Source organism: Dermacentor albipictus, chromosome 8 (genome assembly GCF_038994185.2).
Source record: "Dermacentor albipictus isolate Rhodes 1998 colony chromosome 8, USDA_Dalb.pri_finalv2, whole genome shotgun sequence".
NCBI lineage: Eukaryota > Metazoa > Arthropoda > Arachnida > Ixodida > Ixodidae > Dermacentor > Dermacentor albipictus.
Window position 1 is genome coordinate 28,427,125 of NC_091828.1, and position 253,093 is coordinate 28,680,217.

The 253,093-nt window shown below is 46.7% G+C and overlaps 4 protein-coding genes and 1 long non-coding RNA gene across 6 annotated transcripts; 2 read left to right on the plus strand and 3 right to left on the minus strand.

Annotated features, from left to right (window-relative positions):
* Positions 1-21,255: 21,255 nt before the first annotated feature.
* LOC135905265 (uncharacterized) lies at positions 21,256-53,556 on the minus strand. Its single transcript, XM_065436284.1, has 5 exons — positions 53,433-53,556; positions 50,620-50,681; positions 49,035-49,130; positions 41,325-41,354; positions 21,256-21,528 (listed from the first exon to the last, which is right to left on the minus strand). Exons 1-5 carry the CDS (start codon positions 53,509-53,511, stop codon positions 21,472-21,474), a joined length of 324 nt encoding a protein of 107 aa, XP_065292356.1. The 5' UTR covers positions 53,512-53,556; the 3' UTR covers positions 21,256-21,471.
* A 4,791-nt stretch (positions 53,557-58,347) lies between these two features.
* On the minus strand, positions 58,348-59,952 carry LOC139048400 (uncharacterized). Its single transcript, XR_011507663.1, has 3 exons — positions 59,782-59,952; positions 59,624-59,704; positions 58,348-58,686 (listed from the first exon to the last, which is right to left on the minus strand). It is a non-coding gene; the product is annotated as an uncharacterized lncRNA (long non-coding RNA).
* Positions 59,953-67,045: 7,093 nt separating this feature from the next.
* LOC135905235 (uncharacterized) lies at positions 67,046-106,137 on the minus strand. Its single transcript, XM_065436243.1, has 5 exons — positions 105,852-106,137; positions 83,790-83,851; positions 80,750-80,845; positions 68,613-68,642; positions 67,046-67,170 (listed from the first exon to the last, which is right to left on the minus strand). The coding sequence occupies exons 1-5, from the start codon at positions 106,135-106,137 to the stop codon at positions 67,114-67,116; spliced, it is 531 nt and encodes a 176-aa protein (XP_065292315.1). The 3' UTR covers positions 67,046-67,113.
* Positions 106,138-121,533: 15,396 nt separating this feature from the next.
* LOC135905251 (uncharacterized) lies at positions 121,534-236,862 on the plus strand. Of its 2 annotated transcripts, none has more exons than XM_065436261.1 (8): positions 121,534-121,769; positions 196,327-196,379; positions 207,629-207,863; positions 210,848-211,044; positions 213,773-213,981; positions 216,073-216,364; positions 225,483-225,778; positions 233,102-236,862. In XM_065436261.1, exons 1-8 carry the CDS (start codon positions 121,739-121,741, stop codon positions 235,767-235,769), a joined length of 3,981 nt encoding a protein of 1,326 aa, XP_065292333.1. In that variant the 5' UTR covers positions 121,534-121,738; the 3' UTR covers positions 235,770-236,862. The 2 variants fall into 2 exon arrangements, with proteins under 2 accessions (XP_065292333.1, XP_065292334.1); XM_065436262.1 differs by having other exon boundaries at positions 216,076-216,364.
* On the plus strand, positions 142,691-146,916 carry LOC135905249 (uncharacterized). The gene is made up of 2 exons (XM_065436260.2): positions 142,691-144,235; positions 145,335-146,916. The coding sequence occupies exons 1-2, from the start codon at positions 142,712-142,714 to the stop codon at positions 145,377-145,379; spliced, it is 1,569 nt and encodes a 522-aa protein (XP_065292332.2). The 5' UTR covers positions 142,691-142,711; the 3' UTR covers positions 145,380-146,916.
* Positions 236,863-253,093: the final 16,231 nt, after the last annotated feature.

A 253,093-nucleotide genomic window follows, 5' to 3' on the forward strand; every position in this document is an offset into this window, starting at 1 on the left:
AGAGGCTTGGTCCGCGATCACAATGTAATGTTTTAGGGGCAACAGTTACGTCTGACTATACAACTCAAATTTTAGGCGCATTTTGGATGAGAACTAACCTTCATTCGGCACTTGAAGTATCTCAAGCAGGAATGCCTAAAAATAATCAACCTTCTCAAACTTTTATCACACACAACATGAGGCAGTAGAAGGAAATGGCCGATGACCTTGTACAGGACCCTCGTATGCACACGTCTGGAATCTGGTGCTAGACTGAATTAGTTTGCTACACCAAGTGTACTAACGATGCTTGATCCTGTTCACAAATTTGGTCTCCGGCTAGCAACACGTGCTTTTAGAAGTTCAATAGCAAGGCTCTACGCCGAGTCGAATGAGTGGTCTCTGCATCTACAGAGATCCTATTCCAGTTTTACATACTTCCTGAAAGTAAAGTCAAATTGTTGACATCCTTTATATTCTATCATAAACGATAGCTCACGTGCCATACTCTTAGAAAACCGACCTTCAGTACGTGAACCCTTCTGTGTGTGGGGAAACTCGGTGTAGAAATGGGTTTTCCACTGCACCACCGCGGCAATGGCAGATCGTGGGATGTGACATGTCCTTTGTTGAACTCAGTAAGCACGCTCCTTAGATGTACTTTCAAGTTTCAAGTTTTCAAGTTTTATTGCTTCATTCATTAGTGGTACATATATGCAGTAGAAGTTATACAGAAAGAGGTCCCACAGTTATAAACTGCAGCGGGACCTCTTGTTCTTAGTTACATAATAATATATAAATAAAAAGGCGTCAGTTGCGTTTATAAACGAAGAATGAATTACACAATTTCTACAGTGTTAAAGTAATATAACCTATGGCAACACATCACAACATAAAATAAATTACATCAATAAGCAACATAAACATGCTTCAAAGAATAGATACAGTTTACAGGGTATTAATATAAGCTCTGAGTGAACGTTGGTATGATGATAATGTAGGTGAGGATTTCACGTGAGTAGGTAAATTATTCCACATTTTGACACTAGCAAAACCAACAGTTAGTTTGCCATAGTTGCTGCGCGATTTTGGAAGTAAGAGGTTATTTTGTAAAGAGAACCTGGTAGTGTTAGGATTAGCAAGACTATTCCTGCCAATGACATAATGTAATTGTGGGTTATGAAGAAGGCGGTAAATAACGATGCTGTGGTTGTACCAGGTAATTTTATTTATTGTCAGGATACGTAACTCAGTGAAGATGGGGGTAACGTGAGCGTTATAAGGAGCTGAAGCGATGATACGGACAGCGTCATTTTGGATGTGCTGCAAGGGAGCTATATGACAGCGATATGTAAGACCTCAAGAACTGATGCAGTAATTTAAATGGCTATAAATGAAGGCATAATACAATGTCAGGAGAGTGTGCTTTCGAAAGTACTGTCTGGCCTTTAAAAGCACCCTGATTCCATAGGTAGCTTTCTTTTTTATGAAGTTGACATGCAAATTAAATTTTAGAAAGGAGTCTAATTGAACACCTAAAAATGAGCACTCATTAGATGGAAATATTGGGTGAGAAGCTATGTACAGTGGTAGAAGGTTATGTCGAGGTTTACTGTGGGAACTAAAAGCCACAAACTTTGTTTTCCGAGGGTTAATTAGCAATTTCTTTTTTTACACCAACTACTGACATTATTTAGTTCATCATTTAAAAGCTCAGTTAGCGTAAAGATGTCGTTATGTGAGGCGTAAATAGTGGTGTCGTCCGCGTACAAAAGACATTCTGTAGAAGTTAGCCAGTTTGGGAAATCATTAATGAAGATTAGAAATAAGAGGGGACCGAGTATGGACCCCTGTGGAACGCCAGTGTTAATTATTTTTGTGTCAGACAGCACTCCTGAAATGCAAACCTGTTGCTGTCTGTCGTATAAATAGCTGCGCAGTAGTTCCAAAGATGGACCTGTTATGCCATATGCGCCGAGTTTAGTAAAGAGAATGTTGTGATTAATGGAATCGAATGCTTTCGAGTAGTCGATAAATACAGATCCTATGAATCTGCCCCCATCAATTTCCGCTTTGATCTTGTCAGTGAGGGTGATTAAAGCTAGGTTAGTAGAATATCCAGCACGAAAACCAAACTGTCTTGGTGTTAATAATTGGAACTTATCCAAGTAATTAGATAGGCGCTGTACTAATAGTTTTTCTATTACTTTACTGAAGCACGGCAAGATGGATATGGGCCTGTAGTTTGCTGGTAAGGTGACGTCTCCTTTTTTGTGCACAGGAATTATTTTTGACTTTTTCAAGTCACTAGGAAAAATGGCAGTTTTAAAGATTAAATTGACAACGTGACTGCAAGCTTCACATATGCTGTCAACAATTTCTTTGATATGATACGAGCATATGGAATCTAAACCAGGACTGCAATTTTTAAGATTCATAATTGTTGCTCGAACTTCACTGGGTGTAGTTGGGAAGAGATAAAATGATTGTTGTGTCAAGCGTGGCATGTGAGTGTCATTACCCCCAGGGATATCAGGCACAGTACCAAAAAAGTTGCTGAATGCGCATGCAATATCTTCAGGGTTTGTAAGTGTGCAGTCTTTTTCTTGAATTTTCGTTATTCTATTCCTAGTAGTATTCTTATTCAGAAACGCATTAAGTATCTGCCATTGTTTCCGGGAATCGTTCCCGGTTTCATTTATTACATTTTCATAGTAAGTTTTCTTTGCTTGTTTTAGTAGATATGTCAGTAAGGTGCAAAACTTCTTGTACCGAAACTCAAGAGATTGGTTAAATGGTCTATTTTTGCATTTACGATACAGATTTTCTTTCCTGCGCATGCTCTTCAACAATCCTGGTGAAAGCCAAGGGTTTAATGGGGAGGCAAAATGTTTACGGCACTTAACTATTGTTGTTGCTGAGGATATACAAGTTTTAATTGTGCCAGATAACTCAGTATAAGAGGCTTCAGCGTCATTTAATGATGTTACGCGCGACCAATCTGAACTGTTAACTAGCTCTATGAAATGTTCTTTGTCAAACCTGGGTTTAGTGTACAGAGTTTCGATGGCGTGATTAAGACGGGGAAAACAGAGCACAATCGGAAAGTGGTCGGTTATGTTGCTTCGTACGATAAAAGCCTTAGGGGGATAAATCAGGTTTGTTAGTGCATGATCGATGAGAGTAGTCGAGTTAGAGACGCACCTAGTGGGTAGTTGTAACAATGACTCGATACCGTATCCATGACAGATGCTAATGTATTCTCTGCTGTAAGCGCAGTTCTCATCCAGAAGATTGATGTTCATGTCTCCCATGATAACCATGTTCTTGTTTTCATTCGAAACAGTGTGCAAAATTTTATCTAGAGCGCAGCAAAACGTGTTTATACTAGAGCTGGGTGATCGGTAGATGCAGCCAAATACAGTGCTTTTTTCACCGGTGCTGAAACATGAATTACTGATTTCGATCCATACTGCTTCGCAATCGGGCATACTAAGATTTAAATCTAGCCGGCGTTTATACTCTATATCTTGTGAAATAAAGATTGCGGAACCGCCGTGATTGGATGACACGCGATGACAATATTCCGGAGTGTATGATGGAAATGAAAACAAATTCTTATCGCTATCGCTTAACCATGTCTCTGTTACACAAACCAGTGAAAACGAAATATTGATCGATGATAACAGCAGGTGAAACTCGTCATAGTGTTTTTTTAGACTTCTTGCATTGAAATGGATAGCTGAGCACCTGGGATTTGACAACAACGATGCCAGTTCGTTTGATTCAACGTAAGCCATGTTGGAAAAAGTGAAGTGCTATTAGGCATGGTTAGTGAAAATCGCGAGATCTGCCTCGTTTCGAATTCGAAAAACCCTGCTGTCTGTGTTCTTCTGTGCCTTGATTAGGCAGTCATCAGTCCATAGGAACTGCCAGCGATTTTCTTTTTTTAAAGATAGAGCTTTCGAAAATATCTTTTTGTTTTCCTGTGTCAGATGGTCGGTGACGTAAATTGGCTTAGACTCAGTTCCATGAAAGCCTATGTCGCGAGTCTGTAGACGCGCCTTCCGTGCCTTGCTTACGAATTCTGCTTTCTTTGCCCTCGAGGTGAACCTTGCAATTAAATTTTTCGTGCTTGAGACAGATGGCACTCGATGGGCAATTTCGATGTCGTCTCTCGATACCGGGCAGTCAATTTTACTTCCAACAGCCTGAAGAATCACCACACAGTCTTCGCCTTGAGTGCAGGGTACACCCTTTAGTTCAACATTATTTTTGCGTGAGTATTGCTCTAGCTCACTTACTTTCTGTTCCAAGGCTGCGTTTCTAGTTGTAAGTGCCAAGTTCGTAATCTTCAGTTTCTCGTTCTCAGACTTCAGTTCCTCAACAGTTTCATTTAAGTAAGCCAGGCTCCCCTGCAATTCCTCCAAGTCTTTCTTGAAGTTACCAACAAACGTTTCTGGTTCAGTGGCCATCTTCAATTTAACGCTCGCCAGAACTTGTTGAGCCACCGTAGCCAGTTTTCCCTGCAGAACGCTTTCTAGCGCATCAGGACGATTCGCGAGTTCAGCATTTGAGGGCATGACGGATACAAAGCACCGAGACAAAAACTGTAACAGTGGCAGCAGTTGCGATATGCAAGAGTTAGAGAAAAATGGAAACCTGCAAAGCCCACCTGTGTACGGAATAGCAGATGCTTATTAGCACGAATACCAGAGGCTCCCTCGTGCACGCTACGCAACTGCTGCCACTAGTGTACATGTACCACTAGTGTGAAATGTACTTTCTAGAGTTTCAGTCAAAACGTCTTTGCCAGGAGTTTTGTACAGTTGCATCAAAGTCGCATGCCGGCGTCTCTTACGCAGCTGTTGCCCCATCGTTTTCGGCATCTGACGTTCTGCACCCCGCAACTAGTATCTTCACTTCTGAGGCATTCGCAGTAAGGTCGGTTGTGCAGGATATTGACACGTGACTTGTTTATCTTTTTTTCGGGTGACTCTTTACACTGTCTAACGAATGTTATTGCTTAATGCGGGACGCGCCCGGACGTATCGGAAGTTTCTCGAATGTTACCGAAGGATCTTTCTGCTGTCTGTTGTCACCAAAGCTTGTGTAATCTGTTGAATTTCCGACGTGAATTGTGTAGAACTTTCTGGGATACACGCGGGCGTGACCGATTAATCATGAACCTTCGGTGCATAAAAGCCAACACACTTGACCGGCCGATCAGATTTCGACGATCGGCGACCGGGTTTGCCGCTATCGCTGTGTTTTGAATGTAACTTGGTTTTGTGGGCACAAGTTCGCCCAGTAAAAGCTAGTTTCGTCATTCACTGATTTGCTGCTGTTATATTCACTGTCACTACCACGTGATAATATTAACAAAACAAAGTTACAAAAACGTCATTATATTTACAGACTCTCTAAGTGCCACAAGATATATAATGTCCCGCACAAATACATCAATCATGTGCTCAAGGAGCATTATGCAGTACTGTCCATGACAGATATGTACATATAAACTGCACGTCATCATATGCTGGGTGCCTGGTCTCAGAGGTATGCAGGTAATACGCCTGCAAACAAAATCGCCACATCCATAACAACAAGATAGCTAGCTCTTCAATACCAGTTTGTGCCGGACGTGTGAAGCCTTTCATTGAAATAAAACTCAGGAGCTAGTGGCGATGTTTGTGGGATACTGAAGTCTGTTGTAATATCCACTTGATAAAATCACATTTTGGCAATTAGCCACCAACGAAATCTCGACAAAATGATGTCTTGTTCTCTCGTGCAAGAATAGGGCACACGTTTGACAAAAACAATTATTTGCTGTGTGGTGGTGAACCGCCAATCTGTGGTCGATGTGTTGAGGCGCTGACCCTCCTTCACGTTTTCCGGAGCGTCGAAATGCAGAAGTTGAGAGAAAGAAACACTTTCCTTTAACGTACCGGCCACTTATGCCTCTCCATCCGGAAATGTTCTTGGTGCACAATTGTTTTTTATCATCAGCACAGTTTTATATTAAGTGATGCTGCCCTGCATGTTATCAGGCTAGGAAGTTCATAGCGCATCCCCTCGCCAGAGAGCATTGCTGTGAAAGTATCGTTTTGTATACCACCTGTCTACAGACCACTGTGTTCAAGGGCTCTTTTAAGGTAGTAGCCCTTCATAAACATTTTTGTCAATGACACATTTTACTATATCAGCGTTTTGCAATGTATCTCTCACGTTCCTAATACACTTCATTTGCCATTCCCATAATTTTCTTACATGCATTTTTAGCAATCCACCGTGACCATTTTAAAGCGCCCGTTTCTGCGGTGAACGTCGGCGTAATAGAGCGAGGGAGGGCAGCGAAAGATGAGAGGTGATGCGGCGCGAGGCGCAGGATGAGAAAAGCGGACATTGCATCGAAAGTGAAAGAATAGCCGAAATAGCGCCATCTTGTCCCAAAACAGCTGTGGATTCTGCAGGCATCGGCAAAAAATCGCCAGCGCACTGCAGGCCGTGATTTTCGTATTCGGGCCACTAGTGTGGATTCCAGACGTTGCGGTGCGTCTAGCGAGTCCAGTGACTGGCAAAGTGAACTCATGTACAAGTACAATTTTGCTTTGATCTAGTTGAACGATAACATTCCAAAATTTTCACTGCGCTAATTAGACGTGGACAGCGAACACAAAGGTGCACTCGTCCTTTTGTATGTGTTCTCTGTCCACGTCTCATTTGCACCGTAGAACTTCTTGAATCAGTCACGTGATTGTACTCATCTTACGGTGTCGTTCTATAGCAGTTCTGTGGTCACATTGTCTGCACAATCTCTATATAGGCTGCATTGTTCGTTGACTGCAAGGGGCATCTCACATGTAGTTCGGTTCCCCACGTTTTTTTTTTTTTCACTAGTCGATCAACATGGACAATCCTGCCCTTAGAGAGGAAACACGAGAAAAAAAAACTCAGTGCCCTTTCACTCTGTGAAGACTGATGACCATCGAAGCTCTGTATGCGGGTTCCTTAATACCAAACTGCAGCGCTGCCGTGGGTCGGCCCGGCATTGCGCTATCTTCGGGCTTTTTTTTTTCTACCCGCGGAAACGATAGTGGGGAAAGCAGCCCTTAACAGCGTCACTGTAAAATTGTTCGTGTTATTTTAAAGATGCTGTTGTTTCAAGTTGGCGCAAATTGTAAACATTTGCTGATTCTGTTTTCAGCGAGCTGAACGATGTGTCGCCGTTATTCTTATGAGCAGACCGTCGACCAACCGGTGAAACTAGGAAGACCGGGAAAACCGGGAATTCTCAGGAATTTTGAGTAGTCTAGAAAAACTCACGGAAAACTCAGGGAATTTGTGCCTCTATCAGGGAAAATGAGCTGTTTTTATTGAAGGGGTCGAAAGCCGCGGTAATGCTGGCTCGAGTAACAGACAGGAATCGTAATGAATCGTCTTTGACGCCCTGTCGTCGGCTGGCGGAGTTGAGAGTGTAAAGTTAACGACCGACTTTCCGGGTTCCCGATAATTTGGACGGCTTCGCGGCACCACCACGTACCCCATAGAGTCGATGTATCAGAACGCCTCAAATTTCGGACGCAAGAACTCTTCGCCGTCCCATTTTCCGGACGTTTTGCCGTGATCGCAGGTCCGAAACGGCACTTAACAAAGCCACCACCGCTGCCATTTTGATTACCTCGCTGCCTCGAACCGGAGCTCTCGCATGCAGATCCGCTGCCAGACGTAGCCACCACTGCGGCATCGCTAGGCCTAGCTGCTTCGACGTTCGCTATGAAGCTTCTTGCCGTTGGGTGCCGTGTTTTTTATTGAAAGAATTCGTTGCTGTCAGCAATGGCACGGACTCCGCCTTTGTGGTCCTCGCGATTAGCTTTGAAGCTTGGAAAGGAAGGTGCGTTCGATAATGCCGGTTTCCGAAAGTCAGCTTCGCCTCTGTAGAGAAGTGTTACTTGGTGAAGCATACGCAAAAGTACTGCAGTAAAGCATAACAAGCGTGGGAAGGGACAATTGCCACGGGACACAGTATGTATTCCTTAAGTATAAACGCGTGCACCCACTATTTCCAGTCACGGTACGAGCGCCGATATGCCTAATGCGTGCACGGACAGGCCATCAGAGCGTTTTCGAATGTGCCTGTGGCGGTTTGAGCACCTAAGGGCTGTGAATGACATGCATTTATTTTTCCCAACTGGCCGATTTTTCGGACGTTTTCATGGCCCCTAGGTAGTTCGAAAAATTGGACGTGGACTGTGCAACTGACCAAGAAGATGCTTCAAATTGGCCGAGGGGCGAGCGAGTGGCGGAAGGAGGACAAGAACAGAAAGGACCTACGCATTGAAGAATGAACGGGAAAGTAAGCGTGCTGCCGCGGTTTTGAAGAAGCTTGAGCTCAATAAACAAACTGTTGTCTGATGCCCAGATGCAGGTGTCCCTCATCGAAACCAAAATATACTCTTTAAAGCAGTGAAACACAACATTGAGGCGTCATGCGCGGGCTGAGAGTATGTCAGAACAGTTCAGGTTGAGTTACGAGCTTTTGAGAAAGAATCTCAGTTGTGACAAAGTTCGGGCCTCATACCACTGAGCTTGCTATCAGTTGACAGAAATAGCTCATATTTGAGAATATTTGCTTCTGTATGCATCTCCTTTTTATTCGTATTGAGAATGTCCGACTCCATTTGCAATTTTTTTCGAACAGATTTTATTTGCTAAGCATATTACTAACCCCTCCCTTCTATTCTCTTCTGGAATAACATAAGCACTATTCCTTAGTATTAAAATTCGGTAAAGTCGTTTTATTAATTTTTTTCGTATGCTTACAAGAGAGTGACAGCATCAGGCGATATCTTTTCAGCCCGTCTTGACATAAAACATAGCTCTGCATCACTCGGGGAATTTTGCAAAGGCACTGAGAAAAACCTGGAAAACCCATGACATTTGGAAATGTCAACTTAATAGGAATGTCAACCCTGTACAGAAATGTCAACCCTGTACGGAAGTCGCGTTTCTAGTTCGAGATGTTTACTGAGCTGTTACTTAGTGTCCGTGTTTTCGAACGCAGCTCTTAGGCACCCGTTCCCGCGGCGAGCGTCGGCAACGGCGTATCCGAGTGAACGCGCGCGGAGGATGAAAGAGCGCACGCTGTGCGCAGCGGGGGATGAAAAACGCGCTGAGAGCGATGAGAGTGCGAGGAGGAAGGCGGAAGAGGAGGGTGCAACGGAAGCTTGAGGCGGAAAGCGGAGGAGAGTTTGGCGAAAGCGTGAGAAGAAAAGCACAGTGCCGACAAAGCATAGCGACGATGGCTACGAGATGAGGCCAGTGTAGTGCGCGTCGTCTGGGAGGCCCGTCTGTGGCGGATACCGTGATTCCCGCCCACGCGTCAGTAGTGCTTCTTACGATCTCCCAATGAGCGAGGCTGTCGCGCCACACTTCGTTTCGTTCGGGACGTGGCGTGCGAGACAGATTGTCGGCGGCAGGCAATATGTCGTGAAGGGAAAACACTTGTTAACGCTGTGCTGAAATTTCGCGTTATGAAGCACTGTATTCGTCGGTGAATTTTCTTGTTCTATTACGTGCATGTTGTTTTAATTGCTCAGTGGACGTCATGGCTGTCAGCGCGCGTGTAGTCGAAACCTATAGGTTGCTTCACGAGCAGAACTTTCAAAGTGCATTTTTGGGGATTCCAATACCTGAGCTTGCGCACTGCACAGTCTCACTCACATACGCCGATTGTGGCGACTGATTTTCGTATATTGCTCCTACCGTATAAGGCTCAATTGTTTGGTGTGTTTTCTGCCCATGCTAACAAAACACAAATTAGATTGTTCATTTGAGCTTATTACCAAAACAGAAAGGCAAGGCTGTTCACTGTGATATGCTTTCATTGCTTTCCCGCACAACAAATGAAGACATGGCAGAAGTTCAGAGATGATGATGATGAGTGTAGCGTTTTGTGGCGCAAGGGTCAAGTATGGCCAAAGAGCGCCAGGCCAGTGTTGATGAGTTTGCAGTGGATCGATGAATTCCGAGAGGTTGGTATGACGTGGCTGTAAAGGGGCCTAAAAATACGGTCGCTGTAAAGTGCGTAAAACTTATGTGTAATAAAATTATGGCAATTGCTAATGAGGTGTGGTATGGACATGAACGATACATTGTGAAAGAGTGATAATATTGTCACGAGAGGAAAAGCCAGTCAGTCAGTTCTAAGCGAACGGCCGTTTACAGTTCGTTTTCGCAGCAGCTACCACGCACACTTCTTATTCCTCGACAGCTAGCGTAACTAGCGCGTGCCATTACGCCTCCCTCCAAAAAAAGAAAAAAAAACAAATAAATAAATAAATAAAGTTGGGGAGATGTTAAATGCCACAAGGAAAAAAATAAAAGAAATGAGAAAGACAACGGACGAGACGACAGGGGCCGAATCACAAAGTTTGTGGATGAGAGTCAGCGCGAATGGTAGGGCTTCATCCTGGTAACGTGAACAATGGCAGAGGAACGTGGTCTACGGGAGTGGTGCGAACTGTCGGCTGGAATAACTTCGTAGTTGACAGGACTTAGACGACGCAAAACTATGTAGGGTCCAAAGTATCGGCGCAATAATTTTTCTGACCGGCCTCTTTGACGTATAGGGGTCCAAACCCATACAAGATCTCCCGGGTTGTATGTGACGTCTCGATGAGATATGTTGTACCGACGAGCATCTTGACGTTGTCGGGATAGAATTCGTTGCCGCGCAAGGTGCCGCGCTGCTTCGGCACGCTGAACAAAGGCGTCTGTATCTGGTGCGGTATGTTGCGACGAATTTGGTAGGAGCATCACGTCGAGCATAGTGGTGACGTCGCGTCCGTAGACCAGACGAAAAGGAGGAAACGCGGTGGTTTCTTGTAGGGCAGTGTTGTACGCGAATGTCACATACGGGAGCAGTTCGTCCCAATTTTTACGGTCCGTGGCAACATACATGGAAAGCATATCCGCAATCGTTTTGTTGAGACGCTCAGTTAAACCGTTAGTCTGCGGGTGATACGCAGTTGCCGTACGGTGCGTTGTCCCGCTCAGCTGCAGGATATCTCGGACCAACTGGGCAGTGAAGGCCGTACCACGGTCTGTGATGACGACAGCGGGAGCACCATGTCGAAGGACGATATTTTTGATGAAGAAGTTAGCAACATCTGAAGCAGTAGCTCGCTGAACGGCTTGTGTTTCGCAGTATCGAGTGAGGTAATCGGTGGCGACGACGATCCAGCGGTTATCAGCCGAAGACTTGGGAAATGGGCCGAGTAAATCCATCCCGACTTGTTCAAAAGGTGAGCAAGGAGGTCGGACAGGCTGAAGCAGACCGGCTGGTTTCAGAGGTGGAACTTTGCGACGCTGGCAATCTCGACAACTTCTGACGTACTGCTTCACGGTTTTTGTGAGGTTTTGCCAATAGTACTTCTGCTTGATCCTCGCGAGAGTACGCGTGAAACCAAGATGCCCAGACGTTGGTTCGTCGTGGCATGCACGTATAACGTCGTCGCCGAGAGTAGCGGGAACAACGAGCAGGAAAGCGGTTGCCGTAGGGTGAAAGTTCCGCTTGTATAGGATGTCGCCACGTAGGCAGAAAGATGACAAGTGACGCGCGAACTGCCGTGGAGGTTGTGGGCGGCTTCCTTCAAGGTATTCAATCAAGGGCTGGAGCTCGGAATCTTGGCGTTGCTGTTGAGCAAGGTTTAAAGACGGAAGAGTACAAAGAAAACCCGAATCGTCGTCAGTATCTAGTGGTGCGGGTTCGACGGGGGCGCGAGAGAGACAGTCGGCGTCAGTGTGTTTCTGGCCAGACTTACAGACGATGGTCACATCAAATTCCTGCAACCGAAGGCTCCATCTTGCGAGACGGCCTGAAGGATCTTTGAGATTCGCCAGCCAGCAGAGAGAGTGGTGGTCGCTGACGACACGGAAGGGGCGTCCGTACAGGTATGGGCGGAACTTCTGGAGAGACCATATGACTGCCAGACATTCTTTTTCAGTTGCCGAGTAGTTTTTTTCAGCAGCAGACAAGGTTCGGCTGGCATACGCAATAACGCGCTCAACACCAGCTTGAAACTGTACGAGTGTCGCTCCGAGACCAACGTTACTAGCATCAGTATGCACTTCTGTGTCAGCCTCGGTGTCAAAGTGACCAAGGATCGGTGGTGTCTGTAGACGTTGCTGAAGGTCGTGGAAGGCGTCGGATTGTGCCGGGCCCCAAACAAATGTGACGTCGTTCTTGATGAGTCGTTGCAAAGGTTCGGCAATTTCACAAAAATTGGGTACAAAACGGCGGTAATACGCGCAAAGCCCTAAAAATCGGCGGACATCATGTTTTGTCTTCGGTATCGGGAACAGAGCGACTGCCATGGCTTTGTCAGGGTCAGGGCGCACACCGGTGCTGCTGACAATATGACCTAGAAATTTGAGCTCCTCGTAGCCAAAGTGACATTTTTCGGGCTTCAGGGAGAGGCCGGCGGTGCGGATAGCTTGAAGAACCGCCTCAAGCCGCTGGATGTGTTGTTCAAACGTGGTGGAAAAAACAACTACATCGTCTAAGTAGGCTAAAGACGAGTTCCACTTGAGGTCAGATAAAACTGTGTCCATCATGCGTTGAAATGTGGCCGGAGCGGAACACAATCCGAAAGGGAGGACCTTAAATTGATAGAGACCGTCGGGTGTTATAAACGCCGTTTTTTCCTGGTCCCGTTCGTCAACTTCAATTTGCCAGTACCCACTACGCAGATCCATTGAAGAAAAGTAACGGGCATGTGGCAGGCGATCCAAGGAGTCGTCAATTCGAGGAAGTGGGTAAACGTCTTTTTTCGTGACCTTGTTCAGTTTGCGGTAATCGACGCAGAAGCGTAGTGAACCATCTTTCTTTTTAACTAATACAACAGGTGAAGACCAAGGACTTGTCGATGGTTGAATGACATCATCGTCGAGCATTTGTTTAACTTGATGACGAATAGCATCCTGTTCTCTTTGCGACACGCGATAAGCGTGTTGGCGAACAGGTTGGACGGTGGGTTCAGTGATGATTCTGTGTTTGATTAAAGGAGTCTGTTTGACCTTCGACGTGGTGGCGAAACAGTCGCTAAATGACGATAGCAGAGTGAGGAGCCTCTGCTTCTCATTTTGGTCTAGCTGTGGGTTGACGTTGATGTGACTGGTCAAGTCCACATCGCTGGGTTCCGGAATCGAGATTGTCGTTACCGAAGCACAGGCGTTGGAATCGGTCACCGTTTCAAAGTAGGCCATGGTGGTATGCCTCGCAAAGTGCTTGTATTCGCCACTGAAGTTGGTAACTAGGATCGTGGTTTGCCTATGTTGGAGCTCTACGAGACCTCGTGCGACGCCGACTTCGCGATCCAGAAATATGGCGAGGTTACCTTCGGCAATGCCTATTCCTAGTTGTTCTTGGGGGCATTCAACGAGGACGAAGATGCTACTTCGAGGCGGTAATGTCACGCAGTCATCGACCACGCGTAAAGCCGCGCGGTGATGTTCATCCTCCACACTCGAATCCGAAGAAACGTAGTTAGAAAAAGTCACGAACAAGTCACGAAGGTTAATGATCGCCCCATACTCCTGGAGAAAATCCATGCCCAGTATAGCTAGTCGAGAACACTTGGGCAGCACAAGGAAAGACGCTACGAAAGTCGAAGTAGAAATTGCAAGTCTGGCGGTGCATCGTCCAATGGGTGACACGAGGTGTCCTCCGGCCGTAATCAGATGTGGGCCGTCCCACGTTGTCAGCACCTTGCGTAGCCGAGTGGCCAGTGAGGCACTCATAACCGAGTAGTCAGCTCCCGTATCGACAAGTGCAGTTACCGGATAACCGTCGATTGAATCAGTAATAACAGCAGAAGTTCTTTTTGCAGTTTCGAATGAAGGCGTCAGCGGTACGTCGCGAGGGGATGGCGTCGGCGGAGGATATTTGACGGTTCGCATGACAGCGGCCTCACCCCCGGAGGTCGCCGTTTTCAGTTTCCCCGGCGCGGGCTTCCACCGTTGACTCCAGCGGAATCAAAGGCGGGTCGAGCACGGTTTGGTGACGCGTACCGACGAGGTGAAGGCGACCGTGACTGTCTTCGCTGTTGGGCAGGAGGAAGCCGGTTACTTTCTAAGTATTGCTCGATGTCGTGCGGGCGTTCCCCATAGCGCGGGCAACGGGCGTCCGGATGGTATCCCCGCAGACCAATCCGTCGGTACTGGCAGTCGCGATACATGTGACCAGCCTCCCCGCAGTGATAGCACAACGGACTGTTGTCGGGGGCGCGCCATACTGTAGATTTGCGCGGACCAGGATGAAAAGGTGCTTGCGGGTTCGTGCGGTGGATCGGACTTGGGGAGCGTCGAGAAATCCCAGCAGGCGGCTGCGAAAAACGGCCCGTCGACGGCGCGGAAGCCCGAAGAGCATCCGCGTACGAGAACGTGGGAGGTTCGGGTCGTGTTGGCGGCGAGGGATGAACCACTTTGCCGATTTCTTCCCGAATGACATCCGTAAGAACCGCGGCACTGGGAGGTGCCGGAGCTGATGCATAGGACTTCTGCAGTTCTTCTCGAACGATTTGTCGTATTAGCTCGGTAAGGGACTCCCTGTCATCATTTGCAGGTACGAGAGAGCATGCAGCAGTCATGGTGGTCTGGCGTTCATACTGCGAGAGCCGCTGACGAAGCATACGTTCCATGACTGTTGCCTCACGAATGAACTGAGAGACTGTTGTAGGAGGATTGCGCACGAGGCCCGCGAAAAGCTGTTCCTTTACGCCTGGCATTAACAGACGCACCTTCTTGTCTTCTGGCATTAGTGGACCGGCCCGACGGAACAATCGCGTCATGTCTTCGACGAACATGGCGACGGTTTCGTTTGGCATTTGGAACCTCGAAGACAGTGCCTGTTCGGCTCTTTCTTTCCTTTCGGGAGTGCTGAAGGCTTCGCAAAGCAGTCGGTAAAACTCCTGCCAGCTGGTAAACGAGGCTTCGTGGTTTTCGTACCATACTCTCGCCGCGTCTAAAAGGGAAAAGTAGACGTTCTTCAACTTACGGCGATCGTCCCAGTCGTTAAAGGCGGCGACCCGGTTGAAATGGTCCAACCAGTCTTCAACGTCCTCAAAGGCGTCGCCATGGAACGGGTTAGGCGTGCGAGGCGCGTTGAGAATGCATGGTACGGCAGCATTTGGGATCCCCTCGGTTTGGCTTGCGGTAGTTGTTGACATCTTCCTCACGGAGCTTGCCAGGGGGCTGTATTGCGGTGGAAGACCTTGGAGGCGACGGCTGCTTCGATAGATTTCTGCCGTCCCCGAGGTACTGGCGTCGGTAGCTTCTGGTTGAGGACCCGTAGGCATACGATGGATGCGTACCCAGCACGTCCACCAGTTTGTCACGAGAGGAAAAGCCAGTCAGTCAGTTCTAAGCGAACGGCCGTTTACAGTTCGTTTTCGCAGCAGCTACCACGCACACTTCTTCTTCCTCGACAGCTAGCGTAACTAGCGCGTGCCAATATGGTAAATGCATCAGAGGCAAACGTTTGGAAGAAGCGCTACTACCTTAACAGAGCCCTTGAAGTGCTAGGACCAGGAGGCATGTGCTATGACAAATTATTATTACAGCGGCATCCTCTGGAGAGCGAATGCCCTGCGAATTCATAGCATTAATAGCATGTAAGACAACATCGTTTAAGAAACATAGGATTGCCCTGCTGTCAAAAACGGTAAGAAACATTACGGGGCGAAGGGAAATGGGCTGCTGGTATGCTACAGGAAAGTGTTTCTTTCTCTCTGCTTCGGCTTTCCGACACTCCAGCAGGACATGGAGGGTGGTCAGCCTCTCATCACATTTTTACCGCAGGTTGCTGGCTCATTTCCAGTCAGCAGAAAACTGTATGCCAAATGTGTGTCCTATATCGAGCCGACAGAATAGGACATCCGTTAGTCGTGTTTTCGTTTTGGAGAGCCAAAAACCTAACTGTGTCTTAATTAGGTGAAGCTTGTTATTTATTTTAGCGTCCCACAAGCGCAGCCAGTGGCTTCTCAGTTTCTTTCTAAGAACACGGTTTAGATCTCAGGCACGGGCAGCAGCAGTAGAATTGATAGCTGGCGATGCAATTGATGTGGCAATTTGGTCAGCGAGCACATTATCCTCAATGCCCCTATGTCCAGGTACCCAGCATATAATTACTTGCGGCGGAGACATGTACGATGTGCTTATAACAAAATAAAGCTCGGTAAGTGCAGGGCTTCGGTGTTTACGCAGTGACATTGAGGCCTTAACGACGCTTAGAGAATCCGTGTATATAAGCGCTTTGTGTAGCCTTGGTTTCTTGAATTGTTTAACAGCGGGATTCGGGATAGACATGGAAATTGGTTAAGGATCCATTTGAGCGATTCGCGTAGCCCAGCCCCCACCAAAACGAACGAAAAGGCTCAGACGTCTTTTTGTCACATTTGAAATTGCTTTCACCGCAAGCTTCCAGGCTAAACGACCAGCTGCCGCCGTCGCCACGAAGCTGACAAGCATCTGATCGTCACTACACATACCCTGCTGCTTCTCATGATTCCAGGACAGTCAGGTATTAGCAGCGCTCACTTAAAAACAGAACACAGCCACGTCGTCACCATTTGATCGATCCACATAGTCCAGTCCCAGCCCATGCGGCAGGAAAGGCACAGACGCACAGTCTTTCTGGAACATTTCTGGTACGAATTGTTGATTTTTATATTGTTAGCTCAGCTGAAATGGCTTCTTGCGGATCGCTCTTCTGGTATTTGCAACTCCGTCAAGTGACGAACTTCAAAAAGAGATTAACCCTTTATTCACAAACGCACCTCGACTCGACCCTCCACTGGAAATGCTCCTTGGAGGCGGTTTTTCACTCCACAAATCGCCCTCCACTCGAAACTCGCCTTGATTGAAGGAAAGCTCGATTGTTTTGCTCAAGCATCTCAAGGTAGCCCCGGAGTTATCTTGAGTCGCTCCTCAACTGAAGTTAGTGCGTAAACATGGCTGTCTTGTGATCTGTCGCTAGCCTTGTTGGCTTTTTCCGATGAAAGCCAGTTGCCTCAGCAGCTTTTCTTTAGTTAACGATGCTGTGCCTTTTCAAGGGCTTCGTGTTAGGGAACAGCGCAATACTCTGGAGCGCTTCGACAACGGATTCTTTCCATCCTGTGATATGCACTGTTGACCGTTGTAATGCACCCGTTGCGACACAATCCCTGCTACATCAGCACTTTGACGAAGGTGACAGTTCAAGCAGGCACGTTGCTGCACAAGTAAAGGAGCTAACTAACCAGTTGGCTGCCTTACGCGTTCGGGCGAATAACCATCAGCAGCGACATCGCTCGTATAACCGAAACGTGTCACAACCTCCATCTCCATTTATTTGTTGATATCACGCCAGATATGGCACTCGCGCACGGTAGTGCCGTCCGCCTTGCAACTTTCCGGGAAACGGTCGGACCACTTACTGATGACGGCTAGTGCTACTGGCCCTACATCAAGCCGCCTCTTCTACGTCACCGATCGTGTCACGAAATTTCGGTATCTTGTAGACACTGGTGCGGAAAATTTTGTCATTCCCCCTACTTTTCAAGACCACAGAAAGCATCGCCATGACACGTCTTTTCTCACTGCCATCAACGGTTGCAGCACGAGAACGTACGGCCAGAAATCTGTCACTCTTGACCTTGGTCTGCGACGCCCTTTTCAATGGTTATTCACCGTCACTGACGTTGGCGCTATTTTTCTGTGCAAGTTTAACCTTCTCGTCGACCTTCGCAACTGCCGCCTTCTTGACTTCTCAAGAAACCTGTCCGTACAAGGTATTGCCATGTTCGCACCACCTTTGTGTCTCGTATAAGCACACACCCAGGTACAGACACCGTGGTCCACCATCCTGCTGGAATTTACGGAGCTATTGTGCTATTTACGGAGCTATTGAATTTACGGAGCACAATAGTGCACAATGTCACGCACCACATTTTGACTAAAGGATCACGTATACGCCCGTCCTCACCACTTAGCACCAGACCATGTGAAAATTGCAAAACAAGAATTCGAACACATGCTCGAGTTGGGCATCGTTCGTCCTTCCGCTAGCCCTTGGTCATCTGCTTTACACACGGTGCTCAAGGAGACGGCTGAATGGCGACCGTGTGGCGATTACCGCGCCTTGCACAAAGTGACGATTCCCGATAGGTACCCTATACCTCACATCCACGATTTCACAGCGTCGCTTCATAGGTGCCATGCTGTGTATTTAGCAAGGTGGATCTAGTAAAAGCCTGCCATCAGATTCCTGTACAGCCTTACGACATTCCTAAAACCACAATAATTACTCGTTTCGGCATGTTTGAATACATGCGCATGTCACTTGGCCTGCGTAATGCCGCTCAACCATTTCAGCGATTCGTCGATCAAGTACTCCGTGGCCGTACTTGTTGCTTCCTCTGTTTAGACAGCATTCTTGCATTCAGTCGCTCTGCTCTGGAACACGAAACTTACCTACGTAAGGTGCTTGAACGCCTCCGTCAATATGGCCTGCTTTTAGAAATCTCGAAGATTGAGTTTGGCGTTGCTTCTCTCAATTTCTTGGGCCATCGCGTAGACGAGCATGGAATCCAACCCGTCCAATCCCGTGTCCATGCCATCAAAAATTTTGCCCCGTCCGTATTCCACCAAGGAATTACGGGCATTTCTGGGCTTTAATAATTACTATCGCCATTTCATTCCTCGCTGTGTTTCAATTTTGCAGCATCTGCACATTCTACTCTCTGACACATCACAAGCTAGCACGACTATATCGTGGACTAATGCTGCTGAACCGGCTTGTATCTCTGCCAAGAACGCCCTTGCTGCCACTACTCTACTGGCACAGCTGCAACCAGACGCTCCAATGTCTGTTATGATAGACACCTCTGACATTGCTGTTTGCGCCGTGTTTGAACAACTGGTTGGCAAGACATGGCAGCCTATATCTTTCTTTTCAAGGAAGCTGACACCGCAAGAAACGCGCTACAGCACTTTCGGTCGCGAATTGTTAGGATTCTACCTCGCAGTCTGCCGCTTCGATCACAATCTCGAAGGGCTTCAGTTCTTTATTCTCACTCACCACAAACCGCTCATTTATGCTATTACCTCCAAAAGTTCCTCGCACACTCCCCGCGAAATTCGCCTGCTTGCATTATCTCCGAATTCAGTACTGATATTCGGCATATCAGTAGTGCCTATAATCCCGTTGCTGAAGCTCTGTCAGGGATGTTTATATATGTAAGCCAAGTAAATCGTTACGACATTGACTTCGTCCGCCTCGATACCACTCAGCGCACAGATCGTGAACTTCAAACACTCCTGACTACCAACGATTCTTTGCGCTTCGAAGATATCTTACTGCCTGGCTGCAGCGTCACAGTGATATGCGACATGGTCTACTGGTCATCCTCCACCGTACGTTATACAACAATTTCGGCAGCAAGTTTTTGACGCACCACACCCCTTATCGCACCCTGGAGTATGTGCCACACAACGTCCGGTAACTTCCCGCTATTTGTGGCCGCGTATGAACGCTCACGTCTGTTGCTGGGCTCGGGCATGCATACAGTGCCAACGCGCTCAGGTCAGTCTATGAGCGCGCCTGGTCATTTTCCACCACCAGGCGTTAGTTTCGGCCACGTTGACATCGATATCCTTCGTCCGCTACAACCGTCCTCGAACCAACGATACATACTCACCTACATCGACCGCTCCACACGTTGGTCTGACTAATGCCACACTCTCACATAACTGCGGAGTTCGTAGCACAGGCCATCTTAAATACCTAGATTTCTCGTTACGACATACCACACACCATAACGACAGACAGAGGAAGACAATTTGGCTCGTCCCTCTTTCGAGCTCTCACCCATCTTCTGGGTGTAACGCACCATACGAACGACAGCTTATCACCGAAGTTCCAATGGCATGGTAGAACGCTTCCACCCTCAACTGAAAGCAGCACTTCACGCCCATGACTCCAAGATTCCATGGACAGAGCGCCTGCCTTTTGCTCTACTAGGCCTTCGCACAGCTCTGAAAGCAGATGCACAGTGTTCCTCAGCAGAACTCGTTTTCGGCACGACACTTCGCATACCAGGTGACTTCTGCGCCTTGGAACCGTCATCTGCTGACATGCAATCCTAGGCCTACCACCTTCGCATTACAATGGCCACTGTTATACCACCGCCGCTTCGTAACGATCGCAGAAATGTTTACATGAGCCCATCTTTACTTCATAGCAGTCACATATTTATCCGTCACGACACTACTTGCGTTCTTTTACATGCTCCTTACGACAAGTCCTCAAGGGTGATATCAAGTTTTTCACACTTCTTGTCAACGGGCGCGAAGAGACAACTTCCATCGACCGCTTGAAGCCAGCTCATCTAGACTCTGGCAGTGCCATCTACACAACTTAAAGCGCTCAACGGCAGTGCCTTTATCCCTGGAGAGGTAGCCTTATGGCAGACTCAGAGCCGCGTGGTAGAAGAGGAGACTGGACTAGCGCCATCAGGCATACAGGCTCGACGATGGTAGTTGCGTTATCAACGCAGTCATGTAATCGTTATCAACGCAGGATTGCCAAGAATAGGCAATCCTTCGTGTGCCTTCTGTTCCTACAACATCACCTCTGTTTTTAACGGAAATGAGTCACATTATTGTTCAGTCGGAAGTGTTTCCTGCTCACACAGATGGCACTCACGCTCATGTACCCACTATGAGTCGCCGTGTTTTCAACTTAAGGGCTTCGAAGCTTCGCTACCAGATGCATTTGCCTTGCTATGTGCTAGAACACAATGGCGGGGTTCTGACGAAGTTCTTTTCTGGCGGAAGCCGGAACGACAGCTTCACAATCCGGAACTAAGCTGTCTTCAACTCCTCGGACTCGCGTTGAAAAAAGAGCTATGATGGCATTTTTTAAGTGAAAATATAACAATTCATACAAAAACAAACACGAAATGAAGAAAACCTTAAGATACATAGCAAATCAGCATTACTACATCCATATAGTAGAAGTTCAATTTCTTGCGGAAATAAAAACGAAAATGCTTTAGAACAATTTCTTTGTTTCATAGATTTAGGGAACTGCAGCTCAAAAACACGGTTGCATATGAGAGGAAGGTGCCCAATCCGGGAATTGTTCTGATTAGCTACACAGCTGGTCGGGACGTAAGATCTAGCATTGCCGCCAGCCTTATTAACCAGAAGTGAAATGTGGGCTGCGAGAACGCCTGCTTATTACTATTTGTACATTGAGATGAAGTCGCCCATTATTGAGCGTTGTTTTCTCTATATTATGTGGATTGTTTTTATTGAAGAAACGTGCATGCCATGCGCCTGAATCCTTGCAACTGTGGCCCTTTAGCCATATCTTCAATGGTTGTGCCAAAAGATGAATTTATTCACTCGGAGCTTTCCGCTGACGGCAGAACTTCAATCCATGGCTTAAGCCAGTTCACGGCAGCTGTCAAAATGGCCACGAATGATCTTCTTCACCTCGTCCTGGAAAAGAAAATGCAGAAACGCGAAATGATGTTTTTTCTTCAGATGTACTTGTTGAACCGGTATTGTTCCTTCATTGTTTATAAATCTACTTCAGATAATATGTGTTCCACGTGACATTGCTAGGCCGATATTACCTACGAATTTTGAGTGAGCACGCGCGCTGGCGTGAGCGAGCACTTGCTGCTTAATGCGGCGGTAAAGCGGCCCCAGCTGATAGCCATTGTGTGATAATGGCCGCTGGATCTAAAAGTCAGTTTCGCTCGACAGGCGAAGCATTGGTGGTGATAGAAAATTATTAGACAACCATACTAAGTAGGTCTAGTTTATTGCTGTTAGTGTTCGCTTACTAGCTAGATTAGCAAGCACGTTGTCTTGAGCGCTTAGGTATGCACGAACACATCTCACTCGATCACCGCGGACACTCGCTGACAGAACGCTGGCGTGAAGAGCGGCGGCAGCGGCGACTGAACTTCTCGCGCTGCCGCTGGCTTCAACGCGGACTGCACTGTTAAGATGTTTGCACCATTTGGGGCTAATCTTGTCGAACAACGATTGTCGTCTGTCTTGCCGGCACTTCCTTTCTTTAACGCTGCGTGGCGCGATACTGCCAGGTCACGGACGGCGTGCGCGTTATTATGGTAACACAGCATTCTGGACAGAGGAATAGCGAGCGCAGAGCTTTCAAGAAGGAAAATGCAAGGAAAGCAGATGACGAATATTGTTGTGGAATAAGATTACTGCCAAAGCGTGTGAACTCTTTCACAGTATAGGCGAGCGACATCACAGCGCACGCTAAGCCATCAGCTGTCTCCGGTCGGCTAGCCTTCAAACTCAGCGCAGACAACCTGCAAAATAGGAAGAATGCCCTCACTCATCTGCCGCAGCCTGTGTAGAAATGAAATGCGCACTTAGCGCGCTTAGGGGCGTGAAAATATTCGAAACTTTCAAATAACTACTCGAAAAGGGTCATATTCGATTCTGTTTTAGAACCGAATTGTCACTATTTCTAAATGCGAATATATTTTGACTAATTTAGAATAATTCAAAATATGAACAGTGCCCAGAAATACATATGGTTGTAGCAGAAAGACAGCAAATTTTCAACCCAGGGGCATTGTACAGCCATTAAAATATCAGAACGTGCGCAGTGGAACAGGCTACGTAAATTACGTAGCCATACTTTTCAGGCTGTACAGCGATCATTCGGACTCCTTTAAGAGCCCTTTGCATGCGAAGAAACTACGTGTTTGTTCCGGATTCTCCATTTGTGCTTTTAAGAAACGGCACTTCATAACATACTACGTGATGACAGAAACTTCGTAACTTAAAGAATGTTGGTACTAACTGTGATAACGATTATTCATTATTCGAAGACTATTCGAAAAGTATTGAATATTTTATTCCATTCGCTTCAGGCGATATTAAATTCGTATTCTATTCGGTCTCAAAATAACTATTCGCACACCCCTAGCGCTCCTTGATAGCAGTTCTGTGCACTTTGCATGACAGCGTCAGGCTGCTTGCACCGGAATTTCCATCACCAGGTCCTATGTGACGTGGGCGGTGTTTGAACCGCACCGATGGCACCGGCTGTTGGAATCTCAGCGCTGCCACCAGCTGATGGAACCTCAGTGCTGACACCCGTTGTTGCAACCGGACCGTTGGCGCCCGTTGTTGCGAATGGGTCGCAAGCCCCAAGGGTAGCGTTGGCCTGGCGACCTGGGGCACACTGGAAGCATCCGAAGGTCCCAGCAAAGCATGAGGCGACTGCTAACAGCACAACTTGTTTATTCTAGCATCGCAAAGAGCGGGCGGTCAGGTCGACCGAAGTAGAGAGACGGGAGAGCACGTTACTCAACAGAAGAAATCGGAGCCTCTCTCCTGGCGTCCGGGGGCAGCTGCTCTTATACTCTTGGCGTCGCGGGCAAGAAGGAAGGTCACGAGACGACACCACGTGACAGCGGCGACGGACGGACTGAGAGACACGTTGGGACAAGGAGGTGACGCATCAGCCGGGCCGGCGCCGGTCAGACCTCCTCGCTTCACACTGGGGGAGCTCCTCTCCCCGGCTGCCGCGCTTTGACAAGCGTGGGCACACACACACACACACGCACACACAAAGACACGTGGCACTGAACATGCCGGGACGCGCTCGGCGGGGATGCGTCGCGGCCGCTCCGAACGGGCCAAAATGTCCGCCGCTTGGAACGAAGCCCCGGTGTCCGTTGAATTCGCGCCGGCTACACCGCGCGTCATAGGCGAAACGTAACAGACCGCCCCGCCGGGGGAAGGAGATCCCGATGGTCAGGGGACTGCATCCGCTGTCCGGAGGGATGTCGCTCGATGATGCTCATAACCGAAGTCGGTCGTCCCTCGGCGTTTCTTGAGCGCAGCGCACCGAGAAGGCCTCGTTCTCACGTTCAGGTTCACACAGGACACTGCAAAGTGACTTCAGGAGAGTTGCCATTTTTGTTCTCTTTCCCAGCAAGCGTTAGAACTGCGCCGAAACTCAGCCGCTCAGTCAGCAAGCACGGCACAACCCTCACTAAGCCATGCCAGGCTCTTTCCCCTTTTATACTACTGCCTAGTTCCTTACAGTAGTCTATAGCAGCACTCAGAACGCGTCCACAAATCGGAAAATTTCACTAGAAAGCACATCATCACTTTGAAACACTACACAAAAGCAATATGTTAAAAATCCTGCCTCAGGAAAAAAAACATCAATAACAAACAATTTTGAGGCTGATTCCCACGTTAGGGGCTTCGACTTAAGCCATCGGCGTTACCGTTGAGACTCCCCTTTTTGTAACGCACCTCAAAAGATTGTTGTTGCAAAGCAAGGCTCCAGCGCAGGAGGTGGCCATTTGTGAAAGAGATAGTCTGCAGCCATTGGAGAGAGCAGTGATCCGTTTCGAAGCATGCGAAGCGGAGATCGCAGCGAGCGACCGTACACTAGCTCAGCTGGCGAAAACCCCGTAGCCGCATGCGGCGCGGTCCTCCATGCAAACATTACCCCAGGCAGAAACAGCTCCCAGTCAGTTTGTTGTTCAAACCACAAGGCTCTCAACACGCGCTTCATGACGGAGTGGAGCTTCTCAACGGAATTCGACTGGGGGTGGTACACTGAGCTGTGTAACAGCTTTACCCCGCACCTTTCGAGAAAGGCTGTCGTCAAAGCGCTAGTAAACACTGTGCCCTGATCTGATTGGATTTCCGCAGGAAAACCAACTCGCGCAAATATGGACAGCAGTGCATTGACTACCTCAACTGAGCTGAGTTCTTTAAGCGGCACTGCTTCAGGGAACTTTGTCGCTGGGCAGATCACAGTCAAAATGTGTCTGTACCCCGTGGCTGTTACCGGCAGAGGTCCCACTGTATCAATAACGAGCCGTCTAAAAGGCTCCGTAATGATAGGTACCAACTTCAACGGCGCCCTCGATTTGTCCCCTGGTTTGCCCACCCGCTGACAGGTGTCGCATGTCTTCACAAAGTGGTCTGCGTCCCGAAAGCACCCTGGCCAATAGTACTCTTGCAAGAGACGGTCCTTAGTTTTCTTAACTCCTAGGTGTCCGGACCACGAACCTCCATGCGACAAGCGCAACAGATCCTGACGGTAGCACTGAGGCACGATCAGCTGATCGAACTCCACTCCCCTGCGGTCTAGATACTTCCGGTACAGGACCCCACCTCTTTCCACAAAGCGAGCATTTTTCTTGGCGATACCTTCCTTGACAATGCAGCGTATATTTTCTAGGCTGCCATCCTTCTTTTGCTCGGCTATCAAAGCCGACCGGCTGACTTTTAGCAACCTATTAAGTCCGTCTGACGTAGGCGCGATGAGCAAATCTTCAGATAGCTCTTCTAACTTTCCCGTGTCGGGCATTTCCTCTCCAGTATCTGGTGCCTTTAACGCTACAGGCTCAATTTTATTCAGTTCTGGCGTGCTCTGAATATAAGCTTGCTGTGCCTCTGACCCTTTCTCATCGTTCGACAACGTCGGCCCCGCAACTACCGCCTTTGCAGCGAGCTCCCGAACCTTCGATCTGGTTAAAGCCTGAACGCTAGCCTCACCAAACAAAAGCCCCTTCTCGCGCAGGAGGTGATCGGACCTGTTCGAAAATAGGTACAGGTACTGGGCGGGCAGCATAGATGACACTGCCGCCTCCGTCTCAAGTGCTCCGAAAGGACCTTCAATAAGCACTTTTGCTACGGGCAGACACACGCTATGAGCTTCCACGGCTTGCTTAATCCATGCGCACTCGCCCGTGAACATATCGGGTTCTACGTAAGAGGGGTGAACTACATCCCTTGTAGCTGCGGAATCGCGAAGCACTCGGCACTCTTTCCCGTTCACGAGGAGGTCGCGCATGTAAGGCTCGAGAAGCTTCATGTTCTCGTCAGTGCTGCATAATGACAAAAATACGACTTTTGTTTTTGTTTCTGGACACTGCGCCGAAAAGTGACCCGGCTTCTGACACGTATAACAAACGCGCGCTTGCCTCGCCTCGAACCGCTTTCTGCGTTCGGCTTCGGTTGCCGCCGTCTCCTTACGTTCGGTCGGACTGCTTTCACTCGCATCCGCACTACGTGTGTCCCCCTTTGCTCTCATGGGCGTGAACTTCGGCCTCTCAAACTTGGAGCCAAATTCACCCTTTTGACCGTCCTTAGCTCCGCGAGCCCGACGCGTCACAAACTCTTCGGCTAGCTCAGCGGCTCTAGCCACCGTACTAACGTCTGGCCTATCCAAGACCCAGTACCGCACGTTCTCAGGTAACCGACTATAAAACTGCTCTAGCCCGAAACACTGCAGAACTTTCTCGTGGTCACCAAACGCTTTCTCTTCTTTGAGCCACTCCTGCATGTTTGACATAAGCCTGTAGGCAAACTCTGTATATGACTCACTTTTACCTTTCTCATTTTCCCGAAACTTCCGACGGAACGCCTCCGCGGACAGCCTGTACTTTTTTAGCAGACTCGATTTAACTTGGTCGAAATCCTCTGCCTCCTCTCTATTCAAGCGAGCGACTACGTCGGCCGCCTCGCCGGGTAACAAAGTGAGCAAGCGCTGTGGCCACGTTTCCCGAGAGAACCCCTGCTTCTCGCACGTTCGCTCAAAGTTAACCAGGAACAAACCAATGTCCTCTCCAAGCTTAAACGGCCGCATCAGGTCAGTCATTTTGAACAATACTCGTTCTCCTGCACCGTGTGCCTGACTTCCATTACGAGCGCGTTCCATCTCTAACTCGAGACGTTTCATTTCCAAATCGTGTTGACGGTCGCGCTCTCTTTCTTTCTCTTGTTGCTCTCGTTCTATCTGTTCTTTACGTTCACGCTCATCTTTCGCTTGTTGCTCTCGCTGTTGCTGCTGCTGTTCTTTAAGTTCGCGTTCCTGTCTTTTTGCCGTCTCCCTCTCCTCAATGGTCTCAAGGCATTCCGACAGCTCGTCATCGTCAGCTCCTAACTCAAGAATAGCCCTTAGCAGTTCTGGTTTTCTGAGTTTGTCTGACACAACCAGACCCAACTCTCTTGCAAGCTCCAACAATTTCGGTTTGCGCAACGACTTCAAATCCATGGCTGCTCTGAATGCTGCTTTCTCTACTGCCTACTATTGTCTTGCCGCAACTAACCCGGCAGCAACGAAAACCACAATTACCAGCTCTGTTTCTGACACTAACAAAAGCCTGGCAAAACTCAGAAGAAGAAGGTCCCGCACTCACCAAACCTCGCAGCCAAGAATTCAGCGCAGTCGTTCCGCTGCAGGCAACCAGTCATCACACAGGGCTCGTTGCACTGCTCCCGGATGGTCGTTGTGCTGCTCAGCATACAGTCAACCGCATATCTTCGCTGCTGGCCTCCGTTGTCGCGATCTCACCGCTGGCAACCAGATGTTTGAACCGCACCGATGGCACCGGCTGTTGGAATCTCAGCGCTGCCACCAGCTGATGGAACCTCAGTGCTGACACCCGTTGTTGCAACCGGACCGTTGGCGCCCGTTGTTGCGAATGGGTCGCAAGCCCCAAGGGTAGCGTTGGCCTGGCGACCTGGGGCACACTGGAAGCATCCGAAGGTCCCAGCAAAGCATGAGGCGACTGCTAACAGAACAACTTGTTTATTCTAGCATCGCAAAGAGCGGGCGGTCAGGTCGACCGAAGTAGAGAGACGGGAGAGCACGTTACTCAACAGAAGAAATCGGAGCCTCTCTCCTGGCGTCCGGGGGCAGCTGCTCTTATACTCTTGGCGTCGCGGGCAAGAAGGAAGGCCACGAGACGACACCACGTGACAGCGGCGACGGACGGACTGAGAGACACGTTGGGACAAGGAGGTGACGCATCAGCCGGGCCGGCGCCGGTCAGACCTCCTCGCTTCACAATGGGGGAGCTCCTCTCCCCGGCTGCCGCGCTTTGACAAGCGTGGGCACACACACACACACACGCACACACAAAGACACGTGGCACTGAACATGCCGGGACGCGCTCGGCGGGGATGCGTCGCGGCCGCTCCGAACGGGCCAAAATGTCCGCCGCTTGGAACGAAGCCCCGGTGTCCGTTTAATTCGCGCCGGCTACACCGCGCGTCATAGGCGAAACGTAACAGCGGTGACGTTAAAAATACCGCGACTTGCTCGGGAGCATCACACATTACCTAGATAGCACAAGGCCTGTTCACTACGTCATGCTACTGGCCCAGAATTTTCATTGGCAAGGCTGACGTGACGAAGGCGGTGACGTCAAAATCACTGTTGCCCACTCGGGAACAGCCCCATTGGATTCTATGACGGTCGGGCCACTAGCATGACGTCAAGGATCGGAGTGAAAAGGCCCTTTGCTATATAGGTGGCGTTGGAGCGTCCTAATTAGATTCTATGATAGTCACGCAAGGTAGCATGACGTCATGGACCGAAGTGCGCAGTTCTTGTGCTGTCTAGGAGGCCTTTTTTCGCATCTCTCCTCTCCCCCTTCTGCGAGTGAGATGGCCTGCACCCTCACCGCCTTCCTTTTATGTGAGCGCAAGAAGACACCGCTGCATCAAGCCGGTATTGCTGTCGGCTCAACGTGGCAAGCTTTCGCTCGCGATGGAAATTCGCCTGAAGTGTCCGTATACTTGATAAGAAAGCCTAGACTTTTATCCAACGCCCGTAGTGGACCACAAAGGGACACGTTTAGATTAGTGCTGAGATGACGTTTAGTACTTCTAATTTGCCTGTTTCGGAAATGCAGAGTGGTCCAAGAGAACTACTCTAGAACGAATGCCGGCAAGCCCCAGAGCTTACTAGCTAACTTACAAGGACCGCTTTTCAACTTATACCTTTTGGTTTTGATGTGTTTGTGACATGGCTTTACTAATACAAGGTTGTCAGGAGGAAGTAGGAAATCGCCACACTAACTGTACTGATACCGATGACCATGGTTACTGCTAGCTACTCAGCAGACGTATCCGTACTTAGCCGCCTGATTACGGTTATCAGAAACCGAGTTTTGCATCCTCAGTCGCCTCTCGAAAACTGAGACACAGGCAAAATAGCGCTTGCCATACCAGTTGTGAGCGTAGCAGCGTCGTCTGAACTCTCGAACGAGAAGTGCTTTGACTGACCAGTCTTGGGTCTATGCGGGGATTAATACGCATTTCGAAAAATCACCTCTGCTCACTGCGCTGGAGCCCGCAGATGCATGCATATATAATGTGAGCGGGAAGACGTTTACTCTGGAGTAGATAACATAGGATTACAAAGAGCGCGACATAGCAACACACAGATCGGGATATGGCATGGCACGTACACAGCGTCTGTCCCTCTTAGGTCCCCAGTTGCCGGACCACTGGCCACTCTATAGATATAAGTGGCGGAGCAGTACAGGGGCTGAGACGCAACAAAGGAAGCGGTTTGGCAGGGAGGAGACCTCACATCCCACCCCTCTCAAAAACACTTCCCCCACTCTCTGATGTCAGTTTTCGTAGTCCTCAAGCCACCTCGTGTGACGAATATGACGACCCGGTGGATTGATAGCATAAGGGTTCTCTGCTACAGCGGTGTTCGCAACATAGCCCGCGATTACCGCAGGTGCTTCGGGACAGGGTGTTCTGTTGCATCTATCGTGCACAGACTCCGTGTTTGGCGCAGCGGACAGTTTACGCCCCTATTCTCAGATTCTGTATGTTCAAGTGGCACGGTAGGAGGCGATCCTTGTAGGTTCAGAAAAGCTTGGTCGACGTACGGTGGACGAAATGGCTTCATTTGGCTAGGGTGAACAGTTCTTTGGTCCCTTGCTGAAGCACTGGCAGGGTGGGCAGTGATATGACGAACCCCAAAGTTGACGGGTGTCTTTTGGTCCACAATTCTATACAGGCCCTTGAACGTGGGGCGAGCTTGGATATGCCATCTGCGATAGGCTCTTGACGTTGAAGCCAGAAGTACTGATCAATTTTGAACTTGGCATGACGATGTTACTCACCGTAGCGACGGTTTCGTTGCTGCTGAGCTTGCACCAAGTTGTCTGGGGCTTCTGCACGACTTTCCGTACGACTCAATAACCTTGCCTCAAACGTGCTTGCCACTGAATGGGGGAATTTCTTTGCGGATAATTTTCAACAAACCCACTCTGTAGTTCAAAGGACGAAAATCCGATGAAATGATGAAAGTCGTTTTCATCATGGTGTTCACGGAAAAGACGGCGGCGACGAGTTTTCGTTTCCAAAGTGAAGGTTCAGCGCCACACGTTTTCTTCAGCACCGACACAAGATTTGCGCTGCTTCGCTTCACGAGACCATTGCTCGACGCACGGTATGGAATGGAGAAGGGCTGCTGAATTCCATAAAAACTCAGGAAGCACTTAAACTCATGGTAACTGAAAGCACGGTCATTATCTGACAAAGCATTTATTAGGGACACGATAGCGATAGAACACTGAAGTCAAGTGCTTAATTGCGTCCTTTGTGCTTGTTGGGGACCCAAAATCACGTACTCCGAAGTGCGTAGCAAAGTAGATTACATTCAATATAAAGTTATTGCTGTTGCCAAGATGCTTCGTAATGTGGTCCATTGCAAAATGAGTAAGTGGTACATCTGTCTTTGGCATAAAGCACACCTTTCCCACGTTTCTCATTGTAGGGTGGTTGTAAGGCTTGCATATCAGACAGCCCTGCATATATAGAGTCACAGTAGTGTTCATCTGTGGCCAGCAATAGCAGCCTTGTAGCTTTTAATTGTGCACACTTTGCATCCATATGTCCGCTGTTGTGAGATATTTCAAGAGCTGGCTGGCATAGCTTGAGTGTGCCAAAATTGTGTTTAGGCTGGAAGGCATACAATGATACAGTATGTCACCCACAAAGAAGAAGTCAGCACTTCCTTCACTGTAAGTTAAGAGCTTTTGGAGTATGGATAAATACTCCTAGTCTTCCTGTTGAAATTGACTCCGTGTTGCCATGGGATCGAAGGTGGCACACGAAAGAAGGGAAAGCATGTCAGCGACATTCCCTTTGCCAGGCTAGCATTGACCGGTAAAGTTCTACCAAGTCCATCAGCCTGCTAGTAAACCGGTGTGAGGGATTAATGTTGGTGGTGAAACAGGCCACAGTCCAGTTATCTGCCAGAGGGGAAAACGTTCGGTAAAAGGGGTGCGAGCAGAACTTCAAACAGATGGCCCAACGGCTTCCAAGGTAATCACAAACATTACGGTGTGACTTCTTTTCGGGAGCTGCGAGCGCTTTGCATGAGTAGTCGATGACAACGTCATTAGTACCTTGTCGTTGAGAGAGCACAGCACCGAGTGCCACCACAGAGGCATCCGTTGTCTCTGTAGTTGGGGAGGTAGGGTCTAAATGATGAATTACGGGGGCTGAAGTTACTGCTTTTCGAAGAACCTCGAATGCAGAACCACAAGCTGTAGCTAATCTGAAAGTTCCGCTACGGACAATTGCCTGAAGAGGTGCTGAAATCTTGGCAAAGTTGGGTAGGATTCGTGTGCAAAAAAATCACCGCCGAAGCATTCTGTACAGATGGTTAACAAGCGAAGCTGACACATGCGACCCCGATATTATCACTGGGTTAATCCCGACGGTTCATGAAACGACGGTTTAGTAGGCTGCCAGATCCTCGGTACACAGTTACTGCTTGCGTTCGGCTGCACGAGCCTATTCTTGTGCCCGGGCTGCAGCATCGGCACGGCACAGAACTCGTTCCCGGTTCTGCTCGCGGCATTGCTGATCGAAAGCTACCTGCTCCTCAGGAGTACGCATGACGCGTGGCCTACCCATTTCGAAGCCGGAGGGAAACTGCTGCGCGCGCGCTCAGCTGCGATGGAGGGCAACGACGTCACTACTGGCGCATCTAATGCATGACCACCTAGGCGGGAAAATGCCTTTTCACTGCGATTTATGACGTCATGTGACCTGGCCCGACTACCATAGAATGTAATGGGGATGCTTCCGAGTAGGCAAGATGGATTTTAACGCCACCGCTTTCATCACGCCGGCATTGTCAATGGAAATTTTGGGCCAGGTAGCGTGACGTCATTGGCCGAAGTAAACAGGGCTTGTGCTACCTAGGCGGTGTTGGCTAATCACCCGCATCTCTTTCGTTCTCTTTTCTTCGCACATGCGCATAGGGTTGCGCCGGAGGAGTTTTCGGCGTACAGGCGACCCAGAGACGGACGGGAGGTCGGACGAATCGGCCAGCCATATATAGCTTCGCTGTAATTGCTGTCTTAAGCCAGCGTAGTACAGACTTAGTATTCATTGGCGCAGGGATATTCAAGACCACTTCCATTTCTGCCGGGTTTGGTTGTTTGCCTTCTTGGGAGAGAACGTATCCCAGGAATGTCAACGATGGCAGTGAAAACTGGCATCTTGCAAGTGTGACTTTGAAGCCGCTTTTCAGAAGTAGACTGAGGACTTCCTGTAGCAAGTCTACGATGTCGAAGTTGGTGCCAATGAACAGGACATCACCGAGGTATACACGGACACCACACATTGCATGTCGCCGCTTGTTGTCGAAATATCTTTTGCATAACTTCATGAAGAGTTGCAGAGGCGCTGTTAGTACCAAACGCCATTCTTGCTCAACCAAAGGTGTCATGGTGGGTTATGAATGACGCTTTAGGCTGATCTTTTTCTCGTACCCCAATTTTCCAGTAGGTGAATTTGAGGTCTAGGCATCCGTAGAGGGAGTTGCCAGCGATGTCGTCGGTAGCGTCCTCGGCACAAGGCGGCGGCCGTGCAATGTGACAGTCGGTTTACCGAGAGGGAGATAATTCAAACAGAGCCGCTTTTTGGTGCCTCTTGAAACAACTACTCCAGGAAGGGCCTATGGGCTTTAAGGATGGCAAGACGACATAGGTTTGCTGCTCAATGATTGTTCTATCAGCAGCAGCATAACGGTACCATTGTCGGCTATACCGCACGCCTGTAGAGGCAAGATTGAGGGCGTGTTCAGCTCCCTCGTAGAGGCACAGATCATCGTCGTCGGTGGCCAAGAGCTTTATAAGTTGCTGAAGGAGATCTCGGACGATGGCTGTTTGTTCTTGGTTTCGCTCTTCTTGGTGTCACTCAGGATGGAACTTGTTTCTTCCATTGTTGAGTTGCTTGAATAGCTGGGTCGCTCGGCTGTCTTTTCATTGATGCTGCTTTCGGCAACGGCTTTATTATGGCACGCCAGTGAAAGCTACGATGGCTGGTTGACATCTGGAAGTGGGTTGAGCTGTAGGCCTCCAGTGGCAAAGTAAGTGAAGGCAAATGGGGACTGGGTCAGCGTGTAAACAGCGCGGCGTTCGACATCCTCGAGAGCGCTTTTATTGCGATAGCAATTATATCGAATTCGCCGTCACTGTCAGCGTCGCCGTGATGTTCCGTATAAATTACAAGGGCAACAACAATGTCCCCACGCGTCGTATGCTCTATGTACAAATGAAAGCACGCGAGAGAAGCCGATGATCGCGGCTCAATCTGGCGTGCGCGAGCGAAGAAAGCTGAGAGTAAACGCGCTGTGTTCCGTCGCGCGAAAGGCCGTGCGGGAATGCGAGGAAAGCAGGGGGGGGAGGGTGGCTTAGTGCTCCCGCAGGAACAGCGCATTTCGCGATCGGGCGCAAAGGCAACTGTCGATTGCGGCTCAATCTCGCGCGCCATATGTGGAGGTAACCGGGGAGGCAGCGCGAGAGGTAGGGGGGGGGGGGTGGCTGCGACTCCGCCACCAAGTGTGTACTTTGGAGGGCCGCGCGCGTTCGCGCGCGCCGTATTTGAAAGGGATTTCCTGACGGCTCATATCTCTGTGCGCGCTGTCTTCTCGCTACTCTTGCGTTCATGTTGTCGCGCTTGGCCACACCAGTGTTTTGACAGCGAGTGTCCGTGCTTATCGTGTGTTATGTGTTCATGTTTGCTTTCGCGCGCTGACACCATGCTTGTTATTTCAGTTAGCAAGGGAATGCTTTCAAGTTTATACGGCCGATAAAACTACTATCCTTCGTAGCGCTGTCTACTAATTTGCTATCGCAATCGATGCTTCCCTTTGGGGGCAAAACTGGGCGAAGCCAACCGTCTGCAACGACGGAGATTGTTGGCTTTGACCAAGGCGACAAGGCAGAGGATATAACGAAGTCTTCACCCAATATTGCGATCTTAGAGCCACTGTATGGGAAGGCATCGACTTCTCCGACAGCTGCGACGTGAGCTTCTATCACGGCACATTGCACAAATGATCCTCCAAGGCAAGAAAGGGTAGTGGTATGCGGTTTCGTGTTGCCTGGAAGTTGTTGACGCGGAGCTCTGGGCTCATGAAGTGCACTTGGCAGCCAAGTCATCTAACCGTCGGCAATTAATGCACGTTGGTCTATTTAGCTCCTGGCCTGCGCGGTATCCAGGCGCACGGTGTTCGGAAGAAATTGCCTCATATCTAGCCTCTTGTTCCCTGGGTGGTAAGCTAAGAACCCGGATGAGCTGTGGCGGTGGCGCGGGTCGTCGAACAGCGGTTGGCTGGGATAAGCGTGGGATGTGCACAGGACAACAGGAGCTCTTCAGTGTCTTGGAAACTGTACTGGCGCACTATAACTTAAAACTATTTCAATATGTTTTTATTCCATTTGACTGACGTAAAATTTACGTAACCGCCATCGCAAGTATCGGGCGGTAACAGGCAGAATCGCTTTGGCAGCCCAATGAAACGCTCTGCTCGTTTATAAGAGGTCCTTTTTGTTTGCTTTCAAAAGAAATAACATTGCCTATATTGAGCAGTTTTCCCTATCTAATTGGCTGACAAGAGGTGAAGAGCACGCTCAAGTGGAGACGGTTTCTATGGGGCCGAGCCAGCACACTGAAAATGGATAACTGGATGAAGAGGGAGGAGCCGGCGTCTGCGATTAGTCCGCTTTCCCTCACTTATGTTGCGGTGGCTTGTCTAAAATCGCAGCGGCGTGCTACGGAAGGTTAAAAGTGCCGCTAAAACGAATCCTCAACAAAGAACAGCTAGCAGAACGGTGTCGTATACGTGCTGAAAGGGCTCGATAACGTTATACGGCCAAGCAAAAAGTTTAGTTATACGCAAATAAACCCATGCTCTCCGGCAGGTGCGAGTAGCCAGTGCCTGAGCCATTGGCGGCAGTTATGTTCTATTCCTTTCAGAAATGAATAGTCTCCAGCTATTTAGAAAAAATCCAGTTTTTTTTGGCATAGTAATGCATCTCTAACGCGTACACCTTACTTTAACGCAAGGAGTTTTCGCGGTTTTGTGACGGCGAGTGACATGCAGGTGAAGTGGGTGCAGCCTGAAACCTTTTTGACCAATAGCAGAGGATTAATGACGAAAAGGCATCGAATCAGAAATAATTACTTTTTGTTTGTTCAGTCGAATCATGCATAATCAGTGTGTACATGTCATGTCACATTGTGAGCTTTGGCAGTTTTGGTGAAGTCACAGGACAAACAGGCGAAATTCGTGTGGTCCAAAAAAGTTTTAGACCAATCGCACACCACTGACTGCAGAATTGGAATAGAAAAGTTTTGAATTACATTACGTTATAGTGCCCTTGCACATCGCGAGAAGCGGACGAGGCGGTCATGGTCACAAGTACAATTAACCTCGCTCACAATGCTTAGCAAATCAGCAGCAGTTTTCGGTTGCTGCACTGAACTCACGCCAGAGCCACTTGGTCGTCGTGTATCCCTTTCATGAGATAATGGATGCGTTCTTTCTCAGGGGTCGTCACCGGAAAGCTGGTAATTGTCCTGGGTTCGGAAACGGCGTAGCTTAACAAGGTTTCGCCTATGTTTTGTGCCCGCTCGGCTACTCGTTCTTGCCGCTGTATAAATGAAAGTTTCTCAAAGAACTGGGTCAGAAACCCGCACTTCTATTCAAGCTATGTTGTGAACTGGCTGCCTGATGTCAGTTCCCAATCCGCTGCAGCACCCCGTAGTTTAGAATCAGCGATTGTTAAAAGTAGACAGTTTTTGTTACACGTACGTAGAGGCTTCACGTACGCAAACGTGAAAAGCCTACGTACCTTACGCGCACGCCATCTGAAACGCTTTTAGCTACACGTACGCGGCGCACGCAAATAGGGACCCTGTAGCCACATCTATCGGGAAATGCGAGCACGGCGGTAGCCAAATCTATCCGGTCGCCGTGTTTCAATGCAAGCCGTCTGCGCGTGCGCGGCCCGCTATCGCTTGTTCGTGATCTCGCGGAACTCCCCGCGAAGCTGTCTACGTGCGCAAGAAACGCACGCAAAGAATTGAATCTCACGTACGTCCGTGAGACGCGCGCGCGCCCGCTACGTTCTACGCATGCGCACTGCTCACACGTAGAAGCTCTACGTACGCAAAGCTTCTACGTACGTGCAACTGAGCTTCTACGTGTCAGCAGTGCGCATGCGTAAAACGTAGCGGGCGCGCGCTCGTCTCACGGACGTACGTGAGATTCAATTCTTTGCGTGCGTTTCTTGCGCACGTAGACAGCTTCGCGCGGGAGTTCCGCGAGATCACGAACAAGCGATAGCGGGCCGCGCACGCGCAGACGGCTCGCATCGAAACACGGCGACGGGGTTGAATAGGCTACCGCCGTGTTCACATTTCCCGATAGATGTGGCTACGGGGTCCCTCTTGGCGTGCGTCGCGTACGTGTAGCTAAAAGCGTTTCAGATGGCGTGCACGTAAGGTACGTAGGCTTTTCACGTTTGCGTACCTGAAGCCTCTACGTACGTGTAACTAAAACTGTCTGCAGTCTAGTGTTGATGGTGCGCAAAACGCAAGCTGCTGTGTGCGTTCGAGATCCTCGATTTGGTGAGCAGGGAAGCCAGCGCCAACGCTGAACGCGGGGACGGTAGCGGATAAGTCAGGCAGCGTGGTGACGTTGATGGGTGGGATGGGTGCAAGATACGCGGTGAACGCCAAGTGTTGTTGTAGAAACGCTATGAGTAGTTGTGTGTTTTGCACTGAGCCCGGTGTAAAGCGTGGCATGGCTGGCATCGTCGGTTGGATTGTAGCGGAACCATGTGCATGCTTGAAACTAGCAGAAGTTGCGTCCGTTGACCCACGTGCTGTTTTCTCGGCAATGTCAGCTAGTAGACGCTGAATGAGCTCGTCTTTTGAACTCGAGGTGTCGAGCTCGCGCTGTGCCAATCATTCTCTGATGACGTCGGCTGCGAATTCGATGAGATCGGCGGCAGTAGCCTCTTCGCAGTTGATAAGGGGCATGGCGATGGCGAGGCGATGGGCCGGTTGCTTTGTCTAGGTGGATGAAGACGTAAATACTGGGCTGGGTTGAAAAGTCGTGGCGAGAAGGCTATCGTACAGTTCGTAGAGTCGACTGCGCCATATGCGAGCGGGAAGAGGTTTAATGTGTTCAAGATAGCATCGACTTACAAGGAAAGGGACATAACACACACGCGCCAAGCTTTGGCATCGCACACACACAGCGTCTGCTCCTCATAGACCCCCGTTGCCCTTCTACTGGCCACTCTATAGCTATATGGGGCGGAGCAGCACAGGCGATGAGGCGCAGGAGTAGGAAAGGGTTCAGTGGGTAGCAAACTTCACAATAAAAAAAAAGGAAGTTAGCGCAGAAGTGAACACTAGGCTGCCGCATGGTTGTGCACCATTGAGCAAGAAGCAGCTAATTTCTGTAGACACCACGCGCCACGAAACTTTGAACTAACCAGAGGCACACGAAACATTCAAATCAGCCGCAATACAGGGTCAGAACTGTCAATCGACGCCATAACAATCAAATTAACATAACTATATGTACAACACAATAGATTGGCTTGTTTGTGCTGCTGCCTTGACCATACAAGGGTTTAAATACTAATTTCAGATTCGAATTAGCGGCAAGACAGACACGCCTCCTAAATACAATGTCACTATTATTCGTTGAAGGAATTGTTGGAGAAAGTTATCAAATCAAATATTATTTTAATAAACGCAGCTAAATTGTACAAAAACTGGCTCATACTATTACAACGTAACCGCATTTCTTTCCTAAACTGAGCCCGCGTACGGCAGCAAAGCAACTTTGATAAAACCGCGCTTAGCAACAATAGCGTAACTCTGGTTAAAGCTGCCCGTGTGAGGGAGGTATTGCGCGAATAAATCACGCCGCAGCATGAGTATCGGCAAACCGAGAAAGGGGGAGCGAGTTCCGAAGCGTCGTTAATGCCCCTCAATAAAAATAAAAAGTAGCGCCATCATTTGAATCTTTCCTGGTCAAAACATACTGACACTGTAATGGCTAATTGTCTTCACAAATTGTTCACCCTCAGACGGTCGCAAAGATTCACCACACCAGCTGTCCGCCTTCTGGCATATAATACAATAGTTCCTCCTATTTTAGAATATGCAGTAACCATTTGGGACTCTTACACAAAAACAAATATTGAAAAATGAGAAAGAATTCAAAAGAAAGCTGTCCGATTTACCTACAATTTCTACGGTCGCACTTCTATAACAGGCCTCCTTAAACGTAGTGCCTTCTCTTCGAATACAGAACAAACTGGTGTTTCCCGATTAAAATGCTTTTTTTCAATTTATAAATGACCACTACCATATTGATACCTCGCACATTTTAACACCTTTAACTGGTTATGCTACTCGTCACAAACACTCCCTAGCAGTACCCCGTTAACACGGCACAACGGCTTCAAATGCTCTTATTTTACAAGAACAATAGTTGATTCAAATAAACTTCCTGATGAAGTCGTTACACAAAGTTCTTTATTGCGTCTTCAGGCGCACTTGCATTCATGACTCAACCGCACATGGTTTACTTGCTCCTTTTTTCATGCATTCTGTCTTTTTGCCATGCTGAATTCAAGCGTCGGCATGATTGCTTGAACTGTATGTTTGTATGAATGTACTTACATGTTTCCCACCTGCTAAGATCTTGTAAAAGATCGCAGCATCTATAAATAAATAAATAAGTAAATAAATGAATAAATAAAATATTGCCGCCGTCCTCCTCCCCTGCACTTTCCCTCGATGCTCGGCCCACCCGTTGGCCGAATGCCGTCGCGTGCTCTCCGGCGCTGTTTTCTTGCTTCTTTTTTGTTTCCACCGAGATCGTGGTGCCAAACATTGCGAGCGTCATACGCAGGCGCCACCTTCCGCGACTCCTTTGTTCTTTTTCAGCCTAGTGCCGTGTTTGCGATGGCGTGTTACTGTACCTTCGGGTGCAGCACACGTGAGAGCGACAGCAAGCGGCTTTCCGTATTCCATCTGGCAAGCGAGACGCGGAACGGAGCAAGGTCTGGTTTCAAAGAATCAGCCGGACTGATTTCAACCCAACGCAATGATCTTGGCTATGTGAGGTAAGTGAGCTATCCTTCGCCCATCACTCATCTCATATGCTGTCACTTGTATACGGCTTCATTGGTTTTTCGTTCTCCTAAGTGCCGCATATTCACGCTGCGTTTATTCGCAACTTTCGTGCCCGACTTCAGTCATGTCGTCTTCGAACGCACGTGCTCTTTATCCACCCAGTCATACATTCCATGGCGTTGTCTTTGTTTAGCCTGAATGTATGCGAAATGCACATTTTGAGTATAGCGCCGCACGTTGCGAAGGGGTGACGGTACATAGGCAAACAGGTGCGCTGATGAAGTTCCGATCATTACAAGCCGTTATCGCCCCTTGGCGCCTTTCGCATCCGCGACGAACCGCTATGAACGGTCACCAAACGTACTCGGGCGGCGTCACCACCGTGCGGACCTTGAAAGCGATCTTCGATGCCGACGAAGGATGCGAACTGCCGATGTAGCATCGCGCTTTTTGTTCCCACCGCTTACTTAACGTTGAAGAGATACGGCGGCGAACGCGGAGAGCGTCTTCGGAGAGCGTCTGCTAGTTGAGCACCGCGTAGGGCTGGTCACGGTCGCCAGAAGAAGGAGTGAATGCTGGCGCAGGAGGAGGAGAGAGGAGATGGCGCCACTTTTATTTCGTTTACGGGGTTTTAAGCGTCGTGGCTTCCTTCTCCCACGTGATCACCTTCTGTGTCACGACGCCGCAACACATGCACCTTCTAGTAAAGCAAACCAAAAGAGATTAGAAAAGAATGTAAGGTCATCATTTAGGACACTCTGAGGCTTGTAAGTATCTCACTGTGGCGTGCCGCTCACTGAGAAGGTGAAGACATTCATTAGCTACCGCAGTGCTGTGGCTCAAGCAGCTGAACTCGTCGGCATCCCTCCTCGAAGACATCGTCTTTCCCGCTCTCCGTACTTGCCTTTTTTATCTGGTTTGAGATACAAGTTGACCTAATGGCCGAATTGGGAACCTCACCAGAACTATTGGTTCAGTGGAGCACATGAAACAACTGTTTGTTTTTGCCGTGGAACAGAACAGGCACGGCCGATTTCAGAAGAGCAAGCATCTCTTCCGATGTGGCCGCAGTTTCCTGCGCATGCCCATCGTACGCATGTTTCCAGATTCCAGCACACAGTGCAACTTGTGAGTCGTAACAATCTGCTAGTAGCGTGCACCGGCTGAAAAAGTAGTTGCTTGAACAATCGTGCAAACTTTGAACACGCGCTGTCACATTATATGCTAGAGTTATTTCGTCCGAACCGGCGACCGTTATTTCTTTCGGTTCGGGTTCAGTTCCGCCCAAGATTGCGGTTTTTGTTTGGTTCGACCCCAAGGATCCAACCGACATGTAAGAATCTTTTGTCAAGAAGCTTTTGTGAAGCAGGTACATAAATGTCATGCAGCTGATTATATTCTGAACAGCATTTTGCACTTTGACCGTTGCTTACCTGCCAGTGAAGACGACAAGACACAGAGACCCCCACCACGTGACCCACGTCACCGCACATTATATTGTATCTGCGACTGGCCTGGCCTTCTATGACACTGTATCAAATGTAGGCCCTCTGACTAGAATTGGCTGACTTTGAAGATAGTGCAACAGTAAACTGCATTTTGCTCGGTGAAAGGCACACAAGGAGATGCGCCCAACCCCAAACCCTAAGAAAGTCGTGATAGAGAGGCTTATGTTAAAGAAATAATAAAATAATTGCGACATTGAAGACCTGTGCTCGTTGCAATCAGGATATTTAGGTAACATTATTTTTATCACTGAGTAAATTTGTAAAGAACAAGTCCTGCAGCTAGGACACCTAGGGAATTGAACATGGTAGAGGTGTGTGGCGTCTCACCTATTCTGCAAGACAGTAGCACGCAGGCACAGTAAAAGAAGTGCATGGAGTCTTCGCAAAAAAACAATAAAAAATTTCACTGAGGATATGTATAACAAAACTGATTTTCGAACTGCTTTCAACGTGGTTTGTAGCATTCACTTGAATAGGAAGTGCATAACTTACGGAGTAGAATGGCCTGGTTACTTGTGCCGTCTGCAATGAGAAAAGAAGGAACATGTAGGCAGGCGATCTTTTGATGATTGCAATATCGTATTATTATATTAGAGTACTTTAGAACAGTGTTCGTATGTGCGTTATATACAAACTCTGACAAACGCTACTGTTGAACTCAAACACAAAGCATTCAAAACAAAACGGTAAAAAGCAAAGCGCCTCTTGGTGCTTTGTGCTAAAGACCTACAAGCCAAGACAATCCATTAAAAACCACCTCGCTGTAGCTATGCCGAAGAGTCTCATCAGGCCTATGGACGCCAGAACGACTGAACGTTTTCAGAAATAGAACGTGCTAAACGCTCAAACTCTTACTTGAGGTAAGTTTAGTGGAAAAGAAAACTCATTTCAAAAGGTACTGGTTGTCAGCGGTCGAGAGCGCTAGCGATCATGACAACTTACACTGAAGCGGGAACTAGGGCGGTGGCCATATTCGACAATACTATTTTTTAGCGTGGGCTAACATTAGATCTGTCGGATTCACCTGTTCACGTCGTGTCCCACCACAAACGAGTCTCAGGTGGGACCCGACGAGATACGAAATTTTGCTCCTATGCTTCAGCGGTGGAAGCACAATACTACACTCGAAGCGAATGTCGAGGTGTACGGGCGCTTGAGAAAGTGAATATATCCGAGCCGTATGAATGTGTTGTACTGGTGGTACCAAAACACAACGTGAAAGAACATTTCCATGAACGCTTTCTTGAAAGAATTGCTGATGGTGGAATAAAAGCCACCTTAAGGACCACATGTAGACGCGAATTAATGTCAAACGCGCCACATTCCTGACGCGTTTCGTTGGTCGCGGGATGAGCCTTCTGTTGCGACGCTCTTTCAGCGACCGAAAATCCACAAATTTCTGATGGCTCATGCGCATCATGTGTGAAAACACAGAGAGATAAGCAGTAAATCAGTTGATTAGGACCACGCGCGGATAAATCGAACAAAGAATGTTAGGCGTAACCTTAAGAGACGGGAGAGAGCGGTGTGTATCGGAGAACAAGCGGGGATAGCCGATATTCTAGTTGACATTAAGAGAGAAAAAAAAAGGAGCCGGCCTGGCCATATAAGGCGTAAGGAAGATAACCGGTGGGCCATTAAATGTATAGAAATGATGCCGAGGAAAGGGAAGCGCAGTCGAGGACGACAGAAAATTAGGTGGGGTGATCAAATTAGTAAATTTGCAGGTGCAAACTGGAATGAGCTAGCATAAGACAGCCGTAATTGGAGATCGCTTGGAGTGACCTTTGTATTCCAGTGGACGTCAAAAGATAAGCTGATGATGGTGAGTTGATAACGAGTTATGAGGGGTACGTTATATGCGTCTTATCGCAGTCGATAATGGTTGATGCGGATGGATAAGGTCCTCAGAGCGATAAGGGCTTATAATGGATCAATTCTGATAATGTTGTTACGGGCTCGATAATGTTGGATAAGGGTTGATATGAACAAATAAAAGTTGATATGGGTCAGGTCATGTACGATAACGTTGATAAAGGCAGATAAGAGTTAACAAAGAACACATCGATTGCGATAGGCTTGACAACGACCGATAAGCGTTGATAAAGGTCGGACTGAGTCCGATGAAGCTTCTAACAACTGATCAGGGTTTCTAACGGTTAGATCTAGTCCCATACTGTTAACAATCGATAAGTGTCGATATGATTTATACTGGTAGGATTTAGTTTGGTAACATTGATAATGACACCGGGCAGCATTGAGATGAGTGGCACAGTGGCAAGTGGCACAGTGCTTACGCATGCTTAGACCAATTCAGGGAAGTTTCTACCATAATTTCTTTATTAAGAACAGCAGAAAAAAGTAAGCTCATTGCTCTGGAAGGTTATTGCTCTGGAAACTGGAAGTTTATTTGAAATTCTCGAGCCATTTTATACCTCTTTACAAATATGAAAAAAACTTCAAATAAACTTCCAGTTGGCAGTCGGCACTTGCCTGTGGTATTTGTTTCTTCGCGTCCTTATTTTATTCGCAATGTTCAATCTCAGTTCCCACAAAGAGATTTTAACGCGATAGCGTTAGAAGCCCTTTGGGACAATTTGGTGTCGCCATCGGTGTCCGGCGTCCTGGTGAGTGAAAATTGCCGTGTACATATAGGCTAGGTATATGCGATGGCTTGCTATATGACATGCAGTATATGTGGGCTATATTGCCACACCATTCTATCGCTAAAATTGCCCACACCTTGTCGTATTCTACACAAAGTTATTCCTCGAAAGTTTGAGAATGACAACCCGCAAACAAATCTCATGAAACAGAACACAGACAGCTAATGCCTTTTATGTTAAGTCTTCTCAGACTGAAATATTAAAAGTGCGAAACAATAACAGAAACCTGAAAATGATGTAACGTTTTTGCCGCGGCTGTGCACCACCTCCAGGATCGGCCGACGCAAGAGGCCGACTTTCTACCAGAAATCTCCCCTTCGTGCATAGCGCTCGCTGCCAGCGTCTTCCGGTAAACATTACAGTTGTTTAAGCTGGATTTGCCGGGAAGCGTGGGAAGCAGTCAAGGATCTTTGAATGCTATCGCGTTCCACTCTTAACGTCGAAGCTTAAGTGTGCTCCAACTTTTCAACTGCGCTTACGCTCAGATGCTGCTGCTTCGGATGCAGTTGAAACTGTTATTAGGGAGGGTTAGAAAAAAACGCGAATCAGCCCTGCACCTTCACTAAACCTTTTGAAATGAACGGCATGGGTCAGGGGGCGCCATTGGTACACCGCTGATATCAATGTCAGAATTGCAGCAGCCCTTGAAATAGTCCAGATGATGAAAGTGTATCGAAGAGGCCTATTGGGGCTTGCGTTACACTGTTAACATAGCGTACGTAAATAGAAGTTAATCAACCAGCGTAAGACAGGTGACACAAGGAACTATAATATGGATAGAATTGAACATGCTCTCAGGAACGGAGGAAGCCTAAAAGCAGTGAAGAAGAAACTAGGAATCGGCAAGAATCAGATGTATGCGTTAAGAGACAAAGCTGGCAATATCATTACTAATATGGATAAGATAGTTCAAGTGGCTGAGGAGTTCTATAGAGATTTATACAGTATCAGTGGCACCCACGATGCTAATGGAAGAGAAAATAATCTAGAGGAATTTGACATCCCACAAGTAACGCCGGAAGAAGTAAAGAAAGCTTTGGGAGCCATGCAAAGGGGGAAGGCAGCTGGGGAGGATCAGGTAACAGCAGATTTGTTGAAGGATTGTGGGCAGATTGTTCTAGAAAAACTGGCCGCCCTCTGTACGCAATGCCTCATGACTTCGAGAGTACCGGAATCTTGGAAGAACGCGAACATAATCCTAAACCATAAGAAATGGGACGCCACAGACTTGAGAAATTATAGACCGATCAGCTTACTGTCCGCTGCCTGCAAAGTATTTACTAAGGTAATCGCAAATAGAATCAGCAACACCTTAGAATTCTGTCAACCAATGTACCAGGCAGGATTCCATAAAGGATACTCAACAATGGATGATATTCACACAATAACTCCGTTGATAGAAAAATGTGCGGAATAGGACCAACCCTTATATATAGCTTTCATTGATTATGAGAAAGCGTTTGATTCAGTCGAAACCTCAGCAGTCATGGAGGCATTACGGAATCAGGGTGTAGACGAGCCGTATATAAAAATACTGAAAGATATCTATAGCGGCTCCACAGCCACCGTAGTCCTCCATAATGAAAGCAACAAAATCCCAATAAAGAAAGGCGTCAGGCAGGGAGATACGATCTCTCCAATGCTGTTCACAGCGTGTTTACAGGAGGCATTCAGAGATCTGGATTGGGAAGAAGTGGGCATAAGAGTTAATGGAGAATACCTTAGTAACTTGAGATTCGCTGATGATATTGCGTTGCTTATAATTCAGGGGACCAATCGCAAGGCATGCTCACAGACATGGAGAGGCAAACCAGAAGGGTGGGTCTAAAAATTATTCTGCAGAAAACTAAAGCAATGTTTAACAGTCTCGGCAGTTTACGATAGGTAGCGAAGCACTGGAAGTGGTAAGGGAATACATCTACTTAGGGCAGGTAGTGACTGCGGATCCGGATCATGAGACTGAAATAATCAGAAGAATAAGAATGGGCTGGGGTGCGTTTGGCAGGCATTCTCAGATCATGAACAACAGGTTGCCATTGTCCCTCAACAAAAAAGTGTATACCAGCTGTGTCTTACCAGTACTCACGTACGGGCAGAAACCTGGTGGCTTACAAAAAGGGTACTACTTAAATTGAGGACGACGCAATGAGCTGTGGAAAGAAGAATGATGCGTGTAACGTTAAGGAATAAGAAGAGAGCAGATTGGGTGAGGGAACAAACGCGAGTTAATGACATCTTAATTGAGATCAAGAAAAAGAACTGGGCACGGGCAGGACATGTAATGAGGAGGGAAGATGGTCATTAAGAGTTACGGACTGGATTCCAAGGGAAGGAAAGCGTAGCAGGGGGCGGCAGAAAGTTAGGTGGGCGGATGAGACTAAGAAGTTTGCAGGAACGACATGACCACAATTAGTACATGAGCGGGGTAGTTAGAGAAGTATGGGAGAAGCCTTTGGCCTGCAGTGGGCTTAACCAGGCTGATGATGATGATGATGATGATGATGATGACGTAAATCACAGAAACCCCATAACATATGCGCCACGCACAATCACGACAAAGCTATTTCTTTAGGTTGGTAATGAGCTCGCGCGTACTTGGAAACGCCGTACAAAAACGGTTTATTTTACATACTGTGGACACAGCGAGCCTGCTTTGTCGCGTTATCAAAAGAAAAATGAAACTGCAGTAACTACTCACTAATGAAATCTATCGCGTATAATATATTTCTTGTGAGGAAGACACACGCACGCACGCACGCGCGCGCGCACACACACACACACACACACACACACACACACACACACACACACACACACACACACACACACGCACGATTTCGATTGATCTGGATAACAGTAAGTAGGATTACTTTACCGGTGTGGGCTCGAGGGTGCAATATATTTGTCATCAATAATCGTCAGCCTATTTTATGTCCACCGTAGGACGAAGGCTTCTCCCTGGAATCTACAATTACCTTTATTACTCTTGTTCTCCGACAACGGATTCCAACTTGCACCTGCGAGTTTCCTAATTTCATCACCCCCCCTCGTCTAATGCCGTCTTCGGGTACGCTTCCCTTCTCTTGGTACCCATTCTGTAACCGTACGCATTACACGACCTGCCCAACTCCATTTCTTTCTAATAATGTCAATTAGAATATAGGCTATCCCTGTTTGCTCTCTAATCCACACAGGTCTCTTCCTGTCTCTTAATTCGTACCATCGCTCTTTGTGCGGTCCTTTACTTGTTTTCGTGCTTTTTTGTCGGTCTCCAAGTTTCTGCCCCATATGTTAGCAGCGGCAGAATGCACTGAGTGTACATCTTTCTTTTCAATCACACTGGTAAGCTTCCAGTCACGATCTCACAATGTCTGCCGTATGCACTCCAAACAGAAACTTTAACAGAGAGAGTGTGTAGCAGTAGGGTTGAACATTATTATGCAGACGACAATCATAATGACCAATAGCCTGGCAAGGGGAACAAGAGTTCAGGATCACCAGTCAATGTCTAGAATCTCTGAAGGAGTACGTTTACCTAGGTCAATTACTCACAGGGGACCATTATGATAGCAAGGAAATTTACAGAAGAATAAGTGCAAAATATTATTTCTCCTCAAAATCGGTTAGTCTGTGCAAATAATACCAGGGTGGATTCCAGGAGGCATATAACGTAAAAATATTCCCATATGTTTCTATTCCAATCTCCTGACGTCAAATTTACGTAACCGCCGAGGCAAGCATCGGGTGGTCACCCGCGGCCTTGTGTGAGAAGTCCAATCAAACGCTCTCCTCGTTTATAGGAGGTCAGTTTTTTTTAAATGAATAGTATTGCCTACAGTGAGTGGTTTTTCTTATTCCATTGGCTTACAAGAGGCGAGGAGCACGCTTAAGTGGGGATGGTTTCAGTAGGGCCAAGGACAGCGTAGCGAATATGAATTACCGGATGACGAGGGTGGTGCCGCCATCTGCGATTGGTATACTTTCACGTACATAGCTTGTGGTGGCTGGCTGAACATTGCGGCATCGTGCAACGAAAGTTCAAGAATGCCGCTAAAACGGATCCTCATCAAAGAAGTGTTGGAAGAGCGAGGTCATAAATAAACGTGCCGAAAAGGCTCGATAACGTTAGACGGCCATGCAAGAAGTTGATTATACGCAAATAAATACATGGTCTCTCGCAGGTGCGAATAGCCAGTGCCTGGGCGATCGGCGGGAAGCCATCTTTTATTTCTTTCGGAAGGGTGTGCTCTCCAGCTACTCAGACAAAAAATTCAATTTTGTTCGGTGTATATACGCATCTTTAATGCGTGCATGTCAATTTGACGCGGTGAGATTGCGCGGTTTTGTGACGTCGCGTGACAGACAGGCGATGTGGGCGCAGCCTGAAACCTTTTAACCAATAGCAGAGGGCTAAGGGCGAGAAGGCGCCTCATCAGAAATAATTTTTTTATTCGATGTATTTATGCATAAGCAGCGTGTACACGTCATAGCAGATGGGGTGCTATCGCGGTTTTCATGACGTCGCGTGACAGACAGGTGAAGTGGGGGTGGCCCGAACATTTTTTGACCAATCGTGGATGGCTGAGTGCAGAATTGGAACAGAAAAGGTTTGAATAGCTTTATGTTATAGGGCCCCAAGATAGTTCAAGCATACTTCAATAGTTCAAAGCATACTAAGCTCCTCGCATTCTATTCTCGAACATCTGACCCGAGTTCAATGAAGTCCTGATGAACTGCTGCAGAACTTATTCTGTTGTAGCGCAAACTGAACGAAAAGGACAACAAAAAGGCACGTATGACACACACAGTGTTCATCTGTCCTTGGCGTTCAGCTTGCGCTGCAACAAAATAAGATATACCGTACCAACAAGCCCCTATAGCTATGTTCATTGTGCTGCAGAACGTTTTTCTTATGTTTGCTTTTCCCCCGTCCTGATCTGGATTGTGGATCGTTGCTTCTGAAACTAAATTGAGGACGATCAAGAACAAAATGCCGCTGACGAGATAAATGCGGAATAAAACGTACAGCCATTAACGGAAATGCTCGCAAATCATTTGAGATATACTTGGAATGACGGATTACCGCCATTTGTTTTGTGTATAACGCCGAAGAAGTGAAATCTACATAAACCATACAGCACTGACTAGCAACATGTATTTACTATTAGACTTGAAATTATGCTTATTCAGGAACAAAAAAAACATTAAGCACAGTTAGAGAGCACAAAAATAGGAAATGTAAGAAAAGAGAGTGAGTCGTTGAATGAAATTATTTACAGAGCAGTAAGTGTGGCGAGAAACCATTTTCGAAGACTGTGTAGCATTATAGGACGCAACATTTCCTACCGAGTTAGTGTTGTATCGCGTTGTTACCGCGACATGTTTCACTCCATCCGTCGTCGTAACCTTGTTCAGAATCTTATTACGCGGCCTAAATTTCCACTTTTCTTGTTGCTGTGTCATTGTACTACGCTCATCTTCGCAACCCATGCGGCACTCGGCAAGGCCATTGATCTTAGTTGTGTGAGCTACTTACGACTGCACCGTGGTGCTTGCGGCAGAGCTTCCGAACGACACATTCGATGTCGGGGCACTGCAGTGACTCACGTGTAGCGTCCATTATCTTGACGATCTATGGAAAGAAACGTCGTTCAGTTTATGCAGAGAGTCCACAAACACGATATAACTATGGTAGTCTGGTCATGCATGCTACGGTTAGTCAGCCCATTGAGAAGAAAATTATTTTGTTGACAATTTATTGACTAATGGATGACTGAAGCAGCAGGACGATGAAACAGCAGAATGACTGACCGTCATCCTCCTGTTTCGCCAACTGTAACGGGGTCGGGACCTCGTCAAGCTGCTCAAACTTTCAGCCCCGTACTCCTCCTATCCAAAGGAAGTAAAGTTTATTGATTGATTGATTGATTGATTATTAATCCATTGAGCGGAAATAAAGTTTAGCGGCTTATTATTTATACCAATGAGGCTTATTTGGAGCTCTTCTGTTATTGCACTGGGACATTCTTGTACATAAAAAGAAAAAAAATGCCGCAAGCATTTGGTAGTAAGTGCGGTAGTACTTGTGGTAGTAAGTTAGGTAGTTAGTAAGCATGAAAAATATATCTTTGAATTGTTTACCGACCACACAAAGTAAAAATAAATCATATCAATCCTGATGTCCGCGAGTCAGCGTTGTTGCTTATTTGAAAGATCGTTTTGAACATGCTATTCAGCTCGTGACCTCTGTTTTGTTGCCGGTTTTATTAGTAGGTTTTTGCTGGCCACAATGACCACGTAGGGACTGTAGCAAGGTGCTCCAGGACCGTTCTTTAGAGCCTTTGTTAACAAGAACCTACGCACACCATATCAAACCAATTGATTGTCAGTAAACTTGCCACAGTAACCGCCTCACAGTACATGTGTATACGATAGGCATCACTGGTCTATAAAAGATGCACGTTGATACAGGAAGTGACAAACCGATCACTATTTGTTGTCGTATTTGTTAACGCTGTGTTCGTGAAACTTTCGAATACAGCGTTTCCATTTTGTAACATTAACGAGCCATACACGTCACCAGCCCTTATTGGCATTGTAGTGTTAACTCACATTTCTATGTGAACAACATGACATTTTTGCATAATATCAAGACGCGATGCGTGCTCTTAGGTAGTAGAATCAGTATGGCAATGCAACCAACTTTCAAACATATGCAGCGGCGTCTACATTATTGCTCCACCAGCGCGTGGTACCACGATTGACAACTTCTGCTATGGTAACACCAATAGTTTTCAATAAAATCGTGCCGTTTTTGTGGAAACATGCGACTGTGCCATCTTTCTTCAGATATATATGATGAACGCTAACACTTCTGCTAACGCTGCAGCCATTTGAATACATTATCTTTAGCCGAAAAGCAATAGCTTACAGTGACTGATGCTCGTAGGTTGTTGAACTAGGGCACCAACAGCTTAACATTATTTATGTGAAGGATAACAAAAAGGATAGTGCTATCACGCATTACGAGCACTCCAGTTACTACGCTTTGGTTACCAGAGAAGGCAATCTGAAAGCCTGTTAAGATACTCTGTCATGCCGAGATATTTGAAAACATGAACCTCTTCGCTTGCTTTTTGCTTTACGCAAGCAACCACTTCCTTGAGTTTCTGGTCGCCGTGGTCTGCAAGAGAAGAAAGAAGCGCTAAGCGGACATTTTATTTTACCATTATTATTGTGGCGAGCAGCGGATTTAAGACTGTTTGCAGCTGAGCTCACAGAACAGCGCTTGTCAAACGTCGCGTAACTCTGGCGCCTACTAACTCACTACTATCATCGCCTGTATGCTATTGCCAAGCACTGCCACATCTAGCTGACGCGTCAGAATCATGCTTACTGTTGGGATTATATTCGGAAAGGTATGTACTGAGAAAATGAGACGGTTAAATTAACTAAGTGAAGCCGTACTGCAGAGTGATCACAGAAAATGAGCGTTAGGTCACAAACCGGATAGAAAAGAGCAAACAGACTCTGCATTGTGGGTTATGTGGGACGCCGTAGAGGGCTTGCAAAGAAAACCATTTTATTTTTGCTTGCCTGCTTTTTAAAGAAGCAACTGCGCTCCCTGACTACTTCGAAGTGGGCAAAAAGGCGTAGATAATGGGGTTCTTGTGCGGGATTGGACGTGGGGTCGTACAGTAATGCAATAATTTAAAGCAGAAATTGCAAGACCATATATATATATATATATATATATATATATATATATATATATATATATATATATATATATATATATATATAAGAATTAGAATGCGAATGATAATTATAAACATCTGGTTTTTAGGGGAGAGTACGGATCCTGAAGCAAGTGAACGTGATATACACAGATGGCACTTCTCTGTGTCTTGCATGCTCCCTTGCTTCGTGATGCGTTCCTTGCGCCAATAAAATATCCAGTAATTTTGACCAGTAACCAGTACGGCATCTGATAGCGAGGCGGCGGCCCCTGCACGGGCACATCTGTGGTGGCTAGCTGCTAACGTGGTTTTACGGAGATACCTTCTCCCATATCACACAAGACCGTTCCACCCACTCTGCTCCGATGAGGCGCGCTAGTGACGGGGCATCGCAGCCAATGGGGGAATCCTACGAGATCATCAGACGCATTGGCGCACTCGACTATGAGGTCGTACCAGACGGCATTTCGCTATCACAGCGGCGCCGCTCACGAGCCGAAGTAGTCCACGTTGTGGGGACTTAAGCCGTTCTACCAGCGCTAATGAATTTTGGGACTTTGCGTAGCTGACATTTGGACTTACTTTTTTGGACTGTGTTACTTTGCACTTTGTTTTTTTTGTAAGTGTTGCCTGGTGTTTCCCTTTCCTAGCTGTTATGCTTGTAGCATCGGCACGATGCTTACTTAAAGGGGGGGGGGCATTGACACTTGGACTTATCTATCTTTTTCGGGTGAGTGCTTTTCACGGTCCAACAAATGTTATCGCTCTGCGCGGGACATGCCTGCATGTATCAGAAGTTTGTGGAATGTAATCGATTGTTCTGTTCGCTGTCTGTTGTCACCAAACCTTCTGTAATCTGACTGCATGTATGCGCGACGGGATTGGTATAGAACATTGTGGAAGACACGGGGTTACCAGCGATTACTCTGGAACGTTCGATGGCCCGTGTATAAAAGCTGACGCGCTTCATCGGCAGATAACATTTTCGCCGATCGCCGACTTCGTTCGCCGCTGTCGATGTTCTTTGAGCGTAGCTTGTTTTTGAGGGAACAGGTTCGCCCAATAAAACGCTAGTTTCATCATTGTCAGTCTTGTTGCTTTCTTCCCCGTCACTACTATATGACAATATCGCAATGCAATACACGCGCTATCATCTTCCACCTGCTGCAGTATTGCTTGTGTTAGCCTCCGAAATGAATCACAGACGCCACCGCTCTCAGAGTTTGTAGCCAGCGTGAAATCCGGCAGCAATCGCCTTTAACTGTTCTGCAATAGCACGATGGTGGAGCGTTAGACAGTGCATTGCACGTGACTCTAGCACAAAGGTTATATTTCCCGTGGAGGCGGTTTGGAGCACAAACAATCGAAACCACTAGGATCGAACCCTTTTACGCCACAAATTTAATTTGGTAGTATGGTCTGACGAACAGCCTGACGACAACAATGACAAAACAAAGAAATAAGCATGTAGATGAGGACGACTGTGAGCGTAACGGAGCGTACGGACGGCCAGCTGCACAAGGTCAACTCACCTTCAAGCGCACACCACTGCTGTCACGACTATTGTCCCATCAACGATTGAATGTTATCCCTGAAAAGCGATGGCGTCAGCTGTTCATGCTACGAACTAGTAACAGTAAGGTTGCAAACATTTTTACTGTTTGTGAGCAGCTGCAATCTTTACGTTGCAATATAACTGAACCGTGCTAATTAATAAGTGCAGGAGAAAGCCGTTCCGCACCACGTCACACGACCACAGTAAAGCACGCGAGCGCGCACATCAAGCCTGATATTCACATACAGTGACGTGTATTCGCGTCTGCTGCGTAGCGTAAGTACTGTGGCCGCCGCGAGGTGCCACGACGGCCCCGCCTGCCACTCAGTCTTACTTTATCGCCACCGGCTAACTGTACGGAGGACACGGAGAGCAAACGCGAAAGGTAAGTATCGTGCTCGGATGTCTACGCTCGTTGTACGTCTTCTTGAAGAAAGAAACCTCTGTGATATACAGGTATTGGAGGCACTACACTCCTTCAAAGGCGTTCTTGAGGCTTCACAGAAATGTGGTTCAGGGCCTATTCAAGTTAGTGTCACATAACCGAATCAATCAACATGCAAATTTTGCGCGAGGAACAGAAGCAACTAAACCATGACCTTGAATGAAACAGTAAAGGCTCAAGCGCGAACAGACATACCACAATGTGGATTATGGGATTCGTCCATGGCCACGCCTGGGATAGTCACCAAAAGAACGCACAAGGCGAGAGACCTCATGATGCAGGTGAACCGACTAGTGTGAGAGTCGAAGGCGAAAGGATGCTTTCCACGGCGACATTCATGTTATATATGTGTGGTAGCGTGATAGCGCTCATTGGGAAGCCGTTGCTGCCGGACGCGTCACTAAACGCATTATGTCGGAAAAAAAAAAGATCAAGAGAGAATGAGGAAAATGAGCTAAAATATACGAACTGGAGAGCTAGTATGACCTCGAATTGCAGTCTAACACAAAAAATGCTGCAGCGCATTTGCGCGACATGCATAAGGAAGCGTCATTCCAAGAGGGCTATCAATTGCAGAGCAAGTGCCTCGCGTCGTCTCCGTAGGCGTGATATCGAGAACACTTGCTTGCTTATTTCGTATTTGCCTGCTCACTGAACAGCCTACGAGAAAGCGTAGCTGTACGCAAAAATAAAGAAGCAAGTCAAGTGAACAACCTTTCGGGAGTGGGCTTAAAATGGAAAAAAAAATTGACAGACTGGAATCCTTCCTTTACCTCATTACGCTTGTGAGATAAAATATTTCAGCGCTACGGAGAAGGAAAAAGAATGTTTTATTATTATTATAGTCGTAGACTGGGATGTTTTTTATCATTACCGATTTATTTTGTTGTTCCTTTATTTATTTGCCTATTATGGATTGAGGATGTTGCCGAGAGGCACAAGTCGACACCCGCTTTTCTACAACTTTATTCCAATAGATGAAGAGATATTGTAATACGCCACTTAGCAGGAAGCGGTGTTGCATCGACAGCGGTTAAAATTTTCATCACGATAAAAATTGGAATATATGGCATAAAGTGGCTGCAATGGAATTGCGCACCTGCTTTGCGTACTCGGTGTATATTCGGGAAGTGCCGCAGCCTGCAAAGACAAGGCCAGGCGCATGCTTCGTTTCGAGAACCTACAGCGTTAGCTTTTACTTTGAGGAATGCACACACCAATATGCAGCAGACGGTGCGGGCATAGCAACAAAGCCTGACGCCAATTAAAGAAAGTGGGGTATGCACGAAGAAAACAAAGAAAGAGATGCGGCATGTTTATCGTACTCGTTGGAATCAACAAGAATATTTAGGTTGTGCTTGACGCTTCAGAACTACGCAAACAGAGCCACATACAGGGATATTTTTAGGGGTTGTAAAGATGATTATAAAAGCCGGTTCCTTAAAGGGAAGCTGAAGCGGTTTTCAATTTCCATGAATTGCTGGGATTGGGAAGAACAGACCTAATAATTGACGGTTCCAAAATTTTTTTCTTCGTTTTGTTAATATAAGGGGCGGAAATCGCTTTCTAAATCACCCCCGCGGACACGTCCCCATCGCTTCCCGGAGCGCCGGGTGAGGAGGTTACCAGAGGAGAGAACCGGCGAGAGTGACGTCACTGGCGGGGACCGAGCTGCCGGACCGGCGTGCTGGCATGCGCTGGCATGCCTCTTTCCGTCCTGCGCTTTACTGAACGACGCTACGAGAGATTTGCCGCCGCCGCCGCTCACGTTTGTTTTGCGATTTTCGTAAACTGTTCTTTCCTTCTGTGCTGCGTGAGTGCCTACAGCCAAGGGCGCCCAACATGCCCTCGTTCTGTGCAGCAATCGGCTGCGCGAACACACGCGGGCGAGACGATGTGGGGTTTCACAGGTTCCCGAAGCACAAGAAGCTTGCAGCGCAGTGCGGTGAGGAGCGATAAGTTCGTGCCGACGAAATCAACTGTGCTGTGCTCGGACCATTTCCGCGATAGCCGGATAGCCTTACGACAAATGCGGAAACGCGTTGTTGCTAGCGTTGCTATACTCCGTTTCATACATCAGGTGCAACGCCGTGGAGGCTTGAGATACTTCTTGCAGTGGCTGCGTTCGCACTTAGAAAAAGTTCGGTGTTTGTTGACCCGATTTTTGAGAAAACTTTTCATATATAAGCTCAGTTCTGAATGAAAAAAAAAGAATTTACCCATAGAAACAATCCGTGCACTTATACGGCTGCTAACACGTTCTTTTAAATCAATTTTCTTTTCGGCATTCTTTAATTGCAGCCCGTCGCGGCAGCTTCACGTGCATGCTCGCGCGAGCAAATGCCGCTGGCACGCTGCGAACCATAGACGGAAACGCGCGCAGTAATAAATTTTGGTAACCGGACTTCGTGCGTAGCTTCCACAGCGTTGCACCTGAGGTATAAATTGGAGTATAGGCTTGCCTAGTGACATTCGATGTACGGTTGCAGTTATCATGTTTACCACACGGCGGTGCTAAAACTGCCTAATATCTTTATGTCAACACTAGCGTGGAGCGCGCATACCGATTCTTGATCGAGCCACAATCGCAAAGTCGTCGAACCATATTCTGAATATTGCACATATGATCCCCCTGACCATCTCGATCTGGATGTGTATGATGAGCAACTTCCATGACTGTACCTCGCAGCACTGCATATGCGCGCTTTGAAACGCGGCACTTATGTTCGCGATCGTGTATCAACGCTCAGAAAACCACGGGACTTCAGACAAGCAGCGGCAAGGTGGTTGACATCGTGGAATTGTACCCATGTTTACAATCTAATGAGAAGTTAGTGCTTCGGCATTCTTCCAGCAGCAAGTTCCCAGTGACACTTTAGCGCATTTTTTCTCCCGTCATTGGAACGTGCAGCTACATGAAAAAAAAAAGCATACGTAACAGCTAAGATTTCCAGCGCGCGAGAAGGTGTACACATCGCTCTCGCTTTTGGCACACTCAACATCGTCGTTGCCGCCGTTGCCGCCATCGTTTTCCGTATCGGCTGTCGGTTCGAACATGTACGGCGGAAATACAAGCTGTCCGAGACAGCGAGAACGTTCCATAATGCTTACAACTCAGCTATGCAGCCAGAACAGAACAGCGTGCTACGCTCTCAAACGGCGGCGCCGACCGGCGACTGCCGCCACTGACGTCACAGCGGCTCCGACCAATCACGGGCAACAGCGGCGTTCGCGCGATACCTTGAGGCGCTGGTGCGCGTTTTCATGAAAAAACAGCCGCTTGCGCTTGTTTCCGCCCTTTTTGAACGAGATATTCGTGTTCAGGGGACTCAAAACTGTAGAATGCCGCAGAGAACTCATTTTTTTCGAAAAGTGTTTCAGCTTCCCTTTAAGTGCATGCGGTACTGTGTGCGAACTATGAGCCTTAAAGAAAATGCGCACGTTTTCTTTAAATCAAAGCTGTACCTAATACCGGAAAGAAAGTACACCGTCTACGTCGAATCAGTGTGGCGTGCGCAGGTAAACGGTTGCGCCAGAATTTTGTTGGCTGGTGTAGAGCCAAGGTAAACGCAAATTGCTTCACGGGCCCCAGTTTATCCCCTAGTGCCTGGTGTATGTCATGCTTGTGAGAGGAGAAATAAAAAAAAAATAAAGCCTGCTGCCATGGCAACGGTATTATTTATGCACGAGGGGTAGACGCCATCCCTCATGTCTTTAATGCGCTCAACGAGTGCGCGATTTGCTCGGTAGACGCAGAAGGAAACGAGCACGAGCTGTGCTTGTTGTTGCAGTCGCTTCTGTCCTGACAGCTGTCATTTTCGGCCAGTTTCTTTTTGTAATAACAATTTCTTTTTCTTGTGTGTGGTTCCACGTATTAAATGGCAGCAAACCTAAACGTAGACAAAGTTATACCTAGGTTATAATGAAACCTAGACGAGCTGAGGAAGGCAGTAAAGGAATGCAACGGAGAGAAAGTTCAAGGTTGTTTTTTTCTGGAAAGAGATGCACACCGAACGATAAGGAGTGAAAAAGGGGATGTGGTAAAAAACTGTTGGAAGCTATCTGCAATTCAAAGCGAACACTCTTGTTCCAGATGACCCTTTCGGAATCCGCAATTCCGTCACCCTGGTAGACGAACTACGACAAGGATTGCCAGAAGTCGCAAGAGCCTTTTTAGTTGACATAGAGGCCTTGTTATACTGTGCTCTCCAAAATGAACTTGTGGTCGTAGTTGTCACAGACCATATTGAGTCATCCGGTGAAATGTTCACCCAGACGCCATGTGGTGTAAGTGCAGGAATCTTTAAAAGAGTTCTAAGACAAGTACTTCTCTTAGCGCTCATTCAATTTCACGCTGAATTGATGAACAGAAAAAAGTTTTCCTCAGGTCCTGTTTAGAACAATTGCATTGTAATATCTTTTTAGCAAACTTTGGCAACAAGCTTAAGGAAAAAATAGACCATGAGCGCGTGCTTATATTATGTGGGTGCAATGACGATTTTATGATTAGGTGCAGAATTTTACCCTGCGAGCCTCTCTCAAATACATTGAAAAAAAAAACTGGCTGTGGCTTAGCTAAGGTTAAGCCCAGGATGCGAAGCATACTAGCCTTTATTTTAACGCGACAGTGTTAAGGAGCTCGTGTCGCAGAAAAGCCGGTGTCGTCGGCGTCGGCTCAGGCGTGCGGCGTTTGCTCAGGCGCACATTTCGTTGTCGTGCCGAACGCTGCGTTGCTCGACGCTCACCGCGTCCGATGCGGGGCGCGTAGTCGCTGCGCCGTAGCAAAGCCACCTAGAAACAGTCTCTGTAGCACGCCGCAACCTTCGCTTCTCATTCCAACGAGCAGCTCTGTCTCCAGGAGGCATCTCACCTCGTGATTGTCTAGCAGAGGCAAGCGCAGCTGCTTATACACCAGAACACCGTGAATGCAAAGGGCGCCGCCATATTGATGAGCGCCGGTCGCGCCATCTATCCCAAGCGCCGCGAAGTAGCAGGCCTGGGCTGCCACGCCGGGAGATGCGACCCGGCGCGAAAGCGAAACTTGGGCTTTTTTGCTGGGCGGAAGACGTGTTTCGCGTGTTTTCTAGCCTGTCATTTTCGCTGTCTGGATTCAATCAAACTTCAAGACCTCATGCAAGTCCGCAATGGCCACACTGAGTGCTGTGCAGACTGCAGAAGCGAATACATCGTGTAGGAACGCTATTACGTTTGTACAAACCGCGCGCTATATGCTAGAACACGTGTGAGCTTTTTGGCACGTAACCTGTGAAGGAATTTACAGCACTGTGTTGGTGCCATATATTATTAAAGCACGCAGAACACTGTCATCTGCACTTTCAGTTTGGTCTTGTTTGTCATGGTCTCTACTGGGTTGGCCGCGTTTGGCAACCAACTGGCGAGGTCGTTTGACTGCCTGGTTAGCAGACACCTGCCCTTCACCACCTGCACACTGAAGACAAAATAGATGTTATAGTAAGAAGGGCTGTAGTTCTTTCCCATGCCATCACTGTTGCGAAGATATAAAGTCCTCTCAAAATGAAATAGAAAATATACCAGGCCAATTGTATCGTACAACCACTTAAGAGTACAACATTCAGAACAAAAGCCTAGAGCACTCGAACAAGCAGCATATGATGCTAAACCTGCACTCATTGGAAAATGAGGTACTACAGTAGTTATAATGTTCAACTACATGTGCAGTCAAAGCCCGTATAACATGGCGAGCATGACAGATGCAGGTGTTGTACAGTTGCACAAACCATGACAGGGCGCGTAAAATTACCATCCCTACTTAAAGCTGCATCATCAGGACCCCTTTGGTACAAGACAACAACCGCACCTGCATTCCAAGAAATTAGCCCCACCAACTGCAGCTACCTGTTACCAGACCTGTTTCGCTTGTGCGAGGCCATCGGATTGTTGGCGCTCCCTTAGAAAAGAAAACAGTAAAAAAAAACTAGTGAGAACGATCAAGATTTTGTTACAAAATACAAGAATAATTAAGCACCTTATTTTCCTCGCCATATGAACGGAAATATTTTGCGCTTTGCCCCGCATAACAGCCCGCACGCAGTTTAGAGCTCAGGAGGCTCAAATGAATTCGTTACAAATGACACCTGCAACACCAGCTCGTAAAGGTAGGTGCGCTGCAAGAACACCTTCGGTGACGAGTAGTCGTCGTTTACGTTTTTGTGGACGCATGCTACGTGACGAGCAGACTTCGGTTTACTTTCATTAGCAATAACACTCACCAGCAAGGCCTACAACTTGTCGTTCACGCTTAATGGTCATTCCGTGCACCAGCTGCAAGTATCGCTAACCGCAAACTCAACTGTTCCGCTTAACCGTCGGGAGCTCTGCCTGAATGAAAACACGAAAAGGCTTGCCTTTTTGTTATAGCCAAGGCGAAGCACCGGCGCGGGATTCTGCTCTGTAGGCTTGTTGCCCAGAAAGTGCTCGGAGCAAACCTGCGTGTAACACGTATTACATTTGTAGGGCGCAAAGTTGAACGTGGCACCAAAATATACACAGATCGAATACTCACTCGTGCATTTTCACTGGGTTGGTAGTTCTTCCTATTCACTGCAGCTATCCACCGGTGGCGCAGCTTGGCATTCTTCGTTGCGGATGGAAATCGGCGCAGGCTGAAAACACCGCACCGGCACGATTCCCTACGTGTGTTGTGCTCTTCGCAAACAGCGCTAAGCAACCTGCTCCTTTTCCGCTGGTTGTTTTGGCATCCAAACACGACGCAATGATGCCCAGATGACTTCTACTTTGGATCCGTGTGAACGGGCACATCTCCGCACTTTAGAGCCCTAGAGCTGGCGCTTGCCATGTCTACTGGTCGCCGGCGAACACACTTTGGCAGCCCAGTACAAAATAGCGCCGGTCGACCGGGCAACCCGGGTGCGAGAGTATGCGTTCGGTTAGTCTGGGTGCGAGACTAGCGTGTTCTGGTCTATAGACGAGAAAACCATGGCCAGGCGGCGCTACTGCGCCGCCTCCTGACAGCGCCCCAATGTGGAAACACCAAGCAGCGCGGTCGCGTCGTGGCGTAGTCTCCGCTTCGTTTACGTTGTGCCGTCCGCGCTTTTCTTCGCTGCTCGTTCTCACGGCGCTCCGTTTTCGACGGCGGCAGATCGCCTGCTTGCTCAACAGCGATGCAATGATTGCCGTGCGGTTTCAGGAAGGATGCTGACGCCGACAGATTTTTTTCGTGGCGGCAACCTCACGATAGGGGAGCGTCTGCTTCCGAACGTGTACGGCGTTGAACAAATTGTGGACGGTGATGTGAGAGTGAAAGCCAAGTGCGTGTCACATGTGTCCGACAAGATCGTAGACGACGTCGAGTTACAGGTGCGCACCATGTTCAGAAATTTAGCCACTTTTATTTCAATTACAACATAAGTTACACTGACAGCAGGAACTTCTGTTGCCATACTACTTGATGACTGCAGATCCATTGGGCTGCTTCTAGATGGTTCCGTCACTTCACAAAGGCATGTTCTGGAGTCTGTTTCACACGTGTCTTGCTGCTACTCAAGAGCTGTGTCGCTGCAGTACGAAAGCACATGTCCCGGTGGTGCTGACTGCTGAGAAGACTGTTGTGATTGCCATTGGTCTGTTTGGCACCGCTTCCATCTGCATCGCATATAAATGAAACAGTATGCGTGCCTATTTGTTGTGGGGATTAAATTACTCCCAATAATATGTTTTCAAAGGTAACGTTCCTGTGATTGTGTGCATATATTATTCTACAAGAGTGGTACCACTACAAGTTATGATACTTGCACACTTATATACATAGAAAGCATGGGCAAACAACAAACATAACACGCATGTCTCGAGCGGCTGATTTCCGATCTGCCGCTTCCCGACGACCGCGGCTTGCATTAAATACGGTCTGCTACCACACAAAAGTAGCGCGCGGCCCCTTTCGTTACTTGCACAACTAGCAATTTAAGTTGCAGCGTTTGGAAAAGGGAAATAATTCTCTTGAGCTCGTCCATGCCGATCGCGCTGGAGGGAAGCCACAGTGCAATCAAATAAATTCGCGGATTCTAAGTGCCAAAACCATGCCAAAACCACGAAATCATTATGAGGCCCGCTGTAATGGGGAGTCTCAGGAATAATTTTAACCTCTGGGGTTTCTTTAACGTGCACAAAAATCAAAGCACGCGGTAACAAGGGTGTTCTTGCATTTTGTCCCTTTCGAAATGTGGCCGCCGTGGCTGGGAATCGAGCACGCGTCGTAGAGCTCAGCGGCGCAACACGCATGCATTTACCACTAACAAACGGCGGATGCCACCACAATTTAACAGCGCGACACGACTAAACAAACGGCCGTGCACTAAAAACAGGCATACGACTATTCCGCTTTCAAGATATTACACGCGAATGCGAAACTGTGAGACTTGACTCGGCCGCGCACTGCAGTTATCCATGCTTGTCGTCTGTCATTCTCGTACCACTTCCCAGGAAATCTGTAGAACTTCACGGGCTGCGTAGGACCTTTCGTGTTTTCGAGGCTGCTGTGGCAATCGACAACACATCAGTATTACGTGCCACCTCTCCTGGCTAATGAGGTCGCACTCGGCATCGCAAAAACCACGCGCACGAGCGCTCCCGCCGTACAGAACACGGGCGCACGCCAGCGCAGCGACGACCCTCGAAACTTCCATCGGTCCGCTAGGGGAGCATTCGGCGCTGGTGCCGCGCTGGCAAACTTTAGGTTGCCTCGTCTATATACCGCCGCGACGCCGCGAGCGACGGCGCGAGTTGGAGCCCCGTTTCTCCTCTGTCGTACGTGACGTCACGGTGTCACGTGGTATTGAAGGCGACACCGCCGCGCCTGAGGAGCTGGGTTGAGCTCTAGTAATATGCTTCGCATAAAAACTCTTCAAAACTTTAAAGCAACTCCGCTGTCTTGCGACTTACCTCCGCACGCAAAATGGCACCGTGTGTCTCGCGCTTAGAGCGGTCATTCGTTACTATTTGGGACCGGTCGCTCTGTGGCCAACTTGGTCGGCCTGGGACCTGCAGGACAAGACAGGCAGAGCGCCAGTCCCTTTGAGCTGGTCTTCTGCTTCCTCGTCTGCTACCGGTGCTCCTGCATGTGTGCCTCTTTCATTCCACTATTCATTTCTTGCCTTACATGAAGGCCCTAGAGCTGTAAACTCTAGAAAATATTGTGACAAGCTTCAAATCGCCATTAATAGTTCATTAGAAAAGCTATAACTATGTTTACATATGTAGGCCCACATCTTTACGTTGACTTTATTGCCTTAACAGTACTGCAAGATAGTGGCGAGTGTCGATTGGAACTTGCAGAACTGATAGAAGCCATAGATCCAAGGGCTGTCTGCTGGCACAGTTAGACTACCGTCATGCTCGTTGAGGTCAAGTCGTTGCGCTGAGGTTGGCTTCACTGGAGCTCTAACCTAGTCACCATGCTGTAAAAGCGTGCCGAAGAACCAGTATCCGTTCATGGTTTAGTGGAACCGACCAGACCAGGATGGAGATGCCAGTGTGAGCGGAGTTGATGAGTTGACGAAGGCCGAACCCACTACGCATTCGCTCCTAGGCTCTTTCTCAGTGGAATGACACAAGCAATTCTGGATGATTGGCCATGATTGGGGAAGAAGGATGGCTCGGGAAAATAAGATGTTTAGAAAAGTAAATGATAAATCGCAAATGAAAATTGCGATATCTCGTTGGAATCGAAACGGGGCTGTCTTCATCGTCGGCAGCGCTCTGGCTGACAGTCACGTCACCGCAATGCCATAAACAGCAGGCGTCAAGTCGCTGAGGGCATTAGAGCCGTAGCTTGGAGACTGCGAGAACTCTAAAGCTTACAGTTGGGTCTTCAAATCTACAATTTCCTTGTGAAAACACCGTAGGTGCGGGAACTGCATAACCTCCGTCATACTTGTTGAAACGAGAACAAGTAACAAATAGTGATCAAAATTATTTGCATTCGGATTAGTACACTGGAGTAATGTCTCAAAAGAACAAAAGAAAAGCGAAGCAATACCAGCTGGTCTTGTTATCTAACGTACAATGAATATACCTTGCAATATTCGAACGCCTGTTGACGTCTTGTGCCACAAAGGTCTAGTTACTAATTATTTCTGTAAGTACCGTTACTTAAAGGAAAAGAAGGTGTTCACAGCGGTATGTGAGCCCCGACCGCCATTCATTTTTTTTGTTGTGAGCATTTAAATCACAGTCGTTCATCTGGGCTTGGCTGCACGCATGCTGCACTCCTAATTTGAGATACTGCTCTAGCTTGAGACAGTGCACTTAGAACCCAGCCACCGAGTCGGCCAAGGTACCACGCCGTCATCCCACCGGCGAGCGCATTTGAACTGTGGTGAGAATCTCCAGGTACGCGCTCAGTGCGCGCCCTGTAGGTACAGAGAATTATGAGGCTTCAAATTCACCAACTTCCATGATTTGGCCGAATGCGGCGAGTCACTTAATTGAACACAGCTGCGGTTATGTGCTCAATGTTTCAACTGGCTTATATGTATATTTGCTCTAACTAGCTAATGCAGAAAGAGCTTAGCGTCAAAGGATTTTGTTAAGTAAAGGGATTGGGTGTGTATTTGCAAGCCTCTTATTTGCTCTGACCTCAGTTTTCACCGTTGGGATACACTTTCGAATGGACCGCTGTTGCATGCCACGGTCATTTCGAGACAATATTCTCGACGTAATTTAGACGGACCTCGCTTGCCTGTTTGCAACAGTCAAACCTGCACAGCGACCGCTTGTGTAATTGTCGGAGCCGGCTGCACTGAGTGGTGGTGGCGGTATTGGAGGAGATTTCAGGGGAGAACCTCAGCTGCAGGAATAAAATGGAGGCTCATCAATGCAATATCTTATTGTGGCATTATACTTTTTTCTTGCTGAAAATTCTATAAGCTTCCTCAGTCTTTGGCGAGTGTTCCTGCAACGTCACATACGTTTTCTATGGGAATCAAGAATGAAGAAATAAAAAGAAGTTGTATATTGCCCAACACATCTCCATATTATTTTGACTGACAGGCCGCACCAAATATTCCATATTTTGCTTGGTGCGCGTGTTACTCTGATATCACAAGAAGTTGCGCTGCAAGACAGCGTCCGTTTGACTACGTTACCAGACGGTGATTCCCTGGGTGCCCGTTTAAGGTCAGCTCAGATAATAGACGCCAGCCACATCGTTATCCTGCGCAAGTTCAACGGTCCTGCACGAAATCCTTACATGGTTACTTACCATATAAGAAACAAAATAATAAAAAGAAACAAACCCAGAGTTTTCGACATTAGATCAATATAGTAATACTAGAGCACTGTATGACCGCGATCATCCTCGTGCGCGACCGATTGGGGAGCTGCGAACGACGCTCCTTTGACGTCAGACGGGCGACTCACCTTTGTCGTCTGCTACGCTCCGGCTAGAGCCGCTTCATTTTCAAGCGTTTGCTCGCGCTATAACTTCATAATCGCGTACCACAGCGCTCTCCAATTGCTCTTTGTACTTTTTCCTAGTGTTAGTTTTATTTTTGCTAGCATTAGGGGAAGACAATAAACCTCATATAATAAACGTACCTTCCACATAAACTAGCGATGCGATAGCCCAGCGACTATATGGCGTTGCGCTGCTAAGCTCGAGGTCGCTGAGTAGACCACTTCTGTGGCGGCCGCACATCAATGGGGGCGAAATGCAAACACGCTCGTGTGTACTTAGATTTAGGTGCGCGGCAAAAAAAGCCGCAAGGGGGTCAAAGTTATTCCGGGGCCGGTCCTCCACTACGCACTTGACAATCAATCCATAGGGTGGTTCTGGCACGCAAACTCGCAGAATTTATTTTTTACGCAATTCTTTTTTAACATGACGAAACCTCTCGCGATCAGATACAATCTGGTGACTTAGTCATAAAACACGGCGCTGAGATGGTAAGTGAAAGTCTACACAACCTTTGAAATGAAGCACGATAGCGGGGCTCATTCGCAAAATTTCGCGTTTAAGCAGCTTTGTAGTTGAATGTGAATTACGCAGCTCGCTCATAATGGCGGTCGCCTTGTGGTGCATATATAATTATTTTGTCTCAATCGTGACGTCTCGTTATTTTACTGAAAAATAATTTACCTTGAACATTACTGGTGCACCATGCGCTATTGTTCCCAATCGTCAAGCAGGCTTTGCACTATCTTCTTGCAAATAAAGCTCATTACCGCTTTCTAAGGCAGAAAAAATATTATGTTCTTAGTTTAGCATAATACTATTTATGATCAACGGACTTTCCGACTTGCGGCTGCCACTGGGCAGATTGATTTAACAGCTTAATAATAAAAAATATGATGTAAAAAAACTAAGAATAGCCTGTGAACATTTTGCCTTTATACGTGTGTCTTTCCCGCCCCCCACACCTTTTTTGCGTGTGTGCTTACTGCTCTATCCACTTATTCGGTCAAGTACAAGCAAAACTAAACTTATCAATTTTGTTGTTTTAGGTTTAAATTACTATTACCCGCCTAAAGAATAAACTGTATTGGAAACGGTGATCTAAGAAGCGGTCGCCTGTTTTTATTACGCGATAGCACGAATTCTCATCACTGCACGAATCTAGCCTAAGGAATCGGCACGGTGCTAGAAGAAAGGAATCGTCACGGTAGGATCCAAGAAAGAAAGTGCGATCCTGAGCCGACTAACATGCAGGGGCCAGCTGTGTCAGGGTGGAAGTAATGCATTTTAATTAAAACTTGTGCGAAGGTCAGTGCTGCAGCAAATGCTACGTAATTTAGTTTTGCACGATAATTTTGTCCGCCCTTCTGTTAGGCGTCCCAGACCACATTTTGATGCCACTCCGCTAAACAGTGCATGCATCAACGCAGCCCAGTAACGACCTAGCTTCCTGAGTATGGCATCAAACTTCTTTCGTGACATTGATCAAAAGTGAAAAATGGGCGAGTTTTGTCCTCTTTAGCCATGCTTCCATGATATGCTTAACGCGCTGTGCGGCAACGAAATCGGAATGTCTGTGGCAAACGCAGTGGGTGACCGAGCACACAGCACGCGCTGAACAAACGCACTATTGCAGAACAGGCACCGTAGCTGAAGGCCAAATGCCCCAGCTGATTGTCATAAGAGGGCCGCAAATGTTTAGGAGTGTTGCCGTGGAAACCGAACGGCAATGGCGAGAAGCTAACGCCGTACACGCACGTATATATAGACACTGACGGCTGGCAGACGACTCCAGGATCAATCCACACTCAAAGTGGCGACGACGGCGACTCCGGCCGATTTGGCAGGAGTTAGTGTCCTAAAACACTGCCTACGTACTGGCCGAAAAACCTGCAGACGCGCATTTCAAAAACTCGAGCAAGGCAGGTCGGCCGACAGCTTCGAGTTGCATTCACGTAGCCAGCGAGCACGCGCGGGGCTCGGCAGCGTGATCCCCCCCACTGACGCCACACGTGAGAGGGCGCCACTCGGGGACGTCTGGGCTAACACTATAGCCCTTTACTATACACACCTATTGTAGATTGTTTGCTGTGAAGGTGGAGCTTAAGAGAAATGACAATGATGTTACAAGCACTGGAGATATCACATTATGGGTTGGGAATTTACGGTTATCGACGTTTGATTCGAGAGATACTGCAGATGTACATCAGAGCGCACACAAATGTACACACATACGTGAACATACATACTCAGGTACACCAAAACGCAAGCTTAGGCAAGCGATGCAACTGCAGCGAATCTGTGTTCTCCTTGTGAATGAGCGCCGTTGCATGTATACAAAGACAAAACACATGTATTTGAAAATGATCACCGTTTATTGCGCTAGTTCATGGCACGATGGAAGGTTGAGCTCGAATCGATGCTTCAGGACTGTTCGCGGCAGGTGTCAAAAAGTCCTCGGATGATTGCCTTGTCCTCGTTCTAAAGAAATAGAAATTCAACAAGGCTAATCAACTACGTCTTTATTAGGAGGTAACTGGCCACAGACATAACTACTGAATCACTCGGGACTGGTAAGTTACTTTCCGAAAAAACATTTATAGCGTTTCCTCAACTGAAGAGTTTGATAGCTGCCGGAAAAAAGGAAAACTACGATCACATTCTAATTTTGCGTCTAAATAATGGCGACTGTTTTTTTTTGTAATAGACCTCGGCAGTTTTCAACAGTTGGACATCCCTTGAAAGTACCGCTTAACGTTTTCAACCTGGTTGCTCGTCTGCAAGTGCGTGACGCACCGCGCCGTGTTGAGGGCGCAAACTCTTTACTGCTGTTTGTCACCTTCAGTAAAAAAAGCTCAGGCGTCGCAGAACAAGGCACAACTGTGGTTTTACGGCTTCTGCGAATGTAGATTATGCATGGATTGCTCAGTTGTATATTTCCTTGCTTGCAATCATTAAGACAAGAATCATTTTTAGAAGTATATCAGTAACAGCGAAAGCGAAATTAAGCCCAAGTTTCCAAAATTTCATGCGGAATGAACTGCACTTTTCTCAGCTGCAGGTAGACATCTGAAAAGCCAGGAACGTAGCCCGAAGAGGGAGCTCTATCAAAGTGCACAGATAGACGCGTTGTTTAGAGGACAAGACATTACATTTTGTGAAAGGCAGTCATGGTTAACAAACTTTTGTTGGTGGCTGTACGAGGGTATAGATACAGCATAATTGCATGTTTGCTGCATATTTTGATATGTACGCAGAATGTTCAAAGCGAGAGAAAAGAAATGAAGTCAGGATGTTTACCCAGAAAAAAGTCGGAGTTGCAACCCCGCACGGACGAAAAAAACTTTTTAAGCCAATTCCTTCAAGGGGGTCCATTGGGCATACCAGAAGGAAATGGAGAGAACATTCGAAAAGCCTCTAACAATAATCATGCAACGCATACCTTTTGCAAGAATTAAAAAAAACACAGTACAAGACATTCACGTAAACTTCTCTCTATATAAAGCAAGATCTAAACGCACATTAGAGCATATAGTCTTGAAAGTCATGCTTAAGTACACCAATTCGGTTTACTGAGGCTTGGGAGAGCGGACAAAATGAGCCAGTCAACTTCTACGGCTGACAAATGATAAAAATACTCATTTAAGGAGGCGATTTTTTGCGTAAGCAAGACGTTGTCGCTGCTCTTCTTCCCTCGATATAAAAAAGCATGAAGCATTGTCAAACTCATTTCATTGTGTAAGCACTGGTAGGTCATTTGAGAGAAAACTGTGAGTTCTATTGATATTTCTGCTGTTCTAATGTCTTAAGAAAGAGCTTGAAAGTATATAAAATGGTGAATAAGACGTAAAATGAACATAAACCGGTGCTTGTTAGAGTAAATTTTTCATGTCGAGAGTTGACATAAAGAAAGTGGAGCTTACCGAATAAAAAGCTTTGGTGGAGTGGGCCGGCTGCGAGGAAGTACAAAAGCTGCATTACGCAATGTGCACAGGGAAACCTATAACAGCTGCGCATCTATATGTTTCAGGACCAGGGCAAAGAAGATGATGAGAGCAAAATAATGAAGATAGAGGTAGATGAAAAGATCCGTGATGAAATAAGGGCAGAGAGTTCTTCCCGACGAGCTTCAGCTAGCCGCTCGTCGTATAAGCAGGAAAACAGAAGAGCCAATAGGATGAAATCGGAAGTGGCAGAGATAAGGACAACTACAGAGGCTGAGTACATCACGGCTCATGTCAGGCACTGTGAACAGGAGCCTAGTAACCACTATTGTAGCCTGCAACAGAGGTTGTCCTCCAGCAAGAACGTCTCATAGGGAACGCCAGTTTCTCATTTCCTCTCCAGCGCTCACCACCAAAACTAGGCAGCAACACTCTGGTTCAACGCCGCCTACTGACACCTTTTATCGTGTGGGTTCTGGAATGTTCTGTTCTGTAAGCAAGTGGTCGTCCACGCGTGCAAATTCTTTGTCAGGCATCTGGCGATTTCATTTAGTTCAGCATAGTCCCAGCGAACATGCTAAAGATGTTACGGATTGTTGCATGCACCAGGAGCATGTCGTTTGCAGTAGCATCCGGATGCATGCTGTAGACCCTTTTCGTGACAATGTCGTGGGTGCGGCCGTGTTTGATCCCATAGTGAGGCGTCCATTGCTTGCCTCAGCTGCCTCCGCCACCTCTATATGCTTACAATGGACGTCCATGGCGCCCGGTGTGGCTAAGCAAACCTCTATTTCGGCGGATATTGTGGACGGTGACCGAGTTAAGGAGACGCAGCTTTGACTCTGGCTTCAGAGGACGCGTAAGAGCTTTCTGAGCTCATTACATCTTGTCTAAACGGCGCGAGTAACGTCTGCGGTGCTCGTACTAAAAACAGCGCTAGAAATATATGCCCCGCCACCATGCGAAAACATTCCGCTTATGAAATAAATCAACATTAGGGTGCTTGCTTTTTCTTGTTCATTTGGCAATCACTTGGAAGCAGTGCCTCATGTTTCTAATTTCATAAGATTCATCGGTGCGGTCACTATCTGATTGTTTATTTTCTGCCTAATCGCTTGTGGGTTTGCTCAGTTGCGGTAGATTTGTTCTTGCTGCGCACGTGACTTGCAACGTAGATGATGTGTACTCCCAGACAGCTTGTACCAAATACGTATTATTGTTAGTCACTCGCCTTCCCTGTAAACCGTCACGAAAAGTTCAGCTTCGAACATCGGTGTGGCATCGGCATAGTCGCCGTCACTCATGCTTCATCGCATTGGTGCACCCATTCACTTGTTTAGGATATGTTGGGGACAGAGTTGCGGTAAGTTTGCGCGTGAGTGGAGATGTATGTGTGTAGATAACGTGCGGTAAACCTACTATGCCAGGAAGCGGTGCTACTCCTTTTCCCGCTGCGTAATAAGCGGAACTCACCCTGCGGACGTTCCGGGGTTGAAGTCATTTCTTTAAAAGTTAGCGATACGCCGCCGTGCTACGCGAAGGGCCGCCAACACAGGCAGTCTTTTGGCAGCAGTGGTCGGTGAACTTGGTGACACAGTTTGTTTCTATTTCTTTATGTAACGGTCACTATTTTGGCAGCCAACTACAGCCCACGTCTTTCCTCTACTGATCCACATCTTGTAGCATGAATGGAGCGCAGCGCAGAAGGCAGAAGGCAGAAGTTGTAGTTTCCTCCGGCGGAAAATGCTCCGCGAAAAGGGTCCACAGAAGTTTGAATGCATAACGTAATATAAGCGCTTAAATTTTATGGTAGGCACACGCGTCCTTTAATATAGCCGCTTTCATCATCATCATCATCATCATCATCATCATTATAATCAGCCTGGTTACACCCACTCTCCCATACTTCTCCAACTACCCCGGTCATATACTAATTCTGGCCATGTTGTCGCTGCAAACTTCTTTATTTCATCCGCCCACCTAACTTTCTGCCGCCCCCTGCTGCGCTTCCCTTCCCTTGCAATCTAGTCCGTAACGCTTAATGACCATCGGTTAGCTTCCCTTCTCATTAGATGCCCCATGCCCATTCCTTTATTTTATTTCAGATAAGATGTCATTAAATCGCGTTTCTTCCCTCACCCAATCTGCTCTTATTATTTAACGTTACAGCCATCATTCTTCTTTCAATAGCTCGTTGCGTCGTCCTCAATTTAAGTAGAACCCTTTTCGTGAGCCCACAGGTTTCTGCCCCTTACGTGAGTACTGGTAAGGCGTAGCTGTTATACACTTTCCTCTTGAGGGATAATGGCAACCTGCTGTTCATGATCTGAAAATGCCTGTCAAACGCACCCTAGCCCATTCTTATTCTTCTGATTATTTCAGTCTCATGATGCGGATCCGCGGTCACTCCCTGTCCTAAGTATATATGTTCCTTTATAACTTCCAGTGCCTCGCTACCTATCGTAAACTGCTGTTCTCTTCCGAGACTGTTAAACACTACTTTAGTGTTCTGCAGATTAAGCTCAGTGAGCATACATTGCAGTTGGTCACTTGGGTTACTAAGCAAGGCAATATCATCAGATAATCGCAAGTTACTAAGGTATTCTCCGATTAACTTTTATCCCTAATTCTTCGTAATCCAGGTCTCTGAATATCTCCTGTAAACAAGCTGTGAATAGCATTGGAGAGATCGTATCTCCCTGCCTGACGCCCTTGTTTATTGGGATTTTGTTGCTTCCTTTATGGTAGACTAAGGCAGCTGTGGAATCGCTATAGAAATCTTTCAGTATTTTAACAAACGGCTCGTCTGCAGCCTGATTCCGTAATGCCTCCATGACTATTGAGGTTTCGACTGAATCAAACTCTTTCTCGCATTCAATGAAAGCTACATATAAGGGTTGGTTATATTCGGCACATATCTCTATCACCTGATTGATAGTGTGAATATGGTCTATTGTTAAGTAGCCTTTACGGAATCCTGCCTAGTCCATTGCTTGACAGAAGTCTAAGGTGTTCCTGATTCTATTTGCGATTACTTTAGTAAACACTTTGTAGGCAACGGACAGTAAGCTGATCGGTCTATATTTTTCAAGTTTTTCAAGGATTATGTTAGCGTTCTTCCAAGATACCGGTACGCTCGAGGTCATGAGGCATTGCGTATACAGGGTGACCAGTTTTTCTAGAACAATCGGCCCACCATCCTTCAACAAATCTGCTGTTACCAGATTCTCCCCAGCTGCATTTCCCCTTTGCATAGCTCCCAAGGCTTTCTTCATTTCTTCCGGCGTTACTTGTAGGATTTCAATTTCCTCTAGATTATTCTCTCTTTCATTATCGTCGTGGGTGCCACTGGTACTGTATAAATCTCTATAGAACTCGTCAGCTACTAGAGCTATCTCATTCATATTAGTAATGACATTGCCGGTTTTGTCTCTTAACGCATACATCTGATTCTTGCCTATTCCTAGTTTCTTCTTCACTGCTTTTAGGCTTCCTCCGTTTCTGAGAGCATGTTCAATTCTATCCATGTTATACTGCCTTATGTCAGCTCTCTTACGCTTGTTGATTAACTTGGAAAGTTCTGCCAGTTCTATTCTAGCTGTAGGGTTAGAGGCTTTCATACATTGGCGTTTGTTGATCAGATCTTTCGTCTCCTGTGATAGCTTACTGGCATTGCACACTCTTTAATGATGCCCATAGGATTGTCGTTCATATATTAAACACTAAGGTCCTCTTCCTGAGTTAAAGCCGAATACCTGTTCTGTAGCTTGATCCGGAATTCCTCTATTTTGCCTCTTACCCCTAACTCATTGATCGGCATCTTATGTACCAGTTTCTTCCGCTCCTTCCTTAAAGGGCCCCTGAAACGGTTCGGACAAATTTTGTAGGCGCGTAGGGTACAGCTTAAGTAGAACATTCGCACCACAATTTAAGTGAAGCGTTACGTATTAATGGAGCTGCAAGCGATTAGAAGTTACCCTCCTCCCTAGCTATGCTTTTCCTCCTCAACTCGCTCGCCGAGCGAGCGGCGCTAAGCTCTGCCTTCACTGGTTTAGCGTCACGATGCGACGTCACATCGCTCACTTCCGGTTGTTTAGGAGCACGCCCCCTCCCGCGCGAGACCTCTCCGCTAGCCGCTTGGCCGTCGACCGAGAGCTATCCAAGCAGCATGCGTTGCGAGCATTCTGTCTTAGCGCCGAACGTGTCCGGTACTCCGCTAAAAACAGGCAAGCTGGTCATTTCGGCAAATGACTGGAGGCATAAACTCAAGCTGATGAAGGAACTTTAGCGTAGACGTACGTGAGCAGCCTGATCGGCCTGCACGGTCCAGACACTTACTGGCGCAGCGCTTAACCAGACAAACAAAGCGCTAATATTGCTCTAACCAAGTGTAAAGCATTTTAAACATTTATAAATCAACGTGTTGATGATTACACTCCTGCGAAAAATACACACCAGCAACAAAGAATACACTTCGTTGCTGCTACTGTGTATGGTTGAGCTCTGTGCCACCAGGTGGCTGCACCGTGCAGACCGTTCACATTTGCCCTTCTGCTCATCTCGTGGCTCATCCCGGCACAGTCAAGCGGCCAGACCCTGTCCCCTTGCGCTTGCCCTAATACTGGACTCGCGGTTTGCAGGTCGCTAGGTCTGCAGTCCACAAGGCAACAAAGTCGAATCATAGTGCTCGCGAAAAGACTGAGACCGACTCTGACCGCGGAGCTCTCGTCAAAATGGAGTACGTTGTAACACGAGCAGACGACACTTGCTGTGTGCCGGAAGTGCTGAAGTGTACTAAAAAACTATTCTTGTGTATTCTCTTTAAGTTATTTTCTTTTTACAAAAACAAAGTAACTAACATTCCAACTATTACGAGCATCATTTGTTCACCATAAAGTTGGAAAAATTATCAACCACGAGCCCTGGTCAGCCAATCAGATAGCTCGCCCATGTGACGTAATATGGGTTATTTGCATCATATGGGTAGGGGCGGCTTAAAATTCCGCCGAGCAGTGCGCTGCGATCGGCAGCGATGGGTATTTTCAAAACCTTATAATAAATTACGCGCTTTACGCAGAGCACTTAGATGCATCAATTAATGATCAGAAGAACCTACTCTAATGACTCAGTACGTTTGTAGAAAATCGCCAAAATCGTTTCAGGGTCCCTTTAAGTCTAGGATGTTTCTTCCGTTCCCTCCTTCAGTCTAGGATAATTCGAGTTCTTACTATCATATGGTCACTGCAGCTCACCTTGCTGAGCACGTCCACATCTTGTATGATGCCAGTGTTAGGATAGGCGCTTTAGTGTCACCTTAATAACCATGACGAACCTGAGAAAGGGGGTACCAGAGACACGCAAAGGACGCGTACACAAGGAAAAGGCGTTATACACGGACGGACGGACGCGTACGTCCGCCCGTCCATCCGTGCTTTACGCCTCTTCTTTGCGTACGCGTCCTTTTGTGTTTCATTGGTACCTTCTTTTTCAAGTTCGTTGTGCACCGACTGGCCCCAGAGATTGCGCTAATGCACACTAAAAATCATGACGTTTTTAATGTAGTACACTTATTGACACCTGTATTCCTCAAACTTTGTCAGCCGGAGCTTTTGCGTTTGATTACAGCGGCAGAAAACTAAGTAACCTTCCAATGTATATCTTAATCATGCTTTTCATTTACTATTATTTTCGCCTTTCTGCACCAGCGAGGACGGTGTCGAGCCGAAACATTTTCGTCTTTGGTGGGGGTTCGCTTCAGGTTCATCTTCGGAGCCAAAATTATAGCGGTTTGAATAATTTCCGAGCTTTCTAAATGGGTTCGTGCGGGTTCGAATGGGTTAGAAAAAAAAAAAACATCGCTCGCGTGCCTTCGGTTTTTTTAAAAAACACGTGGTACATGTGGTTGTGTATGGTCTAGAAGTAGTAGGAACCGTTTTCTTTTCGATTGGATTCAATATTTTTCAATAGCTAAAATGAGACGTTAAGGACTGTTCTATACAGGTCGTGTCAGTAATCTTGATTCAAGTCTGATAAAATCCATGTGCGCGAAATGATCATGCCTTCAACTTAATATTGTTCAGTGTCTTTTTAGGTGATCCAGCCTATTTGGAATTTCAGTTTGAATGAATAAGAACAAATATTTACTCAGTCGTTAAATTATTGCCTTCAACCCCTAATCTTTATTGGAGAAGTTGTAGAGTGAATTGAGAAATATTGGTGCAATCTTTTTCGCGTTGATAACTGATGTGCCTTGATTTTCCAGACGTAAAAAGAAAGCGCACATCATTCGAAAAACAGAAGCACGTGAATAAACGCTTGCGCGCAGCGATATTAGCGCCTTGAAGCATGCAACCAACGAAGAATTGATGCGGTATGCGCAGACGGAAAGCATTAATATGCCTTAAACAACGGAGATACACTCACGAGATAACACTTTGGCTTTTCGTGGCTGTTGTTCGCTTTCATATCGTCCGATCGTCTCTTGAAGCGGTGAAGGAAACCCAACCATGGCATAAACGACAAACAGCGCATGGCAAATGTAAATACAAAAGGTACGAATGGGCTTCTCCACACTCGCAATTTGCGCTAACCATGATGGCGGACCTAGGGTTACAATCATAATTAACGTATTAACGTTTAACAGTCCCACCAGCTGGAACGCGGCCATCTCGGTCAGGGAAAGTTAGCTGTGTGGGATGCCTGCTTGCGGAATTTCGCATATCGTCATTTCTTGAAGCTCTGTCAGTGAATTCGCGGTTCACGGACAGCGTCAGCGGTAAGGAAGTTTTAGCGCTGGATGGCGATGTACCAGAGACTCGCAGACGACTGGTGTAGCCGTCACCTCTCATTCTTGCTGTTGGCCTATTCATGCTTTCAGCATGTTTCAGCATGCGTACAGCACCGGTCATAAGGTGGTAGGTTGCTTGAGGCCAGTAATATGGCTTCGCGCAAGCATCTAGTCAGGTGTTGCTTTTTCGAATGTCCGCCAGTTTCTTTGCAACCTGGAAAAATTCACAGTAAAGCAACTATCACAGCAAGAAAATATTTTCCTATTTTCCAAAAGGTTCTGCAAGTTCTCTATTAAAATGGTTGAGTACAAAGCACTACCTTATAGTCGGTAAAGTGAAATTGCTTTATAGAAAAAGAAGAAGCGCGGTTGGCCAGTACAATACTTTATTGAGCATAGAGTTTCCCTCGTCAGCAATTTTTATATACCCAGTGTGATTCATAAAGTTTGTTCTAAATGGTTTGAAGATATCGAAAATGCAATAAGCCGGTCATTTCTTTGGAACTGTGTTTATTACAGAGCGACATACACTCTGAAGTATTTCGAGGTGGTATTTAGACAAGTAATTATGCATACTAGCTTACTAACGTTCATAATTGAGAGTAATCGCGGCTCGATAAAGAGACTCGATTCAAGCTCGCCCCACAGCGAGGAGAATGATTCTTGGTAGAGTTGGTGATTCATGCTGTACTGGGGTGCGCGCGGGAGGCACGCATAGACTGCGGCGGACATACACACATCCAGGATCACTTTGTGTTTGTATGCCTCACTCTGCCCTTGAAAAGTGTAGTACGGTAGATATCTGGTCGAGTCGGTACGTCTGCATTGTTATTACTTACAGCGCTCACTCAAAACACGGAGAAAGAGGCGCTCGCATTTAATCTCTCTTCTGTGTCCTTGAAAAATGTCTTTGAAAAAGACAACTCCACTTGCCGAAACGCTAGCTCCGGCTTTCAGTTTGTTCTCGTTTTCCTCACCACTCTGTCCTTGTCTCCCAACTTCAGCGCGGCGCAGCCGGGGAGGCCTATAGCGACGTCACTCACGGCTGTCTACTGAAGGAATTGTGCCATTTTGAAGTTGAGTTTGAGATTTTCTTGACAATACAGGGCGGAATTCATTACTTCCAGCAATTGAATGCGTCAACTTTTGCATTTACAAAAGTGCTTACGAACTCCTCAGATGACGGGCCTTAACTCTTGCATTGAAATCAATCGCCTGGCCCTTTCAGTTATAAAGCAAATTTGTCTGATTCGCCTAATTACTTCTACAATTACTTACTCAAGTCGTTTAAGAATGTACGTCTCTGTGATAAAAACGATGCCAAAAAACTCACCTACTTATGACGTCTTCTATATCTGTCACGATTTTGAACGTACTTACTATGTCAGTCTGTACGTAACAATTTCTGCTGTTAATCAAGCCAAATTTTTTTGTTGTGCAACCGTATCTGTTCACTCTTAATTCGTACACACTCAATCCAGATCTGGTTTTTCAGCACCACGTGCGCCTAACCGGTTTTTATTGCCGGATATAAAATTGCGTAATGAGATCCAACATACACAACTTCGCGATCTTGGATGTAAAGTTTACATTTTTTTCCCTCCCTTCTAGCATAAATCACCCTTTAACACTTTGTGTACAAATCATTTGTATCTGCCTATATGATAGCTGTTTGTAACATTTTGAAAATCACACACTGTTATAATGACGCGTAAACAAAGGGTAAATACTTTATTGTCCATGTTTGGCGTATATACAGTGCTGTTGCGTAATATTAAAGCACACATGACGTTTCGGCAGCTGGTATACATCGTGGACATTTCTATAAAATTATTTTTTGGGCTTTTTTATCTGACCATATTTTGCAAGTAAGGTCTAGGATACGATACATTTGAGTTTTATTTAGGAGCTAATTACAAAATTCAATGTAACAAGGCAGTGCCTAATTTGCTATTTATTGAAAGGACATGTATACCCACTGAAACGATGCAACTCTTATAGCGCTGAAAAGTACTATATTTCTGGCAGAATCCTTCCTACCGGGGTATGGCGGCGTTCGATGAAATTGAAATGATTGTAAAATGAAAAAATCTTTGCATTAGAACAACTTGTGGAAAGGCTTTTCCTTTCATACTAATTGTCTTATATATTTTAATATAAAATCGTAGGTAATCGAGCATTGGAACATTTAGAACAAATAGAACGGTTGTAATGAGCCGAAAACTATGCTTTATTTATGGCAAGTACTGAAAAACCGTAAAAGAGCGTATGCTTAGTAGAGTATTCCTGTTTTGACCAATTTGGGCAAGGTGCTGTACTTGCGCTGTCAGCAGCTACATATTAAAGCAAAATATTTGAGGGAAAATTTTTGTGTTAGCACTCCACTAAACTTCACGCTCCTTGTCCACATTGGGCTATGTAAAATGAAGTAATATGTACACCCGCGAGCAAAAGTATGCGGACCACAGGATCGCAGGAAATACAGAATTTATTCGTAATTAACATGCAAAAACGGGAACTGATTAGTGCACGAGAGAATTCGTAATGCCAAGTTTTGTCTGCCAAGCTTTAATTTCTAGTTCCATTAACTGAAAAAGCAGAAAACGAGTTTTATCACGCTATCCCTGGTTGTTTGAAGTAGTAGCTTAGCTCAAATAAAACCACGAACACAAGGGAGACAGACAAGGACAAGCGCTACTCACAACTGTTTATTGGAAAAGAAGGATGGTGCATATATATATATCCTCTTGTCACGCATGCGCCTACCAAGCAGAAGTGAAGCCGGAACATGCACATCAAAGGCGATCGCGCAAGAAGTTAAATTCGGCATCCAGTAATGTGATAGAAGGCTCACTCACACATCTATCTCTATTCTTCTTGATAAAGAAGGCCTCAAGAGCGAGCCTGGAAGACGCATTGCCGCTCCTGCCAAGAATAGTTGTCTCTGAAAATCGAGCGTCGCAACCACACGCGGTAACATGAGCCACCAAATGTGCGCCCTTATCCTCTTTTTTCTTTAGTTTTTGCGCATGTTCCCTTAAACGGTCATTCACACAACGCTCAGTTTGACCAATGTAGAGCTGCCCACAAGGGTGCAAGGGAATTGCATAAACAACCCCTCTGGAGCACTCAACAAAGGGCTCCTCATGCCTCGTGCGGCAGCCCCGCCTGCTCTTGCAGCAAACTCGAGAACACAGCTTCGAAAGCTTGTTGGGCGCAGAGAAAACCAGAGGTATACCATGACGGTTAGCAACCTTTTTAAGGTTGTGTGACACCTTGTGTACATAGGGAATAACCTCTGGTCTTACCTTCTGTCGTTCGACTTCTGCGCTCGCCAGAAGTCGAACGTGGCGGACGTGTCGAACGTGTGGGCAGCTCTACATTGGTCAAACTGAGCGTTGTGTGAATGACCGTTTAAGGGAACATGCGCAAAAACTAAAGAAAAAAGAGGATAAGGGCGCACATTTGGTGGCTCATGTTACCGCGTGTGGTTGCGACGCTCGATTTTCAGAGACAACTATTCTTGGCAGGAGCGGCAATGCGTCTTCCAGGCTCGCTCTTGAGGCCTTCTTTATCAAGAAGAATAGAGATAGATGTGTGAGTGAGCCTTCTATCACATTACTGGATGCCGAATTTAACTTCTTGCGCGATCGCCTTTGATGTGCATGTTCCGGCTTCACTTCTGCTTGGTAGGCGCATGCGTGACAAGAGGATATATATATATATGCACCATCCTTCTTTTCCAATAAACAGTTGTGAGTAGCGCTTGTCCTTGTCTGTCTCCCTTGTGTTCGTGGTTTTATTTGCGCTAAGCTACTACTTCAAATATGGACGACCAACTAGCCCAACAGTCAACTCTACTACAATCCCTGGTCCATGTACTTTTACTTACGGGTGTACCTTATCTAAGGCTTACCTGTGTATTTATGACATGTTCATTCTTGTAAAATTGAATGAAAGCGCCTGGTTCTAATAGAACACGCTATAGCTCGCAAAATTGAGCTGTCGAAGCCCACACAAATTTACAAATAGTTCCTGCATCACTTTGATGAATCCATTGCTTCACATATGAATTATTAGGAGAACCTAGTGAAAGCACTCAACAAGTAGAGCATTTTAAGTACGCACAATTCCGCAGATATTGTTTGACATTCTCAGAGGGATGGGCGAAAATTTAGGTTGAATGAGAATTCTTTCAGGCATCTCCTAAAGATACATGTTTATTCCTTGCTTTCTCCAATGTTCCCGCGCAAAGTGCGTTACAATAAAAAATTAATGTCGTCTAAACGCTATCGAGAGCGCTTATAATTACACAAGTTCACGATGCTGCGTCTCATTAGCCAATCATCGCGAAACAAAGCCAACTGTCCTTCTCACTTCCTTGCGTTGTGGCCATCAGCGCTTTAGCTCGCAAAATTTCCCTGAAAGCAATCGCGCTGCATAATCAGAAATCGGCACTGAAGGCGCAGTACACGCTGCAGCACCGTTAGCGGACAGCGCAAACGGCGCGCTACTGTTCCTCAATGCTGCCGATGCCCTGAGCACAAACAGCAGCCTCTACGACGACGCGGCACCGGCGATGCTCTGTCTGCAACACCACGCACGGACTCCGCACACATTTTGCAGTTGACCCACCCATGCAAAAGCTAGATGAGCTAGAGAGATGGGCTGCACGTTTCGCCAAACCGGCTAGGAACGGTCTCGCGAAAATGTTTTGCTTCGGGTTCGGTTCCTGGATGGTGGAAAAATATATTTGTTTGGGGAATAGCAAGGGGAAACTAGACAGGTAGCCACCACGATTCGTAAAAAGCGGTTCGAGGTTTGGTAGCGGAAAAGTAGGGAGGCCATAAACAACGGAGGCATACGAAAGCAAATTTTCGGATAATGGCTCAGAAAGTTTGGTACTGGCAAGTGTTTTTCTGTAAAAAAAAATAGAGGAGGTAAGACTGTCGGCAAAGATGAAAAACGGATTTGTGGCACAACTCACCAGGCCCGATTGCAATTGGACACTCATAAGAACCATCCATCAATCACTTATGGTTCAGTTATGGTTCAGCTGAAAACAATGATTTTTGCGCTTCAATTCCGCGCCCTGATACCTAGGATGACGTGAAACCTTCCATTTCTAAGCGTTATCGCTCGCTGCGACGGCCGACATGAATTGAATAGACGGGAAGGAGAAAAAAACCCTTAAAATTGCGGCCTCTGAAATTGTTCGCTAGCGTTGTTAGTAATATGATTATCAGCACCATTATCATGCACAGTGGAGTATTCAGCCTTTGTGAGAACAAAAAACAAATCCAGGTTGCAGATTGAATGTGTAACTTACGATCCTCCCGTGGTGTTTGTTGCAGAGCTTTCGCAGAGCACACGGGATGTCTGGGCATTGAAGACCCACACGTGCTGCGTCAATTTTTTTGGCGATCTGCACACATAAATTTTGGTGAGTTCCTCTGTGAAACCAGAAGTCTTTAAAATGTAACAACACAAATTAATGTATCGCCACAAGGACACCGAGAACAAGTCAAATGAGTGACGACTCAACTAAACAAATAGCTTATGTTAAATATCTTTAAAAGCTGGAGGAAGTTTCCTAAAACGATGATACTATTCATTTGCGCAGCAAAATAAAGCGAAGCTACAATGTAAAACTACAGCGTTCCCCAAAAAGCAAGCTTTGCATTTGAAGAAGAACTCTTGGTCTTTTGTAGCTTCATACTGTCCTCGGGTGGATTAAAATATTGCCTACTTTTGGGACGCGCACATGCTTCATGTAATAGAGAAGGATGAAGGCAGGGGAGCGCGAAACACAAGAGGTGATTCTGAACGAACTGCTGTAAACTAGGACCGAACTGTTGCTCAATTTCTTTCCTGCCGCCTTCTGTTGAAGTTGTTTTGACAATCGCATGCATTATTAAATAAAAACCAAACTAGACATAGTATTGTCCTCGCAGATATACTACATGAACATAAGGCGCGATTTATTTCTGTGTCCCACCCGAACATGCGTACATTCATATCAGATTTTGAGTAATCGTAGTTTAGCAAAAGAGTTAAGTTCAGTGACCTAATCAACCTTGCATTCACTGACCGCAACTGCGTTATGACCCACGTGCCACTGACATTCATGAAACTCACGCAGGTTCTTTCTCTTTCTTTTTAGCCGCCGAAATGTCACTGGTGTTCTCAGAGCTATTTTACTTTGGAGACAAAGAAAACTGGAGATGACGTACATCCGCTGCTGTGCCCAAAGTATCATCATGGTCATTGCAATAATCATCAAGCCGTTTTTATGTCCACTGCAGGACAAACGCCTCTCCCGGCGATCTCCAATTACGCTTCTCATGCGCTAGCTGATTCCAACTTGCGTCTACCAAATTTCCTAATTTCATCACCCCAGCTAATTTTATGCCGTTCTCGTCAGCTCTTCTTTTCCCTTTGCACCTATTCTGTAGTTCTAAAGGTCCACCGGTTATCTGCCCTGTGCAATACAGGTACATGACCTGCCCAGCTCAATTTCTTTTTTGTTATTGTGAGCTAGAATATCGGCTATCCCTTTTCGCTCTCTCATCCACATCATTATTTCCCTGTGTCTTAACATTTATCGTTACATTTCTCCTTGCATGGTTCTTAACCTGTTCTCGAGCCTCATTGTTAACCTCCAAGGTTCAGTCCCATATGTTATCACCGGTAGAATGCAATTGCAAGATGTGCAGACACTTTATGGACACGCGTATGTAACGGGAGGCCAAGCAGCTGCTCCAACGCACGCATGCCGCTCAGTGGGATGCAGGCAAGCTCTCGTAGGCTAACACAAACACAGGCACTGCCGAGGTTAGGGGCATTTCCGTTGAGTTGTTGGAGACACATATATAATTTATTCCGTCAGGCAAGAACAGGTACGTAACGGGTGATCTGGCCGCTGCGTCGTACGTGAGTAAGACTCTGCGGCCTTTCCAGGGTTAGCGGCTCGCTGGGTGATTCGTGTGATCGCAGAGTATGATGGCAGAGTAAGCGCAGTTGCACCAAGTTTTGTGAACTTCAAGCAAGAAAGTCATGAGATGCTCCTTGAAGTGTTTGGCCGCGTGTCACAAGAACCAGACGGGAAAAAGGGGCGGCCACAGTGCGGATTCTTGATGTTCCCGCCTACTTAGCAAATGCACGTCATGTGTAAGAACTAATTGGTAGAATTTTAGCGAGGAGAATTAAAAGAAGGATATCGCCTATATTTGCAAAGATAATTAGACTAGTTTACAAAGATGAGGAACCTAGCGAGAGAGCCGATAATCGGCCACTGCTATAGACGATGTATCCCACTTTTTTCTAATGAACACATGTATTCTTAACTTGGCCTCCCTGAGTGCAAAGCGTCACAGGATGGTGACGACGATGCTTTGAAGAATCGCTTGTCTAGAAATCATTGGAGAACAAACGTAACTATAAGAACAATTTCAGACTTACTAAACATGATTCTGCTGAACTCTATAAGAGCTAGCACTACGATGGCAGTAACGTTGGACTTGCGGTTGACACTTTTTTGTGTTGTTGCTTTAAATATACATAGCGCACCAGCTTTCCGTTGAGTACATAAGAAGCATCCTCGCATCGGGCTCCTTTCAGACTTGGAAAAGTGTTTTATGTAGCACTTGTAGAGCTCACAGAAAGATGGATCGGGAATTTTTTTCGATGGCCTATCATTTCCTGATTGGCAATTTCTCTCGGACTGAAATATTTGAGAAGGTAATTAAATTATAGTAACGACTTACGTAACAAGACGGCATACAAAATATAGCCTGACTTGCTCGAAGTGATGGCAAACAACATTACCTTGGTTCTGCAAAGAACTATTTGGCACTCGCATATTCTTACATTTTGGCACAAGTTACGTGGGATAACGTGTATAACTGAAACATCAGTGCCGAATCGTTGAAGTAATAATGGTTGGAAATGCTTTTTAAATGAAACGACTCTAGTTTTCTCTTAAACACCCAGTTTTATTATTTTATCAGTTTACTATAATAACGTAACTCACGGGCAATGCGAGACGCGGTATTGAAGAGCTTCAAGTTGACTACGACCACTTGGATTTTGTCCACATGCCCTGGAAGCCACGTAGGCGAACGCTCCTGCATACCGCCACAGGACATGGTAACGGTATGCGGCCACGATTCGAACATGCGACCTCGTTATACTTTCAAGTAGGAGGTAGCCATAGAGAGCCACTTATCCGTTGGGTGTGAACGAATTAATTCATAATGGCATCACCTTCACGCATATTTAGCAGAGAACAATTCGCGCCGGTGCTTGCACTGGGAAACCTGAAAACCTTCAAGGGATTGTTTCTTACTTAGTGATGGAAGGAAACGAACCTCTTCGCTGGCATTCTCTTTGACGCAGTCTACGACCTTGCTGATTTTTGTGTCGTCGATAACTGTGAGTGGAAGAAAACAAGCAGGTTTTTTGTTATTTTTTGTTGTATTAGGCGCAAACAGACAGGGACAAACGGTATATAAAAAAACGACGTGGCACTGATTTTACATTCTCAACTAATCATATTAAGAAAGCATCACGCATATATGAAGTAATCAAACGTTCAAGAAAACAGCACAAAAAAGAACTGGACGTTCCCAGGACATTAGCCAAACTGTACTGCTGTAGTGAAATGTAAAACTATCAGGAATGTTGCAAGTACTTTATGTAAACACATAAATACAGTGAACCTTTCTTTTGTGAAAAAATCACCAGCAGTTTGCTGTTTCGTATGCTATTATAACTTCTGATGTTGTAGGTCTACTAGCATGCAAATGACCTACATGCGTGTAAATTATACCTGTTTTTATGCGAAGCATATTACGAGAGCTCAACCCAGCTCCTCAGGCGCGGCGGTGTCGCCTTCAATACCACGTGACACCGTGACGTCACGACATAGGAGAAACGGGGCCTCCAACTCGCGCTGTCGCTCGCGGCGTCGCGGCGGTATATTAGCAGCTGCGCTTGCCTCAGCTAGACACTCACGAGGTGAGATGCCTCCTGGAGACAGAGCTGCTCGTTGGAATGAGAAGCGAAGGTTGCGGCGTGCTACAGAGACTGATTTTCTAGGTGGCTTTGGCACAACTCTTGCAAGATGGGCTGGGTGGGAATCGAACCAGGGTCTCCGGAGTGTGAGACGGAGACGCTACCACTGAGCCGCGAGTTTTTTTTTCTTTATTACCTTGATTTCAACACCAATCAAACGCGTACAAAGTGTACGATGCTTCAAAGCGGTACAAAAGCGCCTCTAGTCAATGCGGTGTTGCCTTAGAAACGAGCTGTTTCTAAGGCTCAGGCGTGCGTCGCTTGCTCAGGCGCACATTTCGTTGCCGCGCCGAACGCTGCGTTGCTCGACGCTCACCGCGTCCAATGCAGGGCGCGTAGTCGCTGCGCCGTAGCCCATTGTCTTACACCCCTTGGCGTGTCGACGGGAACGCTATCGCGTTCCACTCTTGAAGGCGAAGCAGAGTAACGCATGAGTTGTTTCTTCGTCTAGCCGAACCAAATATAGCCAAGCAACAGCAGTTCACCAGGCTAAACAGTGGTTCAACAACTAAAATAAAGGCTAGTATGCTTCGCATCCTGGGCTTAGCCTTAGCTAAGCCACAGCCATTTTTTTAGAGAGGAGCGTAGTCATGTGAGTTGCAATGCGCTGGAAGTTCAAATTCCGGAACTCCTTTCAGAGATAGTACACACTCTCGAAGTTGAACATTCGTTGACCTAACATATTCATTACCACATAACAATAGAATGACGTCGCAGAACTTCTTGTACACATCAGATATATTTTTTGGCATGGCTGACGGTCGGTCTGCCTTTGTTTTTTGTCCCCTTATATGTCAGCACCCTTTCTATTGCGGAGCAGATGCGTCCTATCTTATATTTAGCCGTCCAAAGAAGATCAGTGCCATACCCAGAACCCACATTCCTTCATTCATTTGCAAGCCGTAGCTGTGCAAAACATCGAAAAGCGAAATTCCTGGCGTAAATTGATGTACGAAATTAAAACTGCACATTCAGCACATATTTCAGAGTTCGCTAGCGGTTGTACTTTTGTTCGCCGATAAAATATCGCTTCGATGCAATAGCAGCTCCACTATTATCATGGTGATCATGATTACGAGTGCCAATAAGTAAGTGCTTTAACTTTCCCATAAACAACATACATTTGAATATAGAGAGGTCTTGAGGAAAAAAGCTGCGTCAGCAGCTTGACTAAGTCCTAAAACCCATTTTATGGCAGCAGCAGGGGGAGCAGCAGTGTATGAGGGAATGGTAACAATAAAGCAGAATACGACGAATAAAATACCACGAATAAAACAGATAAACTGAAAGTTACTTAGCTTACACAAACATAAGAAATCAGCATGAGTAAATTTGCCATAATAATTAGCATGATGATGACATAAAACCCGAGGTGGTGAGAACGCAGCACACTGAGCAACGAAATTTACGACGCCACTTGAGAAGTCTGTTGTTCATTTAAACATTACATCGGGAAAGAAGACAGAAGACAGGGGGAAAATAGAAAGAAGAAGAAAAGAACTTCAGGTAAAAAATTGGCTGGCGGCTATTTGGATGGCGCAGCTATGTCGGTAGCTATGTTCTGTAGTCTGGTAAAATATGTTTAGCAAGTAATAAACGTATTTAAGGTGATTTATAGAAAGAAGTATATTTTTTGTCTTAGAGACCAAACAGAATGATGACATATCCTTATACATTTCCTGAATGGAAATATATTTCTGAAACTGTTGCCAGTTTGTGCATGAATTGTGAGAACAATTTACGATAAATGTGAGCACCAGTTACGACGACTTAATTTTTCTCAGTAGGGAATAAAAATTAAGGTATTTCCTTTGGTGAAGTCGTGGCTGCGAGTAATGTCCGACGCACAGCCAAAACGTCGGCTTAGAGCTGGTAGAAGAGTGCTTAAACGCTTTCTGGTCAGATAATTACCCTTGATGAAAGATACTGTGTGCAGTTGTTTTAATTCTCCTAATTGGCGAAGCAATGCCGTGTTCCCCGGCCCTTCACTCGCGGCACTCGCTTCGTTTGGTCATCATCATCAGCCAAGTTACGCGCATTGCTGGGCGAAACTCAAACCCGTCGATTTTAATACACTCATTCCCTGCGTCAGGCGAGTGTCTGCAGTATCTACATGTTGCAAAGAGAATGAGTGGAGCAAGCATAATTCAGCATATGGGTTGTGAAACCACAACACAGCAAAAGTCAAGCTAGAAAAAGAAGAGACATAAAAACAGACGTACAGCAGTTTAGGTTCGCTGGTTCGGCGCAGATCATCACGACCGGCAGAGCAAGCAGGAGGCATAAAGTGGATGTATTCATCTTGGAGGTGGCCCTACCACTGAGAACCGAAGGCAAAGTAATGCGTAAAACGACCGTGATCGTTTTATGTACGTGCGCTTCAGCGACGGCTTACGGGGCCGCCACCACGTCACCGCCAACTATACCGTCGTCAAGCAGAACAGGTGCCGAGAAAGAAAAAAAAAATGAGAAACATAAAAGCACAGGAAGAAAAGAACGCAAAGTCGAGATCGAGCGACACGTTGGGTAAGCTGAAAGAGCTCTCGCAGAATAAAACGCTGGTGTCATAGAGCAAATTTCGCAACATATTTAAGTGATGTGAATGAGAATGTGGCTGTTTAACAGGTCGCGTGGGTCCAACAGTGGTACAGGGGCCTTGCGGAGTCTATGCACAAAAACCAGCATGCTTCCACTGGGATGAAGGAAAAAAGATGTGCTTTTTTGTTTATGTAAAATAAGCCTGTATGAGAACAGAGGCAGCGTGGCGCGTAGTATAGGGACAGCAGGGACTCCGAGTGGAGAGGTTAAGAATTATTCAAATGCGTTGTTGGTGATCGGCGAGTTTTTCGTCAAGTGCGAAATACTATTCGCTCTAATTTTGGGCGTTCTTACTCGATATAAGAGTGAAGGTGAGCTTTCAGCTGCCATTGCAATGCCATCTATCCGCACAAGGCACAAGGAAAGGACTCTTATTGAATGTACAGTGGTATCCGTGTAGTCAGTCATTTCAAAGTCACCTTAACCGATGCAATGCTGTCTGGAGTGGGATGCGGGTAAGCGACTGGAGGTGTAGGCCGTCATCTGCTGCCTGTATACTCCAGTTTCAAGATTCTTGGGAATGGTTGGTGGGCGCACCATATGCACTCGGAAATTCAGTGCCTAAGATAATACATACTTTTGAGATAAAACTACTGTCTCGAAGGAACTGGATGCAGTGCCTAATGACGCTAAAGGTCAAGAACCATTCTTTACCTTGTTGATTTCTCCAAAGATAGAGTTTGTTGCTGTCATTTGCGCAAGGTATTTCGGCCTCTACAATTTTTCCTGTCCCGCTGGTAACCCTGAGTCGGCGAAATGTTGAACAATTATGATCGTAACAGCACGAAAAGTTCCTTCATAACTGAAATATGCAGTGTACGCACATTCTTACCGCTTCTTGCATGACGGGATCAACGCAGAAATCGACGGCCCGTTGCACGCAACTCCCTCCCCCCCCATTGCCCCCTCTTCCCCTCTAAATATTTCCCACTTACGAAACCCTCCAGAAAAGTGACTGGTTCCTCAGGTCGCAGCATGCAAAAAGCGGGCTCTGTTTCGACAAAGTACACAGGCATGCAAAACGCATGCGCAATGTTTTGGCAGTGTGATTAAAACGCAAAGTTGAAATGAAAACATTTCATAGCATCAATTGAAGTTATCGCGCTGGATTGATACGGACAAGAAAGACGACAGGACGTGGCGCCCGTCCTGTCGTCTTTCTTGTCCGTGTCAATCCAGCGCCATGACTTCAATTGATGCAACGGACCAACTAGCCCGAAAATCTGCGCTCCCGCATTTCGTAGCGCCGGCAGTTAAGGAAGTTTACGTTCCGGTGACTCCGCGAACCCCGTTTGTACTTCCGCTCTTCCCGAGCACACTGGTTGGAGCTCGTTCAGCTGTCCCGACATGTAATATTTCATATTAGGCGTAACAGGGGAGTAGCAGGAACGTAGGAATCAAATTCCGTTTACTTCATTATTGTCAGGATTGGCCCACACTATAAAGTATATTGACGTGCACATTAATTTCAAATAATTTCCTGGATTTAACATGTCAAAACTATGGTACCATTATAAGGCCCGCCTTTATGGAGGGAAAGCGTACTAGGTGTAATGATTACAGTATCAGGCTTTTCAGCTAGACATGCTGTGGTCTAATCTGGCGTTCGACAATAATTGTTTTATTTGTTTGAAAATGTCAATGTTGCCATAACGGTAAAACATTGAATTTGATAGCAACGCGTTCGAATATCCCATGAAGTAAGGCTCGTAACTTTAGTAGCAGCGTGAATTGCTCTAAACATAGGCTGTCTACGTAAACGCGTATGGCGTGACGTGCTCAGACGCACATGGACAGGCACATGGGGCCCAATAACGTAAAAGTATTCATATATGTTTTATTCCAGTCTCCTAACGTCAAATTTGCGTAACCGCCGACGAAAGAATAAGGCGGTGACCCGAAGCGTTGCATCAACAGCCCAATCAAATGCTCTCCAAGTTTATAACAGGCACTTTTATTTGTTTTCAATATGAATAACATTGCCTACATTGAGCGCTTTTTTGTTTGTAATTGGCTACCAGCAGACGAGGAGCAAACTCAAGAAGAGAAGGGGTCGAAACCTCCCGTCTCTTGCGTTAGCCATTAGCAGAGGGCTAATGGGGAAAGGCGTCGAATCAGAAATGACTAGTTTTCTTGTGTACAGTAAAATGATGCAGAATTTCTGTATACACGTCGTATCAGATGGTTATCTCGCGGTTTTCGTGAAAAAAAAAAGTTTTCTACCAATCGCGGAGGGTGATTGTAGAATTGGAATAGAAAAGTTCAGAATAGCTTTACGTCACAGCGCCCATGGAGGCGCTGCTCGATGCTCCAAGCAGCATCGGTTCAAACTAAACTACAATGTGTCCAAGGTGTCCTTGGCGTTGTCGGCCTTGCGTCGGCCTTCCGTTCCTCTAGTGTGGCTTGCTTACGGCGCGCGCTTTTGAACTGCAGAACGTTTTCGCTTAGCCTTGGCCTCCTGTTCACATGAAGCCGCGTCTGTGCGTCTCCGGCGTTGAGCTGCACTGCGCGCCGTACATGCAGCAGCACGTTGTTCCTACGATCATGGAGTGCTCTTGGCTGCGCCCTCCTTGCTTCAGTGCGATTAGCTTTTCGCGGTAGCTTCTCGGCTGACGTTCTGAAAATTAACGCTCGGTGGCATGCTTGCGCGATGTGATGGGCGCGTCGCATACCAACAGAAACTCCTCACGGCAGAGTCCTAGCATGGCTACCACGTATGGAAAAAATAATAGCACAAGCTAGCAGGGTCCGCATAGCTGTATTACAATGCATTCCAGCAAAGGAAGCTGTCTGACCTGAGGACATAGAATACAGCTGCTTCTGTGTGCCACTCTGTGCGATTGAAACACGAACATACTCAACATATTTCGCCAAGTGGCGTTGAAATTCCGACGCAAAGAGAAAGCGTGCAGTTAATGCACTTTTCTTCAGAAAAGGTAACAAAGCTCAAGAAATCAATATTCTTATGCGCGATTATTTACGACGGCTCAATACGACGTAGTTTGTTCCTTTTGTTTTGGTCGCCATCCCACTCTGCTTTATGACACCTTGCTACCTTCGGTGTCGCGACATACACTCTTAAGCAAAATTACACCCTTTGGGTCGTATCTTGCCACAACAATAATTTTCATCTGTGTAGTCCGCATCTCCTTTCCTTAACGCTGCGAGCTCGGTACTTCCAAGTCATGAATGGTATGCGCGTTATAAGCATGACAGAGTATTCTCGACAGGAAACTAGCGGGCTCAGCGTTTTCAAGAAAGGAAAAGAAACGAAAAGAAGTGCGTGATACAATTCACGGACGGTCATGTTTATGTTGAGCAAACAGGAAGATGTATTAACACACAGCTGAATGAGCACGTGTTATTCTCGTAACAAGTATAGGCACTCACACTTGGCCAAGCAGTCGAACATCAGGTTATGAACCTAAGTTCCGTGACAGATTGAACTTGTTTTCACACAGAAATAAACTAACGCGCGAAATAACAGCGGCGTTTCTTTAGTTAGCCAGTAGTAATAACGTTTACATGAATGCGACACCCGCCATTTCGCATCACATCACCGCAACTTTCTAAGGCATTGTATCAACGTAAATGGGTCTAATGCGCTAGCAAAGCGCGTCACATTAACGTCCCAGACAGGGGTGAATTGAGACCATTCAGTCAATTTTGGAGTGCTTGTAATGGCGATCGCATCGCATTAAGAGTTATGGGAAGGGAATTTGGTGTGAATCTGCTGCTCTCATTGAACTGGGTGACAGCAACATTGGTGATAAAATGGCAACCCCGATGGCGACGCCTGAAGCGCTGGTTTGCTTTCGATTTACGGCACCGTCAGCCGTTACCACTGCATAGGGGTAATGCGCTACATGTAAACGCTAGCCCATCACATTTCTCCTGATGCTAGACTGTCACAGCCACGTAAACGCAGTTATAGTGGTATTCTCCATGAAATATTTTGAATTTTTGAATAGTTTATTTGCATTTACAAAAAAATCACTGCCCCTTCCAGCACGGGAAGAGGGTCGAACAGCGAAGCTGTGTTAGTTACGCCGAGTGTTATATGGTTTCAAGCGCTGGTTGCCCAGTATGATTCACTGAACGATATCTACTGTATAGTGAAAGATTTGGCTACCACACGTGCCCCGAAGCTATGATGTCCAGAACATACCTTGAATGTAATTGTGAAGCTTGTTGGTTACCCTTTATTAGTGTATGCATAAGATACAATGCGTTCCCTAAAACTGGCAAGCGAAAGCTTAATCAGTTTACCACATGCGTAGAAAAGTCATGTGTTTCCAAATTGCGTAAACAAGTACAGAAAGGTACAAAACCTCCTGGACGGCCAACTATGCGAACTAATTAGGAATGCTATGTGCAGTCTTGACATTGAATTGTGGGGCCATGCGATGAAGCAGCATTGTAAGTCAGCCACTGCTTGCATGACATCCAATTAGTCCCACTCACTCACTTTTAATAAATTTCCGGTTATGTCATTTCTTCATTACGCTTCTGCATGCCAATGCTCTCCCTTGAGAGTATAAAGGAAGTTGTTCTCATATGACTGATTGTAGACAGGTGAATTATACTACGTTTATGAGCGTAGTCGTTCCGTTCTTTTTGTCTGTCGACTGTATTATAATAGATAAATGAGGCAGTGTTTAAGTACACTAAAATGATGACCACATTGGAGGTCTAGGACACTATACGAATAATGCAGTGTTTTTTATTATGCAGGTCAGCGGTTACATTGAAGTTTCTAACCGACCTTTTCATTACATGTATTTGTGTGTTCACGCTTTCTCTTATTTCCAGATTTACATATGTTTGCGACTTTTCAAGCATTTGCGCAGATTCCTGGGTTTCAAAAAGTGTTGGGCTGCACTGAGTGCAACCATGTTCTTGCAAGGCCACCGAAAGGGCACCGGCACCTGTCAAAGGTTATCCACTCTATCAACATACAGGGTATCTCCAACGGAGAAGCTGTCATCGGGAAGATGAGAAAGCCAAATGGCCCGGAAGCACTCACGACTACTTCATATCGCGCGACTACAGCCTATATGAGATGCTCCAGTCTGGCCAAAATGACTCATGGTTGGCTACTTCGTGATAATTGCACTTTGTGTTGAGCATCTGTGTCTTGATTTCGGTGTACACTAGCGGTTCCTTGAATGTGTATATTCGAGAAATTCTGTTATGGTAGCAACATCTTGCAAGAAAAAGTGACAGCGTGATTTATTGCAGGTGAGGAATGGAGAAAGTAATAGAAGATACATTTTCTACGTGAGGCATTCTTTGCCTCATCCCAGCCATATTGCGGTAGGTAGGTTGCTCTCTAGCTTTGTTTCGGGTCTCTTCAACAACAAAAACATTCAAGTATCTGATGGCGGGATCGAACCTCTGAATCGCAGCACAACAGCCTGAGCCTCTAACCAATAGGCCACAACCGCTTTTCTTCTTCATTTATTGCATTAGGATAAATTAGCACACCTACCTCTCTCATGCCAATTCGAACTAACTCTTTGAGGTGATTTGTGCATGCGGTACGTCGGAACGCAAGAACCATAACTGATGAACAGGCGCCAGTTTTCATTCAGCCGCCGCCTCGAGGATTAAAGGTGCACATCGGCAGCGGTGGCGGTGGCACGTTGCTGCACAAGAGTGCTCAAACAACTGTTTTGAATTTTGCAGTTCCTTCGCTGCTGTCCGTCTGCAAGAAGAATTTCCGTATCAAGCGCGATCTGCATTCTGCTGGCTTCGTTGACGCACCGTGTGTGGCTGACTACGTGCTGTCATCACGTGAAGATACGCCCCCTTCCTTCTGGATATAAAGCTGCGCAAGTCGTCGAGAGCCTTCACACATCGGCAGCGGTGGCGGTGGCACGTTGCTGCACAAGAGTGCTCAAACAACTGTTTTGAATTTTGCAGGTTAGTTGTCTTTTCTTACTGTTGTTAAGCTGCCAGTGCATGCTGCCGCCACTGCTGCCACTGCTGCCCATGGTCTAGTGTCTTGCTTGCAATGTCATCTGAAAATTTTGATCCTTGTTCTGCATGCTACGAAGACATTATAGATGGTGAAGAATTTATGACTTGTGCAGATTGCTGTCAAAGGTTTCATATAGGGAAGTGTGCAGGGGTTGGGGAGCGGAGTTTTAAAGCAAAAAATGCCGAATTAAGAAAAGTCTTGAAATGCTTGACATGTCGGTCTTCGGCGTCTCGCAGTCAGGATAGCAGCAGTGATGCATCTTCTGCTGTCCTATGCAAACGGCTTGCTGGGATTAGTAAGTCATTGGCAAATCTCACGGCCAAAGTGGATGATCTGACATCTTTGAAGGAAACCGTTTCAAGCATTGAAAAGTCTGTACAACATATGTCTGACACGTATGACAAATTGCTCAAAGTGTCTAATAGGCATGACAAGGAAATCGAGCTCCTGCGTAAGAGAGTTGACGACATTGAGGCAAACCAGGACGGTCAGCAATTTCGAAAACTGCGTCAGGAATTGAACGACCTGAGCCAGTACAGTAGGCGGCAAAACATGGAAATACATGGAATGCCTGTGACAGATGATGAAGATTTACTGAGCAAAGTAAACAGCCTTGCTGTAAAGCTTGACTTGCCCACACTTGCAGCAAATGACATTGAAGGGCTACACCGCCTTCCATCTCAACCAGACAAGGTGCCTGTGGTTTTGATCCGTTTTGCCAACCGATCCACAAAATCAGACTGGATTTCAAAGCGCAAAAAATGCGAAGATGACATTCGATTCTTTGATAACCTGACGGCTTCTAGCAGGAATTTACTGTGGCTAGCTAAAATGAAGGCTAAGGAAATGAAGTACGCTTTCGTCTGGTCAAAGGAAGGAAAGATCTACGCTCGAAAGCAACCTGGTGCACGAGCCATCAGGATCGCTTGTGAGGAGGACATTGATAAGATGGTTTAATCACTGTTGCTGCGAGACTGCGCAGTACACCTGCTCAAAAATGGATTATTTTACTGCCGAGTCATTCACCGACTTTCTAAAGGATGGTGCTTACAATCCTCGCAACACACTATCTCTTTACCACTTGAACTGTCAAAGCCTAAAAAATAAATCGGAAGAAGTAGAAGCTGAATTAACTAAACTGAACTTTAATTTTGACCTTATTGCCTTCACTGAAACATGGTTTACCTCAAATGCAGATGTCAGCGAGTTTGCTGGTTACAAGCCCATTTCAGTATTTCGAGATGGAAAGCGTGGTGGTGGTGTATCTTTATATGTGCAAAATTATTTGTGCTTTGAGGTCTTGTCGGATTATTCAATTGTTTGTACTGATTTTGAAACTGTTTGCATTGTTTTTCATAGAGTTACTATTATGGTTGTGTATCGCCCCCCTCAAGGAAATTCTGACAATTTTTTTCGCTTCATTGATTGTTTTCTGAAGTTTGCTAACCAAAACAACTGGCGTATCATTGTACTAGGTGACTTCAATATTAACTTTTTGGAGGATAACGCTCTGAAGATTAACTTGAATGAAATAATGCTGTCTAATGGCTGTGACAATACTATTAAATTGCCTACTCGCATATCCTTGCACTCTGAAACATTAATTGATTTGTGCTTCACTAATTTCCCACCTCAGAGTTGCATATCCGGTGTTTTTTCTTCTGGAATTAGTGATCACTTACCTTTCTTTTCACTTTTTCCTGATACGACCAAATTGAATAAACGCGTTCACGCTCGTAGAGTTAATGATGAAAAGAGCATCTCCAGATTTTGTCACTTGTTGTCGACAATTAATTGGGTAGATGTATATGGTGAAAATGACTCGTCCCGTGCTTATGATATATTTATTCAGAAGCTGCTTGAATGCTATTACGCTGCGTTCCCAACTCAAACTATAAGAAAACATAGAAAGGCTAGAAAAGAATGGATGACAGGGGCACTTTTGAAACAAATTAAAGAAAAGAACAAAATGTTCTCTCGTTTTTTAGAAACGCGATGCCCGGATGATTTAGCTAAGTTTAAGAAGTTTCGAAATAAATTAAACTCAGATCTAAAGAAAGCTAAATCTTTTTTCTATATAAATAAGTTTTCGTCAATCTTACACAATCCTAAATTACTTTGGCAAGGTATTAACGTTATTATAGGGAACAGGCAGAATTATCTTCCCTCTGAGTTGAAAGTCAATGGGGTGAATTATGCTGGAGTTTCACTTGCCAATATGCTGAATGAACACTTTTTAGTTGCCGGAGCATACCGACCCTCTGCTAGCTGTCATTCAACTCGGTCTGTTGACTCATACTTACCCTCTTGCACTACTGAATCTATATTTTTGTCCCCTACTTCAGTGGATGAAGTTATTTCTATCATTAATTCATTCAGGAACACCTGCTCACCTGGAGATGACGAAGTTGCTGCTTTTCCTATCAAATGTGCTGTAAATATTATTGCTGGCCCTCTTACGCATATTTGTAACAGAATGCTTCTTTCTGGTGTATTCCCTAGCAAATTAAAAGTCGCGCGCGTTACCGTTTTATTCAAAGGAGGCAACAAAAATGACCCAAATAATTACCGTCCTATTTCGGTATTGCCTCTGTTTTCGAAGTTAGCTGAGCGTATACTCTATAGGCGACTAAACAATTTCTTACAAGCTAAACATCTTATTTGCCCCCAACAGTATGGCTTTCAGGCCGGTAAATCAACAGAATCTGCTCTGTTAGATATTAAAAACTCTATAATTAACAATTTTGAAACTAAGCTTTTTTCTGTTGGAATTTTTCTCGACCTGCGCAAAGCTTTCGATTCTGTGCAACATACAATACTGCTCCACAAATTAAAAACTTACGGGATCCGTGGAGTGGCAAATTCACTATTGGAAAGTTATCTAACTGCACGGATACAGTACACTCAGATTCATGATGTAAAATCCAGTTTTGGTATGATAAAATTCGGTGTCCCTCAGGGTTCAATTCTGGGACCACTTTTATTTATTCTCTATATTAATGACATTGTAAACATTCCATTAACTCCTAATATCCTGATGTATGCCGACGATACTAATCTCTTTTTTTCCGGCTCCAATCTCCAAGTACTTGAACACCAATGTAATACCTGGCTTGAGGAGTTAGCGGTTTGGCTCTATGTTAATCAACTTCAATTAAACGTAAACAAAACAAAGTTTATGCTCTTCCATCCAAAAAACAAACCATTAGATCATCACATCAAACTATTTTTTAATGACTCAAACATCGAGCAAGTTCATACTTGCCGGTTCCTTGGAGTGTTTTTTCGTAGCGATTTGGGTTGGAGTGATCATATAAACTACATTAGACTAAAAATGGCCAGATCTATTTATGTTATTTATCGTGTTAGACATCTCCTACCACTACAAATTAAAAAACAGTTATATTTTGCCCTTGTTCAGTCTCACCTGGTGTATTGCAACCTAGTGTGGGGTACATGCAACAAAACTGATTCACACAAACTGCTTTCTCTCCAGAAAAGAGCTCTACGTTCATTAAGTTCAAGTTCATCTGTTGAAGCTAATCTTTTCGAAACATTTCATGTTCGCAATTTCTTTCACTTATACAATTTTAGTTTGGCTCTTCACATTTTTTATAAAGTCAAACATGACTTTAACTCTTTTTCTAATACTTATAATTCGAGAAACGTTGCGTATGGTCTACGTTCCGTTGCCCTATCTACTGCAAGACCCAGAACAAATTATGGTAAACAAACAACCGATTATCAAATTATAACATTATGTAATGCTTACCAGTCTCTTACTCAGATTGCTTTAGAAAGTTATAGTGTGTCTGTATTTAAGAAAAAACTGACGACTCTTTTCCCCCCCGGTTAAATTTCAGCTAATTCTGTATACTTAGTTTTCTTTTTTGATTGTGCATATTATGAAATGTTTTGTTTATTGTTAATGGATATTTATTATTGTCTATCATTAACTATTTTCTATTGTGATCATGTTTGCTCATTGTTTTTTTTTTCCTCTGTGTCCATTCGGCCCCCGTTTCCATGATGTGTGATCGGGGTTTAGGCCTTGTCAGGAGGTATGCTTGGTCTACCTCCTTTAGCCTCACCTCGAGGGCATATTGTATTGTATATAATATGGCCAAATAAACATACTACTACTAAGTAATAGCCCAGCCTACAGCACCTTATAGATGTTTACTATGGAAGGAGCAACGTCACTCAATGTTAGCACTTTCTTTCGCGTGCGTCCAGTAGTACAGTAACAAGCTCCAAAACTGCGTGCCACTTTCCCCTATTCTTCCTTCATGGCAGCGAGCGGATTGACACGCTGTGCCTGCACAGCCTTTGCAATCGGCCATGTCGTAACGAAGCACGTTGTACCGTTTGTTCGTAAGAGTACAAAAATCAGTCATCATTCAATGCCTGTCATACTCTGGTCATCATCACCCTCTTCTAGCTGCAGTCTTCACACACATGCTAGAGTCATTTCAAGCATTTTCAGCCCTTTAGGGAAAATAGAGAATACCAAGAGAAACAAACGTGACAGGGAGGGTGCTGGTCTTTAACTTGACAGTTGATGAACAGCGTCTTGTCTGTTGTCTTCACCATTTCTTCTCTCGGGTTCCTTGCTTCCCTTGAGCGTTGAAAACGCATCAAATGTAGACATCGCAACTTTGTCCAGCTCTGTACCATAGGTTACGGTAGAGCAACCTTCACAATCACTTGCCTTATGAAGAAACGTTACTTTACCTGGTAATAATACACAGAATCCCGAACAATATTAGAAAGCCAGCTAACTCCAAGATGCTTCTCATAGCATGGATTACCGCAGTTCCCGAGGTCTGCATAACTTTGACGAAGTGAAGTGATCAACTGTGTATCTGATGCGACCATTGGTAATAGATCTGCAGCACTGTGAAAATGAAAGCGACACACAATTCCTCAGGTTCACTGTTTAGGTTCGTAATGTCTATTGCAGAATGTTAAAAGTGCATTTCGTAAGATATATTATTGCAGCACGTAGTGTAAGCATTGCAAATGAGTTTGTAAAGCGACATGAAATTTTGCTAACTGATTCACTATTTACACATGCGGTATTTTGTGTGGTAACCAAGTCTCCACGAAGTGATTTTTTATGGGCGGAGTACAGTGAATAAGAAAATGTTGTGGAGCAAATATCAAGCATATCTGCTAGTCTGCCGCTGAAAAGATGTGTGTGGGTGTACAGGTAAGGCATACCCTAGCACATAGGAACGACAACGATTGTAAGCCAACTAATCTTGTCTTGACAACGCAACCTGAAAAAATGACAGTGCATGTTTTGGAATGTGTCAGTGTCCACAATGCTCTTCACTGCGAATACACCTTAAAAAAAAAGCCGGAAATTCGTAGGAAAACTATTTACAATTACGCACGGGCAAATATTGAAGGATTGGTTAGTGAACTGTCATTGTTCAGTGAGCAGTTCCTGGAATCGATATCAAGCCGTTGCTCAAATGACAACTGGAATCTACTGAGCGCTGAACTGAAAGGGGGTAACGCGTCCACAAGTCCGTGGGCGTCCCCTGTAGTGTTTGTAAGAAAGAAGGAGAACACACTACGCTTTTGTGTAGATTACAGAAAGTTTAACCGTGTGACCAAACGTGATGTTAATCCGTTGTCACGCATCAACAATGCATTGGATCGTCTAAGACATGCCAAGTTTTTTTCTTTGTTAGATCTTAAATCCGGGAATTGTCAAATCGAAGGTGATGAACAGGATCGTCAAAGACAGCGTTTGTGACACCTGAGTGACTTTCTGAGTTTAAAGTTCTCCCCTCCAGTCCCTGTTTCGCAGCTGCCACTTTTCAGCGGATGATGGGCACCGTCCTTGCTGAACTCAAAAGTCAAACCTACCTCCTATATTTGGACGACGTCGTCGTGTTCTCGAGCACGCTTGACGAACGTCCAGCAGGGATCAAGGGCGTCCTCATTGCGATACATTCTGCCCACCTCTCCATCAAACCTGAAAAATGTTTCATTGTGTTCCAAGAGTTCAAATTCCTTGGCCATGTTGTTGGTCTAAAATGCGACTGACCCAACCCCGAATAGTCAGCTGTTTTTGCCGCGTTTTCACCACCCAAGGACAAGAAGCCTGTTCAACACTTTCTTAGTTTGTCGCTTACTATGGGGACTTAGTCGAGGGATTCTCGAGAATGGCCGAGTCTCTGACAGAGCTTACACGCGACGATGTGCCTTTGGTTTGGGCAGACGATCAACAGCAGTCATTCAATGAATTGCGCCAGCGTTTGCAAGCTGCCCAATACGTGCTCATTTCGACGAATAGGCTGACAACAAAATTCTTACTGACGCCATCAATGTGGGCTTCGGCGCAGTTCTTGAGCAGCGGCAACATAATGCGGAACCCGTCATTGTTTATGCATGCTGCAGCCTTACCAAGGCTGAGAAAAACTACTCAACGACCTAAACAGAATGTTTAGCGGTTGTTTGGGAACTAGTGGAGGAGGAGGAAATAACTTTATTAAGTCCTGAAGAACCCCTCCCCACCCACTCTTGGTTTAGTGGTCGGCAGGGGTCGCGGGTCGCACCCACGTTGGGACGGGAAGCCTGTGAGCCTACGCCCTTTCATGAGCCCTCTGGACGGCCCGGAGCTGGGTCTGGTGGTCGTTGCTTCGCAGGGCATCCACCCAGTCTTCTTCTTTACTGAACATGGTGCCGCTTAACGCGGAGCATTGCCACAGCATGTGCGCTAGCGAGCAGTACGATTTGCCACAATCCGGACATTGCGGCTCTACTTCTGGTGAATAAAGGCTCAGTCTGCCTGTCGAGGGGAACGACCCTGTCTGAAGCATTCTGAATATAGATGACTGTGGTCTAGTGAGGTTAGCGTGGGGGAGCGGGATGGTCCTCCATAACATCTGATAGTGCGTTGTTATTTCGTTAAGGTGAGCAGGGGTCTCGGTGCTCCCCTCCCTCCCCGCCACTTCACTCACCACGACCGCCGCGGTGCGTGAGTCCTCGCGCGCGTCCGTGCGCCAGCTCGTTGGCAGTGGGAAAGTAGGGGTGCACGTCGGTCGCCATGTGGGCTGGAAACCATTTGACGATGTGATGACTCGCAGCTCCCTCGCTGCCGAGGACGGCCGCCGCTTCCCGCGATATCGAGCCCGATGCGAATGCTCTGGCCGCAGACTGCGAATCTGTGTACACATAAGGACGTTTGGGGTCCCTCATTGCCATGGCTATTGCCACCTGTTCGGCCACCTCTGACGTTACCCCCTTGACCGATGCTGGGTTATTGATCGTACCATCCCAGCGGATCGAGATTGCCGCGTACCGGTCACTGCACCCGTACTGGGCCGTGTCTACAAATGCTGCCAGTCCCGGGCAGTTGGCGGTCGATTTCAGCAGTACTCGGGCCCTCGCCTTTCGGCGCCCCTCTTTGAATTGTGGGTGAACGTTTCTTAGAAGTGGTTCTACGTTGAAAGTGTTCCTGACCGCGGCGCTGAGTGCTACTTTGCGTGCGTTGTACTCTGCCTGTGCATTTATCCCTGCTTCTTTTAGTATGCGTTGGCCGGCCCTGGTGGTCGACAGCCGCACGACCTGTGCCTTGGTCTGTGTTTCGATGATTTCCTCTAGTGAACTGTGGACTCCTAACCGATCGAGCCGCTCCGTGCTTGTAGTGATCGGAAGACCTAGTACCCTTTTGATGCTCTTGCGCATCAGTGTCTCTATATTGGCCGCGTCTCTCTTGGTCCATTTTAGCGCCGAGGCTACGTAATTTACGTGACTCATAAGGAAGGCGTGGTAAAGTCCGATGAGATTGCTCTCGCTGAGCCCTCCCCTGCGGTTCGTCACCCTGAGGAGCAGCCGTAGCATTTTCTCTGTTTTGGACGTGAGTTTCATGACCGTTTGCCTGTTACCGCCTTTAGCCTCAATTAGCAGCCCCAGGATTCTTATAGTGTCCACTCTGGGGATCGGCTGGCCGGCACTCGTGTGTAATTTGATCGGTATTTGATCGATTGGCGTCAAATTCCTCATGCCTTGTTTCGAGGGCCTGTACAGCAACAGTTCCAATTTGCTGGGTGACAGACGGAGTCCCGTTTCCTTCAGGTACTCTTCCGCTATGTCCAGCGCCTCTTGAAGAGCCCGCTCGACTTCTGCGTCGGACCCTCCCCGACACCACACCGTTATGTCGTCTGCGTACAGGGCGTGATTGACGTTGGTCACTCTCGTTAGCCGGTCCGAGAGGCCTTTCATTGCTAGATTGAATAATAGTGGGGAGAGCACCGCCCCTTGTGGGGTGCCCTTCGCGCCCAGCATGTACCAATCGGATGTGGCCTGTCCTATTTTGATCGTGGCTTTCCTGTCTCTGAGGAAGGAGCCAATGTAAGGGTGGGATTTCCGGCCGAGCCCCATCACCGAGATTGTTTCCCATTAGAAATTTGTGTTTGACCGTGTCGAACGCTTTCGTTAGGTCCAGAGCCAGAATGCCCCTGGTGTCTCTGGTCATGTCGTCGATTATATGCTTTTTGAGTAGTAACATTACGTCCTGTGGGGAGAAGCGCGGTCTGAAGCCCACCATGTTATGTGGGAAGAGGCCCTCCCTCTCTATGTACCAAGATACTCGGTTATGTATTTGACATGTTCCGTCGTCTTGCCTACGCACGAGGTTAGCGATAGTAGAGACTTTTAGCGTGTCCGGTATTCGGGCAAGCGCGGGCGGTTTTCCGGTTTAGCGGGGGCGTCAAGGTGAGCGGCCAGATTGGTGGCGCCAGCTGGTGGCGCAAAGCTCAACCACACAAACAGAAAGCTAATTACTATATTCTGCTTAGCTGCTGGCGTAAATTTTCGACAGTGGCGTTATCGTGTTCACAATTACGCCGCTTCCAAAAATTTGCACGAGTGGCGAAGCAGGATATGGTGAGTTACTGCACTTTTAGCTATGCGTTTGTCTGGTTGAGCTCTACAACACCAGGTGGCTTCACCGCTCACGTTTACGCCCCGACCATCCGGTAATCCGCCCAAACCGCTCCCGTTTACCGGAATAGCGTACAAGCTAAATGTCTCTAGTATGACAAAGGCCTTTTTCCAGAGCTCCGGTACTCGTCCCGTTTCCCACGCTCTGTTGATTTCTTCGGTGAGCTTCTCGACCGAATTTCCGTCTAGGTTTCTAAACAGTTTTTCGAGACCCCGTCAGGGCACGTCGCGGAGCGTCCGTTGAGGCCATGTAAGGCATCCCAAATTTCCGATTCCGTGAAGGGCGCCTGGAGTTCTTCGACCTCTGTGCCGGCGTATTGCGGATAGTCGCCGTCGCCGTCGCCTGACGGACAGGCCCAGTGGCAGATATGTCTCTGCGAGTTCCTTTCGGAACTCGCTCTCCATTTTGACCTGCTCCTTTTGCTTGTGTAAAATCCTATCCATTGCCAATCTCTGATTGCCTAGTAAATTCCGATCCCATTTGTGCAGTAGACCATCCAAAGCTGGCAGCGATCACCGCACCCTGTGCTGGCTTGTAAACCTAAAGGATCCTTCAGGCTTACTATCTCGTTGGGGCCTCCGGTTATAAGAATGACATTACCGTTTTTTACCGATCTGAAAGGAAGCACAGTGACGCTTGCTGTTTGTCAAGCGATACACTCTCTACGACATCCTCGGACCCTGACCATGACTTGCCGTTTGTCAGCGTTGTCGACACCGTAAAGATGGCTGAGCGTCAGTGCAGTGGCCCTGAGTTGCTGCCGCGGATCGAGCGCCTTCAAGAAGTTGAAGCTGTTTTACATAGCTCGCTCGTGCGCGGCTTATCATCGTACTCTCACAGTTAACTCCGTTCAAACTTGTATATGGGTGCCGCGTCACGTCAGCATTGACGCCATACTACCTGTGGCTGATAATAGACCGACTAACGAACAAGTGGAAAAGTTCCTACAAAGAGCCAAAGAATTATTAGGCACGCCAGCTTTCTCGGTATCGTATCCGGAGCCAATATCCAACCGACACCCTTCGATACGACGCGACGTCCATTGCAATCTTTAGACTGCGTGTGGGTCTGGATACCCATCCGACACCGGGGACTATGTGCAAAGTTGCTGCGCCGTTATTTTGGTCACTACAAGTTTACACGCCGCCTCAGTGACGTAAACTACGAAGTCGTCCCCTATGCTTCTCACCCCCGGAACGCTCCGTCGTCGTCCTCACGCTGAAGTTGTTCATGTAATGCGCATGAAGCGATATTATGCGCGTACGTGAACGCCCAAATTGCACCTCAGAAGATCAATTTCTTGCAGTCAACTCCGCTGAAAGAACTTTTTGACGCGACGGAGACGGTCGCTTTTCGCATGGGGAGCAATTGAAAATGATGTAGGGCTTTCGCACCCCAGGAAGGCACGCGCAAAGGTCGACGCCATGAAAGGCGATGAAGTGCGTTAGTTGCACGCTCTGTTTTCTGGCCCGTCATTAAAGATACAACGTCTATTTTGCCGTATTTTGTCTTCAACCTACATTACAATATAGCATCATAGGTAATCTGGCACAAACGTGCGTTATGTTAAATAGAGGCTTCTAGTGCTGGTGTTTGTTTTACTTTCTCGCACTCTGTCCGAAAGATGCTGATAATGTTTCCTTACTGTTAAGCCACAATTAACATGCGTCAGTCCATTTCAGTAAGAAGATCGTTTTTTTCGATATCCGGCGTGTACGGAATGGCTTGAATAAAAGGTAATATGTCGATAGGGTGTATTTAGTTTATTGCAGCTGGAACCGTCCCACGCTACAAATTTGATACCACCCACCTAGATAAAATTTCACTTACATTCGATGACTTCTTGGCTTGCATCTTGGCCACCGGATTCAAATTGAAGCCTTAATTAAAAAATACCAATGTATACAAAAAAGGTACGTCACGACAGATTTCTCAATTATCCAGTTCCAGCTCGAAGCGACGTGCCAACATGGTTCGGAAAGTTATTGAATACAGTAAAAAGCTTGCAAGTCCCGACTTAGCTTCCGCACATAATTTCGCCATTCTCACCCTGTTTTGAAGACACTTGTTGGGCTCGGTCCACCAGACAAGCAAAGAAGAGAGTTATGGCAGCACAGCCAAAGACCTCTCATTCCTATCTGAACGCACAATACGGGGGTCCTATAACGTAAACCTATTCCAATGTCTTTTTATTTTAATCTCCTGACGTTAAATTTGCGTAACCACCTACGCAAGCATGGGGCGTGGGACAACCACAGGGTTGTCTCCTCCTTCATAGGAGACCACTTTCTTTGCTTTAAAAATTAAGAACATTGCCTACACTGAGCGGCTTGTTTTATGTAATTGGCTGACTAGAGGCGAGGAACAAGCTCAAGTGGAGAGGCATTCGATGGGGCCGAGCCAATGCACTGAAAATTGATAACCGGAAAAGAGGGTGATGGCTGCGTCTGTGATTGTTCCGCTTTCCCATACTTAGCTTTGCGTGCCTGGTCGGAAATCGCGATGGCATGCAAATGAACGTTAAGGATGCCGCTAAAACGTATCCTCAGCAAGGGCGAGTTGGAAGAACGAGGTCGTACACGTGCCGAAAGTGCTCGAAAGCGTTACACGGCCACGCAAAGAAGCTATATCATATGCAAATACACCCATGCTCTCCGGCAGGTGCGAGTAGACAGTGCCTGAGTGATCGGCGGCAGCATTTTGCTATTCCTTTCTGAATGGGGCAGCGTCCGGCTATTGAGAAGAAAATTCAGTTTTGTTCGGCATATTAATGCATCTTTAACGCGTACACGTCACTTTGACGTGGTGAGTTCTCACGGTTTTGTAACCCCCCGTGAGGGGCAGATGAAGTGGGTGTCGCCGGAAAACCTTTGACCAATAGCCGAGGGTTATTGGTGAAAAGGCGTTGAATCATAAATAGCTATGTTTGTTTTGTTCTTTCCAATCATGCGTAATGAGTGTGTTCACGTCATATAAGATGGGGTGCTCTCGCGGTTTTCATGACGTCGCGCGACAGACAGGCGAAATGGGGATTGTCCAAAAAAGCTTTTGACAAATCATGGAGCGATGATTGCAGAATTGGAATCGAAATGTTTTCAACAGCTTTACGTTATAGCGTGCCCGAATTATAACACATAGACATTTCAATATAGCACTTCCATTCCACAATACCTACAGATAACCTCTACAATTATCATATTTTGCAGTTTTTTGAAGATTTGTGCAGGAGAGGCGAATGTAAGTATTTCTTCCAGCCGGTTATTTCTTGCGGAGTGAGCATAACAAAACACTGTTTACAAGACTGGGTCTATTCAAGGCATGGCAGCCATCAACTATGGCTTGTCACTCATTAAGTCCATGTTAGCATTAGCAACTCGATGACCCTAAGTCATTCAAGCAGTCACGAGGACCTTCCCCATTTTGTCTCCATAAAGCACTCGTATACCATCGTTTACATGCCACTGTCAGCCTTTGGTACAATGACGTCTATCACTGAAGTAGTCAAGCACGGCGATTACTTCAAGGTCGCGGTCAGTTGATACTGCTCGTAATTACCTCTAGGTGCTCTGATGTCAATACCACCGGGAATTCATTCTAGGGCCACACGCCCCAAAAGCGCCACAATGCGCTCCTCTTCATTAGGCGGTGGCACCTCCGTCGGACCAGGACTTGTCGCTACCATGCTGCGGCGAACAGCGGCAGCTGCGCAAGCAAGCACCAGTCTGTCAGTTACTCTGAGACAGTATTAGCCGATATGTAAGACTGTTTTATAGCTAGGACGAGACACTTTGAAATAGTTGGAATATGCCTTACCTCGAGCTTTTGCAGGAGACTTCAGGTCGCCCCACTTCTTTTTTTCGGCTGTAGTTTGACGCACACCTGCCACGGTGCACAGGGTGCTCGCAATGGAGTCCCAGGCCTGTTGCTTGGCCTGGGACCCCGGTGAGCCTACCGTCTTTGCTTCTAAGGCCAGTCGATGGTCTTCGTTGAGGTCAAGAAGCACTGCGATTTTTGTTTTGAAAACATTTAGCCACCTCGACCGCTCTTCGGGAAATGCTGCTGCTATGCTCGCATAGCTATATATAGCTAGTCTGAGCATTTTCTTTCCAAAGAAAACGTCACCGTTGACTGGTGCTTATGTATCCTCCCCATCAGCTAGCCGGCATGACGCGAGATCGATAACCGTGCATAGTTTTCCATGCACTTTTGGACGGCTACAGTTTCACCTCCCTTTCCTTAGAAAGATTTTCAAGTAGGAAAATGTGGCCCTCGAACATAGAACACAGATTTTTGGGACGAGAGCACACAGCTGTCTATTCGACCTCCAGACTGAATGCAGCAGAAGTGAGTAGCTGTTGCTTCTCGAGGGGCGAAACGAAACGCGTCTTAGTGAAGCACTTTTAGAGTTTATAACTCAAATAGCTGGTGCATCTTAGCCGTTATGGCCTCCTTTTTTTTACGGCTAGGTAAACCAAATTTCTAAAGAAAGGTGCTTAAGGGCAACCCGTGTCTCTTAACTATTTCAACCTTGAGGTAGTAGATTCGCCTGTAGAATTAGCTGCTTTCGTGTACGCTTGTTTATCTAAAAGGAATTAGTGATCGATGCCTAGAATTACGACTCGTGATAACGAAATTGAACTCGTTAACTTCACTGTTCTTCGGCAGTAGAAGCGATGCAGGAGGTCTTGAATTTGGCTTGCACAAGACGTCTATATTCTACTTCGTGTAATTTTTGCGCCAAGAAGCAACTGGAAAGCACGTACAGTTTTTTTTACGTTTAGAAAGATGGGAAGGTATGTACTACGCACTGTACCGATGCATTTTCAGACGGGGCGTGCAGTTCTTATGTGCCCTTTTTATTAGGCAGTCTTCCTTTTTCTTTTGCTGCGTTTGCATCAAAGTAAATACGTTAAGTCACTTTGTGTACGGGCACTATCATTAATTATTTGGTGGTAGGTTGAGTGGGCGAGCACGGTCGCGCTTGTAGTTGATGTAGCACGAGCCCGGAAACTGAAGTTGCCAGAAAGAGGTGTGCAGCGATTTGTCGTGATCCGCATGGGCTCAACTACAAGCGCGTGACATGCAATAGCGATATCGGTCAACCACGCTTCTTTCAGTCCTTGTCCTTTAATCTGAGCTTTGTTTCCTCCTCGCTCTCATACGATGTCTTAAGTTACCTGCACTGCCACTTCGGTGGCACTCTTATCTTAGCGTAAGAACATTGCCGCTAATTACGTAAGACCAGCTCAGCCTAGTGAATTACGCCTCTTGTTCTGGAACGTGAACCATTGTTGTAGTTTCGGTAGAAGGTGAAGGAACAAATGCACTGCTAACTGCTTCAATTTTTTTTAATGTACGATTTTTGGACCCTTGTTTAAGTGTTCATATGCATGGCTGAAGTTTGTTATCAGACCCATGAGTTTCCTCGCTACCATTAAAAAATCCTCTTACGATGCCAATTTCTCGGTCAAGCAGTAGGTGTTGCTCGCTCTCGACGGTGGCTTCCCTGTCTCCGGTTACTTCTCCATCGACAGAAGGCATGATGGTGCCGCGAGGCGGTATAGTGACGTAATCTTTAAGCACACTCAAGGCGCGGTGTTTCAGAGAGCACCCAGGTAGTACTGCTTGTTCTCCGGAAAGCGTTATCGACTTTGACTTCAGGTCGATGATTGGACCGTGTTGGTTCATGAAGTCCATGCCGAGAACCGCGTCTCGTAAGTGCTGTTCCATGATAAAGGTCGCACGATAGGTCCGGTCATTGACGAATACTCTTGCATGCCTATTCCATTTCGCGTTGTTAGGTGTTCTCCTGCTGTCCGCATCTGAAGGCCTTCCAGTGTAGTCTTAGCTTTGTTCAACTGTGCTGCAAGAGGGCGTTCCTGACGGAGCAGTCAGAGCCTGTGTCTACTGAAACGGGGGCATTGTGACCGTCGAGGTCGGTGATCTTATGTGTTGCGTCGCAGTTAGGTCGCAGTGTCGGATTACGACTGCGTCGCGTTGTCGAAGTGATGTTACGTCGTGGCGTCACGTCTTCCTTATGCCGCGTTTTGTTGGCTTCCAGGTTTCGTGCAGGTGGCATCGAGTAGCCGCTACAACGTCGAGAAGGTCTTTTCGTCGTCTACGTTGGCAGCGAAGGATCTTAGGCATTTCGACGAACAGCAACCGTAGCTCTATCGGTTGCTTCCTTTATATTCCTTATAAGAACTATGGGACCGGCCACGGCTTGGGCTAACCTACGGTTCGCGCTGCGGCGACAGCGGCCAGTTAGCGCCTAAAGAGAAGGTCGCCGATGGCTCCCCTGTGTCACGGTGAGATAGTCGGCAATGTCACGAGGCCGTTGATGACGCGGAGGGCGCGGGGCGTTGACGGCAAGCCCCCGTAGTCTCAAGTCGTGACATGGTTATCGGCGCTAGATGCGGCCAGCTTCTCTAAAGTGGTATCAGAGCAGGTGGTGTTCTGGAGCGCGCCACACGTCTGTCTTTGGGCAGCTTCACTGGACGATGGCCGCACGTTCTGGTGGCGCGATAGAGCTTTCCTGTGGCCGTGGAGGGAAAACACGGGGCTGGGCTACGGCCGCATAGCTTACTGTTTGCGGCTGCGCCTGTGGCAGTTTAGGAATTCCAAGTGACTGCTGGATCACCTCTCGGACGACGTCATCAATCGAATCCACTTGGGGCTACCACGCTGGTAACATCTTGCGTACTTCACCGCGCACAACTGCTCTTATCGTCTCGCAGAAGTCGTTGCAGCAGAGTGCTTGAATTTCTGCGCTGCCGCAGACGTTCGGTGGTTTTACTTTCTAGGGCGCATTTACAGCATATTGTCAATCATCGTAGCTTCGATCAGAAATTCTCCTACACTCTTGGGTGGGTTGCGCAACAGTCCGGCGAAGAGTATACTTACTTTACCTCCCTCATCAAGAATAGCATTTTCTTCACATCAGGCACACCTGGATACGGGGGCAGAAAAGTCAGGTCGTCTGTTCAGTAAGAATGGCGATGTTCTAATTGGGCAGCTGCACTCCTGGTTGCAGAATAAGTTTGGCAAGCACGAGTTTCAGTTCTGGTGAGGTTAGTGAATGACTTTAAGAACTTGTTGTTGAACAGGACCCATTTCTTTAACGAGGACTCTCGCTCTTCAAACCAAGTTTTGGCAGCTCCTTCCAACAGAAAAAAAAGAAAACGTGGCATAGCGTTTGCTTCCTTAAGTGGACACTCTTTGGATTGTCTCACGCCAGGTCTTCTGATGGTCCGATGAAGATCCATGAAAAGTAATGGGCTCTCTAGACTGTTGAAGCACAATCAGTGTAGGCTGCAGTGGAGCTGTCATTGTGGCTTCTTCCGTGAGCACACAGTTATAGGTCTGCTCTAAGATGTTCGCGGTACGGGGGCAGGTTTTATGGCCTACGGGTAGTTGGATGCTCCGGGGGGACGTCCGCGCAGTTTTCGGGGTTTGGGCTTGACGAAGGCGTCCGGTGCATGAACAAGACAGCAAGCGCCCTCCTTCCCCCCCTCCCTCGGCCCTCCTCCGGATGTCATGTAGTGAAGACAGACGCCAAAAATGTAACTCACGATTGCATGCTTTTTTGGGCGAACCTGTGCCTTGCAACGCAAGTAGCACTCAACACTCAGGTAGCGGCGAGCACACTCGTCGATCCTCGAGATCTGATCTACGGCTAAAGCACGCTGCTTTTATACATGAGTCATCGAAGGTTCTAGCTTAACCGCTGGTGCTCTAGTGCCTTCCAGAAAGTAATACGCACTTAAAGTCTCGCATATACATTGATCTGATTACGTAACGTTCGGTGACAACAAACAGCGGATAGAACAAGAAATAATATTCGAGAAACTTGCGATACAGAAAGGTGCGCCTTGCTCTGAGCCAATCCAGACGGATGGTCGAACCCCTCTGGTGCGGCAGATACGCAGCGAACTCGCCAAATTCGCGCAGAGGAGTCACGGTCGGATTGCACTGGATCCCAAGCCACACCGGTGTGCTCGGGAACGAGCGCGCCGACGAGCTTGTGGCAAGCGCCCACTACCTGCCGCCCGTGGAAGTTCCTCTGAACAGCGAAGACATGCGTCTCACCATCTGACAACACCTCCTACAACCGAACCCCCACCCACGGATCGCTCGCGCAGAGATGCTGCCTGCGATGACCGCGGGCAATATTTTGCGGTTGCAACGGGTGGCGCAGCTACAGTTGCGCATCGGGTGCGTGCTGATGCAAGCGTGCTGCCAACGGCCCTGTCTCGCCGATACCGACCTTTGCGACAACCTTGGTGCAGACCCTCGAACAGCCGCTGCTGTGGTAGCATTGGCCGCCACGCCACTTTTCGAGCGCGCCTCGTAGGAGCAGAGCGGGCAACACACCTGCTGCCGCGCTAGCCCCATGTGTAGCGCGAGGGGAGAGGGCTCTCGGAATCCGGCGCGCGGCCCGTACTTCTCTCTCTCTCTCCCACTGGGCCTAGCCAACTCCTAGAATGTGTTGGCTCAGCTGATGCGCGTGTCTGCGGCCCTTGGTGGCCGGTGCTGCTTCCTCAGTCTCTCGTCTATAATTTTACCAGTGACGTTGACTTCGTGAAGTAATCGCACTTTATTTCTCAACAATGTCGTGCGAATGATTCCAGTCTACAGCCTACGTGCTAACGTAGAATCTGTAAAACAATATCAAACCGCGGCAATTTATTCGCAAAACTCGATAACATACCCCCCAGCAGAGCCCGAAAACGTCACTCACAGCGCACAACTTGAAGGATGGCTCAGCGGCGTTCAATTGGGAATTATTGCTTTATCATTCGAAACTCATAAGAAGTGCTTAGGTGTCCTCGGATTTTTTGCGCATTCTCTGGCACACGTCGGCGTAGCAAGGGCGCCAGCGTTGCATTCTTTCCTCAGTTGTGTCCCTCTCGCGATAAGAACGGCACGAACGAGAGAACGCCTGCGTGAAGTATTTCGGGCTGACCGTCATTGCGACAGTGGAACCATGTGCCCATGTACTGCGCGCCCTGTACACGCAGAACGCGCTCTATTTTGTCACGTATCGCTGGCTTTGCCAGATTGCTTTGGGGTCTTACGATGATATATAGTACAAGTATAATACCACCCCGAACACGCGCAAATTATTCGAGCTCGCTCTGCGCCGCGTGCGGTTTAGCATTCAACAAATGACTCTGGGTAATCTGGTGTCGTTGTCTTTTTAAATGCGCACGTCATTTACGAGGGACGAATAAATCAGCATCACAAGCAGTAAAAACACAGCTATACCTTCCCTAACTGAACCGATGGGGCTGCGACTGCGTAAATGACGTTGCAGAAAGCCAAATTGTGTCCTCCTGAGCTATTTTGTTAAGCTGTCTTAGAAACCTAATTGATTTGCCCGCTAACAAATGGTGAATAAACCACACCATGTCGCTTGCTTCTGTCCCTCATTGGTACGTTGAGGTGCTATTTTACTGGAGGAAAGTAGTTTTTTTTTCTTTAATTTTGAAAGAAAGTTGTCGCTGCATCCAAAATACATGACGTACGTCAAAACACGCCGGTTGAGGTGACAGCTATGAACTAGGGCAGTTCATCGACGAAACATTTGTGGCAGTTAACTGAGCAGTCAAATCATCGAAGGAGTCAGTTCCGGCTCTCGTTTCACCGCTGTGCATAGGGAATTTCGTCGGATGTTTGTGCGTGCTAAATTCTTTTTTAGTAGCGGTGAAATAAAGGACGTTTGACCACCGGCAAGGCCGGCTACAAAGTGGCCGGCGTGCTACTAATACCTTTAGCTAAGGACGTACTGTAACAATGTGTGTCGGGTCTGAAGATATGGCGGCAGGGTACACGCAGTGTCCAATTATATAAATTTGCTAGCTTTGCCAAGCGTATCGAGCGCGTGAAAGGGAATTTAGGAATGACGCCAGCGATGAAAATACGTTTACACAGGAATTTGCGCGCTTTCCGAACGATCAGATGTACTTCCTTTTTCTAATAACTTGGCCGACTCAAACGGTTGCCAGGTTGTATCCACGCTTTCATTCCTCCTCGATTATGCACTTACCCAGCCTCTGCCAGGAGGCGTCGTATAGAAGCGCCGGGCGAAGCAAAAAAAAAAAAAAAACTGGCAAGTGAAGACGAGATCCTGCAAGCTGCACAGGATGAGAGCCAACGGAATGTGTATAAGGCTCGCCCAATTAGTGAAGCAGGAAACAATTTAACGACTTTCCTTTTGAATCCTTCATGAGCTTGTTTTGTGAATTTTTGGGCGCATTTGGCACGCGCGAGATTGCTTTTATTGCTTCACTGAGCTCCGTCTGCGGTCGGTGATGGGTTCGTGGCAGTTATCCCTGGGACGCTAAATAGGAAATATATGATAGTTTCATAAGGCGCAGTAGTCACTCAACACTCGATTTGCGTGTATCTGGCAGAAATAGGTGGTACTAAGCGTTGAAAGCAAATCGTAACGCTTGCCTTCTTCAATTCTGTGGCTGTTCGCATCGCCAGGAATTTGTTACGACGAATTTGGTTTCAGTGCGGTCATGTTTGCTTGGACCTCACTATTATTCAGAAATATATTTCGGTGTTCAATCGGTTGCATCTTTCTGTTCTTTAAAATATTATGTTCTCGTTGTTTGTCGACTAGGCATGGACCAGTTCCAAGCACCAGATGGCCCAGCCTCGTAATTGAACGCTGTAATTCAAAGCCATTCTTTCGCTTTCAATCTTTTCTGGCTTACCAAGGCTCTGATCACATAAAGATATAGTTTTCTTGTACTTCGAAGGCGCAGTTAAAAAATTAACCCAAATTCCCCCTCGCCCCCATTTTTCTTTGTCTACGTATATGCGTCTTAGGAAGTATGCTTAAAAGATGTATTGTCGAAGCTACCTTAAGGTCCTGCGGAGAGCTCATACAGATGCGAGGACTAATAGATTCTACTACAATCTGGCGCAATTTGACCCTGATCGCGGTAACTTTCCTAGATCTAGTAATTCAAGGTACATTTTTTTCCACACCAGGTACGGTAGTGACTACATATTTAAAAAAAGACTTTACTGCCTGAAGGGACCCCCCTTCCGACAGGAATCTCCACCTCGTCGTGTGCGCTCAAAACTCACAGGGTCATTACGGTGGTGGCGCCCACTGTGGTTGGTACAGAGCTCGGCTGTTTACTAGCGTGTTAAAATAAACGCTCGGGTTCTACGGGCCAAAACCGCGATCTGATTATGGGACGCCGCAATGGAGGAGTCATGATTAGTTTTGGCAACCTGGGCTTCTTTATCTGCACGCAATGCACGGCACACGAGTGTGTTTGCCTTCTTCCCCAAACAATATGCAATCGCCCCAGCCGGAATCACACCCGTGACCGCGTGTTCAGCAGCGTAGATTGCTAACGGGTAATAATTAAACTGAAAAAGAAAATTCATTTTCCCGCAAGAAGTTTTCACAGGTAAAATCTCAAATACATTCTCGGTACTGAGAGTCACTGCCAGGAAAGTAACAATTACTATCCGGTTAAACACAGAAGCTGATTTAAGAGAAATCCAGTCCCGTCTAAGCGTCACCACAAGAGTGAAAACAGCTTCTAAGAGCTGATAACGCGTACCCTTGGAACATCAGAAGTATGCGTATATGTTTAGGCAACACTGCAGAAGCTATACTAGAGCAAAAGTTGATCGACGTGATCTGTCATTTACTCTGTCCATTGTCGTGTCTCGCCTTTTCCATGAAAACCGCGCTGTCGAAGACATTACCTGCTAAAAACCGAATCGATATATCTGTCACGGCCAGCTTCGCTGCATATCTTGTTTGTCATGTGGCTAAGCTCAAAAGCGCTGGAATGAAATATTCATTGTAAAGAGCAGGAAGTGGCGCCATCACTTGGTGGAACTTCGTAATAGAAGACAGCTCGTTGCAAGACAGAATGACTTATCATTCTTACCAGAAGAGTCTTATCATTGCCCATTATATTATGCCGCTGCTTACAAAGCAATGGCGCTCTCCGCTGCCGAGAGAACATGTGCTGTGCTTGGCTACCGTGTTTCGGCATGTGCCCGGTGTTCTTTCTCTATATCACGCAGAAACGCAGAATTTTAAAAATGCCTAGGGAAGATAGCACAATTGTAGTCATTGTCCTAGACTACTCAAAGGGCGGACATTACTTTCCCAAGAAAGCGAAATGCAGTATCGACCATAAATTATTATTTTCAAATTAATTAGTTTACGGCACATATTGCAATTTGCGGGTTGGATTCTATCAGTTACATTTGATCTAAATGAAAAAGAAATACCGCGCATACCAAAGTACAAGTGCAATCGGTTCTGCACTGCTCACGTGGGAATCTGAAATGAATGCATGGACGTTTGCAAATGTCATGGACCACTAAGAACTATAGTAAACGTACTCCTTCACAGGCTCTAAAGGCTGACTTGCAATCTTGAACTCTTGTTCACTTCTCCGGTTATTCATCATCATCTTTGTCTTCTGCATATTAATCTTCAACCCCACTCTTACCCTGTCCCTGTTAATGTCCTCAATCATTTGTTGTAACTTGTCTGCATTGTTGCTGAATAGAACAATGTCTTCGGCAAACCGAAGGTTGCTGAGGTATTCACCGTCGATCCTTACTCCTAAACGTTCCCAGTTTATTAGCTTGAATACTTCTTCCAAGCACGCAGTGGATACCATTGGCGAAATTGTGCCTCCTTGTCTGACCCCTTTCTTTATAGGTATCTTCCTACTTTTCTTGTGTAGAACTAAGGTGGCTGTGGAATCTATGTCGATATTTTACAAACGTGTTTTTATGCGAAGCATATTACGAGGGCTCAACCCAGCTCCTCAGGCGCGGCGGTGACCATGAAATCACGTGACACCGTGACGTCACGACAGAGGAGAAGTGGCTTTGGCTCAACTCTTGCAAGACGGGCTGGGTGGGAATCGAACCAGGGTCTCCGGAGTGTGGGACGGAGACGCTACCACTGAGCCACGAGTACAACGCTTCAAAGCGGTACAAAAGCGCCTCTAGTGAATGCGGTGTTGCCTTAGAAACGCGCTGTTTCTAAGGCGTGCGTCTCTTGCTCAGGCGCACATTTCGTTGCCGCGCCGAACGCTGCTTTGCTCGACGCTCACCGCGTCCAATGCGGGGCGCGTAGTCGCTGCCCTGTAGCCCATTGTCTTACACCCCTTGGCGGGTCGACGGGAACGCTGTCGCGTTCCACTCTTGAAGGCGAAGAAGTAATGCATGAGTTGTTTCTTCGTCTAGCCGAACCAAATATAGCCAAGCAACAGCAGTTCACCAGGCTAAACAGTGGTTCAACAACTAAAATAAAGGCTAGTATGCTTCGCATCCTGGGCTTAACCTTACCTAAGCCACAGCCATTTTTTTTAAGTGTGCCATAGGCAACACCTATTCCGCAGAAGAACTGGTTCTTAATTCATTATTATTTCTGTTATTAAATGTTCATGCAAGCCGCCCTCGGTCGAGCGCCAACGCTGGCGGGGACCTCTTAACGACAAGGTTTCCGCTCCCGTCAACCAGTCGACCAACCTGACTAAGTCTGCGAGAGCTCGGCTGCCGTGTCCGCTGGCACAGTTGGTCGAGCGACACCAGCCAAACTGCGAGTGCGCAGCGCTAGTCGCTCTAAACGCTGTCTAGGGACGCTTGGTCTCGTTTGCTCCCACGTCCTGCGACCTTGTACTTGCGTTTTGTATTTTTGAATATACGTTTTCGCGCGCCGTTTCTTCCTTGCTGCCCTAGAAGGCATCTCTGACTCACACAATGAAGCCTGCTTCCTGAACCGCATCTTAACAGTGGCGTCCTCGACGGAGACTTTCTCTCTGATTTATTAAGCAGGTCGGAGCAGTGTAATGAGAGATTGTAGCTGAGGGCTTCACGGAAGGCAGAAATAGAAAAGATTACGCTCACTGAGGCTGCTGAGAAAATTGGCTTGAAAGGCGTGAAATTTAAAGCATGAGCAGAAGAAAAAGCAAAGAAAGTGTGGGACTATAAAGCAGAAGTATATGAAGCCGAAATCCGTATGACCGAATGTTGCGCCTTGAAAAGCTTTGTGCGCAATTCGCTTGCTGCTGCCGCGATTTGTCTCTCCAGAATTCTGACACCGAAATCCCGCGGTCATCGAGCGAGATGTGTCCATGTTTACCTGTGCGCGCCTGACACTGTGCTAGTTAATTTAGTTAAAACAAGTTGGTGGGATAGTTGGTTTGAACTCATGATAGAATGCCTAAGCACGACTAACAAGTACGTAGAATGAAGCAGACTGTCGCTGTGTGTCTGTTTCTTTCTATGTCCTCGTTGAGTCAGACTTACACATTCTACTATTCTTAATTTAGTTACTAAACGAGTCTTTAGAAGATTATATGGCCGATAGAACGACTGTTCTAACTTCGTACAGCTATCTACAAATTTTCTATCGAAATCGGCGCTTTGCCTTTCAGGCGAAACTGCGATTATTTTTTTATTGCACTTCTCGACGGGCAGTCCCTGCTAAGCGCCGCGATCCTCGCGTCCCTCGAACTTCGTATCAACAAGCTTAAACAATCTTATTGGGGCAAAAACTACACGGACTCCCGAAGTGCACTTACAGTATTATTGTCATGCTGTCCCGCTATCGACGGTGCGTGTGAGACTCGCGCACGGTAGGATAGAGCTTCTGCGGAGACGCAAAGTGCGTTTCGTTTGCGAGAACGACGAAGCGGACCCACCAAGAAACGCTACACGCAATCGCATAGGTGGCGGAGCCGAGCCGAGGCGGCGTTCGGCCTTCCGCCGCTGGAACGAGTGGTGGGCGCTCACACACTATAAACACACTAGCGTTCCAGCGGAGCTGATGTGCATATATGCTCTGGCAAGAGTGAAACAGGCAGAAATTATCGAGCGAAACTTTATTTCACATTTCACTGGAGGTTGACTGACGCCGACGGTTTCCCGTTAGCCTCATCTCGTTTATACCGTCGAGGTTCCACGGGTACAACGTCGCTGACGACGATCTTGTTGTTGCCAGCGTTCTGAAACGCTTAGTAGGTGCCAGCATGGCCGCCAGGGCGTTGTTCCCTTTGGCCAGTAAGAGTTTCCTCGCGAAGGGCGCCATGCACCTTCAAACCCGAGTACAGTTAGCACAACGTGCGAAGAGTTCAAAGGCAACGCTAAACCTTGCTATCGCTGTCAATGACTCGCCCTTCGGGACAAACTGTAAAACCATTTTATTTGACGGTTAACGCAAAAAAGCTGTTCGTTGCATGTATTGCTGAAACCAACTATAATCTCAGCACCACTATTTAAACTTGGCGCATTATACTCTGAGCATTGCTCGCCAGCGAGACATATCGATCTGCTCACCGTGACAGATAAACTTCGTCAGATAGTGCATCGTTTCGCTTCGGTGCCCTGTAAGTGTCCGCAGTGCCGTCGGACCAGTACACCGCCGTCCTCGATAGCGGGTTGATTGCTCGCTGGCTTAACTATCCTTATTTATTTGATGAGATTGGAGCTTGCGTGAGCGGCATTTGCTTAAGAGTATAGCGCAAACCAAACAGTTGAAAATAATTTATTAAACTATGCAAAAAGCCTGCTTGACGACTTCTAGAATATACGCACGCTTCTCACACGTCAAAGCAGCCGTTGCAGGACGTATCACAAGTAACGTCACCGGAAGATAATGCACAACACGCGGCGACAATAGTAAGCTCTAGCCATGTCACCGCTAAAATCACAGGTGTAAACAGGCCAGGATCTTCCTCGGTAACATCATAAGTAGTTTACCGGAACGCTACGTATTCTTCCTCCATATTGTGAGTAAAGAAAAATTGGCTTAGGTAGCCACAGTTTCCACGAGTTTTCTGAGGATACGTTACGATTCAGTGCAGTATATACGAAAGTTGTACTCATACCATCGTAGAAAGCATTGTGCAGCTGCTTGCAGTAGATAAAAAGGTATATTAGTTCAAGTCAACAGTGATGTGGTTATGGTAGACGAAACCACGTGGAGAGTTTCCGTCAGGCATCCCGCAAGTTCAGTTACAGTAACCGTCACTTCAGCAATTTGACAACGTTCTCTGGCGTGTTTAATACAGTAAAGTAGAAAACTGGGCTACTTGGAATGGGCGCATACTTGAAATCAGCGTGCAAGCTGTGGTGTGGTCATCATTTCCGCACTAACTTCGCATTAAGGTGATATCTTGACAAGTGACAACGAAGCGGCAGAACACAGCGCAGCAAATGCCCGCCGGCATAAGCCCGTGCCAGTAACTTCTGCGGTGAGCGCCAGTAGAAAAACCAACGTTGTCCTACTTCAGACTGCGTTTGTATAGCGCAAGCGTGCGAACGCTACGGCCGCAGAGTTAAAAATAACAACTCTTTGAAGATGAGTGCGTCTCGTGCACGCAGTCTGCGAAACGCCAGCAGGCGCACTTTCGTTATCGCAGGTCTCATCACAACGATCAATAGCACCCTGTTGTAAAAACCGAGTATTCTCTCCGCATGCTCTATAAGTCCGAACTAAGCCTAGGCAAGTAGATTCACCATGTGACTGACATTTTGCCGAGAGTTTACCGACACTAAGGCTGCCCGAGAGGCCCCGAAAGTACGTGTTTTTTTTTTCATTGAAGATCACCTCTTTTGAGTAGTGTGAGGCTGATTCTATGTGCTTCTATGAAAAAAAAGGAGAAACGTTGGTTAGGTTGCATTAGTAGTACCGCCACAGTGGTAAGTGAAACGCCTTGTGAGTGCAGCAGACGGTGTATATGCAATAGAGTAGATAAATTACGTAACCAAATACAGAAGTTACATCTATTCACCCATAGAAAGCTTACGTGCCTAACTAATGATACAGCTAGTGGGCGCCCTAAGCGCTAATCTTGTAACCGTCATCGCTCCCTGAATGTTAGTGGGTCCGCCAGGTGTCCAAGACTCGGGCACGAATCAGCATCCCTTTGTCTTGCTGCCCGAGTCTCTTCATACCATTTCTGCATCCTGCGAGTCAAACGCGAAGCGCCATAAGCGAGCAAGGGTGAAATTGCTGTAAAAATTTTTACATTTGTAGGCCTTACAACTTGTGATGAGTAGCGTTTCTGTTTGATGGATTATACTTACAGAACTGAGTGAGCTGCCACGAATGCGACCACTCACACTCGTATCGACAAGAGTACTGCCGAGCTACGCCTCTCTGAATTCCGCACGAGAGGTCAACTTCAGCTCCAGCTTCGATTGCCATTGAAATAGGCACGCATGCATGATCGACACGTGCATGATTGAGTAATGGTTTGTTTCCTCTACACAACGATGCCAGAGTAAAGCGCTTGAATACTACGGTTGCTAAAACATAAGCCATGATAGTATAACATGTTTTCGTTGCGTGTGGTTTGATCAAGCTTTTATGCATCTGACCTACGTTAAAGACGTGTCACGTCAAAGAAAAAAAGAAGTATGACCTCACAATTCTTTGTTATGATTGCATCTGAGAAAAGGAAGAAGCCCTCGTTTTATCTTTTGATGCATAGATGACCATTGTCACCGGATGGAGAGTCAGCCTAATTGAAGAATCGAGGGTGCTCGACCCTACATTCACCTGGACACGGCAACCTGTCATTGAAGGAATTGAGCGTGCGCTTACTGAAAGCAGCCCAAAACATCGATGTCGAGACGCCTTTACCCAGCTCGCGTATGCAGCGTATGCAAACAACCACAGCGTTTTATTCCTTTGGAATAAAAAATGCGAAACCAGGCTGGTACTTCATCAACTGAAGAGGCCGACAGCTTTCGCTTCGATGACCCACTCACGCGAGAAAAAGGGAGACCGTGTGGGCTGCGTGTAAGCAATGCAGATTCAGAACAGCGGTAGTCACATTGCTTGAGGCGCTTCGAATGCACTGCTGAACAGAATCTTCCCGTGAGCTGTCTGAGAGAAGGTCAAGGATTGAGTAAGATACGGTAACGAGGTCAAGAAATAAGCTATCGGTTTAGTTAGGGCTGAGCCCGTCGTGAGGCAATGCGAGAGAAGTAAGAAAAAACTGGCTGTGGCTTAGCTAAGGTTAAGCCCAGGATGCGAAGCATACTAGCCTTTATTTTAACGCGACAGCGTTAAGGAGCTCGTGTCGCAGAAAAGCCGGTGTCGTCGGCTCAGGCGTGCGGCGCTTGCTCAGGCGCACATTTCGTTGTCGCGCCGAACGCTGCGTTGCTCGACGTTCACCGCGTCCGATGCGGGGCGCGTAGTCGCTGCGCCGTAGCAAAGCCACCTAGAAACAGTCTCTGTAGCACGCCGAAACCTTCGCTTCTCATTTCAACGAGCAGCTCTGTCTCCAGGAGGCATCTCACCTCGTGAGTATCTAGCAGAGGCAAGCGCAGCTGCTTATATAACGCCGCGACGCCGCGAGCGACGTCGCGAGTTGGAGCCCCATTTCTCCTCTGTCGTGACGTCACGGTGTCACGTGGTATTGAAGGCGACACCGCCGCGCTTGAGGAGCTGGGTTGAGCTCTCGTAATATGCTTCGCATAAAAACCACGCGACAGGAAACAATATAGTGTTGTCTAAGAAACTACCAATATCAGAGATTTGGGATATGCTTACAAAACGAAATATTAATGAAGAGGAGGAATAAGGAAGAGGAGCACCAGTAGGAAACCGTGCATCAAAATCTGGTTGGCAACGCTACACTTAATATGCAAAAGTTAAGTACAGTGTGCCATCTGTCCAGCACTGGATCTTAATTCGGTGGAAAGGGCAAAGAAAAAAAAAGCACGTGTTTCGAGTCCCTTTGAATTCCCGCTCTGTTTGAAGTTTTACCCGTCGAAAACAAGACTGCTCGCAGGTGGGTTCCACGTTACAGATCCGGTGCCCGCAGGGCCTTCATTCAAGAAGGGTGGTTGAGAAGGGAATTTTCGCCGTCTTGGGTGTCGTGTACTTTGCCGCTCCTGGCGCCGGACTTCCGTGCAAGGCAGGTTATGTCTTTCTTTAGAAGTGTTGCCCAATGCGAGAAGACGAACAGCTTTGCCGCGTGCTTGCCACAGCGTATCGTGCGACTAATTTTACCAGGCAGACGCTAAAACCGCTTTCCGATTTGTCCATCTCGAATCGCCACGACCGGGGACCCGGCTGTCTCTCCGTCCGCTGCTTCACGCCTCGAAAGCCGCTTTAAGACGACGACATCGCCAACTGGGCTACATTCCTAGCGCTCTGGCTTTTAAATCTTTCGCGCTCGTTCCGAAGAAAGGAAGAACAACAAAAGAAGAGAAGAATAAAAGAACGAAAGAAAGCAGATTGAGATAGCACGGCCCGTGCAAACACGCGAGCCGACACGCCGCGGCGGTCGGTGGGACAGCGTGTCGGCGTCTTTTCACCGCGCGATGGCCCTCTCAGGTCGGGGCGAGTGCGCGCACTGGTTTCACCTCACGGGGGCGAGGGTGGGCCCCCTCGTCGGCGTGGCGTAGCGTAGCGTCGTCGTCGCCGACGTTGCAGGGTCGCGCTTTCGCCGCTGCCCCCTGCGCGCGGCATCCTTGGGCGGGCGGCGGAGGATCCGCTTTCTCCGCGGACGGGAAATGACTGCAAAGGCGCCCAGAAAACGGTCGCCGCCTCTCCTGCTCCTCTCGGGTGCGATACTTGGCATTCCCTCCGATCCCAATCGGAACCGGTCGCCGGCGGCGGCAGACGAGCGCTTTCCGCCGCGGCAGCTTCACGCCGCCGTCGCACGCGAGAGGACGACATGGTGAACATCGTCGGCGCCAGCATCACCGGTGAGTTCCCCGTGTAACTTCGTGGCTGCCCCACAGCGCACCTGGCGCGGGACGCGTTTTGCCGAGAAACGGAGGGACGCTTCCAGGCGGATTACTCGACCGACGCGAGTCGTCAACGGTGGAAGAACCGCTATGGTCAAGCGCGCTACGGCAACCACACGAGACTGGCCAGAAGGGTAGGAAGAGAGCACGCCTTCTGCCGGTGTGCTCACAGGGAAATGAACGAGCAACGCACACGTGCGGGCTTACTGCGATAGACCAAGAACGTTCGTCAAATCAATTTTCACAACTTGTACATGTTGTGAAACTCTTTGCCGGTGTCGGCTGTACGTAGTTTTGTCTTAACACCGGCAATTTTATCACGCGCTTGTTACTATGCAATGCCACTAGAACCTAATGATACCATGGTCAGGATGAAACTGCGTTCATTTGTGTATCGAATCTTGAGACGAGGAATATAGCGGAAGTTAAAGGACAACTGAAGTTGATAATTTTGGCTCTTGTGCACACTGGACCTTAATGTCACGCTTCGTAGTACATCAGCAATGAAAAGGGCAGACACATCTGTATCAAAAATGAAAGTTAGAACTGCGCATTGGCAGCAGGCTATTCACGAAACGAGTTTGGTACACTAAGAGCTGAACTCAATTTATCTGTAGTTCTCGTCTGTCTATTCGATTTTGCACTTAGTTCAACGTAAGAAATGCTGCAAGGAACAAGCTGACAGAACACTAGCATACCATTGAGAGGAAATCGTATGATCTGTAACCGTAAACCTATGCAATAAACAACATAGCACTCAGTATTATTGTCCACCCAAACTTCCGTAATTATTTCTTTGTGCTGTGTATCGCATGTTTCGGACTAGTATATGAAGACAGGTGGCCTTTCTTTGTGGGAAGAAAAGCGGTGACGGTGACTCTCTTATTCCGGACAGCGCACTAACATAAGCGACGGTGTAGTTTTGTGCGGTAACTTTGGGCGGCGACCGCGCCGGTATGCACTTACACTAGGAAATACAGCGAAAACATTCGCTCGTCACTCACGCGCGCGTGTGACTTGGAGACCGCTCGACGGCTCAAGGACAGCCGAAAGCATGCGTGGGGGAGACAATATCAGGACGGGTCTCGCAGCTCGATGCGTTCCAATGCAACTTCTCGTGCGCCCTTGCTCGAGTGTCGTTCGTGCGCGTCCTCACGTTATCTTCGCCGTTTCGTCCCGCTGATCTACAAACCGCATAAGCTCCTTCGTTTTCTTCTGCTTCCTCCTTCCACATACCGGCACACGCCACAAGAAGCGAAAGTCCGCGCACCACTGCAGTAGCTTACCGATGCCTCAGTAAGATTAAATCGCAGGAGGAAAGAAAAATGGATAAGAAAGAGGCCATCTTCGGGCACCGCACACTGTGTACGCTCAAGTCAGGCTCGGCTCTGGCTCCATTCTGTCGAGATCGTCGTGTTTCCCCTAAGCAGTTGAGGACCCTTGCATCGCGAACAACCAGCGCCTTCCCCACAACGTTACATGGTTTATCGAGCTGGGCTAATCGGCGCATTCAGTGCTTCTATTTTATACGGGCACATTGCTGACAACTCCATACTCTAATTCGACTAAACCAGTCGAACGGTAGACTCCAGCTGAATTTTCACAGTTCATAGGAGTGCAGCCCTCCGTTTCAGCATCTTGCGGCAGAACTGAAATCACCAGCAATCGCGTTTGCTCAGACGGAATTGGTGAAGGGAAACCTAAATTGCCCGAAAGAATACAAATGCTTATTTCTAAAAAAATTGAGCCAGCTCAAATAAACGAGGACGCAAGAAACATATATACACAGAACCAGCCCTGGCTCTTGTGTGTACGGGTTTGTGGCGTCCTCGTTTATTTGAGCTGGCTAAATTTCGATTACATTGCACTAAGCAGCCCAAGCTGAATTTCTCCTCAAAGCTTTTTTTATCTTGCTGGTTGCTCTTTATTATAACAGACGTTGTGCTCAAACAGCAACGTATCAGCCCATGTGTGCTCAGCCGTAATTATGCATCTTGCAAGTGAAAAATAAACAATTACGTGAGAGGCTGCTATTCACAGTTGTCGTTCACGACACCGCCAAGACCCGCTCACTGTTATTTGCCGAGTCCTCGAAGCCACAGTATCTATTGCGCATGTTCCGTTATCGATTTAGAGTACGTTGCTGCTAAACTGAAGTTACCACCGTGCTGGAATAAGGATACGAAAGCGGGGTTCTAGCGCCCGACGGGACTATTAGCACTGGGCGAGGCTTAGGACAGGACAATCTTAATTCCCATAGGAGGTCATCCAATAGAGAGAGTCTGCTTTGTGACTGCACAAATCAAAGGGCTCTTCGTCTGCCACATTTACCAGGCAGTGATCGCGCTGTATAAGGAAGTGATCGCGCTGTATAAGGAAGACAGTGATACTCTGTATTGCAGAAGAAATCCTACCACCGGTTTTGTACGTGGTGGATTCCCGATCCACTGGATCGGTACTACACATTGCACATATTTAGCAGTTAATGGCCTGAAATGATCAACCTCACATCAACATCAACAGACCTGAAGTGATCGCTCTGTTGTCACGACGTTACGTTTATTAGTTTCACTCACCGACACATTTATTCATTTATTGATTCACTTATTTTATTTTTCGTTGATAACAAAGAGAATCGGAGGATCAAATAAGATCAAGATTTCGGCAGAACTCATCTGCTATGACTATTCAACTATGCCAGAAGCCGAAACGCACCACGTGGCAGGCATGCACTGCGGCCGGGATCCTCTCTGGCGTTCTCCTCTGGATACTGTGTGCCTTCTGATGGCGGTGCCGTGAACTTCAAGCACATCCAGTGACACATGCGCGCGTGAACGGTCCACCTTTTAGACTGCACAGCGCTCGGGATCGGCCGATAATTTTAGACGGCACTACCTTTGCGATCATGACTTCAAGTGCACTAGAGAGATGGAAGAATGGCAAAATTATACTAATCAAGAAGAAGGGAGACGTTATGGCATTGAATAACTACAGGCCCGTTAGCCTGCTTTCAGTATGGTAGAAAATATTCAGTAATGTAATTTTAGGTGGAAGAAGGGCAACACTTGACTTTAAATACCCATGAGGACAGGCTGCATTTAGGAGGGGATTTTCTGCAATGAATCACATTTGTGTCATCAGTCAATTATCCGAGAAATGTGAGGATTACAAGAAAGCTACCCATATTGCTTCAATCGATTATGAGAAGGCATTTTATTTAGTATAGATGCCTGAAGTCATGGAGGCATTGTTTAATCGAAGAGTACAGAAAGCATAAATGAATATCTTGACAAACATCTACCAAGACTCCACATTTACCTCAATTCTCCACAAGGAAAGTGAAGACCTAATAGTTGAAACGCAAAAAGAAGTAAAATGAGATGCAATCTCTCAATTGTTATTCACTGTAAGGTTAGAAGCATTCAAGCTATTAGATGGGGAGAGATTAGGAGTGAGGATAAACGGGGCATATCTCATCAACAGATGACATTGTATTTTCGGCGACGCTGTGGAAGACTGGCAACGAATGACTGTGAACTCTAACCGAGAAAGTGTAAATATAGGTTTGGAGATTCACACTCAGAAGAGAAGGTTAATGTTCAATGGTCTGGCAAGGGACAAGGATTCATGATCGCAAGTCAGCCTCTAGAATCTGTGCAGGAGTACGTTTATCTAGCTGCATTTATCTAGCCGCCAAAGCATTACTAAGAGCATATATACCAGTGTTGTTGAAAAAAAAAAGCTTTAATCACTTCAGTTTACGGGACTAGCATATGCGGCAGAAACACGGAGGTTAACAGTGGAGCTTGAGGACGAATAAACGACTGCAAATAGAGGGGTAGAACAAAAATTGTTAGGCGCAACGTTAACAGAGAGGAAGAGAGTGGTGTGGATGAGAAAGCAAACGGCGACAGCCGATATTCTAGTTGACATTAAGGGAGAAAAAATGACACTCGGCAGGAGATGCAATGCGTAGGTCAAATAACCGGTGAACCATCGGAGTTACAGAATGGGTGCCTAAAGAAGGGAAGCGCAGTCGAGGACAGGAGAAAACTAAGTAATGTAATGAAAGTAGGAAATTTGCCGGCGCAACTTAGAATCTGCTATCGCAACACAGGGGTAATTGGACATGGCTGGAAGAGGCCTTCGTCGGGCAGTGGACATATAGGCTGTTGATATTTGTTAAATTTGGGATCGGCTTGCATCTTTAGTTGTATAGCTATAAAGCCAATAACAAGTTTGGTCTCACAGTGCAAAAACAAACTATCATTTGCAGTATGTTTGCCCTATAGAAACATTAAAACTACCACTACTATAGAGCAAACGATGGCTTCGCATGGCCGCATACACAGCTGTTGAAAATGAATCTCTGACTCTCTTCCCCAGTGCATGCCAGGGCTGAAACACACCAGCCTATAAAATTTCCGGAAAGCAAAAACTGCACAGTACGTGCAAAGTAGAGCTGAAACATTATTTGTTGAGTTAGGCACGGCACCTTTAAAGTACACCTTGAAAATTCATGGTTATGATGATAATGTCGTTACGTATTTCTATTTTTGTAAGGTTTTGATTCTGGAAGTCAATTCATGGTTGGCGTGGAATTCCTTGTGATATAATAGGTGCAGTATGGTACCGTTCCTAATGTCTGACCTCAACACTAAGTTTCTTATCTGTTGCCAGTTGAACAATTCTACATTACTGAACAAGAGGATGCAGTGAATGCTTATCGAAAACACCAAGCACAGCTTTTCGCCCTGGACGCACTTACAGAACCAATAAGTTTTGGCGGAGTAGCCTTGCTAGCCAGAACATCGCAAGTCAGTGTATAAAAAGCACCGGCAATGTGCGAACAACAAGACCTCCTGTTGGGCGAATTTCCTTTACGAAGGAAAGACGCCGGAATTAATATGCGCTGGTATGTCTTGTGTTTTCCCCCATTGAAGTAAATACTTTCGCGCCTTAAATCCACGCAAGAACAAGATATGCGTATATCCATACAAAACTTGTATAGACTAGACACTAGACAGCCCAGTCATTTACCATGAAAATGATTTTGTCACAGTTAGGAAGCGTGTTAACGAGATCTTCTCTGCTCGAAGGTTCTTACAAAGTGTTTCCGGCGGGTATTTCTTCGTACAATGATCTTCTCCACATTTTCATCGTCCTAACTGGCCCTTGCGACGCAGGCGACTTTAACGAGTCCTTCGTGAACGCCTCGCTAGTTCTGCGCGTCCAGAGACCTAGCTGGGCACATAAACCGCACTGAAGATTTAATGCCTTACCACCGTCCAACAAATGCGTCTTGTTACAGCGCAGTGGTGAGTGCCACTTGCAGTTTCACGTTCGGCGTTCAAGGATCATCTTCCCAGGGCACCGTTAACGACCAACGTCCGTAGTCGTTAGATACCTCGCCCGTTGCATGAATTCTTCCTGGGGGCGGTTTTGTCCTTCCATTACTGGTCGGTTTTATTGTGTCTTCACATCCACGACGCCCAAGTGACGCGCCCGGTCAATTTGTGTTCGCTGCCGGTGTAAGATCGCGTCATCAGTAAGAACTGCAACAAACGTGTTGTTTTGCCAAGTACTGCAGCCACTTCATGACTTGACCGTGTTATGAACAAGTTACTCTTTTTTTTGTTAGTTTGATGTGCAACAATTTAAGATCGTCTATTCAGCTGAAACATGGTATTAACGAAATTGAACAGGGATCCAGAATAATTTTGTTATATGCATTAGTTCGTTGTATCCATCAGTATATGTACTGAAATATGAATTTCCAGGGTATTTCAAAGGAGAAATTTACTTATTGTTATAAACGTAATTTCGCTATATCCTGTCATTTTATAACGAGGTTGAATCTATGCATATAGCCATGTCCCTCCAAAAAACGAGAAACGGTATTACCGCGCGATTTTTTTTTTGCGAACCGTTCGGTCATTCGTTCCTGAAGCACCGTGCTCTTCCTGTGACTTAATTATATCACGTGGTAACATAATGATGCAATTCTCGCGTTATTGACAAGTGATTTTTCTTTGCGTAATGCACTATTATTTTCCCCGCCACGTAATATCAGCTTTCCCGCGTTAATTACTTTTACGTGCTTTGCTGCGAACTCAACGGTTTAAGCGTGAGCCGATGTTAGTCACGCTTATCGTAGGCCATGCGCCTACTCCGCAATACACATGGCCACTACATACTTGCATCTCTATGTCGCGTTCTCAGTAACGTTGCAGTGTGTATGTGGTCTCTTTATTTCAGTTTAAATTAATGTGAAACGTTTTGATCATGTCTGTCATTTCTATTTTTACTGCTGTCTAATTAGTGTTCTTTTCCCGAGGCACAATTTTCGAATGGCGGGCTCATCAGTAACCGAAGATTCGCAGTTCCTAAACATCGTACATTTGCTCCTCAACCGGAGCTCAATGAAGTATTACTAAGCACACATATGAGATTTGGACCTAATATTGTTGTGTTAAAGCTTAGGAGTTATATATAGTTGCACGAAGGAGATGGTAGATCAGGTATTCCGACATTCTATAAGTTTATATCAGTATATTTACGAAGTAAATGTCACGACGAAGAAGCACATTTGTTTTCAAAAAATCTCAGAGACTGTGCCGACACAGCGCATTAACTATTTAGCTGCAAAATTCAAAAGAAAGACAGACAACAATTTTGCCTTAACATATCGAACGTGAACATTGCATCTAAGAAATTGCAGTTAGTTTATACACACAGGCATTTCACTAGCTACACGTCGATAAGGAGCAGTTTATAGACAGTAAATATATCGAACAGCACCTAGCCAGGACAATATCACCAATGCGGTCGTAATAACGTTTGCGTTTGCTATACATAAACAGGTTGTCACGACAAACTCTCTTTCATGTAGAGCTGATACTCTAAAAAAAAAAAAAGAAAGGAACGCCGCAATGCAACTGACTGCTGCACCGGGGATGAATTTCTTTTAGAGAATATCTTTTCGGAACAACGTCGGTCAACCTATATTTTTTCCCCATAGAAGTCTTAGTTTCTCCCTGCCTGCGCAGCTCAAATTAATATTCCCGTTGCAAAAGTGCTGGCCTCGGCGATGAATTCTCGACTGGTGATATGTCAGTGCGCGGTGTTGGTCAGGTTTCGAGGACGTCCAGTGGTTTCTTGAGAGAGAAGAAATTTGGAGAATGAAGAATTCTCGAAGCCAGTACAAGAATCTAGAATGTTGTTTTAGGCCTAGGCGCAGACCCAAAGAGGCTTTAAAGCAAAGAAGCAAAAAAAAAAAACTAATAAGTTGAGCTGTTTGAGTGTGTTCCACATCAAGAATGCACAAAAGGCAGTGTCACGGCAAGGTAGCACTAGGTTTTGGCGTTTTTGGGGTAGGGTAACAATAACATGATAAGCTAGAAAAGAGCTCCCCCCCCCCCCCCCCCCCCCTCAGCACGAAATTGTGGTGACGCCGCCTCGAAGTTCGGGCACACCGGCTCACGGTGACATCATGGATTTTTTGTCGGCCCTTAGTTAATATTGGTGATTGGTAAATGTAGAATACTTCTTAAGCATGCGTAAAGCGGAAACTGGCTCCGTTTCGAGAACTTCCTATTAAACTACAACCACCCGAATGGTGAAAATGCATTGAAATCCGTAATGTCACAATGGCGTGCTCTTTTCTAGTAAGTGAGCTTTTACCACGAAATCAAAGCAAAAAAAAAAAAAAAACACGGAAATCTGGCTTCGAAACAATACTTTATTGTTCTACAAGATGGTTCCGATTCTTTCGCCGGTGTCCCTTTACGATACGCGGTGCCACGGGAGCATCGGAGGACGCGGAGGTCACCTCCGAGCGGGACTCGGGCCCTCGCGTAAACTGCCGGCCGGGTTGGAGGTCGCGTCGTCGGCGGCGGCCTTCACCTCCCGCAGCACCGGACAGACGGGAGAGGGAATGGCCCGAGATGGCGGTCGCGGCGGCTCGCCTTGGAATAATTGTAATGAGCGGTCAGGTGCGCGGCACCGCAGGGAAGGAGCGCGGGCCGATGCCCCGGCGGGCGCAGCGGTCTTCCCGCTGCGATGGAAGCCGTCGCGTAAGCGGCCTGCGGCTGCGAGCGGAACCCGCGCGGCCTTTCTAGGCCACTCCTACGTGAACCGGACCGCAACGATGATGCGCTTCGTGGAGTGGTTTGGTGGGAAGCTGAATCGCGGCAGAACCTTTGTGACCGAATGCTATCGCAATATTACGCATAAGTGAGCGCCAGAAGTCGAGCACAAGGTTTTTTTTCCAACGCCAATCAAGGTTATCACAGTGTGTTGAGATGTAAGGCTTAAAGAATGCTGACGTACAGCAGTGCCATAAGCTACCGCGAAATGGCCTGGGGCGCAGTGAGGGTATTGAAGGTATCAGCGATGGCAAAATATCCGAGCGATTGTTAGCAAAACTTGAAATGATAGAGAATGCGTCAAACAACAGTGCATGAACAAATGATGTAATTTAGTCACTTGCGCTGTGCTAGCGGCAAGATTAGGTGCTCATCTGCAGTGTACTCCTCCTTATGCTGAGCAACGCTTCACATGTTCGTTTCGTTGGCGCATCACCAATCTTCTGTTTTTTTAACACTTTTTCAACGAGCACCCTCATCGGCATAGTGATCCCTCAAATAATTTTAGGTGCGATTCAATAACGGCCCCATATATCGCAGACGTATTTCCGCACTGCCATTTGTTGGGCGTGTTGGTAAACTGGCTTGGAAAGCATGCTTACCGGCAGCAAACAACGACAGAAGGGAAACGACACCACAATGAGCTAACTTCAACTCGATTTTCAGGAAACACACACCTATTTAACCCATGCAGAGTGGCGCAACGTCATCCAAATCTTGGCCATCCGAAAAAAGCAGTCTCCTTACCTAACAAGTCGATTGGAGGGGCACTAACACACGTATCACTATTCCGACAGATAGCCTGAGCCTCAATAATCCTCGCACATTTTTATGTTTGTGCTTCGCAAGAACCCGCCAGGACCCATTCACCGGCGCACAGCCGCATTCCTGACAGTGAGTTGACAAATCACCGTATCGCTCATTTTTCACGTTTAGGCTATGTTCCCGTAATCGGTCATTGAGACACCTTCCTGTCTGTCCGACGTATTTTTTTCCCACAGGACAGCGGCAGCTCGTAAACAACAGCTTCTACGCAACACATTGGTGCTTTAGGATGATTCGTAGAGCAGCCGACAACTGGGTTACGGTGCGGGCCCGTTAATCGACATATTTTTGCCAGCTTTTCTGCGGCTGAAAAGACCACTTTTGTGTCCACCCGGCTAGCCATATTCTTAAGACTATGTGCCGTTCTATGGAGTTAGGGCACTACCTGCATAGAATGGGTTAAATATGTGTGCGTTTCCTGAAAATCAAGTTGTTGAAGTTAGCGCACTGTGGTGTCGTTTCCCTTCTGTCCTTCTTTGCTGGCGCTAAATATGATTTTCAAAGATTTCCACAGTATAATAAACATTGTCAGATTAGACTTCCGAACATGTGCGGCCGCTAAATGCCTCATACGTTACAGGCATACACGTACGTTTATAGTACAGTAACGAATCAGTTGCCTCAACTCGAGTACGAGGCAGGATGCTATAGGGTACTTCGATCATTTTACGCCCACCCGTGATGCCCGGCAATATTGCAAAACCCTTATCGAGCCCTGTCGCATTCCGCAGTACCATCTACCCTTGTTTATCGCCAACCCCCGTTTGTACGGCCAGTCGAAGAACCGCATAATTCGCTCCAGAAAGCTCAAGGCATCGTCTTTAGTTCCAAGTGGATACGCCTTGTAAGCTCACCGGCTACAATTCGTGAATCACAATATGTGCCTTGCGGTTATTAATTAGGAAGTTCATTAGTGAACATTTTGTTTATTATTTCAATATGTGTTTCGATTTCTTCGGCAAGTAATGTCCTCCTCTCTGAATAATCCTGCTCGAGGACTATAATTATTTGATATGCAACAACCGATTTTCCTGAAAATTCCGAAAAACTTAAAAATTATCACCCTGCTTATGACGCGAAGTGTGCCTAGACTATAAACATGGGTTAGCGCTTATTGTTTACATATTAGAAATGCGTGTGCCCTCTGCCTATGCGTTTACCCATTGCCCAGAAAGTGCGTAGATTCTGTAGTAGGAGACAGCTGCAACTGTTACAATACAAAATTCATTATTCCATTGCCCTTTTCATCTCTTAACCAGAGCCGCCACTTCATCACTGAAAAGTGCATAAGATTGAATTTCGACGACATTCCTGAAATGTTGCAGACGATGAATTTTTTTTTCGCATCATGCGCAACACACGTCTACAGAGTGGTGACTGAGCAAGCCTTCTTTCTGCGATGGAGCGAAGGAGCTGCTCAACAAACCGTTGCGCAGAAATAGGCACAGATCAAAGGTCTTGCGACGGTGCTCTTTCGCTTCTTGCCCAAAAACTGGTTTGTCCGCCAGAGTGCCGCTAAAAGCGAGCGCATCCGCGGGTTGCAAGCGGCTCGCACGTGCAACAATTGCGGCCATTTGCAGTGCGCTGGAGTGACCGGTAGCCTGCAGAACTCGTTCAACGCGAAGCGCCTGCCTTCTTTATCTATGCTCTTGTTCTTGAGCAGAGCATCTGGAGCAAGCCTTTCCGCATTTTGTGTCGGCTGCTCTTACGTATCTGCGACCGCGATCTGTCCGGTTGCTCCCACTGACCACACGGGTGGGCATAAGGTGCTGCAGTCTGCTGTTATTGTACATGAAAAGGAAAATTGTCAACCGCTCAAATATGGCAAGAAGCTACAAAGGAAACCTATTATGGCACTCTCTTAGATGACCCTAAGCGCTGAAAAAAGAAACTGTCTACGAATGCCTTATGCCATTTTTTTTTCTACCACGATTCTTCGGCTGCATCGCGGGCTTCTGCAGAACTCATTCGGCATAGCATTATGAGTGCCTGTCTCTTATTTAAATTTAATCTTAAATTTATTCTTGCGGGGCTATTGATGCCTATTAGACCCTGTGTCCAATAATATGATGCATTCTACCTGAATGCATGACAGGAGATATTTGGCATTTCAAGGGCACAGAGTGAAAGAAAATGTCAGATTAAGTAGAACATAGGATATATCACACATACATACATACATACATAAATACATACATACATACATACATACAAACATACATACATACATACATACACACACACATACATACATACATACATACATACATACATACATACATACATACATACATACATACATACATACATACATACATACATACATACATACATACATACATACATACATACATACATACATACATACATACATACAAATAATTCAAAATACCCTGAACTTCATTATGATATTTCTAAAAGATCGTGTGTGTACCAGAATATTAGCAGCTGGCCTAATGGGCAGATGAACGATACATCTGGAGATTTCTATATTCCAAATGACATGGTGGACGCAGTCTTGTGCAAGTTAGGTGACCCGGCAAACGAACGTGTTCCCTACCGCTCCCCTTCTTTGACGCGGAAATGTGCTTTCTTCGTGCTAACGCTAGGCGACCGTACGCGTGACCGCGTGATCTCCCAAAGGAACACGGGGGGTGTTGTAGATGGCTCCGAAATAATTTCTTACCTGCTGGGATTCTTTAGAGGGACACTAAAGCGAAACAAAAAGATCACCTTAGTCTAATAAAGCGTTGTTTCAGAGCCCTGCAGGCAGTCATTTCAAAATAATAGTTTGGTTATTTGATTTGAAAATGAAGGTCGAAGTATCAGTATTTGAATTTCACGCCGAAACCTCGACGCCGGTACGTCAGTGTGACATCAAGATTCCAAAGTATATTTTCGCATTTCGGCCACGTTTGCTAAGTAAAGGTTCCCGAAACTTGTCATGTTTATTATTTGGTTGCTTTAGAACACCATGTAGAAAGTCTGTGCCACTATATAATTAAGAAGGCCCTAGAAGATGCCATCAAAATCCATGACGTCACAGTGACCAGGTGTGGAAACTTCAAGCAGGCGTCGCCACCTGTCTTAAGTTTTTGCGCTTTTTCTGACTTACCAAGCGTCTTATCCTGGTAAGAGTGGTGTTTTTGGTGTTGTAGAAAGGTAATTTACTAAAGCAGAAGAAATCATTTTTCTCTTTAGCTTTTATCAGAACGCGGCCGAGAATCGAACCTCAGACCTAGTGTTTCGCAGCAAAAAATTATCGTGTTTCACGTGCCAAAACCACTTTCTGATTATGAGGCACGCCGTACTGGAGGACTCAGGAAATTTCGACCACCTGGGGTTCTTTAATGTGCACCTAAATCTAAGCCCACGGGTGTTTTCGCATTTCGTCCCCATCGAAATGCGGCCGCCGTGGCCGGGATTCGATCCCGCAACCTCGTGCTCAGCAGCCGAACACCATAGCCACTGAGCAAGTGTTTCGCAGCAGGACGCCACAATTACTGCGCCAAGGTGGCGAGTGCACCAGTGGAAGTTAAGAACCAGCGCAAAAAGATCCTGAGCAAGAAAGAACGATAGTGTGCCCACGTATATCGGGAGTGCTGACCAAAAATGAAAGTGAAAGGGGGAAAAAGCATGAAAGGGCGTAATTTTACTTGCGGCGAAGTAATGTCCAGAGCTTGTGTCGCACATAAGTGTGGCTTTATTATTTTCGTCTGGGTTATTTTAAGCTCGTTTCCTTTAAACAGTCGCTGCTACATGCGATTTCCTATGGTTGTCAACCTTTCTTTGCGGTCCTACGAACAAGAACCAAAATGCACCCGGGGAGAAAAATGAGAGGTGTTGCTGTGTGGCCGCTGCTTTGTGGGGTGCTCGGGTTTCCCCTCCTCTTTCTTTTGGGGGGGGGGGGGGAGGGGGGGCTTCCGGCTTGACTTCCTCGGCCGGTGAACAGGACACAGGACGATGTCTTAGCGGGCCAGGTGCCTTACAGGATGTGAGACTGAACACCAATTAACTGAGACTCACTCACAATGAACTCTGGCAACTCTGTGTGACGCAGTGTAACGCGCAACCGCAGTGTAGCGGCAGTAAATAGCTAGCTGCTCTTGGGAGCGTGTCGTGCGTGTTCGATCCGACGGCGCGTCATGACTAATTCGCCCAACCATCGTGCGCACGTTGTCCAGTCATCGCAAGGCATGCAGCTTCTTTATCGAAGACTCGGCTATTCGCTGGCCGCTATGATGATCGTCATCCAGGAAACACCACCGCAACCGTTACAGAAAACTAACAGAGTTTTTCTAAGCCCTATACAGGCGACTGAATTGTGCAACCGACTTTGAATGCGCAGTCAACACGAGTGTGTGCCCTAGCATAACCAACGTCCTTAGGAAATTAACTTGTTCAGTGAATTTACATGTTCACGTATTCAAAAAATAGCAATGAGTTGGACAAAAGCAATGAAGAAGACAGGACCGAGTGTCGCAAAACTTTCGTACACTTTGTCTCCCTCTTTCCTTGCTCAGCCCGCTTTTCTCGGCGCAATATAGGCACTGCCAGCACAAAGGAAACAGACAGAAAATGAAAAAAGGAAGCCGAGCAAGCTTGGTTGACCTTCCTGCATTTTCGACCTAGCACTCTATCGTAATCGAAGTTCCTTCTCAGACCGCCTTGGTAGCTATTACAGCTCTGTCGTTTCCCTTGTTGAACACAACATCGTGGACTCGGTTCGCGACGGCCGTATTCCGATGCTAAGCCACTCGTGTAATGTACTTGGTGTTTACGTTAAATAACCGCGGGAAAGAGGGGGGGGGGGAGGGATTCATTCTGAGCCGTCCACTATTCGGCATTCCTCGCAAGTTATAGCCCAAGTGTGCAGTTTCGGGATGTTAAGCACCAGAATTCAGAAATATTATTCTCATTGTTTCCTTATACCTTAGCCGTGCAAAAACCATTGCAGCGGATTTTATAGAATTATGTGGGTGAAAGTTTGTGTGAAACGGTCGTGATTTCTTACAAATGAGAAGAAAAATGATGTTGCACGTTACAAATCTGCGCTAGAAATCGCCTCCATCGTTTGCGAACTGTAAATGGAACAGCTTCAAAACTACAATTTTGAGCGGAAAACGACGTCTAGCTGCCACCCGAAACATAAAAAAAGAAGACGACACCTTTACGCTGTTTTTTTTTTACGGGACAATGATGAAGGAAGGAAATTTTAAGTAAATGCGTACACCAGTGTGACGGTCATGTAATAGCGATGTTGAACCGGACTCGTAGCGTAAAAGTGCACGCCTTCAACAGTGGATCACGGGCGTCTGTTCTTTTGTACGGGTGACCTGCCTAATGGCGCTCGAGAAGTTGTCTCGAAAAGTGAGAGATCGGGCGGTTGGTACTCTTTGAACAAATGTTCAGTTCCTTCTGAGTCCAGGGTTTTCGTACGCGGAAATAAACTTTGTTCATCACAGGAACACAAGCCCACTATACGCTTTTTAAGTAGTGGAAAAAGGACAGAACCAACTGCCCTGCGAAAGGCGACGTAAGGTAACTAAAATGAATATTTGATGCTGGTCCGGTATCGCTCTATTAAATTCGGCGTTTTGTAAGGCCGCTTAAGGGATTGAGTTCAATACAATAACTGTAGCGAACAATACGCGTATTGGTGCTCGTAGCCACAGAGCGAGATGTAGAAAGGAAATATTATAATTGAATCGGGAAGGTGGTTGCCTGTCCAAGCGCACCCTGCATTCAACTCCGGAGAACAAGGGTGATGTTTAACATGACGCATGTAAGCACAGCACGCACACGCAGAACATACACAACGCACACAATAACAAGATGGAACTCGACGTGTATAGCATTTACGAACTACTTGTGCGAATGACGACTTAGCGCTTACGTAATTTGTAAAGGACTTAGATGACAGCGGTGTCCTCGTTACTTTCATCGTCCATTGTTAGTCTGTGCACCGTCAGCTGCATGATGGGAAGAAAAGTCTAAATCCCGTTTTAAAATGCAAAGTGGTACTTTGAATAAGTAGAAAGCGCCCATTGAAGCGTTAGTGACTATTTTAGCCAGAGTCAAACAAGCAACTGAAAGGGAAACGCGTTTAGGATTGCTAGAAGGCAAGTGGAGTGCTTAGCAACGACAAGACAAGCTATTTGCGGGAAAACCCTTATGTATAAACTGCACTGAAGGGTAAAACGGTAAGCGGAGAATCGCCTCGGCAGAAGGGCACCGCGCAATAAACATTAAGAAATATACGCGAAGCCGGAAGAGCGAAACCATACGAGCCTGTGAGAGACCCGAGTGTGCTAGCGCAGGAGCTGATGATCTTGATCTTGCGACTAGGGGCCCATAAATAATCGGACATCACTGTGTTGCTGATGTTATTTTTTCGTGATGACCTCGTATACAGAACCAGAATAAACTCGTAGTAATAAGGAACTGGTTCTTGCAGGCCCCCAGCTAGAACAACGTCGTTACTGCTCGGAGTTCGACTTAGTGGTCTGGTTTCCAGATTCATAGTGATGAACTGCATTCCTGTTCGTATTTGTAGATGAAATGACGGTGTTGCTAGAATAGTGTATAAAATTCACAATACCAATTAGAAAATGTTCGTCTTATCAGAAAGTGTTAGTGCTGTTACAGTGAAAGTGTATTTGTATATATATTTATATATTTATCACGTTTCTAACGTATGACGACACATGCGCTGCCTCTTTTTATTAGGCTGTCTTTTTACGTCTCAAACATAGTGCGCATAAGGATTTCCGCTTCCTTTTCTGCCAGAACTGAGTGGGTAGCCTACAATGTACAACGGCCTGAGATGTGGTGAATGTATTAAGAAAACGAATAAAAAAGAAGTTGAGCCACTTCAGCGATGGGCGAGATCAGAGCTCAAAACTTTTCTCAATGTTCTTATACATGCAAGTGGGTTAACCTTGGAAGACCTAAGTGCTTTGATTTAAAGAGTGCGAGTGGTTCAAAGGAAGAGTTTGTAAATGCGAGTGTTCGCCTAGCATCAAAAAACCGAAAAGCCTCGAGATCGAAATGACCTAGAATGGCGGTCAGACATGTCCGAATGACCTGGCTGATCTGGTTTTTCAACTTCGCTCTTAACGTCCACGGACGACAACAAGAAGCACGATCAGTGACTTATGCTAGAAGCTTCAATTTCAGCGCCCGGAGACATCAAAGTTGTTTGCGTCGGTTGTACTGCGCTGGTCAGCGATGCTTTTTACCTTTGAATAGTAACCTCGAGGGCACTGCCACTGTAAAGCTGTATTCCGGGCTCTTTCGATCGAGTTCAGTGATAATGCGAAGTTTTATGTATTTTGCTGTACACCATCTCCAGCGTAATGTCGTGTCTCTGCAGCAGCACCCTATTGAAGTGACGTAACTGCGTGAACTAGATCGATGATATAGGTTTTTCAAGCTTGAGGAGAAGCTTCAGCCCGAGAACAAAAAAACAGTGGTTGATGACGAGTTAGCCTGAACAGAACATGGAATAGATAAAACATAGAAAGGCTGCATGAAAGAGAGAAAAAGTTAATTACAAAAGGCGTAAAAGAAAGGCAGAAGGGAATCGAAGGGTTTGTATGCGTTCTTACAAGTGCATTTTTGAGAAAGGCAGAGGGTCGGCCCGCCCACAGAGTGGACGATGAATGCGAGTATCTGCTTGTTCGCATAGATGAAAGCTTTATAGCAGGAAGGAAAATTTCTAACCTCTGACAGTAAAAGAGAGTTTTCGAATGAGCCGCAAAGCCGGATTCCGCACCCAATAACCGTGTTGTTGGTGAGTTTTCGAATGAACCGCAAAGGCGGTTTCTGCACCCGATAACCGTGTTGTTGGTGGAACCTAAGCGGTCTTATTTTTTAACCCGGACACTCTGATGCCGTAATTGGACGAGCAACAATTGGAGTCGAAGTACGCGGTGACAAGCTCTCAAACTCACAAGAAGTGCCACAGAAGATAAAGGTATAAGCAGAAACTCTTCATGACGTGGCCTTGAACATAAAATGCCACTGGCGGCAAAATTCTAGAACACGTCACACACCATCGCCCATCATGCACGCGGGTCATGTATCTTCTCACACGTTACAAGAGATCAAGGAGGCGCTCGAAAGGCCATCCTCATGAAGGGCCAACTTGAGCACATTACCGTAAATGTGGTTGTTTACCGCGGTTTTGAAAGTTGAGCGCTACCAGCTTACATGAAGCTAAATGCACGCGGGAAATGATAAAAGTAACAGCCATATTCAGTAAAGTTTCCTTGTCTTCATGGCACGGCATCTGTTTAACTGTGATAAAGAATAGATGCTTTTGAAATTTGCAGAAAGATAGACTGTGAGCATCTTGTGAGTTTACAATCATACCTTATTCACAGGCGTAATGCTGGCACATTTCTCACCCAAAGTAAATGCGAAATTGCGGGGTGCGATAACTACGTAGGTAAAGATTTTCCGACTGAAATAAAATTTGAAGTAGCCGATAATCGGATTTTTCATGCCAGCCACTGTAAGCCCATGCCAATAGTTACTTCCAAACAGCGCTTGTATATTTAATACTGCAAATATTCTGCACAACGTGTAACTTGCAGACACTAGCTGAACCGAGAATAGCTTCGAGTGAGTTCGAGGGTGCGTTGATTACTTGAGGAAAAAGATCTATTTTAATGATCAGGGGTGGGAGGGGGGTAGGTGCCAGCATTATGTACGAGCAAGCTTTGTGCGAGTAAATACGGTACAGGTACATATGAACAAATGGAATCGCATTGAGCTGCAGTTGCTACTACGATAGTGTACGTGTCTTTAGGTGTCTCACTAACAATGCGAGCCTTTTTAGTGCACCTACGAACTCGACCAAGAAGCAGTGCTCGTAATGATTGTCGTTTTTTGAAGAACGCCGTGCAGCGTACACACTGCGTTCGGGAAAGAGCGCCCCCCCTCCCCCCTACTTGAAGAAAATAACAATAAATAAACGACAGCGCTGTTGTGCGGATGACCGGCATTGTCCAGAATCTCCCAGGAGTTATACTCTGGTGATGCAGGCAAATTTAGTCATACATTAAACGAATGCACTTCCGCGCATCGAGTATCACTTCGGCGGACGCATTGCTGCACAGGAAGTGTCATTTACGTCTGACTGCAGTGTCGATGGGTAAAACAATAGGCGGTACTGATGTTCGGCAACATTTGCCAAATGAGAAAAGATCGACTGTTACTCACCGGGAAGAGGCAGCATTCCACCGAACACTTAGGCGATGCGCTGTGAGTTTGGAAGTGCTTATGGGTAAAGCGTTAGCGTCTTTCTGTACAAATAAAGCTAGGGCGCTTATTACGTCTGAGATCGTCAAAAGGTGGTTTATTTTAAATAGAGAAGGCCCTGTTTTGAATGTTATCTTGCAATGCGTTAGCATTAGGAGTGTCAAAAGTCCGACAAAGAAATAAGGGTGCACGTGTGTTAAGTGTGGGAAACGGGTCACGTGGTCGAGGTAGAGAGGGGATGGGTAGCTCAGAAGTGCGTGGGTAGTCTAGAAGCGTTTCTCAGCTGGGAAGGGAGGAAAAAGCGGAGTGCGGCTGCGCATAGGCGCTCGAGAGAGGCGAACTGTGATGGCGCAGAATCGCCGGCGCCTCGGTCCACTTTCCACGATCGTCAACTGCACTTGGCTCCTGGAGTTTGCGAGACGTGGGTCTAGTGAGCTCCTGAACAACACCTTTCAGTGCGTCGAACGCGCTTTAAATTATGGATCCGGAGGCGGAAGCAGATGTGACATAATGCTAAAGCATTTCTCTCGCATTTACCTCTAAATTGCCACTGACCATCTGCATTAAGCAAAACACGTCACGATAAGCATCTTTGTGAATAGGATACCCTCGCAACTGAACTAGCATGACGAAATTGTGATATCCGTGTTATCACTGTTGTTGAGGCACAAGGTGTCCCCAGTCGGCGCTATAAACTGAAACGCGAACTAAAGAAGGAAAACGTACAGATCCCGCGCACTCTGCGAATCTATATTAGGCAACGCATTTTACAGGTGCCAGGCTACCCGACATTGTTTGGCGTTTTGCAAGAAAACCACATGGACGAACGTGTTCCTGCGAATTGAGTGGTTGTGCGCGTGGGTCGCGAGCGTACGCCTGTCCGACGACAGCATTACGACGATAACTACGTTGTTGATGATCGTATGACGGCGCTGGCATCATCTCGACGTCGGCCTTTCGAGCGCGAACCTACGACAGCGATTTGTGGGTTTACATAGGTAGTGGGCGAACGTAAGTGACAAAAACACGGATCGTGACGTTATCGCTGACTGCATGTCACACAGTCGTACGTACATGTGTCTATTTGCTGTGGTGTATAGTAAAACGATGACAGCATTTGTGATTTCGAAATTTGAAAACTTTGCTAACAAGGGGGATAATGAAACATGTACAGATTCGCACATCGTCTATGTAGCGTAAGGTGCTAGGAGGAAAGTGCTGAGTAAAGCGGGCCGGTCCCGGATATAGTGGTCTAACAGAGTGACAAAAGGGGGTGGGCTCTGACAAGGACAGAGGACGACCTAAGCGGCACAGGTAGTATCAAAGAGCCGGCTGGCTTTGGAAGGAGGGTAGCATGCGCACGATCATGGTCTAATAGAGCACGCGGCTGCTGAGCTCATCGGCAGAGGTTACACGTCGTTCACACAATATTTATTTTTCGTCAAGTGATGCGAGACAGGAACCTACCTATCTACCTACCGCAAATGGCCGAAAATGAGTCAAATGAGGCTTCGAATTAAAGCTGCGGCCTGCTGCACCGGCTTTTGCGATAATGCGCTAGGTAGCCAGCGAAAGTCAGATTAAATTCTAGCGCATTTTTGTGTCGGAAGTGTAGGCCTAACTAGAGTAACTAAGTTCGCTTTTGATTGTAAATATGTGTTCACGTGTGCGCTTGAGGAGGGGGGGGAGCACAGGTCTAATGAACAATGCATAATGACCGGTTCTCGCACGTCAACTTTGCCGTAGTACATACTGATGGAGTGATCAAGCATATTTGGAGCGTACAAATTTCAATTCTGGGGTTTTACGGGCCAAAACCAGGATTTAAGTATGAGGCACGCCGTTGTGGTAGAGCGCGGAATAATTTTGACCATCTCGGGTTGTTTACCGCACCCCCAATCCACGGGGCACTGACGTTGTTGCATTTCGCCCACATTGACATGCGGCCACCGCACCCCGGATTTGATCACGCGACTATGAGGTGTAAAAGGACCACTATGATGGGACATCCTAGTGCGTGTTCCCTAATTATACACGCGCTCTCCGTTCGCAGAACGAGCGCCGAGACGTCTCACAACTGCACAAGAAGACATTCAGAGTTGTTTCTCGCGTTGCTTTACCCAGGGGAAAAAAATCAGAAATTTTTCTTTTCGATTTTTCCGCTCAGAGTACCATATTACGATATTGCTCTGATGCGTCCATTGACGTAGCACCGCCACGCTTACGTCCTTACCTGTAATTTCCAGAGACGCCATACAGCGACAAGGCGAAATTGTTTTTTTTAGGGGGGGGGTGGGGGGGATTGGCAATTTTGTGATGGCACATTGGAGACACATGCATGCACGCCATCGGCACCGCTGCCGCCGCGATCGTGCTATCCCGCTATTGCCGGCGCATGCGCAGCCCGTGCGCGTGCGGGTAAAGGGTCCCCAGGGAGGCGGAGCGCATCTGTATTCGAAGGCGACCAAGCGAAGTAAATGCAACGTCGACGCTCTGCTCAAGTGGCTCGGTGGTGGAGCCGAGGCCTGCGTTCTGCTTTCCACGGCTGTATGAGTGATACGCCAACCCACACTATGAGCTCACTAGCTTCCCTGCTAAGCTCCTGTGTGTATCGTGTCTTATAAAGACATGCACATCATGTTCAACTCGGCATTACTGCGCATGCCCACTAACGATCGAACCAACGAACATGCCCTCGAAAGCTATCTCAAACGTGTTCCCTCTCCTACCCACAACGTATATATAGTGGAGCAAATAAAGCAACGGCGTTCTGTGTTGACTGACACTTGGCTCGATCGCATTCTTTACGTGAACAACACGAAACATGGTGTCAGAAGTGCGCCGCCACCCGTGATGGAATTCTTAAAGCCTCCTGAACCGTTACGCCTGAGTGGCGACATTGCCAAACAATGGAAGCTTTTTAAGCAAAAATTCGAGCTTTTCCTAGCAGCCTCGGTGCCAAGAGACAAGCCTCGGGATGATAGCACGAAGACTGCCCTACTGCTCAGTTTGGGAGGTGAAGATGTGTTGGAAATCTACAACAACTTCACTTTCACTGAAGACGCCGAAAGAATGGACTATGCGACCGTCATCAAGAAATTCGATGAGTACTGCGCAGCGCAGGTGAATGAAATACATGAGCGGTACCTATTTCGAAGACGAGTCCAAGCAGAAGGTGAGCCCTTTGAACCATTCGCAAGGGACCTGAGGCACCTGGCGAAATCGTGCAACTTCGGCGTAATGGAAAATTCAATGATCCGTGACCAAATTGTATTTGGAACGAGCGACGACAAAGTGCGCCAGAAGCTGCTAAGAGACAAGGAATTGACACTGACGAAAGCTGAGCAGGTGTGCAAATCCGCCGAGTTGTCAGATGCACAAAATCAACTTTGGGCACGGGAACAGCGCCAAGTTGACCATATCCAAGCAAGGCCAAAGGAAACTGTTGCATCCCCAGTATTTAAATGCAGTAGGTGTGGTCGGGAGCACGGCTTGAGGAATTGTCCGGCGTTTGGACGCACCTGTAGACGATGCGGAGGCAAGAACCATTTTGCGGTGCAATGCAAGAGCAACAGGCAAGTGGCAGAAGTCAACGCCGACGAAGACTTCACGATTCTCAACGTATCGGTAGATACTGTCAAAAGCCATCGTGACTGGGTAGTAGAAGCACTAGTCGGCAGCAAGCGCATCAACTTGAAAGTGGACACCGGCGCACAAGCGAACCTTCTGCCGTATGGTATGTACCGCGCATTACAGCCCGCGGCACAAATAAGAGAAAGTAATGCAGTGCTACGCTCCTATAGGGGAGGAATCATCAAGCACTTCGGGGTAGCCAGATTGAAGGTCACAGTTGGCAAGACGGCGACTGAAGTCGACTTCTTCCTTGTAAAGAAGGGGCGCGCGATTATTGGTCTCGAAGCAAGCGAGCGCCTGGGGCTCTTCGTCAGGTCGGTTGATGCAATGACGACAAAGGGAACTACAGAGTTCATGCAGGAATACAACGACGTCTTCACCGGCACCGGATGCCTTCAGCGGCTGCACAAAATGGTGTTGCGACAAGACGCCGTACCTACGGTCCAGATGGCTAGACGAGTACCCCTGGCGCTGCTGAAACCACTGCGGGCTGAACTCGACCGGATGCTCAAGGCAGGCATCATTGCCAAGGTGGAAGAGCCAACAGACTGGGTAAGTCCGTTAGTTATCGTCAAGAAGAAGGACGGTCAGCTACGTATATGCATGGATCCTAGGAAAATTAATGAAGGTCTCAAGCGGGAGCACTTACAGATGCCTCGTCGCGATGACATAGAAGCCGAGCTTGCGGGAGCACGATATTTTTCACGACTAGACGCCAAATCTGGATTTCATCAAATACCGTTACATGAAGAAACATCCAGAATCTGCACGTTTTCGACCCCGTTTGGGCGTTATCGTTTCCTCAGGCTTCCTTTCGGCATAGCGTCAGCATCCGAAGTATTTCAAAGGTACATGAACGAGATCTTTGACGGAATTCCTGGTGTATGTGTGTACGTCGACGACATCCTAGTATGGGGCTCTTCAAGAAAAGAGCACGACGAAAGGCTACGAGCTGTCCTTCAGTCCGCGCGTAAGGCCGGGTTAACATTCAATGCTTCAAAATGTGAAATTGGCGTGCCAGAAATTTCTTTTCTTGGCGATGTTATTTCCGAAAACTGCATACGGCCAAGCCCTGATTCTGTCGAATCGGTTCTACATCTACCACCACCGAGGGACAAGAAAGGAGTTCATAGAATGCTAGGTGTCGTCAACTATTTCGCGAAGTTTGTACCGGCCCTCGCAGAAAAAACTAAGTTACTCCGAGACCTGATAAGAAAAGACAGTGTTTTCGATTGGACCGATAACCATGCCACAGAATGGAACCATATCTGTGCAACCTTAAGTAGCCAGCCAGTTCTGGCTATCTTCGACCCGATGCGTGACACTAAAATAGCTTCGGATGCATCGCAAAATGGCATCGGCTCAGCATTGCTACAGCGTTACGGGGACGCTTGGAAACCTGTTGCGTATGCTTCGCGAGTACTTACCGAAACTCAAAAACGATATTCACAGATTGAGAAGGAGGCGTTGGCTGTGGTATACGGGTGCGAGAAATTTCACCATTTTGTGTATGGACGCACGGTCATCCTCGAAACAGACCACCGCCCCCTGATCAATATTTCGCAAAAGGCAATTGCTGACATGCCCCCGAGACTGCAGCGCTTCTTTCTACGTTTACTGAAATACAATTTCACTCTGCATTTTGTTCCAGGAAAGCAGTTCGTGCTGCCAGACCTGCTGTCGCGTGCCTCTGTAGGAAAACCGCAAAAGGATGAAGCAGAAGAAGACATCGAGATTCACGCCGTAGGTGTTGTATCGTCACTTGTAAGCGATGCCACGTTAGAGCGCCTATCAAAAGAAACGCGAAATGACAGCTACTTGCATAGTGTCGTCACGTGCCTTCAGAAGAACCAACCTGTGCAGGGACGGCTTAAGCATTTCGAAAGTGAACTGTCAGCCGTAAGCGGGGTGCTACTAAAAGGGTGCAAGGTCGTGGTGCCAACCAGCATGCGCCAAGAGATGTTAAGAAGAATCCATGAAGGCCACATGGGACTAAATAAGTGCAAAGAACGTGCGCGTCGTTTGGTTTTCTGGCCCGGTATGAACACTGATGTCGAAAATGTGATTAAAAAATGCTCAGTATGCCAGAAGCACGCTTACAAGCAACACAGCGAACCCTTTCTTATCCGCCCAGTGCCTGCGCATCCCTGGTGTAGGATTGGTGTTGACATCTTCCAGTACGCTGGAAAATCGTATCTTTGTGCGTATGATGCGTTGTCTAATTTTCCCGAGGTTGAGCAGTTGCAGGACACGTCAGCAGCCGGTGTGATTGATAAACTAAGCGCAATATTTGCTAGACACGGCATACCAAAAGAAGTGTGCACTGACAACGGACCGCAATTCTCCAGCCGCGAGTTTCTGCTCTTTTCAGAAAGATATGATTTCAAGCATGTCACTTCAAGCCCGCGGTTTCCACGCTCAAATGGCTTGGCCGAGAAAGGGGTTCAGGTGGTAAAAAGAATCCTTAAAAAGACAACCGAAGGAAGAGAGGACTTCTGGCTCGGATTGCTCAGCTACAGGTCATGTCCGCTGGAAGACGGCAGATCGCCGGGTGAACTGCTATTTGGTCGACGGCTTCGAACGCCATTGCCGGATTTTACGGAAGTACCCAGCACGTCCGTGAGGAAGCATCGACAGACGGAACAGCCGAGACGCTCCCTGGCTCCTTTACGGAAAGGACAAGTCGTGCGAGTGCGCGGAGACCGATGGGATACCAAAGCCAGAGTGATGCGAGCGGAGCAACCAAGGTCCTACCGAGTAGAGACAGAAGACGGCAAAATTCTACGTCGGAACCGGCAGCACCTTCTTGCGACAGCCGAACCTTTCAGCATGGAGTCATCTACCGGAGATTCCACGGACGACGAAAGCGACAACGACGGCATTGTAAACGAACATACGTCGTCAAACGGAGGTGCACCGGCGATATCAAATGAGACAAGTCCGCTTTTGAGGAGATCAACACGGCAAAGAAGACCGCCACAGCGCCTCCAATACGACAGCAATTTTAAGCAATGTTCGTAACCCTTCGTAATACCGTTCGATAATATTTTCACTTTCGTGTTTTTACAGAAACGAGGATGTATCGTGTCTTATAAAGACATGCACATCATGTTCAACTCGGCATTACTGCGCATGCCCACTAACGATCGAACCAACGAACATGCCCTCGAAAGCTATCTCAAACGTGTTCCCTCTCCTACCCACAACGTATATATAGTGGAGCAAATAAAGCAACGGCGTTCTGTGTTGACTGACACTTGGCTCGATCGCATTCTTTACGTGAACAACACGAAACACTGTGTTCATGCGCTGGGACGCTATAAGTTAAAGCTATTTCAAACTTTTCCGTTCCATTTCTGCAATGATGCGCTCCACGATTGGTGAAAATTTTTTCGGGCCACCCCCACAACTCGTGTCTGTCGCGGCACATTAGAAAAACCGCGAATAATTCTCATCTTATACGACTTGTCCACAGTGATTATGCATAATTACACCAAACAAAAGAAAAATATATTTCACGTTCTAGATTTTGAAAAACCACTAGCCCTCCACTATTGGTCAAGGCTGTCGGGCTGCGCCCACTGCCCTTGTCTGTCACGCGTTGTCATAAAACCGCGAAAACTCACGACTTCAAAGTGACGTGTTCGCATTAAAGATCCATTAACATGCCGAACAAAAGTGTTTTTATTTTCATAATACCCAGAGACTACCACTTTACGACGAGCTGCAGAGGAGAATGGATTTATTATGTATAATCAAAATTTTGCCGTGGCACTATAACGTTGTCGATCCCTTTCGGTAAAAACGCGACATCACGCTGCCTACTTTTCTCAGCTGTGGATGCGTTTTAGAGGCATTTCTACCCCTCCATTGTAGATCGCGGCCATATTCTACCATACACCGAAAGCTAACCAACGATAAGCGGACCAATCACCGACACTGGTACTGCCCTCCTGACCCGGTTCTCTACTTTCACTGCGCTAGCCCGGCCCTACCAAAATCCTTTCCACTTCTGCGTGCTTCTCGACTCTGGTAAGCCAATGAAATAAATAAAATAACTGCCAAAGTAGGCAATGCGATTCGCTTTGCAAGCAAACGAAAGTGACCTACTATTATCGACGAGGGAGTTTTATTGGCCTCCTCAAACAACGCCGCAGGTCCCCGCTCGATGCTTGATTGGACGATTACGTAAATTTGTACTATATGTACAGACATGCTGACAAACTAAGCGCTACGGACGCTTACGTACTGCTTGCTCTCTTTCTTTCTTAACTTGCGTCGGTGTAACTCATGCGAATGTTAAATGGAGCATATATCACCAATGTGAACGTGCGAATTCGTGTAAATTTGAAACTGCGTCATATGTACACTGCGACATCGCAACACATCCGTTTCTTGAACTTGTGTAGCTGTCTATATTCTAAACCCCCAAAGTGAATCTGGTTTTGTGAATGGCGTTTCTAAAATATTTCTCTCACGCTATTTAGTAACTTAACAAAACGGCAGAAATAGAAAGCAAGCAAACAACAGTGTAGTTCGTTTAATCTGAAACTACTAGTGGAGCAATAGGAAACCCACGAACGCCTTTCTATTGTGTCACATTGTGAGCAAGTGTCTCGGTAACAATTGATTCCGAAGTGCGGTTTGCAGAATCTTACGGAAGTGTCGACATTACTTTTTCCATATAAGCACTGCTTGGCTTGTATAAAGTAAAACTGTTCCGATCTGCCTTTATTCCAAATCCGCCAGTAGCCGTCCGTTACAGGTCAGAATGGTTCGGTTCCAGCCCGTATGGGTGGGCGCCACGCCCAAATGGGCAGAGCCTGAGCCATTTGGACCTATCACAGAGGGCTAACAGCACATTTGGAATAGAGACAGATTGGAATAGTTTTACTTTATACCGGTCCTCATCTAGGCCACCCTATACTTCCAGCTGCAGCCTGGAGCACTCTCGACATACCGGCGTGGTATACCACTTTGGCGCATGGCTTTGTTGATTCGGTGGCACTGATGTGACAATCTTAATCATGACGGGGTGCCTGTCTTGTGTCTTGACCCCAGCCTTCCAGATGTATTTTTTAGGGAATAGCTACCTATGAATCATCATCATATCATCCAATTTTTATTGTGCTTTGAAGTTCGAAGGTCTCTCCCAGCGATATTCAATGACCCCATATTGCGGTAGTGGATTCAACGCTGTGCCTGCAAATTTTGTAACTTCCTGACACCTACTAATTCTGTTCTTTTTTGTTATTTAGATTAAGAAACATTGGAAACTATCCTAGTGCGCGGTTTTCTTCCCGCGCCTATTTTCAATTCGGATAGACAGCCGATTGTCAGCTCCACGCACTACATGGCCTGCCCAAATCCATTTTTTTTTCGCTTACTGTTTACTGGAATATTGCGTACCCCCCTTTGCCCTCAATGCCGTCTTCCTATCTCTTAACGTTACGTCAAACGTTTTTCGTCCAACGCTCAGTGCGCGGTCCTTAAAATGTTCTGAAGCGTTTTTGTTAACCTGATAGCTCTTACCACTTGTGTAGTACCAGTAGACTACTATTCTGCACTCTTCTTTTCGGGAATGACGTTAAGCTGTCGGTCAAGATTTGCGTATGCCTGCGGTATGCTTTTGAGCCCATTTTAATGCGACAGCATTATGGAGTCCGCGTCGCAGAAACTACGGTGTCAGCGCCTCGCGTCGATGTCTCGTGTTGGCGTTCGCTATCGGGCGCCTTTCGAAAAATAGGTTTTCGCACCAAACCTACGGAGGCCTTCCATGAGACGCAAGCGATTGACGGAACTAATTGAATTCCTCAAGCTAAAATACATGGAAAAATGGTAAATTACGACTTACACACAACCTTCAGATATGATAGTTCTCGGAATGTAATTTTCATATACACGAGAAACCCTAATTCTGTTGCGTGAGAACTCAAACAGACCCCTTTTCCAGCGTTTCAGCATTGCGTACGCGTCCGCTATTTGCGCACGCCGGCGCGGAAATATATCGGAGTCCACGGAGCGGCGCGCCCGCTTCCTTGAAACACTTCTAGATGGCGCTCGCCTCCGCCGCATGGCGGCCCATGCAAGAGGCCGCGTCTCTAAAGGGCCCGCCTTTGTCCATAGCGTTCACCACGAACGTTTCCCGGTAAACATTACGGTTACATACGCTCCAGTTGCCGGGAGGTGTGAGAAGGCTGTGGAGGTGCCCACGCACGAGAGGCAGTACTCATTTACTGCGTGTTGCGGTGGAGGGCGGGAGGCCGTCTCCCCGTTAACTGACAACACCAAGTAAAGCGCTTCGAGCGGCTAGCCAATGGGACATTGGCTGTCGCTTTCATACGCCATGACTCATTTTCTGCGTGTTGCGGTGGAGCGCGTCTTCTCTGTCGCTGCAAATCGGTGCGTTTCGCGTGCCCTTCGTCGCTGCAGCGCGAGGAGAATTACGAACAAACACAGCCGCTTTTTTTCGTGGGTTGTATGTACGCCAAGAGCGCCGCCAAAACGTTCTCAAATATGCGCCCCGATAAGCGCTGATCTGACAAGTTCCCGAGTGCGACAAGTGCCGGGTGCGGTGATGTGGCTGCGTTGCGCAGCTCTGTCTGCGCCACAATATTACGCAAAACCAACAACGCCTTCGTAATCTTCTAGCCAGAAGAAACGCGCAATGAACTTGGGCTTTAGTATTGCTTTCACTTGGATTCTTTACGCTGAAGAGGTCATCTGTAGCTCCTCGATTCTGGTTTGTACCGTACGTGTCACTCAAGCATTGCCATGGGGGAGTTTTTGTCGATTACGCGAGTTCGCATGTGCGGTGACGTTGTGAAGTGTCATGGCTTCTTGCGTACCGGCGAGCTTCGCGGCACTCTGATACGAGTCGCTACATGGAAAACATTGCTGAGAAATTTTTGCATGGTCTCGAAAGGTACAATAAATGAACATGAGTTTTAAATCTAGTAACTAGTGAATGGTATTGGTTTTGTGGCGACTATTTAGGGTACTTTGTTGTGCTGTTGGCGTCACTTCTCCGAGCACACATTATGGGAATTTAGCATTTATGAGATATATTTATTTTAGCATACGCTCTATCATTCAATATTTTATAATATAGCGCGTGCGAAGCGCGCATGTGCAAAACATTATTGGGAGCTTTGCGGGTTACATAAGTACGCTTTCTTAGGAATTCCGCTATGCCGGCTTAGTGTGGCTATTGTAACAACATGGCGTTACCGAGGCCAACGGATTTGACCCGACTCCGGCCTTGCTATCCTTACTTTGTTTTCATGGCAGCGAAACTTCAATGGTAAAACCAGCTTTCTCGATTATGCTTAGCTCTGTTTAATTTCAAAGTATCATCAACCTTTTACCGTCATATTGAGATTGGTCGTTCTGACGTTGCCTGGCTTAATGAAAGACGCCGCCGTTGCCACGCAGATACTTTGATTTTAGTATCCCAGATGGCACCCCAGCATTTGAGGTTGGTCACTCGTACAGCATGCGAACACTGTGCTAAATGTGTCAACGAGGACGTGCGTTTTGCGTGGCTGTAGGCATTTTGCATGCGTTTACGTAAACTGCCCGAGCGCTATACTAAGGCTGTCGATTCAATCCATGAGCGTAACACACACACACACACACACACACACACACACACACACACACACACACACACACACGCGCACACACACACACACACACACACACGCGTATATATATATATATATATATATATATAGCGCCGCCACGACGTTTGACGCAGCAGTTAACACGAGCTTCAATACAACCCCAAGATGTGGCCGACCGCCGATCCCACTCAAGGCACAGGTCAATCTCAGCATGAGTCCCCGTCTAGCAAGTGCTATATATATATATATATATATATATATATATATATATATATATATATATATATATATATATATATATATATATATATATATATATATATATATATATATATATATATGTATATATATATATATATATATATATATATATATTTATATATAGCACGCGCTAGACGAACATCCGCAGCAGACTGCAGACCATACAAGCCGACACCGTGAAAACATGTCATGGCATCTCGCGATGTCCTTCGACAGCTGCAGTGGTGGTTATTCCACGGGAGCACCGCGTCAACGCATACATAACCATTGAAACCTTCACAGCAAGGTCGCCATATGCTATGTTCTCCTGTGTTTTGGCCAATCACCGAGACTCACTACCAGCTGGTACGCTCACTACCAGCCTATCATTCCGGGAGGTTGCCAAGAAGGCTGATGCGTCGCCACTGACTTGAAGTGGCTCTCTGTGTTTCTCATAAATGATTGCTATTTAGACTACGTCCATATTTATATGGACGTTTCTACCAGGTGGGACAGTTCTACCGGAGCTGGTATTATCCCGTCTTGACGCAGCTAAAGTTTTCGCATGTTATGAGATCCACAGCAGCGAGACTTGCGGTTCTCCAGTGTGCTGTAATGTGTATGATTCAACAGCCGCTATCGATGGGCAATATATTGGGATTCGAGCTCCGCCTTACAGACGCTACAGCTTGTCTGGCATCATGTAACTTATGAGTAGATTGCACATGAAATTAGGCGTGCGCACCACAGATTATGAAAGGAGTGGCACCTATGTTTCAGTGACAGGAAAAATTTTACTGGTAGATTAGTTACTGAGTAATTGAAACAGAAGCTTATGGCAGTGAAAGAAGGGCGCAAGTTGGCACTTGTAAATGTTTCATTTTATTATCCAGCTGTTGTAAAATTCTTGTACATTCTTGAGGTTATATGAAGTAGGTTCGGGTAAATATGTTGGTAACTGTATGGTGTATAGCCTAATTATCTGCAAACATAAATATTACACAATACATCAATCGGTAGATCAACAATATAAATTAAGGCAGAAATCAGTTCTAGAAATGGACCCTACGAGATGCCTCAAGTTACAGCGAGTGCGTTAGCAGAATACACTCTTGGGGAAAATGACACCCTTTTGCCACACAACAATAATCGTCATCTGTCTTGTCCGCATTTCCTTTATTTAACGCGGCGATCCCGCTACTTTCCAGTAACGAACGGCACGTGCCTTATCAGCATGACATAGCATTCCCGACAGGAAAGTAGCGGGCGCGGCGTTTTTAAGAAAGCAAACGGAAGCAAGACAGATGACGATTATTGTTGTGTGGCAGTGACACACCCCAAAGGGTGTAACTTTGCTTAAGAGTGTAGTTGTTAACAAACTGAAAACTACTATTAAATAGTGCTGCTATCCGCATTATTCTGTAGGATGAAGTAACTCTTCGCTTTGTAACCCCAAAAACCAAGGGTGTTCTTTTAGGTAGTGTCTGCATGGCCCTCGACAGATGGCCTCGAAAATAGTACAGTCGTTGCTCAAACCGATCGAGTGCAAACTAGATGTTAATCAACGTCTCGCTTTTTCACACTGCACAACGATGGCGCCGTTAATGGTGGTGGTGGTGGTGAATTGTAGCAGCAGGCGGGTTTAGCCTGGTGAACAAGGCCGGCAATTGCTCCGCCCGAGCGTCTCGCACAATACCGCTGATGGGTTTCACCATATGTCCATCAACCCAGTGTCTCTTAAGAATTCGATCAGGAGACGTGAAGTTTCTTTGCGGGCCATCACTGATCCCTCGGGAAATATAGGTGTTGCAGGCGCGCATGCGGAAGGTCCTTGTGTTGCAAATTCTTCAGGAGAGTGTCTCTTTCATCTTGGAATTGCTGGCAGGACCACAAAAAGTGCTCAATGTCTCATGTCTCGTTGCATGCCGTACAGTTCGGAGAATTGAGTCGCCCCGTTTTAAATAACCAGGCCGGTGTGTTAGCAGATCCTGTCCTTATACGATATAGAAGTGAGGCTTCCTCTCGGTGCAATCTCTTGTTTACGCAGGGCATATGCGGTGGAACCCAAAGCGACGCAAAGTGATTTCGAATTTCAGATTTTTGCACGTTGTTACTCTTTGGAGCCTTGATTTTGGGAGGATGATAGAGTGCTGCGTATGCAAGCGCATCAGCTTTTTCGTTTCCTGAGATACCAATGTGGGAGGGAATCCACTGAAATTTTACTGTGAAGCCTTTGCTGTTGAGTTCTTTCACGATGGCTAGGGATTTGCGTGGGAACTTGAGGGATGGCAAACCACGGTATACTTGTTGTAATGCGGCCTTTGAGTCCGTAAGGACAACCACATTCTGCGGAGGCAAAGTCTTTAATTTGCGCAGAGCAGAAGCTATCGCTACGCCTTCCACAACTGTCGACGAGGCTATACAGTCCAGACGCCCAGACCACGTATATCTTAGAGAGGGAATGTAGTATGCAGCTGCACAGCGGTCTTCGTCTGCCTTGACAGAGCCATCTGTGTATACTTGTAGGTGATTCGGGTAAGTCGTGTTCAGGTGTTCCAGGACTAATGACTTGGCTTCTGCAGATGGAATGCAGCTCTTTGATTGCAATCGTGGTACACTTAAGTTGCATGTGATGTCCTCGAATGTCCAGGGTGGTTCTGTGCTTTCCCTCGATCTCGAGCAGCGCAATCCTAATACGCGAAGCGTGTTCAATGCTGCATAAAAATGTGAGCGCGGCCTGTTACCTATACGTCGTAAGAGGGCTCTCCCGGGCGTAGACTCACTCAATCGTAGTAGCTGGATCATCAGAGCCTCGGAAGCCTGAAGTCGTAGAGGGCGTGACTCAGCTTCGTAGAGCACTTTCTTGTTTGACGCTGGCTGAGGGACTCCAAGGCAAAGTCGGATACCTTTTCTGTGGATGGCTTCTAAGCGCTCGTATGCGTCGGAGGGTGACATCAGAGGTAGCTGATACAGGACTCGACTGGTAACCAACGCTGTATGTAGCCGTAGCATTGACGTCGAGTGGTTGCCCCAGCGTATGCCAGCGACTCGCTTGAGCACATGTAGCCTGGGTGACGATGACGCCACAACGTGGTCAACGCCGCGGCGCCAGTGTAGCCTGTGGTCTAAGGTAACGCCCAGGAATCGGACGTTGGTGACTTGTCGAATCTGGTATCCGTCCAAAGTCAGCGTCAAGCGTGTAGATTTTCTTTTCACTCCAGGAAATAGTATGAATGATGATTTCTCTGCTGATAGTGTTAATCCAATCGTTGCCAAGTGACCCTGAATTGCTTTTACTGCTCCCTGGGCTATTCGTGCGAGGCGGCGATGCTGGTAGCCGGAGACCCATATGCAGATATCATCGGCATATATAGATATCTTCACTGGTGTTCGATGGTTTAGTACTGTTGGGAGGCTACTCATGGCAATGTTAAATAATAAGGGAGATAAAACACTCCCCTGTGGCACACCACGAAATATACGTATTTCATCGCTCAAAGTGTCGCCAAGACGAACTCTGATGCGACGATCATTGAGGAACGTATGTACGAAGTGCAAGAGATGACCCGTGACGCCTATAACTTGTAACTGGCTGATGATGGCTCTTTGAGACACGTAGTCGTAAGCTTTAGAGACATCCATAAAAACAGCAAGTGTCGACAGGCCGTCCGCACTGTAATGTTCTATGTGGCTTAGCAAGTCCAGCACATTGTCTTGAGCGCTTAGACGCTGCCGAAACCCAGTCATGCACGATGGTAGTTTTCGACCCTGCTCGACATACCAAGTGAGTCTTGTGCACGCCAACTTCTCCATTACCTTCGCTGCACACGAGGTCAGTGATACTGGTCTGTATGAGTCCAGAGCTACAGGATTCTTTCCAGGTTTCAGAACCGGTACCACCCATGCTACCTTCCATAAATGTGGGATAGCCCCACTGGCATAGACTTGGTTGAAAAATGCCAGCAAATCACGCCGCCTCTCAACCGGTAGGTTTGTCAGCATCTGATTACTGATAAGGTCAGGTCCCACCGCACAGCGACGTCGGAGGCTGCTCATGGCTAGTTCCAGCTCTCTGAGTGTGAAAGGAGCATCTATTAAAGACGACGACAGCGGCGGTGGCGGGTCGGTTGTGCCGGCTGACCTGCCGGAAGAGTATATTTCAGCGAACGCATTCGCAAGACAAGCGAGTGTCTTGCCTAACTTCATTGCTAGGGCTTCAAATGGCTTGTGTGGACGAAAGTTTCCAGCAAGGTTATTAACGACCCACCCACCATATCCTTGGAACTGGTGTGAAGACCGATAGGCTTGCACAAAATGATGCCCATTGATCTCTTCTTAGTTTTATTGTATACCGCCGAATCACTGCGTTAATCCTGTTGTATATAGTCTTCATTGGTGGGTCACCCTTCGTCCTCATCTGCCTCCGTTCCGCTCTTCTACGGGCAGCGCATAGATTTTTGAGCTTTAGATCCGGAGCGGGGAAGTGGTCGGGTAGCTTCAGCTCAGCGGTAGCCAATCTCTTGCTACGTAGCATGTCCGCGAACAGGTCTCCAGATGATTCGCTTAGGCCATCCCTGTACGTATCCCAATGCGTCACAGGACAGGATGTTCGGCTGTTGGTTCTATATCCAGCAATGTTAACGAAGACAGGAAAATGATAACTGCCCATTCTATCCTTGCTAGTCGTTGACGATGCGAGGATGTCCGTTGAATGTAACGTCAAGTCAATGACACTGTAAGAGGCCGGTGGTCGAAAAAACGTGGGCTGTTTGTCATTTGCCACGCAGAGTCCCTCGGCGTTTAAAGCTCTAACAATTTGCTTTCCACGTACATCAGTCGTCTTGTCGCCCCAGAGAGTATGGTGCGCGTTAAAGTCCCCACATATAATCCTCGGAGCTGGGCAGCGGCTGCAGAGGTCTCTTATAATTTGTCCCATCGGGACCTTCTGACGAGAGCTCACATATACGGAGGCCACGCTGAGACTTCGGTTTCCCAGCCGCACTTGTATAGCAGTGACTTCCAAAGCACTGCTGCAAAGGTCTTGAACTGGTAGAACGCAATGTTGTATTTCCCGTCTCACATATAGCATGGCGCTTCCGTTCGGAAATGTCGGAATACTTTGATTTCCATGTGCGACATAACCAACAATTGATCTGGAACTTGGAAGACCAGCCTCGGACAGGGCCAATATTGGCACAGGCATGTTGCGTAAGAAAAGCGACAGTTCAGGTAAGTGGCACGCAAGACCCGCACAGTTCCATTGCATAATAAGTGGCACCTGTGGACGAGATGGTGAACATTGTGTCCTGACCGCATCCATATTGCTTGGTGCTTTAAGAAGAGGCAGAGCTTACAATCACTGACTCGAGAGCCAGGACTACTTCGAGCATTTCCTTCATCGAGCTCGCCGGCATCTTCTCTATGTGCGATCGCAAGGCCTTGAAGAGAGCACGTAGCACCTGCTGACAGTCCTCCTGTTGATTTTTTTCGTCGCAGCGCGATTGGGGTCGCTGCAGTGCAGACGCATAACTTCGCTGCTCCGGTTGTTCAGCAGTCTTCTCTTCCACGGGGCCTCTGTTCCCTGATTTGACTGATTTAGCCGGTCCGCTGCGCGATGGCACCACTGTGTCCTGGATTCCTGGAGAAGGCTTCAGGCTTGGAAAATCAGTTTCACTCTTTGAGCTCCATTGGATTTCGTCCGACTCTCTGTGACTTTCTGTCTTTTTCTTCGTCGTATTTTTCTCATCTTTTCCTGTTGGCCCCAAGATAAACGTTTTCTTACGCTTTATTGCCGCTGCACGCGTAGAACACTTGCTGTAACTAGCTGGATGGCAACCACTGCAGTTTGCACATAGAAAGTTCTCGCAGCACGTGCATGTTTTGAAATCATGCGGTCCTCCACATCTCTTACACCGCTGCTCACCACGGCAGTACTTGGCCACATGTCCATAGCGCTGACACTTGAAGCACCGAGGTGGTGTCTCAACGTAGTCAATGGTCTCGTGTCTTGTGAAGCCCAAGTTGATCTTCTCTGGACGGTCTGTATTTGGAGCGAACGTAAGAACCACGGAGCTGGTTTGCCTGGACTCCCAATCGGTTTCGGAAATTTGGACGCGTCGCGTGACTCTCCTTGCATGGTAAACACCTTGTGGTTTTAGGTATAGCAGCAGTTCCTCGTCAGTGTACCACTTCGGTACTCCTCTAATAATGCACGTGTTTTGCAGGTACGAATTGGGCACTCGTGCTGATATTGCAGTCCCTGAGATTGACTTGCAGCTGAGAAGGGAATTCACATGCTCTTCTGTCTGTACATCTAGAAGCAGGGCTCCTTGAGCAGTAAATCGGCTCCTAACTGGCGATGTGCCAAGAATCTTTTCAATTTCCGTAGACAGAACAATGGGATTTACCTTTTTCAGGTCGGCTTCTTCTGTGGCAGAGGTAATATTCACTGGGATTCCGACGGTCCTCTTCTTGCGGTGACGCACAACGTCATCGTCCAGATCTGTGATGTCAGCTATGTCACAATCGTCAATAAGCGTAGGCTCCTCGTCTGTTTCTGTAGCCTTGTATCGCTTACAGCCACGGTTGCTCTCAGGGTCAGTCGGTGGCTTCTGGCCCGGTGTCAGGTCAGGCGTAGTCATGACGGAGCTCTCGCCGCTACCAGATTGGGCTCTTCTGCAGGCTCCTATCGAAGCGACGGGAGGCGAAGGCCCCCCCGGCCTCCGGTAGGGAAGGTACCTTGGCGAGTTGTCCGACGTTTTCGACAAATCTATTTGACAAAACGTCGAAAAAATTCAAAAACACTCGGGAGCGAGACAGCAGTGCGACTGTGTCGAACCAAACTTCTTCTTCCTCCCGATGGCGCCGTTAATCTTCAGTACAGCCTTTGAGTTTGTGAGATCACATGTCAGCAGCCTTTGGCGAATCTTCTGGCTTTCAACTGATCCATTGCGGCAGCGGCAGGTAGGTCTCTCACAGTGGGCAATATACATATGTACTCGTGAAGAAGTGCTTCTTTCCGACGCGCAAAACGTGGTATCCATGCTCTGCAGTAATGCCCGCCGACGCCTCGAAAATTCATCCAGGGGCTGGTACCCACCTCGCCGTCTGCCTGACACACAACATCCAGCGCTCAGTGCCAAAGTCGCATGTTGTGAGATTTCTGAGCGGTTGGCGGGTGCTGCTCGCAGTATCCTATGTACTCGGGCTAAGCCTATGCTCTCGTTTGCACACCGTGTCCTCAAAAGATTGCCACGTAGTAGAAATGTGTCAGTGTTGACGTCGCATCCCCCCCCCCTCCCCCCCCCCAAATAATAAGAACAGGAAAAAACTACATCTTTTGCGGATTTGTGCTCTGGCTCTTAGTAAGGCTAAAGCTTCGGTCGACACCGAAGCAATTCACTGTAAACTCTTCGATTCGTTAGGATCGGGGCCCGTGAAGCAGCCAATGGCTCTTCTTATCCTACGCATATCTAAACCCATCGCTCACAGTTTTTCTGTTGTCTAGGGACTGGCAACGCGTGTAAGGTTCCTTTACCAGTCAACAAGCGCCGCGAAACCATCGTTAACGAATAGAAATTCAAAACAGAGCAAGGCCCTATCAGCACGGTCGCGGTCCTGCGAATCCTACACGCATACCGCGATAAAGAAACCTCAGTAAGTCGTCTGCAGGCTCAAGCACCTCTTCCCAGAAGATGGTCTCGATTACGCCTCCGTCCCTGCTTCACTGAAGCCCGCCTTATCTCCGAGCGTACCACGCAGTTGTGGATAACTGGGTTAAGAATGCGAAGCACATCTGCATTCCTCGCTGTAAGTTTTTTGTCATTCTAATTTCTGTCCTCCTCATCCGTACACAGCATCTCTCTCCCGACTCAGTAGCACGTGGATGGACGTGCTCCGGCGACACTCTCCGATTTTCGATTAGCAGATTATTATTTCTCTATTATTCGCAGTCGGTTTGCAGCCATACCTCGGCGCAGGCCTGCGTAGTCGTTTCCTTTACGCATCGTGCATTATTCCAGCCTTCTTGTTTTGTCAGACCTTCACCAGGTGGCCGCCTGCGATGGCGCATTTTCTCCCGGTATCTATTGGCGATCGAACGAGGGGCGCGTTTTCGAAGCGCGGCATCCACAACGCGAGCGAGTGCGTGCTTGGCTCGGCGCTCTTTTATCACTGGACTTACGGCGTTATCAGTCCCTACATCAGTTTTTGTTTGTTTTTTGTTTTCTGGCATCGTAAGTTAATTCGTTCCAGCCAGCTAGCATCGGCGCTTTCTTCATGCGCGCAGCCTGCCAGTATGTCGTTTTCGTTAATGCCATTCTCTCATGCGATGCTATGTGGCGGCAGTCCTTATATATCTATAAATGCTTCACTACAGGAATTTTTAGGAGGCGACAAAGGACTGAGGGGTGATAGAAAGCACATTAAAGGAGCCAGCATTATTAGGCTACTCAGGCGCGCATTCATTCGTCGTTTCGTTTATCGAAAGTCGGCAGGCAGGAGAGTGCAGGAAGCAAAAGGCGGCCGCTTAGAAGGAAGCTTTCACTCGAGGTTTCCTCTCTTAATGCAGAGGAGCGGAGAAATTGGTTTGCTGAGTAACCGCTGCATGAAGTTCGATGAGATTTGTCTAGTTAAAAAAAGAAAAGGCTATAGCCAAGTGGCTGTACCAGCCCGATTTGTTATTTAAGCCGACAACTTTTTTTTTTTTTACACAAAGTGTTGAAATAGGCAAAATCTCAGAACACTGAACTATCGAATGTACAACTCTGAAACTCTACACTTAACACGATATCTCAATTTCATAGTTGCATTTTTTTAGTTTGATCAATTTTTTAGGTTGCATTTCACATCTTTGCATCTGTTTACACTAGAACACGGACAGGCAGCTGGTATGTACCACGTCACAAGACCCTTCACAGCCGGCCACTGTATGGGCAAAATATACTAGGGTAGTGGTCACAACCCATAGGAGCGCTAAAGGCAGACATAGTATTATTTCGCTTTCTGCGGTCAGCGGGCTTGCGAGATAGACTGTTACAGTGACGCGTCCCACTTTAAATGTGTGCGCCAATTCCTGTTTCAGTACCTTATTTGCTTGCTTTTTATTTAAATCCCATTTCGTTTTTCTTCCGTGCCGACTAGCAAACCAGATTTTTTCTGGCTAACCTTCGAGCATGTTATTTGTTTATCTCGGTCTCCGAGTTTCACCCATTTCCGCAAACAATTGTAGGCCCTAAAAGAAGATTCTGCTTCCATGTAGTCTACTTTCTCTCTCAAATGCAAGAAACGTTATTCATATCGCACCAGCAATTGCCTCGTAAAAGCATTTGAGTGTTTTACACGTAATTAAGTGGGAAAATTCTAGTAGGCCCCGGGCTCAATCGTCCTCTTGAAGAACACCTCAAAGTTCTTCCTCCCTTTTCGTGCCCTTATATTGTACTTGAAATGATCTGCGGCGATAGTAGGCCAGTGTCACCATTAACTTGTGGTATATATTTGCAGTTGTTGTTGCCGATGATGACTCTTAAGGCGTTTGAGGCACACGCGAATGTATTAATGCTAAGCGTCTGTATAAAGAAGTGTATGTACGCTCTGAGGGAATTTTATACCTACATTATGCCCGTGCGAAAATAGATTATGGCCGCACGCTAAACATTTTATTCCAGAAGAACCGGTGTCGGCCCAGAACAGATAATCGTATTACCTTATACGGCTGACCATTACAAACAACCCTTTTGCCGGTAACAGTATTTGGCAAACATAGGAAGTTTGTCCATTCTGTACATCCAAATATATATGCCTATATTACGACCGAACCAGCACCAAAAGAAACGAGCAGCAACGCTTAACCAAATAGGGTATGCAAAGAAAACTCCGCTTTGATGGTCTTGAGCGTCCGGCAATGTGTTTCAGTCCTGTACAATCAATCACTCACAACCAACTAAATGTATGATGACATCGCCAGGTACATGCACACCGCACTCACTCACTCCCTCACTCACTTTCACTCAGTCATTCCACCTTCCCACCTCACCTACCTACGTTACCAAAAAGCGTCGCAGACCTTTCCCCGCTGCCTCCCCCCCCCCCCCCCCCCCCCGCATAGGCAAGGGCGCGCGCACCTTTTCTTCAGATGACAACAGCTGACAGGCCCGTATGTAGCAGTGTGGTGCACGGCGAGCTGCTCAGCGTCGGCACAAGGAGGTGAAGTGAGAGAAAGAAAAACAACGGCGACTGTTGGAAAGAGAGAAGCTGATGCATGTGAAAAAAACTAAATAAAAGAAACAGAAGAGACACTGGAAGTAATTTATAGAGTCACGTGTCAAGTGGACTCTCTGAGAAAACTACAATGGCCTTAATCGCCTGGAGAGCACAGCTATTGTTGCGACAGGCACGAAATAGCGCTTTCACGATATGGTCGGTCGTGGAGACTGGTCACAGATGTTTCCACTGGATGTGTCGCTCTGTGGGCACAAAAGTCGCAGTGTACTGGTGGAGAACGCCACTGCAGTTCGGTTGCCTCGCGCGGGCAAATACATAGTGCACACAAGCTGCTCGCAAAATAAAATAAAAGAGCGAACAAAACAAGCTGTTGAGTAGGTCACTGTTGAGTGCCACTAAAGTCGCATGTGTTGCACTGAGCGCTTCCCGTTTACGCCATGATATTGTGACTAACTGAAGACACTGTGGCTATGCTGTCGTTCAGCCACCGGGAATATCATATGGGGTAGATTATTTTTGTGATTTAGCAAGGCTAGTTCTTCAAATGCGAGCTGCCGTGGTTTGTATTGTGTCCCCCTCCACATTATTAAAGTGAGAGGTTGCGCTTCTAGAACCCTGCAGTCATCAACACAGACGAGCTAGCTAGACTAGAAATGTTGCTACCTCTCATTCATTCTGCGAGACTTAAGGTCACTCTCGGACCGACGGAGGGAAGAACAGATGGATGCACGTTTTTTTATTTATTTGATTATATATTGAGGGATTGGACTGGATTGAACTGGACTGGATAGATGGATATTATGAGCATCCTCTTGGAAACGTGGTCGTGACGAAGGTTTTTCGCTCCCCTACTTCCTTTTAACCTTTAACCGCCGGTGTCCTGGCCACTCCTCCGTCGTGGGTAAGCGCCACAAGTGAGGAACAAGCAAGCAAGCAAGCGACGCAGCTCGTCACTTTTACCTTTCTGCTGGGACCATCTCTGGTCTGTGAAACCAATGGTCCATGTTAACGAATCAATGCTTCTACAAGAAATTTACTGTTTTCAATAATTTTCTGTTCCTTACTTTTGCAGCACAGATACTGCACTTCCCTTTTACTCTTCTTCTCGACAGATTCCATAAACCTTCATCTACTATCTCCCAATCTCACTGCCTCGGTCAGGGCTACTACGTCTTGATTGATTGCTGGAGAAATACTACATGTTAGCAAGATATGGCCCTGTCGTTCCCGCGCTATCTCCACACGCTACGCAAGTATCGTCGTCATCGGTAAATTTTCTTCTACAACAGATTGTTCTCAGGCATCGTGAGCTGGCTTAGATCAGTAGTGCACTGCTATTTGAACAGTGGTGAATGTTTTATGTCTGGATTTCATTTGTCACTGTTTGTAATAGCTCTTCGTAGATTTCACCTATGCAGTATGCCGTGTTTGCCTCCCTAACCTTACGCTAAACCCCGATTTTCTTGTCAATTTTCCTCCCATTAATTTATTAACTGTTTAGCTTCCATCGTCCATGTTCTTTTTGTCCCCTGATAGTTGACATTTCCTTCATTAATTTATATGTTCTTAAACACCTTAGCCATGTGGGTGCATACTTCTGAGTCGTTTTTCGAAACACACCTTGCCTTGGGCCTCACGTACTTCTAAGGAAGCCTGGCTTATGCTTCCTAGCAGTGCTTCATTTGTTATTTTATCATGAGACTCTAAAGGTTACCTTCCAACAGCCTTCTTACCACTGTCTACTCTAGTTTGCAGTTTCGGTTTTAAACACAGCACATGTACGTTCAGGAACCACAATTGCTTCACACACGCCTCGCACTAAATCATACTTTTCATGCCCCGATGACACTGTTTTATTATGGTTGCTTTTCTATTGCCTACCGTTTTCAGCACTCTTTCCTGAGCTTAGACAGTGGTCTACAACTCCGTTTGCCTCCCGACGCGGGTTGGGAAACTATGTAGCGTGCGTCACTGGGACCATATGCTCGAAAGTCACATTACATGCGTTCCAGCATTTCGGGGGGAGAGCTAAAACGTTGCTAGAGTTCCAGCATGCCACGAAACTGGACAAGCGACTATAGTAGGTCCCTCATGTAACGCACACGCACATCCACTCCTTCTCTTCTCCTCCTCGTCATCCATCCCAACACATTCACTCGCCTTCTTGCAGTGCAGAGTAGATGACCAGAACGCACCAGCGCAGGTTGACCTCTCTGCACACGCTGTATAACGTTCTACTTACCCTAATTAGCTTCGTGCTTTCTTTAGAATGTTCCTCCAAGGCAGCAAATACGTTTACAATAAAAATTATTTAGCTTATTGTGTTTTCCTCAAGAAAAAAAAATTACCGACGATTACGTTACTTCCTAATGCGAAATTTGAGCGCAGCAAATAAGCTGTTTCACCTTTTCGATAGATTGAGGCAAAGAAATCGAGCAACACATGTATGCGCTATCACATAATTTTTTTTTATTTTTCACACGTATTCCTTTAACAAAGACTCCACTAACAGTTCTTGACAGTCATGAAGGAAGCTTTGTGGTCGGAGAAATAGACTGATATATGTTCGACTTGGTACACCAATGCTTGATTCTCAAAGACGAGATCTATACAAGTGCCTCGCGAGGTTGTCACAGCCGTGGGACGCGTTACGAGCGAGAGGAACGGGATGTTCTCCCGCATAAGTGTTAGGAAATTGCTGTTTGTCTTTATGTCAACATTAAAGTCCCCCACTACTAATATCGGTGTGGATCGATGGACGGTTAATGCGAGTTGCAGGAAGTGCACGACGTCTTTCGTGAGTGCGGTAGGGGCGAAGTAGGCAGCTACTACCAGCAAGCCGTTGGGCAACTTTGCGGCGCACAGTTCGCCAACTTCAAAGTTCGAGCCGGCGCTTTGACAACCGGAGACTCGCAGGAAGGGGTGGGAGGGGGGCGGCGTGTACACCCAGCGGCAAACGATGGGGGCAGAAGCGCGTGCAGCAAGCGGACAACACGATAAAGGGAGGAGGGAAGAGATAGCAGCGACTGACTGATGCCGCTGACGCCGATAGTGAGTCAACCCCAGCTGCGGAGTTGGTTTCAGGGACAACGCCGCCGATGCCGACACAAACAATATGATACCCTCGCTTCCGCAGCGCTAAGAACCAGGGGGGGGGGACCCTTTCCTCCTCTTTCTGCATGGCGGCGACGGTGTTCTATGCAGTCACGTTATCTTGACTCTCTAGCGGCGTCAGCGGCATCCAGCGGTATCAGTCGGTCGCTGCTAGCGCTGGGGGGATGAAAGGGGGGCGGAGCTGGTTACGAGGCCGACGACAACGCCGACGCGAAACCCAGGAACGGACGCCAAAGAGCTGCGCTCTAAAAAAAAACAGAATATGGTGGCTTAGCCTATCTGTGCGGCTACTTGTGGGCGACATTTCAAAAGAAAACGCTGACCATTGCTGATATACACTTGCTGCTGTGTGTAGTTATTTTTCTCTGCAGCTTGATAGAAACACCATAAGGGTATTGCTCAAAATAAACCTACTGGCCATTGTGATATGATGATGTTATGCTTTATAATAATTTGCACGTACGAAAATTGACGCGAGAGGTTAAAATGGCGATGAAAGACTAAATAACGATGTAGTGCCACTCCCCATGACTCTAACTGCAATTTAACCAAAACGGTGAAGGCGTAGGTGCAGATGCCATTGCACCATTTTCGACATTAACATACGTGGCCATGTGGTATCATCGCACTCGCGCAGACGGCAGTAGACGCCTTCTTGGCAATGAAATCGCATTCGCTTTGCCACTAAAGTGCTAAATGTCAGGTTGTTGTTTGTGAGATACAAAGATACTGAGGGTCAGTGTGATGTGTCATTTGGCAAATTCAGTACCGTCAATATGTCAGGCCTAGACGCACAGTTACTGTTGCGATCTGCTAAAGAACTGGGCCTGCATTTACCCACGCAGTTAATGTTCACAAGAGCCCTTACAACCAATCCTGATGGTTTAGATGAATCCTTACATTTGCTACACTTGACTTCCTTGAATATGACGTTGATCAACCAGAAGAGACATTGTAAAATCTGATGTTTACGACGTTCGGATTGCCAATGCACCTACTCGTTTGAGTTAATTTAGCTGCTTTTCTTCTATCTCATAAATTTAGGCTATAGAAATACCACTTGCCGTAAGCGCGTTATTGCTAAGAAGCAACCACTAGGGACTATTCAACAAAATTGTTGGGGCACAAAAATGTTTATTCTCTAGTAGTACAACTGACGTAAAGTAAATAAGCATTCAAAGTCACAAACATCGAACATTTTAACAGGTAACTGGTAAAACAGGTAAAGAACCCGGGGAAAAAATAAGAGAACACTTGTCAATTATTTCTACAACGCTGGCTTTTGCCACGAAGCGTATTCAAACTTTCAGATGTCTAGCTTGCGCTTGTGGATCGTTGCAAAGTCGAATTATAGCATAGCCCAGAAGCGAAATTCGCAATGTTCTTCCTCGGTAATTGCTCCTTGCCGTTGACGGGCCGGCTTCGCTAGGGATATGTCCTGCATTTGCATTGGCTAGAATTTTCTTTGCGAACAATTCTATCGTATGTGTTTTTCGTGAATACTGGCCCACAACTCTTTGCGTCACAAAAGCACACCACTTTCTCGCGATGGTAGTCTCTGCTGCATCTTATTCTTTCACTGACAGCAAGTACGGACTACGGTGAAATAATCTGGATTGAGTTCAATATTTGCTTGGAAGGCACCACGGAAAGCAGTGGTGTATCGAACGTAAGGGTGCAAACGCAAATTTCATAACTTAAGAGAACGGAATGCAGTGCATAGCAAACGGCCACACAAAAATCGCAACGTACAGTACGAACACGGTCACCGCGTAAAATCGAGCGCTTCCGCACGGACCCATTTTCTTCTTCTTCTTCTGTTTATCCCGATTGGCCATACCTAGACTCAGATGTTCGACCTGTTGGCACCTATACCGGAGCATAGATGTCGGCGTATAGAGGCAGGCTACACCGGGCGCTCTACAGGCTTCCGCTTGCGCAAGAACCGGTGCGCGGGCTAACGGTGTAGGTCAGCAGTGCGTCTGACGTGATCGGCATGCGCAACCCCAGGCGACCGTTGTGGGGAGGGGGGGGGGGGAGGGGAGGACGGTGAGGGGGGTAAGGCCGCCACGCACTGTCGGGCAAGTTGCAGCGAGCGAGTGGGCTCAGCGGGATTCCCGCTCTTTAGTTGTCTCCCGCTTATCTTTTTTTTTATCCCCGCATAGAAGTTTGTCGGTGACGTGTTCCCACTTTGAGGATCCGCAACAGGGAGCTCGCGTAATAAGCCCCATCCAATGCCTCCACTCTCTGCCACCCACTGGGGCAGAGACTTTTCACGGACGATATTCCGCAAGTGAGAGCATCCTACATTCACGGTGTCCGTCGTTTGACTTGAGGAACCACAGCTATGACTACTTTCCATTGCAAATATCACCCATTCCCAACAGGTTCTGAACTTAACGAGGGATGCTCCTCTCTTGGCTACGATGAATATTGCTGTATTTAGTGTCACTTCTGTGGAAGCGTTGAATCGCGCGGGGCTGCTGTCCTATGTCATAAAGAAAACGACAGTTGAATACAGTAAAGCTACACCTAATTTATTTTTGAATAACAACGAGACGAATGGATCTTTTCTGCATTACTCCATTGTATTCTGCGTGCAAGCGCATCTAAGTAAAGCTTTTATGAAAATCCTTCCTCAGCCATTTGAAATGTCGCGCAACGGAAAGGCACTGCATAATAGGATTGTATTTGCCAAACTGAGTTGTATTCTGAATTCTGGAAGGGTTACCTTTTTGTGTAGGTGCGTGATTTGTTACATTGATAGGTATGTTAGTGTTAAAGAGAACCAAAATGAAACTGCCAACAAAGAGGATCTATGAGAAGAGATCCCACGAGTAGTAGGCGAAAGAAATGAAATTGCTTACTCTAAGCTCTTGAAACTGGGCATGCACGGCCTTCCAGAAGACCCGAGCCATGATGTATGGCCGCAGAACATGCTGATTTGTTTCCTCAAAAGACTGTCGGACACGCTGGTGTGTTCCGTACAATAAAAAGCATTGCTTGAGAAAGCGAAGCTTATTCCGACTTCTCTTTTTTTTTGCATTTGTGACATGGCGTAGATCCCTCACAATTCTCCTAACACACGTTTACACTTAAATTCTCAGTATATTATTTATCTTTCGTTAACAGTTGTGCAGAATTTTATTGCGATGGCAACCATATGGACACTCCAGGAGCATTTCTGCCGTCGTCGTCGCTATCGGCGTCACCTCGATGTTCCGCATGAAGTCAAAGGGCGATAACATTGTCGTCGAGCGCCGTATGCAGTATGTGCGAGTGAAAGTGTGCGAGGATGAGTCAACGGTGGTGGCTGAGCCTCACGCGCACAAGGGAGGAAAGCTCATTTGATATGGTCCATATCGTCCATATGGTTCATTTGATATGTTCGGTGAATGGTCAGAGAGAGAGACGACAAATAACGCATAAAGGCTTTAATTCTAATGAATAAGGTAGGATCGGATATTTATAACGCCCTTTCCATATTCGGAAAAGTCTAATGTGCCAATTGCGTCAAAAACATTGCTTCTCCAGCCTCTTCTTCTTCTAGAAGAATCTTCCAAGTGTAAAAGCTTTTCCTTAACAGGAAACATGCTGTTCTTGGTTGGCTACTAAAATTAGGTATTCCCCTGCTGCGCCAAGTTCTTCATTGCGAATGTAAATATAGTGATGTGTACGTTCTGGTACTAGGTAACGTCATCGTATTTGCACGTGTGCTGGTTATTTGTTTCCCATGCCTTCGTTGACTTTGCTGATTGCTGGTTTCTCAACCATATCCTAAAAGAGGGCATTTTTATTAAACATTAAAACGTTCTGTAACGCAAACAGGTACAGGAACTCAGATCCGTTCTCCGCTAGCTCAGTTCACGTATGTGCAGTGTACATTCAGAGTGATCGTTCATGGCTGAGTCATGCCATAGAGCACAACTAAATTTCTTACCTAGATCTAAAAAAAAACAATAACAAATAGAACCTGCACAGTTTGAGCGTATGTTGCAAACAACGCTGCATGGCCAAGGGCTGCACGTTTAGCGAGGCTAGTCCCAGTTTGTTTAACAACCTCGCTCTGAAGCTCGGAACATCTTTAAACCAGTGTTATTGGTAAAATACCAAGGCGAATCACTAAAGCACGCCATGAACACTTGGGACACCCATATAAAATTTGTGAACTCAAAGAAACTCATTTGTTATGGCATCGTTCAGGCATCAGTGCCTTTATTTCAGACAATGGCGATTGTATACTCATGCGACTGGAATTTTAGGATTTTAAGGGGGTAAGGTGGGGTATAGCAAACATGTCAATTCAAAGCAAGAAGCTGCTGAACAGTGTTTCCCTAAAGACTTGCAGAAAATGCCGCCTCTTCATCGCTGCTGTCACTCACTCTCTAGCTGAAGCAAAGCCAATATATTGTTGCGGGGAAAAGTGAGGTTTTAAATATATTTGAGGGATATTTACAAATAGTCCACAGGCGTACAAGGCATACAAGATGGAAGCTAGTCCTGGCGACATCTGCGAGTGTCGTCGTCTTCTGTATTGTCCTCAGCTTCGTCTCTGGAAGTGTTTGGTGACATGACCCCCGACGGCGTTAGCCGTCCCGGTGCTTGCTAGATGGTCCGACTGCAATCTCTTAAGGGAGGTGACGTGGACGACATCGGTGGCAGATGGAGAGGCGTCATTTCATGTCTGAAATCGGTCGCTTGGCGCACGACATAGTACACGGGCCACAGTAAGGCGAAATAAAGTTTTCGCAAAGGCCAAATCGCTGTGACGGTGTCCAAAGAGGAAGCATAACACGAGAGTTGAAGTGGGCATCGCGGTGGTGGGCATCATAGAACCGTCGTTGCTCTTCCTGCGAACGGGTAAGGCACAGGCATACAATATGGCGTGCCTCCGCAGCTCTGAAGACAGCGTAACCGGCGTATTTTGATGACATGTCAAGAATCCTGGGAAGGAATGTGTCAAATGACAGCGCGGGATCTACCGTACAAGAGATGAAATGGCGAAAAACTGGCAGAGTCATGTCGGGAGGAATTATAGGCAAATGTTGCGAAAGGCCGAGCGGCGTCCCAGTCAATATGGTCGGCGGAAACTTAAATAGCAAGCGTGTCTTTTATAGTTCTACTAAGATGCCCTGTGAGGCCGTTGATATGAGGGTGCTACGCCGTTGCCAGCTTGTGCTTCGTAGCGCAGGAGTGCAAGAGGTCCTGCACCACCCTTGATATGAAATAACGGCCCCCGTCTGTGAGGAGCTGTCAAGGAGCGCTGTGGTGAACTATAACGTCTTCAAGTAGTGAGTCGGCGACGTCGGTTGCGCAGCTGATTGGGAGAGCCCGAGTGATTGCCTACCGGGTCGTGTAGTTGGTATCGACTGCTATCCACTTATTTCCGCAGGCAGGTCGCGGGAAATAGCAAAGAAGGTCAAGGTCAACCCTAAACAATGGCTCCACACGGGACGTCAAGGAGTTGAAGGTGGCCAGCTGGTAGTACTGCGGGTTTCGTGTGGCGCCGGTATTGCTCACAGGAAGTGACGTAACGGCCGACAGAACGGTGAATACCAGGCCAAAAGAAGCGATGCCGTAAGGGGTCACACGTCCTAAAGACACCGAGGTGACGCGCGGTAGGAGCATCATGTAGCTGTGCGAAGGCAGTATGACGCATACATGTGGGAATAACCAAGAGCACTTCAGGACCTTCAGGGTGCATGTTGCAGCAGTACAAGACGCTATCCTGCAGCACAAGTATGCGCAGACAAAGGGAAGGCATCTCAGAAGTCAGCCAGAGATTGAGGTCTCGCAAGTAGGTGTCACGGCGATGCTCATCTCTGTTTTTCTGAAGCGCAATATGAGACAGCTCGCAGGCAGACTCGCAGCTGTCGGTAAGCTCCGGTGGGCCGACCGGATTGCGCGACAAGAAATCAGCATCTTCATGTAATCGGCCGCTCTTATACACAACTGTGTATGAGTACTCTAGGAGTCATACCCACCGACAGAGATCTCCAGTAGGAGCCATTAGGGATGAAAGCCAGCACAAGGTATGATGACCGGTGATAGCTGTGAAGTGATGGCTCTACAAGTAGGAGCGAAATTTACAAACTGCCCAATTGAGGGCAAGGCACACGCGTTCAGTAATGGAGTAATTGCGCTCCGCTTGAGACGGAAGACGGCTAGGGTACGCAATAACATAGTCACAGCTTGCTGACGCTGAGCCAAAACAGCGCCGCTTCCGTGACCGCTGGCATAGGTTTGAACTTCCCTTAGGGCGTCCACGTCAAAATGAGGGAGAACTGGTGGTGAAGTGAACCGCACTGTAAGCTCAGCGAACGCAGTAGCCTGTTCCGGATCGCAGACAAAAACCACACCTTCCTTGAGAATTTCTGTGAGAGGACGTGCAGCATTGGAGAAATTTCGTACGAACCGGCAGAAGTATGAGCAGAGGCCTACAATGCTTCGAACGTCGTTGGCACAAGTCGGCACTGGAAAATTATTGACACCACGAACTTTCTTGGGATCGGGCCAGACTCCGAAGGATCGATGCGATGTTCGAGCATAGTAAGTTGCCTACAGCCGAAGTGATATTTTGATCAATTGAGCTGAAGCCCAGCTTTGCGGAAAACAGAAATAATTGTCGAAAGACGCTCCAGCTACGCGCAAAACTTGGTGGAAAGACAATACATCACCGAGGTAGCACAGGCAGACTTACCACTTAAAGTAGTGAAAGAGAACGTCCATCATACGTTCAAATGTTTCCGGGGCATTACATAATCCGAACGGCATCACTTTTAACTAATATAGGCCATCAGTTTTAATAAAGAGGTCTTTTAATAAAGTGATGTTACAGTTAAACCATTCACGTCCACCTTAACGAGATTATGACGGTCAGGCAGTGTAAGCACAGGATTTTCGAGTTGGGTCGTCATGGAAGGCTCACCTCTCGGAGCTGCGCCCGCTAGTTTTCCAAGGAGCCACGGGAGTAAGAAGGAGACGGAGAGCGACGAGGTAGAGGCGAGCGGGAAAGACGTGAGCGTAGGGGAGGGGAACAATTTGGTCATGCGGGCAGAGATGTTGGAGCGGTGTCTTCTTCGATATCTGTCAGCGGGCAAGGACTACCAAGTGGGCGCCGGGTATGTCCACCCCGTCCACAGCAGAAGCAGATAGGCATGTCATCAGAAGTGCGCCATTCCCCTATTTTCGAAAACGAGGACGAGAATACGAACTTCGTTGTAGATTGGATACGCCGGGTGAATGATAGTCGGGTCTGTTGACAGGGCAAAGTGACTGGCGTCCGACCTTCGCCAACTCTTGCCGCACAACGGTCTGGATGAGGGATATTGTTGCGTGAAAATCGTCTAGGGCGCGAACCTGGGGAGAAAATGAACTGAGCTCGTGGTGTGATGTGTGTTTCTTTCGTGTGAACTCGTTTTCTCGTGCAGGTAAAAGAAACGTCTAAAAGAACTGAAAGGGCAGCTTCAATCTTCCAGCATATGCTGCGGACAGTACTGTCAGATGCTGCTGGCATGGGTGCAAGGGGGAATTCCTCCCAGGTAGATGGTGCAGCCATGTTAGGAAGGCGATAAAAATGGTGGGCAATGCGAGGGCTTCTGGCTAAGCGGCAGTATTCAGCAATGATGTCTCGCACTTTCGAAGGGTTCTTGAAGACGAGGAGCGTAAAATGCGTCATACACGACTCATTTGAGGATATGCGTTACCTTTTACAATTCCGGAATCTTCTCGTCAACCTTGCGGCAAAGCGCAAGCACGTCCTGATATATGTCACAAAGGACTCAGCACAAGTCTGAACTCGGCACGCAAGGTCTTCCTGCGCGGCCTCGCATGACGCCCTCGATTGTTTAGATGGTGAAAGATATTATGGTTCAATAGACCTTCTCTCCGGCTAAGGGCAGGTTGTGGTTAACGACATGGACCATGAAAAGATCGCTTTTATTAGAATATTGTGCAGAAACCACCGACAACGACTTCCAATGTAATTGAACAGCCTAATTATTCGAGAAAGTAGGCCGTTTTAATAAATGATTTTTGTGCCTGATCGCGCATCTATGTTACGTTCAGGCGTTTAGGTAGCACTTGTTGTATAATTACGTGATTTAGTAGAAAACAAAGCAGGTAACACGTACACCTGCGGTTGTACTATTCTAACATATAAACCAATTCGTAAAGCACGTGTTGTCTCCAGTGGCACGAGGGCGAGCGCGTCTGTTTCACCCGTTACAAGGGGAGAAAGGACGTTTCCTTTTTGGCCCGAGATAGGGACTCTACATGCTAGTCTTCCCTATAGGCTCCTTAGCTCCAGCTCTCTGCCATAATATTAGACCCTGCAGACACCACAAAACGCACGCGCGGTCGCACTTGCGTTTCAAGGAGATAGCTGGCCTTCGGCGAACAACGTGCCCTACAACTCCATTGTGCGATATCACCTGCCTAACTGCATTAAAAAAAATGGAGCAAAGCGCGATTTGAATTTGCGGTTTGCCTATCACGTGATCGTAGTTCACCCGTTCCTGCGGCGCTCACTCGGTCCCCGTAAATTGCGACTCAGAAATACAGCTCAACGTGAAATCACCACTGGGATTCTTGCGCAAGAAACACATAGACACTGATGAGGAAAAAAAAGAAAGCCTGTAAGGGACCATCTTCAATGCACTCGACGGCGCTAACTGAGTTAAAACATGCGCCAAATACGCGTAGCACCCGCCATTGACTCTGGCCGCGCGTGCTAACGCGCGCCGCTTTCTATAGTGTCGGCGACGCCACCATGCATTCAGGAACGTGTTAGGGCTCGGTTGTCTGCTTTTTCTCCGTTGTTGTGTCATTGCTGGCTGCGAAGTGATCCTATGTACTTCATATGTCACGCGAGCGATTTATGCGCTATCACGTCCGTCATCTGAATCCATTTTTAGCGCAGAAACTTCGCGCACGAGAACGGACGAAAGAGCCATACCATTTTGTTTCGTAACACTAGAAAGGAGAGCGCAAATAAATTCGCTTTATTAAAGGAACGACTTGCTTTAGGACGTGTGTATATTGCATTAAGGATGTTTATGTAGCGCTTGTTTTGCTATGGAATACCGTTGAGAATAGAGCCAATGTCCTGCACATTTGTAGTTGTTCTATTGGTTGGACATACGCATACGCCAAGTCATTCTACGGTGGTGTACTGTATTTATTTGTTCATTTATTTGTTTGTTTGTCTGTGTTTTTCGCCCCAAGTCAGCTACAATGCATTATAGAGCGAAAAGGCAAGAACGTAAAAACAAAATCGGCCGAAAAAAAAATCACTTTAGGGATTCAGGCTCACATTATAACAGACCATATGGTTCGATGGCGCACCAAATCGTCTGTTTTGTGCAATATTGAATCTTTAGGACGGGCTTTGAGGCGCAAGATAGGAGACGTCCTACGAGCATACAGAACTAGCGTTTGTTTGCTTGTGCGCTTGTTCGTGTCTGTGCTTTGTTTGCGCCGTCTTTATGGGGTCAGAAACTTCTTGTAGTGATGCGCAAACTCGCCTCGCAGCAGACTTTACGAAGTGCTTTTACATCTGCTACGTATAGAAGGGGTGTACAAAGCCCCTCTTCTATGTCGTATGCACGGAACGGCTCTCTTCAGTCTGCAAGCATTGTGGCACCTCGAAAGGTTCTATAGAACACTTCTTATTCCTTGATGTTAAAGGTGCGTACGACAATGTAGATCATCATGCAATTCTGGACGCCTTAGAAGCTGTAGGGATTGGTGGACGCACCTTTTGCTGGATATGCAACTATTTGAATGGAAGATCTTTCTTCATTTTGACTGAAGATGGACCAACGCCATCTAGCTATACCAGTCGTGGTGTACCGCAAGGCGGAGTACTCAGCCCTACCCTTTTCAACCTGGTGCTCGTTGGTCTCGCTGATTCGTTACCGCGAACCGTACAACTCTCCGTATATGCAGACGACATTTGCATATGGGCTTCAGGCGTGACACGTGTACCAGTTCGCGCACGACTTCAGAAAGCCTCAACAGTTGTGTCAAGATACCTAAGAAGACAAGGCCTGGAGCTTTCCGCTGAGAAATGTGCACTGGTTGCTTTTACTCGCAAATCGATGGCCCCGTATGCTTTGCGGATTAATGACCAAATTATACAATATAGACGAACGCACCGCTTTCTTGGCGTCATCATTGATAGAGACTTGTCTTGGAGCCCTCACATCTCGTACATGGCAAAGCGTTTGGCCGCCATTGTGGACCTTCTTGCGTTTCTCGGCGGCAAGTCCTGGGGCGCAACAGTACCATCAATGTTGCAACTATATAAAGCACTGTTTTTGGGCTTCCTGCGGTACAGCTTACCTGTAATAGGAAATACTTGCACCACGAATATTCGCAAACTACAGAGCGTGCAAGCCCAAGCACTCAGGACTTGTCTCGGTCTTCCCAAAACTACGTCATCGATTGCGACAGTGGCCATAGCCAGAGACGCTCCTTTGACAGTATACATTGATACAGATGTCCTGAGAGCGCACATCCGACACCTGACTCGGATTCCCTCACACCATCTTGCTTGCTTGCCAGCAAAGAGGCCACTTTCAACCTTTGCTAAAACTATTCAAAGACATCAATCGTACTTGCCATCAGGATTTACGCCCGCTGCACGATTGTCAGATCCATTGTGGTGTCTGCACCGGCCGCAAGTTGAACTGACAATTCCAGGAATCAGAAAGAAAGCTGGAGCGCCATTGCAAGCTTTGAAACAAGCAACTTTGGAGCACATTCACAACGTGCACAGATTCCGCCAACATGTATACACGGACGCTTCAGTAAAACTCAACAGCTCTGCTGCTGCAGTCATATTCCCAGCACAATCTGAGGAAATCAAATTAAGAACTTCATGTGTGACCACATCGACGGGTGCAGAACTCGCGGCGCTCCGTGCTGCACTTGATTTCATTAAGCAGAAGCCACCGCAACAATGGACAGTCTTTAGTGACTCCAAGGCAGCCCTTCAGTGCATACGAAGCCCAATGCGCCACGGACCCAATGAACAACTGGCCTCAGAAATTCGGCACATATATCACCAAAGCTATGACAAGGGACACAACATAATCTTTCAGTGGCTTCCAGGACATTGTAACATCAGCGGGAATGAACACGCCGACGAAGCCGCCCGTTCTGCACATGAAAGTGGTCAACGAGTCTTCATTCCGCTTTCGCGAACAGACGCTGCGGCTCAGCTGCGATTGATGTCCCGTGAGTGTACTTTGCCCCTGTGGGACTCCAATGTTTTCACAATGTGTCGGTTGCGTTCATTGTCTCCGGACATACGGATGCACCTCCCGCCTGGATTACCCCGACGTGACCAGACTATGCTCTACCGTCTGTGGCTAGGCGTTGCCTTTACAAACGCCTATGCTTTCCTCATAGGAATGGCCAACAGCCCCACGTGCGACACATGTAACATCGACGAGACGCTCGCACACATTATCTGTGTCTGCCCGCGATACAGTGCTGAGAGACAAGTGATGTGCAGAGTGCTGGACCAGTTGGACAATCGTCCAATTTCAGAACTAAAAGCTTTAGGCCAATGCTCCGAAAGAACATCCGCGTTGAAGGCCCTACTCGCGCTAGTAAGGTTCTTGCGGTCCACGGGGCTTCACGACAGACTCTAAGAATGCCGCCCCCTACCGCTCTGTAGTGTACGCGCTTTGTTCGTGCTTGTCTCCCTTTCTTTCTATCTCCCCCTTCTACTCTGTTTCTCTTTTTATCCCTCTTAACCCTTCCCCCTGCGCAGGGTAGCCAACCGGAACTACCTCTGGTTAACCTCCCTGCCTTTCTCTACATTATTTTCTCTCTCTCTCTCTTCCTAATCGAGTATCCACAATTTTATCAATATCGGGTGACACTTCGTGATTGTTATAAAGTGATAGAAAGCCTTCTCTTATGTTTGAAAAAATTCTCGTTTCCCAGGTCCCGTCTATACACAAAGAGAAGCTGTGAAAGTCCTCGGTGATTTTCTTGTGAACAGTGCTACTTGTGCGACGTAATTTTTGTACCAGGATTATGTCCTGACTACTTTGGCGTGCCACCGACATTTGGTGTGCTTTGGTGCAATGTTCCTTTTTATGTAAATTTGTTATGACAGCTTGTGTTACTTGTTAAGGGCTTCGCTTTCAGCTGAACTTGGGAGAGAATGCTCGTGCTTATGGCAGGTCATACGCTGTCTCGAAATAACGCATGATATAGAGATTTGCATTGTTTATCCTATATATCCTGTTCTCGCGTATAGAGTTTTCTATATGTGTGTATTTTCAATTACGGTTTAGGCATAGCTGGCTCTCCAGTCGCAAGATTTCCCACACTGTCGCTGTTATTAAAAAAAAATTTAAGAAAAAACTACGAAAGCGTTGCCAGACCAGTGATTGCAGGCTAATCCTGACCTTAAGAATGTTAAACTTCATTGCCAGGAGGACCACGTCTAGAATACCGTATGTGCGGACTTCTTTACTACCATGCCGAATCCAGGGCCCCGTATACTTAATCCATGAAACTGTGCTGACAATGCTACCCCGCAGCACGGCACGGGTGAAGCCGTCGTGTTAGGTCTCTAACCGTGACTTCACAGCTGAGCAATGGCTGTCTTTCATTTTTCAGGCGCTGAATGGGCACATGGGAATTTGCGTGACATGATGCAAAACATTGTGCTTGTCACTGTTACCTAGGCAAAATGAATTGGCATAGCATTCATCCTATTGAGATGATTGGTGAAAATAATGCGAAGGTTGTGGTTTCGGTTCCCACCTGCGGCAAGTTGTTTCTTCATCCACTTCAATTACCAATAATTTATCGTTTCTTTATTTCATTTATTAAGCACAAGTAATTTCCCCTATGTTGCCCTTGGTGTGAGTGTTTGTTGGCTTCTTATGATAAGACTTACAGACGGACATGCAGAGTTACAGAGGGACGGACGGATGGACGGACGGTTAGCCCCCGGATAGTATGTGGAGGTTAAGTACCTTTAGACATCTAATCACAAAGAAGAATCCGGAAAGCAGCGAAGACATTTTCTTCGACGAGGTCACATAGTTGAGACCTCATGAGTAGAACGCCCCTGACCTTAACCCTTGAACTACGTGGGAAGCCTTCCAAGCCCGAAATAGTCGTAGTGGGCAAACGGCTTGCGTGAACCGTGTTAACGCTGTCTTTATTATATCGATAAAATAGAAGTGGCGTCATATGGAGCCATCAGGCAAAAGCGTGGTTCTTCTGCATCACAGCATTCTTCAACCCCTATCAGTCCCAACAAGAAATAACATTAATTTGAGGTACTGCTAATTACATCTAGCACTTGAGACACCACTTGAGAGGCGAATAAAACCTCATAGGAAGGGAGGGGGAGATAATGAGCATGCAGGCACCCACAACATGTCACTAAGCGGAGCAGATGTATCATTTGGTACCCATAGTAATCATAAGTGCCTTGACATATTAAGGCAACAACGTTTTTCGCTTATCCCCATATTGACGCCCCCCGCCCCCGGCAGGCCCTGCCCTGCTTGAGGGTGCAGTGGAGGCGCAAATTCTCATCTCCTATGAGCGCTTTCGGTGGTTGATTTTGTCTTTTATTCCCCAGGACATTTACCTTTGTACCAGGTATGCTTTGATCGTCCAGATTTGGCCAAACGAATGCACACTCTTGCGTTGAATAGGCAAGTACAGTATGTGTAAGCGCTGGAACCTTTACTCAAAATATTCCTGTTTGTTACCATCCCGAGCCATTAATGCTAACTGCCATGAAAAGCAAACGGATTACACAGAGCAAAATTTTTTGTGGTCGTGGTTTTCCTTTCTCGGAAACGTACCTTTGGAAATGTACTTTGCTCTAGGCAGGTAGTTCTGTAATGTATCCTGCACATTTATGGCTGTCCAGCCTCTACATCTTGTGGATTTTCTTGTACGGAAAGAGAAATAATGCTATGTCGTTTCATTGCACCTGTTTGTATCATATAGTACATGGTGCATGTTTGGAGGTCGTTTAAAACAATCTATACGCGAAAAACACACTGAACAAAAGCCTCACACATTATTACAACGCAGATGGTTGATAAGCGGTTATTGAAGATATAAAAGTCACACAGATTCAACTTAGATACAGTAATCTATGCGAAAGGTGAGGGGGAGCTTTCGTTAAGCGGTCAGTCAAATGCTATTATTTGCCCATTTCATTCGCGCGCATTTGGCTTAAAGGAGCCGGCGGAAGTGCGTGTGCTCTAGCACACCGATTCTACGCAATGTGACACACATGGCGATCATCTCAAGGTGCTAGTTTTGGCGCTCAGCAAAACACAAGTACATGTTTTATTGCAAGATGGTAAATATTTTGGCTGGTTGACACAGATTCATTGTAAAGGAGCGCAGACAAACGAACACAGAACACCTAGATGCCACAAACGCTTATCCGTATCGCTTTTAGAATGCGAAATATCGTTCCTTGATGGGGCATACACATGCGTCATTTTCTTCCGCTTGCTTTTCTCCTCCTCCTCTCTTTCGCCTTTGCTGTTCTCCTGCACGTATATTCCTCGTTCGAATTAACCAGTTTCAATGTGCGCTCGTGATGTGTCGGTGTTCCGTGTGCCCTCGTTCGCACTCTTTTACAAATAAAGTTTTATCGCGTCCAGTATTCGGGTAAACGCAAGCGAACTGGGCCTTTTGCCGAGTGAGGTGAAGAAAAACGTGAACGGCCTGCATGGTGCAGGGGCGCACAACTTTTCAGCAATGGAGTGCTACAGAAATGCTACGGTCACCAGGACATTTGTCGGCGCATTGAGCACGATGAGGCGGTGAGCCTATTTTCGAAGAAACCAAGGCGTTGGCTCGATGCAGATCTAAAGAAGCACGTGAAATTTTGGAAGCGTATTTCATGCTAAAAAATGACTACGAATACCACGTTAGCACACCTTCTGTGGCGCTGGGAGAAGCAGCTTTTCGATTCATCGATGAATGTTAGATCAAGCCATACTTGTCCTTGTCAAATCAGATGTGCGTAGATTGGCTTCTTTGTCGTCTTTAATATCGTTTTCTTTTTATTTAGTCACCCTTCGTGTACTTGATGTGCGCTAGCGAATATTAAACAGTTGAAAGTTTGCGCATATGTGTGTCTGTCACTTTTCTGTCCTTCGTATAAGCAGTATAAGCAATACGATCCCTGTACAATGAACTTGATGTTGCAAGGTAATCCGCACTTCACATCACAAGTCGCACGCACATATCTGTTTTTTTTATTGACTGCAAACTGCAAATAGTTATTGACTTCAATTAAACCTTCCTGGTCACTGTGAGGGACAGCACGTTAGCAGGATCGCCAGATTGCTTCAGACGAGAATGTTGTTATCGCAGCAACAGCAAGAACAAAAAAAGAACACGTAATTTAAGCACAAGTCTACCTGTGTGTAGTTAGGCGCAATGTTTTAATTACTTGAGAGGCCAAAGTCATTACGTGTTTTCACTTTAGCTAATAATGGCTGTTGTTTTTCATCAAGCTAACTTCACACGGTAGTGTGAAATGAAATTGTAGTAAGCGCTTTTGAATTCCTTGTTATGACGTACGTTTTGTGAGTAGTCTCGATGACATGAGCCTCACTAATACTATTCATTTACGCTTTTGTTTTGGACCAATGAGTAAGACCGCGAAATTCCACAATTTGCTTGGAATGTGCAATAAAATCAGCCTCGTAGAATCATAACCACATATTAGAACACCTCCGGCCAATGCGTAACCGCTAAGTGAGAACCATGCAATGATTGCAATTATCATAATGCAATTTTCGTAATATGGTGTTTACGACGCTATGGTGGGTGCTTGCTAACTATTTTTTTTGCTGAGTGATATATGAATCACCTCGTTGATGTAGCATGGTATCACAAATAATGGAGTGACCAAGATATCGCGAAAGTCGCTAAAGCGTGGCATTCAATTATCGACGCAACCACTTGATTTCTTTGACACGAGGGAAAAGATTTGGAGCAAGCTTAAGCTTCGCCTGTAAGAGTGGAACGCGATAACATTCAAAGGTCCCCGATTGCTTCTCACGCTTCTCGCCAACTGGAGCGTATGTAACCGTAATGTTTACTGGGAAACACTGGCTGCGAACGATATGCAAAAAGGAGGGCTTTTGGTAGAAACACAACTTCTTGCGTGGGCTGCGATGTGGGGGAGGCGAAGGCCATCTGGCGGTATTGCAAGGAACTGGGCGCGCCGCTGCGTGACCCCGAAGACACTCGATCGTCGCACGCGCAAACGGCAGATGCAGTGGCCGGTATATGTATTGTAGAAACACTGGAAGAGGCGTTTCTCTGAGTTTTCGCGTAATAGAATTATGTTTTCTGGTATAGTCAAATTACAATCCGACGGTATCATGTCTGTAGATCGTGCATTTTCTGCTTATTTCAGTTTGAGAAATTCAATTAGTTCAGTAACTTTCATGCGCCACATGGTGAACTTGGGTATGGGCGCCTTAAAAATATTTTTGACGAAACGACGTCCAACGTCTGACGCCGACGCCGGATTTTCTGCGACACGGGGCCCTTAACGCTGCCGCGTTAAGGAGCTTTCAGTGGTTCCCTCGAAATACGAAACGACAATAAAATTGGTAAGCACGTGGCGAAAGGAGGCTGCGATGGTCACACGTCCGCACTCGACCTGCGCAGTCACTGGTCTTACCACAGCGCTAGGATGACAGCGCGCACACGTAAACACGTACGGCGTAGCGGATGACGCGCGGCGTAATCAAAATATCTGTGATTCAGCGAACGCCCGCGAGGCGGCAACTCAGCTCAACATTGCGGCCAATACTTGCGGACAACTTTTATCTCCAATAAAACAACGGCTACGGAACTAAAGCGCGCCTATTTCACCATTGCTGGAAGTAGTCTCGCAGTTTCGATAACGTTTCGACAGCGATATCGCTGATATTGTGCTTTGCAGTAATCGAATTAAAGAATAGTTACGTCTATTCAATGAACATTTATCTATTTATAATAAAAAGAGCTCTAGCTCTTTTCTGTACACTGGCGGTGCAATGTTCAAAAGCGGACAGTGTGGAAGACACTTGGCCCGACGCATGATGCAAGGCTCCACAGCAAGCGCTAACCCCACTATCTAATAAATACCCAAGTATATGTCCAGAAATAAAAAATAAAGATATCTGAGGGAATGTTCATGCGTCACAAGTGCAAGCGCGGCTGTTGCAAACCCGCCGGACATTGCTTCAAGCAGAACAGACAACAAAACTGGCATTGTTAAACAGAGACAGAGTGCCCGTGTACTAGGCCCTAAAGGAGAGGAAAAAAAGCGCGCTGTGGGAACGGCGCTTTAGCGGTTACTCAGACTTCAGCGGTCTATTCCAAACACGTCCTATCGTGTAAAGCGCTAGATGGAAAAACCAGAGGGTCCGAGAGGCTGGAAGGCCGGACCAGCGCCTGAAAATGTGCTGACCGCAACCCGCTCTTCTGGACGTAGCCAACCGGGAAAGAAAAGTTTGAAGCCGCGAAACGACGCCCCCTCGTTATAGTGTGAAGCGATGGAATGCCCGCTAGCTTGGTCGTGCGGCGGTGTCTTTACGGCGTGGGCGACCCCGCGATCCCGGAATGCCGCCTGACCCTTATGTTTAAAGAGCGTGCGCGTGCGGTCGAGCGGCGTCGCGGTGGCAGAAGCACATTAACGCTGGTCGGCGGCTAAGCGGGATGTGGTATGGTGACGCATCGGCTATAACGGATCCTCCATATGCATGGACCGTTACGTAATCACGCGGAGTCTAAGAGCACCACGAACGCCACATTCCAGCCGTTGAGGTACGACGATTGCGTTTGGTGCTGCTTCAATATGTAAAGGAAATAACTCACCGCCTGGTTCATTTGTGGGAGTGCGCATGCGCAGTGAACGCTGCCGGAAAACTTAGAGGTGCGCTAATTGGATCATTACGTTTAAACAAGTACGCAGTGCAACACGTACAAACAAAACAAGGGAGAGGTACTCTTGCGTATAAGGTGTCCCATTTTTCATTTGTCCACATTTCTTGAGCAACCACCACCGCGACCAGAGGAGTGGATGTTCTGTTTCAAAAGGGTAAAGAGGACTCTTCGTCATAGGCGAACGCTTTCTGAGAAGCCGACAGTTCTGGTCCTGTGCCACGCAGCGCCGCGCAAGCACGTAGGTCTCAAAAGAGCTGGAACTCAATAACTGAACGCACACGCACCATCCACTGACAGCAGCTCCATCATAGAGGCACTGCGTTCAGTGGCTTGAATCTGATATTTACTTGCCCTCGCTGCGGCGTCTTTATCGCAAAATTCGTTACGGACTTGACGACCTTCGTGACCTAGGAGCTTCGTGACCTAGGAGGCCTCTCGTGGTACTCTGGGCTCTGACCACGTGAAGTCCTGTCAGAAGGCACCATCGCACAAAATGATTGGGTGGTAATCTAATTAAGAAGAAAGCCTGAATGCATTGCGACATCTGTGAGTGCATGTGGGCTGAAGACATAAATGGGAAGGCAATACATTTATATACGGTGTCTTAAAAATACAGTACCATAAAAAAAAACGTGATGTCAGCAAGCCAAATACTGCTTACACACGTGGTTTATGAAGTTTAACGAACACTATATTTTCGAGCACGTGCATTCCATGTATTTATAATTTATTTTTGGTCATTGCCATTTGATTTTAAACGTTGCATGTGTGTACTGAGAACTTTAGGGCAAGTTGTTTATTTGCATAACCGTGCATTTTACATAAAATGCTGGAAGGTGTCCACAAGCCATTACGCATGTTGTCTGGTATGCCAACGAAAGTTGACATCGAAATTACACCAGCAGGAAATGCTACCGTCAATAATATGGGGCAAAGTTCAAAGTGGCTGGTTTTATTATTTGAAAACGAGCAACCTAAGAATACAATGATTTGAAAAAGAAAACAGATTGATGTGTAAATTCGGTTCGGATTCTGCAAGGTCGTACAAATCTGCCTTTTTCAAGGCGAAAGCCTTAAATCTGCTTTGAGGTCGCGTTGTCAGGTAAAAAAAATATCACGTGACAACGAGAGCTTGTCATTGGATTAAGCTAGATTAGAGTCGAATAAAGTGGAATCTTTTAAAGAGTATTAAGGTAGATTAGCGTACATTACGGTGAATTAGGAAGGATTAGGATGGATTGAGGTGAATTACAGTAGCCTTTACAAGGCTTTCTCCTTCACGTCACTTACGCAATCGCTAAGGGCACTTGGGAATTTTAAAATCAAAGCCTTAGATCTAAACGTTTCAAGGTCGCGTTGTGAGGTACATAAAATATCACGTGACCCAACGAAGGCCAGCGGCGAACGAAGGCATGTCCAGCCGTGTATAAGAGGTGACGAATGATTAGCAAAGTTAACCAATGACTGATTAGTGACTGGATTAATTGCGTTAGGATGGATTAAGGTGGATTCAAGTGGGTTACAGTGGATTAGGGTGGATTAAGGAGGATTAAGATGAATTAGGGGAGTAAGGCGAATTAAAGGAATTTACAGTAGGCTTTACAAGGCTTTCGCCTTCGCATCTCTCAGGTGATAGTTAAGGAAACCTGGAAAATTGTTTTCCTTCTCCATGGTGTAACTTAAAGGGATGTGTTTACTAATTCACTTAAGTGATTAGAGGTTGGATTGCGCAACATTTTGACAAGACACACAGAAGAGAAACGCACACCACCGAGCGCTACTCACTACTATCGTTTTATTCCCTTGTCAATGGAATAAATACAGAAAGATACTCCGGGGGAGGGACAAAAAAGAAATAAAAATGCTTTTTATAAACATGGCCATTTACCAATGCCAAGCCAGCTTTGTCATGTGATCATTTTTGCTGCGCTCGACATCGCAAAATAGGTCGTGTTAGTTCCGTATATATTTTTTCTCTTTCTTTTTGATATTGTGGCTTGTGTTAATAGTCATTGTGCGTGAGAAAACGCGAGAAGACACGACAGAAGCGAGATTGCATGCAGACACCGCTGCGTGCGACTTTGTTTGTTCTGCTGCCGTGCGTTCGTGCGCTGTTCAGTCATGCTTTATTAAATGAACGATGTAGGTAGCTTCGCCTGCGCTGTCCTCTAAGATTGCTTAACGCATAGTGGCACATCTATTTCAACTCTCTAAGGACACGGCTAAGGAGCTTGAACGCCGCTAGTTGCGCAGTTATCCTCTTGGCCTTGTCCGTCTTTAATCCTCGGTCACTTCTTTTCATGCACTTCAGTTCTTGTCGATGTCCACACGCTCGGTATTCCGTCTTGATGAAAACAAGTCGCATCAAGTCTGGCTACATGGAGGCCGCTACGACGAGTCGTTGCACTGCATCTGTTGAGCAACGTTTATTTTTGCAGCCAGGCGCAAGGCCAGGCGACTTCTCTCTGGTTGCCTATACAGCTTTCGATAAATAACGCACGCTTCTTCGAGGCCACGAAGAATGAGCAATAAATCAAAATACTTTTCCCGATGCCCTCGGCGAACGAGCAGTGCACAGCGCAAGCCCTGGCATTCCGGTTTTCCGGGAGGAAAAGAACCTTGAAGAAAAACGTTATTTCCACTTTCGAGACCGGCTCCATCTTCAACGCGTGCGAACGGGAATCAAGAAGATAAAAAAAAGAAGAAATACCGTTTTGCCCGCGTTCAGTTTTCCGTGATGCATGCTTTTCTGACGACTCCCTTTATAACGGAATGTACACGGGTGAGCACTTCAAACTCGCGCGGTGACTCGTTGTGCCAAGCCTACTTCTTCTTTTATGCAACAGCCACGTGAAAACGAAGGAACCGTCAATTTTTTTTTCTTACCATGAGCAAGCGCTGCTTTATCATGAAAGAACAAGTGAAATAGTTCCGGCAGAACCAATGTCACAGTAAATATCGATGTTAATGCGATTAGCTTTGAAGCAATGCAGCGCGTGCCGGAAACAGGGAGCCTTTATAGCCACGTCTATGCCTTGTAAAGCAGCGCTAGAACGGATATGGGTACGAAAGGCTCTCTAGTCGGAATGGGCACGTTGCGCCCAACCAGCAGCGCCGCAGCGAAGTCCAGGCACGGCACGTATCCGAATATAGATTGAGACAAAAGTGTGTTAGTGTAAAGGACGCAGGTTCGACCCACCCAGGAACGAATGATATTTAGATTATTTTTCCTTTGTCTTTGACCAAACTTGGCGTTAAAGGAAAACGGTCAGGTACTGACGCAGATGCAAGAAAGTACATGTAGTACCTTAAGATGCTAATCGCTATAAAAGCCGCGCCGACTTCAGCGATATCTATGAGCTTGTTTACGTACAGCGTCTTCTTTCAACGACACAGCACTGCCTGTTGCGGCCTCCAAAATACACGCACAAACGTTCCCGCTCTCAGAGTATGTGTGAGGCGCCAAACGCGCGCAAATTACACGGTGCTAAAGCTACATCACAGCGCGCCAACCTCCAAAATGCTCGCCGATTCATGGCGCCCTTTAACGTAGCAGTGGTGGAGGAAAAAGCTTTGCTATATTTCCCCGTGCATCACGGGGACCAGCTGAGGAGGTGACGGTGGCCGGCGTGGAAAGCATAGCGGATAAGAATGAACACAACCAATGCAGTTTCCTGCTGCGAAATGTTTTTTGCAATTTGTAAAATTGAGTTATTAAGCAGCGTATCTTGTGTGCCAACGGCTCCTAAAGTTTCCTCTGTCGGTGAGCACGCTCTCTGACTTTCCGTAAAGGCCAGGTGGCATCAATGTGATACTGTCATCTTCATGTTCCTTGAACTAATGCCAACCGTTATTGGACATATCACGTTGCAGCGGTGGTGCTGCGCCGTACGCGTGCGGCTGCCTTCAACAACTTGCGGATGCCACGTACCTTGGAAGTCGTTTCAAGTGAAGGCTTCTACGGAGTTCGTAAAGAACCCTGTCTTTGTTGTATTTTCGAGTATAACTCCCCCGACGGTGTCTCGGGCACATTGTCAACGTAGGACGCCTCGCTGAAAGTAGACTTCATGCGCTTCAATACTGAATACATATGTGATGGAAACCAGAGTATATATCGGACGCTCTACACACACGAACGAACTCGTCCTGCGCTGAGTATTTCTCTAATGTTTCGTTTCCACCCGTTCACGATACGATGTGGTTTCGCTTCTGTCACATCACTTCGCATCGATGAATGTGCTTCACGTTTACGTGCAGGTCTTCTCTGCCGATCCAAGCCAATCTTGGGTGCACATCGATGTTGCCTGTACGCTGCTCCACTTCACGTTTTTCAGGCAGCATGCGCTCGAGGTTCTAAACATGCAGCTTAGCGGCAAATCGAAGACGTTCGCACTCCTGTGCACGATAATTTCTCTGGGCCTTTGTCGCTTCCACACGCAGTACCCGTTTCGGGCATGGGCTCTTTGTTCTCAAAATGGAGTCTGCGTTGGCTGTAAAAGATGCCTCGATTTGTACCGAGAGACCTCGGTTTGACTGATCTTCGGGACCTTTGTGCATTATATGCGGGACCTGTTTGTGCTATATCCGTTAGTGGTTCGCATTATATCGGGGACCAGTTTGCACTATATCGGGACCGGCTTGCACTATCTCTGGGACCGGCCCATCATGCGCGCAAGATAAGAGCCAGCACCCGCAGAGGGGAATGAAAGGCAAACAACGCTTCTATTTAGAAGGTCAATACTACCTTATGGTCATCCTAAGATACCACCGGACCCATTGGATAATTCGGGCCCCGACAGTTTGCGACCAGTTGTGCAAAACAACACCCAGAAGTCAGCCATTGGAAACTTCGAGGAAGGGGAACAGAAAGGTTCGCTTAAAAGAAAAAAAAAAAACGTTTTTGGTGCGTGCTTACTCGTCCATGCTATCTTATTTCTACACATAAAAATATGCATTGTCTTTCGTTGTCAATGCCAAATACTTATAAACAATGCATATAGGTAATGATACTTCGCATCAAAAAGCGAGTCCATTGAGCGCATTGCATATTTAATTTCGCTTGCTGTGGGGCTGTTTTGCTCGTAGCTTACCCAATATAGATGACAAAGGCGGCTTTCGTTGACATTGTTGATGCGTAGAAGTCGAATAAAGATCTGCTGAGCGTTAATGGGCACATATTTGAAGCTAATCCATGAAAATGTGATAGCACACGCATTTCTGGAAGGTTGCCACCACAGAGTTGCCTATTGCGAACGCTCTTCTTCTTGACCTACATGCCTCTCTGCGCACGGAAATCATTCATCAGCCAAAGTGGAGCGAGGCCGCATTGCTGGCTTTACCAGATCATAAGGTTAAGATATTCTGTGCCCAAGAAGTGCCACTCGAAATTGCAATTTGGAGAACTACTGTGCATAATCTATCAGATAATTATGCCTATACGCAGCATTCCTAATAATAAAAAAGAAGAGAAATTTGTCCATGGAACAAACAAACGTCCATTTTGTGCGTTTTCGTCTTTCGGAAAGGAGAGATGGGAGAACACTGACATGTACAGTATGTCATAAATAATAGGCTAATTTGAAGGATGAAGACCCCCGTCGCCTAATCTATTTCGCGCATGCTACAATCCCAATAGGCAAGAAGCCAACAACGCATGCTGCTGTCTTAGTGTTTCTGTTTCTTTTCTCACGTTAAAGCATTTTGTGGTGCAATGTAATAATGACAATCATATTTTTACACTCATGTCTCCGTGAAACACGGTTTTGCAGCCATAGGCGTATCGGTGGTGTCACTTTATTTAGTTGACGAGACCGGCGTTCAGAATAGTATCAACAGTTTTGCCTCTCTATGAAGCTTATCTGGTCCTCACCAATAAGAGTGATCCATTTCGCATGCATTACTTTTGATCATCAAGCTGCTGTGTTCATTTTTCTCTCACGTACCCTATGTGACGTGGATAGGCGCATGCCATTCGTGACCTAGAAATACCGGGAGCAGCAGTATAAAGAAAGGAGAGGCACTGGAGATGACGATTATTGTTAGGGGATAAAATAAGAACCGAAGGGTGAAAAAGTTTTTTACAGTTGAAGATCTTTTCTGAAAAAAAAAAAAATGAGCTGACAACCATACATATGCGCTGCGAAATGCGAATGGTGACGACGTACTGCTGCTTTGTGAGCGTTATTAACTCATCTTGAAAGCCAGTGCATGGTTGGGAAAGTGCACAAAAAGAACAACGAGAATATTTAGGACCGAATCACAGTTTATTCAAACATAAACGCTTAAGAGCTCTCTCGTTCTGCTCGCTTATAAAGGTTATGCGATGCAACGAGAGTGCGTCTTGAGCTCACTTTCTTTTGGTACGTTCAAACTCAAATGCATCGTGGCGCATTGCATTACAATTTATACAAGATGTCCCAACCAATACCAGCTTGGACTTAAAAATATCCTGGGGTGTTAGAGAACACGGTAACTAAAAGGAACATCTTCAGGAGACCACAGATCACACAACGCTAGTTTTTGCCCTCAGTTTATTTCAATATTTATTCAAGATTATCAGTAATTTTCTCAATCGTGGAAAAAAAAGATTCAACGAGGAAGTTGTACAGAAAGTTAGGAAACAATTGATTAAAGAGTATTTCATGCCCAACCTAGGGTGAAACAATCGTTCCGAGTCTGCTAGGAAAAAAAAAGAAAGAGAAACACTGTGCTATAGAGTGTTTGCCCATCGCTATCGCAGAGCCCTCAAACTTGCACTGCATGAAAGAACAGAACGTTTGACCCTGGGTGCCACAGCTTAGAAAGTTAGAAAGCACTAACCCATGTGATATCTTTCCAATTGCATATATAAATGTTTATGGAAAATCATTAGGGGCAGCGATTAGTCTCGGTCGCACTGACGAAAGCAGCCGCCGCTGCGATTTGAGATAGCTATAGCAAAATTAACAACCGAGAATTGTGAAGAACCTGAAAGCAAAAGGTACAAGTGCTCAAATGAAATTCGGAACCATAATTCGCGACAGCCCTTAAAGGGCGCTGTGTAGCTTTGTGAAGCCTCATTATGTATTTCTCAGTATATCAGAACATTCTTACAGAGTAAACATCAGGTTGAGCGCCATAGGACATCCTGAAAAGAAGGAACTTGGCAGCCTGGGTCAAACATTAATGTGGCCCTTTTTGGGGACGCGTTTATGCTCAATCATTTCTCAGGCGCTCTCGGCGATGATATTACAGACACAATAAACGTGCAGATAAAGCGAGCCTAAAATTAAATATTGGTGTTAGAAGGTGGCCGAACCGTAACCGTTACGCTAATGAGCTTGGATTAGTGTGTGATTTGTGCTGTGTTCGTGTATTTCTCTTATGTTCGTGTTTTTTTGTATCATGGCGATGTTATCCATCCGAATTTACCGAGAACCATGCCGTTATACAGTGGCACTGTGACACGTGACAGTGGCACTGTCAACGTATTGTACCAGTTGCTATGGTTGGTCTACAACTCCAGATTCGCACACTGCTGACAATAATATTAAACAAATATTTCGTTGCAATTCAACATTGCTAAAATGCATTTCGCGTAATTTGACTGTATTTCCTCGCAGAACAATTTACTGTTGCCGTCTCTGCTTAGGGATGGGTCAGATGCTGCTTACGTTCAGTTAGACTCCCTACAGTTTACGCTAGTGTTTAGCAATGTCGGTGCGTACAGATGACTCAAAATAGGTGTACTAGGATTAGGAACAGCATTGACTCCGAGAATAAGGCATATAAAGGTCAATGGAATGCTTTTACTAAGTACGTGCTTCCACTCACAACGTTATATTACTTTTATACTTATCATAGGAAGCCAACAAACACTGACACCAAGGACAACATAGGAGAAATTACTTGTGCTTAATAAATGAAATAAAGAAATGATAAATTAATGGAAATGAAAGTAGATTAATAAACAACTTGCCGCAGGTGGGGAAGGATCCCGCAACCTTCGCACGGATGGGGAAAGCGGATGGGGATACGGCGCCGCGGTGGTTCAATTAGCAGAGCATCTCACGCGAAATGCGAAGGTTGTGGGATCGTTCCCCACCTGCGAGAAGTTTTTTCATCCACTTTCATTTCCATAATTTATTGTTTCTTTATTTCATTTATTAAGCACAAATTTTTCCCCCTATCTTGTCCTTGGTATCAGTGTTAGTTGGCTTCTTACGATATGACTAATAGAAATCGGGCCCCTGGGTTAACTCCCTTTCTTCGACCTTTATACATAGTCATATAAACTGGTGCATTTCATATGTGGTCATACATGCTCCGTTCCCCCCTCGCCGTTAATTAAACTACGGAAACAAGCTGTTGGCAATATCAAATTCGCTTCACGGTTGTTAACTTTCTTCTGATTTTTTGCTAACGCAATATTTTGCGTTTGTTCTGCCTTCTTTAATAACCCTGTTCTCTCTTAAGACGCTCTTCCACAGCACGTCCCTCTCATCCTAATTCTACTCCCTTCGCAACCAATCGTAACTTTCTCTTCCCCAGTATCCGTGCTATTATGGTATTTCCGCTTTGCTTTTATTGCGATAGCAATTATATGTACAATCCAGACGTATTTCCGCCATCGTCGACGCCGTTGCCTTCGGCACCACCGTGTTGCCCCGTATAAAGCTAAAGGCCGATAGCATAGTCCCCTCGTGCCGTACGCTGTTCGTGCAAGTGAATGCGTGCGAGGGTGAACCTACGATGGCGGCTCAATCTCGCGAGCGCTACGTCGGAAACAGGGGAGGAAGCGCGCCGTCTTCTGTCGCACGCAAGTCACCGGGGGAGACGAGGGAGTGGGGAGAGTGTTTTGCTCCGGCGGATGCTGCTTATGGGCCGGCCGAGCGGCACCTCTCTTGAAAGCGATCTGCGACGACGGGACGGAGTCTAAGCGTCTAGGCGCGCCTAGGACCGATAGCTTCGTGTGCGCTGTGTTCACGCCGCTTAATTCGCGTTGATGAGATTGATGAGAGAGCCAGCACGAAAATAAATTCGCTCGCTCCCTTTGCGGCGCTTCTTCGGTCTAGTGTTTTGACAGCCAGTTTCCGCGGTCATCTAGTGAGATGTGCTCATGTTTACTTGTGTTATCGTGACACTACGCTCTTACACGCTCTTACTACACTACGCTTGTTAATTTCGTTAGGAAGCGATTGTTTACAAGCTTGCACAAGTTATGCTAGTTGACCAGTTTTACTATCCTTAATTCATATAGCTGTCTACTAATCTGCTATCACAGTCATGGCTTCACCATTCGGGTGAAACTGCGACCATATTCTACAGCGAAGGTGTGTATTTCTAGCCTCTGTATTCATCTCCCGCAAGCGTTCCCAGGGTGGGTATCTTGGTCGGCTTACGTCTGTATCATGGCGCGCGTACAGGGATGCGTGGGCCGATGCTGGAGATAGTGTAATACCGAGCTGACCCGCGGTGCAGGTGAAGCAGGCTCCAAGCACTTTTCCTACCTCCAAAAATAAGCTTATTATCTTGGGTCCAAGTGGAACCACATCGATTCGGCGGTGTAAGATAAGCAATATATATATATATATATATATATATATATATATATATATATATATATATATATATGTATATATATATATGTATATATATATATGACAACATGTGAGAGGAGGATAGGGCATCGCGATTGCGCCTGTGTACGTTGTCTGGGCTCCTGTGCGTATAACGTCACGGGCGTCAGAGGTGCCAGCGCGGCTGCAGCAGTGGTTGTGGCAGATGCATGGGAGGTGCGGTGACCGCGGCAGTGCTTGTGTCGGCGTAGTGGGTGCCGTATGAGAAAAACGTATGATTTTATACCGTACGCAGCCCATGCATCCAGCCCATGTTTGCAGCCTAAGCAGGTCCAGTCGTAATCGGTCCCCACGTTAACGTAGCGGCCCCACGAATTTTTTATTCAAAATTATTCTGGAATATTTTACACGTACATATAAAATCTGTGGCTTTCTGGCAAGTGTCAAAAGAAAAACCTGAAACAATTTCTGTTTTTAAATTGTAAATAACCCAGTCTACCCGTGATCGTTATTGCACTCCAGTGTCCTTGATGTAGTTGTTTATGCATCTATTTGCAATACACGGGCCGCTTTATCGTAAATCTACTCCAAACATTTTTATTCCAATTCTGGAATCTGAACCTCAACGATTTGTCAAAAATTTCTCGGACTACGTACACTTCACCTGTCTGTCAAGCGACGTCACGAAAACCGCGACATCTCCCTATCTAATAGGACGTGTACACGCTGTTTATGCATGATTAGGTCCGAACAAAATAAAACTAATTATTTCTGATTCAACGCGCCTTTTCCCAATTAGCCATCTGCTATTGGTTTCAGGCGTTGCCGGGCCATGCCCACTTTACCTCTCTGTCACGCGACACAAGAAATCCGCGTAAACACCGTCTCAAAGTGACGTGTACACGTTGAAGGTGCATTGATATTGCCGCGTAGTATTGACGGTGGTGAAGGCAACAAAACTGTGATCCAGGAAACGAGCGTTTTAGTGGGCGAACCTGCTCACTCAAAAACAGGCTACACTCAAAGTACAACGACAGCGGCGAACACAGTCGGCGATCGTCGAAAGTCTGATCAGCATGTCAAGCGCGGCAGATTTTATACATGAGTCATCGAAGGTTGGAGAGAAATCGCTGGTGTTCCCGTGTATTCTAAAAGCTACTGCACAATTCGCACCGGGAGTACATGCAAAAAAGATTACAAAAGGTGCGCCGACAACAGACAGCGGATAGAACCATCGATAACATTCCAGATACTTCCGACACATGCTGGCGCATCCATCCTGCGCTGAGCGATAACATTTGTTGGACGCTGAAACGCGGTCACCCGATGAAAGATAAGTGAGTATACCTGTCGGAAGTATATAGCGTTGCATAGCCGATCGAAGGCTTCGTTTATACGTAGGAGTGGGTCCTTCTTCGCGGTCTTGTTCAGTCTACGATAATCGACGACGAAACGTAGTGTTCCGTCCTCTTTCTTCGCATAGACTACAGGAGATGCCCACGGGCTTTTAGACGACTGGATGATGTCGTCGCTCAGCATTTCGTCGACTTGTTGCCTTATAGCTTTACGTTGGCGCGTCGAAACTCGGTAAGGGCTCTGGCGGAGTGCTCGATCGTACTGTTCGGTTATTCATAGTTAATAATTCAGCGCGAAAACAGCAGGAGGACACCGAATAAGGTGGGCACAGTACGACCGTTCCCTAACAACTGAAATTTATGGAACAAAACGCTTGCTGGTCTTTCGCCTCACGTTTCCATAAAGCACTTCTTAGTCATTCGTTCGCTCATTCAATGATTATCAAGAATTCTGTTGCTCAAAATTCTCTACATTTCCCCCTTAGGAAGTCTTGTCTACCTAAATGTTGCGATGGTTTTCAGCAGCAGGTTGTTCGTTCAACAAACGCAGGTGACCCTGTACATGTGCTTGTATCGACGTCCTACAGACTCATTAAGGAGTGCAAATCTCGTCCGGTTGAAACTGAAACTGTTGAAACTCGTTGAGAGGATGCCACTACGAGGAGTAGTAAATTTTCTGTCATGCCACATGTACACAGACTGTCCCATAGTGTTAAGACGATTGCAAAAGGTTTAGACGAGGACCTTTTTTTCGGCCAACCGTGAAGTAGGTAACGCTTGTGCTGCGATTTAGAGAAAGGTAGGTAGATCAAGTGTTGTTGGTTGCTGTGTGAATAATCGGAAAGTTTTCGTTTCCTGCGCCATAGGTGTAGTTTATGGAATTCCTTTCTCTTGCGGGAAAGCGTAAATTGTGCAGACAGGCTATTGCATCGATGAGCTGCTACGCCAGCATAAAAATACCTTGAAATGAACGCCGAGCACTCACTTTTCAGCACATCGCAGATCTTGTGGGTGCGAACGATCCTTCGATAAAACTGACATCATCATCGTCAGGCACAAAGACAGCAGGGCTCGTGAACTTGCTTGAACCTTCCATACAGAAAGGTCACGCGATGTTTGTGTATCTGAGCCATTTGTCGTTTTGCTACTCTGCGAATCGCTCTTGCTCCGTAACTATATCGACGTGTCTTAGAGTTCTGGCGCACGCAGGTCGTTTTCTTTGTCATGTTCTGTTTTTCAAGCGCTTTGTTCAATGAATTTCTTTTTGTTACACAGCGCTCGTCCTGTGCAACTCTGTGTATTCCGTTGTTTTCGCGCTGAATTAAGAAGTATGCATCCTTTCCAACTCACCCATCTTTCTATCTTCCGTTATCATGCGATGATTTGCAACTGGTGTTTGTCGAATTCTCGATTACGTCGAAAGCAGTCTTTGTATCGTCGGAGAAGACTTCTGAGCTGTTGCTGCTTACTCATGAGGAGACTAGCCTTTATGTAAAAGTCTGGTTCGGGAACTATGGTCATCGGGGTAGATGCGGCAGAATCCGAGAGAAGCAGCAGATGGCTGGCTTCCAGAATATCCTCGATGTATGCGTTCGTTGTGCCCTTGTTGATGTGCTTGAACTCCTGGCTGAAGTTTGTCAGCCTCACTTCCGCTTTTCCTCCGTGCAGTCGAACGATCCCTCTAGCGACACAAATTTCACGGTCGAGCAGTAGGCCTTGGTGGCCCTTGATGACACCTTCTACGTCTGCGGGTGTTTCGCTGCCGATGGAAATGACGATGACAATGACAATGTTATTTATTTGCATCAGTACATGACGCGAGGGGCATGCAGAAAAAGCTGCCACATGGACAGATTCACGAAGCCGCCTATGCTTGCGCCGGCAATTACGCAAGTTTGACGGCAGGAAACTGGAATAGAAACAGACTGAAATAGTTTTACGTTAATGGACCCATGGACTTCTTCATTTGCTTTGCTTTTTTGTTTTATATATGTGCTCATTTTACTTCCACAGGAGGTCCCGCCAACGATGATTAAGCTTTTGGACATCCCTTTTTATATGTATAACTATGTCCTTATTCTAATATATGATATAAGGTTGAATTCGACCAAAACAACAGCCCCATTCATTGCGTGTGACTTCTATTGCAGGAGGATAGTGCAACCCTTTGAATCATGCTGTAAATTATGGGATTTCACGTGCCGGAACCCCCATATGATTATGAGGCAGGTGTAGTGGGGGGCTCCGGTTCAATTTTGACCTCCTGGGGATCTCTAGCGCGCACATTAATCTAAGTACACGAGTGTTTTTGAATTTCTCCCCCATCGAATTGCGGCCGCCATGGCCGGGACTTGAGCCCTAGACCTCGTGCTTAGCAGCGCAACAGCAAAGCCACTAATCAACCAAGGCGGGTCAATGACGTTTTTTTCTTTTGCGAATTAGTAGGTTTGTAATGGAATCAAAGAAACGTTGTGAGATTTCTGGAAGATGAATTCGAAAGTTGAATGCATGCGTTTAAGGAGAAATAAACGAATCTGAAGAGCCATCTAAATATATTGCATCATGCGCAGGCTGGCTGCTGGTCTCGTCCGCCGGCTTGGTGCTGTGCCTGGAGCCCGGGCTGGTAAGTGACTGGCGTGACGCCGGCAACTATTTATTCGTGGATCATTGAAGTTTCGTTCGTTGGAATGCGCGAGATGAAATGCAAGACGTGCTAACGCTACAAAGTCAGAGCGTCAACACAAATGGCGCAATACTGGTGTAGCAACTATAGTCATGCGCAAACACTTACAGTTAAAAACAATATCTGTATGGCGATGGTAGAAGCGCACATACGAAAAAAAAAATGTGGCCCCATGTATGATGAGAAACACGCACGCAGGCGCAAAAACAGTACAATCAATGTCGTCGGAAGATTTTGCAAGAAACTTGTTATTTGGCATCGTTTGGCGTCCTGCAATGCGTTACCAAAGCGCATATCATATCCTTGTTCGGCAATAAATTCTGTGTGTGATGTGGACGCGTTTGCAAAGTCAACAGCCAGGCGCATGAAGATGCCTGGACGATGACGTTTGAAAAAACCGGAAAACTTTGTCGGTGTCCAATCGGTGCAATGACGTTCGAAAACGCTAGACGCCACGGATAGTGCGGGGAAATACTGGTCTGCTCTCGCGCGAGGGAATCAGATTGTTGCCATGCGAAGTGACGCACGCAGTAACAGTGAGAAAGGACCAGCCTGTACCTTTCAATGCATTTGGTAACGCTTGTTTTGCAATAGGTTCACAATTGAGGTGTTAGGATGGGGGCCATTATTAAAAAAAAGGTATGCGAAATGTACTTCTTATAGAAGAGGCCTAAACGAGGCTAGACGGGAACCTATTTGCACCCAGATACCACAAAGCGCATGGTAAGAGGCGAAGAATGCTTTACACTGAAACTTTCGTTGATGTGTTCTGAACGCCATCTGGCGTTATGTATATTGCAATAAGGGCAACCGTATGACGTTAAGGGGAAACACATACTCTGAACATCACGGGGGATATACCCGTACAGTTGGTGACGGCGCAAGAAAAGACAAAAAAGAAAGTATCACGCGGAAGTAGCTCAACAATGCCTCGCATCAGTACATGAAGAGAAAAAGTCGTCTTTCTGGTTGGACATGTCGCAAAATTTCATAACGGTGATTGCACATAAAAGAAACAGTTCAAAAGTAATCACTATGGAGGGAAGATTTTTGACATGTCAGTCATCAGTTCTTTCACAGAAATTCTTAGAAGCCACCAAATTACTAAAATTCTGGAGCATCAAGCTGACACACACACACACACACACACACACACACACACACACACACACACACACACACACACACACACACACACACACACACACACACACGCACACACACACACACACACACGCGCGCGCGCGCACGTACGCACGCACGCACACACTCTCTCACACACACACACACACACAAATTATATTATACTTGCGCCTATGGTACCTATACCGAAATGCAAAGTTGACAAAAGTTAGGCGTTGTACGCCACTCTTATATGTGCCAACTGTCTGCGGAAGGACTATGGCAACGCTGCCATAAACATAACAATTTCACTTAAGTTGTAAATTCTCACATTTCTCCACTTCATATGTTCTAACAGAGGCACTTTACAGAGGCACTTTTCTTTCTCTGAAATCAAGCATTTGCAAGTTTGGCTCTGCACATTTTTTTGAAACTTACCAGTGTTTACCTAGACGACATTTGTAAAAAAAATAGCATCATTTCTAGCCTCGCTAAGTATGCACACCTTACAGCTCCATCCAATCTAAAGAGAGTAGCGTGACAGTCACTTGCGGTGACTGTCACGCTACTAGTGGCCACATGGAACATGTTATTGATTCGAGAAGCCCACTTTACACAGTTGTAAGGGGAGCGCCAGCCATAACGCGCGGTACAACATACTGTCACAAATAACAACTTCCCAAAGCACGCTAAACGCAGTCTGGGATCGCAACCGGGCCGGGGATATTGTAAAAACGGGACCTTTATTAATTTTTTTATAGAAATGTACAGTTATGTCAGTCAACTATTGACTTCAAACTCGTATTTGCATATTCAAATGCAGATTCTGCTGTCTTCTACTTCGACAGTAGTGGTCCGTCTTAACATGTGCTGCCCCCGAACTCATGTAATGCTGGGGTGCTGCACAATAAAATGTAAATAAATAAAATTGATAAAGAAATAAAGACTATACGGCTATAAATAAAAATGCTGTTTTCTGCAGCCGAAAGAAGTCGGTCCTATATTTTAATGCAAAAAGAAAATATTAACATTTTTAATGCGGTGGTCTAAAGGAAATCTGAGGAACAGCGCCCAGCTGTTCATCAGATTTTCTTGCTTGCTCAGACAGCCTTGGTGTCGACACATTATGACACAAATCTAAAGCAAATGCAACTATCTCTTTAGGACGAAACGGCGAAAGAGCACAGGACAAGAAGTTAGTACATGCGAAGCAGCCGGCACCCCTCCACCTGGTATACACGTTGCTAGCTGTCCTTACGACCATTAGTGTTGAACGTAAAACAGGAAAAGGTGTACGCGTTTATTGGGAACGACATAAAGCAAAAAGGTATTCGACTTTAGTAAGACGTTCTTGAGGGCTAGTTGGTTCATACTTGAACGAAGGTTAAAACTACGCGAAATAAAAATAGGACAAGCAGAAGCAACACACTTCACACCACGAGCTCGTGGTGTGTTTGTGTGTTCCTTCCAGTTCTTATACTAGGAGTCCTCTTTTTTTACGCGCTGTTTTAACGTTCCTTGAGATATTCGACGAAAGAAGTTTTTTTTTGCTGAATAAGGACTCGTGCGTGAACTTCTGAGGAATACCCTTGAACCACGACGCGTGGAACCCGTTCATTATCTGCGGAAATGTTCCTCTCGTGAGGTCGGGTGAAGCAAGCTTTAAGAATACGCTCATTTCCTCCATGCATCCTTCGCGGTAAGGAAGGATGAATGACTCCTCAAATAGGGGTTAGGAAGTGAACCAAGGAAAGGAAGGCTTCAGAATCTGGCCTAAGTAGGATGATGTACACATGAGATTTTGATCAATCATGCATAGTATGCAAATAGACGAGAGGGTCATTCAAGACAGCTATCGCTCACTTTGACAACCATCTAAGATGGTTTTTACAGGAATTTTTTTACGTGCAGCGGTTACAGACATGAATTTTATACGAATAGGTGAGAATATCGTGATTACAATTTATTATGTATGTTTGCCATTGTGTACATACCTAGCTCTATATATGCAGTTGCGCAGTAATATCTTATGGGGGACAGCCTCCTTTTTCTTCCAGATCTTGCGACTAAGCTTCAGCTCGGGGCGTCATATCTAAATACTTGTGAAAGGAGAGGGGTGGTTCTCGGCATTCACTGCACCGCACGTAAAAAGGTTGCCTGCATTGCATTAAAAAAAATCAAACTCTAGTGAGTGTAAGAAGCGCGTTTGTTAAATTTCGCTTCAGTGTTCTTATGAAAATTTCTGGAAGTTGCAGAACATAGAAAGGCAACAGTCGCAAGTTTACAACTTTCTAGCTTAGCAATGAAAAGGAATGTCATAATTCTGTAAGCCGCAGCTAATAGTACATATAACGCGTGCAAAGCTCATATATTGCACGTCTGTGTAAAATACACTGCTTATTTGTGAATAGGCCTTTTGCAAAACTGTCTTAATTAAGCATTGCACCAAATCGACGTAACCTGTAACTTATTCTTCCAAATTTGCTAGCTTTTGAAGCCCTAATGGAGTCAGAGTACATAAGTTCGATATTTCTTTGGCGCAGAATTACATATTTGAAAACTTCCTGCATATATTCTTTTTCAGACTTACCAACTTTCAGCTAGTTTCCTGTAAAATTCAGGCTCTCAATAAATATTTTAGTCCCTAAAAACTCGCTAAATTTAACCTTTTCTTTCAAGTGCAACATATTTATGTAAAATTGGTGAATGGTTTTCGCAGCAAAGCATTTCTGCGTTTTACATTTATTTGAATCGGTCGCATCGGAGTCGGGCCCGAGAGAGACCTTCCTTTTTAGGCAGATTGTTGTGCAGGATTCCTAATTAGCCATTTTTCTTCCAATGGGAATCATTATTTTTTATCTTTATCCTGTATTAATTTATCTAGACCACTTTAGTTGTGGTTATTTAGCGACGCAACCAGAACATGGGGGAAAAATCGTTCCCCCGTTCATTCACAGTTGTTTAACCAATGCATTTCGAATGAGCGCAGAATTTAGCGGTCGGGTTTAAACAAGAAATGCTGAGCATTCACATGACCACCTTCATGTTGTGGAAGTATGGTTTATTGCTTCCAAGGTACGTGCCGATAGAATGTAGGTAAAACTGCACACCTGTCCCTTTCTTTGATTTATCTCTCTCTCTCTCTCTCGGGCACCTAAAAGATATAGGCGAGCACGTATGTAGTGTACGTTAAGTCCATTCACTATATCCAGGCGACACAAATTATTTGCCGCCAAACTAAAACTCGGGTTTTCTAATTAATGTTCGTTTTTTTTATGTTGTGCACTCATCAAGCGAACAGATATCGGGCACCGATCCGATCTCATACAACGGCGTTCCCACCTCTGTGACCTGGCGCTGAGATGACCTACCATGAGCTTTGGATGGTTACGCCTGCGCTATCAATGCGCGGTGCGTAAAATTGCGCTTTGTGTGAGTGGTTGCGAGCGAGGTGTCCGATGACGCCGAGATTGCTCTTCTGCATGAGGTGGGCCGTAATGCCCTGTCATCTTCGAGTAACGGAGGTGTGGTCCTATCGGCTGCGCGGCGGTTTTGTAACCAACGGCCGCAGCGCGAATCCAATGCGGGGTCACAGAATGTAGTACGCGCGCAGTCAGACCGCATTCCTTCGGCACAGCTTGCGTCCGCGTCCACTGCGTGTTGCCTGCGTGCCACGGCACGTTTTGCAGTGTGTGTAGAGCTGAGGAAGCTGATGATACGAAGACGTATAGTACAGCGACCTTCGGAAGCGCGTGTAAATGATTCATTCGCCGTTCTTGCACGGTGCGCCTGAGGAAAAACTGCGGCGATAATTTGTGCCTGTTGGTATTGGGACCAGTGCTGAGAAAACGTTCGTAGCACAAGCGCACAGGGAAGAAGAAAGCATAGTCGAGATACAGGGCTCTCTCATGACTATTCTTTCTCCTTTGTATGACGAATGTTTCTTCTTTTTCTTACGAATATTACACTAAGTCTGTCGAAGCTCTGATCGTTTACGTACTCGCCTGTATAGCGCATGTCTTCTTTCTAAACCAGTTAGCAAGCAGGTGGTAATGCCTTGCGTAATACTAGTATGCATACTTTTTTCATACTCGTGTGTATCATGCATGTGCTGTATAGCGTCAGTAAATGACAGCTCTACGCTCCTAGCTACGATAAAGCCGCTTTATAAGTACTCCGAAAAGGCGGCTAAACTTGCAAGTCACATTTGTTCCTTCTATCTTAGGCTGCCATAGTTTCGTCCATGTCGAAATTTTTTTGTTCTTTTATGGGTGCAATATCGCATCCATGTAGTAATAGTGCTGGGTCTTTCTCCTGTATTTCCTGTGCCTTTAATTATCTTGAATTCTTACCTCGTCTCGAGGCCGTGTCTGGGTGCCATATTCCGTTTTCGAACCCTGTTGTGCGCATATGTTATTTACCTTAACTCTCGGCGTGCTGCTGCAGTAAATTACTCACACGCACCACCCGTCTCACAACGCTGGCCCGGTGAACAACGCCGGCAGGGGGGCCAAAGGCGTCACTCCCCGATGGTGCACGATATGGAACTGACAGAAAACCGCCGGCGTTTTTCGGGATCCGATGAAAATACTAAATTTACCTCGACATTTATTATCCGTTCCACTCGGGCCGACGTATGTATCGTGGCGTGATACGCACACATTGGCACAGCAGGAACCCCACCTCGGCAATGGTCAATCTTCAGCGATTCAAAGGCAGCCCTACAATCTGTACTATCAGCTCTGCATCGCGGGCCATTCGAACAGCTCGTATTCGATATTAGATGCCTACTCCATACATCACAGGAGAAAGGACACCATGTGACGTTTCAGTGGCTGCCAAGTCACTGCGGCGTCACTGGAAATGAAGACGCCGATAATGCCGCTCGGGCAGCTCTTGAAGACGCACAAGAAGAGGCCATACCGCTTTCACGATCCGACGCAGCTAGCAGACTTCGAGTGCTTGCACATGAGATCACGCTATCTCTATGGTGCACACCAAACAACCAGACCACCCAGAGCAACCGTCAATACCACCTGCCCTCTTTGATGCATCTCTATATGCCAACTGGACTGCGTCGAAGAGAGGCGACCCTGCTTTATCGCTTATGGCTGGGGGTGGCTTTCACCAAATCTTACTCCTTCCGCATTGGAATGGCCGACAACGATCTCTGTAATGCCTGTCTTTGCACGGAGACGCTGGAACATGTTCTGTGCGACTGTCCTGACTATAACGTTCAGCGACAGTCCCTGGCATCTGTTCTAGCACGCCTTGACAGTAGACCATTGTCGCTCGACACGATTTTCACATGCCGCCGACAGAAGATATCGCAGGTGAAGGCGACAAAGGGACTACTTCGATTTTTGAAAGAGACGGGATTGGACAAGCGGCTGTGAGAGTGACGTCGCGTACCATGCCAGAATGATGGACTCCAACGGACGATGTGTGTGTGCTGTGATATGTGCGCTCTCTCCCTCTCCCCCTTCCCCATCTTTAATCTCCCCCATCCCTCTGCCATGTGTAGGGTAGCAAACCGGTTAAGCCATACTGGTTAACCTCCCTACCTTTCCTTCTCCACTTTTTCCTTCCTTCCTTCCTTCCTTCCTACTTGTTGCGTGCACAACGATCATGCGATGCAGTGAAAAGTGGAACGCTGGCACCGGTGCAGACCCGATTGAGTACGTTGCGTCCACTTGGTTTCGCAGCTTTTGCAGCCAAGCGCTTCGATGTCACTGGACACCTCAGCGTCTATTCCACCACGCGCGGGCCGTGCACGAGCCGTCCATCCGAGGACAGCATGGCAACCGTGGCGGCGGTTCCAACAATTGCAACGGGGCCAACACTCCTACATTGTCCGTTAATGGCTATCGCGATAAAATTGATAGAAACGAAAATAGGAGCTGCAGTGCCCGATTGCTATCGCGTCAAGTGATTTTGTCGCTGCATGATGCTTCTTTTCTACTACTTGAAGTCGGTGAAGTATATACGGGATTTCTTGTTACCGACACATTATTCTTCATGGGGAGTTTAATAGGACAAGTTTTGTTGATGATGTGGCAACATTGACTCCACAAACATATTAGATTAACGTTGGACGGATAAATAGCGTTGCCATGTTGGTGCCCAGTTTTCAGGCATAACAATTTACTTTTCACTAGAGCGTTGCTTTTTTGGCGTTCCAATTTTTTCAATATCAGTCTGCGATAGTGCAAGAACAACAAAAAATTGCACTACGGAAGAGTGTAAGCTGCTCCAAAGTTAGACAAATACAACTGAATACACAGAACAACTTACTTGGAACGCTTTGCGTTCTACAACGCAGTGAAAGCCTAGACACGGGGGCGCAAGATGTATGTGCTAGAGACCTCACGGTACCGTACGACATCCAAATGACTAAAGAATGGTGCGGGAGCCTCCACTATGATGCCAGTAAAAAAACAATTTTGCTATCCATTTCACTAAATAAATAAATAAATAAATAAATAAATAAATAAATAAATAAATAAACAAATAAATAAATAATCTAATTTATAGATTTGCTTGATTCTCTCTGACTGTCATTGTGTCTGCTGGAGTCTTTAAAGTGACTGAACTTTCTTGTTCTTGTTATCTAAAAAAAGAAAAAGAAGTCTTTCCCCTTTGTGGTATGTTTACAACGCAAACCTTTTCGTGCAAGATATGACTCTAAAATTCATGTAATTCATAAAATTCTTATCAGCACATGTCTCGATAATTTCATTTTTAAAGGTGTGAGAATATAGTAAGTGTGCCAGTTAGAATAACCGATAAGTTTTCTATATTTATTGTTTCTTCTGTCACAATTTATGAAAAGGGTGTCGTCCATATTTTATGTTCTGGTGATGTCGCTTGCCGACGTTTCACGAGAGATTCCAGGATGTCCTAAGTCTACATTACCGTATTGGTAATAATGAACAAAATTAATATTTATAGGCTTTCTGCAACACTTTGCTTTGTATCAGGAATTTAAAATAAGTTCTCCCAAGCTTGCGTGCCCTAACCAGGAACCGCTTAACATTTTTGAGTGAATAGGAGCGGACACCTTTCATTATAGGGCTCAGGGCTTGCATTAGCATCGAGCTCATGAAACGCCGTCAAAGCAGTAGATGGAATTTTTAGACGCAGGTTTGGGGAAATAAAATGAGAGGACATCGCAGTACTTGTGCTTGTTTTTGACTTCATAGGCGAAAGGTCACAACTTGTTCTCCGGGTAGTAAATCTATACCGAAAACAACGACTGAAGCTTTAACCAGAAGGATGGGAAAAAGGTAACATGACAAGCGTCCCTCACCCCGGCACAGTCTAGCGTTCATCCTTTTATTGTATGTGTCGTGTGAATGGTGCGGTTAGTGCTTCAGGTAATACATGACAAGAAAGTGGAGCTCAGCAAAAAAAAAAAAAAACTTGGTTTTGGGATGTTTGCGCCAATGCAATCTTGGTTTACCTACCAGAAGCAAAGTAAAGCAATCACCGTCAAGGCAATATAAATCAAGGTTCGCCAGTCGAAGACATCTTGCTTAAGGCCTGCCAGCTGTCGATCAAGAGCGAACTCAAAAGTAGCTAAAATCGGTAAAAAAGGTAAAACAGCTAAATCGGTACAATAGGTAAAATCGTCGCTGCGCGTCGTAGAAGAAGAGCGGGAAGGAAGCGCGCCGTCTTCCGTCGCACGCAAGGGTCCGGGGGATGGTAGGGAGGTGGGGGTGGGGCGTTCTAGTTCTGGCCGCTGTACCTTGAAAGTCATCGACGACGGGGGCAAGGTCCGCCGGGGGTAGGGAGGGGGATGGGGGTGTTCCACGGCAAGTGGCGCAGGTGGCTGCGTGCTCCTGCTTGGGCCGCTGTATCTTGAAAGCCATCTGCGACGGGAACAGAGTCTGTCATGCGCTGTGTTTTTGAAGATTAGCTTGCGTTAATGCGAGAGGCAGCGCCAACGTCAACTGGCTAGCTGCTGATGGCGTGCTTCCTGACTCCAGCTTCCTGACTACAGCGGGTTTCCGCGCTCATTGCGCTAGATGTATTTGTGTTTGCTCCCGTGCACGTGACAACATGCTGCTTTATGTAGTTATTACAAGTTTACATGGCCGATGAAACTAGTATCCTTACTTCGTATAGCTGACCACTAATGCGCTAGCTACACGGGCAGGTTAATCATGGTTAAACTTAATCCGGGGTGTACTCATTCAACCTTGGATAACGCCAACCGTAGTCTACCGGTGTTACACGGGCTATCCTGCTCACAGTTAATGACATCACGGCGTGTCACGTATGAATTCTTTTTAAAAGTCCTAGTATCCGACATGCGGCAACTGCACGCCCGAGCGCAAGGCACGGATGCGTTCTCTTGCATTCACGAGTTGCTCTTCGCAGAAAAAGCCTCTAGCGAAGAGAGAAAGAAAAAAAAAGCTTTATTTTTTTTAATAAACTTTTTCTCACTTTCTCTTTGCTAGAGAATTTTTCTGCCCGCATCTCTTTCTTTTCCAGGCCTAAGCGGCTGGAATATCAACAACTAGTAAGCAAACGCCGCGTCCTCTAAAAAATTACAGAATCCCCTGCACAGCGTCTCTACCGATGTTCACTTACAGATAACGCTTGTTCATGTGGTCGAGTATGGTCCTTCGCCAACGGGAACAGTCGTGTTCAGCGTAGCCATCATCTCGGTGTAGAGGCGCGCGTTTCAACTACTTCAGTCCAGAGTGCTCAGATTATTTTCCCAAGTGTGTATCAGGACCTCCGTTCCCAGGTGTGTATCAGGCGAAAAGAAACGCTTTTGAGAAAACATATGTGAAGCGGCCGCGCTGCTGTCGGTAGAGGTACCGTCCGCTATCTTCAACGTTTCCGAAACGTCGGTTACACTAAACCGAGGTTGCCAAACTCGGTTGTCTGTCAACCGCGGTTAGCTTTTTAACTGCCGTTTCACCTGCCGTGTAGCTCCGCTAGCCGCGTTTAGGGAAAACCGCAGTTACGTTAACCGCGGTTATGGTCGCCTATGTAACAGGAGTATAATTTGTTTTCACAATCGATGCTTCGGCTTTCGGAAGAAACTGCGACTTAACAGCGAATCTATTTAACCTTTTAGGTTCGCCGTGGAGCGTTACCAGAAACCTCAGCCCAGCTGTGTGCCGCATCGCGTTGCCTAGCAATTTCCTGCTATATCACCGAGCCACGTAACCTCCTGGCATCCAACGCGCGTTAGGCCGAGTCTTGACGTCACAGGCCAGTAAAAGCTATGAACAGCTGGCGCGGCGACGCCCCTGTCACCGCCTGTACTCTATGCGTACGTGCGGATGCCATGGATAGACCGGAGAAAGTCAGGACCCCCAAAGAAGAAGCGGCTTACCAGGAAGAGCGCCGTAATGCCAAGCAAGAACCAATGCGTCGCCGCCGAGCTTATTCGAAACACCGCACTGAAGCTGCGGCTGAGAAGATTCGACGCCGAGTCGAGAATCCCGAGTTTGAGTCCAGGGAACGGGAGAGTCGGCGCCTGAACGCGCGACGTCGCCGAAGAAGCGATCGCAGCCTGTGACTGCTTGAAAACTTCAAATGAAATAAAATAAAATAAAAGCAGTTTATTTCAGCACAAGAAGAGACAATAGAACAGTCACAACAGTGACTGTTGCATTGTTGTATGCAAGTGTCAAGGCCGCCGAGGGGGAGCGAACGGCCCATTCAAGCACGAATTTCTGGGCATAGAGTTTGGGCACACCTGTCACGTCTGTGACTGACTTTGGTTCCACGTTAACTTGTCTACCATGAACTCTGTGCGGAACAATGAAGAGCGGAGTTTGGGCTTGGTGACTACAAGCTCCGCTGTTTAATCTAGTCTTGCACCACTAGTGCAAGTAGCGGAAAATTTTATTTCTGATCTATCATTTCCCCTGTCGCTCTCACTATTGTAGAGTCGCCTACCGGGCACGCCTTTGGTTAACCTGCCTTCCTTGCTTTCTTCGTCTATATCTCCCTCACGTAATCGGTAAAACCTTCAGCGTGTGCCACCTTTACGTTCACAGAATTCGGTTCTCAATGTGACCGTTGTCGTATTTCCCGCATCGCAGTCCGGAGGCCTGTGCGAAGGTCGGCCGGATTCGGTGTTCGCCGACAGCGACGGCCTCGGTTTCGTGGCCTGCCGAGGGGGCGCTGCGCACCACCTGCGATGCCCGCCGCGACAGCAGTTCCACGCGGGCTACTGCCGCCGGCCTAGGGCCGAGGTGGAGGCCCAGAAATGCTCCGAGCCGGACGGCGTCTACCCGGACTACGGCTCCGGTTGCCGGCGCTTCTTCTTCTGCCGAGGTATTTGTTACCCCCACGAACGCCATCCATAGACTTCCCTCAATAATATTTTGTTATTTTGGCGAGGTATAGACCTCTTTTAAGAGTGCTTTGTAACCTCGTTGTCATAATTCGCCTTTAGAGATGTATTCTAATGTAATAATATTGTACGACAGTGTCTTAAATTTACCATACTTCCCATATACCAAAGCTAATGAAGACTAAATATAGAACTGGTGTTATGCGGCCCATACGCAATATATAACGTGATGTCCTCGCCACACACCCATGGCTAAACACTTGTGGCTCGTAAATTTGATGGCAATTTATAGCAAATATATCAACACCGAGTGTGGCATTTTAGGCCTGTATTATTCTAATCGTGCTACCTTATTGAGTTGCTTGAACTCGTAGGGCTCGACATACCGGTGTCCGAAGACGGCAGACACATGCGCGCCTTCTGACGATTTAGCCTTGGAAGAGCGGGAGAGACCTATGTTGTCTACTGACCGTAAATCATTGGTGGGGAAAGGAGTCGAACCCGCGACCTTTTTTTAGATGCCGAAGATGCACAACGTAGAGCGCATTCGCTTCCAAAAAGTAGATTATCGTCATAACGACGGATTCCCGGTTCGCTTTCTTTGGCACAATCATCCTAAATTGCTCAGGAAATGCTATAAGGCAAGCCTTTCTCCCAGGATGCACCGTTGTTCAAAATCGCAATAGAGACTTCCTACCTTAATGTATCCTAGGTTTTACATAATCACCTGCGAAATGAATTCCTGTCTAAGGGCAAACAGGCATGAGCGACTCCCGCCCCCATAACTTGCCCTACAGTTTACGCTAGGAAAAAGACAAAGACAAAGACTGTGATTTGACATAAAGCTGCAAGATGTTTTGGTAATCACAGACATAGCTGTTAAACTACCAAGCCGCAGCATATACTTTAAAGGGTGTCCTTGCCCTATTGGTCGCATCTCCTTTTAAGCGAAGTTTCTTTGCGAATACTCGCGGACTTTTCTGACGCTGGCTAAGTGCTGCTGTCTTGCCGTCTGCTGTCTAAGTGCTGCTGTCTTGCCGAATGGCTCACACGCGAGGCAGCACCACCATATATACCATGCTTAAAGGTGTCCCGGCTGCCGGGCCTGTTTTCTGCGGAATTAGTCATAAAAGAAATCATACTTGAGTATCCTAACTGTAAGAGATAACGTCATCAAGAGCACATTCTTTTGGTAAAACAAACCTTTCTATCTTCACTTTATTATGATTTGAGGTCTGGTGCACTTGCTTGGTCGGTCGTGCGCCGAGTTAAGTACAGTTTGCTGTTGCACTATCTCCACGGTGGGGCCACTCAAGCCGACTCGCCAAGCCTAAACAACGCGTCATTAGCAAAGGAGGGCCAATCCCGGCGACAGCATAATGCGTAGTCACGTAGACAACGTCGTGGAGGTCTCCGCGTCTAGCCGTCCTCTTCGGTAAGCAGGTAATAGCTACAGTGCAAAACGCTGTGCGGCATTGCGCGACATTTATTTAACACCTCTAGGAAAGCTTCGATTTTTTTAGGTTGCAGTATGTGCGTCGAATCTCGATAATATTTCTTTTAACTTTGCTTCAATAACACTGTATGTTTCATCATTTGCCTTTCCTTATCGCGGGCACTGTCAGGACAGAGCGCACAAGCGCGTCACCAACTTCTATGAATTTGAATTTATCCTCTTCAAAGCCTGTGTCCAGTACCCATGACAACAGCTTCCATAATTTTCAGAGTTAAATCAGGAAGGATTAGCTAAAATGATCTGTTGCAAGATAAAAATCGTTGCAGGCTATTCCATATGTAAAGCGTGCAACATACATAGATTGCCCCTCATTTTCGAGAAAGTTTATACTTTGTACGGGAGGTATTTTCCATCTCGTCTGCGACGATGTAATATCGCTGTTTCATGTTTCCCATGCGAAAAGATGACGCGGCACTCCTGGCTGAAAAGTGAAGGCGAAGAACTCCAATATAATGTTAAGCCTGCATATGTGCATTTAAGAAGCCAAATACGCGTTTACCTGAACGACCTTGAGAAATGAACTCTCTGTCTACATTTATGGAAGTGTCCACGTGAACAGTGGCTCGTACAACCTGTTCAAGCAAGTAGTTTCTATAATCCTCACAAGCCGGTTGACAATAAGAACGGACTTTTCAAAGTGTTTCATCCATAGGATTTCGTTAGATCTGACGATATTGTTTGAGCAAATTGTTCTCACTTTGAACCATGGACTGCATAACTTCCTACTACTCGCCTGTATTCCTTCTGGTGCTCTGCTTGTCTGCGGCTTATATACAAGGTGCCCCAAGCATCATGCACCAAGATATAAAAATATGAAAATGCCACGTAGGTGGACAAAACCAAGGTAATGTTATTTGCCGTCGCTTGGAGATACTCAGGCTATTTTTTAGCATTTGTGGGCTGCTTTCAAGATCGGAAAAAACTTTTGCGTTGGACTTATTTAGCAACGGAAAGCTGTATCGTGCGTTTTTCATGTTGCTCTACAATTCTCTCATTGACGATTTTAATTTCATTATAATATTTGAGAAGATTAATAATTAATTAAGCTAATAATGTAGTTACGCGGAATACAAAAAAGAATAATCCAAGTATCTCTAAGCGACGGCAAACATTACCTTGGTGGTGGTGGTGGGGGTGATGTTGAAGCAGGCGGGGTTAGCCTGGCATACATAGCCGGCAATTGTTCCGCCTGATCCTCCTTCGAGTTGAGATCAGGGGTGTGTCACCAGGTGTCGATGAGCCCCGTGTCTCGCAGGAAGGCTATCAGCAGTCGTTGCGCTCTCTTCCTGAAGTTCTGTCCAGCTACGTGACATATGCATATTTTTAAATCTCGGCGCATGATGGTTGGGTGGCCCGGCATAGACTAGTGTGCCGGTGAAATTCTTTGACCATTTGCTGCATCACTTTAAGACTCGTCGTGTCGCGGGTCGTTGCTCCTTCGTCCTGCAGGGGGCCGGAAGACGTCGCTCTCCTGTCCGGCCTCGCTGCTGTTCGACTGGCGCCTGGGCCGCTGCCGTCCGGCCTCCAAAGTGGGCTGCCCGAAGCTGCGGTGCGACGCGGACGGCGTGTTCGCCGACCGCGTGGGCGGATGCCGGCGTTACTTCCGGTGCCAGGACGGGGAGAGGGAGGAAGCGCTCTGCCCGCAGGTACCAAACGCCGCGCGTCAAAACGAAAACAAAAGCAGGGAGATCATGGAGTGATTGATAGGTCGACGGAGTTTGAATGTCTCGTGGACGCCTCGTTCAAAGCCTAATGTTTCGCATTTGACCACGTGTCATTCTGTACCATATGCCATAATAGGTGGTGTTAAAGCGTGGTCTGCTTCCAGCTCTGAAACATCCTCGTGCGCCTTCAACGCATTGCAAAAGCAAAGCCTTCGAGATCTGTTTTCGTTACTATGAAGCAGCCATCGGTGGCGGCAAGGATTCGGACACCGCCTATTTAAGCCTTTGTGGTACAGCGTATACTTCTGACAGAACTGTCGATTTTTTTTTAACATAGTATAAGTAAACGAGGTACTGATAAATAGCTTGCAACGAATTTGGCTTCTCTGCATCAAACCATTTATTAAAAGAAAAAAAAAGTGGGACGTATTTGTCCCACATACACTAATGATCTATCGAATAGTGGGAACCACATGTGCTATTGACCCGTAGTGCATCGAAACGAAATTATTAGGGGCGTGTGAATATCCAAACTTTCAAGACCGAATCAAACAGTGGGTCCTGTTCCTACACTGAATAGTAACTATTTGTAAAGGCGACTGTTTTTCTAATACTTTTCGAATATTTGCAAACGTCAACTACGCTCAATTAAGTATGCAGCTCGAGTAAAACTAGGGTAAATTTCCACTCCCCCATGCATAGTATAGACATACAACATGAGAACTTGCCTAGTGGAGCAGACTACGTCGCTTAGGTAGCCATACTTTATAGTCTCTATATACAGCAGTCATTCGCGTTCTCTGAAGATTCCTGTGCATGCGAAGAAACAATTTGTTTGGACCTAATGCTCCATTTGTGCTTTTAGTAAACAACGCATCAATACGTATTGTGCAACGACACAACCTTTATAACTTTCGAAAGGTTAGGATGTGAACAATATTGCAAAAGTATGAAATAACGACGTTTGATTATTCGAAGCATATTCGATATTATTTTCCAATTGCCTTTGGTCACAAAATTCACTATTAACACATCCCTAAACATAACTTGTGCCTACTAGCCTTGTCAACCATAACTCTTGAAATTGTTTGCGCAGTACAATTGAATGAGGCGCTTAGAAATAGTTTGCAAAACGAATTACACTTCGGCCTGACAATCCATTTAGTCGTAAAAACTGGGGCATATTTGTCCGACTGACAGTACATGGCCTTTTAGAAAAGTGGCACTCATTTGTCGCACTGACCTTTGAAGGTTACAATTTTATATGCACCCACCTTCCTCGCAAAGTTAACTGAAGCATTATAATCAAAGTGGCAAAGCAGACGGCATACATAAAAAAATGTCTGTGTGCACTTCTCGTCCGATCGAGCCTCGAACACTAACGCTTTTTTTGGCACGTGCGTGCTTTTGCACGTGCATTCACAAGGACGCATTTTGCGGAGTAGCTATCACCTCAGGATACAGAAGTGGGTGCTCATTGCGACCTAATTTTGTAACCATGAATGCAGGAAAGAACAATAACTTACCGCGCATCTTGAGATCTGCTTTCTTGCAAATAAATGTGGGCCAAATCCAGCAATGGTTGTAACAATCAAAAACATATTTTTAGCTTTTGCACGCGTGTCCTTACTTAGTATCCATTCCCAAGACTGGTCTACCATGAAGTTTTGGTATGCTTATATAGAAGGCAGCACCAAGCAAATGCGATAAATGTGCTCCTTCGAGGCTGCGAAGTGTCATCGCGCACACAACAATGTGGGACGTATATGTCCTATTGTCCTACAATGGCTTAAGTATCCGAGAGTTTTTTACCATTTTGCCCTAATCAGAACTGAAGTCGTTGGGGCTGCAGGTATCGAACTCGAGGACGCCGCGCATACTGAATTATCGACGTGAGTCAGCACAATGACAGAAGAAACAAACGCGCACGCATGCCCAAGTTGTTTACAATCACTCTCACTTGTCCAAAGAGATTTTCCGGGAACGATGCGCCTATGTGATGCGAACACTCGTCGCACTTGTTTCATTACGAGCTGTAGTTCCTGTACCCTTAAAAGATGAGAAGCTGGAGCTCGAATTCACAATGCTTTTAAAAGTTTTACATTTGTTATTAGCTAGTCACCTTCACTTATGTTTAGTTCATTGTCAAGATGGGTTGGGATTTGCCATTTCGAACATTTCTAGGGCAAGAGTGTCTGTAGACTGTGCGTACTCAAGTGCATGTATTTGTCACCAGGTCGCATGTCTTGCTTGTTGCCTTATGACACGCACGTTCTTATGACACGCACGTTCAGCTAACGATAGGTTACCCATGTGTGTGCTTCAACCTGCTTACTATGACGTAAGAAATAAAGAAACAATACAAATTGGTATACTTTACGAACATATCGATGTCTGCAAGCTTGTGTTGCCCGAGTTTATAGCACGAAAATGTTCAGTATAACTAGTAGGTAGTTAGGGTGAACTACTAATGAGGTAGAGCATCAGCTTTCTTCACAGCACGATTTCAATCTCTCAAGTCGTCAAGCGCATTTTTACGAGAATTAATCGGCGACCAGACCCGCGCTCATTAGGCGGCCGGGGCACCGAGCGTGACCCAGACAGAGCAGGAAAAAAAGTACAAGAGCATCTTGCTGTTGAATGAAAAGATCCGGATGGCGGGTAGTTGAGTGTTGTTGCCGATAACCCTTCGCCTGTCAACCTCCCGCAGGGTCAGCTGTTCGAAGCAGGTCGCTGTCAGAACTCGACGGACGTGCAGTGCGAGGGCGATAACGGGTGCGCCAGTCTGCCGGACGCCTTCTACCCGGCACCGGGCTGCGCCCAGTTCGTGCTCTGCGTGGCCGGCAACGCGCGGGAGTTCTCGTGCCCATCCGACCTCGTCTTCAGTCGCAAGCAGCTCGCCTGCGACTACCCACGCAAGTAGGTGCCCCTCTCTGTGCTGCTCAGCCACGCACTCTCGGTGCGGCTTGCGAGAGTGTCGTGCCCCTGATGTCGGTGCCCCACCTTTCTAAGGCAACGATTTGAATGTCTGACCGCGTTTCGCGTCAAAGTGGCAAAAAAATATCTCGCGTGAAATATGAAGCGTGGGTGCACGTTACCCATATCTGTAGAGTACTTAGTGGAGCACAGCTCGGAACGAGATTGTGTGATCAGGCTACGAAATTTCGAGGAAAAGCGTGGTGTCGGCTGACAAAAAATAATTGGTTAACGCTGCGGGAGGTACTCATCTTGCAGTAGCGTTAACCCCATAAAATATCTTTGTCAATTTCACAAGAAATAAAACTAAAACAGCTTGATCACCTTTATTTGCCACTTCAAGGACTACAGGCACCAAGAATATCAAAAATAAACAAACAAACAGTTAAATGAGGTAACGAATTCACTACATTTTTTATTTATTTAGTAATAATGTTTTTTAGCTCTCCACAACTATATCTTCCGCAACGCGCATCATAAATGCTCCTGTGGATCTTGCGCAATGTTTTCCGCACTGAAACGGTATGGCGGGCTTTGTGAGGATAAAATAGGCTGATGAAATGTGTGCTAACGTTCTTGCAATTAAAATGACTATTATCATCGGATATATTATTTATAATTTAGACATAAGAATACAGCGAGGAGACGTGTTGCACATTCAATATGTTTACATACTCTTAGCGGTCGTGAAATAACTTGTACAGTTCGAGACATCTGCTCTTTTTCAATATTGTGTGCATTGCGCGTCAACGCTTATTTATTTATTTATTTATTTATTTAAAATACCTTACAGGCCCATTTAAGGGCATTGGGTAAGGGGGGACACAAAGTAAGTGTTTCAACAGGAGTAAATAATATAAACATCAATACAGGCTTTCGCAAGATAAGTAAAGCAGTACAGGAGTAGAGAATATAAATATCTATACATGCATTCACAAGACAAGTACAGCGAAGTAAGCGAAGCTTCCAATTTTTGTTCAGTTTTAGAGTCATGATCATTTGTATTATGGGTCGAGAGCCTATGCTTGTCATCTCTTCAACAGCTAAGCAAAAATGAGTACCCCGCATTACCTGTCATACCAACTTGGCCCGAACCCAGGAAGTACAGACAATAAAGTGTTTGTCTGTTGGGTTGCGCTGGTTATTCCGTGTGCATCGGTATCGAAATTATGCTGTGCAAGAAAACGGAATACAAGACGAAGTAGAAATCGCACTGAGAGAGAAAACAAGGGTAGGACAGGCAGGGAGGTCAACCAGAACAGCATCCGGTTTGCTACCCTACACTGGGGTGGGGGAAAGGGGAATATAAAGAGAAAAAAAGGGAGAGAGTAAGCACTGAGTATGTATAGGAGGGACGCCATACACAAGGACACTATAAATGGTCTCTTAATGGGCAAAACCCTGATTGAAGGAAAAAGCCAGTAAGAAAACACAAAGGACGAGAGGATAGGTTCACACCGCAGTTCTCTTGTCCTTTGTGCTTTCTGATTGTTTTTTTTTCCTTCAACTATGTACCGACTGGCCAGGATTTCAACCCTTCTGCAAATTACCCTGACTTCGCTCACACTTTGTTAAGCAACTATAGCGTTAGCTGAATGAGGCACGTGTTTGTGACAAATGCTCAGTGGTGACATCACTGGTGCTTTCAATGTTGGATTCACCAGTTAGGGCGGAGCAAGCCAAATGTGCTTCATTGTTGACGTGAATTTGCGTTTGTGACGGTGTACTATGCCTAAAACCCGAGCACGGATGTGTCAAGAATTAAGCGATTTCAGATTGTTTCATCGGCGTTCTGCCGGCTCTGAAAACCACACTGTGCACTCTCCGGGCATTTGACATCAGGTCTGCGCTGCAAGTGCACTCCTAGACAACCGTTTGAAACGCTGTGTTAGACGGCACTGCCTTCCAGTTAGGTCGACGAAAACGGTTGGACACTCGGCAGGAAAAACTGCTCTAGATTCGACAGAATGCTTCGCAATAGTGAAATAAAGCGATGTGACCCGTCCGGCATTTCGTCGCACGCATTCTTCACAGCAGGGCCAGCTGCGAGGTGCAGGACGCGTACTGCGCCCCGGGCTCGAACGGTCTCTTCCCGCTGACCGGCTGCCGAGAGTTCGCCGTGTGCCGGGACGGCGTCCTCCTCAAAGTGGGCAGCTGCCCCAAGGGCACCGCCTTTGACGCCAACACCTTGAACTGCCGCCCCGCCGCGGACGTCAAGTGCACCTTTGCCGAAGAGTACGCAGAGCCGGAGTGCGTCGGCCGCCCCGACGGCCTGTACGCGGGCGCAACAGCGGATGCCTTCTACGCCTGTCTTGGCCAAGTCAAGGTCTGTTGTATCTAAGTTCGTTTATGCAAAGTTGGCAGAGGTCGCGAAATGAAAGGTGGCGTAATTCGAATGAAGCGCCAAGTGGCATGGTGAACGATTATGGAATCGTCCTTTATAGCGCACGCCCAACCTTGCGTCATATAAGTAAGTTACTCACGAGAGAAAAAAAGAACGTCTGCGGTATAACTGAGGCGAGGAATATTATAGCTCATACTTGCAGAACACATTAAAGTGTCATCATCATTATCAGAGTGTTCATCATCGCAATTGCCTCTAAGACCACAACCAATATCATCATGAATATCCAGTGTTGCTTGGAGAACAAAGACTGCTCCCAGTGATTTCCGGATACCACTTACGGTGAGGAACGCAGGTGCCAATTCGTGTGCAAAGATGGTCTAATTTTAGGCTGATAACGAGTTCCCCCTGAGCCTCGTATGACGAGAATGACTACGGCCTTATAAAGTCCCTCTCAACATCAAATGAAACAACGAAGTCTGCCTTCAGCGGTATCTCAGTGGCTATGGAGCGTTGCGCTGTAGAGCTCGATGTCTCTGGTTCGATCCCTGGGGCGGCGGCGGCCACGTTCCGATGGCGGCAGAATGCGGAATGCAAAAATGCTCTTGTTGCGTGCATTGGCAGCACATCAAGGAACCCCTGGTGGTCAATAGAATTCCGGTTTTCCCAACAGTGACATGCCTCGTAATTTCGGTACAAAAGACCCCGATATTTTATTACATAACCACATCTTTAGCGTTGACAATTATACTGGGGTGAGTTATGGAGGATTTATTTCTTTAGCGCATGTGGACAACTAAGCAAGCTTACTGGCCGTTTTGCCCCCTCTGAATTGCAAAGGGGAAGCTCCGGCAGGGAATCAAAAGCAGGTGTTTGGGCTCTGCGGCAAAGCGTCTTCTGCGTAGTGAAATTTGCGGTGTGGCTTGCTTCTATCACCAGTGCGCCAGTGTTTGAGATCAAGATAGTTGTTTTTCTCCCTGTCTGGAGGAGGCAATCTCGAAGAAACTGAGGTAGCGACACATGTATCCCGCAGCCACCAATCCCTACGGCGCAGATTTTGTAGACTAAGGGCCAGACAATGAAATCTTCCTTACCTCAGTAAGGAAGCCTTCATTGCAGTGAGGCTACCTTATGTCACTCTGAAAGGTTCCTTACTGAGGCGCCCTCGGTGAAGGCTTCCTTGGTGCTTCCTTGGTACTTCCTCAGCATAAGAAGCCAAACAATGAAATCTTCCTTACCTCACTAAGGAAGCCTTCATTGGGGTGAGGCTACCTTATGTCACTCTGAAAGCTTCCTTACTGAGGGGCCCTCGGTGAAGGCTTCCTTGGTGCTTCCTCAGCATAAGGTAGCTCCAAAGCAACCTTCATGCGTCCTTACGCCGCTCCTGGCCCTGAACGAGCGCTTCACCTCACTGCTTAACCACGTGGCATTCGCTTGCGCATGCGCACTGTCGCCCACCTGCGGAGAAGCGCGAGCATGGTACGTCTTGCCAGGCATGTTCGTTTCAGTCACGCGTGCGGCATGCAAGCACTGCTAGGCGTTGCTAGGCGTTGCAAGACGCCGGCGTGCCAGCGTTGCTGGAGCACATCAAGTTTTGCACTGTAATGCGCAACTTTTTTTTAACTTTAGTAAACGAAACTAGAAGAAAGCGTCCACGCTTCTCTATATTAGCTATTCAATTTAAAGATTGTGTGACGATACAACATTTTTTTAATAGAATAATGGTGTTCGCGGAAAGATTTGAAGAGATAATCTCGAACCCAGGCACGCGGCAACCGCTCCTTAGGTGAGGACGGGTGAAGGGAGCTTTCAGAGTACGCTTGCTTCCTCCATCGGTCCTTCGCTGTAAGGAGGCCTCACGTAAGGTTAGGAAGCGCTCGAAGGAAAGGAACTAGGGGTGTGCGAATATTCGGAATTTCGAATACGAATCGAATATTTTCCATATTCGAAGCGTATTCGATTTGAGAAATGCATGTTCGCAAATTCACGAATATCCGAGGACGGCCGAATAACGGTGGAAACGGCGAATATTCGGATAGACTGCGAATAATTGAGCAATTAATCAATTGTATGCTTGCTCCGCATTCTCCTAAGAACATGTTTATTAACTGAGAACTTCGCATGATCCGCTCATTATCTGTATGCTCTGTTTCAGTCTATCTGCTTCAGGCATTTGAGACATGATCAGTTTCGGTTTCTTTTTCACCAAGCTTTATAATTCCAATTATTTTTGGAATGCCCCATTGCCTTGAAAGTTGCAAAGGCAACTCAGGGTTGCCTTTGCAACCCTGAGTTGCCATTATCTGTATGCTCTGTTTCAGTCTATCTGCTTCAGGCATTTGAGACATGATCAGTTTCGGTTTATTTTTCACCAAGCTTTATAATTCCAATTATTTTTGGAATGCCCCATTGCCTTGAAGGTTGCAAAGGCAACTCAGGGTTTGCTAACATTGATTCAAAATGTATCAAGGCTCTTTGTGCGGAGTGGAAATTTCATGAAGTGGCCAGCCTAGGCATGTTTCTTGATCCGCGCTTTATGGCCACAGTTCATCAGGCATCTGGTCAGATGATCCGGCTGAAAAACCTTGTGACAAGGGAGCTCCAGGAAGCCGTCGTGGAACACCGTGGGGACACCGCCGTGCCAGCGTCGACTTCGTGTCCACTGGTGGCATCGAGTGTATGGAATGCTTTTGACGATCTAGTGATGAACAAAGAGAAGACACATTTGGCATCTGCCCCTGAGGGGGAAGTTACAGACTACGCGCAAAAGCCTCTTCTGGAAAGGGGCCTGAATCCTTGTGAGTGGTGGCAGTCCATTGGCCGCTTCAGGTACCCGCTTTTAAGTGCACTCGCCCGCAAGTACTTGGCGATCCCTGCCACTTCAGTTCCTAGTGAAAGAGTCTTTTCTACCGGTAGAAATGTGACAGTGCATAGAGAGCGTTTACTTTCTGGCCATATTGAGCAGTTAATTTTCCTTCACGACAATCTGTAACAAGCGTTTTACCTGACTGAGGGCATTACCTGAGTCCATTATCTATAACTGAGTACCTCTTTAATTTGAAGCAACCTTGTAAAATGCAATGTTATTTTTAAAAGGGTAATAAAGCTATTGTTACCTCTCTTGCAATTTTTTAATACTACACATGTATTCGATATTCGATTCGATATTCGAAGAGAGTTCTTCGCCTTATTCGTATTCGATTCGTAATCGAAAATTTCAATATTCGCACACCCCTAAAAGGAACGTTTTATTGTTTGGGCCAAGCTACCTTCATGCGTCCTTACGCCGCTCCTGGCCCTGAACGAGCACTTCGCCTCACTGCTTAACCACGTGACGTTTGCTTGCGCGTGCGTGCTGTCGCCCGCCTTCGGAGAAGCGCGAGCACGGTACGTTTTGCCAGGCACGTTCGTTTCAGTCACGCGTGCGGCATGGAAGCGTTGCTAGGCGTTGCACGACGCCGGCGTGCCAGCGTTGCTGGAGCACATCAAGTTTCACACTGTAATGCACTGCTTCTTTAGATTTAGTAAACAAAACTAAAAAATAGCGTCTCAAGCGTCTAAAAACGCTTCTCTATATTAGCTCATCAACTTAGAGATTGTGCGACGATACAACCTTTTTTATTGAATAGGGGTGTTCTGGTGTTCGCCTAAAGCTTTTAAGAGATAATCTCGAACCCAGGCATGGCGGCAACCGCTCCTTACGTGAGGACGGGTGAAGGGAGCTTTCAGAGTATGCTTGCTTCCTCCATCGGTCCTTCGCTGTAAGGAGGCCTCACGTAAGGTTAGGAAGCGCTCGAAGGAAAGGAACGTTTCATTGTTTGGGCCTAAAGAAACATCGAAGACATAAGGGCGGCAATTTTGCCGAGTCAATAACGAATGCAGGCAGCCTAGAGGCAGTGCGAACGCTGCTAGAGACAGTGGTTGGCGCTAAAAGCACAATGAAATAATCCAGAGAGGGCTTAAGTGATATGACGACTGATGTTGATTCCTGCTAAAAAATTCGGTTCAAGTATACCAACTTAGCTCACTTTCATAGACCTTTCAGTTGACGGAAGAAATCGCAACATACAGAATGCTTGTTGAAGGTCACTGTGTATGCTTTAGGCGACATGCTTCAGCCAGGAAAGCCATCGGGAAACACATTTATTTTTCCGCATGGAACATCAACTTGTTTCGCTTACCCTAGATGAAAGTTCCAACTGTTGCTCTTTGAGTAGGTTGACGCATTTGTGGCAGGACGTGATAGGAACGGCTCTTATTGGGATAGTAATCATACAGACACCCGAGGCTCGTAGTCACCGTAGGTGGAGCCACAGATGTCGTCACCGTCGTGCTCTCGTCGGTGCGGCGGCGCACGCACGGCCCGGGCCGATGGGACCAGCTGACGTCACGTCGTGGATGCAACAGCGCGAACGGGCATGGACAGAGTAAAAAAGAAGGGCCCGCCACACGAATACTCCATTGTTTCCGAATAATCTTTCAGTGTCTAGTCTTGCTGTTGCAACCATGAAGTCATGCCAACTTGCCCGATTTTTCATCCTACTGACGTCGCTTGGCCCGCGCGCCACGTGTTGGAGGTAACATGACCTGCAGCGGGTGCCAGTGGTACCAGAAGCAAAGACGAGAGCGGTGGGAGAGCGCGAGTGAGGGCGAGCCGAAAATGGCGGTAGCTCGATGCACACTAAGACATCTCAATGAGCGGCTGTCTCTCCACGCCCCCAATCACTCCTCCCAATGTTTGAAGTCGGTGGTGCCGCTGAGATTTGGAGGCGCGACGCAGCCGAAATTGTGTAGAGAGCGGAAGCACGGAACAATTGCTTTGGGACGGGCACGCGCACTACCACTGCAGGCGCTCCTCACTAGGCCATCGTTAGCTCACGGTGTATTCGTATGCCTGTCTGTTTATGAGAGCTATTGATGTGTGTCCTTAAGGCGTAACACCACCCTAGCTTAATTCATGGCGAATGTTGACGGTAATGCACTTGCGGATGAAATGGCAAGCGTCGTTTTGTGTCATAGTCTAACACTACTTTGGTGTCGTTGTCAATTTTTCGCCCCTAGTACCAAACTCCGAATTTTTTCGAACAAACCTACGAATGCATTCTTAGTTGGGGTTAGTGTGACTCATATTATACGCGGCAATGCAACTCGCCTAAAGCACATATTGGTGTCGCACAACGCATGTTCAGCTAGTTGACGCGAGTACTGGTGGCGTGTGCTCTTGTCTGTTGTGCTCGCATTCAACGTTTTGCACCGTGCTTGTTACAGCGTAAGCTGTGATGGGCTCATTATAATAGTCGTTTCAGTTGGCGATGGTGTCCGCCGCCGCCGCCACCGGTGTGTGTCGCAGCTATCGCCAGTGATGAGAAAAATTACCCAGTTCGCACCGGGATGAAACCGGACCCGCTGTGTGGCAGTCACCTGCTGAGCCACGCCAGCGCTTGCTAGGTTCTAGCAGGAAAATGCCCTGTACATGCGTCTTAGTGCTCGAGGAGACATGCGATCCGAGATGCAGGCCTCGTTGCATCGATACGTGCACACTGTTCATTGCAGTTGCACAGTTGCATAATCGCACCAGGTGGCATGCCATGGAGCAATTGCATAGGTATACAGCAACAAGGTAAATAGATAATCCTTGAGGAAGAAAAATAACATTAAGGAGATGCATAAATAATCCTCGAATGAAAGCGTTGTATGACATATGTGATTCAATCAAGCAGGCTTGGTAACTGTTTGTCACTGCCCCGATTCAAAAGGGATGCCAATAAATAATCATCATCAATTCCATAGACGATAAGCGATGACGGGCAACCTGGCGGGTCATGTCAGCATGGGCGAAAACATTAGGAGCATATTCACGAATGCATCTGCGTTAGGATGTATGATAGTGTCCATGGGCATTGGTGGGTAGCAGCCAAGCAGTAGACAAGAAAGATAATTGCCAGCTGTGGCATCCCGGAAAGAGCTACAGCAGAATGTTAAAAGGCAAGTTGTCCTAGTCTCGGTGGTCTTCAGACACGTACATACGAAACATATCTGTGAGAGTACCGTTGAGGCGTTCAGTAAGGCCATTTGGCGGTGAATGGTACGCAGTGGCGAACTTGTGATTGGTCGTGCAGGAATGAAGAATGTCGGCGACTACTGTAGACAGGAAGCAGAAGCCGCTATTCATGATTAAATGACGAGGAGCACCGTGGCGCATGATGGCATCGTAAGGAATGAAATCGCCTACATCACTAGCACAGCTGGTGGGAAGTGCTCCTGTCGCAGCGTGCAGTGTTGGTTGACGTAGGGAAAGTCCCTAAAATATCTAGTCCCACCCGGAAAAATGGTGTGTTGGAGATATATAGGGGCTGAAGGCTGCCAGCAGGCAGTATGGCAGGTGTATTGCGTCCCTGACAGAGGTCACCAGCCGCAACGTACTGTCGCCCAGAACGGTAGAGACTAGATCAAAAGAAACGCGTCCGGATGAGATCATACGTGCGCCATACGCCTAGGTGTCTGGCGGTCGGTGCATCCTGGAGCTGGTCCAAAACAAAAGAGCAAAAATGCACGAGAACAACAAGCAAGTGCTGAGTGCTGTGCGACAGAAGTGAGAGACGTGTATTGAAATTTGTTGTTTGTTACTGGCATGTACAGAAAACGGGCCAACATATCATGTATAGTATCAGAACGTCTCAGAGTGAGAAACTACCAGAAGGACTTCCTATCATTAGTGGGTACATAAAAGCATTAGAGCAGCAATAACAGGTTTAACAAAAAGGAGTCAAGACAATAGCGCTATACAATAATATCACGATAAACGATCACAAACAGAAATGTCTAGTAATGTACAAAAATATACATTTTTTACACACTACTAACGGAAAATAAAACTTGTTTTACAAAATTGTGACTCCTAAATATACAGTAATAAAAGTAAAGCCAAGAAAATGTAATAATTATGAAAATGTGTTTATGACAAATCAAAAGATGGTTCTGCTAACAGTATTTTTTTCATGTGTGTTAAAAAATGCAACAAATGAGAAGAGTTACATTCACAGGCAAACGATTCCAAAATGCAATAACATAGCAGCGAATTGTAAATTTTCCATAGTTTGATCTGATTTTAGGTAAGAGGAGGTTATTGCGCTCTGAAAATGTAGTATTATTTTTGTTGATCCGGTTATCAAAAGGAAGGCTCTCTAATGATATTTCAAGATGAATGAGACGAAATGTAATGCGAATAACTTATGATAGAACAGCTGTTGAATGGGTAAGTTGCGAAGATGTTGATAGATAGGCAAAGAATGGCAAAGGAATGAACTAAAAGTCAATATTTTATTGCCTGGCTTTGAAGACGTTCCAATTATTTGAGATGAATCGGATATGTGTCACCTTAATAAGATAAGCAGCATGATAAATGGTTAATACTATAAGCATAATACAACGAGCTAATCACATGATGTTGGAAAAATGTACGTGTTTTAATGATAATACTGATACAAAATGAAACCACCCTTATTAGCGAGTTGAGATGGCTATTGAATTTGAAGTTTTTGTGCAGAGTAACACTCACGAACTTAACAGTATCAGATGTTGGTATAACATAGTTATTTAACGAGACAGTTATGGAAAGCGCAATCACCGTTTCTGGATTATGAAGTAGTACAAACGTTGTTTTTAAAGGATTGATTTGAAGCTGATTATCTCTGCACCAAGAATACTCATTGTTAAGATCGGTGTTAAGTGTGTCTTGAAGCGCGGTAAGCGTTTTCTGCGATGAGTAAATGGTCGTGTCATCAGCATCTAACAAACAGTCAGAAGTGGTAAGTGCATTAGGTAGATCATATATAAATAAGCAGAACAACAATGGACCTAGTATCGAGCCTTGGGCAACACCACAGTTAATTTATTTAGTAGAAAAATATCATTGGATTTTCGTGCCAAAACCACGATCTCATTATGAGGCACGCCGTAGTGGGGGACTCCGGAAATTGGGACCACCTGTGATTCCTTAAGGTGCACCTAGGTCTAAGTACATGGGTGTTTGCGCATCTCGCCCCAATCGAAAATGCGGCCGACATCATAGCCACTAAGTAACCATGGCAGGTAGACTTTTGAAGAGTGAAATGCTCAGACTCCATACACTTTGTTCATGTCTGTTGCCCACCTCATTCCTTTCGTCGATGAAAAGACTATTTAAGAACAGCAGATGCTCCGGAGGTATAAAGTACGACGCCATTTTGAAAAGACCGCATGACGATGATTTATTTAGCTTCTGTGATTGGCTGGGGGAGAAACACAACCCCGCATGGGCCGTGTGCCTTGGTTGTCAACTGCTGTTTTTTTTAAGTTGTATGCTACCATAGAAGTCTTGATTTTACACTTTCGCTTTATTAATTGTTCTTGGCAGTGTCCTTACTGCGCTTCTTTCCAGCGCGGGTCCATTTGATGCGGTTCCTTGTTTGTCTAGTAAAGGCGAGGTGTATCTCACAGGCGTGCCTGTGAGATATACCTTATTTCATTTTTATGTTGCGGATTTACGCGTTTTTATGGTGAATGGCAGGCGGTATTAGCATTTGTACTAGTAAAGGAATCCCCCCCCCCCCCCATTTGCATAGAAAAGTTCCGTTGGGTAGTTCCCGAAAAGAAAATCCTGAGCAGCTCTACTTATACTCTACTTGCAGAACCCCGCTTTGCTGGTAATGTAAACTTTGCCACAGAGTTGTCTGTGATTTATATCAGAGGAACTCGTAACTGGCGAGAAATCTCAACGAGAAAGGGGGAAAAATTCCTGCTTTAGGCATAATCCATTATTAGGTGTATGGTTGGCCCAGAAAGCACCAGATATGCAGGGAAGTGCGGCAACTTCGCAAATGAATTTTACTATAGAGCATGTATAATGATCAACGCGTATGTAAAAGTGTGATACTTGCGCAAGCTCGAATAGCGCATTGTTTCACTATTTGCACCTTAAGGAGGAGGAGATGGGGGTGACTGTTTTCTTGCGTAGAAACGAGTCGGTTTCTACGATCGCTTATTTTAAAAGCATATGATCGTTTGTCGTAGGTGTGTGGTAGTAAAGGTGAATCTTTCTAAACACATGACTGTCGCGCAGGTGGCCACATCATCGTGCGCCGAAGGATCGGTGTTTGACCCCACTCTTCCCGGCTGCCAGACAACGAGCCCTGTAGCCGCCAACGACGGCGTCTCCTATGGCCAGTACGAATGCGAAGGCCGGATCGGTGTGTTCCCCGACTACAGGACGTCGTGCTACAGCTACCGCATCTGCGCCGATGGCTTGGAAGTCGTCCAGGACTGCGGTGGCGGTCTCAGTTACGACACCGAGTTTGGCCGCTGCGTCGAGGACGCGTCGACCCCGTGCCGACCTCCACGTGTCGTCGGTACCTTTAAGTACGTGAATAGATATAGCTCTCAGTTGGGCGTGTTGGTAAATATTCGGGAAGGAAAAAGCGCTACGAAAACGGAGGCTTAGCCAGAACATTCATCATATATAGAAGAGTGCCTTTCGAAATAAAGAAATGTCCTGTTGCTAGTAGAGCTTTGCCCTGTGTTCTTCATAAGCCTCAGTTTTAGTAGCGCTTTTTCCTTCATGATCGTGGATAGATGAAAATACACGCGTTCGCAGACATATCAAAAGACAGGCATGGGTACATAAGGACACGCCAGTTTAGCTGTGTTTATATGCAGGGTCTTTCAAGTGAACGTCTACTAAGGCCTAAAAACTAGATGTGTGTCACGCGAATGCAACTAGCTGAATTTAAGCGAATTACGAACTATATAACTCTTGAATAATAAAAAAAAAACATTCAATCGTGGAGTTGTGAACTGTATCAACAACTTTTCAACACGTTTTAATCAGTAAAAAAGCGCTCGAGATAAATAAAGAAGTTAAAGCTGCGCTGTACTTCGTGAACGTGTGTGACGCGCAAGCGTATGGGTGCTTACCGCACATGACGCTATTGGCCCTCGGTGTGCGTAAACGCCTACACTGTCCGCATCACAGATCTTACTCAACACAAGGCTCGCGCAGCTGCGCCATCCGTAGCAGCCGCCATAGTAGAACGCCCGCTTCTAAACATTCACTTGTTAACTAACTTTAACCTGGTGTCAGCGCGCACAGGCAAGCATGAACACTGCACACTCAATGATCGCGGAGACGCTATCAAAATGCCGGCTTGAGGAATCGCGGCAGCAGCAGCGAGCGAAGTGACCTTCGCGCTGTGTATCGCTTCAACGCAAACTGAGTCATGAGAACACAGCGCCCGCACAGCTATATATACGAGCCGTCGGCCTACCTAGAGTGTTCTTCCAAAGTAGATCGCTTTCAAGATAAAGCCATAGAGAAAGAAATCCAACAAGAGCGGACACTTCCATAGAGCACTGTGGCCGAAACATGGAAAACGAAAAAAAAACTAAGGAGAGGCCCTACCCTCTCCGCGCGCTGGGAGAAAGGTGGGGAACAAGTTAGGTAGTACTCTCTCCCTTCTTTTCCTTCTTTTGACGTAGCGGCTATGTTCTCAGACCACAATGACAGCTTTGTTAGGGCTGTGTGCGATCATACATTTTGCTCCGCACGTTTTTTTGCCGTGGCAATGGCGTAGTGTACGCAGAGGACTGCGTTAGTGTTCGTGTTTTGTTCCCCTGTGTTATCTAGACCGTGCTCACCCAGTGGTGGCCAGGTGAAACTCGAAGTGAAAAGCGTGAAACGAGCGCACATGCAACGCCGTACACCACGCACCACGGCACTGACGAGGGACGACGTCAGGATACATTTCCCATCTTCGGTGTATTCATGCTAACGTGTCATCACACATTGAAACCGCTGTGCTTCGGATTATCCAGAATAAACACCTTGCACGTAAGCGACAGCTGTGCAGCGTTCCTGCTTTTCACAGCAGATGATGCAATTGTGGTACGTTAGAAGTGGTTCGATGAAAGGTCGGCGCTATCTTCGCCAGCTTTTCAGGGAGCACGTCTCAGCGCCAATTGTGGCACGTAAAACAGCCATGTGGATGGATGGAAAAGAAGCCGTTGCTGTTAGTGATAAGGGACGAACGCCCTTTACTGCAGCAATCTTGTCTGTGTTATCGAAGGGCACAGGGCGGTAGAGGCTGGCGCATACTGTGCAATAGTGAACAAGGCTCGATAGAAGAACTTGCGTATGCGCGCACGTCAAACGGTTGATGGCACGTAGTACGTACTTATGTAGGCCTGGTCAACGCACTAGCCACAACTATATGCGCGTACTGTTGGGTACCGCAGAATTTTGCTTCCGTGAAGCTTCACTTACCATGACAAGAATGTGCTTTAGGCCTTAGTTGGTGTACTTAAACGCGTAACGATGTTCTCCGCCGCAATTTTCGTCGGCGTGCTGTGGCTCGTCACACATCCGGTATGAGTACGAGAAGAAAGAGGGTTAACCGAGAGGCCCATTTTTTTTATTAATCATATCATGAGAATATAGCAAAGACCCCAAGGAAAACACACGGTTTTTTTTTCTTGTACTTGCGAACTGAATTAAAGAAGTGATAAACTAATGGCAATGAAAGTGTCTAAAAATGCAACTTGCCGCAGGTGGGGAAGGATGCCACAACTTCGAATTAGGCGCGCGATGCTCTAACCAATTGTGCTACCACGACGCGGTTTCCTCATCCACTTTCTTGATAATTTATGTGCTACTACTAGAACTAACCTTGGGAGTGTTAGCCAGCGCCACCACTCACAAACCTTGGCGGCAGATGTTGAACATTTTTAGAGAGAGTGTTCGGCAGGAAGGAATTTCTACATGCGCCGGGCAGGTTTGTTAGTGGTGGCGCTGGCTAACATTCCCAAGGTTATTTCTAGTTGTAACACACAAATACCCAAGAAAGTGGATGGTGAAACGGCGCGGCGGTAGTTCAATTGGTTAGAGCATCGCACGCGCAATGCGAATACATGGGATCATTCCCCACCTGCGGCAAATTTTCGTTCTTTATCCACTTTCATTGCCATTAATTTATTATTTCTCTAACTAAGTTAGTAAGCACAAGAATTTCCCCTGTGCATTCCTTGGTGAATTTGCTTGTTGGCTTCTCATGACCCGGTGTGAGTGGCATACGTGTTTGTTCTCAAGCTGCAGATGGCCTTGTCATAGGTCGTTTCTCGATTGAACACACCATGGTTGTACCTCTGGTCAGATCGCTACGGCGCGCAACTGCGCCGTAATTTGCAACCGCGTAAACATACACGCAGATCGGCGTGGTTGTGAATGCCGTTGCACGGTAAATGCAAGAAATGTAAACGAGAATCTGGCCCGACACGATGGCGGTGTAATGCCGACTTCCGGCGTCACTTAAGCGTCACAAAGAGTGACGGCAGGGACCCTCCTTTGCTTTTCTATGCTCCATGGGCCGAATCGACAGTAGCGCTCCAACCCGCCAGCATTAATACCCGGACCACACTTCCAGTGTCTGTTATGGCGTGCGTGTTTTGAATGCTAGCTGGTACGCGTCACGGAGGCTGCACTGACCGCCGCGGCGTACTTCTTTGTTTTTGTTTTTCGCCTCTACTGCTCCACCGCGCACGGTCTGTCGGGAGGCGTCTTATTATATAGTAGAAATGATTGCAAAGAATCTTTACGAGCCTTGATGGAATCTATGCAACGTGCAATATCATAAATTAGACTCAAGACGCCTTGTGAAATGAGGAAATGTTTGTTTTGTGCTATATAAATGCTTGTTCTGGCCTTCTTGCGCAGTCATCCAATGTTGTGGCACCAGGTAAATAGTCGCAGCTCCACCGGACGACATCGGCTTAAAGAACGTAAATTAGAAGCGTGTGTTATTTCGGTATTTAGGCCTCATAGGAAAACTGCGTGTAGAGGCGAAAGTGCGAAAGGGGTGAAAGGGCACCGTTACAAACAAAAGGAATTCGCTTTTACATACATGGCGTAGAAAATACTTCCTTCATCCCGAACAATAAGAAAATATGAAGAAAACTTTTGATTTCTAGACGTTGTCCCGTTCCCAGGCATTTCGGAGCACAAATACAAGCGCGACTGGCGCGTTTCCGACACAGCTTGGCTTTCGCCGACGCGATGCTACGTTACGTACACACACGTGCCCGCAGGCACAGGCTCTCAGCCAGACCATGCTAGACGCTCACGGAATGCCTTGTACTCGCGCGAACTCAAGACAAACGCGTAGGTGCAAAGGCTGTTTTAAGTCGTTAGGAAGACGGAATTTTCGAGTTATAAACTCCTGGTTTTTGAGCTCATCGGCATTAACCCGTGCGCGTTCTCCCGGCGCAAGCAACACACTCCCGTGTGATCACTCATGACAACCGCTCGTTGCGCTTTCGACAAACGTGAGTGCCGAAAGGAAGTGCGTGTTGTTGGGGGCGACATAAAGAGCGTCGGATACTCGACCTCGTAAGATTCTGCACACGCTAAACTAACTGCGTGGCACGGCACAGCTGCTTTTCGCTAACTGCGTCACAAAGCCGGGTGCGGACAACGTGACCCAAGAGTACCCCAAAAAGTACATAAATACTTTTCAATACTGGAGGCCCCTAGTGAAAGCGCCCCGCCCTTTCACTCACACATGTTGTACGGTGCGCGAGAGGGAACCCACTACGTCTGTATCGCAAACAAAACCTGCAGCAACTGCCAGAGAAAGTCTGCCCGGTGCTCCGCTGTCTACCTTCGTACTCCGCGACGCTTCAACTCGTTTTTCCTCCCCTATTCGCTCAACATTACCCACGCTTTCCTCTAGGTGGGGATGATTGCTGCGCGCTCGCACTCCTTCGTACTTTCCCGGCGTGCGATTTTCTTCACCTCCAGTTTGCCTTCCTTGTTCTCTTGCTTCGCGGCTGTAAACATGTACTCACCGATTCCACTAGCTCTGGCCTGGTTACACATGCGCGTAGACCAGTACTACTGGACTGGGGACTTGCACGCAGTTAATTTGCGATCTCCAAACGTGCTTCCTATGAATGACCGATGCTTAACGCAGGCAAAACTTATTAATGGGCCTTAAGCAACCCATGCGGATCGAAGACAAGGAGTTTGGCTTTCTATTTTGCCTAGATGCCTGCAGGAAGCGATGCAGGAAATAGGGCAATTATCCGAGACAATAAATATGACATACAAATTCTGGAAGCTTTGTAACCGCTGTTGCAATTGACAGACGGCGGAAAAATTCAGGTGCTTTGGGCAATGAATAGTGATGCATTCATCTCTTGCAGCTATCTGTGATTTGTAATACCATGAAATGCCAGCAGGTCCCTTGTACAGTTGCATCCGAGGCGATGGTTGTGGCCTTCACCTCATAGCAATTATTTTTGCTTCAAACGTTTGTTTTCTCTGCAACGCAGATTATTTTCCCGATACCTGTAAAACAGTCAAAGCTTCGAGGCGGGTAATCTACTAGTCCAGTGTTGATTTTCAGGTTACCTGTGCTTGTGTGAAACGACGAAGTTGATACCAAGGTGGGTATTCTGATGGAAAGAAATAAAATGAACATTTTCAGGTGATTCTGCAGCGTTTCGACTGAACATCTTGCGCTACATTGAATAACTTATTTTTGATGATGACTTGAGTAAAGAATGTGTCCAGTTACTCAAAATGGATTGAGCTGTACCGAGTTCTTTGCACAACTGTGGCATTTAGGCCTTCGCACAACTTAGTTGAAACCTCCGGAATATACATTACGTTTTTGTTAAACCATGCAGAATAAAACAAATGCTTGTGGTAGATAGCATAATTTTATTCCCTGAGCTGGATTTCTCGAAGAGGTGTTCATAATTTGAGTTGAAATTCACAATGCGCAATGAAAATTACAAAAAAATTTGCAAGGTATTTAACTCATTACTTTGCAGGAAATAATTAAATCAATAAAATGTAGCCGATGGGTTGACAAGGCAAGTTTGCTTAGAACTGATTTTGATGATGGCACTTGTTTCGATGTATAAGCGTCAAACCAGCCGTCAAATGCCCTATTCCACTTTTTGTCTAAAGCGCCGTTTTTTACAGCGAAGCACAAAAGTGGCTGTAATGCGAATAGTTTTCGTCGCACACAATGGGAATGCATTTGTCGAAACTGGTGTCACTCGAAGAAGTCTTTCCAAGTGAATACGCCCCACAAAGCCTTTGTATACAATTTGTAAATAACAATATCGTGCGTTAGGTAGTTAGTCAATAAGCGTATTAGCTAAGATTATAATTAGTCGATAATTCATTCTAATACTTTTCGGCAAGTGCTGTCCATTTTTTCGAGCAAATCTTGTCAAGCACTGGAACTGCGCGGTCGCAGGGAGTTTAAAAAGTTCATCTTTTCAACAGACTCCCGATATAGGTAGTATGCTTAGCCAGGTAGAGATACTTGGCGTCTAATCAAGGATAACTGTGCATAAAACAGAGGTAATTGTTGAACTACCGAGAAAGGAAAAAATTGACGTATTTTGCAGTGTTCTCCAATTAGAGAAAGCGCTTAAGACAAGCGATGCCGTAGGGAAAGCAAGAACAATTTGCGCCAGTTACATTAACACTGAATGAGGGAAGTGTGAAATTAAAAAGCACCAATACTTCTGAAGAAAAAAAAGAGGCTATCTAGAGTATGTCTCAATGTTAGTAGAATGCTCACTTTTTATTTCGCCATCAGTGTTAGATGAGGAGGAAAATAAAGCCCCGCAAACTATTTTTATGTATTAATTTAGAGTGGACCCCAAAAGTTTAGGGACAACGGGAACTGAGAAAAAGCTCCGCAACTTGACAACACAGCTTCGTATTCTCATTTCCAGGCTCTACTGGTATACGCAAACAACATTTTGTTGCACGGATTTTCTGCTTGCTATTAGAGAGTGCTTGGAGATTCAACGTTCCCCGAGATCCCATGGTCCGTAAACCTTTGTGGGCGACTGTGCAGTCACATTCAAGATTAACTGCAACATGGTGCTGGTAGTGGCGGGTGTTCCCAAGGCTAGACGATGGCACTGACATCCGAATACTATGAGAGCTAAACATAATTGCACTGCCTGTTATATGCTAAATTATTTTCTATATGTCAGCGCAGTCGTGAATTGATGTACGCCCCTCCCACTTTCACGGACATTGTCTTGCAGCTCAAATTAAACCTGACCTGACTGAAAGTAAATATGCTTTTTCCTTGTGTATAAGTTTGAAACATATATATAGGCATCAATTGGTTTATTTTGTCTTTACTGATTTAGTAATGTATTTGTTTTCCCCGCAGCGTTTTCTGTTTTTGGTTTACTGTTAAATATTTTGGGGAGTTCTTTATCGTTAGTGTTGGCGTATATTTTTTTGTCTTTTTGTGGTATAATTTTTGTGAGCAGCGTTCCTGAGAATTATGTGTTTTGCCTGTTCGCCACCGGTGCCACGACTTGTAATCCGGGTATAAGGCGTTGTCAGGATGCATGATGTATGTGCCTCCTTTAGCCTCACCTCGGGGGCATATTGTATAATATGGCCGAAATAAATACTATTACTTCTACTTATTCGTACATATGCGAACGAATGTTTCAGTGATGGTGGACTTTTACTGGTTATATGCACCCTTTAATTACGAGCCATGTTCTGCATGCCGCATCAATATACTTCAGCTAGGGTAATATAAAACGTTATAAATTTTTTAACTGTGACAGGATAATAAAAAGCTAGAACAATAATGCCAAAATTGTACATTGACCTGAGATTCCTTGACATTTAACCTGCAGGTGCCCCGAGGGTTCACCGGGACTGTTCGTGGACGAGAACAGCGGATGCAGATTTTGGCACGAGTGTGTCGGCTCCGAGGGCGTATCGTACGCCTGCCCCAGGGGTCACTCGTTTGACCCTGAGCGGATGCTTTGCCGCCCCATTCTAGGCTGTTCTCGGGCTGCGCTGCGACCACGGGCCTCCATCTCAGTGACTGGTACCATCGTACGACTCAATGACACTGACTTCGAAGTCGACTGCGGAGAAGTTGCCGAGGTGCTGCCATCCGTGGACCGTCGCGACTTCCACGTCTGCGCTCCTGCTGGAGCCTTCAATTTCCGCTGTCCCGCCGGCACGGCCTTCGATCCTGACAGGAACGCATGCGACATCGACCGTGGCACCGACGTGACCGACTTTTCGCTTCCAGGGAGTGCCGACGACGACTTCAGCTGTGACGGCAGGCACGATGGCCTCCACCCCGACGAGACCATGGGTCACGACTGCGCGAGGTACTACTCGTGCGAAGGTGGTCGAAAGAGAATCATGTTGTGCCCTAAAGGCACTAGGTTCAACCAAGTGCTTCTCCTCTGCTCCAGCTCCGTCCTGTGCCATGTGGACCGACACTTCTCGGTCACGCAGCCGCCGGTCCCACCGGATCCACCATCTACCACTACAGAAGCTAGCACTACAATGACTACACCGTCTACCACGGTGTCAACTACGACGGCGACGAGGCGAACAACTGCGCAATACACCTATGAGTGGACTACGCCGGCGCCTGTGCTTGCAACTGCACGGTCATCTGTGAGAGGAAGCGCTCGTGCAGCTACGAGAGGAACTACATGGGAAGCCACTTGGCAAGGCAGTTGGGCAGCGACGCGAGCTGCTACCCGCGCCCCAGTGCCATCGACCGCGGCATTTACAACGCCAACGACTACGGTGCGATCAACTACGCCCACTACAACTGAGCCTACGACGACAACAACGACAACGACTACAACGACTACAACGCCAGCGCCTGCGCCTGACATACGACAGGAAGTGGAGCCAGAGTATGAAGATTATTATACAGAATTTTCACCGGAAACTACCGCAGAAGTGACTCCAGGTGTTGCACGTCAAAATGTGCCAGTGACAACACCTCAAAGCACCCAAGAAGCTGTTCCAGGACTTCTTCCAAGAAAAATTCCCGAAGGTGTCCCACTACCTCGACTGGAAGATACACTAGTAACTGCGCCTCCGGCCAATAAGGACTACGGGCCAGAGGCTACGCCAGAAAGTGCGCCGAGAACGAGTACAGTGCCACCGGTTACTAGGCCGCGGTTTACTGAGGACCTCGCGCCAGAAACTACGACACCAACCACGCAAGCCAGCACAACGGAAGCTACACGGAAAATTACGCCAAAGTTTGTGCCTGAATACGATATAGACTATTATTCAGAATACGTGCCGGAAACAACTGCACGGTTCACAACAGAAACTACACAGGCTACCACTGCCGTAACAACTGAAAGAACTACAACGCGACAAACCACGCCGGCCCCTGTACCGGTAAGCACAGCAACTACAAGAGCGCCAACAAGAGCAACTGCCCGAACTGCTACACGCAGAACCACGTGGTCTGACTCGTGGGACGGTGCGTGGGCTGCAACGCGAGTGCCCGCATGGGCAGCTACGCGAGCACCAACATGGGAAGCGACACGCGGACAGGCGACGCGAGCACCCGTGACGCGACCAACAGTAGCGCAAGTACCGGTGTCGCAAGCCCGAGTCACACAAGCACGGGTGACGCAAGCACGGGTGACGGAACCAGCGGTCACTCACGTACCAGTAACCGAAGCACCCCTTGTGCGATCATGGGTGACACAGACGCTCCCACCGGATGCGTATCAGGAAGCGACGCGGGCACCCACACAGAGTCCGACAGAACAACCAGCACGGGAAACCACTAGGGCACCGACTGAAGCAACAAGTTCTCCAGCGCCTTTCCAAGAACAAAGTTATGATAGCCAGCCGCCAGCTGCACCAGAAATCACAGCAGCATCGCCCATTGCTGTCAATGCACCGACCTCGCAAGACCGTTCATCCACAGCCGACCCTTCCACAGGGCCTTCCGTTGGTGGTGCAGCACCTCCAGCCACTGCTACCGGGGAGGTCACATTGCTTCCTTTCCCGCAACAGCATCTGGGTGGGACGAGACGACGCCGGATAAAGTGCGTGAAGACGGGAGTTTTCGCCGATTTTAGGTCGGGCTGCCGGAGGTATCACGTGTGCACAAAGAACAAAAGCAAGACGTACGAGTGTCCGCAGGGTCTGCTGTTTAGCCCCGTGAAACTGACGTGCGACGTGCCCCAGAAGGTGTCCTGTGCGCCGCCCCGTCACCGGGGCTGCGTCAACTGCAAGCCGTCCAAAACATCGACGTCGAAGACGTCTACTGCACGCTTGCACCACGCCCACGGCGTGCCTCCGGGCTTTCACTTTGAGTGTGACCAGCTGCCGGATGGATTTTACCCTGACGTCGCGCGTCGGTGCCACGTGTTCTACCGCTGCCATGGCGGGCAAACGTTCTCGCACTACTGCAAGGGCGGCCTGCTGTTCAATGCTAAGACAGGGAACTGCGATTTCGAGGGCAGCGTTGACTGTTCGGCGCCGGGTGATGAGGAACGGTCGCCTAACGAGTCGGCATGAGTGTTTCTCGCACACTTGTCAACGCGGCTAGTCAGTGCGATGAGCCTCGCGAACGCCGAGTGGCTGCTGAGCAACGCAACACGTGCCAAGTAGGGATGCTGGAAGGAAATGTTATTCGGCGCCCGTCATTTGAAATGCAGCTGACACGCTCTTACGTGGCGCCGAATACCGTATGCAAAGTATTGTCTCGACCCACAGAGATCTTAGCGAGACCGAACATTCAAATAATGACCATGGCGATGAAACGTAACTGCATTAATAGTGTTCTCATGAGGGGTGTTGCTCCAATGTTGATACTGTAGAAGGAGAGCTGATGAGTCGTTTACTTTGTGGAGCATCATCTCAGTTGTGGTGGTAAAAAACATGAAACTGCTTTCGAAGGCTGATGCGCTCCATACAAAAACGATTGGGCCTTAATGGAGCCGGAGTACTCCATAGTAGTTTGCCCCAAGGAAGGATGGGCCACGTGCATCACCTTTTGTGAACTGCTTCGAGTTCTGTGACGTGCCTCGCATTTTGTGAGGCAGTACCGCACTTAATCCGAGGTTAACCTATTTAGTATTTTGTCTGTCTGTGCAAGATTAGATGTTTTGCAATGTTAATTCCAATTTTTGCTGCCTTCTTTCGCTGTCGCGAATTGAACGTTAGCACCATTCAAATCCCCTGTGTAACCAACATGTTAATGAATTGCGTTGATGGATTGCTCTAAATGCAAGCATTATATTTTCCGCTCCCCGTACAGCAATCAATCGGTGCGCGTACATAAGACGTATAGATGAAGCCCAACAATACACTGTTGCCTACACCACCGTAAAACTTTGTGTAGAGTGCATTATGATGGTACATAAATTATTAGCGAACTATAACAAGTAATAGAAAACATTGCCATGACGTGCTCTCTAAGCACAATTTACGCAATCCCTGCGATCAAGCAGAATCCTCGTTTGCAACCTTATTTGCCTCTACTGCTAATACAACAGACTACGGGGCAGAATGGAAAATATGTTATTTGCTAGAAGAATGACTTTCGCACTCAGTTTTGCCAAACGAACATTGTCATTGTTGTAAAATAAACTGCACATGTTTTTTTTTTTTTCAAGTTTGTACGTGTGACATATTTTACTGTGAGTTACACACCGATAAACTTACCCGAAGAAAGCGTCGAAGAAGTCGGTCGTCGCGCAGAAAAGAAAAAAAAATTACCAGTTGAATACATGCAGCAGCTATTGAGTACGTACGTGTGGGTAAATTTATATATATATATATGGAATTATGAAACGTATATTATTTAGTCTGATTCTGGAGCTTACAAGTGGCGTGCAATCAGCCATAAGCTTCAAAGCATGTTTGGTCGGAATGACAGCTAAGGTGTAGGAGGGAGGTGGTTTTGCTTTTCGTTCATTTCTCTTATGGCTTTTTGCATGCGGCAGAAAGAAGCAGAAACAGGTAAGGGGGAACACGCAAACGTCTACCCTGGGCTCAAGCTCTAGACATAAGGGGATGATGATCATGATTCCTATGAGCATCCCAAGGGACGCCAATGAACAGCCACCTAGCCTGCTCGTGCTAATCAGATCTTACAACACATTACACAGAAATATGGTCATACACCTGAATTTAGCACGAAGCTACAAACGATACCTATAGTGGTTCTTCAGAATGAAAGCTTCGAAGTTGAGGAAGAGCTGGTCCTAACCTGGGATGAATATTTCCTCAACTGCAAAGTTATTGTTTTTTTCGTAGCTGCGTGCTACATGCGGGTGGATGGCAATTTTTTCTTTCCTAACCCTTCCTCCGCCTTGCGGGATTCGGTGTAACTTATTTGCCATATTGTCACGGCTCACTGGAGACAAAGGCGGAGATCGGTATTTAATAGAGAGAATTAGGGCAAGCGCTCAGTCCGGACTTCTTCTGTAACACCTCGCTTGCACACACGAGGTCGTCGTCTTCATCGTCAACGTTGTTGGGCACAGATGACGTCGCGGCATTTGCCCCCCTCCAGAAGGAGCATCGTCCCGATGCTCGGCGGGTAGCATCCGGTGTCCAGCAAACCGGAGAGTGTCCATGTCATTCAGAAAAATAAGGTTTCATGTGCACCACGTGCACAGTCTCAGGCAGGTCCTGATGGCGCCTCGAGCAGGATGGGTTGTCAGGAACGACTTCATAGTTGACGTCGCTAAGGCGTCGTAGAACCTTGTACGGTCCGAAGTATCGGTGGAGAAGTTTCTCCGCGAGGCCTCGGCGGCGTACTGGAGCCCAAACCCAGACTCTTTGTCCGGGTGGGTAGACGACGCATTGATGGTGTTGATTGTGGCGTCGGGCATCACGGTCTTGCTGGCTAGCTATGCGAACGCGCGCGAGCTGTCTTGCTTCTTCGGCGCGCTGTGTAAAATCTGCGGCGTCAGTCTCGAAATCACTGGAATCATGAGGAAGCATAGCATCCAGCATTGTAGTCACTTCTCGACCGTGGAGGAGACTCAATGGCGTCATTCTTGTTTTTTCTTGCCGAGCCGTATTATAAGCAAAAGTTACGTAGGGTAATTTTTGGTCCCAGTTCTTGTGTTCCACATCGACATACATGCACAGCATGTGTGCGAGAGTCTTGTTGAGGCGCTCTGTAAGTCCATTGCTTTGCGGGTGATTGGCTGTCGTCCTTCTGTGTGCCGTGCCACTGAGGGTGAGCACAGTTCGAAAAATTTCAGCTGTGGACGCGGTTCCCCTGTCGGTTACGATGACCGCTGGAGCACTGTGCCTCAGGACGATGTTTTCGATGAAGAACTGTGCGGCCTCGGCTGCTGTGCTGCTAGGAAGTGCCTTGGTTTCAGCGCATCACGTGAGATAATCTGTGGCGACTATGATCCACTTATTTTCGGCAGCAGATATTGGGAATGGGCCCAAAAGGTCCATCCCAATTTGTACAAACGGTGTTTCCGGCACTGGAACGGGATGTAATAGTCCGGCACGTTTGGTAGGTGGCACTTTTCGTCGCTGACAGTCAAGTCACGTTCGAACGTAGTGCTTCACCTGTGCTGCGAGCCGTGGCCAGTAATACTTTTCTTTGATCCGTACTAATGTTCTTGTGTAGCCTAAGTGACCTAAGGTAGCTTCATCGTGACAGGCCTGCAAAATTTCATTGCGGAGGGTTTTAGGGACGACAAGTAGATAGTAGATATCTCTTCCCTGTTGAAGAGAAGTTTCTCCTAGAAAGAACACTGTTGCGTAGGCAGAATGATGACAGGTCCATTGAGAAAGATCTGGGCTTGTTTGTGGTGCGGCCTTCTAAGAAATGAATTAGTGACGTGAGCTCCTGGTCTTCTTGCTGTCGTTGAGAGATGGTGGCCACATCAACAACTCCTAAAAAGCCTGCGGATTCGTCATCATCTCCGCCTGACGACTCGATCGGCGATCTGGAAAGGCAGTCAGCGCCTAAGTGCTGCCTTCCCGATTTATAGACCACTGTCATGTCGTACTCTTGAAGCCGTAGGCTCCAGCGTGCCAAACGTGCAGATGGATATTTCATATTGGTCAACCAACAGAGAGAATGGCGGTCACTTATAACTTGAAATGGGCGGCCGTATATGTACGGGCGGAACTTGGTAACTGCCCATACTACAGCCAAGCATTCCTTCTCTGTGGTGGAATAGTTCGACTCGGCACGTGACAATGTTCTACTCGCGTTAGCGATGACTCGCTCAGCGCCGTCTTGCCGTTGAACAAGGACGGCGCGTAAACCTACGTTGCTGGCATCGGTGTGGATCATTGTCGGCGCATGCACGTCAAAGTGGGCAAGAACAGGCGGAGTTTGTAGACGGTGCCGCAACTCGTTAAATGCCGCCTCCTGCTCCTCGCCCAACACAAACGTGACATCTTCCCTTGTTAAGCATGTGATCGGTGAGGCGATGCGTGCAAAACCCGCAATAAATCGCCGGTAATATGCGCATAGGCCCAGGAAGCGTCTGACTGCCTTTTTGTCTGTAGGCCTTGAAAACTTTGCGACGGCTGTGATTTTCTTAGGATCAGGTTTGACACCTGTGTGACTTACTACGTTGCCCAAAAACTGTAGTTCTTCATTGCCAAAGTGGCACTTTTCAGGTTTTAAGGTAAGCCCAGCGGACCGTATGGCTTGAAGAACCGAACGTAGGCGTCTGAGGTGTTCATCAAATGTGGCAGAATAAACAATGGCATCGTCTAGGTAGACTGAGGAAGTCTTCCACTTAAGGTCTGAGAGGACAGTATCCATTAGTCTTTGCTACGTGGCTGGGGCGCAACACAAACCGAAAGGGAGAGCTTTGAATTCATAGAGCCCATCAGGCGTTATAAAAGCAGTCTTTTCGTGATCCCGTTCATCGACCTCTATTTGCCAGTATCCACTATTTAAGAGGAAGCTTTAGCTCGGGTGCTCCTATCTAAATACATGTAAAAGGAGAATTCGTTTTTCTCGGCAACCACTGCACCAAATTTGACGGGGTTTGCTGCGTTTAAAAGAAAACCTTAAAGTCTAGTGACTGTTGGTTTCGAATTTTTAAGTTAGGTCGTAAATTTTTTATAAAAAATTGTCAAAAATAGCAAATTTTCAGAAAACGAAACTATGAAGTTTACAACTCTGTAACTCAATGAGAAAAAATGATATCGCAATTCTGTGAATTGTATCTGATAGCACATCTAAAGCGGACAAAATTGATGTGTTACACATGAACTTCAAAAAATGCATTAATATGTAATTGCAACTTTTGCAAAACCCTCGTAAACAATGTAACAAATTCACGTAAGATGTAAAATGACATATAATATTTGTCCGCTTTGAATGATCTAATGGATGCCGTTTACAGAACCGCGATATCTGTTCTTGATGCAGAGCTATTAGTTTGTAAACTTCATGCTTCTATTTTTTTCAAATTTCTGAATTTTTGAAAATTTTTCTAACAAAATTCAAGCCCTAAATCAAAATTCTGCTTCCAACAGTCACTAGAATTTATCTTACTCTCTCAAATGCAACAAATTTCATCAAAATCGGTCCGGGGGTTGTCTCAGAAAAACGTTTTTGCGTTTTTACATGTATTTGAATAGGCCGCGTCGGAGTTGGGCCCGAGCTAAAGCTTCCTCTTAAATCCATCGATGAGAAGTACCGTGCATGCCGTAACCTGTCGAGGGTATCGTCGATGCGTGGTAAGGGATACACATCCTTTTTTGTAACCCGATTGAACTTGCGATAATCGATACAAAATCGCAGGCTGCCATCCTTCTTCTTAACGAGTACCACGGGCGATGCCTAAGGGCTTTTTGACGGCTGGATGACATCATCTTCTAGCATTTTCTTGACTTGCTGCTGTATTGCTACACGCTCTTTCTCAGCCACGCGATACGAATGCTGTCGTATGGGTATTGCTGCTTCCTCCGTAATAATGCGGTGTTTCGTCAGTGGTGTTTGACGCAGTCGGGACGTTGTAGAGAAGTAGTCCTTAAAATCGTCAAGCAGTTCCCTGAGACTTTGTTTGTTGCGGTGCTAAACCTGGGTCAACGTCGACGACGGGTGCATGTGGCATCGTATCGGTCGTCAATTCCTCTTTTACAGCAAAGCAGTGTTGAACATGGTCAATGTCATCAAAGTATGCCACAGCGGAGCGTTTACTGATCTGGCTGCGTTCATTGGTGAAATTTGTCAGAAGTACCTCTGTGCGACCACCGATTAGGCTGACGATACTGCGAGTGATGGCAACACCTTGATAGAACAGAAGTGCAGTTAGTTGTTCGGCTACACCGTCCTTGTTAAACTGTTCTCCGCAACTGACGGAGACAAGACTGCATGATAGTGGTGGTATGCGGACGTCGTCGTCGGCGACACGTGATGATGTACGTTGGCGCTCTTTGTCGTACGTGGCTCGTCTCTGTACTAGTTGACAAGGTTATCTCGCCGTCCCGTATGTTAACCACGGCGCCATACTCCCGCAAGAAGTCCTTTCCAAGGATGAGTGATCTGCAGCACTCTTTTAAAATCATAGAAGTGGCGACAAAATCTGTGTTTCCTATCTGGAGTCGTGCAGTACATTTTCCTGTAGGTGTCATTATCTGGCCCCCGGCATTTTGAATATAAGGGCCCGTTCATTGCATTTTGACTTTCTTAAGCCGGTCTGCCAACTGGTCACCCATTATAGAAAAGTCTGCGCCAGTATCAACTAAAGCTGTCACGTCGTGCCCATCAATCGTTAAGAGTAGGTCGCCACTCACAAATTCGTCGGCGTTCCGTTTCTCCTGGTTGCTCTGCTCGTTTCTCTGTAATGTTGGGGGACTTTCGGTGGTTCGACAACTTGCAACCTTCCCCCCGGAGGTCACCGATTTCAGTTTCCCCGTCGTGGGCTCGGAGAGCGGCCTCTCACCACGTCGGCGAAATTGCGACGATTCGGCGAAGAATAACGCAACGGAGACGGCGAGCGCGACCGGAGATTAGCTGGGCTGCCTTGTTCCCGATTGACAGCGTCGTCGAAGCGTCGATGTCTCTCTGGAAACTGTCGCGGAGTGGCAGGTGACATTTTCTGGATGCCATCCTGGCGATGAGGACAAAAACGATAAATGTGCCCTGGTTCGCCACATTGAAAACACAATGGTCGGCGATCAGCAGTGCGCCATACGTCGGTCCTGCGAAGCTGGGGTCGCCTGAAATGCTCCCTCTCTATCCAGGCAGCAATGGGTGGCCGCTGGTGATACTGCTGTACTGGCCCGGTAGAAAGCAGGTGGCAAACAGTGTCTGCGTAGCTGTATGCGCGCGGCTCGAAGCGTTGCTCGGGACACGGTTCAGGGAGTGGCTCAGGTGATGGAAGTGCTTGCCGGATTTCTTCGCGGACAACTTCAGCGACCGAAGCAACAGTGAACTCCTTCGGTGTCGCAGTTTGCTTCGCGATCTCCTCGCGCACAATGTCTCTTATTAGTTCACGCAGCGAAGTCTCGTCTGTCACTGTCAGTACTGCGACTCGTGCAGGCGCATCGTTGTTCAGGCTTTCGTATTGCCGGCAACGCTGCTGCAGCGCCCGCTCGAATGCTGTTACGCACGAGATCGGCGAATAGCTGTTCTTTGACGCCGCGCATGAGATGGCTAAGCTTCTTCGTATCAGGCATGTTGGGATCCGCGCGGCGAATCAAACGAGACAGGTCCTCGGCAAACATCGAAACACTTTCATTGGGCTTCTGAATGCGCAACTCGAGAAAGCGTTGTGCATTATCTCGGCGATCAGTGCTTCCGAAGGTGTCAAGTAGCCGACGGCAAAATTCGTCCCACGTTGTCAAATGTGCCTCGCGATTTGGAACCACGTCCTTGCGGTACCTTCAAGAGCGAAGTACACATTGGAAAGCTTCTGGTCCGGACGCCACTGATTGACCTTAGCTACGCGTTCGTACTGGTCCAGCCAGTCTTCGGCGTCTTCATACGTGTCACCGTGGGAGCTAGTGGGGACTAGATTGTTTTGAACAGTCACCTGTGTAGGACTTGCAAGCGCCATTTCTTGAGTTGATGCGGTCGCTGACAAAGTTCCTTGGAAGAGGCCGAATTCCGGGCACAGACCTTGCAGGCGGCGGCAGGTGTCTCGACGCGTGGATGATGTCTTGAAGGGCAGGACGCAGGGCTACTCGCAGGAGTCGTTCCTATCATTAAGTGATGACGCGATACCCAGCACGTCCACCAGTGTCACGGCTCACTGGAGACAAAGGCGGAGGTCGGTATTTAATAGAATTAGGGCAAGCGCTAAGTCCAGACTTCTTCTGTAACGCCTCGCTTGCACACACGAGGTCGTCGTCTTCATCGTCAACGTTGTTGGGCACAGATGACGTCGTGGCAATATTCACATATTACGCTACATTTTACCTACCTCAATTTCATGTATTCTCTCTTCACGAAAACGTCTATGTCTATACTGTGAAATGTCATACGTCAACAATGCCTCTGTCATTATCCATATATTCCCTGAATTTTTCCGCCAGTACCATAAGCATCCCTTGCTTACCTCGGCTGCTGACCTCGTAATGCTCTCATTTGCTTTGAATCAAAGCAATACTGGAAGGTGGACATTACCAACAGTTCTTGCTGGGTTAATATCTGGGCATTAAAGTACGATGTGCGGTGTTCTTTGCAGAATTTTCTGCGAAGACATAAGACAACGTGCTGCAAGTATTGGCTCTGGCATGCTTTTCTTCTCAGCAGCCTAGCCAAGCGCCACATAGCGAGGCTATTTCGGCGTTGCTATTTTCGCTATTCTACGAATTTTGGTAGAGCATTATCGCAGTTCTGATGGTGAAAACACAAACCTCTCAACAAGAGCTGATGGACTCTCAATAGAAAGAAGTTCCCTCCTGATTCCTTTGTTTTTGTATTTCTAAATCTTCGTGAATTTTCTTGTTTACACGCTTTGCATCAAGTTTGTCATGTTCATTTCTCTCACTTTCCTTTTGATGACTCTCTGCCTATTTACACTTCCAATTACCTCGCCCTTGTTTGCCTACTTTCATGACCTCTTCCTTCATTTAGTGTCCTCGCTCTTGAGGTAGACATATTGGTGCACTATATCAGCCCATTTATTTTTATAGAATTTTATAAGTCTTTCTTCAAAACAAATTTTGCTCTGGGTGTCTATGAGTTCAAGATATGCCCAACCGATGTCACCTTGCATTGCCTCATTTGCTATAGTACCGAAGGTCCTCAAGGCGACAAGATATCCGATTTTAAGCACAGAATGGCATTTCCGAACGCAAATACTGGTATTATTGCTCCTTTTAGATCGTACTAGAAATTCATATATTTTGAGGGTAACCGACGTGCCCACGCGTAAAGTAAGTTTTCGGCTGCTCCACGACTAAGCGCACAGCCACAGGACTAAACGAGGTTCCCGTCGGGCTGATTAATAAGCTAGGAGCAAAAAGTAAGGAAGCTCTGGCGAAAGCAGTGGAAAAAACTTGAAAAGATAGACGAAGACCAGATAGTTGGCGACAAAGCAGAATGAATTTAATTTATAGAGGTAAGGAGAAGAAAGAATTCACTCGTATAGGCCGCTGGCCATTACGTCGGTAATATACAGGTTGGCAATTTAGGGAAATAAATTAAAGCTGCAAGCTGGGTTAGAGAATAATGACATTTTGGAAAACTTCAGAATGGATTCAAAATAGGTAGGCGTTTGGATGATGACTTATTTATTCTTAATCAGTGTATTGAAATACAAAGACTAGAAAGGAGACCGTGATGTGTGGCTGCTTTAGACATTAAAGGAGCGTACGAGAACGTAGACTGCTACATTTTGTGGGATATTATGGAAGGGGAAGGCTTAGGCGACGATTGTCTACAGCTTTTGAGAGTGATCTACCTGGAAAGTACCGTTTGCGTTGCATGGGAAGGGATGAGGAGAGGGGCGAAAGTTGACATCAACAAGATAATGAGGCAGGGATGCTCTTTATCCCCACTGCTGTTTAAGATGTAAATGGCGAGGATGGAGTGGGTGCTAGTAGGAAGTGATATCGGGTTTAATCTCCCATACAAACACGCGGGCGCAGTAATAGAGCAGCAGCTTCCAGGTTTATTTTATGCGGATGGCATTGTGTTGCTTGGTAAAAAGCAAAGTAATTTTCAACGTCTGGCTAGTATCTGTGGACAGGAAGGCGAAAATTCAAGTTTGAAATTTAGCGTTGGAAATCGGGTGTGATGGCATTCAATGGAAACAGTGAAGTACACAGTGGCAGTACAGGGCCAGGAAATACCACAGGTAAAAGAATATAAATACCTTGGTATATGTATAAACGAAGGCAATAGATATACGGAAACACAGGAAAAAACAATAGCAGTAAAGGGAAAAGAAAGGCAGCCATAATGCAACACAGAGCGCTATGGGCATGCAATAGGTACGAGGTACCTCGGGGTATGTGGAAAGGTGTTATGGTTCCAGGACTTACATTCGGAAAGGCGGTTGCTTGCTTTAAATGGGGGGTGTACTCAGGACTCGATGGCAACCAAAGGTAAGTGGAACGCCTCGCATTGGGCGCTCACAGGAAGACTACAAATAAAGCTGCGCAGGGTGATAAGAGCTGGACAAGTTTTGAAGTGAGCGAAGCTCACAGTAAAATTGACTACATATAAGGGCTGAAGAATATGGAAGAAAGTAAATGGGCTGTGAGAGTGTTGAGGTATTTGTACAGGAAAAACAACATGGATTGACAGTGGAGGAAAAGAACTAGGAAGCTTACCAGCAAGTATGCGGCCTGTAGGATGCGCAGCACAGCAACAAAGAACGTCAGGCGGAAAGTCAGAGAGGCTGAAATAATCTCATGGCTGGCGGCAATGGAAAAGAAACCTGCCATGAAGTAACTACTTAAGATGAAAAGACGAAATCAGGAAAGAAGGAATTTAGGATAACTCAAAGGGAAGCCCTTCACTTTTCGAAACAAGATCAGGAAGCCTTAGAACGCGCAGCTGTAAAGCCAGTTATATGAAGAAAGAAGAAGCATGTGCTCGGGTGGGGTAAACTAGGGAAACGATGGAGGATGTTTTATTAGGATGTGAAGTCATCTGCCGAGCGGCCGATTTAGGCACCACTGGGCTCCTTGATGCCCTTGGGTTCAGCGAGGGCCGGGGGAAAGTAAACATGTCTGCAATATAGATTGGTAAGAGGAGATTGGAAGATTTGTGGAGAAGAAGTAGGGAAACGGCAAAAAAACGGAGAAGTACAAAATCAAAGTTCGCTATAGGTGGTCAGAAAATTTTGTTATGTGAATTCATCGCGGCTTTTTTTTCGTTTTCTATTTTAACTTAGATAGAACATTAGGCAGTATCATTACAAGAGCTTGTTGGTGCAACACACTGCCCCGCTCCAAAGTGGACACTCATAACATCCATCCTCTAAGGGCTGCCTGCATTGGGAGACCGTGCAGGAAAGAGTAGGCGTGTGATACGCGCTGCAGTTTTTCATTTTCAGTAGGTAAGGAAGTCCTTTAGAGGCCATCATCCTTTAATAGTGGAGCATGGCATGGTACTTACCCATAATTAGACGTTGTCTTAGAGCAATGGCCACAACAGAGTGGAAAAATTATGTGTAACGCCTCCGCACGGAGCTCATTAAGGTGATCGAGCTAAGGGATCCTAGCTACCTTACATCGAGCTAAGGCTTTTGAATGCTTAAACGGACTGACAAATAGCTAAAATGCGTTGTGAGACGTTTACGGAAATGAAGCGACTATGCCTTATAGGGATAGAATCCGGCACGCTGGTCACGATTTAAGTAGGAATTATTATTATAAATTGGCAAAGAAAGTCTCAAACACCAGTAAGCGGCGAGACCTGGTGAATTCTTGGTACTTCGGACATATTCTATGATATTACTGTACGTAAGTCGACTTTTATTGAGGGCATCATAACCAATGCTTAAAATTGCAGTTGGTATATTATTAGACATTCGCGAATTATTCTATGCTTCGGAAATAACAAACGCACGCGTGGCTACGGCAACATGCGGAACTCCGTATCACCCGTAATGGCGTCATTTCGTTCTCGACGCGATTGGTTTTGTTTTGACTGGTTAAATACCAATACATTTGGACAGGAAACCACAAAGAACACGCCATTATCGCAGAAATCATTTACCAGCTCGGAAAAAAATCAATCGCAGGATCATCGACTTCGTAAACAAAATAATACTTTCTCATTGTTACGACCGCATTTGTCATCTGCCTCTCACTAACGCCGGCGTATAACGGCTATCGCGCTCGCCTATCACCGTTTTCAGCATGCTTAAAGTGAACGACTACATCTTCGCTGCACATCGACAAATTCTGATAAAAAATGTTACACAGTATTTTCCGCGTTAGCAGTTCACGACTAGACACTCTGACCAGTAAGTTTTCGACTGCATGAAAAAAAGAATTGGTGCCAAGAAAATTTATTGTCATTCACTCTATGATTAGCGGTCCACACCGAAGATGACGTAGCCAACACTAGCGCATGTCGGGTAGGAATGGTACAGTCGGGTGTCGGCAATCTGACTGCGATTGCTTCTGTTTTTCTCACAATTACCCACCTGAATGCTTAGCTGTGCATAAGCATTGAGGAAAGTATGTGTTACCTCGCTATCAAGCGTAAACATTAGGCAAATGCAGGCTTACGGGACTAACGGCTTGCTAGATTCCGCACGTGTGCGCCAATTTTCTCCAATATGGTTGGGGTTTAGGGCTGTGTGAAATGACTGGTATGAGTATAATAACTTACCGCAAGCACAGTTGTCCTGGAGCACCCATACTTGCAGTCGCTACTTTGGCGTAGTGTTCCTGCGCGCATATTGTGCTTCGTTTGGGTACGACCGTACCAGTGAATTTGCTTCTCAACTTCCAGCACATTCTGCGCAGTTGAAAGAGCTCGGATAATGTGTGGTCACTTTGATGGAAGCGTCAATGCAGAACACAATTGAAAAAAGTGGGGCCTTCCGCAGCTCAATTGACGATCCCGGGAGTGTATATTCACGCAGCACAATGATTTTATACGTGTTACTTCAGCTAATGAGATCGCGAACAAAGCTGTAATGCGATAATGCGAGAGCATAAACACATTTAGTTTGTTATTAGTCGTGTTTGATAGCAGTTGCAGCATTTCGCGTGCGTGTGAGCCATGTAGTCATTTGCGACCAAATGATGTCGTTCTCGCTGCTCTGTGGGCAAGAAATGTCTTTGTTAGGTTCAATTACGCATCATTCCTCGTAAAGCTCGTGGTGCTGTTTCACTGTGCGGTGGTTTGTATGAATACAAAATAGCTTCGCACCGGCAATGCTGATTTTAGAAAACCCGTCGGCCTGACAGGACGGGGTTCTCATTCTTTATTACACTGGTGCTCTAGGCCTTAAAGCGCAAGGCTGAATCTCTTCGCAAACTGCATGCGTAGTAACTGTCCGAAACAGCGGATGCCTCATTTTGTTCTGTGTTCGAATTCAATTCATTGTCCAGTGTAGTTTGTTTCTTCAAATTAAATGAGCTTTTGTAGTGGTCAGTGCTCTTAGAATATCCAGGTTGTTTTATCTGTGCTTTTTTTCTCCTGTGTTTGCGTTGTTTATGCTAATTTGCTACTTCCCCCCCCTCCTGCTATACCGTACAACAAGGCTGCAGTATAAATAATTAACTAAATAAAAGCAAACAATCTGAAAAATTCACCTTGCCTAATATTTAAACTAAAAATGCATTGTTACTACTAACAGCGTAGCCACACGTTTGTATAAAATGAGTGTGAAATTAATAAATATACTGGATATATCCGCTCCTAAACTGTGAGCGCGCAATTTTGCTAAAAGACAAACAAAATACAACCCCACGCCGTGCAAACCAACGCAAAGTGACGTGACATCGGCGGCACAACCATGTGGTGCAAAAGCTTCTGCTTTTGAGATTTTGAGATGCTTTGAGATTTTGGAGCTTCCTGTTAGCTCCCCAAGACACACACATGTCCGTTTGTCGAAGCTCATCCTTTTCCGAAGTGCAAAACAGACGTCTGCTTTTGCTGAACCATTTACTGCTATCGTGTGTACGGTAGCTCTTCACGGACAGCTGGAGCCCACCGGGGGCGTTTCGTTACGGGCGGAGCGTTCACCATAGGGGCACCCCGTATGGCGCGCGCGGACGCGTACGCACGCCGCTGCAGCGAAAATGGCGCCGGCGAGCCTTTTAATCGCGGAGTTTTGTAGAATTGCACAAAGCGCGTGCTTTTCTTCCGAGCGAATAACGAATAAACGAATTGCGCGCGGTCTCCCGTGACTACGCTAGCCCAATAGAAAGGAGGACGCACGCAGCTGGCGACGCAGGGAATGGAGAACGGCGCAGAGCCGGCGAGTTGGCGGAAACGTTGTGAGGATGGCGCTACATTGATTCATCGGGAGTCTTCACGCCGAGCAGGCTAAAACAATTTGTAGTAGAGGATAGGAGGCTGAAGCTCGGCGCAGTTGTTCACAACGTTTCGGACATTTCGCTCTTGCTGCATCGCATTCCGCCATCGTTTGCAGCCGCATCTACCCCATGACTGCTGCGTCGCCTTCTAGTTCGAGATAAGCGCAACATGCCGTTATTGTTTGCAGTGTTTCTGGCAGTGTATCGGAAAGGCTTTCATTCATCTACGTTCGAGGCTTACAATGCAGAGACGCGCGAAATTTCTCGAAGATGGTGCACCAGCGGAAATAATTGCTCAAGTATCTTGTCCCTGACTACAAGTTAATTTGTTTTTCCTTGCGCTATCACGGTTGACCTTAAAACTCTAGCGACTTTGCGTCTCCAGAATTCGTTACTTTTGCTGGCAATGTGCACATAAAGATGGCTACTATAGCAAGCTTCACGGCGGTTCTTTCGCTTGGGGCTATCTCATTTGTGGCGTAGAATAAAAGTGTTTCACCGAAGCCAAAAGCGCTTTTCCTGCCCATTAGCTTATTTGGATCGGTCTCAAGGACATCCGCGACAATACCGCTGACATCATTTCGCTGAGCGTCCAAACGTCCTGCCTGCCTAGAGGGCTGCATCAGTTTTAAAGCGAAAGCTTTACTGGCTGCGAACTTGCAATTTCGCCATGGCGGTGCTCCGAGGAGGCACATGACGTCACAACGCGCGGCTCACCGAGGATATTTCTCTCTCGCACATCCTAGTAACTACTGCGCATGCGCCACTATTAGCACCGAGCCACAGGTGTTCCGCCGATGCGCAGCGCCGCGCCTTTCCGCCGTCACCGTTTGGTATGACGTTGCGGCGCGCTCATCGTTGTTGCGCTCACCTCCGCTCGCTTCGCCAGCTGTGTCGCATGCCTGGTAATATGTCAGAAGATTGAAAAGGCGAGCTCGCGTGCGCCGCAACCACAGTTGAGGCGGCAGTATGGACGGCGACAATTCTGATAAGCAGGGGGAGTCCTGGAATCGACATTGGAACGAGATGAAGAGGAAATGAATCGCCGAGGACACAGACGAACAGCGCGCCGAACGACTGGCTAAATGCCGCAACATAGCAAGACAACCAGACTAACCTGTACTTGCGATCAAGATTAACCAAGGCTAACCATGCTGTGCCTTAGCTTTCACTACGTATATCCTGGCACTGCCAATTTTTTTCGTTGCGCTATCACGGTTGATCTTAAAACTGTAGTGAGTTGGCGTCTCTAGAATTCGTTACCTTTGCTGGCAATGTACACATAAAGATGGCTACTATATCCAGGTTCACGGCGGTTCTTTCGCTTGGGGCTATCTCATTTGCGGGGTAGAATAAAAGTGTTTCGCCGAAGTCGCAAGCGCTCTTCCTGCCTATTACCTTATTTGGATCAGTCTCATGGATTGCAGCGAGAATACCGCAGAAATCTTTTAGCTGAGCGTCCAAACGTCCTGCCTGCCTAGCGAGCCTCATCATTTTTTTTAAACCTAAGAGAGGCTTTCAAACGAGCCGGTAGTTAAAAAACGGTAGTGTTGGTACGTAGCGGGCCTCTTCAATGTCCAAGCACTTGTTCGCAGCGTTGCTACATCGCTACAGGTGCAATACTTCCCTGTTTTCGACCTTCATAGGCAACTCCGCAGTGTTTCTCGTGTTGCAGTGCTGAATATCGCGTAGCGTCCCACAACATACGGGCAGTAACGTCTGTCGTGCTCTCAGAAGCTAAATGCGGATACTGTGCACTGATATAACGAGGAACAATGCTTTAAATTTGGCTGGTCAGTGTGTCTTGAAATAAAAACAAGTGAGGGTTCCATTTGTGAGTCGGCGTGCACTTTATAGTTAGGCGATCCTTGCAATCAGGTAGTCTAGGTCTGATTATTGCCGTTGGTTCATGCTCAGAGTACATAGCGTTCGATGTGGGGTCCAGGCTTGGAAAGACAGCATACACCGGCCGCCCGTAGGAATTCTCAAACCCCGGTGAAACGTGAGAATTAAATAACCAATCGGACAATGTAACGTTTCCTCCAATAGGTTTCCAAAATCTAGCAAAGGTTTTCTTTTTAGGAATAACACTTGTATTAGTTTAAATGCATGATTTAGAAACAAGCCGAATGAGTTGTAATATAATTTTGACGTGTGCACAGTGTCGGAAAGCAAACATAGGGGTGATCTGGCCAGGCACAATGCTGCAGACCTGAAATGAGCACTGTTGCAGTTGCGACTAAATTTCTTGCGGACGAACAAACTGACAACTCACCACGCTGAATAAGAAAGCTGTCTCTTCTGCTTATAACGCTAAATTAAAGCTTGCTATCACAACGGTATGTCGCCTGGCACCATAATATGCCCTGATCAACTTCAGAACCGAGCTAGTTACCAATGTCTGACGACATTAGCGCAAATTTTTTTGCGGCCTAACGCATTATTGACACTAATACTGGGGTAGAAAACTAAGATAACCAAGCCTAATGAAGCTTAAGGATACATCAGCAATTTATTAAAGCACGTGCCTAAATAAAGTGCACCCCGCCATTTGAAGCGCGAGCAACATACTTGAAATATATGAAAAGAAAGCACTGGTCTACTGACGGAACATTAAGTAGTCTTCCTGAGTGAAATATTTCGGACCAACCAGCATAGTTTGAGCGATGTTTTTCGCAGTCAGCAAATTTCTTATCCATGTCGCTCCCCGTTGCGCATCATCTGCTAGTTTCGGGAAACGATGAAGTGATGAATTGCTACCTTTCCACCTCGATAGCACAACATAGTGGTACGTAGCAAAATTCTTTCGACATCCGTTCTTTTCTTATTCGTTCTTGTGCGTGGCGGCATCACCACGATTTGAGAACTACGAGGCAACATTGTAGAGCACGTTATAATGTGAGAACCTGCGGCTGCACCTAGGTCGGCTGGTTCTCGGCGCGGTCGCTAAAGAGAAACATTTAGTTGGAGTTGCGAATAGCAAAACCACTAAGCACGTCTCGAGGCACTCGGACCCCAGCAGCTCGGAGCGCATTGGCATCTATTGCTCCATAGATTCGCCTAGATGTCAAGTAAAGTTTCATTGCCGTAGCAATGAATATCTATTTATGAATGAAAGTTTATTTCATTGCGTTAGCATTAGGAATGTGAGAGTGGAAACAGTGTATGTGCGTGAAGTGTGGGAAGGCGGTCTCGTACACACACACACACACACACACACACACACACACACACACACACACACACACACACACACACACACACATATATATATATATATATATATATGTTGTTAAGATGCGTTATAGTTCGATTGATTGGACGCTCAGATAGCAGAGCACGTAGGGAGAGGACACAGAGCTTCGGCAACACAGACGCAAGGCTTCCAACCAGACGTCGTCATCGTCTTTCTCGAAGCAATGCCTGCTGCGCGTTCT

What these genes read in the sequence shown, in the direction of transcription:
- LOC135905265 (XM_065436284.1), bottom strand. Translation starts at nt 53,511, where the DNA reads ATGAGGTCTCTCGCCTTGTGCGTTCTTTTGGTGACTATCCCAGGCGTG. An exon ending in GCAAGCACCACGGTGCAGTC is followed by an intron (nt 41,355 to 49,034) that starts GTAAGTAGCTCA and finishes TTCTCATTGCAG; the next exon opens with ACGGCACAAGTAACCAGGCC. An exon ending in TAACCAGGCCATTCTACTCC is followed by an intron (nt 21,529 to 41,324) that starts GTAAGTTATGCA and finishes TTTCTTTTCCAG; the next exon opens with GACGAGGTGAAGAAGATCAT.
- LOC135905235 (XM_065436243.1), bottom strand. Translation starts at nt 106,137, where the DNA reads ATGCTCAGACTAGCTATATATAGCTATGCGAGCATAGCAGCAGCATTT. An exon ending in GTCTCCTGCAAAAGCTCGAG is followed by an intron (nt 83,852 to 105,851) that starts GTAAGGCATATT and finishes TTCCACTCACAG; the next exon opens with TTATCGACGACACAAAAATC. An exon ending in AAGAGAATGCCAGCGAAGAG is followed by an intron (nt 80,846 to 83,789) that starts GTTCGTTTCCTT and finishes TTATGTGTGCAG; the next exon opens with ATCGCCAAAAAAATTGACGC.
- LOC135905251 (XM_065436261.1), top strand. Translation starts at nt 121,739, where the DNA reads ATGGTGAACATCGTCGGCGCCAGCATCACCG. An exon ending in CGTCGGCGCCAGCATCACCG is followed by an intron (nt 121,770 to 196,326) that starts GTGAGTTCCCCG and finishes CATCATGCGCAG; the next exon opens with GCTGGCTGCTGGTCTCGTCC. An exon ending in GCGCTTCTTCTTCTGCCGAG is followed by an intron (nt 207,864 to 210,847) that starts GTATTTGTTACC and finishes TTCGTCCTGCAG; the next exon opens with GGGGCCGGAAGACGTCGCTC.
- LOC135905249 (XM_065436260.2), top strand. Translation starts at nt 142,712, where the DNA reads ATGCCCACTAACGATCGAACCAACGAACATGCCCTCGAAAGCTATCTC. An exon ending in TGGAAGAGCCAACAGACTGG is followed by an intron (nt 144,236 to 145,334) that starts GTAAGTCCGTTA and finishes ATTTTGTTCCAG; the next exon opens with GAAAGCAGTTCGTGCTGCCA.